This window comes from Oryx dammah, unplaced genomic scaffold, assembly GCF_014754425.2.
Source record: "Oryx dammah isolate SB20612 unplaced genomic scaffold, SCBI_Odam_1.1 HiC_scaffold_20, whole genome shotgun sequence".
Lineage (NCBI taxonomy): Eukaryota > Metazoa > Chordata > Mammalia > Artiodactyla > Bovidae > Oryx > Oryx dammah.
The window spans coordinates 48,119,860-48,408,217 of record NW_024070204.1 but is presented as its reverse complement, the minus strand read 5'-3'; the positions used below and the strand labels follow the sequence as shown (position 1 = coordinate 48,408,217).

Genomic DNA, 288,358 nt, shown 5'->3' with positions numbered 1-288,358 from the left:
TCTGAAATTAGAAATGCCTCCTCTCTCTCCAAAGAGAGTACTTTTTTAAATTATGACCAGATGATGACTTTTATTATAAAATACTGAGATGAATCCAAAGGGTCTCCCTTTCCTTTGAGTCCTATCTCATTGCAATGCTAAGCGATACCCAGCTAATAGCCATACCTATTCCTTCCTCTGCCCAAAGATGGGCCTATTCAACTGCCCCCCCCCACACACGTCTGTGGGTGACACATGGGTTGTCTTCTACCGGCAGCTGAGCAAAAATACTAGAAAGCAGTCATGCTCCGAGGCATGTGGGATCCTCTTGAACCAGGACTGGAACTGGTGTCTTCTGCATCGCTAGGTGGACTCTCCAGTACAGAGCCACCAGAGAAGGCCATGTAGTCTGTGCCTTTAACCATCACAGAAGACCCTATAGAGATGCTCACAGCATCATGGTGATACTGAAGCTGCAGAACAGTCTAGTGTTATAGACAAAAAGGAAGAGGTTCCAAATCAAAAACTGAGAATGACTTAGAAATTCAGGTTTTACTCAACTGTGAGATAAAAACCACACTTAGAAAAAATGAGCGAGATAATTACTTCAAGTCATGCTTAATTCCATTTTAAAATTAGTATCATCCATTGCAATGGCAAATTATAATATTATATAACACTTAGGCATATCTTTTTTCATGGTTTTTGATTGAAAAAGAATAAATCGATTAGAAAAGCATGCTGAGTTTGTCTTGGCTAATTCCCCAAGGGAAGGCCATAACCCAGGCCTCAGATCACAAACTACTAGAGTCAGGTAGTGGGAACACCATGGACTTGGGATTTGAAGTCCTGCTCCAACATTTGCTAGGTGAGTTATTTACTAGGTGAACCTTGTTCACCTTGAATTCTTTACATAGGGAAATGGAATAAAATCTCCTTTGCAGTGTTTTCCTGAGGATTAAAAAAGACGGTGTCAGTAAAGTGCCTGGCAACAGAAGTTGGTTAAGAATTGGTAATTCTTATCCTCTGTTCCTCTTCATAACAGTTCATTGAGTTTGAAACATAGTACCCGAAGGGGAGCATCCTCACACCTTCTAGCCGTGGCAGTGCAAACCCTGTCACGGTGGGTATGGTAAGAGGAGGATGACTGCAAAGGGTAGCGAGTAGTTCATCTCTCCCTCAGCACAATGGCCCTACCCACCCAGGCGGGGAGCAGCAGCTCGGCCAGCAGGCTGGGAGCTGGCTGGCCTTCTCAGGCCAGTTGGGATCAGATAAAAGCAGAGCAGAGAAGGGAAGAGAATGTCTCCCAAATACTATGCTAATCAGCTTCTTTTAAAATCTCTGAATCTTCCCAGGCTCACCCTGAGTCTCCAGTCTATACCCCAGTGTCCTGTGGGGATGCAGATGAAGATAGATAATTGGAAATATAATTCAGCTACGTTATAATATTACAGATTAGAGGTTTGATACAGAAAGGCTGCAGGGTGGTTGAGAATAAAATAATTACAGCCCCCCAGGATCCTGCCTCTGACATCTCCCCTTTGAAGAGCCCAAACAGCCTTGCCAATATTAATGGGCTGCTCATCCTTGATCCCAACATTGCTAAGAAATGGGAAAGGGACAAAAGGAACAGAGCGGCTCTTCCAGGGCCCTAGTTGGTGAACACCAGTTATTGGGCTCCGAGGAGCACTAACAGCCATGGGAGGGCTCACAAAGTCCATGCCTCCAAATTTCTTGTGGAGACAACATTCATCTAAGAGCTAAGTGGCAGACGCCAAGTTATCATGAAGGAGTTAGGCTTCTCCTGAGAGCTGAATTATGATTGTAGCAGAGTGAGTGAAGCTTGAATTTTTTTTTTTTTTTTAAGACTATTAAGAAGTGCTGCTTGAACTTTTCTGAGAGGCGAGGGTGCAAACTTGCCTGAGAAACCCAGGGACCTGTGAAGGAAGGCACTAAAGCTCCAATACCTCCTCTCTGAAATTCAGTTATTGAAATCTGAGGTGAACTAAGGGTCAGTGGGTGATCACAGCTGCGATCCGGGGACAAGGAAGCCTCTGAAACAGACCTAATACTTTGAGAGAAAAATGAGAAAGGAAGGAGAGCGGCCTGACCCCACCTCCACCCTCCCTTCCCCCCAACCTCCACCTTCCCTCCCCTCCCACTCCACCACACCTCCCTGTCTTGCTTCCTGAGCCAACTGGTTGAAGGAAGTAACAGAGAGTCTTGTCCTCTAGGGGGCAGTCTGGAGCCTTGGGATGTGGCTGCGAGGGCGTCTAAAATGGTGCCGCTGCGGATTAGCCCCAGGTCGGTGTGTTACCCTCCGGACTCAGAGTAGCACCAAAGGGTGAGAAGTGAATGATCGTCCTTTTTTCCTCCTGAAGAACTTCTGCAGCCTGACGGATCTTCACTGAATCTCGGTGGATAGGAAGCAGAGCCCAGCCATACCACCTTGCAGGACGTGGGGCTGACGGGTCTGCAGACCCTGTTGGCTAAAGCTGCGTTCAGTTTGCGTAGAAGCTTAACAGCTTGAGGGAGTGTTCGTCTCTGCCTGGATCTGCTAAGAAAGATTGGTTTTCCTGCAGATCTGAAGAGCAGTGGGCTTGAGAGTTGTATTTTCTAAGGCCAGCTGGGGAGTGGGCGTTTCTATCCCCAAACTACAAATAGTTTAAACGTTAAACATAATACACATTAAACCGCTTCAACAAAAGAGGAGACGATGAGCGTTCCTGTGGTTCAGAGCCCGGGCTCTGTGGTTAGACACACCTGATTTAGAATTCTGTTTCCATCACCGAGTAATAGCTCTGTGTCCTTGACCAAAGGCTTGGACTCGCTCAGCTCTGTTTCCCCATCTGTTATTACCCTCAAATGGGGACAATAATGATACCTATCTCCCATAGAGTTGTTATGAGAATTAAATACGGTAAGTCATGCCAGGTGTGTGGCACCTAGTAAGCCTCAGGAAGTGTTCGATTTTACAAACCCATCTAGGCACCAAGGTCATTCCATGGGAAGAAAACTGAATTTGAAAAGTCCCTCCAGTGGACCCAGCAATTTGTGTGTAACAGTAAGTATACTTCACCAACACTGAGAGAATCATGCTGAGAAATAATGAGCAGTTTGGTGAGAAAAAAGCAAGTAAGTTTGGGACAGGCCCAGAACATTCTGAAGGACTTGGATGGTGAGTGGATTTAAACAGAACTCAAGGCGTCTTGTTTCCAAAATGACTGTGCCATTTGGGGAATAATTTTTGACTCTCCCTAAAGATTTTCAGTTTTGTACGAGGACATTCCCTGTTTTAGTTTTTCCTCCATTTGTTTCTCCCTTCCCCCCAATCTCCCCAGTGGATTGCTTCTTCGCATCTTTCCATTTAAATTCTCATTTGAAAATAATAATGTGTGCAACTGTTCACTTGGTATTTTGGTCCAATATGCTCCACTTCAGACACGGGAATGCCTTCCTGTGAAACGTGTCACAGAAGGACAGGCAACGCCTCTCAGGACGGTGGTGGAAGAGATAAAACTTCATACATTAGGAATCTTCTTGACAGGCCTCACTAGGCCTGAGTCCAAGATGAAGCTGAGAAAAAATGAAAAGGGATTTGGCTGACAAAGCAGATGACAGGCAGGGAGAGCCAGTGAAAGGGAATTGGCCAATGGCAAAAGGGGAATTGGCAGGGCTTTGTGAACCCCTTGCTGAAAACCCATAAACCTCAGATTGTCCGTCTGGCGCATCGGTCCTCTGAGGCACATCGTTTTTGCCTGTGGAAGGTGCCTGCCAGGAAGCTGCACTTCAGGGGGCGCCTTTGGAAGAGTGGGTCGGGTCTGGATTGGTGCCCAACACCAAGTGGACGGGGATGAGAAGAAACCGCTTACAATGAGATCTCAGGGCCGGGAGATGGGGAGCCACTCCTGTGGCTGACACTTGTGAGTCAGAGTGATGGGAAAAGAAGTTGAGAAACAGAGGAAGAGGATGGGATGCTGGGGAGGGAGGAGGTGGGAAGTGGCGGTTTATTCAGTCAGAGACTGTCAGGGCCTGCCTTCTTCTGTGACGGGTCCCCCCCCTTGCAATTACTCATCCACTCTTTCGAAACTCAAGTCCACCTTCTTCCAGGTGAATAATCCACTCCTCTGGGTGTCCCGAATGAGCACTTACCCTCAGGAGTAAACTCTTTCCGGAGGAAAGTCTGTGTTTGCGTGCAGGACTGCCACGGGCTGAGCCGATGCCTGAGAGCAGGACTGATCCTCCTGTGGTGGGAGAGCAGGACCTTCTCTTAGAGCCCTCCAGGGCTTCCTGAGAGGCCTTTTCCTCTTGTCTTAGCGACGTACCTTTTGGTGCCAGGCATTCAGAACTCCACTTCCAGCCTTCTCTTGTGGGCCTCCCACTCAATTCTTTCCTTCCTGAGAGCTTCCTGGCTTATGACCCATATTTCCAGCTTCTCCCCTACCCAGATTTGCTTGACCGTGTTTCCTTTCCATGGAGAATTAGCAGGGAAAAGTGCGTGCTAAGGTGTTAATAAGCAGCAATAATTTGGTGTGATAAACTCAGAGCATAATGCCCTAACCGAGTGCTCCCTAACCTTTTCTCATGTCTGGCACACAACAGAAAATGATAATAACATTCTCATTGTTGCTGTTTAGTCCCTCCGTTGTGTCCAACTCTTTAGCCACCCCATGGACTATAGCCTGCCAGGCTCCTCTGTCTGTGGGATTTCCCAGGCAAGAATACTGGACTGGATTGCCATTTCCTTCTCCAGGGGGGCCTTCATGACCCAGGGACTGAACCCACGATTGGCAGGGGGTTTGTTTACCACTGGGCCGCCAGTGAAGCCCACCACTGAGGTAAATAAAAGTGAGAGACAACGGGTCACAGATGGCTTGGCCACAGTTCCACCCACACGTCCCCGTCAGCCCCACCTGTAAGGACTGAAGGACTTGGTATCTCCCTACTTGTGCAATCCTTTTGTGTACACCAGTTGGGAAGCTCTGTTTTAACCCAGTGGTTTTTCAGTGTCCTTCAATGAGCCTTAGCAGTTTGCAGATGGAGTAAGGAGTAAGGGGCTGACCAGATGGGTCATCTACTTCAGTTACAGCATCTCTGCTTTTTATCTGTTTTATTAGGCCTCTGAATAAAATTTGTTAATGGTTTCTTTCTTTTTTTTAAATTTTATTTATTTTTTGTATTTGGCTGCACTCAGTCTTCATGGCTGCGTGTGGGCTTTCTTATGCTGTGTGGGCTTCTCATTGCAGTGGCTTCTCTTGTTGAGAAGCACAGCCTCTAGGCACCCAGGTTTTGGTAGCTGCACTTCATGGGCTCTAGAGCACAGCCTCAACAGTTGTAGCACGTGGGCTTGGTTGCTCTGCAGCACGTGGGATCTTCCCGGACCAGGGATGGAAACTCTGCCCCCTGTATGGGCAGGCATACTCTTAACCACTAGACCACTAGGGAAGCCCCTACATTTTTATTAAATGGGAGAATGTTGGCAGCTTAAAGGAGTTAGGAAATCACAATCTTAAAACCAAAAAATAAAGTCTTTAACAGCTGAAGCTTGGGCAACCATGCCAGAGTAGTGAGGGACATAGTCTGAGGACAGAGAGGTTTTATGGAGCCCTTCGTCCACATCATTCAGGCAATATAGTTTATTCCATACTCACTTCCACACAAGCCTGCATATCTGTGCAGATCTTGCCCCTCTGGCTTTAGGGGGTTTGTCTCTTTCAAAAGCCTAATGCTTGGAAAAAAATCATCCTAACACCAGCTAGATGAATGCCAGAGATTGCCAATGTCTCAGCTTAGTGAAACCAAAAGCACAGTTACTGTTCTTGCCTTTGCTACCTTTTTTTTACTGCACCTTGATTTATTTCTGCCATTTTTTCAGAAGCCATGCAACATCTAGGAGATCAAAGCTGCTGAAAGAGAGCCTAGCAAAATGAAATGCATGTTGGTCAGCTGAGCTATTTCATAAGATTGAGGCATTGGTTCATTTACTATTTTATTGTATTATTTTGTTGTTATTACTTTACGTATTTCCACACCTGCCTCATTCCAAAAACGACTCAAAATGGGAAAGATTCTTTGAATCATGTTCTTCGGAAAGGATTTAATCTCAAAGTTTAGGTTACTTGGTGTTTGATGAATGACAGTTTCAAAACTACCAAGTTTTATGGTGAAATTATTTTAAGATTTCGTTTGCCTGATTTTAATTTCAAACCTTGTGTTAAAGTATCAATGAGAGTTACAGTTGTGTGTGTGTGTGCATGCATGTACCTGCGTGGTTTTTTTTTTTTTTTTTGTATTCCATATTGTTCTTGAAAGAGCTTGACATATCTTACAAAGAATTTGAGTCAACAAAAACAATAGTTTTATATTTGAGGGAGAATGTCTTTTAAAAACAATTAGACTTTTACCTTTCAGCCAGGATTCACCAGCAACATTTTTTCTGTTAATCAATGGAATTTTGATAACACACTTGAAATTTATGCTTCTTTACTGTTAGATGTTTCTCTACTAGAGTTTTTCAGCAACAGCAGAGGAAAGTGGAGGTGGAGAACTGAATCAAAGAACAGACTCATTTCTGTGACGCTTGACTCAAATTTTCTTTCTAAGGTTCTAAAATCTCTAAATACATGTGTACTATTTATTTTAGATACTTCTGGGTCAGTGGAATTCTAGTCCTCCAAATGAAAAGTTTTAGAAACAACCTAATCAAGATTTATTTCTTGTAAAACAAGTCATCTCCAGCAAAGAGAGCCTGTCCTTCCATGGGACTCAGCACCTACTGAAGTAAGATTCACAAAGCAAAAAGTCAGCTGGTCAAGACTTTTTTCTTGCTTCCAACTCTGTCTATACCTCAGTATAAGCGTTGTGATGTAGTTGTATACACAAGTTACTCTATCTTCTAAGAGCAGTTAGCTAGCATTTATTTATTTTATTTATTTATTTTAATTGGAGGCTAATTACTTTACAATATTGTAGTGGTTTTTGCCATATATTGACATGACTCAGCCATGGGTGTACATGTGTTCCCGATCCTGAACCCCGCTCCTGCCTCCTTCCCCATCCCATCCCTCAGGGTCATTCCGGTGCACCAGCCCTGAGCACCCTGTCTCATGCATTGAACCTGGACTGGTGATCTATTTCACATATAATAATGTACATGTCAATACCATGTTTTGGAGATCTACCCTCCAAAGGTGGTTAACCAATGGATGAAGAGCCCTCGCCAGAATCAACATCTTTAAGATGGTAACTTATTTATTTCATCAAAATATAATTAACTTACAATATTGTGTTGATTTCTGCTGTTCAGCAAAGTGATTCACTTATACATAAATACACATTCTCTTTTCATATTCTTTTCCATTATGGTTTACCACAGGATATATAATTCCCTGCACTATACCATAGGACCTGGATGTTTATGCATTCTATATATACTAGTTTGCATCTGCTAACCCCAAACTCCCAATCTATCCCTCCTTCATGTCACACCTCTTGGCAACCACAAGACTCTCTGTCTTTGAGTCTGTTTCTGCTTTGTAGATAAGTCATTTGTGTCATATTTTAGATTCCACGTATAAGTGATTTCATGTGGCATTTTTCTTCTCTTTCTGACTTACTTCAGTTAGTATGATAATCTCTGGGTCCATACATATTGCTGCAAATGGCATTATTACATTCCTTTTTATGGCTGAATAATATTCCATTGTGTGTGTGTGTATATCCTATCTTCTGTATCCATTCATCTGTCAATGAACATTTAGGTTGTTTCCATGCCTTGGCAATTGTGAATAGTGCTGCTGTGAACATAGGGGTGCAAATATCTTTCTGAATTAGAGTTTTGTCTAGATATATGCCCAGGATTGGGATTGCTGGATCATACAGCAATGTTATTTTTAGTTTTTGAGGAATTTCCACACTGTTTCCCACAGTGGCTGCACCAACTTACATTCCCACCAATGGTGTAGGAGGATTCCCTTTTCACCACACCCTCTATAACATTTGTTATTTGTAAACATTTCAGTGATGGCCATTCTGACTGGTGTGAGGTGGTATATCATTGAGTTTTGATTTGCATTTCTCTGATAATTGGAGATGTTGATCATCTTTCATATGCCTTTGGACATCTGTATGTCTTCTTTGGAGAAGCGTCTTTTTAGATTGTCTGCTTGTTTTTTGAATGGTTTGTTTGTTCTTTTGTTGTTGAGTTGTTTGTGGTATTTGTATGTTTTGAAAATTAATCCCTTGGTGGTCACATCATTTGCAAATATTTTCTTCCATTCCATAGGTTGTGTTTTATTTATAGTTTCCTTTGCTAGGTCACTTAGTATAATAAATAAAATTAACTATATGTACACCAGGAGGCCAATTGATTAGCATAGGAAATGTTTGAAATAGTTTTTAATTGGTGAGATGAATAGTATTCAAAAATGTGGCTGGTTAATAGTTTCATGCAAGAATGACTGCTATGTCCTGAATGAAGTATTAACACCTGGCAAGCTGACAAATGTCTGTATAGCCAAAGATATTATTTTTCCAGTAGTCATGTATGGATGTGAGAGTTGGACTAGAAAGAAAGCTGAGTGCTGAAGAATTGATGCTTTTGAACTGTGGTGTTGGAGAAGACTTTGAGAGTCCCTTGGATTGCAAGGAGATCCAACCAGTGCATCCTGAAGGAAATCAACCTTGAATATTCATTGGAAGGACTGAAACTGAAGCTGAAACCCCAATACTTTGGCCACCTGATGCAAAGACTGGATTCATTGGAAAAGACCCTGATGCTGGGAAAGATTGAGGGCAGGAGGAGAAGGGGATGATAGAGGATGAGATGGTTGGATGGCATCATCTGCTCAATGGATATGAATTTGAGCAAACTCAGGGAGATAGTGAAGGACAGGGAAGCCTGGCGTGCTGCAGTCCATGGGGTCACAAAGAGTCGGACATGACTAAGAGACTGAACAACAACAAATTGGCTTGGATGGATTCCCATTCCATGCAAATTTCAAATCCATGCTTCAAAGTCCAGAAAGGACTCACTTTCAAACACACAGAGTTTATTTATATAAAGATGGTAAACTTACGGTTATACTTTTCTTCCCTTAAAATTAAGGGTCTCTGGTTGCCTTACTTGTCCCTGAAGACCCTGCTACTGTGGTTTCTAGGATATTTTCTAAATCCTTATATATAAATTCTGGGACCCTGAGAGTTGACTGCTTGAGCACTAGCTGTGCTCCTTTTCTGTGCCATTTCCTTATAAAACATTGGGTTCTAAACAGGTTGCAGTAGAAATCTGGAGCCACTGAGGGAAGAGTGGAAACTGGGTAGAATGTTCCTCCACTGTGCGGGCTGTGATGGGAAGTTTTGAGGAGAGGTCCACTGCAGGATTTCTTTTGAGATGTTAGGCTTATCAAGTTTATTTTCAAAGAACACAATGCCATTCTGAGTTTTATTAGTATTTAAATAAGGGTTAACCACTGACTAATTGTGTCGGGGACAGGTCAAGCCAGAGCCTGCCTCGGGCAAGAGGTTGGAAAGATGACTAGAGCAATGAGGGGGAATTGAAAGGCCTGTAGAGAAGCATCAGCATAGAAGCATCAGCATTGAAGCATCAGCATTACTGGCAACAGTAATGGTTTTTGTTTTATTCTCCTCTCTGAACTAAGTGGAGCACTGAGGACCTTGAACAGGACCTTTGGCCTAGAGTGGATGAGCATCCTCCCCAGGGCTGCAGGGCACTGCATCAGAGAACCTCTACGGGGGCAGCACTCAGATTCAGATCTCAGTGAGACTCAGCTGCAGGGTTGTGCAGGCATCCAGGAACACCATCTCCTGCTTCTCACGTAAAGATTACTGCACATGCAAAGATAAGACCCCTTGGAAAAGACCCTGATGCTGAGAGGGATTAGGGGCAGGAGGAGAAGGGGACGACAGAGGATGAGATGGCTGGATGGCATCACCGACTCGATGGACATGAGTTTGGGTAGACACCGGGAGTTGGTGATGGACAGACAAGGAGGCCTGGCGTGCTGCAATTCATGGGGTCGCGAAGAGTCGGACACGACTGAGCGACTGAACTGAACTGAACTGAAAGATAAGGAACATTTCTCAAACAGTAATAAGGTCTTGAATACAAAAAAAGCAGCAAACCAGAACATTCCAACAAGAAAACAAGAACAGACTAGTGAGTCCAAAAGAATACAAGCCAAGTTTCACCAAGTTTTTATTGAGAACAAACTGGATGATTTTATGAGAATCCTAATGTATAATAATCATAATTGGATTATAATTATATTTAACATTTGGTCCTTGTTCCATATGTGATTCAGTCATTCTCTGTCATTTTGTCATTTTTATGAGATCTGGTCATGAAATTTCCATAAGCATCCTGGGTTTACTTATAGAGCATGACCTGGAATGGTTGTCTCCTCCCTGCTTATGGAAGTGAACATTCTGGGGACACTAGCTGAACAGACCTCAGGGCATTTATTTCTGGATCTTCATCATATCTCACATTCACCCATTTTAACTCTATTCAGAGAATTCCTCTCGTGGTCCTGACCAGTCTGAAAAGTAAATGACGAGTCACTTCAAATAGTGTGTGAATTTTATTAAAAGAGGAGATGAATCTTTAGATTGCCTTTGGGAAAGTTTCAAGCTGGGTGATTTCTGACCCAGATTGCTTCTCCTCCCTGAAACACCTGAAAGTATCCTATAGCTCAGCAATGTTTGGATCCTCACTTCAATTGCTTACGATTCAGTTGTACACTGGTGTGCCCAGTCTGAGACATCTGGGTGAATTCACACATCTGTGAAAACCCCAGGCCTTGCCTGATTTCTGCTGATTCTGAGTAACTGACACCCTCCTGGTCCTTCCTCCTGCCTCTGGCTTCCGGGTCCACGTGGGCTGTCTCTGCATCAGCCTCTCCCGACCCAGCAGTAATTCTCAGCCCTTTGCCATTTTATCCCCCAAACTCACTCTGTAAGCATTTCGTGAGTAATACATTGTACTGAAGGTTTGAGACTCACAGGTGAAGAGTGCATGGGTAGGTCATATTGCATCATTCAAGGTGTGACTAGGTCCCAGTAGTTCTCGTTCCTATTCCCTTTCCCGTCCTGTTGCCCCTGGAAGCTCCATGATCTGTTCCCTCCATTAGCCAAACTAACCCAGGTCCTCTTAGCTCCTAGCTCTACCCTACCACCAAGGATCCACAGAACAAAGTGTCATCTGTGTAAAAAGACCCGGGCTCCTTAGAAGATAGCTAGAAATATAATAACAGCAACAGCTCATTTGCATGTATTTACTAATGTATTGAGATCCAGTCTGAGTCTCTGCCTGCTTTGAAAGGCAGCACAATGTTTTAGGAAAGGAGCTGAATTTAGAGTCAGTTTCTTGGCGTTAGAGCCAGCAGCACCCCTCAGTAGCCATGTGGAAAAGTCCTGCCATCAGCTTTAATGTTCAGTTCAGTTCAGTTCAGTCACTTTCGTGTCCGACTCTTTTCGACCCCATGAATCGCAGCATGCCAGGCCTCCCTGTTTGAATGGGTGCAACCCATTTCAAACCTCAGTTCATCATCTGAAGAGTGAAGATGTTACGAATATTTTGAATTGTCATGCTGATTCAGATAGTTTTGAAATAGTTTTTGGAATAGTTTAAGCAGTGAACTCTGGAACACAAGAGCAGCAATGCCCGTGACATTCAGCTTTTCAAGACTGAGGAGGCTGCTGGCCTTTTGGGTGCGGTGTGTCCTGCATTGTGCAGAGATTCTAGGTAACACAGACTACTTCATTACATTCCAGATAACATGCCTGGCACAATGTGAGGATAAAGTATGTGGCCTCTGACCTTCCACCTTTCACACAAAATGGAGGTGGATTCATATATAGTGCAGATGATTCTTCAAAAAGAGTTTCCTCATTCTGTATTATTTTAGCCCTATCTTTGTTCGAAGGTGATAGTTTCTGTGGCATCCAATGGCGTCACCAAAATTTTAATTACAATCTTGAGCTTTCTTCTATAAGGAGTGCTTCCACTTAGGATATTTTTGTTTAATCTTTCAGTTGAAACTATATCATACCCCCCAGAAGACAAAAAGAAGGAGAAAAATTATGGAACAGAGGCCACAGGAATTTTCCACATGATGAAGATACAAGGAAGCAGATGATTCATGCATTGATCAGCTATTGATGTCAAGTATTAATAGTTGCCTTTTGTTTTAATCCATGTGAGTTATTTTCAGCTACTTCAGGATAGTCCATGATATTATACAAAAAGGAAGATGGTTTTTCCAGTAGTCATGTATGGGTGTGAGAGTTGGACTGTGAAGAAGGCTGAGCGCCAAAGAATTGATGCTTTTGAACTGTGGTGTTAGAGAAGACTTTTGAGAGTCCCTTGGACTGCAAGGAGATCCAACCAGTCCATGCTGAAGGAGATCAACCCTGGGATTTCTTTGGAAGGAATGATGCTAAAGCTGAAACTCCAGTACTTTGGCCACCTCATGTGAAGAGTTGACTCACTGGAAAAGACTCTGATGCTGGGAGGGATTGGGGGCGAGAGGAGAAGGGGACGACAGAGGATGAGATGGCTGGATGGCATCACCGACTCGATGGACATGAGTCTGAGTGAACTCCGGGAGTTGGTGATGAACAGGGAGGCCTGGCGTGCTGCGATTCATGGGGTCACAAAGAGTCGGACACGAAAGTGACTGAACTGAACTGAACTGAACATTAAAGCTGATGGTAGGATTGTATGCATGATGTCCACAAAACAAAAAGCAATTTAAGTCATCTATTCTCAAAGATTGCTAATCATACTACAGAGAAAATTACAATATTTAAAATATATCATTATCAATGAAATAATCTTCCTTAGATTATTACAGGTAAAATATAGAATTTTAAACTTTCATTTTAAAAACAAATTTTATTTTAAAATTTTAGAATTTTTTCAATGGAAATTATAAAGGTAAATGATAAAGAAAATTTTACATTCAGGTAATATGTCTTAAAACATTATGAAAAATAGTTTTTATTTTGAAAATGATGTCAGGAAAGAGTAGCTGAATTCCCCTAAAACTGTAAGTTCTAGTTATGCAATTATCATTTTGGTAGCATTAATAAGCAAACACATTTACAGTTTAACACTGCAGCTATCTGTCAAGTAATTAGGAAGAATAAATGTTTCATGTGCATTAGGTTGAACATTACTTACACATATTTTTAAATATGGAGTTCTTTCATTTAATTTTTTGATAATTTGGACTGCACACTTAAGTCGTATTGTAATACTTTAAAACCATTTAGAAACATTTTCCTTACCGTCTAGCCTTGTAAACCCATTCTAATGCCTTTACCGATAGTCACTGTAACCAAATGAAATCAGTATTTTTTGGCCTTAATGTGAAGTTTAAAACTTCATATATTCAAAGCTGTGATGAAGTGACTCCATGTTTCCATTTGTTTATATGGTCTGAAATCACAGTTCTGTACAGTGGTCATGTTTTTTCTCTCCACAAAATATATGCTGACAGATGAAAAGAACTGGCTTTTGAAATTCATCTTGACATATTGAACAAATATCATCTGCATCTGAACACTGTCTCTTGCTGGTAGCCACTCCATAACTTGGTCATGTAAAAAATATTGGCAAAACCTGTCTGAAAATTCTTAGATGTCAAAAAAAGTCCAAAAGGTTTAGTATGAGGTAGAACAAAACCAGCAATATTCCAAGAATCTATCTAATTATGTTACTAAACTCCGCATAGCTTATAAGGTAATGAAACCAAACTGGTATGGGAACAAAAGTTTGATAATACTGACACAATTCTTCTAAGAGCATATACCAGTAATTCTAGGATTTAAAAGCCATGATGAAAGAAGGCATTTTAAGTAAATAGGCATTTTAAGCCCATGAAGAGGAATGTCAGAATGAAGCCTGTAATTCCAACGAATCAAAGTACTTCCCAGAAACTCTAATGGACTATAGTAGGAGTTTTTAAAATTAAGCTGTAATGAAGTGACTGAGAATAAAATATGCAATATGAAAGAATGGAAAATCCTGCTAAGACTGTCAGTAATCAAACACACTAAATCTCTGAGCACCCTTCTCTTAGAAAAACCTGGTTTACAATGCTTTTATTTGCATATATGAAAGTTGTGAGCAGTCCAGTTCCAAGAGCAATTCTTGTTACATGCTGCATAACAAGTTTTACACCCAGAATCAAAATATATGGAAGCCTTTTTTGCAATCCCTCGAAGAGGTATTTGAATTCTGAGAAGGAGCTACAATGATCTCCATGTCCTGTGTTGGTTACATCAGGCTGCCTTGCTTCATTGTGGGAGTGACTCCATAACTGGCTGTGTACACATCCGTGGGAACAGCTATGGACTCCTGACCTTATAGTAATATCTCTGGAGCTTAGATTTTCAGCACACTCTTTAGGTATGGAGTTTATCTGAATATGAACATCTCCAGAATAAAAACAGGAAGCTTTTCCTGTCAATCTTGTTTGGACACATTGGGAGGCTCACATTGGGAGGCTGAGGCATCCTCACTGACTGCAGCTCCAGAAGGGCTGAGCAGTTGGCTAAAGTTGGTTTGCATGAGCCTTGAGATCCAGATTTCTTTACTTCTGGGTTCTGCCTCCTCTTGTGACATTGAGTGGACTGAGGCCCGGGCATTGACAGCAGGAACAGTGGGAGAGGCTGAACCCTGAGGCTGTCAGTCAGGACCATCACCATCAAACCCCACTACCAGCATCTCAGGCCTGCTTGGCAGCCCAAGTAGTTGTCTTTCCAATGCCAGTATTACCCAGTTTGGGCTTCCCAGGTGGCGCTAGTGCTAAAGAATCTGCCTGCCAACGCAGGAACTGTAAAAGATGCAGGTTCGATCCCTGGGTCAGGAAGATCCCCTGCAGGAGGGCATGGAAACCTACTCCAGTATTCTTGCCTGGAGAATCCCATGGAGAGAGCAGCCTGGCAGGCTACAGTCCATAGTGTCGCAAAGAGTCAGACACGGCCAACAGGACTTAGCACACAGATATACACGTTACCCAGTATAAATAACTATTGAGCTAAAGAAGTACAAATTTCACTACCTTTCCCATCCTTCTCCCTCAGTTCTTGATAAGCCACGTAGACATAAATAGGGCCCAGATCCCCAGCCCCCGGACCTCCAGGAGCAACACAGCTGTGATCCTCTAGCTCTCCATCTGCCCATCATGTTGTGGAGAGGCCTACCATCTGTAGACCCGACTCCTGGTTTACTCTCCGGTCCCCCACCTCCACTCTGCCTTTATTCTCAAGCATAGACTCGTGGCTACTCTTCCTACCATGGAGGGAGTCCAGGTGAGGTCGGGTAGGAGGATGAGTACGTATTGCCCTGGGCCAGAAGCTAGATGACAATGTGCATTCCTCCCACTGACTGCATTCCCAGGATTTAATGAGCTGTTTTGAAAGATGCTTGATGAAGTGATATTTTCTCACAGATATTTCATGATTTATGTAAGGAGAAAAAAAAGCTGGCCTCTGTGGGCTTCCAGAGGAACCTGCTTCAGATAAGGGTAGGGGGCCATGCTGACAGGAGGATACGAGATTTGTAAGCCAGTGCGATTCTGTTTCCAGTCAACAGGGCGAACCCTAAGTTTTGTTCTTAGATCACGTCTCTGATGACTTCGACAATGTCACTTCCCTCTCTGAAATCTTCAGTAACCCTGTGTGCTGATAGAAATATTCCGATTTCCTTTCACTTTAATCCATTTTTTCCATAATTTTGAGTCCAACCTGCTCCTTTGGTCTTCTCTCTTGTTTCTCACTTCATAAATCTTACACCTCAGGTCCCTTCAAAAACAAAAAATAAGCAAACAAAAGAACTTGTCCTTCCCTGAAAACAGGTTCTCCAACTAGTTCAGCTGCTAATTAATGAGCAATGGGACCCTGGTTAATCATTAACATCCTCAAGTCCCAGCAGCATAGCTTGTAAAACCCAAGGGCAAGGCTTGGGCTAGTGAATATGTCACATATTGCCCGGGTAGATCTAATACACATCAAAGTTTGTGAATCTCTGGACCAAAAGCCTCCTCCAACTCTGATTTTCCCACACCTTAGCCATGCACTGCAATTCTCTGCATCCATGTGTTTGTTTAATAAAGTACCTTCTCCTGGAATGTTTTGCTTTCCCTCTGATTAACCCCAGTGCGTCTGTGTGTACATGCGCATGCATGCATGTGCGCGTGCACACACACACACACACACACACACACAATCAGTGGCCCTTAAGATGAGCTTCAGTGCCACCTCCTCTAGAAAGTGTTGCCTGAAGGCTGAGCTTGCCTTCTTAAGCTCTTTGCTCAACACCTCAACCACAATCAGTCCTAGTTCTTAAGTGAGTTTTGTTTATGGTACTATTGGTAGATTGTAAACTTTCTGAGCATAAATGTCCCTTCCTGTTCATCCTTCATTTTCCACCTTATTCATGGGAGTAGCTCTTGAGAGTAAGTTGAATAGAGTTAAACTGTCCTTGAGAGAAGGTGACTTGTTGGAGGGCCTTGGGAAGATTGCTGATGAAGGTGAAGGTCATGTGTCTCTCTATCATATGACCTGACCAGTCACATTCTCTGCCTCTCTCGGCATGTGATGGTGGACTCAAGAGAATAAGAAAAGCTGCAGCTGTTTTTTGTCAAAATCAGATGATTTTATATCTGTAATCTTGCAACCAGAGCAGTTGAGCTGATATACTTAATGACTCACTGTATACAGACGAAAAGTTTGTTCTTGAGAAATGAGGAGGGGGAACCATTAATCTTTTATAAAATAAACAGAGTGGTAATTACACTTGAATCTGAAGAGTAGAGATCCTGAGCTGGAACGCAGCATATAGGGACCCGCCAAATTCCATGACCAGTGAGGAGCACCCGGATGGTAATTGATTGTGGGATCCTTTTCCCTGTGGTCTCTGAGGGACTGTCAGAGTATCACCAGTTTTGAGAGGGGCCTTATCTAAGGAGCTGCCTCAGCTTCGTGAGAAAGAAAAGCTTGTCATCATCTAAGGCCTTTGGGGAACTTGCTTTTCTAAGCTTGCTTTGAAGCTTTGGGGTGCCCACTGGGTCAGCATTTTGTTTTGGGTTACCTACCCCTGTGTCACATCCACGCCTTTCCCACCGACCAACCCCCATCCACGAGTTCCTGCTTCTCCCCAAGGCATGAGGGAGAGAGGTTCTGTCTTTAGCTTTCCCGGTACTCACTTATTCCCTAATCCCTGAAGATTGGCCAACATACCTCTCAAGGTCGTGAAACATCGGCTTTCTTTGCTGCCAGCCAGGCTCAGCAGTCTCTTTCTGACATCCTGCTTGACTTCTAAGGGCATGTCAGACGTTGGACTCCCTTTGTTGCCTTGACTTCCAACCCAATTCACTTCTGCTTCTCTCCTCTAAATTCCTCTGATGCCTCTTCCTTGCCTGTCACTTAAATACTAGCATCTCCACACTTCTTTCTTATGTGAGACTTTCTCCCACCACATTCTCTTTTTTAAAAAATTGAAGTATAGTTGATTTACAATATTGTGTAGTTTCTCATCTATAGCATAGTTATTCAATATTTTTGCAGATTATATTCCATTAATGTTATTACAAGATAGTGCATGCATGCTCAATCATGTCCAACTCTTTGTGACCCTTGAACTGTAGCCCACCAGGCTGCCCTGTCCATGGAATTTTATACTGGAGTGGATTGCCATTTCCTACTCCAGGGGACCTTCCCGACCCAGGAACTGAACCCAAGTCTCCTGCGTCTCCAGCACTGGCAGGCAGATTCTTGAACACAGGGCTAGAAGATAATGAGTATAATTCCCTGTGCTTATCTATTCCTTGTTGCTTATCTGTTTGATATACAGTAGTTTGTTTCTTTTAATCCCACACCCCTGATTTGTCCCTCCACACTCTCTCTTCCCTGTGGTAACCAGAAGTTTGTTTTCTCTGCGAGTCTGTTTCTGTTTTATATATACATTCATCTGTATTATTTTTTAGATTCCACATATAAGTGATAAATACAGTATTTCTATTCACATTGCTGCAAATGACAATATTTCATTCTCTTTTCAGTTCAGTTCAGTCTCTCAGTCATGTCTGACTCTTTGCGATCCCATGAATCGCAGCACGCCAGGCCTCCCTGTCCATCACCAACTCCAAGAGTTCACTCAAACTCATGTCCATTGAGTCAGTGATGCCATCCAGCCATCTCATCCTTTGTCATCCCCTTCTCCTGCCCCCAATCCCTCCCAGCATCAGGATCTCTTCCAAAGACTCAACTCTTCACATGAGGTGCCCAAAGTATTGGAGTTTCAGCTTTAGCACAGTCCTTCCAATGAACATCCAAGACAGAACTCCTTTAGAATGTACTGGTTGGATCTCCTTGCAGTCCAAGGGACTCTCAAGAGTCTTCTCTAACATCACAGTTCAAAAGCATCAATTCTTCAGCACTCAGCTTTCTTCACAGTGCAACTCTCACATCCATACATGACTACTGGGAAAACCATAGCCTTGACTAAATGGACCTTTGTTGGCAAAGTAATGTCTCTGCTTTTGAATATGCTGTCTAGTTGGTCATAACTTTGCTTCCAAGAAGTAAGTGTCTTTTAATTTCATGGCTGCAATCACCATCTGCAGTGATTCTGGAGCCAAAAAAAGTCTGACACCGTTTCCACTGTTTCCCCGTGAAGTGATGGGACCAGATGCCATGATCTTCGTTTTCTGAATGTTGAGCTTTAAGCCAACTTTTTCACTCTCCTCTTTCACTTTCATCAAGAGGCTTTTTAGCTCCTCTTCACTTTCTGCCATAAGGGTGGTGTCATCTGCGTATCTGAGGTTATTGATATTTCTCCTGGCAATCTTGATTCCAGCTTGTGTTTCTTCCAGTCCAATGTTTCTCATGATGTACTCTGCATAGAAGTTCAATAAGCAGGGTGACAATATACAGCCTTGACGTACTCCTTTTCCTATTTGGAACCAGTCTGTTGTTCCATGTCCAGTTCTAACTGTTGCTTCCTGTCCTGCATATAAGTTTCTCAAGAGGCAAGTTAGGTGGTCTGGTATTCCCATCTCTTTCAGAATTTTCCAGTTTATTGTGATCCACACAGTCAAAGGCTTTGGCATAGTCAATAAAGCAGAAGTAGATGTTTTTCTGGAACTCTTGCTTTTTCCATGATCCAGCAAATGCTGGCAATTTGATCTCTGGTTCCTCTGCCTTTTCTAAAACGAGCTTGAACATCAGGGAGTTCACAGTTCTCATATTGCTGAAGCCTGGCTTGGAGAATTTTGAGCATTACTTTACTAACATGTGAGATGAGTGCAATTGTGCGGTAGTTTGAGCATTCTTTGGCATTTCCTTTCTTTGGGATTGGAATGAAAACTGACCTTTTCCAGTCCTGTGGCCACTGCTGAGTTTTCCAAATTTGCTGGCATATTGAGTGCAGCACTTTCACAGCATCATCTTTCAGGATTTGAGATAGCTCAACTGGAATTCGATCACCTCCACTAGCTTTGTTCATAGTGACACTTTCTAAGGTCCACTTGACTTCACATTTCAGGATGTCTGGCTCTAGGTGAGTGATCACACCATCATGGTTCTCTGGGTCATGAAGATCTCTTTTGTACAGTTCTTCTGTGTATTCTTGCCACCTCTCCTTAATATCTTCTGCTTCTGTTAGGTCCATACCATTTCTGTCCTTTATCGAGCCCATCTTTGCATGAAATATTCCCTTGGTATCTCTAATTTTCTTGAAGAGATCTCTAGTCTTTCCCATTCTGTTGTTTTCCTCTATTTCTTTGCATTGATTGCTGAGGAAGCCTTTCTTATCTCTCCTTACTATTCTTTGGAACTCTGCATTCAGGTGCTTCTATCTTTCCTTGTCTCCTTTGCTTTCCGCTTCACTTCTTTTCAAAGCTATTTGTAAGGCCTCCTCAGATGGCCATTTTGCTTTTTTGCATTTCTTTTCCATGGAGATGGTCTTGATCCCTGTCTCCTGTACAATGTCACAAACCTCCATCCATAGTTCATCAGGCACTCTGTCTATCAGATCTAGTGCCTTAAATCTATTTCTCACTTCCACTGTATAATCATAAGGGATGTGATTTAGGTTATACCTGAATGGTCTAGTGGTTTTCCCTACTTTCTTCAATTGAATTTGACAATAAGGAGCTCATGATCTGAGCCACAGTCAGCTCCCAGTATTGTTTTTGCAGACTGTATAGAGCTTCTCCATCTTTGGCTGCAAAGAATATAATCAATCTGATTTCAGTATTGATCATCTGGTGATGTCCATGTGTAGAGTTTTCTCTTATGTTGTTGGAAGAGGGTGTTTGCTATGACCAGTGTGTTCTCTTGGCAAAACTCTATTAGCCTTTGCCCTGCTTCATTCCATGCTCAAAGACCAAATTTTCCTGTTACCCCAGGTGTTTCTTGACTTCCTACTTTTGCATTCCAGTCCCCTATAATGAAAAGGACATCTTTTTTGGATGTTAGTTCTAAAAGGTCTTGTAAGTCTTCATAGAACTGTTCAACTTTAGCTTCTTCAGCGTTACTGGTTGGGGCATAGACTTGGATTACTGTGATATTAAATGGCTTGCCTTAGAAACGAACAGAGATCATTCTGTCATTTTTGAGATTGCATCCAAGTACTGCATTTCAGACTCTTTTGTTGACCGTGATGGCTACTCCATTTCTTCTAAAGGATTCCTGCCCAGAGTAGTAGATATAATGATCATCTGAGTTAAATTCACACATTCCAGTCCATTTTAGTTCGCTGACTCTTAGAATGTCGATGTTCACTCTTGCCATCTCCTGTTTGACCACTTCCAATTTGCCTTGATTCATGGACCTGACATTCCAGGTTCCTATGCAATATTGCTCTTTATAGCATCGGACCTTGCTTCTATCACCAGTCACATCCACAACTGGGTATTGTTTTTGCTTTGGCTCCATCCCTTCATTCTTTCTAGAGTTATTTCTCCACTGATCTCCAGTAGCATATTGGGCACCTACCAACCTGGGGAGTTCCTCTTTCAGTATCCTATCATTTTGCCTTTTCATACTGTTCATGGGTTTCTCAAGGGAAGAATACTGAAGTGGTTTGCCATTCCCTTCTCCAGTGGACCACATTCTCTTTTATGGCTGAGTAACAGTCCATTGTGTGTGTGTGTGCATGTGTGTGGATCACATATTCTTTTTTTTTTCAAACTATACTTTTTTTTTAAATTGAAAGATAATTGCTTTACAGAATTTTGTTGTTTTCTGTCAAACCTCTATATGAATCGGCCATAGGTATACATATATCCCATTCCTTTTGAACCTCCCTCCCATCTTCCTCCCCATCCCACCCCTCTAGGTTGATACAGAGCCCCTTTTTTAGTTTCCTAAGACATATAGCAAATTCCCATTGGCTATCTATTTCACATGTGGTAATGCAAGTTTCCTCTTCACTTTCTGCCATAAGGGTGAAGTCATCTGCATATCTGAGGGTATTAATGTTTCTCCTGGCAATCTTGATTCCAGCCTGTGCTTCTTCCAGCCCCGCGTTTCTCATGATGTACTCTGCATATAAGTTAAATAAGCAGGGTGACAATATACAGCCTTGACATAGAGGAGAGTGAAAAAGTTGGCTTAAAGTTCAACAATCAGAAAACTAAGATCATGGCATCTGGTCCCATCACTTCATGGGAAATAGATGGGGAAACAGTGTCAGACTTTATTTTGGGGGGCTCCAAAATTACTGCAGATGGTAATTGCAGCCATGAAATTAAAAGATGCTTACTCCTTGGAAAGAAAGTTATGTCCAACCTAGATAGCATATTCAAAAGCAGAGACATTACTTTGCCAACAAAGGTCCATCTAGTCAAGGCTATGGTTTTTACAATGGTGATGTATGAATGTGAGAATTGGACTGTGAAGAAAGCTGAGTGCCAAAGAATTGCTGCTTTTGAATTGTGGTTTTGGGGAAGACTCTTGAGAATCCCTTGGACTGCAAGGAGATCCAATCAGTCCATTATAAAGGAAATCAGTCCTGGGTGTTCTTTGGAAGGACTGATGCTGAAGCTGAAACTCCAATACTTTGGCCACCTCATGAGAAGATTTGACTCATTGGAAAAGATTCTGATGCTGGGAGGGGTTGGGGGCAGGAGGAGAAAGGGACGACAGGGGATGAGATGGCTGGTTGGCATCACCGACTCAATGGACATGAGTTTGAATGAACTCCGGGAGTTGGTGATGGACAGGGAGGCGTGGCATGCTGCGATTCATGGGGTCGCAAAGAGTCAGACACGACTGAGCGACTGAACTGAACTGAACTGAATGTAAGTTTACATGTTACTCTTTCCATATATGTCACCCTCTCCTCCCTCTCCCCATGTCCATAAGTCTATTCTCTATGTCTGTTTCTCCATTGCTACCCTATACATAAATTGTTCAGTATCATTTTTTCAGATTCCATATATTTGCATTAGAATATGGTATTTATCTTTCTCTTTCTGACTTACTTCACTCTGTGTAATAAGTTCTAGGTTCATCCACCTCATTAGAACTGACTCAAAGTTGTTCCTTTTTATGGCTGAGTAATATTCAATTGTGTATATGTGCCACAAGTTCTTCATCCATTCATTCATCTGTCAATGGTCATCTAGGTTGCTTACACGTTCTAGCTACTGTAAATAGTGCTGCAATAAACAAGGAGATATATGTGTCTTTTTAAATTTTGGTTTCCTCAGGGTATATGCCTAGGAGTGGGATTGCTGGGTCATATGGTGGTTTTATCTTAGTTTTTTTAAGGAATCTCCATAGTAGCTGTATCAATTTACATTCCCAACAACAGTGCGAGAGCATTCCCTTTTATCTATACCCTCTCCAGAATTTATTGTTTGTAGACTTTTTGATGATGACCATTCTGACTGGTGTGAGGTGATATCTCATTGTAGTTTTGGTTTGCATTTCTCTAATAATGAGCGATGTTGAGCATCTTTTCATGTGTTTGTTAGCCATCTGTATGTCTTCTTTGGAGAAATGTCTGTTTAGGTCTTTTCCCGACTTTTTGATTGGGTTGTTCATTTTTCTGATATTAGGTTATATGAGCTGCTTGTATATTTTGGAAATTAATCCTTTCTCAGTTGTTTCATTTGCTATTATTTTCTCCCATTCTAAGGGTTGTCTTTTCACCTTGATTATAGTTTCCTTTGCTGTGCAAAAGCTTTTAAGTTTAATCAGGTCCCACTTGTTTACTTTTGTTCTTATTTCCATTACTCTAGGAGGTGGGACATTGTACAGGAGACAGGGATCAAGACCATCCCCAAGGAAAAGAAATGCAAAAAAGAAAAATGGCTGTCTGGGGAGGCCTTACAAATAGCTGTGAAAAGAAGAGAGGCGAAAAGCAAAGGAGAAAAGGAATGATATAAGCATCTGAATGCAGAGTTCCAAAGAATAGCAAGAAGAGATAAGAAAGCCTTCTTCACCGATCAATGCAAAGAAATAGAGGAAAACAACAGAATGGAAAAGACTAGAGATCTCTTCAAGAAAATTAGAGATATCAAGGGAACATTTCATGCAAAGATGGGCTTGATAAAGGACAGAAATGGTATGGACCTAACAGAAGCAAAAGATATTAAGAAGAGGTGGCAAGAATACACAGAAGAACTGTACAAAAAAGATCTTCATGACCCAGATAATCATGATGATGTAATCACTCATCTAGAGCCAGACATCTTGGAATGTGAAGTCAAGTGGACCTTAGAAAGCATCACTACGAACAAAGCTAGTGGAGGTGATGGAATTCCAGTTGAGCTGTTTCAAATCCTGAAAGATGATGCTGTGAAAGTGCTGCACTCAATATGCCAGCAAATTTGGAAAACTCAGCAGTGGCCACAGGACTGGAAAAGGTCAGTTTTCATTCCAATCCCAAAGAAAGGAAATGCCAAAGAATGCTCAAACTACTACACAATTGCACTCATCTCACATGTTAGTAAAGTAATGCTCAAAATTCTCCAAGCCAGGCTTCAGCAATATGTGAACTGTGAACTCCCTGATGTTCAAGCTCGTTTTAGAAAAGGCAGAGGAACAACAGATCAAATTGCCAACATCCGCTGGATCATCAAAAAAGCAAGAGAGTTCCAGAAAAACATCTATTTCTGCTTTATTGACTATGCCAAAGCCTTTGACTGTGTGGATCACAATAAACTGTGGAAAATTCTGAAAGGGATGGGAATACCAGACCACCTGACCTGCCTCTTGACAAATCTGTATGCAGGTCAGGAAGCAACAGTTAGAACTGGACATGGAACAACAGACTGGTTCCAAATAGGAAAAGGAGTACGTCAAGGCTGTATATTGTCACCCTGCTTATTGAACTTCTATGCAGAGTACATCATGAGAAACGCTGGACTGGAAGAAACACAAGCTGGAATCAAGATTGCCGGGAGAAATATCAATAACCTCAGATACGCAGATGACACCACCCTTATGGCAGAAAGTGAAGAGGAGCTAAAAAGCCTCTTGATGAAAGTGAAAGTGGAGAGTGAAAAAGTTGGCTTAAAGCTCAACATTCAGAAAACTAAGATCATAGCATCTGGTCCCATCACTTCATGGGAAATAGATGGGGAAACAGTGGAAACAGTGTCAGACTTTATTTTTTTGGGCTCCAAAATCACTGCAGATGGTGACTGCAGCCATGAAATTAAAAGACACTTACTCCTTGGAAGAAAAGTTATGACCAGCCTAGATAGTATATTCAAAAGCAGAGACATTACTCTCCCGACTAAGGTCCATCTAGTCAAGGCTATGGTTTTTCCTGTGGTCATGTATGGATGTGAGAGATGGACTGTGAAGAAGGCTGAGCACCGAAGAATTAATGCTTTTGAACTGTGGTGTTGGAGAAGACTCTTGAGAGTCCCTTGGACTGCCAGGAGATCCAACCAGTCCATGCTGAAGGAGATCAGCCCTGGGATTTCTTTGGAAGGAATGATGCTAAAGCTGAAATTCCAGTACTTTGGCCACCTCTTGCGAAGAGTTGACTCATTGGAAAAGACTCTGATGCTGGGAGGGATTGGGGGCAGGAGGAGAAGGGGACGACCCAGGATGAGATGGCTGGATGGCATCACGGACTCGATGGACGTGAGTCTGACTGAACTCCGGGAGATGGTGATAGACAGGGAGGCCTGGCGTGCTGCGATTCATGGGGTCACAAAGAGTTGGATACGACTGAGCGACTGAACTGAACTGAGGAGGTGGATCATAGAGGATCTTGCTTTGATTTATGTCGTGAGTGTTCTGCCTATGTTTTCTTTTAAAACTTTGATAGTTTCTGGTCTTACATTTAGGTCTTTAATCTATTTTGAGTTTTTCTTTGTTTATGGTGTTAGGAAGTGTTCAATTTCATTCTTTTACATGTAGCTGTCCAGTTTTCCCAAATGTCTTTGCCCCCATTGTATATTCTTGCCTCCTTTGTCAAAAATAAAGTACCCATAAGTTCATGGCTTTATTTTGGGCTTTCTATCTTGTTTCATTGGTCTTTATTTCTGTTTTTATGCCAGTACCATACTGTCTTGATGACTCTAGCTTGGTAGTATAATCTGAAGTCAGGAAGGTTGATTCCTCCAGCTCCATTCTTCTTTCTCAAGACTACTTTGGCTATTCACAGTCTTTTGTGTTTCTATACAAATTGTGAATTTTTTTGTTCTAGTTCTATGAAAAACGTCATTGGTAATTTGATAGGGATCACATTGAATCTGTAGCTTGCATTTGGTAGTATAGTCAATTTTCACAATATTGATTCTTCCTGCCCAGGAACAGGTAATATCTCTCCGTCTGTTTATGTCATCTTTGATTTCTTTAATTTACATCTTATAATTTTCTGTGTACAGTTCTTCTGACTCCTTAGGTAAGTTTATTCCTAGATATTTAATTCTTTTGTTGCAATGGTGAATGGGATTACTCCCTTAATTTCTCTTTCTGATTTTTCATTGTTAGTATATAGAAATGCAAGTGATTTCTGTGTATTGATTTTGTATCCTGCAACTTTGCTAAATTCACTGATTAGCTCTAGTAACTTTTTGATACTATTGGTAGGGTTTTCTATGTACAGTATCATGTCATCTGCAAACAGTGCGAGCTTTACTTCTTTTCCAGTCTGGACTCCTTTTATTTCTTTTTCTTCTCTGATTGCTTTAGCTAGGATTTCCAGAACTATTTTGAATAATAGTGGTGAAAGTGGACACCCTTGTCTTGTTCCTGATCTTAGGGGCAATGCTTTCAGTTTTTCACCATTGAGAATAATGTTTGCTATAGACTTATCATATATGCCCTTTACTATGTTGAGGTAGGTTCCTTCTATGCCCATTTTTTGAAGAGTTTTAATCACAAATGGGTGCTGAATTTTGTCAAAGGTTTTTTCTTCATCTATTGAGATTATCATATGATTTTTATTTTTCAATTTGTTAATATGGTATTATCACATTGATTGATTTGTGTAGACTGAAGAATTCTTGCATCCCTGGAATAAGCCCAACTTGATTATGGTGTATGATCTTTTTGATGTGTTGCTGAATTCTGTTTGCTAAAATTTTGTTGAGGATTTTTGCATCTATGTTCATCAGTGATATTGGCCTGTAGTTTTCTTTTTTTCTCTGTTGCCTTTGTCTGGTTTTGGTATCAGGGTGATGGTGGCCTTCTAGAATGAGTTTGGAAGTGTTCCTTCCTCTTCAATTTTTTGAAAGAGTTTTAGAAAGATAGACATTAGCTCTTCTCTAAATGTTTGATAGAATTCTTCTGTGAAGCCATCTGGCCCTGGGCTTTCATTTTTGGGGAGATTTTTGATCATAGCTTCAATTTCAGTGCTTGTAATTGGGTTGCTCATAATTTCTATTTCTTCCTGGTTCAGTCTTGGAAGATTGAACTTTTCTAAGAATCTGTACATTTCTTCAAGGTTACCCATTTTATTGCCATACAGTTGTTCATTATACTCTCTTAAATCCTTTGTATTTCTGCATTATCTGTTGTAACCTCTCCTGTTTCATTTCTAATTCTGTTGATTTGATTCTTCTGTCTTTTTTTTCTTGATGAATCTGGCTAAAGGTTTGTCAATTTTGTTTATCTTCTCAAAGAAGCAGCTTTTATTTTTATTAATCTTTACTATTGTTTCTTTCATTTCTTTTTCATTTATTTCTGCATGGATCTTTATGATTTCTTTCCTTCTACTAATTTTGGGGCTTTTTGTTCTTCTTTTTCCAGTTGTTTTAGGTGTAAAGTTAGGTTGTCTATTCAATGTTTTTCTTGTTTCTTGAGGTGAGATTGTATTGCTATAAACCTCCCTCTTAGAACTGCTTTTGCTGCATCCCATAGGTTTTGAGTTGTGTTTTCATTGTCATTTGTTTCTAGAAGTTTTTTGATTTCCTTTTGATTTCTTTAGTAACCTATTGGTTATTTAGACATGTATTGTTTAATCTCCATGTGTTTGTTTTTCTTACAGTTTTTTTTTTTCTTGTAATTGATATCTAGTCTCATAGCATTGTGGTCAGAGAAGATGCTTCATATGATTTCAATTTTCTTAAATATATGGAGGTTTGATTTGTGACCCAAGGTATGGTCTATCCTGGAGAATGTCCCATGTACACTTGAGAAGGTGTATTCTTCTGCATTTGGATAGAATGTCCCAAAGATATCAATGAGATCCATCTCATCTAATATATCATTTAAAACTTGTGTTCCCTTATTAATTTTCTGTTTGATGGTCTGTCCAATGGTGTGAGTGAGGTGTTAAAGTCTCCTACTATTATTGTGTTACTGTCTTTAAATTAAAGACTTTTTTTATGTCTTTAAAGTAAAGACAATTTCACTGTCATAAAAATTTCTGCTTTTTTGTCTGTTAGTGTTTGTCTTATGTATTGAGGTGCTCCGTAGGCTGCAATCCGTGGGGTCGCTGGGAGTTGGACACGACTGAGCGACTTCACTTTCACTTTTCACTCTCGTGCATTGGAGAAGGAGATGGCAACCCACTACAGTATTCTTGCCTGGAGAATCCCAGGGACGGGGGAGCCTGGCGGGCTGCCATTTATGGGGTCTTACAGAGTCGGACGTGACTGAAGTGACTTAACAGCGGCAGCAGCAGCATGTTCGGCGCATAGATATTTACAATTGTTATGTCTTCCTCTTGTATTGACCCCTTGATCATTATGTAGTGTCCTTCCTTATCTCTTATAATATTCCTTATTTTAAGGTCTATTTTGTCTGATATGAGGATTGCTACTCCAGCTTTATTTTGCTTACCATTTGCATGGAATATATTTTTCCATCCTCTTACAAGTCTATATGTATCTTTAGGTCTGAAGTGTGTTTCTTGTAGACAGCATATATATGGGTCTTGTTTTTGTATCCATTCATCCAGTCTGTGTCTTTTGGTTTGAGAATTTAATCCATTTACATTTAAAGTAATTATTGATATATATATTCCTAGTGCCATTTTCTTGATTGTTTGGAGTTGATTTTGTATATCTTTTTTCTTGTCTTGTATTTCTTGACTGTATAAGTCCCTTTAACATTTGTTGTAAAGCTGGTTTGGTGGTACTGAATTCTCTTATCTTTTGCTTCTGTGAAAAGCTTTTTATTTCTCCATCAATTTTGAATGAGATCCTTGCCAGCTACAGTAATCTTGGTGGTAGATTTTTCCATTTCAGTACTTTAAATATATCCTGCCATTCCCTTCTGGCCTGCAGAGTTTCTGCTGAAAGAGCAGCTGTTAAACATATGGGGTTTCCCTTGTATATTCCTTGTTGCTTCTGCCTTGCTGCTTTTAATATTCTTTCTTTGTGTTACGTCTGTGTTAGTTTGATTAGTAAGCGTCTTGGTGTGTTTCTCCTTGGGTTTATCATGTGTGGAACTCTTTGTACCTCTTGGACTTGATTGACTATTTCCTTTTCCATGTTGGGGAAATTTTCAACTATAATCTCTTCAAAAATGTTCTTATACCCTTTCTTTTTCTCTTCTTCTGCCGCTACTGCTGCTAAGTCGCTTTAGCCGTGTCTAACTCTGTGTGACCCCATAGACGGTAGCCCACCAGGCTCCCCATCCCTGGGATTCTCCAGGCAAGAACACTGGAGTGAGTTGCCATTCCCTTCTCCAATGCATGAAAGTGAAAAGTGAAAGTGAAGTCTCTCAGTCGTGCCCGACTCATAGCGACTCCATGGAGTGCAGCCTGCCAGGCTCCTCTGCCCATGGGATTTTCCAGGCAAGAGTACTGGAGTGGGGTGCCATTGCCTTCTCCTGGGACCCCTATAATTCAAATGTTGGTGCATTTGGTATTGTCCCAGAGGTATCTGAGACTGTCCTCAGTTCTTCTCATTCTTTTTACTTTATTCTGCTCTTCAGAAGTTGTTTCCACCATTTTATCTTCCAGCTCACTGATTCGTTCTTCTGCTTCAGATATTCTGCTATTGATTCCTTCCAGAATATTTTTAATTTCAGTAATCGTGTTGTTTGTTTCTATATGTTTATTCTTTAATTCTTCTAGATTCTTGCATTTTCTCCATTTTGTTTTCAAGGTTTTTGATCATCTTTACTATCATCATTCTGAATTCCTCTTCAGGTAGTTTGACTATTTCCTCTTCATTTATTTGGACTTCTATGTTTCTAATTTGTTCCTTCATTTGTGTAGTATTTCTTTGCCTTTTCATTATATTTTTTAGCTTATTTGGTTTGAGGTCTCCCTTTCCCTTTCAGTGTTGAATTCTTTCTTCCATTTGATTTCTGTTCTCCTAAGGTTGGTCAAGTGGTTTTTGTAAGCTTTGTACAGGGTGAGATTTGTGCTGAGTTTTTTGTTTGTTTGTTTGTTTGTTTGTTTTCCTCTGATGGGCAAGGCTGAGTAATCCTGTCTGCTGATGACTGGGTTTGTATTTTCGTTTTGTTTGTTGTTTAGATGAGGCATCCTGCACAGGGTGCTACTGATAGTTGGGTGATGCTGGGTCTTGTATTCAAGTTGTTTTCTTTGTGTGAGTTCTCACTATTTGATACTCCCTAGGGTTAGTTCTCTGGTAGTCTAGGGCCTTGGAGTCAGTGCTCCCATTTCAAAGGCTCAGGGCTTGATCTCTCCCTAGGATGCCCTCCAACACTGTGCTGATCTCTGGACCTGTTGTGGGGCAGCTCAGATTCGAATCTGGTCTTACTCCTGTGTGTTCTTGCCTCCAATGCCCACAGCTATCAGAACTAGTGCATTTTCTTTTGTGGGAGCTCTCAGTGTCATTTTATATCTTCCATAGACATATAGTCTGCCCAGTTGATTGTGTGGATTTAATTTGCTGCTTGTTCAGCTGATGGGAAGGTTTTGGGTCTTCTTCCTTAGCCACACTGCCCCTGGGTTTCAGTTGTGGGGGTCATCCATTGGGGTTTGCTCCTGAGGCTGCCCTGGAGGACTTGGGTTTGCCCCTGTGAGGGCCAGATGTGGAGGTTATGCAGCTCCTTGGGTTGCAAGGGTCCTGGCAGCACTAGGTACTCAGGGGAGTTGGCGGCTAGGGCAGCAGGAAATATAGTCCTCTAGAAGGGTATGGCAACCAGTATTGGCCAGTACACTCCAGTATTCTTGCCTGGAGAAACCCCCTGACACAGAAGCCTGGCAGACCACAGTCTACAGGGTTGCAAAGGGTTGGACATGACCGAAGTGACCCTGTGTGCATAGATGCAAGACTTTTTTTTGCCTGTGGCAGCTCTGCCCCAGTGAGAGTTGAGCGTGAATGAAGTGGCACAGCTGCTTGGCCTGCAGGGACCCTGGTGGCGCCAAGTGTGCAGGGACATGGACTGCCTCTGCCGTAGGAGTTATGGCCCTATCAGAGTCATTTTTCTGGCCTCTTGTAGCTGTCGATCAGAAGGCCTCTTTGGCCAGTCTTTCTTTGTAGCTCTGCCCATTCAGGCACTTAGAGGGATCCCTTGCCTGAGGTCCTTCTCTGTTGTTCCATGCATCAGGCACACAGAGGGGTCCCTCTGTAGATTGACGTGTCAGGCACTTAAAGGGGCACCCTGGGTGGGGTCCTACCCTGTAGTTCCAGGCGTCAGGCATTTGATGGGCCAGCCTCTCTATTGTTCATCTGCCAATGCTGGTGTGTGGGGTGAGAGAGGCTATAGAGATGGCTCCAGCCCCTACACATAACTCAGCAGTATCTCCTTGCTTCCATGATTGCCCAGCTTTCCTCCACAGGCATTTCCCACCACAATCTCCTCTCTCACATCCCCACGATCAGTCTCTCCACAGTCAACAGTCTCTTCACCCTGGGATTGCTCCACAATCCCTAAACTCCAGCTGCCAGCTGCTGTGCCTTCCAGAGGACCTGCATCCCTGTCTGGGGTATGTATGGCTGTGGCAAGGACTATCTGATTCTCGTTCCATTTAGGCTGCCACAGATCAGCTGTTTCACTCTCAGCCTTAAATGTTCCTCCTCTGACTAAGACAGTTGCCCCATTGTGGGGATTGGACCCCTGCTTCAGTTCCCCCACCTGCAGAGGGCAGGCCCAGCCTTACTAACACTCCTGTTTTTCCCCCTAGTTCCTTCATCCTACCAAGTTTTGCGTGGTTTGATATATTCTATTCTGCTGGTCAGTTACCTCTCTCTCAGCTGGTGTTCTGCATGCACTTCTGTGTCTGAAGGTGTATTCCTGATGTATCTGTGGAGAGAGATGTACTCCATCCACATCCACCTACTCCTCTGCCATCTTGCTCTCCCTAAACTTTTTATTTTGTATTGGGGTATAGGCGATTAACAATGTTGTGATAGCTCCAGGTGAACGGCAAAGGGACACAGCCATATACATATACATATATCCTTTCTCCCCCCAACCCCACCCACCCACTCCCAATCCAGCCTGGCACACAACGTTGAGCAGAGTTCCATATGCTACACAGTAGGTCCTTGTTGGTTATCCATTTTGAATATAGCAGTGTGTACATGTCCTTTCCAAACTCCCTAACTATCCCTTCCGCCAGCAACTATAAGTTTGTTTTCTAAGTCTGCAAATCTCTTTCTGTTTTATAAGTTCATTTGTATCATTTCTTTTTAGATTCCACATATACGGGATGTTATACAATATTTCTCCTTCTCTGACTTACTTCACTCACTATGACACTCTCTAAGTCCATCCATGTTGCTGCAAATGACATTTTTCATTATTTTTAATAGCTAACTAATATTCTATTGTATATATGTAGCATATCTTCTTTATCCATTCCTCTGTCAATGGACGTTTAGGTTGCCTCTGTGTCTTGCTATTGTAAACAGTGCTACTATGAAAATTTAGGTGCATGTATCTTTTTGAATTAGTGTTTTCATTTTTTCTAAATATCTACTCAGCAGAGGAATTGCTGGGTTATATGGTAGTTTTGTTTTTAGTTTTTTAAGGAGTCTGCTTACAAATTGGTGGCCGCACCAATTTGCATTCCCACCAGCAGTCTAGGAGGGTTCCTTTTTTTCCACATCTTCTCCAACATTTCTTCCCTAATGGCTCAGAGAGTAAAAAATCTGCCTGCAGTGCAGGAAACCCAGGTTCAATCCCTGGGTTGGGAAGATCCCCTGGAAAAGGAAATGGCTATCCACTACAGTATTCTTGTCTGGAGAATTCCATCGACAGATGAGCCTGGCGAACTACAGTCCATGGGGTCACTTAAGAGTCAGACATGACTGAGGGACTAACACTTTCTCCAACATTTATCTGTAAACTTTTTGATAATGGCCATTCTAACAGGTGTAAAATGATATCTTGTTGTGGGTTTGACTTGCATTTCTCTAATAATTAGCGATGTTGAGCACATTTTCATGTGCTTATTAGCTATTTGTAGGTCTTTGGATAAAATATCTATTCAAGATAATGTTATTTATTTCCACATGACCTTGATGCTAAGATTTTTCAGACCTCAACTCTCTCACAACTACAGGATCATTTTTTAAATGCCATGATGGACATCATTTGGACATTCTATTTCAGTCAGCATTTCCAAATCTAATGGATTATCGCTGACCCACCCCACCCACCCGTGCCTCTTCCCATTGTCTCCAGGGCCCATTTTCCATTTTCCCTGTTTCTTATAGTAACACACAGTCATCCCAGTCACCTTGTACTCTAAATTCTGAAACATGTGTGACTCTTGACTTCTTTTCCATTCCTTTCTCTGACATGTCACTATTTGCCAAATTCTCAAACTTTAATCCCATAGATTCTGTATCTGAATTGTCTCTAGTAAGACTCTTCTTTCCAAATCCACTACTATAATCCAGTCTCTCATTATTTTTGTCTCACAATAGCCCATGCCTGACAATCCTCCTTCAAATGCTGTTAAAACACCCTTGACACCAAGACTCAGGAGAACGTCCCTGTTTGGCAGCCCTTCACACGTGTTGTCACACACAATTGCTGGCAAGTAAAGTGTATCCCCCTGCAACTCCACTTGGAGGGGAGATCTGGCAGCTGGTACCTGGTTTCACCTGGATTTCTTTCCATGCACTTTTCTCTATGGATTTTAATATGGACCCTTTCCCCTTAGTAAACCGCAACTGTCAGCATCACAGTTTCTGAGTCTTGTGAGTGCCAGCAAATCATTGAACCCGAGGGTAGTCTTGAGGCTTTCCAAAGCATCACATCACGTGCAGACTTCAGAACTTTAACTTATAAATTGCTGGTGACTACTTCACAACTGGTTACAGCCCACCAGCAAATCCTAACATGTGGGTTGTACTTTGTGAGGGGAGGGACTATGCCTTTCTTTTTATTCCCTGACGGTTCCGTGCACACAAAGCATCCTTCTCATTTTGATTTTGTCTCCCAGGTAAGTCTGTCATTTAAAAAATGAACTGATTTTAGGAACTTTCAAGAAGCCTGGCCCCTTATTTATGGATGCTTCTGCTGCTGCTGCTAAGTCGCTTCAGTCGTGTCTGACTCTGTGCGACCCCATAGACGGCAGCACCAGGCTTCCCTGTCCCTAGGATTCTCCAGGCAAGAACACTGGAGTGGGTTGCCATTTCCTTCTCCAATGCATGAAAGTGAAAAGCGAAAGTGAAGTTGCTCAGTCATGTCCAACTCTAGCGACCCCATGGACTGCAGCCTATGAGAGTCCTCAATCCATGGGATTTTCCAGGCAAAAGTACTGGAGTGGGGTGCTATTGCCTTCTCCGTTATTTATGGATATCTCCTGATAAATCAGTAAGACGACTTCTGATTATGACTTGGGTTACCCTGAAGATTGCCACACGGAGAAAATTTCCTGAAACAGGCCCAAGAAAGCTTTTCTGCCAATGGGATGGTTGTATATTTTATTTAATTAATTTTGTTTACATCCTTGAGTCTCATGCAAACTAAGGTTTGTTTTTATTGATATGGATAATTCTTATCATGTGATCACCAGGCACTGCCAATAACGAGATTCTGAGCTTTTGAGGGAGGGGTGGATGCTCACATGAAGCTACCTAATTGAAGGCCTACGACTGAGCTGCTGAACTGAACTGAACTGAACTGAATGTGAAGGCATGTTGGGCCCCAGGGGTCCTTCCTTAGACCACAGCACCACTATTTCCATCTCTGTTATATCTCTCAATTTCTACATAATTCGTGTCTCTTTCAAAAAATAAGATGTAATCTTGAAACAAGTGAGTTTTGCTAGATAGTTCTTGTCTCCATGTTCAGATGACTCTGAGAGAATTGAACTTATTTATTCAACAAATGTGATTTATCCCAGATCCCTATAGCTGGACAAAAAGACAATATGAGAGTTTTGCCTTGTAACATTGTGCCTTGCCAACTATTCTTCTGGTACTAGAAAATTCATCTTTTTCTAACTCTAGCAATTCTGTCTTCTGGGGTACACTTCTCAAACTTTAATGTGCCTGTGAGTCACTTGGAGGTTTCTGTTAAAATTCAGGCTCCAATTCCACAGGTTTGCGCTGGAGCATGACATGTTGCATTTTTTAAAGCCCTCAAGTTATGCTAGTACTGCTGGTGGACCACACTTTGAATGCATGGGGTAGAGCAAGTCTCTGGGGAACAGATGTAGGTAGACCAGGTGGTCACTTATACCACTGGGATTGAAGGGACAGAAATTAAGACTTCGGTCCACTGCCAAGTATCCATCCCACAACCTGTCATTCTACCGTAATGGTTTTATGCCTTTGTCTGATGACATTTTCCCAGTCCCAGGAATCCTATGTTAAAATGTAAATACTCTGATAAAAACATACATTATGTCGAGCTATTATCTCAGCAGGGATCTCTTGAAGCCTGTTGAAAACAAAGATGGCAGTTGGGCTATGAGAGAGGGTGCTGACTTTTCAGCAGTTCAGAAAGAGATGCTGTTCAAAAGGAAGAAATATCAGATAGGAATGCTTTTAGTTGCACGTGACAGAAAACCCAATTAAAGGTGATTCAAGCAATACAGATATTTATTCATCTCAGCAAATAAGAAGTTCAGGAGTTAAGTGCTCAGTCATATCATCAAGAACTCAGGTTCTTTCTGTCTTCTAACAGCCAGTTTCTTTTTTAAAAATGTATTTATTTATTTTAATTGGAGGATAATTACTTTACCATATTGTGATGGTTTTGCCATACATTAATATGAATCGGCATAGGTATACATATGTCCTCCCATCTTGAACCCATCTCCCGCCTCCCTGCCCACCCCATCCCTCCAGGTTGTCCCAGAGTACCAGCTTTGGGTGCCCTGCTTCATGCATCAAACTCACACTGATTATCTATTTTATATTTCATTGCTATTTTCTCAAATCATCCCACCCTCTCCTTCTCCTACTGAGTCCTAAAGTCTGTTCTTTACATCTGTAACAACCGGTTTCTTCATCTTTGGTTATTCACTTTTTATCCTTGTGTTTATTGCATCATGACCCCAAGATGGCGGCTGCAGTTTCAGGCATCACTTGCACTTTGAAAATGGAAGGAAAGGAAAACAGCTTTGCAAGTGACGTCTGTGCCTTTTACTAGGAGAGCAAAATTCTTAGCAAAAGCTTCAAGCCTTCCTTTAAACTGGAAAGGGGAATGGGGTTACCCTGGGCTTAGAGTAACCATGACTCACTCTCCTGAGGTTAGGAGGGGGGCCTGCCCTTCCAGATAACTAAGCAAATCCACCTAATATATGATCGGGGAGTGGGGCAATGTGGGGCAAACAGCACTGAGCAGACTATGAGCAGGGCCTGCCCGGGGAAGAAACCAGTTCATACTTGTGAGGAAGGCAGCAGAACACCAATACTCAATTTCATCAGTGCCTCAATTCAAGCCAGGTCCAACCTTCCCACACTTATCCTATATCTCCCCATGACTTCTTCATTTTACAGATTAGCACTCAGAAACGAATCTTGCTCAAAGCCACATAGTTTGCAACTGGAGGATTTGGGGTTCAAGTGGGCTCTCTGATTCCAAAGCTCTGCACCCTCACACTAATTCTTCTACATTCAGGTAAGGGTCTTGCTCAGAGCAGTCACCTTGTGAGTTTTAAAAACTTCTTCAAGAGCTCTGCTTTGCTGAAAAAATCTCTACACCCCCTCCTTTGGAATTGCCTTTGAGCTCAGTTACTGGTCACATACACATGTACATGCGTGTGTGCACGTGCACGCACATACACGCACACACACACACACACACACACATTGAGAGAAAAGGCTGTATTACTTTAAGACAGTTACATCTCAGAACCACAAAGTTCCAGATCTGCATTATCAAACATACAGCTCTAACTTGGAACACATATGACTTTTCTCCTTTACCTCTGCCTCTGTTCCATTAGTCATTGTTATCATCTGTCTCTTTCAAAATTATTACAGGTTTATTGAGAAAACTTTAGAACAGAAACAAAAATTCACTCTAGGGCTACAGTCAAGTGTTCAGCTTGTATTTGCCTTCTTCAATTTTCTAGTAATTTTCCTGCACTAGATCTCTATTCACTCCAGATACAAAAAGCTTTCCACTATTTCACTGGGTATCTTGTCTGATGGGAATCCAACTCAGGCAATTATAGGATTCTAGTGGAAGGCACCTCATTTGGGCTAGCTTGCCAACTGATTTTTTTCTGCCTCCATTGATTAAATTTCTTTTGAGATGCCTCCAGCAATTAGGCACTCAGACCCTCGAGCAAGGTTCAGTGCTAGGATCCCCAACGGAAACAGATGTCTGGAAACATATCCCATTCTTTTAATTTCAGGCCCCTCAGTTCTGCCTGGTGGGGAAATTACTTGGCTTCTGTTAGTGTTGTTGGTCTTCCTTGGCCTGTGTACACCTGGGCCGGGCCGGCTGTCCCCTTTTCTGAGCTGCAGCCAAGTGTTTGGATAGAAGAGGATGTCCCATCCCCTGGTGCAGTTCTCATAAACACTCATCTCATACACATCATCCAGTCCACATGCTAGATTTGCTCAGCCTTTCAGGAGAAGTGAAAAATATGTATAATGCCTTTTCTAAAGTGCTGACTTAGGGTAAAAGGAGAAAGGGAAAGATGAGCGTTGGAGGTAGAGAGAGGAAGGAAACCAGTTCTCACTTTGTACTGGGAACAGGCCTAGCCATTTTGGCATACATTATATCTTTCCACCCTCATAAGCCATTATAAGGCATTATTCTTTATATTTTGCAGATGGGGATATTGAGGTTCAGAGAGGCTGAGAAAATTAGCAAGGTCACAAAGCTTATAAATGGTAAATCTGGGATTTGAACGGTCTCTCTGAGTCCAGAGCCTCTTTCCATAATGTCTTGATGTTTTGGATGCTTAGGACACTATTTTGGAAAAGGAATGGAAAATAAACTCCATCCTTTTCCTTCGCTTAGAGATTTCAAATTGTCTCAGTGTCTCCCGCAATAACATATAGATGATGATCAGTGGGGTAAAACCACTGCTCCAGCATGCTGTGGAAAACCAAGACATGAAATTTTTACTCCTTTAGCTGCAAAGATTGAAGCATGAGAATGTAGTTCATGAAGACACAGGCCTAAGATGGATGAAGATAGCCCTAGCTATTCCTTTCCAATATTTCCTTCCCTATGTCCTTCTAAACAAACTTCCCAGGCTCTAAACTCAAAGAATTCTATTCCCTTAGCAGTTCAGGGGTTCAGCCTCTGATCTGGCCAGACCTCTGGCCCAGCTTCAAGTTCCCTCCTCCCATACACAGGCAAAGAGCCAGAGCTCTGCTGGTCTGGGAGTCCCAAAGCCAGGCGCAGAGGCAGCCTGGGTTTTTGTGGCTTCCCCTCACACACTTAGGAGCATCCTTCTCTCCTCTACCCTTACCTCCCTTTCAATTACATTTTCTGACACTATAGCCTTCAAGTCAGCAGCAGCTACAGCTGTTCAGCAGATCTGGCTCTAGAAATGAGTTGTTTGGGAAAAGCACTGATGCTAAAAACAATTATTATTGTGTTTCACCTTTCTATACCTCCATCCTATCATCTAGACTCATTAGCACAAGATATGTACCTATACTATGCACACACACATACAAACACACATGCATAATTCAGTTTTATATGAATTAATTTTATGAATTGAGTTTTATATGAATCTTTTATATGAAGATACATAATTCTTTGTATTGATATCTATATCAACAATCCGAGGCCAAGCAAGTCTTCTGTCCTTTGAAGAAGCCCTTTGGGTATTAAGTCTAATTTGATATGATGAGATTGGAGGTTGTGGAGAGAACTTATAGAAAACTCCTTGTGACACTTATCAAAAAACTGGGTCAAGTCCTAGCCCTCCACTGATCATCTAAATGGCTGCAAATCTCACTGAGCTTTAGCATCTTCCCCTTTTCTGTGGAAACTGCAATCTCTCCTTAACACTGTGTGGGAGAATTATATAGAATAACTATTGTATGGGCTTCCCTAGTAGCTCAGCTGGTAAAGAATCCACCTGCAATGCAGGAGACCCTGGCTCCTTGTGCTGGGAAGATTCCCTGCAGAAGGGACAGGCTACCCACTCTAGTATTCTTGGGCTTCCCTGGTTGTTCAGATGATAAAGAATCTGGCTGCAATGTGGGAGACCTGGACTCAATTCCTGGGTCGGGACGATCCCCTGGAGAAGGGCATGGCAACCCACTATAGTATTCTTGCCTGGAGAATCCCCATGGACAGAAGAGCCTGGCGGGCTACAGTCCATGAGGTTGCAAAGAGTTGGACATGACTGAGTGACTAAGCATAGCACAGCACATTGTATGGCAACTATGATCATTATTATAATGATGAATATTTCATGCCTGGTCACTAGAGGTAGTAGGTCACTACTGTCCTTCACCCTTTTGTTCTTTTCCATTTCCCCTATAAAACTCTGAAAAGCATGAACAGTACAGATTTGCTCCTAGTTCCCATGGCAAGTACCCAATTTTCCTTTGGGGGCGCATAGTTGTCGGTCAGAATCTGGCACAGGAGGTAGAGTGGATGGGGAGATAGGATTTCCTAGGGATTCAAAATCATTCACTGTTTGTGCTACCAGAGAGCATTTTTCCTATCCCATCCTTCTTCTTCCCAGATCTTCCACTACATGGCCTGCTAGGTAAAGTACAGCTATATGGGCAAGAAACAAGCAGACTTGTAGCAATGACTAAACTTGAGGCACCATCTGCACACCCCCTGCCCAGCCCCAACAGTCTCCTTGGTGATGGGAGAGAGGGCCCCACAGAATACACATCCCTGGCAAAGGAAGGAAAGAAGCTGCTGGCATGGACACAAGGACCCTCATGGAGATGGCAGACCTTACCAGAGTGTGCCCTCTGGCCAACCTCCAACATTATTTTAGGGGATCCTAATTTGATAGCTGCTAAGTGGCCCCAGGACATCTGGCCAGAAAATAAACAATAAGCTATTCTGTGGTTCATCCACACCAGCCATACATAGCTACCAAGGACCAATGCAAGCCAGTCCTCTCGGCTACAGCAGGGTTTACACCAGGGACCAAACGACAAGAGGGGACAGAGACATCTCTGTTGACTGGAGATCACACAGGATCAATGTGCCTTCTGTTCTCACTGTGAGATATGGATTGGAAACTCCACACTTCTAGGTGGAAGAAGCTAGGCTGAGTTTCAAGGGGATATTGGAGTGGGATGCCATGTCCTACTCCTGAGGATCTTCCCAACCCAGGGATCAAACCCAGATCTCCTGCACTGCAGGCAGATGCTTTACCATCTGAGCAACTAGGGAGAGCATATGCAGCGTGCTTTGTTATAATTTAGCTCAAAGTTTCCACACATTGAGGCTGTCCCTTCCACACTGCTGTTCTTTGAATTGAAACAAGGAAGAATCTCAAGAGCAAGACCAAGAATAAGTGGTCCAGATGCATCCTTAAGACCCTGCAAAATCCCCTGAAAATAAACTTGAGTCTTATTCCACATTAGGACATAAAAAAATATAGGACATAAGTGCTGCTCTCAGGGCAAACATCCCTGAAGTCAGATAGGGAATGTACACCATTAAGAGAAGGAGCAAAACAGCCTCAACATGTGGAAACTTTGAGCTAAATTGTTTCATTAGTTCTCCTAAAAACTAAAAACAATCAGGCAAATCAAACTGAGGTTCCATTCTGCCCAATAATTGGCCAAGACACTTAAAATTTGCAACATGAAAGACAAAAACACCTGGGGAATGAATGTTCTAGATTGAACGAAATCTAAGAGACATGAAGACAAAATACCACATTTGATTTTATATTCACTCCTAGATTTTTTAAAAGAAAGCTACAAAGGGCATTATGAGAACAAGTGAGGAAATATGAAGACAGAATGAATAATAGATAATAGTATTGTATTGGTGTTAAATTTCCTAATGTGATATTTTAATGGGACTTTGCAGGAGAATGCCCTTGTTCTTAGTGGGAATAGATTGCAATATTTAAGGATCATTGTTGTTATTTAGTCAGTAAGTCATGTCTGACTCTGTGATCACATGGACTGTAGCCTGACAGGCTGCTCTATCCATGGAATTTTCCAGGAAAGAATACTGGAAGGGTAGCCACTTCCTTCTCCAGGGGATCTTCCCAACCCAGGGATCAAACTCGAGTCTCCTGCTTGGCAGGAGGATTCTTTACTACAGAGCCACCTGAGAAACCCATATTTAAGAGTAAAATGTCACTAACTTACAAATTGATCAGCAAAATACTACCAATGGTGATGATAATGTTAACTCCCACCCCAATCCCAACCCTGCCCAACACACATACACATACACACATGCTCTTGCACGTAATAGAGAGAGAGAGGAATTCAAGATTAAAAGATGCTCAAGAGACATAAACACAATACTTGGGCCATGCATGAATTCTAAATGCAACAAACTGACTACAAAAGGGTATTTTTGAGATTACCTGGGATTGAACATGAATTAAATACTAGAAAATATTAAGGAATTGTCAATTATTCTGAGTGTGAAAATACCATATTGTTGTTATGTAAAGAAAGCCTGTATCTATTAAAGAAAATAAAAAGCTATCATATTTTACAAGCAAAATGATATGATGTCTGGGATTTGCTCTAACATAGTGTAGAAAAGAAAACATAAAGATGAGTGAGATAAATAGAATATGAGATAATTAAGCTGGGAAATGGATACATGGAAGTTCTTTGCACTGTTTGCCTCTCAGCTTTATGTCCAAAAATCTTAATAATAAAAAGTTGTTTGAAAAATCAAAACGCATGCAGTGGGGTGTTAGAGAATATAATCATTCCTTTTAAAAGATAGGGATAAATCATTTACAAAGAGTGGTAAATTTATAAATTATGTTTAGGAATTTGAGGTTGGGTGTATATGGTGCACACACACTCACTTTTTAAAAAATGCCCCGAGACACTGTTATCCACATCCCAAGCCCAGAGGTGACATGTGATAATCAGTCCTTTCCCATTTGATAGTTGATTGAGTAGTAGATCAACAGCAGCCTTCCAAGTTCAATATTTTCTTAAATTTACTTTATGTTAGAATCGTTCTCCCTCGTTCCAAATCCGTCCATCTTACCCACTCCCTAAGACGAAGTATATGAATATTACTCTCCAAAGGGATCCAGCACAGATATTTTTCACTCCTGTTTGGTTAAGGCAGGATTGCATCAGTTGGATAAGTATGTCTCACAGTGAGTCTGTGGTTGGGCTAAGACTTGGACCTTGGACCCTAGACCTCTGCTCTACCCATGTCCTTTCTTGACCATTCATAATGAAGGCGGCACTAGTCTCTATAGTAACCAATCTGCCTAAAATAGGAATTGTGTGGGGAACAAAACATTTAAAGCCAATGGGATCCATTCATACCCAAACAATGTCCATTTAAGGGCTGTTACTCAAGTTGGCGTTTTGAATGGTCTCCCATCATGGGCTCAGGGAAAGGCACTGTGTGTGTAGGGGGGAGGTGCTGTATGGCCCACTCTATACAGGATCTAGCATGCTATTATCCCCTCCCCCATCCTTGAAACATTTCTTTATGTTCTAGAGTCATAAGCCATTAAAGCAAACTTCTGTCAATGCAGTTATATGGCTACAAGAGTGAGACAAAAGTGAAGTCTGAAAATCTCTTATTGGCAGAGGAATCTTCCCAAATGAGAAATGGGAGTGAATGCAAATCCTTCAGAGAAACCTGGCAACTTCATGCATTATGTTCCCTTTACAAGGTGGGGCTTTGAATAGTTCTCCTACCAAGTCAGCTTCCTTGGGTGGGGGTTGAGCAGCAGGTGGTCTTTGGGAAGGAAGTGGAGCCAGAACTGACATGTTACAAAAATGGGGGAGTAGATTCCAGCACTTTACAATGAGCACTTCTTCAGAGGGTTTGTGAGGATTCAACAGAGATGCCCTAAAACTGTATTGATGTGGATTCCACATAATTAACATTTTTTCACTGTCATTATTTTTATTGCTTCCATATGCTAGCCATAACTTTTGGCTTACACACTAGAAAATATCCATCCACTCTGCCCCCATTTTGCCATCCCTCATTCTGGAACAGTTTTTGATTCTAAAATACTGCATAGCATAGGAATAGTTCTCACCTATCCCTATAGAGAAACCCAGCATTTTTATTTTGAATCTTCCCAAATGGAAAAAGACAAGCAGTTACATTCATTTCTCTTTTGATCTTTTTTCTTTCTTCTATTCAAGAAACATGTACTGGTGCCAGGCCTGGAGTCTAGTTGCTCACTAGAATACAAGTGCCTCAAAGTGACAGACAAGTAAACAGTTGAACTACAGTGCAGCTAAGCTTACCAGACTCAGCAAGTAAAAATGGATGTTCAGTTAAGTTTTAAATTAAGGTGCATAACCAATAATGCTTAGTATAAATGTGTTCCCATTTTCTGTAGCGTAGTGGTTATCTCATTTGCCTAACGCTCAAAAGGTCCCTGGTTCGAAATCACGTGTGCAGTGTCTCCGTGGGCTTCCCCAGGGGCTCAATGGTAAAGAATCCGCCTACAATGCAGAAGACACAGGTTCAATCTGTGGATTGGGAAGATCTCCTGGAGAAGAAAATGGCAACTTGCTCCATTAGTCTTCCCTGGAAATTCCCATGGACAGACAACGCCAACTGTTCCCATTGGACAGTCCATGGGGTTGCAAAGTGTCAGACATGACTGAGTGACTAATATTATGTAGGACTGACAAATAACTCAAATTATTCATTATTTATATGAAGTTCAAAACTGACTGGGCATTCTGTATTATACACATCAGAATAGCTGCTACTGATGAATATAAACAGAAAGGACTGTGGGAGCACAAAGGCCTGAACAATTTCTGTGCCCTTCACAGAAGGGGCAACATAAATGAGGCCTTAACATAAGAAATGGTGTTTTCCAGGGAACAAGAGGAGGAAGGACCTGCACCTACCAGGGGCCTGAAGGATAAACCAGGTCGCAATGTTTGTGACAAGTGTAGGATAGCTAGAGCATAGATGTCCTTAGGGAGAAGTGGCTTTGAGGTCAGCTAAAGAGACTGGATATTACACAAAAGGCCATAGGGGTCCTCCAAAGATTTTATGCCTACAAGTGGCAGGGTCTGAATTTTTTTAGGATGAAAGAGAATGAACCATAGGAAGAGAGGGTTAAAAGGAGGAGTGAGCAGGCTGTAACAGTCTTTCAAGGAAATTTCCTGAGGACTGAAACTAGGTCAATAGCTCTGGAGATGCGAAGAGAAGGTAGAGTGGAGAGATGATTACTCAGACGTGTGAGAGTCTGTTGATGGATAAGGCAGTTGGCCATGATAAGTGTCCCTCTGCAGTGTGTAGCTTGGAAGTCTGGGAGAATAATGATGCTATATATAGCTCCCAATGGGATGATATATTGATACACATTGACTCCAGTCTAGCAATTTAACAGCAGTTGGTTAACATTAAAAATCTATCCTTCAAGGGTAGTTAATTAGCAATTGAGAATTCCAATCAAGAATCAGTACTTTTCAGAAGTGGTTACTTGGCACTTTGGTGTGTCTAAATCCACCCAAGTAGGTTTGTGACTTAGCATCAGGGATAGGTGATAAGTTAGGAGGAAGAATCTGGCTAGCTCAGCTTCAGCTTCCTGAATCTTCTCTGTCCTGCATCTTAAAAAAAAAAAATTATTTATTTGGCGGTGCCAGGTCTTAGTTGCGTTACATGGGATCTTCCGTCTTGGTTGTGGCATGTGGGATCTTTCAGTTTTGATGTACCAACTCTTGGTTGCAACTTGTAGGATCTAGTTCCCTGATCAGGGATCAAACGTCAGTCCCCTGTATTGGGAGCACTGAGTCTTAGTCACTGGACCACCAGGGAAGTCCCCTGCATCTATAACTTCATAAAGAACCTGACCTTCTAAGACTGGCCCATTCTGCCTTTTAAATATCTTTGCATTCGTTTCTCATGCTTATGAAAAAATATTAACATATCTGCCAAAACTTGATCCACGACTCACTTTTATATAATGTACTCCCACTTTACTATGCTATTCATTTTAACAATCTCACTGATAGTGAGGGTGTGAATCAGTGATTTTGCAGTGTTTCCATGTCTACCATCTAATGCCAAAAGAACATTAGATATTTGTTAGATGACCAAATTGGCTTAAAGTTATTCAAAATAGATGCTACTAGAAACTGACTCTGGGCAGAAGCGAAGAGTTTCCTTTAAAGATCATGGAACTCCACTTGTACCCCTCCCCTGCGGTCTGTAGACTCATTCAGAGAAGACCTCAGGCCACACCTCAACCCTCAGGAAGCCAGATTTAACCGATGAAGTTCAGCTATAGGAACATGATCACACGTGACCATTTTTCGCAAAAGACTTAAAAAATAAAATCTATCCAAGCATTCCATCACAAATGTGGGCTCCAAATAGAAGATTTTACTGTAAACCTTCCAGACGTTCAGACTCCACTGTTATTTTTGAAAAGGCATTCCAATAACAGATGCCCCTTCACTTGGGGCATGGTTTGATAGAAAGCAGCAGGCACCATTTAAAAGGAAAAAATAGCTCTCTTGAGGCACGTCAAAACAAATTAGCGGTGATGCCGAAATTATTTCCTGTTGGATTTAATAAAGTTAACAAGATAAGTAAATATGAAAAACAGTGGTAGGAAGCAGGGAATAATTTCCTCCCTAACACGGAGCTCTTTCAGACATTGATAACAATAGATCTGGATTTCCGTTTCTCTATTTTTATTTACCACAATACCCTTGTTCCATTTCTATTTTTCAAAATGTCCTTCAGGATTTTTTTTTGAGATGAAGTTATTTATGATATTATGACTGTTTTGAAACCTGTGATTCAAGCATTTTTGCTGCTTTTCATGTTCTATTTCCACATTAAATGCTATTGTTTAGTCGTTAAGTTATGTGGACTCTAGCCTGCCAGACTCCTCTGTCCATGGGATTTCCCAGGCAAGAATACTGGAGTGGGTAGTCATTTCCTTCTCAAGGGGATCTTCCTGACCCAGGGATCAAACCTGTGTCTCCTACATTGACAGGCAGATTCTTTACTTCTCTGCCACCTGGGAAGCCCTACATTAAATACAGAACGGTCAAATAAACTGTTCAAACAGTCATTGGGGAGAAGATTGATGGTATTATTTAAAGAGCATTTAGAGACTGTATCTTTCACTTAACTAAGTTTACTTGGTCCCAATTAGCATAAATAATCAAGACAGCAGAAAGTGAAAGAGATACAGTCCCTTCCCATAGTAAAATCCAATCTGAAAGCAAGCTTCCTCAAAGACAGTTTTATTATTGCTCACAGTCATTACTCCCTTAGCTTATGTACAAATGGCCTTAGAGACTTGGGAAGGCACAAGGTCTTGAGATCATCAGACTTGTTTCTAGTCCCAATTCTTTCACTATTATTTAATCACTTTATCTCTTTAGTCCTAGTCTTACCATCTGAAAAACCAAAAGGTGGAATCCTTGGGACTTCCCTGGTGGTCCAGTGGCTGGCTTTAAAATCCCACTGCAGGGGGCCTAGGTTCAATTCCTTGTCAGGAAACTAGATCCTACATGCAGCAACTAAGATGCGGTGCCCTTCTTTAGGACTCAGGGAAGGAAGTTCTTTTCAGTCCAGTCACTCAGTCGTGTCCGACTCTTTGAGACCCCATGGACCGCAGCACGCCAGGCCTCCCTGTCTATCACCAATGCCAGAGTCTACCCAAACTCATGTCCATCAAGTCGTGATGCCATCCAACCATCTCATCCTCTGTCAGCCCCTTCTCTTCCTGCCTTCAGTCTTTCCCAGCATCAGGGTCTTTTCCAATGAGTCAGCTCTTCACATCAGTTGGCCAAAGTATTGGTGTTTCAGCTTCAGCATCAGTCCTTCCAATGAATATTTAGGACTGATTCCTTTATGATGGAATGGTTGGATCTCCTTGCAATAAGGGGCTCTCAAGAGTCTTCTCCAACACCACAGATCAAAAACATCAATTCTTCAGCACTCAGCTTTCTTTATAGTCCAACTCTCACATCCATACGTGACTACTGGAAAAACCATAGCCTTGACTAGATGGACCTTTGTCAGCAATGTCTCTGCTTTTCAACTTGCTGTCTAGGTTGGTCATAATTTTTATTCCAAGAAACAAGTGTCTTTTAATTTCATAGTTGCAGTCACCATTTGCAGTAATTTTGGAGCTCAAAAAAATAAAGTCTGTCACTGTTTCCATTGTTTCCCCATCTATTTGCCATGAAGTGATGGGATGGATGCCATGATCTTAGTTTTCTGAGTGTTGAGTTTTAAGCCAACTTTTTCACTCTCCTCTTTCACTTTCATCAAGAGGCTCTTTAGTTCGTCTTTGCTTTCTGCCATAAGGGTGGTGTCATCTGCATATCTGAGGTTATTGATATTTCTCCTGGAAAACTTGATTCCAGCCTGTGCTTTATCCAGTCCAGCATTTCTCATGATGTACTCTGCATATAAGTTAAATAAGCAGGGTGACAATATACAGCCTTGACTTAACTCCTTTCCCAGTTTGGAACCAGTCTGTTGTTCCATGTCCAGTTCTAACTGTTGCTTCTTGACCTGCATACAGATTTCTCAGGAGGCAGGTCAGGTATTCTGGTATTCCTATCTCTTGAAGAATTTTCCACAGTGTTGTGATCCACACAGTCAAAGCTTTGGCATAATCAATAAAACAGAAGTAGATGTTTTTCTGGAACTCTCTTGCTTATTTGATAATCCAACAGATGTTGACAATTTGATCTCAGCTTTCTTTATAGTCCAACTCTCACATCCATACGTGACTACTGCCTTTTCTAAATCCAGCATGAACATCTGTAAGCTCTCAGTTCATGTACTGTTGGAACATGGCTTGGAGAATTTTGAGTATTACTTTGCTAGCGTGTGAGATGAGTGCAATTGTGCAGTAGTTTGAGCATTCTTTGGCATTGCCTTTCTTTGGGATTAGAATGAAAACTGACCTTTTCCAGTCCTGTAGCCACTGCTGAGTTTTCCAAATTTGCTGGCATACTGAGTGCGGCACTTTCACAGCATCATCTTTCAGGATTTGCAATAGCTCAACTGGAATTCCATCACTTCCACTAGCTTTGTTCGTAGTGATGCTTCCTAAGGCCCACTTGACTTTGCATTCTAGAATGTCTGGCTCTAGGTGAGTGATCACACCATCGTGGTTCTCTGGGTCATGAAGACCTCTTTTGTACAGTTCTTCTGTGTATTATTGCCACTTCTTCTTAATATCTTCTGCTTCTGTTAGATCCATACAATTTCTGTCCTTTATTGAGCCCATCTTTGCATGAAATGTTCCCTTGGTATCTCTGATTTTCTTGAAGAGATCTCTAGTCTTCCCCATTCTATTGTTTTCCTCTATTTCTTTGCATTGATCACTGAGGAAGGCTTTCTTATCTCTCCTTGCTATTCTTTGGAACTCTGCATTCAAATGGGTATATCTTTCCTTTTCTCCTTTGCCTTTTTCTCTTCTCTTCTTTTCTCAGCTATTTGTAAGGCCTCCCCAGACAACGATTTTGCCTTTTTGCATTTCTTTTTCTTGGGGATGGTCTTGATCACGCCTCCTGTACAATGTCACGAAACTCCGTCCATAACTATGGACTTAAGGGACTCTGCCTATCAGATCTAATCCCATGAATCTATTTGTTACTTCCACTGTATGATGGTAAGGGATTTGATTTAGGTCATACCTGAAGGATCTAGTTGTTTTCCCTACTTTCTTCAATTGAAGGCTGAATTTGGCAATAAGGAGTTCATGATCTGAGCCACAGTCAGATCCTGGTCTTTTTTTTTTTTTTTGCTGACTGTGTAGAGTTTCTCAACTTCTCCATCTCTGGCTGCAAAGAATATAATCAGTCTGATTTCGGTATTGACCATCTGGTAATGTGTATATAGAAAGTCTTCTCTTGTGTTGTTGAAAGAGGGTGTTTGCTATAACCAGTGCGTTTTCTTGGCAAAACTCTTTTAGCCCTTGACTTGCTTTGTTTTGTACTCCAAGGCCAAATGTGCCTGTTACTCTAGGGTATCTCTTGATTTCCTACTTTTACATTCCAGTTCCCTATGATGAAAAGGATATCTTTTTTGGTGTTAGTTCTAGAAGGTTTTGTAGGTCTTCATAGAACTGTTCAGCTTCTTCAGCATTATTGGTTGGGGCATAGGCTTGGATTACTGTGATACTGAATGATTTGCCTTGGAAACAAACAGAGAACTTTCTGTCATTTTTGAGATTGCATCCAAGTACTGCAATTCAGATTCTTTTGTTAACTATGGGGGCTATGCCATTTCTTCCAAGGGATTCTTGCCATAGTAGTAGGTATAATGGTCATCTGAGTTAAATTCACCCATTCCAGTCCATTTTAGTTCACTGATTCCTAAAATGTTGATGTTCACTCTTGTCATCTCCTGTTTGACCACTTCCAATTTGCCTTGATTCATGGACCTAACATTCCAGGCTTCTGTGCAGTATTTCTCTTTACAGCATTGTAGTTTACTTCCATCACCAGTCACATCCACAACTGGACTTTGTTTTTGCTTTGGCTCAGTCTCTTCATTCTTTCTGGAGTTATTTCTCCACTGATCCTCAGTAGAATATGGGGTACCTACTGACCTGGGGAGTTCACCTTTCAGTGTCCTAACTTTTTTCCTTTCATACTGTTCATGGGGTTCTCGAGGCAAGAATACTGAAGTGGTTTGCCATTCTCTTCTCCAGTGGGCCATGTTTTCTTAGAATCTCCACCATGACCCGTCTGTCTTGGGTGGCCCCACCTGGCATGGCTCATAGTTTCATTGAGTTAGACAAGGCTTCCCTCATAACTCAGTTGGTAAAACAAAAACAACAAAAAAGACTACTGCTACTTTTCAGAGGACTATAAAATGCTATGAATTTTAGAATGAGAAATAACTTTAGATATCAACAGCCACCCAAATTTATTAAGAGAACTAGGGCCCAGAGTGGTAAACCTGCCCAGCATCATAAGACTAGTTAGGGACAGAGTTAGAATAACACTTAGCTACATTTTCCTGAGTCTAGACTTTTTTCTTTCATACCTGAGTACTTCCAAGTATATACAACTTTATCTCAAGTTGCTTTCAAAAAATTAATCCATCATGCTTTGTGATATGTATGGAGGAAGGGATGGCTATCTTCTACTTGTCTGACTTGTGAGAGTAGTATTTCCGTTTTCCTCATAGACATGATGCTGAGCAAACCTCACTGTATTTTGCATCACTGTCATCTCCTCAAGGCCTTAAGCCACAGGTAAGAAGTTTATTCAAGAAATCACTAACTAAATTAATACAAGACTAGCTGGATCATTGGTTTTGCCACCCTGGATCTTCTTAAGGCCAGGAACTCAGTAACCTTCGACCACTCACCCACATGACAACACTCTGGGCTCAGTCACCACCCAGAGCTCCTCAGGAACTTGTGAATCTCCCTCATCACATCCTTGTCCTGCCCTCCCTGCTCTTCCAGCTCATGGGTGCCACAAGTCCCTCATTCTCTGTCTTTTCTCTGAACTTTTCTCATCTCTCATGGATGCCAGCCCCCTTGTGCTGCAGTTCTTCCACTGCGTTTGTCCCACAAAGCCCCAAAGCACATCAGCAGCACTGCATCCTGCCTGGGCTGCTTTTTGGACCCTGGCTGCTAAGACCACTGCGGCACCGTGGTCGTCAGTGTCCCTCTGCCCGTCAGTTCTTTGATTTATCCACTGTGAGCCCCATCACTGCCTCCAAGCCTGAGGCTCAGCCTTCAGGAGCCTTCCTTCTCCTTCTCTAACACTGCACCTGGTCCCCTACTCTACCAAAAAAAACCCGAGGCAGTCACGAAGATCCCTTGCTGCTTCCTGCCTCCTTCACCCTAAACGTGCTCACATCCACACCAATCCTTTTTCCCTTTTCCCTGGTTTGTACAACTGAGGTCTCCCTCCTTCTTGTTCAGAGCCCCGTCTCTCTCCTGAACCACATTCTGTTTTTCCACCTCTCCCTGTGACTCCCCCATCCTGTTCCTCTCTCAGGGCTACTTCCTTATTCTTACAGGAGAGTTTCTCCAGTCCTGAGAGACCCACCTCTCAGCCAGATGCTCCTCTAGCTTCTGTCGAATCTCTTTCCAACCCCCTTCTCACCGAAATGTCTCAAAAATGTGGCCTACATTTATTTTTCCTTCTTCCTCATTGCTTATTCCTCAGACCACAGCAATCTGCCTTCTGCCTCCTCGCTCAGCTGAAAGGAATCTCCCAAGGCCATGAATGACTTCCCGTCTGCCAACTGAATACTTGTCCCTCCTTACTCCAACAAACCCTCTGCTTGGGTTGCACTGATGATTGCTCACTTCTTCTCAAAGTTCCCTTGACTTCTGTGATTATACACTATCATGATTCTCTTCCTGACTTCCATTCATTTTCTCAGAAAAGGATTTATTTGATTCCTGTTATGTGCCAGGGTACTGCAGAGATCTAGAGGTTAGGAAAACAGACACAAGGTCTGTCCTCATGGAGTGTACTATCTTGTGGGAGAGACAATGTAAACAAGCAAACACACACACATATAGTCGATTCTCAGGATTGACAGTCATTATGTTCTATAAAGCCTCTGCAAAAACTGAATTAGCAACTGTTATTAATTATCATTCTTAGAGGAAATTCAGGGTCAGGTTCCTGCAAGCAAGCCTCTGATAACACTTTCACTAACTTATCAACACAGAGTCTTGGTCTATGTGTGTTTCTCCTTAAAAACCTTACTCAATATATATCTTACAAATAATAAACCATATGCAGTATTTCTTTAGAATAAAATACTAGCTGAGAGGAATTTAAGGTTTTCCTCTTCTTGGATCACATATACCTCCCGAGCCAGGGTTTCTGTTCATTAAAAGCACTTTCTGAGCTGCTGTCTCATTTTGCTCCAACATTCAGGACCAATGGCCCAACACTGATGCTTTTATTAATTTCCTAGATATGTTTTTTTCTTTCTTCCTCTTTACCTCTCCCTCTGACACACACACACACACACACACACTTAGCACCTTTCAACTCAGGTCAAATTATCAGAGCTTGTGTCTCATTATTATCCTATAAATCATCTTGACATATTTATTTCTGCTTCTCCAACTATAATTTCTAGGTACTCTAATTAAATTTGAAGCTGACATATCGGATTTTCCTGAGAGCCAAGATGAAATCGCATCAGCCAGAGGTAGCAATGAAGATTACTGTGGAGTCTATGAGAGGTTGAAGTGTAGAAACAAGGGAGAGCTCCAGACTCAAACAGACCTGGGATAAGTTTATTTTTTTGGCTGACCAGGGTTTGAACCTGGGCCCTGGTAGTGTGAACACAAAGTCCTGACCCACTCTACTGCCAGAGAATTCCCAGACCTGGGATAAATTATGACTGTCATTTGCTCACTGAGACCTCAGCTCTGGTACTCAACTTCTCTGAGCCTTAATTTGCTCCCCCATAAAAGTAAAAGTACCTCTGAAGGATGCTGTGAGGACTAAGTATATGTTCCATGTAAATTGCCTGACACATCATTAAGGCCCAACTGATGCCTTTCTCCCGCTTTAAACCTGTTCCGATTTCAACACCATCTTGGGGTCCACTGGACCTGTAGTGATGTTCTGGGCCCACTGGAGTACAAGCTGGTGTTAAAAGCATCTGACAGTGCTGCAGAGGAGGAATCTTCATGGCTTGAATACAGAGTCAAAGACTTAGAAGAGCAAGCAAGATCTTGGAAAAGCAAGAGATGGGGACAAGTGTGACAAGACCATTTTTAGCATCTTAGAAAGGGGAAGGGGGGTGATGATAAGACAGTGATGGAGAAAAAAAGGGCTGGGAGGAAAAAGAGGAGTAGGCCTAGTGAGGCCATCAACCAAAGTGGAGAAAGCAAATGGACTGTCACCACCCGAGCCATCATCCCTCTGCACCCAGGAGGAGCCAAGTGCCCCACCCCACCCCACCCCCAGATTCAGCTCATAAGGAGGTTAATACTACAGGGAAAGACCCAGACAGTCATGGGTCCCTGGGCCCCAAGTGGAGAGGAAAGCCTGCTAAGAGGTGTATAATCATGGCTGGACTGTTGAACCTGAGGGTGCAGAGAGAGATGGGGCAGAAGAGAGCATCTGGAGCAGTGGAGACTCCACCTATCAAGCCTGGCTGGACTGAAAGTCCAAATTCCAACTGATTTGAATGTAAGGACTCATATATAAGTCAGAATGATGTGCCTCCTCCACGGGAGCACTTGTACTTATCCTTGCATGGCATACAAATACTGCTTAGTGCACACGTAGACCCTGAGGGCCCCTTGCAGTGAGGTCTGCACCCTGCAGGGATCCCAGCCTAGGGATTTAGAAACCCTGGTTCAGCATAAGGTGCCACTCCAAGAGAGAGAAGGGCAACCCCACACACCTATCATAGCCCTCTCTTCTTCAGTTTTAGAAGAGGAAGAGTTGGGGTCAGCATGTAAACTTTTCTAAGGGAAAAACCATCACCTGTCTCTTCCTCTGTGTCCACAACGGCAGAACCTGACCCATATAATTACATTCTTGCCTCACTTGGTTTCATCTCATTCATCCCCCTCCCCATTTCCCCTGGTGCCAAATTCCTCTTCCTGATGAGTCAGGGATTAAAAATGCTTGGCATCCTTGCTGAGTAAATAGTATTTGCCCACAGTGATACTGGTCAGTGACAAACTGCCTTTGCTCTGTGATAAGGAAGTGTGAGCACGAACATTGACTGTTCAGGACCGACATGGCCAGGACAAGGAGCAGGGCTCTGGTCCTGAGTGGACACTGAACTCACGTCCTTGGCCTTGCTTATATTCTGCTCTGACTAGCTGGGCTGCTTGCACAAAAGGGAAGGTGAAAACAAAGAAGGCAGGGAGAGAGAGAGGTGGAGAAGGGAAGCGGACATGCTGATTTGGTGAATCTTCTACCACTTGATCACACCTGTGTTGTTGGGTGATAGCCCCATTAGGGCTTCCCAGGTGGTGGTGGCGCTAGTGGTAAAGAATCTGCCTGCCAATGCAGGAGACTGCCAATGCAAGAGATGTGGTTCAATCCCTGGGTCGGGAAGATCCCCTGGAGGAGGACATGGAACCCACTCCAGTATTCTTGCCTGGAGAATCCCATGGACAGAGGAGCCTGGCGGGCTACATACAGTCCATGGGGTCTCAAAGAGTCGGACACCAAGAAGTATATACACACACAGAGCAATCAAGTCACTTGCTAAGTTTGCAAGCAGTAGAAAAGCTAGAGTTTGAACTCTCATTTTCTTGGTGAGAGCCTATCATCACTGGGGCCTCTGGGAGACCTGCCCCAGATATAATGCAGTTGCAGTGGGCATCAGAGAGAATCGGCCTCTTCCGCCTCAACTTGGCATCAGGCTTCCTCGGAGATGGGGTCTGTGGTGTTTCAGGGGAATCACTGTGCCTTAGGCAGCAGGAGAAGAGGCGCTTCCCCTGGGGAAGTGGACACGACAGTCCCCCACTCCCCCTGGGGTGAGGGTAGGCGTGGGAGGGCAGATATGGCAGCTTCTGCCACCCCTGGTTCCTGTCTTAGCTCAGAAGACTGCAGGGTCCTCTCTGCCATGCAAGCTTTGTTCTCTCCTTTCCACAGCTTCAGAAATGTCTTTGAATATTTTCTGAGACTCAAAAACTCTCATGGGTCAGTCACTCCCAAAGATTCCATTCATGTTTGAGCCCAACATTTTGCACACAGGGTGACCAAGGTTCAGAGAAGTCAAAGGACTTCCTCAAGGTCACACAGCCCGTGAGTGACAGAAGCAGGGCCACAACCAAGGCGCCTGACTATCGTGTAGTCATCCAACAGATACTCCTTGAGTGCTGAGTATCCACTACGCAGCACTCCAGGCCCAGGTACTGGACATTGTATTAGAAACATACCATGCTGCTCTCGCTGCTGCTCCCTTGCTCCCCTCTTCTGGGTGTAATCTATTCCCAGCCCCAGCGTCTAACCCCACGACCACCAGGGCCACTCACCGTGGCATTCCTAGAGACTTAGCCACGGTGCCTTTGTGTGCTGCCTGGAATGCACGTTACGGGACTTGCTGATTTATAGCCTCGTTGCCTTTCAAAGAATTCCCTGGCCTGCGCTAAGTCAACAGATATGAGAAAAGGCTTGTTAAAATTCTGTCACGGGAGCCAGTTGTTCCTTGTGTTAGCAGGATGCTTTCTTTAACCCCGGCCCCTCGGGCCTGTAACAGCACACCCTGGTTTTACAATGAACTGCTCAGGATCCGCATGTCAACATGGAAACTCCCTGCAGTATAAATTTATTGGATGCCTACCCAGACTTGCCACTCGTTCCAACAGCCCTGTGTCTTTCTTCTCCCATTTGCTACTTTTTTTTTTCTTTTTACGATGCTGTACTGTCTGAAAGGTTTCCATGACTGTGGTGGCTTGTTTTCTATTTTTACACTCTAGTCATCCTGCTTGCCCACTGAGAATGGTGGCCACATCCTATCTGTGCATGTGAGCTTTCTGGAAAGGAACTCTTCATGCATTCATTCATTCATTCATCCACCCATCCAGTCAATAATTCTGACCCTGTTCTGGGAGCTAAGGATGCAGCCATAGACAAAGATCCTGTTTTTGTGGCTGTTGCCAAGATGCTCCACCCAGATCCCCCATCAGGAGCACACTGCCCATTCCCCAGCTGCCTGGAGTGCTGCAGGAAGGTGACCCACAGCTGAGGCCTCCTAGGACTTGCCCTCTGCCTAAGAGGGTTGTGTCACTCACCATCATGCCCATCCCTGGTGCAGCCTACATCCCATGACTGGTTGCTGTGTGGGTTCAAAGGCTCAGCCCCTTTTGTCTCTCTTTGGGACACCACAGCAGCACTGCCCTAGCTTCAGGGCTTCACCTCAGCCCCCAGCATTAGCTGAGACCTAAGTTACAAACGCAGCTCTACTCTCCTCCCAGTGCTGTGTCCTCAGTCCCCAGCGGTCCCTGTTCCTGAGAGCAATGGCCCTGCACACAATCTCATCTCAGAGCTTTTTCCCAGGAGATTCGTCCTACAACATCTGCCATTATGACGCTCATATGATGGAGGACAGCGATAGCAAATAAACACAATTAATAGTAACACACTATGTGAAAAGTGACATTGCTATGGGGCAAAAATGGAGTAGGGTCAGGGGATCAGAGATATGGAGTGGAGAGATCATTGATTTTCATTTTTGGTAGAGTGATCAGAGTAGCCTTTCTGAGAATGTGATGCTTGAACAAAGACTTAAAAGTAGCAAGCTACATGATCAAAAGCTTCTGAATCCAAAAGAACAATAGAACCAACAGAATATGTGTCTGTATACCTATACATATTGAGGTATGTACACACACACACACACACACAAAGAGATTTGTTTCAAAGACATGGCTCCCTTTGGATTTGTTTGCTGCTCACTCTTGATTAGATTCAGGTGTGATTATCCAGTTTTAGCAGGGTGACCACAGATGTGATGCTGGATCTTCGCATTGCATCCAATTATATGACACCTGCTGTTGGTCTGTTCTGTTACCAGTTGATGTCAACTTAGATCTCTTGAGTAGTATGGTATCTGCCAGGGCTCTCTACTCTAGAGTTACTCTTTTCCCCTATCCAGTTAATCAGTGTTTTGTGGAAAGTTATTTTGAGACCATGTAAATATGTCATTCTTCATTTGACTTTTACCCACTACTTTTAGTATCTATTCATACTTTTTGCCTAAAATAATTTCACTATCTGTCTCAAATTATGCTTTTCTAATTCCATTAATTCCTTCCACATTTGTTAGCTGGAAATATAGTATAGGGAGGAATATTCTCTCCCCATTGTGTTTTCACTTACTTATTTACATTAGGATAAATTAATGGATGTCTATGGTAGTCAGTGGGCTATAATTTGATATTATGATTTCTTTGACATTCAACTCATCCAGTCTGGACCAGATGCATCCCTTTGAGCTATCTTCTGTGTCCTTTGGGCATGTATCCATCACTCTTTGATTGCTTGCTTATCATCTAGAATAATGAGATATACTAAACTTGCCTTATATTTTTCCTATTTCATCCTTGGAATCAACCATTTCTCCAGAGAACCCTGTGTCCTTTTATTGGAGAATGGCGTCCAGAAATCAAGATCTGGGCTCTAGGCAGGCTCATCATTATTGGGATTTTAGTATTTCCAAGCTCAATCAGGGACAGAGCTAGGAACTATATGAGCTTCTCTGTGGCTCAGCTGGTAAAGAATTTGCCTGCAATGCAGGAAACTTGGGTTCAATTCCTGGGTTGGGAAGATCTCAACCCAGGGAAAGGCTGCCCACTCCAGTATTCTGGCCTGGAGAATTCCACGGACTGCATAGTCCATGGGTCGCAAAGAGTTGGACATGACTGAGTGACTTTCTCTAGGAAATATTTATATTTATGTATATGCATACTTGTTAAGATATGGATGTGCATACATACACAGAAGTGTACATCAGTATTTATTTTTGCATCTGACTCCCCATACTGAGAACTCTAAAGTGAAAGTGTTAGTCACTCAGTCATGTCCAACTCTTTTTGACCCCATGGACTGTAGCGCACCAGGATCCACTGTCCATGGAATTCTCCAGGCAGGAATACTGGAGTAGGTAGCCATTTCCTTCTCCAGGGGATTTTCCCAACCCAGGGATTGAACCCGGGTCTCCCGCATTGCAGGTGGGCTCTTTGAGTCACCAGGGAAACTTCCAGTCCTAATCCTACACCACATGGCTTTTTCCAGCTTTCTCTCTTTATTCATATTCCCTTCTGTTAGTGAGAAACCTGGCTACCTAGCTCTCATTACCTCATTACACTGACTTGTTTCCTCAGTCTTCCTTGTTCCCTGCTTTTTTTTCTTTATGGACATACAGTTGATTTAAAATGTTAGTTTCTGGTGTAAAGCAAAGTGATTCAGACATATATACATTGGGACATATATACATTGGGATCCTAGGTGGCACTAGTGGTAAAGAACTTGCCTGCAATGCAGGAGACACAGGTTAAATCCCTGGGTCAGGAAGAGCCCCTGGAGGAGGGCATGGCAACCCACTCCAGTATCCTTGCCTGGAGAATCCTGTGGACAGAAAACCTGGCAGGCTACAGCCTACAGGGTCACAAAGAGTCACACATGACTAAGCGACTTGGCGTGCAAGCACACACACATACACATGTATGTATGTACGTATGTATATATATATATGTACATGTATATACATATACATGCCCTGCTGCTAAGTCGCTTCAGTCGTGTCCGACTCTGTGTGACCCCATAGACGGCAGCCCACCAGGCTCCTCCGTCCCTGGGATTCTCCAGTCAAGAACACTGGAGTGGGTTATACATGCCCTACCCTGGTTCGAACGGTGAAGAATCCTCCTGCAATGTGGGAGACCTGGGTTCCATCCCTATGTTGGGAAGAGCCCCTGGAGAAGGGAATGGCTACCCACTCCAGTATTCTTGCCTGGAGAATTACATGGACAGAAGAGCCTGGTGGGCTATGGTCTATGGGATCACAAAGAGTCGGACATGACTGAGCAACTTTCACTTTCATATATATGTATATATGTACTATATGATATCTAAAAATATATATGTGGAATCTCAAAAATAATACAAATAAGCAGGAATAGACTCACAGACATAGAAAATAAACATGGTTACCAAAAGGGAGAGGGAGGAGCAAAAGGGACAAATTAGGAGACAAACTAGCCTAGAGTCCTTGCTTCAGAGTATTCATAGGCTTCACTTTGAAAGAGCTGACTGCCCTTTATCCCAAACCAGCAGAGAGGTTCTTGTTGGAAGCAAGTGGGATGGGAAGAGAGCAAATGCAAGAAGATATAAAATCAGCAAATTTCTTGACGTCAAAGCCAACCTTTATGGTAAAGCGCCTGAGATCAGCCGCCTCCTGCTTTCACGGTGCTGCTCTTCCTGGAGAGAAGTTTGAACTCCAGGGGAGTTTCAGCAGGATTTGTAGGTCTTGGGGTTAAAGGTGCCCAACCGTACACCCAGCCTGAGCTTTAAGACAGAGCACCTCTGCCTCCTGCTGGCTGCTAAGTGTGTTGCATCTCTGGGCTGGTCAAGGCCCGTTTAGAGCACTGCCCAGTTCCTGTCTTCAAAGGAGTTCCGATCTGCAAAGGATTCCTACTCGTGGGTGCCTTGCTAATTCTGTTTTTGTTTTATGGTTATCATTTCCTACCTGGTGCCATCTGTTTCTTAATGGCGTTCCTTACATTTTTAAACCTCTTCATCTCCTTCTACTCTGGCATGATAGGTATTTCTACTGACTTTATATTGTATATGGATTTCATTTCACTTGATCAGAAAATGAACCAAGAGAAGATTTGAGGTTACCTGAGTGGTTTGTTTTGATTTCTATCCTTCTGGTCCTTTGAATGACAGACACCAGGCCTTGCGCCTTTGTTTCTAAGAAGCCTTTCAGTGACCTATTCTGGGTATACACCTGAGCCCATGTTTTCTTGTGGTCCCTCTGACAGAGCAAAAGAACCAGCCACAGCCACAAAGCAGCAGAGGCCAAGCCCTAACTCTCTGTAAGAAAGTCAGGAAGTCAACAAAATCCCAGGACAGTGGGCCACAAAGCCCAGTCCATAGTCAGGATGTTCCACCTACTGAGCACGCTCAAGTGTCTGATCCCATCCCTTCACTTTGGTATTTCTATGGTACCTCTCACCCTGGTATCTTGGTAATCGGACTCATGGATTAGGCTAGACTGGGCAAGCTGGGGGAAGGGCAAAGTGCTTATAGGTGAAGAGCAGGCCTTCCAGTGGGTTTACCTGCACAGACTGAGCAATCCCCACTGATTTCTAACCTTGACATGCACTGAAAACAAACTACAGTTGTGCACCACAGGTATTCTCCAAAGGAGATATTTTTCAGTGCTCTGTAGTAAATTAATTTTTGTTTTTGGATTGAGACCTGAATCTAATCGTTAATCCTCTTTGTGGAGGGAAACTTGTCTTGCTATTGCTAGCTTAGTTTTCTCTCCCCATTTTATATCGTAACTCAAGGACTATTGCCCCCACCAAACAGGACCATTCTTGTCTATGTATTACATTCAAAAACAAAATCCAGGGTTTCTTAGTTCAAAGAACTGCTTTCTGCTCTTATTTCTCACAGCCAGCAGAGGGACCCCAGGGTAAGGCTCAGAGCCAGTGTGAGATCAGGCTACTTGGTTGTGGAGAAAGATTCCTAACTCTCTAGAGAAGTGACATTTCACCCTAGGGTTTCCCAGCACAGATACAACAGGCTTGAGAAATAGAGCTGAGTCTCCTGGGACCCAGGTACAATCATCTCTATTTGGGACTGAGAAGAGCTTTGCAACCACATCCACTCTGGGCAGGGAAAGAGAAAGCAGTTTAGTGTTGCTTTGGAGAATCATGAAAACTAGAGGAGAAAAGCAGTTGTATCCTGGACCTAGGCCATATCCATCACTCACGTCACAACACCCCAGAGCTGGTGTGGGTAAAGAAGACATTCAACTCAATCTCATGATGCTCTCTTGGTAAACTGTGCAAATATCCTATTCTTCATCAGTATCATTTTGTTGTGTACTTAGTCATGTCCAACTCTTTTCAACCCCATGGACTGTAGCCTGCCAGACTCTTCTGTCCATGGGGATTCTCCAAGCAAGAATACTGGAGTGGGTTGCCATGTCCTCCTCCAGGGGATCTTCCTGACCCAGGGATCGAACCGAGGTCTCCCGCATTGCAGGTGGATTCTTTACTGTCTGAGCCACCAGGGAAGCCCAAGACTACTGGAGTGTGTAGTCTATCCCTTTTCCAGGGGATCTTCCCTACCCAGGATTCAAACCGGGGTCTCCTGCATTGCAGGCAAATTCTTTACCAGCTAAACTACCAGGGAAACCCAGTACTGGAGTGGGTTGCCACACCTTCCTCCAGGGGATCCTCCCAACCCAGGGCTCAAACTCAGGTCTCCCGCATTGCAGACGGATTCTTTACCAGCTGAGCTTCCACTTGTCATATTTTTCTCCTTTTTTCGCTTCTTCCCTATCCTACAGATAGTGTGAAATTGTGTAGAAAGTAATCTTTTGACTCAAAATAAATATTTCAGTCATACAGACTACTCTGTGTGAATTTTGAACGGCCAGTGTCTAGTCAGAAATAATAATATAATTTATTGCATTATTATAATAAATGTATATTATAATTTATTATAATACTATTATAGTGTGAAAACTCTGTAGAGATTTTTGGCATGTAGCAACAGCATCTTCAACCAGTCTCTATGTGGCTTTGCTAAAAGTTAACTTGAGGATTACTTTTACTTCTTAATATGAAGTAAGACTGAGCGATAAAAGTTGTGGCACACTCTCTTGTTCAGAGAAAGCACAAGGCAATACCAGGGCCACAGAGAAACACAAAATATGGTCCCTAAATACAAGAAGCTGACTGTATTCCTAGGTGTAGGAGGAGACATAATCCAAAAAAAACAGTAAAGAAATATCAAGTAAACTAGTGATAATAATGACAATCATAATAACCACTGCATATGGAATGCATACTCTGTTGCAGGTATTGTGCTGAACACTTTATATACACTATCTCGTTAAATCTTCAAAACAGCTTTATGGACTATTACTATTCTCATCAGGATATGATTCCAGAATGAACACATCCGAAGACCATGTCTTTACATATTCGGTGATCTGTACTGCCTCATAAGAGCAGTGGGAGTTCTAAGCGGGGAGATCAATGTGGCCAGAGAATGCCTTCTTGGAAGAGAGATTCGTGGAGAGTGAGTGTGGTTGGAGGGGGTGGGGAGGGAAGAAGGAAAGAGGGTGACGTCACACACAGGCAGAGACGTGAATGGGCCCAAGGCACGCTGGGTTCCCGGAGTCAGCCTGCTGCAGATGCGGTGTGCACGGACATGAATGCATGGGACCTGGTGGTCACAGGAGACAGCAGACTGAAGCTAGGTTAGGGGAGGACCTCCTCGAATAACACCTTTAGAAACCGGGGTTGAAGAAGGTAGAGTTGGAGCCAGCACCGACAATAAGTAGATCACTTCAGTGAGTCTCCATGTTAGATGATGAACTTGAGCTGCAGGTGGGAAATGACAACCAGGGGTGAAATGTTCCCAGTGACATCTGCCTAAATTCCGGCTCCAAGCACTTTATGTTCTAATCCCTATGCGAAAGTATCAATCACTCATATATTTTGCAACTTTGGTCTGGTCACCTAAAAATAATAACTGTCTCTGACAGACACTTAAGAAGTCTTTTTCATATATTTTTTATTCTCACAACAAAACCTTAGGAATTATCTTCATCACCATCATCATTATCATCAGTGCGTTACCAAAGAGGAAACTGAAACTCAGAAAGCAAGGACTTACAAAGAGCCTCTGGAATAGGAAATGACCAAGTCAAAAGATCAAACCCAGATCATCTTCCTCCAAGCCATTCACTGATGTACTCTACAAACACCCAGCACTCTGCCTGATGTTGCGTTCCCAAGGATAAGTAACTCATGCCCTCTGCTTTAGGAAGTTCATGGCAATTAAGCAAATAAAACCATAGAATTGAGAACTGTAGCTGACAATTATCTATCCTAAGCATCTTAACATTTGTAATTGGGATGAATGTGTATAAAATACATGAGAGCACCTTTCAAAAGTAAAAAGGTTAATTCAAATGCAGTTTACGTCATCCCTCACTTCATGTATGAGAGCTGATGAAAAGTGTCGGCTGCTCTTTCTACAGACTGGGACTAAAAAATAATGAGTCTGATTTCTATAGGTTTCCAAGAAAATTTTTCTCACGACTTTAGTTGCTTCCTCACAAGTGAAGAAGGGAAGCACTGAATGATACCAACCTGCCACCTGCTGGCGCAGAGGAGAACTAACCCAGCGTTCCAGGGAAGGCTGGTGACCAGTGTGGACCAACTAACAGACTGTTCTCTCCTGCAGATCTTAGAGTTGAGTTGACACGCTGCGACAGCTCCAGCCGCTCCTCTTTTCAATAGATTAAACTTGGTGAAACAGAACACCAGGAAGCTTTCAGGAAAGGAAGTTATAAGGGATTTGTAAAGAGTGGAGTCAGACAGACCTAAGCACAAATCTAGTTTGGCTGCTTATTAATTGTGTCACTTTGAACATTATTCAGCCTCTCTAAACCTCATTTTCACTGTCTGTAAATGAGATTGTGTGTGTGTGTGTGTATGTGTTGTGTGCTCAGTCACGCCCAATTCTGCAACCCCATGGAATGTAGCCTTCCTGGCCCTCCTCTGTCCATGGGATTTCCAGACAAGAATACTGGAGTGGGCTGCCATTTCCTTCTCTAGGAGATCTTCCTGACCCAGGGATTGAAACTGTGTCTCCTGCATTAGCAGGTGGGTTCTTTACCACTGTGCTGCCTGGAAAGAAACTAAATGAGATTACTGGCAATCAAATACAAGTTGACCGTCTAGTCAAGGCTATGGTTTTTCCAGTAGTCATGTATGGATGTGAGAGTTGGACTGTGAAGAAGGCTGAGAGCTGAAGAATTGATGCTTTTGAACTGTGGTGTTGGAGAAGACTCTTGCGAGTCCCTTGGACTGCAAGGAGATCCAACCAGTCCATTCTGAAGGAGATTAGCCCTGGGATTTCTTTGGAAGGAATGATGCTAAAGCTGAAACTCCAGTACTTTGGCCACCTCATGCGAAGAGTTGACTCATTGGAAAAGACTCTGATGCTGGGAGGGATTGGGGGCAGGAGGAGAAGGGGACGACAGAGGATGAGGTGGCTGGATGGCATCACTGACTCGATGGACGTGAGTCTGAGTGAACTCCAGGAGTTGGTGATGGACAGGGAGGCCTGGCGTGCTGCGATTCATGGGGTTGCAAACAGTAGGACACGACTGAGCGACTGAACTGAACTGAACTGAACTGAGCAAATGAATCAAGAACATACATGACTATATTTTTGTTGGTAAGATTAGAAAAAAATATATGTACAGTATCTATTGTATATATAGGGCTTCCCTGGTGGCTCAGAGGTTAAAGCGTCTGACTCCAGTGCAGGAGACCTGGGTTTGATCCCTGGGTTGGGAAGATCCCCTGGAGAAGGAAATGGCAACCCACTCCAGTATTCTTGCCTGAAGAATCTCATGGACAGAGGAGCCTGGTAGGCTACAGTCCACGAGGTCGCAAAGAGTTGGACACCACTGAGCGACTTCACTTTCACTTTCACTTTCATCTATTGTATAATATGGCACCAAGTCAATAAAATGATAGCTGTGAGATATTATCAATACTGTAGAAATTACATCAAGGAAGAGAGAAACTGTTTTACCCAGTTGACTTTGTACACTTTTGATAGGACTTGCCATCCATTAGTGTGTGTCTGTGAGATACAGACTTTTAAAACAGGTTTTGGGGGAATTTTTGGAGAAATAATCCATGGATTATTGCATTTATTCCTTATAACAACTTATCACTGAGATACCATTATCCCCCCACGTTGCAGATAAAGAAAATGAGGTTCAGCAAAACTAAGTGTAGCAGACATCAGTGGTCATTTACCCAGTAACCTCCTTTCTTATTGGCAGCATTTAAATTTAGTTCAGTTGTATATCTCTTCCACAGTGTCTGTGGCTCGTACACAGATTTGGGAGGAAGCCCATTCTGTATACTGGGAACAGAAACAAGGGATCTAGTTATGTTCAATAATTCATGAGATAAGGTCTGCCAGGGGGGCTTTTGGGAAAAGATTACTAGCTAATAAAAAGAGATACATAAGAGGAAAGTTTTCTTTTTCTTCCATTGGATGTTGTGTCCAAATGTGACTCAGAGAACCAAGAAAAGTAGCTTAAGACAATACTGATATATGAAGAGAGCACAGTAGAAAGAAAGCATCTATCTGAGTTCTTCGTGATGTCAAGACATTGAATTAACCAACTCTGTGGCTTAGTGATAAAGAATATGCCTGCTAATAAAGGAGAAACAGGTTCAGTCCCTGGGTCAGAAAGATCCCCTGAAGAAGGGAATGACAACCCAGTCCAGTATTCTTGCCTGGAGAATTCCATGGACAGAAGAACCTTGTAGCCTGAAGTTCATGAGATCAAAAAGAATCAGACATGACTGAGTGACTTAGCATTCACTCTAACCTCAGATCTTGGATGAGTTTATGAAAAATGGATTTGAGGCAATTTTTGTTTAATTTTCTCACACACAAAAAAATCATTCTGTATTACCCAGCTATAGTGGAATAGCTGGCATCATACTAACCCTGACTTCAAGTTCAATTCAGTTCAGTCACTCAGTCGTGTCCGACTCTTTGCGACCCCATGAATCGCAGCACACCAGGCCTCCCTGTCCATCACCAACTCCCGGAGTTCACCCAAACTCATGTCCATTGAGTCGGTGATGCCATCCAGCCATCTCATCCTCTGTCGTCCCCTTCTCCTCCTGCCCCCAATCCCTCCCAGCATCAGAGTCTTTTCCAATGAGTCAACTCTTCGCATGAGGTGGCCAAAGTACTGGAGTTTCAGTTTTAGCATCATTCCTTCCAAAGAACACACAGGACTGATCTCCTTCAGAATGGACTGGTTGGATCTCCTGGCAGTCCGAGGGACTCTCAAGAGTCTTCTCCAACACCACAGTTCAAAAGCATCAATTCTTCAAAAGCAACTTTAAATGTGAGACAAAGAACATAAAGCAATTGCCTGAAGGCAGGAGACAACAAACAAACACGGACAAGACTTGAAGGAAAGCCCACGTTTCACATTTATCTGACCTATTTTCCTCATTTTATCTGAACTATTTTCCTAAAGACATTTACAAATTTAAAAATGGGGATCTAGAAAACAACAGACTGGGCTGAAAAGGCAGAAGTCAGAGTTTAGAGTAGTTTAGAGTAGTTTAGTTCACTACTAGAGAGTGAAGTCCTAGGGAAAACAAGAGAGGGAACCTAATATTCTGCATACACATTTCCCTAAAGTTATGGATTCCTAAGCTGAGCTTTCACAACCTGAGACCGAGAGAGAGAGAGAAGGAAGCACCTGAGTAGCTAAAGAGCTGATCAGAGATTTCTACCAGGGAGAAAAAGGTTGTAATTAAAGCCTTGCTAAAGGGGGAGTGTCTTGGTAAATATCCCAGGCTTTAAACTGAAACCTCAGAAGGGTCATTCCCTAAGAGTAAGAACCATCACTGGAGGGCCAGTGGTTAAGAATCTGTCTGCCAATGCAGGCAGACATGGGTTGGATCCCTGGTCTGGGAAGATTCCACATGTCGTGGGGCAACTAAAGCCCATGTGTCACAAGTACTGAGCCCTGTGCTCTACAACTACAGAAGCCGGCACGCCACAGAGCCCACGCTCTGTGACAAAGAGAGGCCACTGCAATGAGAAACCCGTGCTCTGCAACAAGAGTAGCCCCCATTGGCCACATCTAGAGATGGCCCGAGCACAGCAATGAGGACCCAGTGCAGCCAAACAAAAATAATTAAATAATTTTTTAAAAAAGAATAAAAACCAATCCATAAAAAACAAAGTAAAAAGTTAAAATAGATAAGCCCAAGAAGCATTCAGTTCAATTCAAAAAGCATAAAACTAAAATTTTACAAGACTTGACTATTTGCCTGCAAGACGAAAACAACCTCGGAAGAAAATATCATCCAAAGTCCCTGTAATTTTTCACTTGGGACACCTGGCATTTAACCAAAGACTACAATGCCTACAAAAATATAATAAAAAATTTAAAAGGTTGAATTACTGAAATCCAAATGAAAAATATATTTAATGGAAAAAGATTTATAGACAAGTTATATATTAACATTAACTGACAGGGGGTTTAAAATAACCATGATTAATATATTCAAGAAAATGTAGGAAATGGTAGTCAAAATAGAAGACAAGGTGAAGAATTTCAACAGAGAAATAACTCTCTTTTAAAAAGAAGCAAGCAACTAGATAGTAAAATTTTGAAAGCACCAAAAGCATCAATTATGTAGAATAAATCAAATGAAAAATGACCAGGAGCTCACACTGAAAACTACAGAAAGTTGCCGAGGAAAATAAAAGAAGACCTAAATAAATTAAAAATATATATCATGCACATGGAATTCAAAGACGTAAGATTGTTGTTATCAGCACTCTTCAAATTCATCTATAAATTCAAAGCACTCCTAATAAAAATCTCAGGAGCTTTTTTTTAATTGCTGGAAATCTGAAAGCTATTTGTAAAACTTATATGGAAATACAAAGGACTTATTGTAACTAAGGCAAACTTGAAGAGGAAAAACAAACCAAGCATCAAAGCTAGACTAATTTTAAAAGTGTGGTCTTGGTAAAGAATAAACAATAGACCATGGACTAGAACAGAGTTTCGAAAGAGGTCCACATATATATGACCATCGCTTGATTTATGACAAAGGCATTACAGAAATTCAGCGGAAGAAGGATGGTCTTTTGAATAAATGGTACTGGCTCATATGGATATTCATATGGCAAAAAGGAAACTTGACTCTTTCTCACACCATACATAAAAATTAACTCAAAATGGATCATATATGTAAAAGTCCCTGGTGGCTCAGCAGTAAAGAATCAGCCTGCTTTGCAGGTGCTCAGCCCTGTCTGACTCTTTGCAACCCCATGGACTGCAGCATGCCAGGCTTCCCTGTTGCTCACCATCTCCTGGAGTTTGCCCAAGTTCATGTCCATTGCATCGGTGATGCCATCCAACCATCTCATCCTCTGTCACCCTCTTCTCCTGCCTTCAGTCTTTCTCAGGATCAGGGTCTTTTCTAATGAGTCAGCTCTTCGCATCAGGTGGCCAAAGTATTGGCACTTCAGCATCAGCATCAGTCCTTCCAATGCATCACAGGACACACAGGTTCAATCCCTGGGTTGGGAAGGTTCCCTGGAGAAGGAAATGGCAACCCACTACAATTCTTGCCTGGAAAATCCCATGAAGAGAACCTTCAAGGGGTGGCATGGGGTGGCAAGAGTCGGACATAACTTAGGGACTAAACCACCACCACCATCACTTAGAAGTATAAGCTAAAACAATAAAGCTTCTAGAAGAAAATACAGGAAATACCTTCAAGACCTTGGGGGTAGGCCACAGTTTCTTACACAGGGCACAAGAAAATATTGATAAATTGGGTTTAATTAAATTAAGATATTCCATTCAATGGATGACACTATTAAGAGAATGAAAAAGAAAACTTGAGGCTGACACTTGTGCATACACACATGCACACATACACTCACACGCGTGCACACACACGCACGCACACGCACACACACAGACACCTGGCAAAGCATTTGTATCTAGAAAATACTCTTCTCCAAAAATTCTGTAAATGAATAAGGAAAAAACAGACAACACAATCTTTAAATTGGGCAAGAATCCTGAGCAGGTACTTCACAAAAGAGAACATCAAAATGGCCAACATACAACTGAGAAGATTTTCGGCATCATTACTCATGAGAGAAATGCAAATTAAACCACATCTTGATACCATATGTTGCTTGTAGTCCCAAAATATCAATGTTTCTCCTTGAAAAAGCAATTGCAAAACCACAGCTCTGAACACAGAAAGCGAATTAGAGTATGTGTCAGTAATTAGAAACAGCCTAGTTTAACTTGAAGAGTGAGGTTCCTGTTAAAAGTGCAGTGAAATGAATTTTAATTCCGCATGATAGTCATATCGGTTACCCTTGCCAGCCTAGTACAAATGTGAAAAGCTATAACAGAAACCTCACTCTTGTTTTTAAGCATTATTGTACACAGTTAATGAAATATGTTCAAATTCACTTTATGATATTCAACGTTGTTTTATCATTGCTTTCTCATGAAGGAACTTTAGAGAAACAAGGCTGCACAATCTTTCAAAATAACCTGTCCAAGATGTGGAAATTTAGTCCCATTAGATGTGACAACAGTTCGAGAATATGTTTATTTAGTGAGCAGTGAGAAAGTCTATTTATTGTAGAGCAGCAAGAAGAACTAGCATGTGAAAATACACAACGTTTACACTGTCTGGGACTGAGACATTGAATTGGGTAAGCGGTGGAAACGAGAAGCGGTTTGCACATATGTCCATTGTAACTCTGGCCCCTCAGTGCTCACTGCACTTCTCCATTGTCACTGGTTTTCAAAGTGGGGATCTTTATGATGTCTTATGTCCTATTTCAAAAAGAGACTTTTTCCATTACCCTACGGTTGGAGACTACTTTCAAGTTCTTTAGTATTGTGTAAGGGAACATGCGTGGAACGGAGAAACTAAAGAGCCAGTGGAAGCAAGGGTTAATTCATTGTGCATCACTTAGCAAACCAGTACTCACTGAAAACTGCAAAATGTCTCAACAGTATCTGCTCCACCCTGTCACGTGCCGCAACATGGTGAACTTTGAGGAACTTATACTAAATGAAATAAGGCAAATATTCAAGTATTAAAGCAGTTAAGTTCATAGAAAAAGAAAACAGAACGGTGGTTGCCAAGGACTGAAAGGCAGGGGAAGCGGAGATTAATGTTTAATGGATATAGAGGTTAAGTTCTGCAAGACGAAAAAGTCCTGGAAATTAGTTACATAGCAATGTGAGTACACTTAACACTACTAAACTCTACATGTAAAAATGGTTAAGATAGTACGCTTTATATGTTTGTGAAAGTGAAAGTGAAGTCGCTCAGTCGTGTCCGACTCTTTGCGACCCCCTGGACTGTAGCCTGCCAGGCTTCTCTGTCCATGGGATTCTCCAGGCAAGAATACTGGAGTGGGTTACCATTTCCTTCTCCAGGGGATCTTCCTGATCCGGGGATCGAACCCAGGTCTCCCACATTGTAGGCAGACGCTTTAACCTCTGAACCACCAAGGAAGCCTTTATATGTTTTTACTACAATTAAAAATAAAAGAAAAATGTTATAAAAATAGAATATCTGCTCCCTGAAGTCTCCAAACCACAAGTGATTGTTCTTTCCTTTAAACCCCTTGAGTTCTCAAGTTAGGGTTCAAGACTCCCTGAGGTGTTTACAGATAGAATTGAGGAGTTGCTTAAAACCTGAATAGAAAACTATTTTCACTAACCTCTATCTGAAGGCAGCATTTACTTGTCACAAATCACAATGGCAATAGATGCAATGTGACTGTCCCCAACAAAAATCACAAATATTTTCATATCATATATACCCTGTAGATATCTCATAATACTGTTTATGTTCAGTCCTACTTCAAAATTACTACAGTTATCAAAGCTACTACTAAGTCATGCTATGTAATGTGTTAAAGCAGATGCTTATATAAACATTAAAAAATTTTTTTCACTGTATTGCTATATAATTGGTTTCCTTTACAGTTCTATACTTGTTATCTTAATCATTTATCCTAATAGATTCTATAAATATAAATAAATTCTGTTAAAGTCCATAGTTGTCACAAATTGTCACAGAGGTCCCTGGCACCAAAAAGAAAGGATTAAGGCTCTCCCCTTCATCCATAACCAACTTACTGTTCCATCATGCTTATCATACAATGTGTTGCTAACATGTGTTATGTAAACGTGCAGACACTGTATCAGACTGGAAGCTCCATGCTTCGTCGAGTCTGGCTGAATGTCTTGCATATCGTCAATGCTCAAAGTATTTTTGTTGATTTTTTACTTGTAAGATTTGGTGCTTGGGCCTGGAGTTGGACTACATCTGTTTACACTCTAGGCCTTGAACCTTGGGCAAGTGACTTCACCCCCTCCAAACCTTAATATACCCATCTGAAGATGGAGCTCTTAGTACTACTTATCTCAGGGTGCTCTTGTGAGAATTCAAAGAAAAAAATACTCATAAAGAACCTAGCATAACATTTGCTCCATCATAAACTCTTAATACAAATTGTCTATTAATCATGAACATATTATTATTTATGGAAGTTGAGAGTGAAATCATGAGAGCAAGATAACAAGTGGACATAAGTGAGGTGAAAGGTGGGGGAGAGGCAAAGGTTGGGGTTGGCTCCTTCAGAGATTAGTCAGACAGAGTAGGGCAAGCAGAGGAATCAGGCTTATTAGGGCTGACTCACACCTGGTGGAAGACAGACTGTGTTCTAAAGTAATAAATGATTGCTCTCCCCTCATATTGCCCAGCTCTTAAAGCCACAGGTCCTTAGCTAAGGTACCATCTCCAGAAGGCACCTGTGATAATAAATTAATGTCGACTTTCACTCACAGGTCAGGAGGCCGCAGGGAGCAATGGAGAAAGCACTGGCCTGGGTCAGCTCACCTCTGTGGTCTTGATTTTCTCCTTCCTCAGGGTGTTGCAATGTTTGCCCTTTAAGTCCTCTCTACTCTAAACCTCTGTGATGCTCTGAAAGAAACTGTCCTTGTTTGAGAGGATGATTGTATCCACCAAGCTGGGTCTTGGAATAGCCAACCACTGCCACCTGATTCACAGGCTCTGGCCTTGAAGGGTAAGTGGACCTGACCAAGGGGCAGGAAGGCTTTGGAGCACCAAGGACTTGTTCTGAAAAGTGTTCTAGGGAGGTTAGAGTGTGAGGTCCATGAACCAGCAGAAGAGGTGAATAAAAATGAAAATAGGACATAGAAGATGAAAGATGAACAGGGACCACCAGAGACAAAATATAGGCTTAATTCATATCTATCCATGCATAGAAAACTGGACTTTTAAAAAGAGAATATATTTCTCATTTCTGATGACTGAGGGGGTTAGGGTGCAGTTGGTCATAGAATAGCAGCTAATTTACAGATCACACTGGGATAAAGAGTCAGCCCAAGCACTCAACTAGTGCCCCATACTCACTTATTGATTAGGATTCAATGAACGATCTTCACTAACTCAACTATTTGGTTTTTCACCAAATAAGAGAACTTAAGAATTCTGATTTGGGTCTCTGCTTGTCCATGGCAAGCATAGAATTTTATACACAAGAGTGTGTCTCATGCAAACAGAATTATGGAAACAGAACTTAAAGAGGCTGATTACCTCTTGTGGAGCCTACCCTTGCCAGAAGGGGATTCAGAGATGACCAAAAATCACCTCTTGCTTCCATCAAATATTTTTAGTAGGCTAATAATGAAAATCACATCTCTCATAGCTCAGTCTATCAAGCAAATAGCTAAAACCTCTCCCAGTGTGCTTTTTGTATCTTGAATTATAACAAAGTGAACACGACAATAAAATGATATTCCTAAACCCATAGAATTTTTGTTTGTTTATTTAACTGGGTAAAGGAAAGCTTTAGCTTGTCATCCAAAAAGTCAGAGATTTATTCAGATTCAGCCCTTGAAAATTACTGTTTTGTCTCCCTAAACCTAGCCCTGTCAAAAATTTCATTGTGCAAATTGAGTTCTCTTTTTTCTCCTCACTTCTCAGTTTGGATTTCAATAGAATTTCTTTCCCTGAGGGAAAGAGAGGGAAGTGTCAGAATATAAGCTCTGGAAGCTTAAATCCTAAAGATAGGTGAAATATTCCATCAAGCTAAACTTGCCTAAAGGCTGACCTGTTGCTGCATGTATAACTCCTTTAGCAAATCTTTCACAGACAAATAGGACAAATTAGGCCAAAGAAGGATTCAGGCATTATTTCACTCAGAACCATAGACGTTGGGTCTACTTGGTACCAAAAAGATGGTCATATTAGGGACCCAAAGTCTACCATCAAACTAGCTGTTTAACATAATGTAGACAAAATAAAATACACAATGACTGACTAAAAATTTAATTTTCTGCTCTGTAATCTTAATATAAATCTGTTCACCCTAATATCATTTTCAGGAGGAAGACAATATATTTTTTAAAAATTGTGTCCTAAAAATATTGTGAAACCAGAAAAGGGATTACTGATAACATGCAGCCTTTGAAAACTTATCTGGGACAACTTCATGTGAAAACATCCTTTTTGACAGGATGTAAAGGAAGCCCCCAAACCCTTGATGTCATCAGATTGTTGATGCTGTGTTCATGCACCACAGCGTTGCCTCAACCAGCCAGGCAGTAATCCAAACTTCCTTATTTTTCTTCCTATAAATAAAAGAAAAATGTTTTCTCTGATGATTATTGGTTTAGTTATCAGCTCTCTAGTTCTGTTTGTAAAAAGACTATAGTTAACATAGCTTTTTGTTCTAATCTGATTTACGCTTCATGACAGGAAGAATTCAAGGGTTAAAGTTCTCCTGAGAGGAAAAAGAGATTAGAGGCAGAGTTAGAGAGAGAGAAGATATATAGATCAGGCCTGAGAAATGCCAGACCGTCTTCAAGCAGCAGAGGATTCCATCTGAGCCCCATCTCTCTCAAGGGTTGGATCTTAGTCCTATGGCCAACTTTATCAACCCTTCATCCCCCTGCCTTAATCTCCTTCAGAGACAGTGTCCTTCCAAAGCCCTCGGGTATATTCATTCCAGCACGTAGAAGCCTGAGTTACAAGCCCAGACACCAACCTCAGTTCAGGCTCTGTCAGAGTCAGACCCAACTTGGACAGCTGGTGTATTAGCATAAAAATAAGAAAGCAAGAGTCCTGAGTACCTTGCTGGGCAAATAATTCATTTCAGTTAAATAAGTATTGATAGAGAATCTGCCACGTGTAGAGCAGGAGAACTTGAGCCCACATCCTGTGATCCCAAAGTTCGCCATTATTTCTTCTATACCACACAGCCGAGGCTAAACTGCTAAGGCCCCACCTCTACCCCAAAATAACGCTGGATGCTCAAGTGGTAATAGCCCTGAGTAATATTTGAGTAAAATATCATTTCAGCCTGTATGTTTTTCATTGCAAATGTTCCCAATCAACTCCCTCAGTCACTGGAAACCCGAATGTTGTCACTGGTGAAGTAGGTCCTAACAGGTCTATAAGAACAGGTGTTATCAGAGTGTCTGCACAGTAGTGCCTGTACTCAGCAGCTGTAGAGCTGAAATTGCAAAGGACCAAGGAGATCTTGGGTACTCAGGAAGGAAAGAGCAACTGTAGATTTTCTTCCACCAAAAAGAACATCAGGAAAGGAAGAACAGACATGTTTGAAGAAATGCCACAGTTGGGACTTCCCTGGTGGTCCAGTGGTTAAGAATCTGCCTGCCAATCCAGGGGACATGGGTTCAATCCCTGGCCTAGGAAGATTCCACATGCTACAGGGCAACTAAGCCTGAGTACCACAGCTACTGAGCCTGCACTGTAGAGCCCACGAGCCACAACTCCTGAAACCCACATGCCCTAGAGCCCGTGTTGTGCAACAAGAGAAGTCACTGCAATGAGAAACCCGCACACTGCAACTAGAGAGTAGCCCCTGCTTACTGTAACTAGAGAAAGCCCCCACACAGCAACAAAGAGCCAGCACAGCCAACAATAGATAAATAAATAAACAAAGTTAAAGTATATGTGTGTGTGTGTATGAAACATCATAGTTTTGCTTTCTATTGTGTTAGTTTGCTTTTAAGAATTGAAAGATGTAAGCATACATATAGGCTAAGAAAGAATTTTGAGGAGAGGAAAGGGTAAAGTTGCAAAAGAGTTGGAATGATTGATGGAAATAATAATAGTAAATGTACTGTAATATAATTACTATGAAAAGCATTGCTCTCAGAGCTTGACATATTTAAGTGAACTTAATTCATTCCAAAATTTTATGAGAAAATTGCTGGTATGATTTTGATTTCACAGATTAGAAAATAAGACCTAGTTTAAACAGTGTCAAGTTGTAAGACTTGGGTTTGAACCTAACCAATCAGGCTCCAGAGTCCACACTTTTAATGGTTGTGCAAATCCGTTTCTCTAGAGAAAGTTTTTACATAGGATGAGGTGAACTAATGATAGCCTAGCAGAAGTAAATAAGGAGAGGCTAGGGAAAGAGCTAGACATTTAGAGGCATAGGAGAGAAAAGTTGAGGACTTTAACATTGAATGGCTAGGCTGATTCTTACTGCTAAGTCTGCTAAGTCGCTTCAGTCGTGTCCGACTCTGTGCGACCCCGTAGACGGCAGCACACCAGGCTCCCCCATCTCTGGGATTCTCCAGGCAAGAACACTGGAGTGGGTTGCTATTTCCTTCTCCAATGCATGAAAGTGAAAAGTGAAAGTGAAGTCGCTCAGTTGTGTCAACCCTCAGCGACCCCATAGACTGCAGCCTTCCAGGCTCCTCTGTCCATGGGATTTTCCAGGCTGATTCTTAAGGTCCCTTTTATTCAAAATCATGCTGTCAGCACAAACACATCAAAGGAAATTACCCCCTCACTTACTATGACAGAGTAATTCGTTTTCCAATTCATCTAACAGCTACAATTATTTAAACAATTGTGTGAAAACCTGTGACGGGGCCACAAATCTATAGAACTTATATATATTCTGTTTCTACCTGTTCTGATTCACACATACCTATCATTGGACATCCTAGGGAGGGACATTCATGTCCTGGGATCTACCTTGAGATTGTTCAATTTGGATTCTGATGTTTCTTGTAGAGAGGATCAAAGCTGTTGGCGCAATGGACTCCAAAAATTCTGAAAGTATGCTCAATGTTTTCATTGGAGAGGTGAAATAGAAGGCATTGATTCATCATGGAATGTGGCAGAATATGGTCACAGCTTTGAGAGACTCTAAATCTTGAGAATGCAATTCCAGAATATTTTAAGAAGGAAGCTGGCGTGGAATACCCAGTGCTAAATGATGTGTTTCAAACAAGTGCTAGAGGAATTCAGAAAAGATAGCTAAGAAAGTAGTAATTAATATTTATTGAGCTCTTTTAGGTCCTTTAGGTATGATGGTAAATCAGTGCAAAAAAGAAAAAAAAAAAACCCCAACTTGTAGCATTTACCAGTTTCCTTGGTGTAAATACTCCCATCACAGCCAATTTCAAGCTACCAAACACCTCACAGAATTCCTGAACATCTTTCAGTCAGTTCTAGAGGGCCAGGAGAAACTGGCTCAAGCACAACCTGGTTTTGTTATCCCATCTCATCCTCACAACAAGCTGTTAAGGAGTATACCATTATTAGCTCCAGTGTACGTATTAGGAAAAATACTCAGAGGTTTAATAATTTGCACAGGTGCACAGAGCCTGAGCAAAGCAGAACTGAGGGAAGCTCAGACTGTATGGCTCTAACAACGTCTGGCCATAGGCCTACTCTTTCTTTACTGAAAAACAGCAACGGAGATTCAAGGTGTTAATGATTGCCAGTCGGTAACCAATTTCCACCTTGGTTCACTTCTATTACAGATAGATTTTCTGAGACCCCTTGGGGACTTACTTTAGATTTCTAGGTTGTTACTCTTCAGTAGAGAATCTCTGTGCAAAAGCCCATAAGCGTATATTTTACTTAGTATTTGAAAAGTATTCTAGCCCTATGCTACCAAAGGATGGCCCAACTACGAGCATCATCTGGGTACTTGCTAGAAATACAGAATTTCTGGCTCCTACCCAGATCTACTCAATTAGGATGTATAATCTTAGGACAACTCCTAAGTGATATGTGTGCCTGTTAAAATTCAAGAAGCTTTACCTACAGGATCATACCAGGGCTCTCATCTACCAAGAGGGTCTCACGTTGTATGATGTTCTTCTTGCAGTTGGCAGGGACTGGCACGGTTACAGCAATGCACTTGATCTTGTCCTGTCCCCTTTGTGGCTGCAGTCTACAGTCACAAAACGGAGAGACTCCACAGAGTGAGACTTTGGCCTCATTAGCAACATTTCTAAGCAAACAGCTACAGGTTTCTCTTCCATTAACCTGCTTAGTAACCTCAAATTTTGTTTTTCTAACTCTACAAGAAACTTTTGGAGAGCCAAGTTCAACTAGATGTCTCACAAGGATTTCCTCTCAGAAAAATTAATGCAAAGAAAAATATCTTCTAAACACTCCAGAGTCTGCCAGGAAGGGGAGGAGGAGAGCAGTTAAGATTGTTGAAGCCAGGCCGCCTATGACTTGCCAATTTAATTCAAACCACAAGGCTTCATTTGAACTTGGCCAATAATTCATGAGTTGAAAATAGAAAGAAAGAATATGTGGCCAAAGTTAAAACTTTTTAAAAATACTTTTGAGATGTTCAGCAAGTTCACATCCACAGATATTTAAAGGCAAAGTGAGTTGGGTTTGTATTAGATTTTATTTTCTGTATTTTCCCAAATCCATTGCATTACTGGGGGAATAGCCACAATCAACTGAATATAAATCCTCAATCTTTCCAGTTGAGATGGAATCTAAAATTGAAATAAATGCAATTCAGAGAAAGAAGCATTTCAAAAATATATATTCTAGATTTCAAAAGACCAAAATTATTCTAATGTGTGAACACCTATGGTAATAATAGCAATGGCTACCAGCCAGTACTAGCTTAAATACATCCAACTGGAATAACAAGGTGAGCAACTCCTTTACATTTTTCATCTGGGCAAGGAAAGCTAGCAAACCTGTCTCTTAAAGAGCAGAGGAGCAGTGTTAGTCAATAGGAAAGAGGGGTAAAAGGAAGAACATTCTTTCTGCCCATATCTCTGTCAATCATTCAGAGATACTTCCCCAGCCTTCTGGTGACCAAGAAAAGCACCCAAGCCCTCTGAAATGCCAGGAAGCCACAGAAGAGCCCTTCTAAATCATCCCTGAACTGAAAGTTTCTCATAAATGGGGATCTCATCTCTATTTTGGTCACCACTGTGTCCCCACACCAAGACCATTGTCTGCTACACAGTTCAGTTCAGTTCATTCACTCAGTCGTGTCCGACTCTTTGTGACCCCATGAATTGCATGCAGTACACAAGGCCTCCCTGTCCATCACCAACTCCCAGACTTCACCCAAACTCATGTGCATCGAGTCGGTGATGCCATCCAGACATCTCATCCTCTGTCATCCCCTTCTCCTCCTCTCCCCAATCCCTCCCAGCATCAGAGTCTTTTCCAATGAGTCAACTCTTCGCATGAGGTGGCCAAAGTATTGGAGTTTCACCCTCAGCATCAGTCCTTCCAACGAACACCCAGGACTGGTCTCCTTTAGGATGGACTGGTTGGATCTCCTTGCAGTCCAAGGGACTCTCAAGAGTCTTCTCCAACACCACAGTTCAAAAGCATCAATTCTTCGGCACTCAGCTTTCTTCACAGTCCAACTCTCACATCCATACATGACCACTGGAAAAATCATAGCCTTGACTAGATGGACCTTTGTTGGCAAAGTAATATATCTGCTTTTGAATAAGCTATCTAGGTTGGTCATAACTTTCTTTCCAAGCAGTAAGCATCTTTTAATTTCATGGATGCAATCACCATCTGCAGTGATTTTGAAGCCCAAAAAAATAAAGTCTGACACTGTTTCCACTGTTTCCCCATCTATTTCCCATGAAGTGATGGGACCAGATGCCATGATCTTCGTTTTCTGAATGTTGAGCTTTAAGCCAACTTTTTCACTCTCCTCTATCACTTTCATCAAGAAGCTTTTTAGTTCCTCTTCACTTTCTGCCATAAGAGTGGTGTCATCTGCATATCTGAGGTTATTGATAATTCTCCCGGCAGTCTTGATTCCAGCTTGTGCTTCTCCACAGTTAGTGTTCATTAAATATTTATCATATAATTGATGAATAAATAAAGTCATTGCTACAGATTAACTTGAGCCTGCTAGAAATGCCGAATACTCACCAAATTCCCATCATGATGTGCATGAGAAAGAAAAGATTTTAGTGGTTTGGAAACTAAAAAGGAAAACATAGGACAAATCCAGAGATGGGGTGTCTGCACTACCCAAGAATGGGACTATGCTGACTGGATAGGGGAGAGAGAGAGAAATACTGACTCTGCAGACAGAGGCTTCCATCATCTACTTCACCATTTTGCCAAAAGTTAGGTTTGTCCATTTGGGCACTTAACATTTAGTGTTTAGCAAATCAGTATCTGGTACTGGCTACTGACTGTGTCCGTAGCATTGTTTTGGTGCTGTGAGAGAAGACCTGTCTTTCAACTGCCTTCTGGGAATGTAGAACTTGGTTGAGAGTATAAAACTAATCTGATTATATCACAAACAAATATCAGTCAGAGAGGTGTCCATAGGTAATTTTTGACTGAGTGCTAAATAGGGTAAGGTTGAAATTTTCCAAGTCTTTTTCTCAGACAATTTCAACCTTACCCTATTTATAATTAGAGAATATTCTCTTTGTAATTAGAGAATATTTTGAGTTCTTGATATGATGAGTCCTTGACACATAGTAAGTGTTAAATGTTTGTTTGGAGTAGTAAGACCAAAGCCATATGAGAATTGTCCTAAGGATAACACACACTCATATTTTATATACAGTATATTTTACTGGGGGAGAGTTCATACTGTTGTTTCATTATACAAGAACTGGGTATAGTTGGAACTCTAAAGTAATAGGCATCCTCAGTTTTTAATAGCATTCTTCCAGGATTTTAGAAGAAATAGAGTTCAGAGTAAAACAGTGGAATTCTTAAGTAATATGGGCTTTCTTGTTGTTGTTTAGTCACTTAAGTTGTGTCTGACTCTTTTACAACCCTATGGGCTGTAGCCCACCAGGCTCCTTCTGTCTATGGGATTTCCCAGGCAAGAGTACTGGATTGGTTCTCCAGGAGATCTTCCTGAGCCAGGGGTCGAACCTGCATCTCCTGCATTGACAGGTGGGTTCTTTACCACTGCACCACCAGGGAACCCCATATGAACTTGCTTATTAGTAGAATAGGCCTTAATTAGCTTAGGAACAGTATCCACTGATTTTAACAGATTTTGAAGTGCTTTATGAAGTCTTCAACTCCAAGGACAGCATCAAGGACTCCTTTATCATGTGGTCCACTGTTCTTCTCCACAGTTGAGAATATTCTTGAGCAGCCACTGCTTCATCCCCAACTGTGCTGTCGTAGAAGCATTCAATCAAGGATCAGGTCAGGGAGCTTCATGGTGAGAAGGAGGTGAGGGGCTAGAAGTGCCAAGAAGAAATATACCAAGAAGAAACTCCAGTTCCACAGAGACCTAAGCTAAGGCAGCCTGTACGTACATGCGTGCATGCATGCGTGCTCAAGTCACTTTAGTCGTGTCAGACTCTTTACAACCCCATGGGCTGCAGCCCGCCAGGCTCCTCTGTCCATGGGATGGATTCTCCAGGCAAGAATACTTGAGTGGGTTGCTGTGCCCTCCTCCAGGGGGTCTTCCCAACCCAGGGATCTAACCCACGTTCTTCACCACTGAGCTACCAGGGAAGCCCAAGGCAGCCTGCAGATTGATAAAAAAGAAAGGTGATGCTTGAAAGGTGGGTGATTGACTCCTGGGTTACATAATAGCGATGGTAACAGTGAAAATGATGATACTGGCTTCTCTGGGCTCTTCAGTCTTCCACAATCTTCAGTATGGCCATGCTTCCTTTCCTCCTTCTCTACCCTCTTTCAAGTTGTGGCCCATCAGTCCAGCTGACAATAAGAAATATGGCTGAGCCAGTCAGCCAACCAGACTTTCCTAAAGATTCTTCCAAGATCCTGTAAAATAGCACAGGCCAATATAAATAAAGTATAGGCCATATGTGTAATATTAATTTTCCTAGTAAACATATTCATAAAGTAAAAAGAAGGTAAAATTAACTTTAGTGATTTATTGTATTTAACCCAATGTCTAAAATATTATTGTCATAGTATGTAATTAATCACCGATTCAATGGATATGAATTTGAGCAAGCTCTGGGAGATAGTGGAGGACAGAGAAGCCTGGGGTGCTGCAGTCCATGGGGTCATCCATACAACAACCCTATGAGATAAATATTTTTTATCCTCATTCATAACTGTGGTTAAGTAATTTGCTCAGTATCACAAAGCTAGAAATGTGCTGAGCTGGAACTTAAACTCAGGACTGTCTGATGCCCAGGCCTGTCACTGCCTGCATGCTGCCATTGTAGCTCCCACTTCCTTTATGTGAGCTCATCCTGGTAAAGGCTCTGGTTTCACCTGAATAAAATGTAGGAATACCTGAAACCTCTCTGGAAGTTCACCCTCAGTTTACAACACTATCAGAATATTATTGAAACATGGCAGCACATCTGAAATTCACAAATGGGGTTTTGTTTACACAGGAAAATGTCAAGGTTATCAGAAGAACTCACCAGAAAGTTCTTAGGAAGAAAGTACTCCAATATGCAATGGTTAATTGAGTTCTAATGCAACATTGTCAATGAACAACAAGTCATCGACTCTGGCAAGGGAAGTCCACCAATGAAGTCCTTCATTCACTAAATATTCATTAGTCTTCCCTTGTGCCTCACTCATCTGGACTGGGGTCACACAGTGGACAGAGTAGACAAGAGTCTTTATGAAGTTTATCCTCTCCTGGAGAAATGTCTTAATCTAAGTTTTCCCAGAAGAAGATCCTGAGACAATGATTCCAATGCAAGTGACTTATTGAGAAATACAAGAAATAGGAGAGAAGGAAAGGTGGATGGGTGGATGTCATACAGGAGGGGAATGGCAGCCCATAAAAAGAATGTTATTAAATCAGTTATTGCATGTGGCAGCAAGCTTAATCTGTAAAGAGAAATGTTGGGAAATGGTATGAAACAGTACATGTCAGAATCATTACATCTAAAAGCAAAGCAATTAGAGCTTATAGACCAGCTCCCAAGAGTCACTGGTTGAGGGCCTCTGTGGGCTGGAGGAGGGAATGAATAGTTCCCTGGCATTTCTGGCCTAACCCCCAGAGCTGGCAAAGTGGCCTTCAGCATTCTGGAAAAATGCCCTGAGGCCAGGATGTAGACTCAGGCATTTGAAAGTCCACTGAAGCACGCTGAGAAGTCTGGGGAAAGACAGCTCAGGGATACAGATAATGAAGACATAATGAAACGCACAGTAATTACAGATAGTGACAATCACAGAAGGGAAAATGAAGACATTTTATTAACTGCAATTGGAGCTGGGCAAGGAGTCAGCTTACACAGAATTAAGAGTTTGGGTAAGGCCTCTCTGAGCTGAGACCTGGATGGTAGGAAGAAACCATCATGTTAAGAGTCAAAGGAAGAGAAATTTAAACCAAACTTAAGCAAAGTGTGAGCCACCACTGGTGCGAGCTTGGCTTATCACCAGTTCAATACAAGATACGCTAAAAAATTGAGAGTCCTTATAAACATGACCATTTAGAAATAGCTGTAGCAATTAAACATTGCCACACCTCCAAGCCTGTGGTAAGGGGCTTGTCTCCATGATCATGGTGTAGACCATTTTGGGTGCTCTCACACTGGTATGGAAAGTCACACTCAGTAGGATAGTGGTAAATACATGATATTTTAAGGTTAGTTTGTTAACTACAATCTAAATGTGTATACAAATCTAAGAAAAATAAGCACTTATTTATTTTTCTTTCTTTCTTCTCTGGCAACCATCTGTTTGTTTTCTGTATCTATGAGTCTCTGTTTTATTATGTTTGTTCATTTGTTTTGTTTTTTAGATCCCACTTGTAAGTGAAATCAATACAGTATTTGTCTACCTCTGTATGACTTATTTAACTTAGCACAATACCCTCCCAGTCCATCATGCTCTCTCAAATGACAAGAGTTCATTTTCTATGGCTAAGTAATATTTCATTCTGCATCTGTATCTTCTTTACCCGCCCACCTATTGAGGGACACTTAGGAAGTTCTATACCTTGGCTATGCAGTGAACACAGGGGTGCATGTATCTTTTCAAATTAGTGAGGTTTTTTCCTTCAGATAAATAGTCAAGAGTGAAATGGCTAGACTATATGGCAGTCCATGGGGCTGCAAAGAGTCAGACACAACTGAGTGACTGAACTGAACTGAACTGATGGTAGCTCTATTTTTAATTTTCAAGGAATCTCCATACTGTTTTCCACAGTGGCTGTATCAATGAACCTTCCCACCAATAGTGCACAAGACTTTCCTTTCTTACACATACTCACCAACATTTGTTACTTACTGCCCTTTGGGTAATAGTCATTCTGACAGACATGAGGTGATATCTCATTGTGGTTTTCATTTGCATTTCTCTGATGATTAGTTATATTAAACACCTTCATGTGACAGTTGGCTATCTGTATGTCTTCTTTGGAAAAATGTCTGTTCAGATCCTCTGCCATTTTTAAGTCAAGTTATTTGATTTTTTTATGTTAAGTTATATGAGTTCTTTGAATATTTTGGAAATTAATCACTTAGATATATTTTTTGCAAGTATCTTCTCCCATACAGTGGGATAACCTTTTCCTTTTTTGATAGTTTCCTTCACTGTGCAAAAGATTTTTAGTTTGGATAGTCCCATTTGTTTGATTTTACTTTGGTTTCCTTTGCCTGAAGAGAGGGAGCTAAAAAAGTATTACTATGACCTTTATCAAAGAGAGTACTACCTATGTTTTCTTCACACTTATTTATTTTTAAAACTTGCTATTTTCATTCATTTGAATTTTTGCAAGTATGTTTTAAAACATTTTAGGATAACATTATTATCTAAATTACAGAAATGTATTTTATATTGCTTATTCTTTGAGGTTTGTTGAGATATGATTTAGCAATATTCACCCTATTGAAATGTTTATTTCTCTGAGTTTGTGAAGTGAATAGAGAGTATATAACCATCACCATAATTAAGATAGAGAGTATTTCTATCACTGCAAAAGTTCTTTCTGGTCCCTTTGTACTTTTTTCCCTCTCATATGGAAAACACTCCTCTGATTTCTATTTTCTCTGTATCTTTTACAAGGATTCCTTATAAGTGGAGATATGCAGAATGTAGTGGTTTGAATCAGGCTTCATTAACTCAGTCAAGTGCATTTAAGATTCCCTCATTCTTTGCATGTATAAGGACTTAATTCCTCTTCATTGCTGAGTAGTATTCCAGGATATAAGTGTACCACACTTGTTAATTCATTTACTGGTTGTTGAATGTTTGAGCTGTTTCCAGTTTGGGGTGAAAATAAAGTGCTATAAACATTCACATATAGGTATTTGTGAAAACATATGTTTTCATTTTTCTTAAGTAAATGCCAGGGACTTGAATTTCTGGGCCATATTTATCTTTACTTTTTAAGAAACAGTCAAACTGTTTTCTAAAATGGCTGGGTTATTTTGCATTCCCATCAGCAATGTGTCACAGTTCTAGCATCCTCACCAGCAAACAGTATGTTTTTAGCTTTTCAAAGACATTCCAGTAAGTAGTATTTCATTGTGATTTTGATTTAGCCTTTCCTAATGAGCAATAAGGCTGAGCATGTTTTCATATACTTACTTGTCATTTATATATTTTCTTTGGTGACATCTTTGTTCACATCTTTGTTCTTTTTAAAATTAGAGTTTTGTATTACTAAGTTTTGAGAATTCTTTGCGTATTCTGGATGAAGTGAAGTGAAGTGTTAGTCATTCAATCTTGTCTGACTCTTTGCAACCGCATGGACTGTAGCCCGCCAGGCTCCTCCGTCCATGAGATTCTCCAGGCAAGAATACTAGAGTGGGTTGCCATTCCATTCTCCAGGGAATCTTCCTGACCCAAGTATTGAACCCAAGTCCCCTGCATTGCAGGTGGATTCTTTACCCACTGAGCCACTATAGGGAAGCCCATATTCTGGACACAAATCCTTTATTAGATATGTTTTATAAATATTTTCTTCCTGTGTTTTGTCTTTTCATTTTCTCACCTGCATCTCTTAAAGAACAAAAGTTTTTAATTATGATGAAATTTAATCACAGTGGCTGCTGTGCTTGAAGAAATGACTTTTTTAAATTTCATTTAAATTTAATCAAACTTAAAAAGTCATATGCAGCTAGTGACTATCATATTGGATGGCACAGCATATTAATGACTAAATGTACTTTCAGTGAACAATGTGTACATTTTAAAAATTCTTTTATTATTCCTTGTTTGGATTATATTTATTAATATAACTTTATGCCTGTTGAATCTAATAATAAAGATTGAGGCTTGCCTTCTATAAATCATTTTTTCTTTTTAAACTATTTTTTATCATATTTTATTAATGCATCAGTTTCATGATGCTTTGAAAATTTAAAAACCTGGTTCTTTACCACACCCCTTAATAAGTCATAGCCTTATCGTGGTGAAGGGGCTTGAGTAACTCAGTGAAGCTATAAGCCATGCCATGCAGGACCACCCAAGACAGACGGGTCATAGTGAAGAGTTCTGACCAAAAAAAGTCCCTTGGACTGCAAGGAGATCAAACAGTCAGTCCTAAAGGAAATGAACCCTGAATATTCATTGGAAGGACTGATGCTCAAGCGGAAGCTCCTTTGGCCACCTAATGCGAAGAGCCAACTCATCTGAAAAGACCCTAATGCCAGAAAAGATTGAAGGCAAAAGGAGAAGGGGGCAACAGAGGATAAGATGGTTAGATAGCATCTCTGATTCACTGGGCATGTGTTTGGGCAAATTCTGGAAGACAGTGAAGGGAGACTGGCGTGCTGCTGTCCATGGGATAGCAAAGTTGGACAAGACTTAGCTACTGAACAACAGCAACCTTTACCATAGGCAGTCAGAGAAGCTCTGAACTAGAGAGATATTGTACATGGGCAAAGGCCTGTCTTCCTGGAGAGGATATTCCTCATTGTTAATCCACCAAGTGGCATGCTGAAGAAGGAAGTGACAAATGAGGTGAAGGAATGAAAGACTATTTTAGAAAATGTGGTCAGAGAAAGCCTTGATGTAACAGTGACATTTGAACTGGGGAGAAAGCATTCCAAGTGAAGGGAAAAAATAGCAAAGTTTTGAGAGTTTGGGAAAGGGCATGGCATGACCCAGGAATGGAAAGGAGACCAGTGTGGCCGGATGTGAGGACAGAGGGAGGGTGGTGAGAGATGATCTGGAGAGGGAGCGCAGAGCCAGATTTTGCACAGTCACACAGACCTCCTCTCTTCCCTCCTACGTTACAGATAAGGGTTAGTGAATCACAGGCACCCGATATCTGTGAAAAGTGTGTGAATATGTCTGAATAATGGCCTTATTCAAAACACACTTGACAAAAAACAACCAAATGTTATTTTACACTTGGCTCTGGTTCTACAGAAAAAAATTATCTCTATGTTTGCAGCCTGAGAAGTGGACTGAGCAATAAGAACTCTCACAGGAAGTTAGGGGGTGGGGTACCCACACCACAGATTAAGACAGGCTCAAAAAGTTATATAATTTGCCCAAATCACACGGCTAACGAAAAACAAACTCGTGTCCTTTCTACTCTGATACTTTTCTTCAAAATGAGCCCCAAACAGCCCTTTTACAAACATGGAATTGTCTGTATTTTCTTTTGGTTTTGGTAATGATATAAATGGGCACAGAAATATTACATTATAGAGACGTGCACCCATTTTGGGAAGCCCTCTTCTGTGTTAGTTTCCTGAAGCTGCTGTAACAAACTGGCACAAACTTGGTGGCTGAGAATATAGAAATTTATTTTCTCACAGGTCTAGAGATCAGAAGTTCAACATCAAGGTGTCAACAGCACCATACTATCTCTGAAGTCTCTAGGGGGCGATCTGTTCCTGCCTCTTTCAGCTTCTAGTGGCTTCAACGGTACCTTCTTGGCCTGTGGCTGCCTCATTGCAATTGCTGGTCACATGACTTCACTATGTTTGTCTCTTCTAGGGACAACCGTTGTTGAATTTAGGGCCCACTCAGATAATCTAGGAGTTCCCAGGTGGTGCTATTGGTAAAGAACCCACCTGCCAATGCAGGAGATGTAAGAGGCAAGGGTTCAATCCCAGGGTCGGGAAGATTCCCTGGAGGGAGGCTTGGCAACCCACTCCAGTATTCTTGCCTGAAAAATCTCATGGACAGAGGAGCCTGGCAGGCTACAATCCACAGGGTCACAAAGAGTTGGACACAACTGAAGTGACTTAGCACACACAGATAATCTAAGATGAGTTCGCCTTGAGCTCCTTAACTTGATTACATAGGCAAAGACCCCTTTTGCAAATAAGGTCACATTCATAAGTTCTGAAAATTAAGAAGCAAATGCATCTTTGTGGTGGGGGCACCGTTGAACCCACTGTACCCTCCCTGTGCCTCAGCCTGAAAATTCTCGCCAAGCAGCCAGCGAGACTCATCAGACTCAGTTCACTTCTCTTCTCCCAGGGATCTCTGGTCTACATTGCCTGTTGTCTGAAAAATATCATTTCAAATATTTAGCTTAGTTTTCTAATTCTTTGAACTGGAGAGTAAATCCAATCCCTATTCCTGCAGTGTAGCCAGAAGCAGAAGCTGCACCCAAAGTGAAGTTCATTGAGCCTGCAGAACTTTCCTATCTTGCTTACAGCTGCATCATCAGTGCCTGTCAAAATAACTGGAGCATAGTAATCTTTCCATAGCCATTGATGAGTTAATGAACAAATGAATTAAAAGGAAGTTAATCTAAGTCCTTAATCTTTCTAGTGTTTAGGACCAAGTAGCCACAACTCCTTTACCTCAGTCAGTTGGGTGAGTTTAGGCCATCTCTTCTTAGCAGAATATCCACTAGCTTAAGCCAAATTGTCTTCACCAATTCACTCTTCAGTCCCCAAAGTTTGACTTTCACATTTAATGAAAAAAAAAAAAAGATACACAGCACTGGGAAATTTAAGAAATGCATCTATGGAGCACATTTTGGGTAATGATTTATAAGAAGTAGGTTTTGCCTGCATTTTAAGTAAAATGAACACAGGGCATTTGTTGGGGGAAGGCTGATATGAGGAAGGTGAGTTAGTCATAGTATTGTCACAGGGAACTGAGGCCAGACACTGTGTTGATGGGGAAAATGTGAGAGGCAAGAGATAAGAAAGAAGTTTGTGTATTGAAGAAACCTGTTGGTTTCTGCTTTTATTTTTATAGTCACACACTAATTAAAATTTTAAATTACTATCATAATCAACAGCATTTACAAGAGCATCTTCTCTGTGACTGTTGGACTTCTCCAAATATCTGATTGTCTTGAATGTAGAGCTTTGTTTGTTTTTAATTTATTATATCAGATTTTTAATAACAAATATAAAATAATAGGCTTATTATGATAAGCCTAAAAATACAGAGGTAGAAAGAGAACAAGTTAGAAATCTCCTACTGCAATTGCAATCCCCTGAAAGTGAAATTCACTCAGTCGTGTCTGACTCTTTGTGACACTATAGACTATATAGTCCATGGAATTCTCCAGGCCAGAATACTGGAGTGAATAGCCATTGCCTTCTCCAGGAGATCTTCCCAACCCAGGGATTGAACCCAGGTCTCCCACATTGCAGGCAGATTCTTTACCAGCTGAGCCACCAGGGAAGCCCAAGAATACTGCAGTGGGTAGTCTATCCCTTCTCCAGCAGATCTTCCTAACCCAGGAATTGAACCAGGGTCTCCTACATTGCAGGTGGATTCTTTACCAGCTGAGCTACCAGGGAAGCCCCTGAGGGAACCAATATTAATGGTATATCTTCATACACCTTCCTCTGTTACTATGAACATACATAAACATATTTATATATACAGTAGGTGGTTGCTGGTTTAATAAAAATGTAAACAAATGAAGTATATAACTTTTTCCATTTGTTAATAGAATCATCCTACCAAATAAATTCATATAGATTTACTTCAGAGTTTTAAATCTAGAGTATGAATTTGCTACCATTTATTCAAGCTGCTCCTCAACTGATACACATTCAGGTGATTTTGAGGCTTTTTTCCCCACCACATATAATACTGCTCTAAACACCCTTGCGATTGCACACTGTTTTAATTTTATCGTTATGGATATCTGAGCCCTGAAATGCAACCTTTCAAATGCCACTTCCTTCCCCCATCCTCCCTGTCATTCGGAGAACAGAGTTGAAGGGAGACTAGAGATGAGTGGGGAAAGCCTGTAACGACTCCAAACAGCACATGGGCAGCAGCAGCCTCCTGCTACAATATTTACGTGCTATTCCATTGAGATGGCATGCTGCTCACATGACCCAAATGCAGTTCTCACTCCCCCAAGAATACAGCCGAATCCAGACTGCATTGGCAGCTCTGCACATGCTCTGTTTGGCCCTGTGAATCCTCACTCACCCATTGAGATTTCTTTTGGTTTAAAGCAACACACCAGCTGCTGAATCTCCGTGACCTCCAGTATTTTCCTGGCCCAGATCCAAGGCAGGTGGCCCTCCATGAACACCATTTTTCAGGGTTTGAGCTTTTTTTCTCTCTCTCTTTGTTGGGGGCTAGAGAGTGTATAATAACTTACACAGGGGATAGCTGATGAGTGAGACCATAAGAAGTCAGTCTTTTTCCTGTCAGGTATTAGAGGAATAACATTTACCTATTTTCATTATTTGCCTTGACAACGACCTGCAGCTCTAATGCACACTGAATTCTCAAACAGAGGGCTTGGCAGGGGCTGCTGTATCTGACTGTTGTGTTGACTGTAACGTGTGAGATGGTGTTTTCTCCTCTCTAGAGACCTGGATTCTTTTTGCCATTCTGATGGTAGATGATGAGACAGGCAACCATGGATTTCAGTACTCCATCTGTGTTTGATCAACAAAAAGGTAAAAACGCTGCTTTAACTTATCCTTTGGTTCTATGCATCTTTAGTTCAACGTAGAGATTTGCGGTTTACAGGGAGAGAGAGAGAGAGAGAGTGTGTGTGTGTGTGTGTGTGTGTGTGTGATGTGGAAAGAGGATTTCACATAGGAAACAAACCTGTTCTAAATGTTCACTTCTCATTTGATAAGCATTTGCAAGGGAAAAACAAGCTTATGTTCTGTTAGTCTTGCTTGTTAAAGTGCTCCAACCTACAAATTTTTAAAATTGGGTTTCAAGCACACCAGTTATTTCAGATAGTACCATCTTTATTCTTATTAGCTTTTTGTTCAGATCTTTAAAAATACATACATTATAATAAGTAACATAAAAAGAAAAAATCATATATATATTTCAGTCTACTAACCCAATATTGCATTGCTATAGTTTTGTAAATATCTCTTGATTCCCTCCAGAAATAGATGTTGCCCAAATTTATCTTGCTGCTGATGCATTATCTCCTCTGAGGTTGTGTAATGAGTTATCACTATGTTATTATTTGCAGTGAAAGGATATACCTTTCTGATTCCCAATTTTCCAATGTGGAGGTAATTTTCCACATGAAAAAAATTACTGTGAAATTCACCTATTCTTATTAAAAAACATATATTCAGCCATACAGTTTATGCATGTACATTCTGCATATGAAGTTTGTGTGTGTGTGTGTATATATATATATGTATACCTATGTGTAATCATGCACCTTCTCTTTGTAAATACAGGAAATTTCCATTCTTTAAGTGTAATAAATATTTTTAGAAGATTTTTAAAAAATATCTGATACCTAAACCACTTTCAATAACATCTGAGCATTCCTCAGAATGCTAAGATCCTTTGATTATTTAATTGTTTTGGCTATACCATGAAAATGGTGGTCCATGAAAGACTCATTAAGAAAATTCCTTTTTCCCCCCTTTTCCTGCTCTAGGCCATAGTGTGTTTACTACCTATTCTTCAAGCTACATCTGGTTTCATGGGTGAATTATTTTAGTTCAGTGCTTTGTCAAGTTACAGATTTACATTTAGATTTCTGAGTAATTGCCTTATGCATATGTTTGTGTGTCTCTTCAGAATGTGCCGATTCACACAGTATTTGGATATGAACACTGTAGACAGAGTGATTGTCACAGCTGTGCCCACTTCAGCCTTTCCCTTTGTTTGTACTACTGATGGCAATCAGCAAGAGTGAAAATATGCTGAAATCCAAAGACCTCAAACTGGCTAAAAAATGACATTATTGAATTATGTAATCCAAACAGGAACAAAATAGGTTTATTTATTAAGACTAATTTGAGGGAGCTAGAACTGAGTATGAAGAACTAATCCTTCATAATGAATTCATCTATTCCAGTATTGTGGTTCCTAACAAGACTGAGGCCAGAACACAGTTAAAATGTTAATTTATAATATTTATTTTCTTATAGCACCTTTCACGTGAGCAACTCATGACTATTTCTCCACTGTAGGCCTGATTCTCCCCCTTGTAAGCTAACTCTTTCCCTGTGACTTCCATCTTTATTTCTCAATCATTTCTCTCCAGAGGTGTTGTGGTATGGTGGAAATAGCACGGGCAGAATAGGTTGGAATTGTAGAACAACTACGTCTTACTGTGTGACCTTAGCAAGTTACCTGACCTCTCTGGGCCTTAATGGCTTCAGCAGTAACTTAGAAGAAATGATGCTTACCTAGCAAGGTTGTTGTGAGAATCTAAAATAATGTATGAAAAGCATCTGTCACTTTGCCTGATGTACATTAGGAAAAAATTGAAGTTGCTCATTCATGTCTGACTCTTTGTAACCCCATGGACTGTAGCCCACCAGGTTCCTCTGTCCATGGGATTTTCCAGGCAACAGTACTGGAGTGGGGTGCCATTTCCTTCTCCAGGTGATATGCATTAAGTACTTTCAAACTGTGGCTGTTTTTGTTATTATTATTAATATTATAATTAATATTTATAATTATTAAACCTTGAACTCACCTCTCTATCTCTGGCTCAAATTTAGCAGTCTTCAGGACAAATGAGGATTTAGTTAAGACCAGTTGACTAGATTACATTAATTTTTTTTTTTTTTTTAGAACTCCAGGGTACCATTTAGAGCAGCCCGCAGAATTACAGTTAACTGAATGATAGCTGAGTAGTTCTGTTATCATGTTAATCCTGTTATCATGTTAAAAATATATATCCTGTTATAAAAATATATATCCTGTTATCATATAATTCTGTTATCATGTTAAAAACATGAAAGGTCATGACAGATTTAGGCAATTGCATAGATTCTAAATATTATATTGTTGGGTAAAACCATGGTGAGATGACTTTCTCTTGAAAAGTTGAGTGTGGTTGGTGCTTTAGTAGAGGATTTTCCTGGAATTCCTGATATCTGGGGAATCAAAACCCTAGTGGCCCCTGGCTTTACATGCAGATGTGGACAAAAGACATTACATCTGGAAAGATCTTAGAATTCGTATAAGACTGCTGCAATGACAGTGCCTTTATGGAAGTGGCATCTATGTATAACTTTGTGTCCTGTTTTATTTTACCTTCAAAAGAAAAACATATCAAAAACCAAGGAAATCCATGGTGTTCTCCACAAGTGGTTGACATTTGACTGCTTGTTTGAATTACATATGGAAACTCATTGACAGTGTGGGTTGTTCCTGGGGTTGGCTTGCTTTGTTATTTTGTTTTTATTTTTGATTTTGAGTCATTGCATCTTCTTTCAGCTGTTAACCATTAATGGGGCAAGGAGCTGGGGAGGAAATATTGCATTACTGTTTGTAAGCTTTTTTATTATTTTTTATTGTGATTATTAAAGACCTGACTTTCTTTTCTCATCACTATGAGATTACAGATCTATCTAGATGAAATGTAACATTGAAAAAAAAAAAAAACTTGGTCACATATAAAAATCACCTATCCAGTTTTTGAAGATGTTTATGCCCGGATCCCATCACTGGATATTCTAGTTTAACTGGTGAGGGACATGGCCTGACAAAGCCCCCAGGAAGTTCTAATGTACAACAAATATGGAGAAGCACTCATTCCATCTATCCTCCTAACTTCTCAGATGGGAAAAGTGAAGCACAGAGAGGTTAAAATGTGGGCCCGCTTTTGAGAATGGCTCACAGCTAAGTGGTAATAGGGGGCTTCCCCGGTGGCTCAGTGGTAAAGATTCCACCCGCAGTGTTGGAGACGCAGGAGACACGAGTTCAATCCCTGGGTCAGGAAGATCCCTGAAGGAGAAAATGGCAACCCACTCCAGTATTCTTGCCTGGAGAGTCCCATGGACAGAGGAGCCTGGCAGGTGACAGTCTATAGGGGTGCAAAGAGTTGGACACAAGAGTGAGTGATAGTCACTCAGCCATGACCCGTGGACTGTTGCCCTCCAGGCTCCTCTGTCCATGGAATTCTCCAGGCAAGAATACTGGAGTGGGCTTCCATTTGCTTCTCCAGGACACGACTGAACACCTGAACTATAAGTGACAGAGGGGACTGAGACCCAGGTGTCCACTAGCCAGACAACAGGCTACGAGGTTTCTTTTCCTGGGCAATCTCTGGTCTTAATAGCTACTTTGAGGTGGGGGTTGGGCTCAGGTAGCTTTGGCCTATGGTTGCCCAGAGAATGGTCAGCAATGAGCACTTGGAAAATACTAATGCATAATGACCTTTGGGTTTTCCAGTTGGCTCTCATGGTAAAGAAACCCGACCTCCAATGCAGGAGATGTAAGAGACCTGGTTTGATCCCTCACTGGGGAAGATCCCCTGGAGAAGGAAATGGCAACCTTCTTCAGTATTCCTGCCTGGAGAATCCCATGGACAAAGGAGCCAGGCAGGTTACCGTCCATAGGGTCACGAAGAGTTGGACATGATTGGAGTGACTTAGCACGCACACATGCACAATGACCTTCAGAGCACAAATTAAAATCAGGTAGATTTGGAGTCCTTCCAACTGCATTTTTCTATTTTTCTTATTGGTAGAGGTATTGCCAGGGTCTTGGGAACAGATGGACATTTGCTCTAGTCCAGTCTCAGTCCTCATCCCAGTTGTGTGAACCTGGACACACTGATGATCTTCTGGTCTGTAAAATGTGGGTAGTGTTCTACATTCACAAGGGGACTGGGAGGCTCAAAGACTGTGTTATCTGTCTGACCAAGGGGGTTAGGCCACATCGCTGGCTTTCTCTGTGAGGAGGAAGCCTGGGTCTTCACAGCTCTCCACTCTGGCTTTGTGCTTCTTACTCTCACCATGGCAACATCTCTCTGGTCCCACGTGCTCCCGGCTGTCTTCCCTCTCAGAGCCCACACGCAGGGAAGGACCTGTAGTAAAATCATTTACTACAGAACACAGAGACTCCTACTGAAGCTGAGACTTCAGTTATGTAACTGAAGACGTTTGCATGAGGGCTCCGAGAGAAAATCAGACTGAGAAAGGTGCTCCCAAGGGCCTCGCCCAGCCCAGCCCAGCCCTTCCTGGCTCTATGAGAAATGTTTGAGCACGGTGTTCACAGGGGCCTGTAGGGGCAGTGGCCCACCCTCTACCAGGTTTCTCTCTGGTACGGTTGCCGAGAGAATGTGAGGAGGAGCTCAGCCCTCCAGCCCAGATTAGTGCAGAGCGTCCATGTTCTAGGGTTGCTGTAACGAATTACCACAAACTGGGAGGCTCCCAACAACTGACATGTAATCTCTCCCAGTCCTGGAGGCCAGAAGTATGAAATCAAGATGTCAGCAGGCAGTGTACTCCTTCTGGAGGCTCTAGGAAAGAATCCTTCCCTGTCCCTTCCAGCTTCTAACCTTTTGTGGCTTCATCACTGCCTCTGGTCTTCACGTGGCCTTTTCCTCTGTGTGTGCTTCTCAGAGCTCTCTCTGCCTAGCTCTTATAACAACACATGTGATGGCATTAGGGCCCACCCAGATATGCCAGGATAAATATCTACTCTCAAGATCCTGAACTCAGGCTTTCAACATATGAGACCATATCCTCTCTTTTGCCTTCTAAGGTAATATTCACAGGTCCCAGGGACTGAGACATGGAGATACCTTTAGGACCACCGATCAGCCTGCTTTATGGCATGAAAAGAGGTTAGATTTCAAGTTCCTTCTCAGATGTATGCAACCTCCTCACTGGGGTTTTGGTAAAATCCATTCCTATTTAAGCTAGAAGGAAGTTTGGCATTTGAGAGATGGGGTGGAAAGAGTATGAGATAAAATGGCAAAACTGAAATCCAAACCTAAACCTGCATGACTTCAAAACCCATCTTCTTTCTACTGCAGTACTCTTCCTTGATCAACCGTATATTTTAATGAAGAAGTAAGATATTAACAAAAATTAAAATTCATGAAGCCTATGTTTTTACAATCAAGCTATTATCCCATTGTATTGTGGAATTTAATGCTCCCATGTACAGATGTCTGGTTTTAATTTCCAACTTTTCATCCAAAATGGGAACTCTAAACAAAATGAACTTAAAGTGCCTCGATAATGCGCTTTGCTGGAAAAGCAAAAGTTAAAATTCTGCTCTGACAATCAGAGGCCTCCAAAGGAAGAATAGGCAAATTTTCCCAGGGACTTGGGGAGGGAGTAGAGAAAAGGCAGTCAGAGGAGACTGGAGAGAGCGGGGACAGTTTAGGCTCAGCACAGACCTTGAACGAGATGAAACCGGGAACACTGAGCTGGATTTTGTGATAGATTTTCAGATTGATGGTCCAGACAAAGGAAGATTTGATGGCAAATGACCATTCCACAGTTTTAAAAGGAGATTATCTGTCATCTTTGGGAAAATACTCAACCTTCTCCCTCTCTTGGTCAAAAAGATGAGCCTAGGGAAGAAGAGATGGAAGAAGAATCCTTCTTCCAATCTTCTTGCCCATTCAAGACCTAACCCAGGCAAACATATTAACAGGAGGCCTGCCCCCTCCGTCCTCTGCCTCCTTTGTGCAGTCTCTCTGCAGTACACAGGAACCTCTTTCCCACCCACCAACTCCTGGGAAATGATGGGACGCATCAGTCCACTCCTGGCTCCTCTGCTGGACCTAGGGAAAGTGAAAGTGGCTCAGCTGTGTCCAACTCTTAGAGACGCCACGGACTATAGAGTCCATGGAATTCTCCAGGCCAGAATCCTAGACCGGGTAGACATTCCCATTCCCTTCTCCAGAGGATCTTCCCAACCCAGGGATAAAACCCAGGTCTCCCACACTGCAGGCAGATTTTTTACCAGCTGAGCCACCAAGGAATCCCAGCTGGAGGGAAGCCCCTGACTGATCTTATCCAAACAATTACTATTCATAGCCTTAGAGAGCCAGGAAACCGAAAGTGATTCAGTGGGTGAGGGGAGTGGTGTCATTTTCAGCATTCTCTAGCACAGGACAGCTGCAATGTCCTCCAGAATAGGGCCTCTGGCCTGAGTATGCATCGCAAGAAGGAGAATCTGGGACTGGTATGCAGAGGGAATGAAGGCCCACCTGGTGAGCCAGATCTCCTGAATCAACCCTGATACTGTGTTCCACAGCTTGGCTGGATCAGCTTCAGAAGGCAAACCCTCAACTTAGCCCCTTGTCTGGAAGTCAGCTGGGTCACCACACTGAGCTTTTCCTACTGTTCATTAACATTCATTATATTATTCATAATCTTCATCATCTCTGTTCATTAACTTCACATTTCATTAGTTACAGCTGTGTTGAGCAACTGATATCTGTGGATTTTCCTGTTGAGGTAACCATTTGGATACAAGGAGACTGAAGGAAAAACCAGCAAAGTTGTAACTAGTTTTATTACAAAACTAGTTTTATTACAAAACTAGTAGAATAATGAACATTTCACTCATCCCCAAATATGGAATAAGGTGAGAAGGTAAGGGTCTAGATACACTGAGACCCAAGATTGGTGTAAAAAAGGGTGTGGGCTCGATACTGTCTTGCACAAAGACCACATCCAACCATACTCATTAGCCTACTGTATCCCTGAAAGAGGGCATGGCAACCCACTCCAGTATTCTTGTCTGGAGAATCTCCATGGACAGAGGAACCTGGCGGGCTACAGTCCTTGGGGTCGCAGAGAGTCAGGCATGACTGAACAACTAAGCACACACAAGCCTAATGCATAGGTTAGTGTGCTTAGCAAGGGCCCTCAAGTTTGTTTTCTCTATGTAAAAACTTTAAATATCAGTTGCTTGTTGATGAAGCTGTTCTTATTTTATTGGGTTCATTGGGGGAGAAAATGAAGAGACAATGTTCCAGTCTAAATGGGAAATAGTTCCATTTCTAAAAGTAGCCTCAGGATCTAAAAATATACACATGTAATATTTAATAACATTCTGATGCTTTTCTAACCTTCTGTTTGAAAACAATTTTAAACTTAAACATTGTAAGAATGGTATAAAGAAAACTGTATATCTTTTAACCAGATTCACCTAATATTAACATTTTACCCCATTTACTTTATTGTTAGCTCTTTCTCTGTCTCTACATCTCTGTCTTTGTGTGGTTCTCTCTGTATCTGACTCTCTCTCTCTGCCTCTTTCTCTATATGTATGTATACGAGAATTTGTGTATATACATGAGTGTATGCTCTTTTGTCTCATCTGCCTGCATTCCAGTTTTGTCTATTGATCCAATAATGTCTTTTACAGCACGCCCCCCCTCCCAGCCCCAACCCAGTGCCAGATCCAGTCTAGAATATTGCTATAGACTTTATCTTTTGACATTGACATTTTTGACTTACAGTCTCTCTCTCTTTTTTAATACCAAGTTCCTTCTTGTGGGTTTGTCAACACTTCCTCACAACTAGATTAGATTATGCATTTGCAGACAGAACACCACGTGGATGATGTAGTCATCTCAAGTTATCACAGTATTATTTAAATTCTTTTAGAAGGTAATTTGAGGTTACCGGTATTGCACTATTAGATATCAACTGGTTCTTATGGAGTTCTTTAAATACTCAGGTTTCTTTCTATATGTAAAACTAGTGTCACCTTCTTCAAAATATTCCAGCAATACAAAAAAGAATTCAGGATACAAAGTGCTGTATTCTCTTAACTAGCACAGGGCTCTGTTCTTCAGAGGTTCTCTTGGCCCCAGCCGGTTCCCAGCTTCTCAGCTGCCAGTATGGACCCTAGCAATTCATCTTCCATGTGAGTACGGAGAATAGCTTCTATAGGGAAACAGAGATCAGGACAAGAATATTAACCAGTAGTGATAATTAGAAGAAGAAGAATAACTCTGGCTTATTAAGCAGCTCCTATTTATTCATCCAGACACTGTGTGAAACTTTTATGCCTATCATCTTACTTGATCCTCAACACAGCCCTTGAAAGAGATTCAATTTCTAGTCCATCTGAGGTTACATGACTTATCCAAGGCCACACACAACAAAATCACAGCTGCAATTTTAACTCTAGTTTCTGACCCTCAAGCCCTCTTCACACTCTTATTCGCCATGAAGTTATACTCTCTGCATTCTTATAACACACTCCATCAACCCCTTCGTGACTCTTAGTACAAAGGAAAATAAAGATGATGGTGGCTAAATCTGCTCAAGTTTCCCCAGGGCTGGGCTTTCATTTGAAATGAGCTCTGCATAGTGGGTTCAGCTTAGTGACAGGTTGACCTCCTCCATGGTAAGAATGGATCCATGGCAATCTGCCCTTAGAACAAAGAAAGACACCAGCCTCCTAGGAGGAGGAGGAGGCTAAAAGGGGAGGCTTACCCTGGAATATGAGCTGTGGAACTGATGTGATAAGAATTGGGAATTTGCAAGGTCAGGGTTTAGCTTGCACCACAGAAACTTTGAAATCAGGTTCGTTATCATTTTCCTACTCAACACGTTTGTTCTGTGCAAAAACAGGTTAACATTTCTCCAAGACATAGTTCAGTAAACCCTGATTCTATAATCAAGGTCACAGACAACAGTTGATAAAGAGGAAAAATAATTATTTTAACCTTGACATCTTAAGCTTTGATCTTGGGTGACCCTGAGATCATTTCTCTGTTTTCTAATTCACAACAGCAAATCAGAACATAATCTGGTGTTTGTTTTTAAAAAACAACTCCCCAGACAACTTTGGGGAACAAAGAGCCTTATTTTTTAAGAACCATGAGATGTATATCTGAAATTCATCTGAATTGATATTTTGTTCCTTCTTACTTAGTGCTATTCAAAAATGATGTCCTAGAGTTTTGGCAGCAAGTCGGCTGACTCAGCATGACCACTATCAGGAGGCCTAGAGGTGTCTACTTTCAGTTTAAGAATGGAACCTGGAAGTGCTTTGTCTTAGAATAGTAGTCAGTGGTAGGACTGAAAGAAACTCAACGAATGTATAATTCTATGTGAAAAAAGAAACAGAAGGGTTAGCTATGGTGCAGTATAGTGAACTGTAATGGCTACTGGGGTCAAACCAAACAGTTCAAATCCTGCCACTCTTGTTACCAACCCTTTCCTGCCAGGCTCCAGCAAGGGTCCTTCTGACTAATGCCATTGGAGCCAACAGAATGAGACTAACTTTAGTTCAGAAGTAAAGGAGAATTTTATTCTTTGATCAAAGAATGGAGAGGTGCAAGCTCAGGCTCTAGAGCAACAGTCCCAACATTTTTGGCACCAGGGACCAATGTCACAGAAGACAGTTTTTCCACCCACAGGAGACAGGGGACAGTTTGGGGATGATCCAAGTGCATTACATTTATTGTGCACTTTATTTCTATCGTCATTAATCACCTCCACCTCGGATCATCAGGCGTCAGACTCCAGAGGTTGGGGACCCCTGCTCTGGAGGACATGTTCTCCCCGCAGGCCACAGGCAGGGCTGCTTTATAGGGATCTCAGCAGCGGGGAGCAGGCGGAGCTCTCACAGGGGAGCCAGACAGCTGCGTGGCTCAGGTTCCAGATCACAGTGCCGGGAGCAGTGTCTCCGCCCAGGGCCCACTGCTGCCATCTTGAAATGAGATGTTGTGCTCGGGGCGGGAGGAGGAACGCTGGTCTGAAGTGCCAAGTACCAGTATGAGGCCTCTGTGCAAGGCCCACTGTGATCAAGTGAAAACAGACTAAGCACAGAGGAAAAATAAAAACAGTTGGACTTTATTACCCAAATGCTATTTTTCTGTAAATTGGTAATGGGCACGGCTGCTGCTGCTGCTGCTTACTGCATGACCTAGTGGCTTAACATCTCTATACCTCACTTTCCTACTTGTAGATTAAGATAGTGCTACCACAAAGGACTGTTTATAGAGACTGGATTAATGAGTGCATGCCATGCTCCTGCAACCACTGCTGGCCCAGAGTAAGCACTCAGCAACAGCTAGAAGTGGTTATAGGCTTGTTATAAAGATGGTTATAACAATTTTCAGAGCATGGTTATAAAGATTTAATGGCATAGTATATACAAAGCACTTGGAACCATGCCTGGTCCAGAGTAATCATTTAGCAAATGCTAGTGATTCTCACAAATGATCTCCCTAAGGTCACATGGACAACTGGTCTTCCCTGGTCAAGAGACCATCCATTGGTCAAGTTATCTTCCCCTCTACAATGAATTCATAGCATAGTACTCCTTTTTTAAAATTATTTTTTAAGTTTTATACAATTTTAAAGGTTAATTTCCATGGTGGCTCAGACACTAAAGAATCTGCCTGCAATGCAGGAGACCTGTGTTCAAACCCTGAGTCAAGAAGATCTGCTGGAGAAGGGAATGGCTACCTGTTCCAATATTCTTCTTGCCTGGAAAATTCCATGAACAGAGGCGGCTGATGGGCTACAGTTCATGGAGTCACAAAGTCGGACGTGACTGAGCAACTAACACACAATTATTACAAAATATTGGCAATATTCCCCATGTTGTATAATACATCCTTGAGCCTATCATATATGTAATAGTTTGTACCTCCGACTCCCCTTTCTGTCCTCCCTCACACTTGTAACCACTAGTTTGCTCTCTGTATCTATGAGTCTGCTTCTTTTTCATTATATTCACTACTTTGTTGTGTCTTTTAGATTCCACATATAAATGATATCATACGCTTATTTGTCTTTCTCTGTCTGATTTATTTCATTTAGCCTAATGCCCTCCAAGTCCATCCATGTTGCTACAAATGGCAAAATTTCATTCCTTCTTGTGGCTGAGTGGTGTTCCATTGGATATTTAGACCACATTTTTTTATCCATTCATTTCTTGATGGACACTTAGGTTGCTTTCAAGTCTTCGAAATTGTAAATAATGCTGCTATGACTATTTCAGTACATGTATCTTTCTGAATTAGTGTCTTTGTTATATTTGAATATAAACTCAGGAGTGGGATTCCTGGATCATATGGCTCTGTTTTTAGTTTTTTGAGAAACTTTCATATTGTTTTCCACAGTGGCTGCACCAATTTACATTCCCACCAACAGTGTAGGAGGGTTCCCTTTTCTCTAAATCCTTGACAACATTTGTTACTTGTGTGCTTTTTGATGATGGCCATTGTAATGGGTGTGAAGTGATACCTCATTGTGGTTCTAGTTTGGATTTCTCTGATGATTAATGATACTGAATATCTTTTCTTTTGTGTGTGTATGTGTGCAATTGCTTTTATAAACAAATTTTAGGCTGGAATAAGTAGCTCCTAGTTCATCATGTTGGAGATCGTCCTCACTGCGATAGGCTGTTGAGTGTGCCTCCCTTAACATCTGGTTGATGTGGGAGTAATGGTCGTGGCATAGTGCATACATCTCATATAAGGACTGAGGGGTACTCATGCTGGGCTCAACAATGATCTGGTTTAAGCTGCTTACTGGACTAATTATTCTGTCTGGGAAATTAACACTGCTGCTCCTGTTATTGTCACTGCTTGAAGATGCACACATTTTGGTTCCTCTTAGTTGGCCTTCCTTTTGTTTTTCATTGCATCCTGAGACTCCTGGAAGATAGTTTCTCTTACTCCTTTTGGACTGGAGAGATGGTGATTATCTTCTTTATTATCATTCCTTCTTCTTATCTGCTTATTGTGCAATGACTATGTTCCTAATTCCAATAGCATGTTGGTAATTGGGCCCTACATTCATATTTAGGATAAAAGAATGCATTAATACTAACTGAAGTGGCCCTGGCAACATTGGTTGAAGAAACAAAGTGAGATGATGGTGAGGACCAGAGATGGGCCAGTACAGGCCAAAGTGGCTCTGAAAAACCATCCTGGCATGGCAGACTTCCTTTAATCCTGGCCCAGAATTATAGAAACCTTGATGTACCTTCACACATCTTTTCATGTACTTGTTGGCCATCTGCATTTCTTCTTTGGAAAAATATCTATTCAGTTCTTCAGCCCATTTTTTAACCAGTTTTCTTTTTTTAATGTTGAATTGTATGAACTGTTGTATATGTTTATATATGTTGGATACAAATCCCTCATAAGTCATGCCATTTTCAAATATTTTCTCCCATTAAGTAGGTTGTCTTCACTTTGTTGATGGTTTCCTTTGCTGTGCAAAAGCTTTTCAGTTTAATTAGGTGCCATTTGTTTAATTTTTGCCCTTATTCCCTTTACTTTAGAAGACAGATCCAAAAAATTATTGCTGCAATTTATGCAAAGAGTTTTCTGCCTATATTTTCTGCTAGAAATTTTATAGTATCCAGTCTTACATTCAGATCTTTAATTCATTTTGAAGGTTTTTTTGTTTATTCATTTATTTTTTGTATATGGTGTTAGAGAAAGTTCCAATTACACTATTTTACAAATGATTACAAATGAAAGTTAATATCATTTTTTTGCACCTGCACCCCCACAAAGAACTGTTGGAACTTTTATTGAAATGACATTAAACTTAAAAATGAATCTGTGTAAAAATTAAAATTGGTTATGCTATTTAGATCACCTGTCTGGAAACATGGCATGTATCTTCATGAATCCAACTCTTTTCTTAGTTCTGTAGTTTTCCTTATTTAGATTCTGAATATTTATTAATGGCCATTTTATATTTTTCATTTTAATGAGTTATTTTCAATGAAAGGAGTTAGTTTCCTCATATTTAATACAGAAGAACTATTTAGTTTCATGTTTATTTTTAAATCTGGCTAACATTAATTCTAAACATGATGAAACCAGATTGACTCATTTCAAATCCTGCTCTGACATTTAATAGCGGTACAATTTTGGGGAAATTATTAAATTTCTCTCTGCTTCAGTTCCCTCATCTGTTAACAGGGGTAAAGATACTACTTACATCATAAAATTGTTGAAACAAATAATAACTTAATTCAAAGGAAGCTGTTAGGACAGTGCACAGAACATGAGTCATCTTTAAAAGTTAGCCTTGATTAAATTCTGATAATTTTGTTCTTTCCTTATGACTGTCATCTCATTTCTTTTTATTTCATATATTACTGAGTTTTCCAGGTGGCTCAGTGGTAAAGAATCCACCTGCCAATGTAGGAGAGGTGATCCTGGAGAAGGCAATAGCAACCCACTCCGATATTTTTGCCTGAGAAGTCTCATGGACAGAGCTTGGCAACCTATTGTTCATGGGGTCACAAAAGAATCAGACACAACTGAGAAACTAAACAACAACCTTACTGCATTAGATAAAGCTTGTCTTCTTCCTTTCTCTATTGTTTCACTATTAGGTGTGATGTTTGTAATTGGTTAGAAATAGATGTAGTTAATCATATTGAGAATGAAATCTTTTATTCCTAGTTGTTAAGCAGTTTTAAAGAAGATATCAAATTTTATTAAATGCCTTTCTATTTTTTATTTATGTAATCCTATATTTCCCCTTTGTTCTACTGATGTGATATATCTTATTAATGCTGCTGCTGCTGCTGCTAAGTCGTTTCAGTCGTGTCCAACTCTGTGCGACCCCATAGACGGCGCCCACCAGGCTCCCCCGTCCCTGGGATTCTCCAGGCAAGAATACTGGAGTGGGTTGCCATTTCCCTTCTCCAATTAATAGGCACTGGAAAACTTAAAACATCTATATTCTAGAATAAACTCTATCCAGTCATGGTGTATTATTTTTTCAACATCCAACTGAATCTAATCTGACAGAATTTAATTTAAATCCTAGAATTCAGAAATCACAAATTGGGTCCACATAGTGCCTGTATGCATGTGTCTTGAGCAGTGTGTGCTAGCCTTAGAAAATAAATTAGAAAAATTTCACTCTCTTTTTGAGTTTCAGTATGAGTTATTTGTTCCTTGGTCATATGACATTTATCTTAATGTTTTAAAAGAATTCACTGATCCTCATTTTACAATCTTTATGCTATTATCACTGATGTTAATTCTCTCTCTCTCAGGTGTAGAAGCAGCTCTTTGTAGATGCATTACAGATGTTCAGTTAATGTGTAGATTTTATTTTTTGCTATAAATAAGTATAAACTCCAGCACAATAATGCCTGTCAAGGAGATTGCTGAGCTTGTGAACAGTTTGGTGAACTTGTAAACAGCTTGTGAACAGTTTGGTATAGGCTGCCGTGAGTAAGAGAGAATGACATGTGGAATATTGTCCAGCACCAGGAAAGATCATGAGTTCACTGAAACACATGAAGGCTTTGCCTCCTGAGTCAACAGGCAGCGACAGACAAGAGTGCACATTGGTCAGAGGATCCAATCTAAGGCCTGACAGCCTGCAGGCTTATCTGAGCTTCACTGCTCACTACTACCTGTGTGACTTGGGGGAAGTTACTTTTCTGCTCGATGCTTCAGTTTCCTCATCCATAAAATGGGAATCATTCTCATAAGTGAAAGTGAAAATCTCTCAGTTGTGCCTGACTCTTTGCTACCCCATGCACTATACAGTCCACGGAATTCTCTAGGCCAGAATATTGGAGTGGGTAGCCTTTCCCTTCTCCAGGGGATCTTCCCAACCCAGGGATCAAACCCAGGTCTCTCGCATTGCAGGTGACCCATGCAGCTGGGCCACAAAGCATTAAATGGGTCGATTTCTACAAAAGGCTTAGCACAGTGCCTGGTAATAATAAGCATGGTATAATCCTTGACCATCATTATGATCGCTATTCACACAGTGACAGAGACCCCTTGGGGAAAGGCAAATAATTGGATGCTTTCATAGTTGCTGGGGGACGTTGTTGTGCCATGGAAGTGATTGTATCAATGTTTTTGCTAACTTTAAGATTGTTCTGAGTTTAATTCCTTCAAACAGGCTAGCAAAAGTTCTAGAACTCAAAACCGTACAGGAAACACAAAACAAGCTAAGAACCTTGACTATAGGCAGACGACAAGACTCTATAGAATGGGAGTGAGGTGCACTTTGGCCACTTTTCCACATTCACGCGTGTACCACTGCAGAGAAATGGTTCTTGGATTCCTGCGTTCCAGGCTCCAGTTCCAATGAGTGGGCTGTAGGAGGCGCCTCCTCCAAGGTGTCAACTATGTGTTAACTATATGTAAGTTTGCCCTTACAAACAAGTGAGGAAAAGGAGAATTATCTGATATTGGGGGAAAAGGGTAATTATGGCACACAAAAATAAAGTTTAAAAGTTCCATATGTAAAAATAAATAATTTTTTTAAAACTTAAAAAAAATAAAACACTTGAGGATTAAAAAAAAGTTTCATATGAATTATACTTAACTGTTAACAGAGGGTTTCCCTGATAGCTCAGTTGGTATAGAATCTGCCTGCAATGCAGGAAAGCCCAGTTTGATTCCTGGGTCGGGAAGATCTGCTGGAGAAGGGATATGTTACCCACTCCACTTTTCTGGGGCTTCCCTAGTAGCTCAGCTGATAAAGAATCTGCCTGCAATGTGCGATACCTGGGCTTGATTCCTGGGTTGGGGAGATCCCCTGGAGAAGGGAAAGGCTACCTACTCCAATATTCTGGCCTAGAAAATTCGCAGAGTTGGACACGACTGAATGTTAACACTTAAGTATAAGGTTCTGTGGGCTATGACCTTTCTAATCATAAAAACAATGAATCATCAATGCAATATCCATAGGTTTTTTTTCAAAACCCAACAAAACAAACAGGACTTAAGTGGCAAACAGGGAAAAGTAACTGCAGCCTAGATAACAGATGAAGAGCTAATATCCTTACTGAAAACAGAGCACTTTCATATCAATCAGATAAAGACAAATGCCTTGAAATAATATATAAAGGACACCTATGAGTAATTCATGCAATGGCCATAATATATGAAAAACTTCTTTCTCAGGAACAATAAAAAGAAATGACCTTTGGGAATTATGTACTCATTTCCGTCTTTCAGACCAGCATTGAAAAAAAAAACCCAAAAAACAGTAATGCAGTGTCATTAAGAATGAGGCGAGAGCTTCCCTGGTGGTCCAGAGATTAAGAATCTTGCAACGCAGAGGACGCTGTTTCAATCCCTGGTCCAGGAAGATCCCACATATTGCCAGGCCACTAAGCTCAAGTGCTGAAACTACTGAACCCACTTGCAGCAACCATTGAAGCCCACGCCCTAGAGCCTGTGCTCTGCAAGAGAGAAGCCACAGTAAGGAAGAGCCCGCACAGCGCAACTAGAGAGTAGCCTGTATTCTCCACAACTAGATAAAGAACACATACAGAAATGGAGACCCGGTGCAGTTAAAAAAATAAATAGTAAAGAAAGAATGAAGTGAAATGTTTGCTGTTGGGTCCTGCTTGGGGAGGGTGAGTTGGGTCAACCTTTCAGGAGGGCAATTTGACAAAGAGTCAAAAATTCATTGCTTCATAAGTTCACTTCTAGGAATGTGTCCAAAGCAAATAATCAAAGATTCACAGAAAGACATATGTGCAAGAATGTTATAATATTATTTGGAATAGCCACAGAATTAATAATTCCCTCCAAAAGTGAAAGAATTTAAATGTTCAGTATTGACAGAATGATTAAATCAATAGTGTTAAGTCCAATCAATGGAATTTTATGCCACATTTTACAGATAACATTTTCAAATCTTATGGCATGGGAAAATATTTATGATCCAATAATTAAATGTTTGGGCTTCCTAGGTAGCACTAGTGGTAAAAAAAAAAAAAAAAAAATCTGCCAGCCAACACAGTTAACACAAGAGACACAGGTTCAATCCCTAAGTCAGGACAATCCCCTAAAATGGGAAATGGCACCCCACTCCAGCATTCTTGCCTGGAAAATTCCAATGGGCAGAGAAGTCTGGTGGGCTACAGTCCATGGAGCTGCAAACACTCAGACACGTCTGAGCAAGCAACTGAGCACACATTAAATGTTTAAAAAAGAGAAAACATCAAATGAAAAATCAGCATGCTCTCTCTCTCTCTCTCTTTTTTTTTTTTTTTGTAAAATGTAACTCTGGCATATGCTAAGGACTATTAGTCACTGGGTGTTTCAATCTTAATATATCTCTATATCCTCAGATCAATAGAGACTATATTAACCATTCCCCAGAAATACACACACGCCACCATACAGCAGCTTAAAAAGTTATCAATCCTTCTTCAGCTGTTAGGCCTGCCTCTAGTCTGATATGGGACCTGACAAGCCAGTCATTACATCCTTTTAATGTTACTCTTAATCTGGTCCCTTTTTGATTGTTTTGTGTTGTTGAGTTGTGTGAACTGTTTGTATATTTTGGAAATTAAACCCTTGCCAGTTTCATCATTTGCAAATATTTTCTCCCTTTCCATAGGTTGTGTTTTTGTTTTGTTTATGGTTTCCTTTGCTGTGTTGTCACTTTTGTTAGACTTCACAATGTTACATACTCACAGCTAGATGATACAGTTTGAATCAGCCTTCAGTTCAGTCAGTTCAGTTGCTCATTCGTGTCAGACTCTTTGCGACCCCATGAATCACAGCACCCCAAGCCTCCCTGTCCAACACCATCTCCCAGAGTTCACTCAGACTGACGTCCATAGAGTCAGTGATGCCATCCAGCCATCTCATCCTCTGTCATCCCCTTCTCCTCCTGCTCCTAATCCCTCCCAGCATCAGAGTCTTTTCCAATGAGTCAACTCTTCGCATGAGGTGGCCAAAGTACTGGAGTTTCAGCTTTAGCATCATTCCTTCCAAAGAAATCCCAGGGCTGATCTCCTTCAGAATGGACTGGTTGGATCTCCTTGCAGTCCAAGGGACTCTCAAGAGTCTTCCCCAACACCACAGTTCAAAAGCATCAATTCTTTGGCGCTCAGCCTTCTTCACAGTCCAACTCTCACATCCATACATGACCACAGGAAAAACCATAGCCTTGACTAGACGGACCTTAGTCGGCAAAGTAATGTCTCTGCTTTTGAATATGCTATCTAGGTTGGTCATAACTTTTCTTCCAAGGAGTAAGCCTCTTTTAATTTCATGGCTGAAGTCACCATCTGCAGTAATTTTGGAGCCCCAAGAAATAAAGTCTGACTCTGTTTCCACTGTTTCCCCATCTATCTCACATGAAGTGATGGGACCGGGTGTCATGATCTTCGTTTTCTGAATGTTGAGTTTTAAGCCAACTTTTTCACTCTCCACTTTCAGTTTTCTTTAGGTAACCATATACCCATAATATATGAGAGCTGAAGAAAGCTACTTATTTACTTCATCTCTACCTGAAATGTTAGTGATATGCTTTATACAATTGTTTAAAGGAGAAGACTCCTTCTTTTCCTAATTCTATTTCCAAGGATTCGAAAGGATGAGACTTCATTTCCTATATCTACTTCTCTTCAATTTGTCAATTGGAAAAGAATATGCTAATTAAATCAATTTATCAATATATACAATATTGGAGAAGGGCATGGCAACTCACTCCAGTATTCTTGCCTGGAGAATTCCATGGACAGAGGAGACTGGCAGGCTAGAGTTCATGGAGTCACAAAGCGTCGGGTACAAATGAGCGACTAACCCACAAACACAGACTCAATATATCCAACACTCTCTATCTACTTCTCCTATCTAACATTCAAGATATTTTTTTCTGCAATAAGAGGAAAGCCATACTGACAATATTCTGGTGAGATCACACAAAGGGTGATTATTCACCAGTTTGGGTTTTATTCTGTGCCTTTTATAAAGCAACAAGGCCAATATAGTGAGTGATTCCTGATTCCATTTCAACTACATTAAGGAATCCATGAGATTATCGTGAAGAGGGAGAAAGCAGAGTCCAGACAATGAAGACAGCCACAGAAGGCCAGATGACAGAAGGGAGTTGTACTGGGGCTTCAGGAGCCATGGAATCTCCAGGACTGCAGAGGGAGAGATTGATTCAATCTCTAACACTTGGACCAACCACCCAAACTGCATTTGTTTTCTTAAAATATTTTCAGGCTACCAAGGTTGTTGGGGCAGTGTTACAAGTGACCACAGTGGAGGACCACTAGGAGGATGCCTTTTAAAGACCTAAGGAAGACCCACTTCTCCAAATCCTTTCCAGCCCAATTGTCATTGCCATCAAGAGTAAGTGACTCATTATTTGGTTCAACACAGATGTGAGAAAGACACATAGAATCTCAATCACAGAGGGAAACTTGGAGGTCAACCTTCCAGTCAGTACAGACATCTCCTCAAGAGCATCCCAAAATATGCTTGATAAGAACCTCCTTAGACATGGGTAGTGAGAAGGAACGCACAGAGCACAAGATAATCCTTTCCAATGATGAATAGCTCTAGTCATTAAAAGTCTTGATTTTGCCAATTTCTATCCACCATAACTAGCTCTGCCCTCTGGGCATCCATGGTGGCTCAGTTGTTAAAGAAGCCAGAGACCCAGGTTCAATCCCTGGGTCAAGAAGAGCCCTTGGTGAAGGGAATGGCTATCCACCAGTATTCTTGCCTGGAGAAGTTCATGGACAGAGGAACCTGGCAGGCTACAGTCCATGGGGTCACAAAGAGTCAGACGCAACCCAGTGACTGGGTCAACTTTCACTGGATCTGCAGAAAACAAATCTAAACTCTCCTCTAGCTTTTCCAATGTTTGAAAACAGCTATCTTGTCCAATTGAGACTTCTCTTCCCCAAACTGAACAAACTCTGCTTCTTCACCTATTCCTCACCTTTCAAAGTCCCAGGTTAAAACGGCAAATTCCTGACATGAACATCTCCCATTTCTTGAAAGTAAGAGAGGTGAGTGGTGTCATATGTTTGATCCAGATGAAAGTGAGGAAGACTGAAGGAACAGTGGTCAAAGTAACATGTGGATTACTTTTTAGTTTCCAAAAACCAGCCAGCCTAACACAATCCTTCATAAAAGTCATTTAAGATTTATACTTGCCTACTTACAAAGAACTTCTTGACACAACATTGCTGACATCAGTGAGATTTACACAAGGCTCTAATGGGTGAGAAAGCCCATTGGACATGAAAACTATACCAATCAATCAATTCATTCATTGTACGTATACTAAGGGGCCTATGTATTAAAAATTGAGATCTTATTAAGAACTAGTATTATTAAAATGGGGTCTTCCCAAGTGGTGCTAGTGGTAAAGATCTCGCCTGCCAGTGCAAGAGACATAAGAGACCCAGGTTCAATCGTTGGGTTGGGAAGACTCCCCTGGAGAAGGAAATGGCAACCCACTCCATATTTTTGCCTGGAGAACCCCATGGGCAGAGTGGCTTGGTAGGCTCCATGAGGTTGCAAAGAGTTGGACACGATTGGAGCAATTGAGCACATTATTAAAATGAAAGTTCCCTTTATGAAAATGCTTTCTAGATATTCATCATTACTGAAGTTCAACACAGACATGCTTCTTAGAACAGCAAATTCCATTTCCCAGCACTACCCCAACCCCATGTCCAGTAGAGATGCTAACTGTGGAATGGAATTCACAGGTCAGAGGAATCACCCAGAGAAACACAGTGATTTTGAGATTCACAACATGTGTTGCATCACAAGTTTGGTTATGAAGAAAGGTCTGATTGTGGCCAGATATTTACCCTTGAGATAATATTGTTGCAAGACTTCCTTCCCACAGAATGAAATCCCTTCTTTTCCACTCCCACGGCAAGAAGGTTGCTTTGAATATCTTTTCTCAGCTGGTACATGCAGAAAGCTTGGAGCTATTTTTCTCTTTAAAATGTTAGAAAGAAACTCTCTTTTTGTACTTCCATATGACTGGCACTTTATAAAACACTCTTAAAACCTCAGCCAATACACCCTGAGGGACTAAGGGAGAAAACAGGCAAAATAGCAAAATGTTTCAGCTGACAAAATCTCTACAGTCTGCTGAGCAAGACTCATTATGGGGAAAGAAGACAGAGGTTCCTATCCCTATCAAAGTAGCAATAGCGAGGGCTTCCTTGGTGGCTCAGTGATTAAGAATTCGCCTGCTAGTGCAGGAGACATGAGTTTGATCCCTGGTCTGGGAAGATCCCACGTGCTGTAGGGCAACTAAGCTTATGCACCACAACTACTGAGCCCACACACCGAGAGCCTGTGCTCTGCAACGAGAGAAGCCACCGCAATGGGAAACACGCGCACCACAACTAGAGAAAGCCCCTGCTCCCTGCTGCCAGGGAAAGCCTGCACAGCAACAAAGACCCACCACAGTCAAATGAGTAAATCCATTCTTTTTAAAGTAGTAATAGTGATAGCATATGATTATTGTCATAATTTGAATACTTTGTGCCAGGCATTGTTCTTTATGTAGATGAACCCATTTAGCTCTCCAAAACAACGCTGTGAAGTAAATACTGTTCTTACCCATTTGACAAGTGAAGAGTGGGAATAAAGAAGTTAAGTAACTCCCCCAAGAGCATACAGCTAGCAGGCAATGGCAGTGCTAGGACTCAAAGTCTGGAGACTGGGTTCTTACTATTTTTCTATATCACTTCCATATCTGTATGCTGTGCATCACATGATGTATAAGATAAGTCACATGAAACTCATTTGAGTTCAATGCCAGCAACTGTATCAGTGACTTTAAACTTGTTCCTACATGGCCAGAGTATTCCCAGCTGGCTTTTAATTCTATCCAGCAAAACTGGCACCATCCTGGCTCAGAGCCCAGGTCGAGGCCCAGAGAGACTCTTATCACCAGTGGGTGGCAATATTGTTACATGGAGCCGCTGGGGTGCAGTGAAGGCCTGACATCTTCCCTAAAAGTGGAAAGGCCTCATGACTTTATGGACAGATCATTCCAGGTAGTTCCACAAAGACAATGTCTCAACTGTCCCCAAAGCACCTAGGATAATCCTCCAGGAGGATAGACCAGTCTGGATTTATGAGAAGGCCCAGGAAACTATTCATTCAAATCATTTTTCCTCGGCCCTGCCATAATATCCCTGGTGTATCTCAATCATAAACAACTCACTCCTTTTCACATTACAGCAGCAAGTCTTCCTCCTACCTCCTTAGGAGCAGTGATTCTACAACCTGTGTACCTGCAATTTCACTAACCTAGGGTAGATGTTAAGTAAATGGATGAATGAGTAACTCTCAGTTCTTCAGATGCAATCAATTCCACTCTAAAAAAAAAACAATCTAAGAAATAACTGCAGAAGCCTCTATAGTTGCCTAAAATGAAGCCTGACTTCACTGGTGACTCTAGGCTAGGTTTAGCCATCCAAGGATCCTCAGAATAGAATGAACCCAAGAAATCCTCCCAACGCCCTCTGCTCTGGACACTTAAAACCGCAGTACTTGATCTGTCTTTACATTGACCTTGTTGTTCCACAGAACAGTCTCAATTTAAGCAGAGCAAATGCCAACCTGACCTCGGGGTAATTCCAATAAAGTAGGTTCAGTAACTGATGCCATCAAGGACTTTTCCAAGGAAGTCCACAAGAATCCAGGGACAGAGCCTTTATGTGAAAGAACCCACATTTGCGTAAAATCTGAGAAGCTTTGATTTTTTTGTTTTTTCCCCCTAATCCAAAACATTTCTAGCAGACTGTCATATGTCTACAATCCTACTATTAAAAAGCTGGGCCCTTGAAATTAGGTAGATAATTTATGACACATACAAAAAACTGTTACAAGGTTTTTAACCATGAAAAATGAGGGAAATAGGTGATTTTAAAAAAAATACCCTTTTAATTTTTAAGTAAAAATTAATAAAATTTAAAATATGTTCCTGTTTTTTTTTAAAAATTTACTAGGGTATTTATAAAGGTTGGAATTTTTAAAATACATGTATGTCTTTCCTTTCTCAGCACTTTATCAAATATCAAGGACTTATTTTCTCACTCAGGCAGTCACTCAGGCTGTGTCTACCCTTCTAGTAGTAACACATTAATGTAAACCTAGTAAGACTCTCTCATCATTAAAATTTGGTTTATGTTGATGATTATTAAAAATATCTAAGGGCTTCCCAGGTGGCTTAGGTGTAAAGAATCAACCCGCCAATGCCTGCAAATTCAAGAGATGTGGGTTCAATCCCCAGCTCAGGAAGATCCACTGGAGAAGGAAATGTCAACCCAATACAGTATTCTTGCCTGAAAAATCCCACAGACAGAGGAGACTGGAGGGCTACAGTCCATGGGATCTCAAAAGAATCAGACATGACTTAGCAACTAAACAACAACAACAATATATATAAATTTATTGTGGAGAATTGGTAAAATATAGAAAGTACTGAATAATATGTAAGAAATTATCTCTATTGATGTTTTGATGCATATTCTTCTTGTCTTATATTTTTCATTTATATACATATATACAGATAATTTTTTATAAAAATATAATCTACATCTGTTCATGGTAGCTCAGTTGATAAAGAATCTGCCTGTGGTGCAGGAGACCCGGGTTCAATCCCTGGGTCAGGAAGACCCCCTGGAGAAGGAAATGGCAGCTACTCCAGTATTCCTGCCTGGAAAATCCTATGGACAAGAGGAACTTGGTGGGCTGCAGTCCATGGGGTCACAAGAGTCAGATACAACTTAGCGACTAAACCACATCTGTTCACATACTTCATTCTTTCTATTCTTTAATGTCTATTTTCCATTTTCTCTATTTCAGTCTCTTTCCCTCTGTGAATTATAGAATTTTCTTTATGCATCCATATATAAATCTATCTATTTAACTCTCACACAGCTAGAGAGACAAAAGCCATTCAAACCATGCTCCTCCTCTAAAATTAAATGGAAAGAAAGATAAACAGATGATAAATAGCTGATTGATAGATAAACAGACAAAAAAATAGATAGTAGATAACAAGAGGATAAAGAAAGAAGGAAGGAGATAAGGAAGAATATATGTATTGTTTGTTAATGTAGATCTTCTGCGTATCTTAAATGGCTTGTGACTTTTGATAGAAAACAATTTTTCTTGCCTCTATTTTAGATTCCATCAAGACCATCAGTTGTTCTTCTCATACTTGTTATTTCTAAATCACCCTTCCTCAGATCTACAGAAATTCTTTGTACTATCTCAGGTTGAGGCATAATTATTTGCATTGACTGCAATTTAAATTGATTGTTTCTACACAATTTCCTTGGAAGTTTGTTCCTTTCCTATTTCCTAATCATTTTGTAATTTAGTATATTATCTTATGACCCAGTGGTAAAGAATCCACCTGCCAAGCAGGAGATTCAGGAGGCATAGTTTCAATCCCTGGGTCAGGAATATCCCTTGGAAGAGGAAATGGCAACCCACTCCAGTATTCTTGCTTAAAATATCCCATGGACAGAGGAGCCTGGTGGGCTATAGTATGTGAGGTCATAAGAGTTGGACATGACTGAGCAAATAAACATAGTATCTCAGGTCTAGAAGAAATTCTGAAATACATTCTGTTTTGCCTAACACATCTTCCCTTCCCCAGACCTTGTGCTTCTCTCTGTGTCTGAATTCCTTCTGAAACACACCCCCTTGGTGACCACCTAGCCAAGATAGACATCTTTAACAACAGAAGTTCACTACTACCTTTTGAGGTGACCCAGGACATTTTTACAGTGCTCTGACAATTAAAATACCCTTCTGTCATTCTCACCATTGCTATTTCTAACTGCTGGAATTTCACAGAAAAGTTTAACCATAAACTTTTCTGCCTAAAAGCTCTTTGAAAAATAATTCTGTTTATAGTAGCATCAAGAAGAATAAAACACTTAGGAAAAAAATCAAGAAGGCAAAAGACTTACATATTGAAAACTATAAAACACTGTTGAAAGAAATTAGACACCAATAAACAGAAACATGTCTTGTGTTTCATGGATTAAAAGACAATGTTGTTAAGATGTCAATACTACCCAGAGATTTACAGATTTGATGCAGTCCCTAGCCAAATCCTGGTGATATTTTTGTAGAAATATAAAAATCCATCCTAAAATTCATGTGGAATTTCAAAGGACCCCAAACGACCAAAAGGAAAAAAAAAAGAAAATTTACAAAAGAAGAGCAAAGTTGCAGATCTCACACCACCTGATTTCAAACCATACTGTAAAGCTGCAGCAATCAAAACAGTACAGTACTGGCATGGAGACAGACATACGGATCCATGGAATAGAACTGAGTCTAGAAATAATCTCATACATCTGTGACCAACTTAGGAGTCAACTGAGGGGTCAACAAGGGTGCCGAGACCATTCAATGGAGGGAAGAATTGTCTTTTCAACAAATAATTCAGAAACAACTGCACAGATAAGTGCAAAATGATGAAGTCAGACCCTTACCTTAACACCATCTACAGCCAATACCTTAAAATGGATCAAAGACCTAAACATGAGACCTAAACCTATAAAACTCTTAGAAGAAAATGTAGAGGGAAAATGATATTGAATTTGGCAATAATTTCTCAGATGTAAGGACAAAAGCGCAGACAATGAAAGACAGACAATTTGAACTACATTAAAGTTAAATGCTTTTGTATATCAAGACACTATCAACAGTGGTAAAGCAACACACACAATAGGAGAAAATGTATACAAATTATATATTTGATAAGGAGTTAATATCAAGAACATAAAAAAGAATTTCTACAACTGAACAGAAAAAAAAAACAATTAAAAATGGACAAAGGACTTAGATATTACTCCAGAGAAGATATACAAACACCAAAAAAACATGAAAAAAAAAAAAAAGAAAAAGATGCTCAGCATCACTAATCATAGGGAAATGCAAATCAAAACCACAAAACATTACTTCACACCCATCAGGCTAGCTATTATTAAAACAAACCAACACAAGAACCAAAAAACAGGAAATAACAAGTGTTGGTAAAGACAAGGGAAATTGGAACCTTTGAGCACTATTGGTAAGAATATGAACTGTAGGAGCCACATTGGAAAACAATACAGTGTTTCCTTAAAAAAATTAAAAAGAAAATTATCATGTAACCCTGCAATTTCACTTCTAAGTATATACTTGAAAGAATTGAAAGCAGAATTTGAAAAAATTATTTGTATACCAATGTTTGCAGCAGCATTACTCACAATAGCCAAAAGGTGGAAACAACCCAAGTGCCCACCAATAGATGAATGAATAAACAAAGTGTGTTACATACACACAACAGATTATTCCGCCTTTAAAAAGAAGGAAATTCTGAGACATGCTACAATGTGAGTGAATCTCCAGGACATTCTGTTAGTGAAATAAGCCAGTAACAAAAGGACAGATAATGTTGATTCCACTTAAATGAGATATCTAGAGTGATCAAATTCATAGAGACAGAAAATGGAATGGTTTCCAGGAGACGGAGAGGAAGGAGTGGGGAGTTTTTGTCTAATGGATACAGAATTTGAGTTTTGGAGGATGAAAAGAATTGTGGAGTTGGTTAGTGGTGATATACATCATGCTGCTGAACTCTGCACTTAAAAATGGTTAAAATGCAAACTTCATGTTATAAATATTTACCACAATTTTTTTACTTGAAAAAAATCTTCAAATAAATGAAGGCAACCACCATGGCCTCACAGAGGAATCTCACAGCCATCTCCTTCTGCTGTTCATCCTATTACATAAAGTCCAGTCATCCTCAGGTCACGCTCTGAATATCCTTCAGCTACCTGCCTATAACCCATTTAGTCCATGGGCCGTAGACCTCCGCATGACAATGACCAGTTAGTTAAGAAGAAAAAAGCCAAGACTTCCCTGGTGGTCCAGTGGTTAAGACTCTGTGCTCTCAATGCAGAGGACCCGGGTTTGACCCCTCGTCCAGGAACTAGGACCCACATACCACAGAAAAGATCCTGCATGCAGCAACGAAGATTCTGGGTGCTACAAGTAAGACTCAGCACAATGAAAAAAAGGAAAAAGCCTATTATCTCCTATGCTTCTGTTACTAGACTATTATCACTACAGCCAGAGTCCTACTAGTTGATTGTCACGTTGTTAATTCCTATAGCATTAACTGCCCAACTACTAAAGTCTATGTACTTTTCTAATATGCCACCACTAAAAACCTTTTGTCAGTTAAAGCTCTTTCAGTGATTAAAAAGAAAAACAAATACATGAAATCTGTGCAAAAAACTTAAGCAAAAACAAGAAATGTATTGGTTCATGTAAATGTTCCCAAAATGGTGCTGGCTTAAGGTATGGCTTGATTCAGGGATTTAAACAATGTCACCAGGTCTCAATTATTTTATTCTCTTAGCCCAGCTCTGCTCTTCTTCTCTTGTCTTCATCCTTAGGCCCTCCACCCATGAGATGTCCCCCATAACTCCTGGCTTCAGGGGTGGTAGAACAAAACTTGCTCCCAGCAATCCCAAAACATCCAAACTGTCATGGGCTGTCGTGGGCACATCCCTGAAGCAATCTCTGTGGCCAGGATAGTGCTGGTGTGGACTGGCTTAGTTCTAGTCCCATGTGCCAGCCCTGAGCAGGAACTAGTCAACTCCATGGGCTGAAAGAGGAGAGGAGATAGTCCATAGAGGATAATAAGGTTAAGGTCACCAGCAGGGTAAGGGGATGTTGAGGAACAAAAACTACAAGTTCAGGCTTCCTTTGCAGTCCGCTGGTTAAGAATCCCCCTTGGAATACAGGGAAGACAGATTTGTTCCCTTGTCTGGGAAGATACCACATGCTTTGGGACAACTGGGCCCATGTGCCACAATTACCGAACCTGCACTCTAGAACCCACAAGCTGCAAATGCTGAGCCCCCACGCAGCAACTAAGTGAAACCTGCATGGCTAGAGCCCGTGCTCTACAAGAGAATCCATTGCAATGAGAAGCCCGTGCACTACAACTAGAGAGTAGCCCCTGCTCCCTGCAACTAGAGAAAGCCCTCACACAGCAGTGATGACCCAGAGCAGCCAAAAATAAACAAACAAACAAAAAACTACAGGCTCAAAGTGAAACTGTTAGTCACTCAGTCGTGTCAGACTCTGCAACCCCATGGACTGCAGCCCACCAGGCTCCTCCTTCCTTGGGATTCTTCAGGCAAGAACACTGAAGCGGGTTGCCATTTCCTTCTCCAGCGGATCTTCCCGACCCAGAGATCGAACCTGGGTCTCTCAAATTGCAGGCAGATTCCTTACCATCTGAGCCACCAGACAGGTTCAACCACCATTCAGTTAGCCACCGAAAATTTTATGGACTAAAAGATATTACCTTTAGTTTATCACTATTAAATACAATGTTGTTAGAATCCTCCTGGTAACTCATTCGGAATTCTGTTCTATCAGGCAGTGCATTCCTTGTTTCTCTCAGCTGTGTGTACGTAACAGTGTGATGAATGTGCCTTACAGATCTTATTGCACTCAGTGATGAGTACACATTTATGTATCACATTTATACATGCGATATAAACAGATTATAAACACCATGCACTTCAGCCCACCACCATGACCTTCCTTTTGAAGTGACATCTCCAGCATCTTCGGTATCAAGTCATACAACCTGACACCAGGCCCATCTTTATGCTTAAGTCTTGGCGCTGTTCCTTGTGTCCAGAGATATTATGAACAATCTTCACACAATGTCTGTGCTCCTGGGAGGGCTTCTAGTAGAGAGTGAATGTTCTATGCCATCTATGCAGCCTTCATCGAGCCGTCATCAGAAAGACCTTTTTCTTTACATCCCCCAGATTCCAAATGTTCTTGAAACACGCACACTCTCAAGAAAAAGCGGTAACAGTAGTAGTAGCCGAGTATATACAGCATTTACAACACACTATGCCCTGTTCTAAAAGCATATAGGGCTAAATATTAACTCATTTATTCCTCACAGAAACTTTATGAAGTACATGGTTATTATCATCACCATCTCCATCTTGAAGACAAGGAAACTAAGACCCAGAGAGTGTAACTGGCCCAAATTTACACAGCTGGTTAGTACAAACCAGGAATTGAACCCCACTGTTGCAGCTCCAGAGTCTTACACTTACAGAGAAGAGGCACTTGCCTTTCACCTCCATTACCACTCACTCCCAGACTTCAGTCAAATGTACATGTGGGTTGGCTTTGAAAGAAGCTCCTATAGTAACAAATCTACCATGGTTAAATTAGGGAGCAGCTACTCACTTCACAAGGCAGTTTGTTGTCGCAAGTGAATCATTTTCAGTGACAAGCTTCTCCTGGAACACGTCAGCTGGTTAAAAAGTCATTAGTGACTTCCCAGAAGTACTGGGAAAAGGAAACCAAGCCAAGGGGTTAGGACCACTGCCAACTAAAGATCCATTAGAACTATAAAGTGTCTCTAGTATAACGTCCATATTAGTAGAAAAACACAATTCTAAGAACTTTTCTTATACACGTATGTTTTCCCTGAACCACGGCCACGTGTGGGAGATATTAAGTAGAGGGCCTCGGCACAGCACTTCACAAGAGGTGTCCTCATGAACAAAACTTCTCTCCCAGACCTTTCATTGCTCCCCTGGGGTCACCTAACCCACAGTTCTTTTGTCACTTTTGGCAACACTATTAGTTGGTTCAAACATGCAAAAAGGTATAATCCAAGTGGCTAAGAAGAGGAGGAGAAAGAGATAGGGCATTTCCTCTTGCCTTCCCCTAGTACAGAGTCTAGCGGCAGCTGCTTCTCTTTCAGCAGGAGGGTCCTTTCCCCAGAACCAGACTTCACTGGGTTCACATGTAAAGAACCTGCCTGCTAGCTCAGGGGATGCAAGAGATGAGGTTCAATCCCTGAATCAGGTAGATCCTTTGGAGGAGAAAGTGACAACCTACTCCAGTATTCTTGCCTGGACAATTCCCTGGAGAGAGGAGCCTGGCAGGCTACAGTCCATGGGACCACAAAGAACTGGACACAACTGGGAAACTGAGAATGCATCAAACTCAAAGGAGCTGCATATAGCTCTGTTTCTGTTAATTAAAAAATCTTTATTGGAATACAGTTGCTTTACAATGTTGTGTAAGTTTCTTCTATACAGCAAAGTGAATCAGCTATATGTATACATATATCCCCTCTTTTGTGGATTCCCTCCCCATTTAGGTCACCACAGAGCACTGAGCACAGTTCCTTGTGCTCTACAGTAGGTTCTCATCTCATTAGTTATCCATTTTATACATAGCATCAGTAGTGTATACATGGGAATCTCAGTCTCCCCATTCATCCTCCACCCCCTCTCCCCGTTGGTGTCTGTACATTTGTTCCCTATGTTCGTGTGATACAGCTCTGTTTCTTTTGGATTCTCCATGTCCTGAAACCCCAGATGGTTCAAATGAAGGGCTTTTGTGAAGGGACTGCATGCAGAGATGAGGCAGGATGGAAAGGACAATGTTTGTTACCACAGGGAGCCCAGTTAGGTCTGGTTCTGGGGGAAAGACCCTCCTGCTGAAAGAGAAGCAGCTGCTGCCAGACTCTGTACTAGGGGAAGGCAAGAGGAAATGCCCCACCTCTTTCTCCTCCTCTCCTCCTCACCAGTCTCCTACCATTGCCTCCCATGGACACTGAGGGCCAGGAGGCCTGGGTGATGTGCTCAGTAACATTAGCCCACAGGATTCAGAGCAAGAGGAAAGGGTAGAGAGCCCATCTAGAGGGCAGAGAATAAGCAGCACATTATCTCCTTCAAAGGTGGGTAAACTGAGTCACTGAAAGGGAAAGTTACATATTTCAGATCAAAAAGGGAAACCCAGAACCAAGATAAAGGCACCACTTTCCAATCTGTTCTCACTGGTTTCAAGTAGTCTGAACGCTTGGAGAGAATCATTAAATCTCAGAGGACATCTTCTCCCTCAAGCTCCTTCCCAATATATGATGATGTTACAAGGCAGCCCACCGGGGCCCACCTTTCTTCAGAAGTAGTGAAGTTGTGTGTGATCAGTATGACTCAGCCTTCTGCTTAGATTCGCCAGAGATTTTCATGAATCACTTGTGTGGGTGACCCTCTGGGTATTGTTACTCTTTCAGTGAATTCTCTCCACATACCAAGTTTATCTCTGTTTGATTCATGAAGGTGATTCATCTGAAGAAGTTGACCTGGCCATGGTTTATCAGGCAGCATCTAACGGAGATGTCAGTGCTCTGACTGCTGTGATTCGGGAAGACCCTTCCATCCTAGAATGCTGTGACAGTGAAGGTGAGCTATTTATTCATTTTGGATCCTACAGAATGTCCTGATCTGTCCTTTCAGAAATGGCCTCCAGAGGTGAGCAATGTTAATAAAATGCTATTTGAAAGACTACTTTGATACTGAAGGGTCAAGGAATATCCTGCCTGTAACCATGTACAGTTCCCTCAGTATTTCATTTAATGAGAATCATGAACACAAATCTTCAAACTCTTTCATATCACCTCTTCTCATAAAGCTGTTCAGTCTGAGTTTGTTTTCAACTTCTTTGTATGAGTGACAAAAGTAGATAGGCGAAGTAGACGATATTAGAAGAAGTATATGAAAAGAAGAGGCTATTTTTGGTAGCAGTGGATGTTAGGGAAAGTGTGATGATTAAAGCCAGAGAGCTAGGACTTCTGCTTCTGGGAAGACAGGGCAGAAGTAGGACTTTTTTTTTATATTCCTTCTGCTAAATGCAACTAAAATTCCTGAATATTGTATATAACATAAACATAAGAACACTCTGGAAGGTAGAGAGAAAATGACAGACTAGCTAGGACCTTGGGACCCAAGGAATGACATAGTGGTGAATTTCCTGGGCTTCCTTTTTGCCCCAAATCTCCAAGACTTAGAAGTGAAGAAGTTGACAATGTAAAAATGTCAATGGACAGAGAGCAAAAAAGCCCCCAACAAAAGCCTGCTCTCTAGTCAAAGAACCAAGAAAGGGATCACAGAGCAAGACAAAAAACTTTTAGACAATAATGAGTCTACTCCACCAAACACTCCCACCAAAACAACAACAACAAACTACAACCTCAGCCCCATTCGTTCTAGCAGAGACCAAGCTGGGAGCCTGCACCTCCACCTTCACCTGGTAATGAAGTACCCACGTCGCCACCTCTGAGGCAGTGTCAGGGGATTCCTTCTTCAGAATTAGGATTCTCACCACCACCCAGTAATGAAAGGTCTTCTCCCTTAGATGTCAGTGAAAGCTAAGTAAGGGACTTAGACTTCTAATCTTACCTGGCAGTACTGAGGTGGTGTCCCCCCTTCGTTTCCCCTTTGGAGCAGTATCAGGAAAAAACAGCTAAAATAGAGGATTTAAGCAAGACTTAGGCAACTTATAATGTAATACTCCAAATGTCCAAGTTTCAAAGAGAATCACTTGACGTACCAAGTATCAATAAGACCTCAAGCGGAATGGAAAAAACAATCAATAGATGCCAACACTGAGATGACAGATGTTAGAATTATCCGGCAAAGATTTTCAAGTAACCATGGAAAAATGCTTCAGTAAGCAATTACAAGTATGCTTGAAACAAACAAACAAACAAAAAATAGAAAGGCTCAGCCAAGAAATAACAGATATAAAGAAGAATCAAGTGGAAATTTTTAAAACTGAAAAATACAATAATTACAATTAAAAACTCAATGGCTAAGCTCAGCAGCAGAATGAGGAAGCAGAGGAAAGGATCAATGAAATTGAAAATAGAAGAAATGGCAATGAAGCAATCTGAACAACTGAAGGAAAAAAGGGTTAAAAAATGAAGAGGAAGACTAAGAAGAAGAAAGAGGAAGAGAAGATAAACAAAAAGGAGGAGGAGAGGAAGAGGTAGCAGCCTCAAGGACCTATGGAACTATAACAAAGAATTTATCATTGGTTTCTCTATCTTAGTATTTCTGGGAAGTAATTAATCATTTTTAACCAGTTGACTTATCCTAAGAGGAGATTGGAATTCCCTTCTCATGACAATAAAATGTGTTGTAAAGTGTGTGGTTGCTCCCTAATTTATCCATGGTAGTTTCTTCATTCATTTGTTTTTTAAAGAAGAATTATTTATACATCTGCTTTGGGGTGAGAAGTTGGAAATGAGAGAAAATAGAGAAAGTCAATGAACCAAGAGTCAATAAAGCTTATAAACCTCTACCAATAAGGACAAAAAGGAAAATAAAAGAGATCCAAGTTATCACTATCAGGAATAACCCTGCAGACATTTAAAGGATAATAAGAAAATATAGCAAACAGCTTTACACACATAATTTGACCATTTAGATGAAATGGAGCAATTCCTCAAAAAAGATAAATAACCACAGTTCACCCAATAGGACATTATTTGAATAGTTCTATAACTATGAAGGAACTTAAATTCATAATTTTAAAATTCCCAGAAAAAGACATCATCAGGCCTAGATGATTTCACTAGGGACTTTGAGAAAAAATTAATACCAACTCTACATAATCTCTTCCAGAAGAGAAAGAAACTTTTCTGAGTTACGATTATGAAACTAATATTCAGTTCAGTTCAGTCACTCAGTCGTGTCCGACTCTTTGCCACCCCATGAATCGCAGCACACCAGGCCTCCCTGTCCATCACCAACTCCCGGAGTTCACTCAGACTCACGTCCAACGAGTCAGTGATGCCATCCAGCCATCTCATCCTCTGTCGTCCCCTTCTCCTCCTCTCCCCAATCCCTCCCAGCATCAGAGTCTTTTCCAATGAGTCAACTCTTCACATGAGGTGGCCAAAGTACTGGAGTTTCAGCTTTAGCATCATTCCTTCCAAAGACATCCCAGGGCTGATCTCTTTCAGGATGGACTGGTTGGATCTCCTTGCAGTCCAAGGGACTCTCAAGAGTCTTCTCCAACACCACAGTTCAAAAGCATCAATTCTTCGGCATTCAGCCTTCTTCACAGTCCAACTCTCACATCCATACATGACCACAGGAAAAAACCATAGTCTTGACTAGACGGACCTTAGTCGGCAAAGTAATGTCTCTGCTTTTGAATATGCTATCTACGTTGGTCATAATTTTCTTCCAAGGAGTAAGTGTCTTTTAATTTCATGGCTGCAGTCACCATCTGCAGTGATTTTGGAGCCCCCCAAAATAAAGTCTGACAGTTTCCACTATTACTCTGATATCAACATATGACAAAGATGATATAAAAAATAAACCTATAGACCAATACTCCACATGAATACAGATATAGACAGACATCCTTAGCAAAATATCAGCAAATAGGGACTTCTCTGATGGTCCAGGAGTTAAGACTCTGCCCTTCCAATGCAGGGGGCACAAGTTCAATCCCTGATTGGGGAACTAAGATTCTACATGCCGTGAGGTACAGCCAAAAAATAGAAAGTAAATAAAAAATTTTAAAAACCAGCAAACAGAATTCAGTAATATATAAAAAAGAATTATATACCATGACCAGATGTGGCTTGTTCTAGGAATGTAAGTCCATTTCAACACTTGAAAACTGAGGCTTCCCTGGTGGCTCAGTAATAAAGAATCTGCCTGCCAGTGCAGGAGACATGGGTTCGAACCCTGGTCCAAGAAGATCCCCCATGCTATGGAACAACTAAGCCAGTGCACCAGAGCTATTGAGCCTGTGCTTTAGAGCAGCAACAAGAGAAGCCAGCACACTCCACCCAGAGAAGATCCCCCTCTTACCACAACTGGAGAAAAGCCCGTGCAGCAGTGAAGACCCAGCATAGTCAAAAACAAATAAACCTTAAAAAAAGAAACTTGAACATTTAAGCAATGTGTCATTTTAACCAGCTAAGAAGAAAACCCACATGATCATATCAGTTGATGCAGAAAAAGCATTTGACAAAATTCAGCACACATTCATTATTAAAAACTCTCAGAAAGATAGGTGTGGAGGGAATCTTCTTCAATTTGATAGATAGTATCTACAAAAAACCCTAGAGCTAACATTTTACTTACTGGTGAAAGACTGAATGCTTTACCCCTGAGATGGGCAACAAAGCAAAAAAGTTTATTCTTTCTCATATTCAGCATAGCCCTGGGAGTTCTAGCCAGCGCAAAAAAAGCAAGAAAAGAAAAAAAAAAAAAAAAAACAAGCATACATATTGCAAAAGAAAACTGTTCCTTTTTTTGCACAACTTGGTTGTCTACATAGAAAATACTAAAAAACCTATCAAAAACTCAAACTAATGAGTTGAGCAAGGTTCCAGGATACAAAATCAATATACAAAACCAAATTTATTTCTATTAATATATACTAGAAATGAACACATGGACATCAACATTAAAACCACAATACCAAGTAAAATCACTCAATAAAAAATATTTAGGTGTGAATAAAACAAAATACATTCAAGACTTACATACTCTAAACTATAAAATGCTGATGAAAGAAATCAAAGATCTAACGTAAATGGAGAGATCATGTTCATGGATTAGAAGATTCAATATAGGAAACATGAAATGCTCCCCAAATTCATATACAAGTTTAATGCAATTTCTATCAAACTCGAGTAAGATACCTTTTGTGGATATAGACAAAATTATCTAAAATTTATATAGAAAGGAAATAAACTAGGAGAGTTAAAACAATTTTGAAAAAGAAGAATGAAGTAGGGGAGAATTCAGTTCAGTCGCTCAGTTGTGTCTGACTCTTTGCGACCCCATGGACTGCAGCACGGCAGGCTTCCCTGTCCATCACCAACTCCTGGAGCTTACTCAGACTCATGTCCATTGAGTCGGTGATGCCATCCAACCATCTCATCTTCTGTCATCCCCTTCGCTTCCTGCCCTCAATCTTTCCCAGCATCAGAGTATTTTCAAATAAGTCAGTTCTTTGCATCAGGTGGCTAAAGTATTGGAGTTTCAGCTTCAACATCAGTCTTTCCAATGAACACCCAGGACTGATCTCCTTTAGGATGGACTGGTTGGATCTCCTTTCAGTCCAAGGGATGCTCAAGAGTCTTCTCCAACACCACAGTTCAAAGGCATCAATTCTTCGGTGCTCAGCTTTCTTTATAGTTCAACTCTCACATCCATACACGACCATTGGAAAAACTGTGTCTTTGACTAGACGGACCTTTGTTGGAGAAGTAATGTCTCTGCTTTTTAATATGCTGTCTGGGTTGATCATAACTTTTCTTCCAAGGAGCAAGCATCTTTTAATTTCATGACTACAGTCACCATCTGCAGTGATTTTGTATTACTAATCACCTCCAATAAGTGTGTGCTGTACCTGTCTGCCTAGTCGGCATTGCTTTCTAAAGATACTTTCAGATTCTGCATTGTTCAAACCAACTCAGGCTTAACCCTGCCTGTTATGTCCCAAATTATGCTGATTCCCTAGGTAGTAATAAATAAACTTTGTCATCTGCACAAAATGTTTTAATCAAGCAATTACAGCAAGATTACAAAAGATTTAACAGGGTCTAAAAATACATAATTTATATTGGGCTGGCTGAAAAGTTCCTTCAGTGTTTAAGTAAAAACTCTCATGTATTTTCTGCTGATTAATTCTAGACACTTTTCATCTAGTGCTGTTTTCAGTCAGTCTATTTGACAGCAATAGAAAGTGAAAGTCAAGTCACTCAGTGGTGTCTGACTCTTTGCAGCCCCATGGACTGTAGCCTACCAGGCTCCTCAGTCCATGGAATTTTCCAGACAAGAGTGCTGGAGTGGGCTGCCATTTCCTTCTCCAGGAGATCTTGCCGACCCAGGGATCAAACCCAGATCTCCCGCATTGCAGCCAGACGCTTTACCATCTGAACCACCAGGGAAGCCCTGGGAGCAATAGTTGGAATTAATTGTTTGGTTTTTCCAGGAGCTCATAATAGAGGACGTCCTTCCTATCCCACCATATACATGTCACCTTCTTTGGATTGAAGACCGGCCTGTGGTGTGGTTGGTGGTGGTTCATTTTACTTGTCCCACAGTCTTTTATGTTCCCACATTATTGTACAGAATCCACTTGTCATTACCCATCACAATTTGTTTCAAAAACAAAATGTTTTTGTTACGTTTAAGTAGAGAATCACATGCAGAAATATGGTCAAAAGTGTTTTTTGCTTAACTTATATGGAATCCAAATATCAAAGTGATTAGCATAACCAAGCAGGTGCAAATGACTTTCCATACTTGATTTGGAAATTTTGATATATCAGCTACCTTCTGTGTGGTATAACGTTGATCGTTCTCAGTTAATGTCTTGATTTGATTGTTATCAGCTTCAGTTGGTCTACCCAACTGTGGAACATCGTCCAGCAAGAAATCTCCAGCATGAAACTTCACAAATACTTTGACATGTTTGATCAGTCACAGCACCTTTCCCATACACTGCACGAATCTTTTTTTGAGTTTCCATTGTGCTTTTATCTTTGTTGAAATAATAAAGCATAATATGGGGAAAATGTTGCTTTTTTCTTCCATCTTCAATATTAAAATAGCTACAAAAATTCACCAATTTTGATAATTTTTTTAAATGCATGCTGATGTGACAGCTATCACAGTACAACCAAACAAAATTGTTTAGAATAAAGTTAGAGACAAGTAAGCACTACTAGAGATAGCTTATAGAAAAAAAAAAAACTTTGGCCAACCCAATATAAATGCAGCAACAATCATCATCTCTCTTCAGCTCAACAGCTGAATTTGTGTTGAGGGTAGTTCATCTGCAAAGAGCATAATAAATGAACAGGCAAATAAAGTCGACTCATAAATTTCACAGGTCAAACATTTTTAAAAGCTGTTGAAATGTCTCATTCCAGGATGTACACCCTTAATGCATGCAGTTTCTGGACGTCAAGTGGACACAGTGAAGCTGCTGTTGAAGATGGGAGCCAGTATTAACACGCAGGATGCTTATGGCCGCACGAGTCTCTGCCTGGCCACCTATCTGGTACCAACTGTATCTGTGGCGGGTGTGAAGGAGTGGGGTGGACTAAATGTGTTGTTATGGGGCCCCTACTTGCAGAAGAGTGATCTTCGATTTGTGCAGCTGGTCAATAGAAATAGAAGTGAAGAAATTTTGCCTTAATCATCTCCAACATTTATATAATCACTTAGAATTGGTAGCATGGATTGAAGTCATTTTGGATCTTCCTGATAAGCCTCTAGGAGCTTCCCTGGTGGCTCAGTGGTAAAAAAATTCGCCTGCCGATGCAGGAGATACAGGATCAATCCATGGGTACGGAAAATCCCCTGGAGAAGCAAATGGCAACCCACTCCAGTATTCTTGCCTAGAGAATCCCATAGACAGAGGAGCCTGACGGGTGATGGGCTATAGTCCATGGGGTTGCAAAAGAGTGAGACATGACTAAGCAACTAAACAACAACAAACAACAAGCAACAGAATACCCTGGAATCAAGGTACACTTCTAAAATTCAAAATTTCACATTTCTTGGGCTAGATAGCCACATCAGAGACAGGGAGAAGTTCTCTAGATCACGGTGAGCAGTGAGCTTAGCGAGTTGCCACCGTTGCATACATCTCTTTCTGGGAACGCATTCTAAGGGCTTGCATAGGAAAGTATGCCTGCATGGCAGCATGGCATTACCCTCTACTGTTGACACCACCTCTGTTTGGAAGCCCAAGGCAGGGCCCCTCACTGGCTCTTCTGAGTTTCCCTGGAGGTGAGAATACATAGCATCTTAGTGATTACACTGTGAAGCCCACCACTCTCTCTGGCAATGTTTGAATTAAAGTATTAAAGAGAAACTTGACAAAGGGAACATTCAGAAATTGTCTCAGTCACAGATTCAAACTCAATATACAAATAAACTTAGCATAGAGGTGTAGTCCTAGGCAAATTTCTTCACCTCTTTACGCCTCTTTCCTCATTTGTAAAATGTAACAAAAATAATACCCTAAGTTGGTCACAATTGAAGGAGAACCACATGCAGTCACCCAGCACATAGTACTACAAAACATAGTTTTTTGGTTCTAAATAATGACCATAAGATTCAGAGGTAGTCAATAGTTTTCTGATTTCTTTTCTGAGGAAGAAAAAAAGAAAACAGCATACATAGTTCCATGAAATGGTGCAAATGATAAAAATGTTTAAAACCCTCCTCCATCAGAAGATTTGTTTTTCAAAAGCTATAAAACTTTGGCAACTCTGAAATTTGTCCAGTATGCTTTCCTTTTGGTCTCCTGCTCATATTTTTCCTTTTAATCAGAGAATTTGATGACTTAGGCATTAGGAATTAAAACCAGATTTAATATCTTAGTAAACTATGACTCAAGACTAAAAACTATTTGCCTCTACTTAACACTCAGATATTATTGGTCAGCTCTACAAAGCCATATTCAATTTTAGAACCTATGAATTTTACTGTGCTTTTGTTGAAAGTTTTTTTTCTAGACTTTTCAGAACTGAAAGGTCTTATCATTATCTTTCTCTTCCATGCATTTAGTAACATTTTTATTACTACCAGTATTGCAAGGGAAAATATTCAGTAATCTTTCTCATTACTGGGTAATCTTGAGGCTTAACTATACAAGAATGGAATAAAGCAGGGAAAGAAATAGAGTTTTATTATATTATTATTCATAATCATAACTGAATTTACTTATAAGTTTATTTATAATTAGGTGGGAAACTCAAGTGATTCTGGATGAATGTTGGAGGTATTCTCCTTGACATGTGAGCCAAGCTCAGTTATCAGCAGGGTTGGGTCAGTTACTTAAAGTATTAACGAACAGAAAGGAAGGACTAGCCTGCAGTTATAGTTTCCCTTTGAAATCAGAGGGCCAGTGGAGAAATGACCCAATTTTAAGTGCTAACCAAGGAGGAGTCAAGTATCAGACGTGGCAATATCAGGTCTCAATCTGGTGAATTTGTAGGCAACAGAGTTCACAGGAGGGGTCTTGGGGAATTCAGAGGTGGATAAAACAACAATTGGGAGCACATAAGAGGGTGCTGGTAATAGATCCATATTCGAGAGCAGAAAGGGCAGTGAGTGGCTGGCAGGGTCCCAGCCATTGGAGTAGAGCTCAGTTTAGAATTCTAGGGATCAGAAAAGAGACTGACTAGAGTAACAAAGATATTATCTTTGGGATTGCTAGAAAGAGAACTTGATGAAGGGCCATACTTCAGATATAGGTGAACTGAGGCATAGAGTGGAGTTTGGGACATAAAGACTTAGGGACTTCTGTGGTGGTCCAGTGGTTAAGAATCCTCCTGCCAAATCAGGGGACACAGACTCAATCTGTGGTGTGGGAAGATTCCACTTGCTGATGGGCAACTAAGCCCACGCGCCACAGCTGCTGAGTCCAAGCTCCACAACTACTGAAGCCCTCCCACTCTGGACCCTACGCTGCACAACAAGAGAATCCACCTCAGTGAGGAGCTTGCACACTGCAAGCAGAGAGGAGCCCCCACTGGCTGCAACGAGAGAAGCCCTTGTGCAGCGACAGAGACCCAGTGAAGCCAAAAATAAATAAATTAAATTAAATAATGACATGGGAGCCCAGTTTTAAAAGCAGACCATGGTATCCAGTTTTGAAATTAGCACGATTTGGAGTTAAGCCCAGAAGGGTCTAGAGTTGACTAATCATCCTCATCACTTGCCACCTTTGGCTCTAGAAACTGAGTATAAAAGGGGAATGAATCTCAGTGAGTGGCCCTAGAATTGGGGAGACAGAGGCAGAAGACTCTAGGATCCGTCTGCCCCTGACAGGAAAATGTCCTCCGGAAAACTCAAGAATCCACACCTCAAGATCTTCCATCCTCTGCTGTCTGAATGGGAGGTATGAGCCTTAACCAACCACTTCAGGTCAAATAGAATATGTTTTTAGCCAAACCAAAAGAAGAGAGGGAAAGAAAACTGGAGACAGTTTGTTGGACTCTGTTACTATGTTGTGCAGGATTGTGTTGTATAACATTGCTTTTGCTCTTCCAGGGATGGCTGGAAGGCTGTGTGAGTCTACTCAGAAATGGTGCCAAGCACAATATCCCAGATAAAAATGGCCGTCTGCCACTGCACGCTGCCACCGCTGAGCCTGATGTGAGGTACGTCTGTAGCCAGGTTCACACAACATTCAAATCGGGATGCATCCAAGTTGGGTTAGAAGCTCACCTAATCCAACCCTTGTAGCAAATAAAAACAAAATCTATCCATTTCTTTGGTATTTTCAGCACACAGGGCCACATCTCAATGAATCAAAATGCCCTGGAATAATCTCAACTCTAATATCACTCTCAATTTGACTTCGATAAAACCCTTTTCTCCTAGTCTCTGATTTACTAAGAAATGCTATGTGTCACCATCTGAATGTGTATATTCATTCACTCAGTCAGTCAATGATTAATTCAATAACTATTTATTGCATGCTTAGAGTGCTTATTATGGACCAAGCATTGCTCTAGGCCCTAGATTTCCACATGAGCAAGAGAGTGGCTCTGACTTCACAGATCTTACTTTTGGGTGAAGGAGTTAAGTGACACACTAGCAAACAAATAAATAGTATAATTTCAAGTAGTGATGAGGGCTATGACAGAAATCAAACAAGGTAAGAGAACGTTACTGTCTGAACTCAGAGTCATGCCAACATTTAAGGATGGTGTCAGCTACAAACTGGCGCTTGTCACTGGCACTTGCCATCTATCTCTGGGTATTTCCCAGCTGGCACTAGTGATAAAGAATCCACTAGCCAATGTAGGAGACGCAAAAGATGAGGGTTTTATCCCTGGGTCAGGAGATCCCCTGGAGTAGGAAATGGCAACTCACTTCAGTATTCTTGCCTAGAAAATTCCATGGACAGAGGAGCCTGGTGGACTATACCGTCCATGGGGTCACAAAGAGTTGGACATGACTGAGCAACTGAGCACACATCTACCTCTATAAAGACTAAATCACGTGCTGCTATAGCTGCTGATTTTCAAACCCCTCCCCCACCCCTCTCCCACCCACCCCTCACCTCCCCACAACCAGGAAAGGAGTTCAGGAGTTCAGAGCAGAAATGAGACATGCTGTGCTCAGGGGAAAACTGGAGAACAGGTCTTCAGCTGGTTAGATATTTTCAGGAGCCAATGTTATGAGCCCAGTTCTTGTATCTCCTCATATCTAGAAAAGCACTAAAATCCTCCATGGTGATGACTGCTCCTTGTGACTAGCAAAAGCTTCATGAGACTGGAAGAAACCTGGAAAAATGAGCACTTACTTGACTGCATATATTCCCCCCTCCCCAAAATCTCGTATATACGTTGACCTTCCCCGCTTCTTTTCTGGAGTAGTTTCTCAGAGCTCCTTGAGTTCTCCCCAGCTGCAGTCCTCATTTTGCCCCCAAATAAAACTTAATTCACAAGTCTCATGTTGTGCATTTTTTTAAGTCAACAGCTGGAAGAAGGCAAAGACCCAGCAAAGGAGACTGAGAGGGCAAGGGGTAACCAGTGGGTTAGCAGGAAAACCAGGAATGTGTGATCCTGGAGGCTATGCAAAGGAAAGTCCTCAAATAATTACTTTCTTGTAAGATGATTGTGCAACAAAGGAAAAAGCTTTGCCCAGATAGTCCTCTGTACTGACTAGCCTGGATCCCCAGTCTTTCAAAAGCCCCTCCTCACAGCTTGATAACAAAGTTTCCCAGTATGGAATCAGCAACACTCCAGGCACTTCCTGAACCTTTGCTGACAGAGCAGACCTCTGACAGGAATTTCACATCCCAGAGCTAGGCAGTAGGCCAGCATCTCAGGGGCTGCCTTCTGCTGCCTCCTCCTCCAAACCCTGTGTCCAGAAGTAAAGTCAAGCCTGTGGGGGTTGAGGAGACCAAGGCCCCTTCCAGGTTGAGAGGTGATAGGGTTTCTTCATTTCAGTCTGGTTTACACTAAAGTAAGAGGACTTGGGAAATTCCAGGACTATTCCCAACCAAGTCTTGCCTTTTATTATCATTGGATCATATCCAGCAATAATAGAAAACTAAGATTTACTCAAAGCCCAACAAAACAAGGAAGTTTAGAGAAGAAACAGGAAGCCCAGAGCTAACAATCTGTGGACATCATAAAAAGATGACTACCTTTTGATGAAAAAAGAATGACTTTTCTAGACAACCCACAAAAATATTTAGTCACAGAATCATACTGTTTTCCCAAGAGGGTGTGTGTTAATCGCGTCTGACTCTTTGCGACCCCATGGACTGTAGCCCACCAGGCTCCGCTGTCCATGGAATTCTCCAGGCAAGCATACTGGAGTGGGTCACCACTTCCTACTCCAGGGGATCTTCCTGACCCAGGGATTGAGCCTGGGTCTCCTGCATTATAGGCAGATTCTTTACCATCTGAGCCACCGTGGAAGCCTTGCTGCTGCTACTGCTAAGTCGCTTCAGTCGTGTCTGACTCTGTGCGACCCCACAGACCGCAGCCCACCAGGCAAGAACACTGGAGTGGGTTGCCATTTCCTTCTCTAATGCATGAAAGTAAAGTGAAAGCATTTTACCATAATATAAGTTTATTCCAATGTAGGTTTCCGGGACTGGGAGCAGGGGAGGTGTCTTCCCTCTACAGATGATTAGAGATGCCAGCTTGTGGCTTCATTATTTCCTAGGATCACAGAATCCTTTTTGTTCAGCCTGAAGATAGGGTAAGAGGAGAGTAGACAAGCCTCACTTATTTCTTTAAAAACTCAGCCTGTAAATGACACAGTTCACTTCTGCTCACATTCCATTAATAAGGATGAGTCATTCAGCCATAAGGCACGCTAGGGAACATAGTCCCTGACCAAGAAAGAATCCACATCCTGGCAATGACTCCAGTCCAAGAAAGGGGGACAAGAATTTTGATGAGAAGCTGGCTCTGCCATTAAACTATTGCACCTGATGTGTGAACTAAGCCTTTGCATCAAAATCCTCAATTTGGTCAATAGAGTAAGCTTGTCATCTGAAATCACTGCAATAATATATTCAAAAACAATCTCAGCATACTTCCTCTTTTGAGGATTTGTTAGACTCATTCTTATTATGCCTCTAGACTCTCTAGGACTTACATTACATCACTGTAACTGAGAGAACACAGAGCTGCGGTTTCCCCTTCTCATGAAACTGTCCCAAATGACCCAGTCACCACCTTTGGAAGAGCTGAAGCCAGAAAAATAAAATTCTCTTTGTACTAATGATATAGTTTTATTGTCCTAGATGGACAGTTTGCTGATTTTGGAAGATAAAATCTCCTTTAAATATGGTAATGCTAGCTGCTGTAACTAGTAAAACCCAAAGGGTAAGATTAAATGTTCCAAAACCAAAATTAGCATTTCTGATAAATGTTATCCAAAAATGAATTGGGTTAAACCTTAACAACTGTTGAGAGAAGAAAATTATACAATGTAAGAGTTGTGAATTAAGTTTTATTTGGGGCAAAACGAGGACTATAGCCCAGGAGATAGCATTTCAGATAGCTCTGAGAAACTACTGCAAAGAGGTAGGGGAAATATCAGTGTCTATGTGATTTTGGTGAAGGGGGGAGTACATACATTAACCACGTATTTTTGTAGAAGGTTACTGCATGTCACGAGAAGCAGTCATCACCATGAAAGATTTTAGTGCTTTTCTAGATATGAAGACATGTAAGAATTGGGCTCATAAAGCCTTCTTCTGAAAATATCTAACTCCTATTCTGAAGTTAAGGCCTATTCTGCCAGTTGTTTTTCCCAGAGCATGGGGTGTCTCATTCCTGATCTCCACCCTGAGCTCCTTTCAGGGGGTTAAGTCAGCAATCTCAGCAGTTTGGACTGAATCTTTGTAGAGGTAGATGGCGAGGGTCAGCCTTTAGTTTTGTACAACCAATATAACTAATCAGCTGACTTTGTTACCTAGAGAACATTTCAAAGCTTGATTGAAAGGATTTCTTACGGAATTACATTGCTTAAAACTAGATACTTTATCATTGTTTTATTGAGAAATCTTATGGCTGTGGCAGAGCTTGATAACATCTGCATTAAATGTTTCAAGGCAAAACTAACCAAGCCAAAGAACTTGGGCTTGAACATAGCCCAGGAACATAGCCCATTTATCTGTCTACTTGAAATCAGAATCACTTTCTAAGAAAAAATCTTAGTCTGCCTTACAGGCATCTTCTAATCCTAAAATCATAATGCCAAAAGGAGTGACCTTCCATTAAGTCATATAAATCTGTTCAACTATTTAATTTTCCTAAATGGACACAACTTTAGGCCAGCTTGTCTGACCATTGAAGCATAGAGGTCTATAGTTATAACAAGCATGATGATGACAAGCAGCATTGATTATTTATCATGTTCTGAGCAAAATTCTGAGCACTTTCTATGTGCTATCTCACCTAACCTTTACCACACCTCTGTGTGATAGGTAATATTTCTATCCCCATTTTACAGAGAAAACTAAGGCATCAAGAAGACAACTAATTGCCTAGTGCATGTGTGAAGATAAGTAACCTGCCCAGTGGGTCTGCCGTGCTCCTGGAGTCCACTGCTGTGGATCCTGTTCAATTCATTTTAATGGCCACACTTTGTCATTAAGCCCTCAGTCTACCCCAAGAGGCCTTATGCAAAATAGTCTTATGGGACTTCCCAGTAAATGAGACTCTGCTCTTGCAGTGCAGGAGACACAGGTTCAATCCTCAGTCCAAGAAGTTTTGCATACCATGTAGTCAAAACAAAAAAAGAAACAGCCTTACAGAACTCCTTATTGTCTGATTGTCAGGAAATATTTTGTTCATTACAGTGTCCAAAAACAATCTTTTCTGAAAAACCACACAAGAAAAATTTCTACTAAAGGAGGAATTCCTGTGCTGCTTCTGATGAATTATTTTTACTATGTGGACACTGTGACTTATGATCGTGTTTCTCTCTTTGTATATTTAGAAAACTCAAAACCCAATTCGTGTCTCACCTCTGGTATGCACATAGGACCATAATTATGTGTTCTTTATCCTGCCCTCATTTTCTCTCTGCCTACTTTCTTCTTGTGATCTTGTCTTACTATATGTATCTGAAAACCACCTAAAATCCTTTTTTTGGATGGAGGTAAAGGGTGGGCAGGAGTTCCAGCCCGGGCGTCAGACTGGCTGAGGATGAATCTGGCTCCATCTCATAGACACTATTATCTTGGGCAAGTTAACATATGAAGGTCCAGCTTTCTGTTTTAGAAAGTAGGAGTAATACGGTACTTACCTCCTAGGTAAGGAGGCAGAAGTAAACGAGGAAATATGTGAGAAAGCACTGAGCAGAATCAATCGTCAGTGTCACTGTGAGTGACGATGATGAGGGTGAGGATGTTCATGATGATGAGGAAGACAGAAATAAAAAGGTGCAACTGATCAGCACTAAAGAATGAAACCCCGAATACCACCACCCTGGCCTTTTCCACCTTAGCACACACAGGTCCACAAAAAATACAGCCATACAGGTACATGTACACACAGTCCTGTACTCACTGACATGAGCACACATTTCCCGTGAAGTTCATCAGGGTATGAACAGCACTCCCGTTTGTTTTAACCTTGGGACGTAGAGCACTGCAAGATTTTAGAACCCAGTGAACATCAAACTCAACCTTTAGCTCCTCTGAAACCCCTTCTCTGCCTTTATCAGTGCACATGCATGTATATTTTTCCTCTAATCATAAGCACATGTGCTGGCCACATTGTGGACTTGTACTCAGGTACTCAGACTCCTTTTAAAATCTACTCATCCCTAGATTTCCAAACAGCACACACTCCTTCCCCTCGGTGCTTGCTGGAGACTATTTAGAGTGAAGTCTCAAACTGAAGCAGCTTGTAAACTAGCCAAGAGGACACTTCAATTAGCCCTTTGCCTCCAGAGAGATTTTGGTTCTCTGATGGAAACAACTCACTAGCAAACCAGCCAGTCAATGTGCAGCCTTAGCTAAGCGATAGCTCAGTGGGGAATCTAAGCTCCTGCAGGGAGGAAGGACCTATAATTAAGAACACAAGGGCAAGCTGGATGGACAAAAGCAAAGGAGCACAAGTTTCATCTCATGAGTCCTCTTGCTTTGAATACTCCACTTCTCAGCAGGTCTGAATTTTCTGCCTTTCAGCTCCCCATAGCTATTCTTGCCTCCTTGGCTAGGGCATTCAGAGGGCGCTGATGTGAAAGAAGGGGCATGATCATTAACAAAGCTGCAAAGAGCATGCCGTTGTGTGTGTACAACGTTGTGCATGCTAGAGTTGGAAGGCAAGCAGCGATTTCCTCTGAAAGCAGTCACAGGGCTCTCTCTGAAAGTCATTTTCATTGTCTCCACGGTTACCAGCAGATTTTTTTTTTTACTTGCCAAAGTGCCGGCACCTCTGCCTCTTTTTATTCTCTTGATTGCAGCTAGAGGGAGGAAGGAAATCATTTCTTTGAGATCCCACTCTCTAGTTTCGAGATGACGCATCCTAATCTGCAGTGGATATTTCATGGCAGCTTACTCCCACCACTGGGCAGATTCTGGGACAGGAGAGCAGACAGCAGTCTTAGGGACCCTTTTCCTCAGTCATCCCCGGGCCGAGCCGGCTTCAGGACTGTGAGCCCAAGGGGCCAGCAAAACAGAGAAGCTCCAGAAGTCAAGCCTCCCTTCTTTCCAGGATACTTCTAACTGAGCTCTCCCTGGCCAACCAATCACCTCATGGCAATCAGGAGACCCCAAGATATAAGGAGTAGGACCTTTTTGTAATAAGAAATCAATCATTATATAGAATTTATTATAGTATATAAAGTCCATTCTAAGAGCCTTATGGGCATTGACTCATTTACAGTTACAACAGATCTTTAGAGAAGAGGTGTTATGTTTATTTTACAGGTAGGAAAATGTACTCACTGAGAGTTTCCTAATGAATCCAAGGTCTGGCTGATTGGTGAGGGAGCAGGGGATCTCACAGAGGCAGTCTGGCTCCAGCCTCTGTGCTCTCATCACCCCCACTCTGCCTGTCTGCTGGGACCTGGGTCTGCTGTCCTGACAGCTGGGAGGAGGTGGGCCTGATGCTGTGGCTGGAGATCTGAGAGATGGACAGAGTTTTAGCTAGTGGTAATAGATGGACTTGGGGGTTATATGATAAATACTCCTGGGTAAGCTTAGCACATAACAGGAGCACTAAGAAAAAACTAAGAGGTCTGCAAGTCCACTGGACATTAAGACAGATGTGGGACAAGTTTCTTGCAGACTGCCTCTGAACCACGGAACAATATAGAAGCACAAGGCTGAAACCAGACACCTGGGTTCTGTCCAAGCTGGATAACCAAGGCAATGTGTGCTGGCCTTGGCAAGCAATGTAGTGCATTGGGTCATTTGTTCTCATAAAATGGGAGAGAGAGAGAGAATACTCATCTGTAAATTTGTACCAACTTTAAGATTGATGGCTTAGTGGCTTAAGGAATCAAATGGAGGCAAGCAGAATAGTTTTGCATATATCACTCAGAGTCATGACAGGGAAAACATGAAATAGGGATGACTAAGAAAGTTTAATGAAAGGCTATTTGAAATAAGGGCTTCTCTAGTGACTCAGATGATAAAGAATCTGCCTGCCATGCAGGAAACCCGGGTTCAATCCTTGGGTTGGGAAGATCCCTTGGAGAAGCGAATGGCTACCCACTCCAGTATTCTTGCCTGGAGAATTCCATGAACAGAGGAGCCTGGCAGGCTACAGTCCATGGGGTCACAAAGAGTTGGACACAACTGAGCAAGTAACACATTTGAAATCAACTAACAAGAGATGGTGACAATCTCCACCCCCACTCTCTTCCTAACACAGGAAAATGTTTCACCCGGACCTCACAAGAGGTGAGGAAGGAAGCTCTTATTGGAAACTGTGTTGTAGTTGTAATTGGAATGCAGGAGAGGGGCCACCTGGCAGGAGCCCAGGCCTTTTGTAGAGGAAAAAAGTCATTGTCAGAAAGGGAAGTGGCTCCTCTCCTTCCTCTTGCAGCTTCTCCCACTGACCAAACCCAATGGAAGTCAGAGGGCAGGGGACCTGGATGATGACATTGTTGGAGGTCAGCCTTCAAAGCAGGAATCTGCAGGGCAGAGGCTGGATCTGAGAGGCAAAAAGAAATATCCAGCATAAGGCTCACCCCGTGATCTTCGGAGGCTCACCCAGGATGTGAGAAGAGGTCTTGATCTCCCCACTTCGATTCCCATCTGGGTAGAGTTCGCTTCCTGCCGTGTGATCACACTGCTCTGGAGCAGCCCCAGAACAGCCTGACTACAGATGATCTCAGACTGCTCAGGGTCAGCCAAGGATAACCAGACTGGACACAACTGACCCCCTGCTCCCTCTCATTCTCCTTCACTCAGCGCTTACACCAGATGTACCCTAGACATCAGACCATGGCCATCAATAAGAGAGAGAGAGAGAGACAGAGGAAGGACAGAGAAGAGAGAGCAGGGGAGAGGAAGAGAGAGAAAGAGAAAAAGAAAGAGAGAAAGAAAGTCACCAGTTACCCTCCCCTCATAAAGAAGCTGTAAAGGAAAACATAAAAAACAACGTTAACCATAATGCAATTATTTTTGTAGCATCTTCCCACCTGATGGAAGAATTCTAGAATTCAGAAAGGATAAAGTAAATGTGCCATTTTCAGTCATAGCCACTGTTCCTTTAAAATCTGTATACTAGGAGCTTTATACCTGTCACATTATTTAACTCTCACCACCACTGTCACTGTTATTATCCTTTTTACAGCAGTGAGGACCAGAAGCTCAGAAAGGTCATGCAGTGGTGAAACCAGATTTAAATCATAGCATTGTCCTGGCCCCCCCAAATCAGTGATAAGACTAGATTTAACACAAGAAGCCCAGTCCATTGCTCTGTGATGACCTAGAGAGGTGGGGTGGAGGGAGGGAAGGAGACTCAAAAGGGAGGGAATATATGTATGATTATGGCTGATTTACATTGTTTTAGAGCAGAAACCAACACAACATTGTAAAAATTAAAAAAAAAAAGCCAACCACCACTTAGGCTTCCTTCCTGTTTATATCACTCTCACTGAAGTCTATCCCCATTTAAGTACTCTTTGAAATGCAGCATGATCAATCCCTCTGACCAGTATTAAGCAATTTAATACTTAGGACTTTAGGTGTAACCTAAGCTGAGCAACAGTGAAAATCTGATTCAGCAGAAAGACAACCCATTTTGTTTTTCAAAGAATTCTTCCAAAATACTTTCTGAATTTTTTAATTGTTTCCACATAGACAACTGTTTATTGTCTTGGTGAGTTTAGTTTGCTGTTGGGATGACCACAACAAAGTACCACAGGCTGTGTGGCTTAAACAACAGAAATTTATTTTTTCACAGCTCTGAAGACTGGTAGTCCAAATCAAAGTGCCAATAGGCTTGCTTTCCTCTGAGACTCTCTCCTTGGCTTTCAGTTACCATCCTCTTGCTGTCTCTCCAAATGGTCACTCCACTGCAAAAGTGAAATGAAAGTGTTAGTCACTCAGTCATGTCTAATTCTTTGGGACCCTATGGACTGTAGCCTGCCAGGCTGCTCTGTCCATAGGATTCTCCAGGCAAAAACACTGGAGTGAGTGGCCATTCCCTTCTCCAGGGGATCCTCCCAACCCAGTGATCAAACCTGGGTCTCTTGCATTGCAGGCAGATTCTTTACCATCTACGCCACCAGGGAAGGCCACCATGAGCATGTCTCTGTGTCACTCTGTGTGTCCTAATCTCTTTTACTAGAACACTAATCAAATGGGATTAGGGCCCACTGTAATCATCATTCATTTTAACTTGTGTGTGTGTGTGTGTGTGTGTGTGTGTTAGTTGCTCAGCTGTGTCTGACTCTTTTGAACCAGTGGACCATATATGGAATTCACCAGGCAAGAATACTGGAGTAGGTTCCCATTTTTTCCTGCAGAGGATCTTCCTGAACCAAGGATTGAACCCAGGTCTCTTGCATTGCAGGTGGATTCTTTACCATCTGAGCCACCAGGGAAACCCCCATTTTAGCTACCGCTTTAAAGGCTCTATCTCCAAATACAGTCACATTTTAGGGAATTATGGAATGAGATTCGTGACATTGTACAGGAGACAGGGATCAAGACCATCCCCATGGAAAAGAAATGCAAAAAAGAAAAATGGCTGTCTGGGGAGGCCTTACAAATAGCTGTGAAAAGAAGAGAGGCGAAAAGCAAAGGAGAAAAGGAAAGATATAAGCATCTGAATGCAGAGTTCCAGAGAATAGCAAGAAGAGATAAGAAAGCCTTCTTCAGCGATCAATGCAAAGAAATAGAGGAAAACAACAGAATGGGAAAGACTAGAGATCTCTTCAAGAAAATTAGAGATACCAAGGGAACATTTCATGCAAAGATGGGCTTGATAAAGGACAGAAATGGTATGGGCCTAACAGAAACAGAAGATATTAAGAAGAGGTGGCAAGAATACACAGAAGAACTGTCCAAAAAAGATCTTCACGACCCAGATAATCACGATGGTGTGATCACTCACCTAGAGCCAGACATCCTGGAATGTGAAGTCAAGTGGGCCTTAGAAAGCATCACTATTAACAAAGCTAATGGAGGTGATGGAATTCCAGTTGAGCTATTTCAAATCCTGAAAGATGATGCTGTGAAAGTGCTGCACTCAATATGCCAGCAAATTTGGAAAACTCAGCAGTGGCCACAGGACTGGAAAAGGTCAGTTTTCATTCCAATCCCAAAGAAAGGCAATTCCAAAGAATGCTCAGACTACCGCACAATTGCACTCATTTCACATGCTAGTAAAGTAATGCTCAAAATTCTTCAAGCCAGGCTTCAGCTATACGTGAACCGTGAACTTCCAGATGTTCAAGCTGGTTTTAGAAAAGGCAGAAGAACCAGAGATCAAATTGCCAACATCCGCTGGATCATGGAAAAAGCAAGAGAGTTCCAGAAAAACATCTATTTCTGCTTTATTGACTATGCCAAAGCCTTTGACTGTGTGGATCACAATAAACTGTGGAAAATTCTGAAAGAGATGGGAATACCAGACCACCTGACCTGCCTCTTGAGAAATCTGTATACAGGTCAGGAAGCAACAGTTAGAACTGGACATGGAACAAAAGACTGGTTTCAAATAGGAAAAGGAGTATGTCAAGGCTGTATATTGTCACCCTGCTTATTTAACTTCTATGCAGAATACATCATGAAAACGCTGGACTGGAAGAAACACAAGCTGGAATCAAGATTGCCGGGAGAAATATCAATCACTTCAGATATGCAGATGACACCACCCTTATGGCAGAAAGTGAAGAGGAACTGAAGAGCCTCTTGATGAAAGTGAAAGTGGAGAGTGAAAAAGTTGGCTTAAAGCTCAACATTCAGAAAACGAAGATCATGGCATCTGGTACCATCACTTCATTGAAATAGATGGGGAAACAGTGGAAACAGTGTCAGACTTTATTTTTTTTGGCTCCAAAATCACTGCAGATGGTGATTGCAGCCATGAAATTAAAAGATGCTTACTCCTTGGAAGAAAAGTTATGACCAACCTAGATAGCATATTCAAAAGCAGAGACATTACTTTGCCAACTAAGGTCCATGTAGTCAAGGCTATGGTTTTACCAGTGGTCATGTATGGATGTGAGAGTTGGACTATGAAGAAGGCTGAGCACCGAAGAATTGATGCTTTTGAACTGTGGTGTTGGAGAAGACTCTTGAGGGTCCCTTGGACTGCAAGGAGATCCAACCAGTCCATTCTGAAGGAGATCAGCCCTGGGTGTTCATTGGAAGGAATGATGCTAAAGCTGAAAGTCCAGTACCTTGGCCACCTCATGCAAAGAGTTGACTCATTGGAAAAGACTCTGATGCTGGGAGGGATTGGGGGCAGGAGGAGAAGGGGATGACAGAGGATGAGATGGCTGGATGGCATCACTGACTCGATGGACATGAGTCTGAGTGAACTCCGGGAGTTGGTGATGGACAGGGAGGCCTGGCGTGTTGCGATTCATGGGGTCGCAAAGAATTGGACACGACTGAGCGACTGAACTGAACTGAACTGAACTGAAAATGTGCAAGAGACACTAGAGACTCAGGTTCCATCCCTGGGTCAGGAAGATCCCCTGGAGGAGGGCATGGCAACCCACTCCAGAATTCTTGCCTGGAGAATTCCATGGACTGGGAGCCTGGTGGGCTACAGTCCATAGGGTCGCAAAGAATCAGACACAACTAAGGCAGCTGAGCACGCACACACAATAGGTTAGAGCTTTAACATATAAATTGGGGGGCAGGGGACTCAATTCTATGACAATGAATATTCATTGATTAATTCATTCAGCATCTTCCTCAGTAGTTTCCAAATTTGATTGTTTACAAGAATTTCCTGAACAGTTTATTTAAACAGTAGAAGCTGGGCTTCACTCCAGACCTACTGAGTCAGAAACCTTGAATATACAACCCAGGTATTTGTGGTTTTACAAAATCTCCTCAGGGAATTCTGAGATGGAGCCTGAGTTAAAACTTCCAGGGTTAAGTATTCTAGAAATAACACTGTGCTCCAGGCATGCCTAAAATGCTGTCTGCATATTAACTCATTTAATCCTCACCTTGAGCTACATGGTAGGCACTTTCATTCCCCCATTTTACAGATGAGGATGCATAAGTACAGAGAAGTTAGGTTACTTGCCTGTGGTCACAGAGTTGGTCAGTATCAGAACTGGAATGTGAACCCAGGCAGTCTGGCTCCAGAGTCTGGGCTCCTAAGTACTAAACTCAATTGCTTCTGTCCCGTAGATGGAATGTTGACCTCAGTCAACCATGTATGTGTCCCAAGTGGGCTAAGAACTTGAACTTGAGAATCATCAGCAGTTGTTTCACACAGATAACTGTGACTGCAGGCTTAGATATTTTGTGTTTTAGAAAGAATAAGCAAAATTGTAAATGCTGACTGCCTCCAGGTATAACCTATACATTTAGAAGGTATGGCACATGTTCCAAGTGGTGAAGCAATTTGAAAGCACTCGAAGTTTATGCAAAATGAGTAAAGAATAAGGACTAGAGAACTTTGCTTCTTAGAGTGAACACAAAGGGATACTGGTCTAGTGAATAAGATAAGCCTGAGGATTTGCTTTCTGCATTCCCTTTCACTCTCCAGAAGCACTAAGATTGGAAGGAAGGGAGACAAGAGACAGAGGTCTTCCTCCTACCTGCCTTCCTGGGCCTTCTTACCTATCACCCTGGCTTCTTTCCCATAGATCTCTCCCCTAGTAAATGCAAAGGGCATCTGGTCATTTGGAGGCCTTCAGCAGACTGTATTTCTAATGTCGTGTTCTCATACAGGTTCTGTTCTTTAAAGCCACTTCTCCTGTTTTTCTTCACAGGCTCCTAAGAGTCCTGGTGCAACAGTCAAACCTCAGTGAGATTAATCACCAGGACAATGAGGTGAGCCTGCCCTCGCAAGGAATGGTTGGACATTGTGCAGGTTAGAGTAGGAAGAAGGGTTTTCTGAACCACAGAGCTTCCTCTCTTAAAGGTGCAAGGAGGGGATGGAGCAGTTTTGTGTTTATACCCTGAGAGGGAAGGCTGTGTCTCTATTATTAATTCTCAGGCAGAAATTTATCCTACTGCGGATAGCTTTTAATCGGGTAGGATTTATTGCATTAAGTATTTAAGCATTTATCTACCACTGAGATTTTGTAATTTCCCTTTGGACATTGAGAAATAAATATTGCTCTTTCCTGTCTTCTCGAGAACCAAAAATTTCTATGGCTGCTGATGCTCTCTCTTTGAGTGGAAAACAACAGATAGATAATAATTCTAGGCTCCCTGCTCCAGAAGCCACACTATTAATGCCAATGACCACAACTGCTGTTTCCTTTACGTTGCAAGGCAAGCCTGTGCCAGGTGTCCAAGAAGACAGAGCAACACTCTCAAAGCTCCTGAGGGAGGGTGGATCAGACCAGGCAGAGCTGCCCCAGAGACACTGAGGGGCTTGTATCTATTTAACTCTTTAAAAAAATATATATATATATCTGGTTTTTATTAGCCAGGTTAATTTCTTTAACCAGCTTCTTAAAACAGATTTAAATATCTGATTTTTAATGGAATTTTTTAAATGTAAACTTAATTTGACTCCACTAAGAATGTCTGATAACTTTAAGAAAGCCTGATAGTATTGAAAATGTATATGCCCCAAGATGTGAAATAACTTTGTTTTCAAGGAGACTGGCCATAGACAGAGTGGGAGGGAGCCCCCTGAAAGGGACTGGGCCCCTACTTCGTATTTCTCCTGGGCTGCACCTCTTGTCTTCCTTGAGCCTTTGAATCAAAGGCCTCCTTCCAACTGGCTTGGCATTAATGACCACATCAAAAAGTCCCTACTTCACAGTCTGGGTCTGAGGATGGACACTTCTCTGACTCGGTGGTCACATGCTGTTTCACCTACCCCTCGTCTTCCGTAGTTTAAAGCAAAACCCCACATGAGAGAACAGTGCACTGTTTTAAACTTCTGCTTTAGAAATGAGAACCAGAGATGAGAAAGTGCCCTTCGTGTGAAAGCAGGGAGCCTGGGGGCTTGCAGTCTGTGTCAGCTGATTAAGAACTTCTAGGCTTTGGGTAACTTGCCAACCACTTCTTACACCTTCAGCTTCTTCCCTCACCCCCACCCCACCCTGGGACTTATTAAATGAAAGGGGGCAAATTCAGTCATTTACACCCTAAAGTTAAATTTCTCTTACAGACATCCAACTCTGTCCCCAACTCAGTGGAGCTGAACATCCCTTAGCAAAGTGACAGTTCCCTATTTTTCCCCACCCTGGGAGGCCCCTGATTGGTTGGTGAGAATGAAAGTAGACAGAGATCTTTCTAACAGTGGTAGTTGTAACGCTTTTCAGACAATATGTGGTTAATATTGGAAAAGTCTGTAGTTCTCTTTTGCGCAAAGCAACCTCTCAGAGAAGATTCTTCTTGGTCTTACACCAGCATTGGACCTATTGGCTTTTTTGAGCAGATGCCTCAACAAGGACACTTGCCTTCAGTGTCATAGCTTCCTCTTCATACCATATCACAGCATGTCTGAAACCCATCTGAATCCAATTACTAATGCTTGCCTGTGTTTTTCTTTAGTATATATGTTGCTGTGTGTGCATGTTGCTCAGTCATGTCTGACTGCTTATGACCCCATGGACTGTAGCCCTCCAGGCTCCTCTGTCTATGGAATATTCCAGGCAAGAATACTGGAGTGGGTTGCCACTCCCTTCTCCAGGGGATCTTCCCCACCCAGGGATCAAATGTGGGTCTCCTGCATTGAAGGCAGATTCTTTATTATCTGAGCCACCAGGGAAGCCCATATATATTGCTGGTATGAGCCAATCCATATAAATTTGCAAGGGCTAATTTGCTCTTTGCCATTGGGAAATAAGGATAGTTCTGAAATGGAAAGAACACAGCACAGGCTTTCCTTTCCATTTATTACCTTGGTAGAGTTCCTGCATTTGGCTTCTCAGTGTTCTGAATAAGCAGTCACCTTCGGCCCCACCCCCACCCCACTTTTCCAAATGAGTTCCAAGTACAGTCTCCATTATATATGAAGGAGTAACAGTTAAAACACACATACCCTACATCTGTTAAATAGCAGGAAGCAAAACAGCAAAGGCAAAGAAATCAGGGAAAAGGTAAGCTAGTGCTGGCGAAGCATTGTGGCTTCCTGACGACAAGAGGAAAGAGCAAGACACATCCCCTATGGAGTTTGAATAAAATTATTTTCCAAGAATAACTAAAGGACTCCCAAGCTTGTCACAATAATGCTTAAAGATTAAATGATCAATTAACAGAAATCTAACTTAATTGAGACAGACTGTTAACTGAAACTAAGAATGGAGAGAGGGAGAGAAGGAAAAAGAAATGTTTTCTGCAGCCATCCTCTAATTGTTCATGTAAAACAAAACATAATATGTACCACTTTATATCAGAGATGACTATTACTCTAGAGGCTATTCTGTTCTGAGCTCAGTGACTTGAAATATTTTTTGTACTATTAGTTTTTACTTGAATAAATAATACATGAACACATTTGCTTCTTAAAAAGTTAAATATTACAAGTAATACTAGAAGTCCTTGATTACTTCCACCCTACCACCTTAGCCCCCAGGTAATTGTTCTTTTGTGTATATATATAGTATGTATATACATACTTTCTCAATCTTTTGTATTTATTACATCTTCTTAATCCAGTCATCTATTGATGGGAACTCAGTTGCTTCCATGTCTTGGCTATTGTAAAAAAATGCTGCTATGAACATTGGGGTGCATGTGTCATTTCAAATCAGTGTTTTCATTTTTTCTGTATATATATACCCAAGAATGGAACTACTAGATCATATGGTAGTTCTATTATTAGTTTTTTAAGGACCCTCTATACTGTTTTCCCTGGTGGCTCAGAGGTTAAAGCATCTGCCCACAATGCGGGACACCTGGGTTCGATCCCTAGGTTGGGAAGATCCCCTGGAGAAGGAAATATCAACACACTCCAGTATTCTTGCCTGGAGAATCCCATGGATGGAGGAGCTTGGTGGGCTACAGTCCACGGGGTTTCAAAGAATCGGACACGACTAAGCGACTATCTCAATCTCATACTGTTTTCTGTAGTAGCTGCCCCAATTTACATTCCCAACTGTGTGCAAGTGTTCCCTATTTTAATTTTTAGTATGCATGCATGGTTGTTCTTCAAAACAACTGCATCAATTTATAACTCCACTCATAGTGTAAAACATGCTTATCACTGTTTTCCTGTTGTTGGATTTTCTTATTATTGTTTTAATTTGCATTTCCCTAATAGCCAATGAAAATGAGCATAATTTCATAGGTATAGTGGGCATTTTTAGATCTTCTGTGAATTGCCTATTTATTTAGACCCTTTGTCCATTCACCTTTTCTTACATATTCATAGGAGTATTTTTTTTTTTTAATCGCACCGCATGGTTTTCAGGATCTTAGTTTCCTGACCAGGGATCAAACCTGTACTCTCTGCAATGGAAGTACAGAGTCTTAACCTTTGGGCTGCCAAGAAGTTCCCACAGGAGTTTATTTTATATTCTAAGCAATCCTTTATCTGTTATTGAATTGCAAATGTTTTTTCATAGTTTATTCTTTATTTTAGAACTGTTTGTGATGTCTTTTCCTCTACAGAAATTTTAAAATATGATATAATCAAGATGATCATTCTTGTCCATTATTGTTTTTGTTTTCGGTATCCTTTTTAAAGGCCTTTCCTACCCCTAGGGACATAACTACATCATGCTAAATTTTCTTTTAGTTTGTTACAAGATTTTTTTTTTTTTTTAAATATGTGGTTTCATTTCTGAACTCTGTTCTCATTCCAATGATCTATTTGTTTTTCTTGTTTCATTAACCACACTGCTTAATTATAAAGTGACTTGTTTGGAAGCTATCCACACTGCAGGATTTAACACTGTGGGAAAGGCACCATGGGTCAGATGGTCAGATTGTTCTGTGTCTTTGTTCTTTGGGACCTCAGGGGAATCTCTTACAAAGAGAGGGGCTTGTCTATTGCAGTCACAGAGAATTAAGTTGTTAATTCCTGGAATCTAACCTCTCCTGCTTTCATTTTAGCTCTGACAGGAAAAGCACCCCACAAAGAGGGACTATAAAATATTGGCATCTGCATTAGAATTTTGAATGCATTTATCCAGAAAAGCACTGTTATGCATGGTATTTAAAATAGATAGTTGATCCCATATTAATGCACATTCTGATATAAGTAGATTTTTGTGAGTGGCCTGACAATCCAAACTTACATTACAATAGTACTCGCAGAAAATAAATCCAAGTTGCAAAAACAGATGTGAATCTTTGGATATAATTCTTAGCAGTAAAATCTACTTACAACATTCCCAGGATTCAAGCACAAGCAGGGACTGTTCATTAAAAAAGGCAAAATCAATAGAAACAGTCCCTGATTTTAGAAATCTTTTTGCTCTACAGCTGGCAGAAGGTAAAATAATAAAGTCAAAAATTTTTAATGCACCAGAATTTTTATTCTAAAAATGAACACCTTAACAGATAGAGTCCAGTGCTACTTAGGAGCTCTCACTTCTCTCCTCAGACCTTCCTTTCCCCATAAGGTCCTAGAGGCAGATCATGTATTTTTTTATATCTATATCCCTAGAATCTAGTTCAGTAACTTGCACATAGTAGAGTGTCCCTAAAATATATATTTGGAAAAAGAATTAAATTATTAAATTCAAGAAAAAGGCATATGATTTTATTTTATTGTCCTTTCCCTCTTTGTTGTGTTGACCTAACTCAATGAATGACTCATTTTATTTACCAGATTTGACTCCCTGTGACTTTTAATTATTTCCAAATCTACTCTCAAACAAAAAAAGATTTTATATCATTTGAGAGCTTCAGAAATGTATTGTAGATTTTAGGGCAGGAGTCCTTGTCCATTTTCACAACATGGACATATCTGGCATACTGGAGAAGGCTGTGGATCCCTTCTCAGAAAAATGTTTGAAGTTACATAATATAAAATACATAGCATTACAAAAATTATATTGAAAAACAGATACCAAAATATTTTAAAGAAGAAATTTGTAATATTTACATGCAAGCATTTTTTGCTAATGCCTTACTGATCTTTGTGATCTATAATTGTAAGTTTTTACCCACATAAATTTGAAGAAAATGGCTTTCATTACTGCATTTCTTATCTTGTTTTAGAAATTCTTTTTAGACTCTTTTAAATTATATCCTTTATTCCAGTTTTTTGTACACAGAAGACCCTCTGTAACTTTTGTGAGGGGTAGTCACAAAATTAATAGTATGTGAATATAAAAATGTCAGACAGAGCCAAACTGGACTTCTGTGAACTTCTAGATCCTTCAAATGACCTAGAATTGTTTTGCTGATCTCGCAAACACCTGCTAGAATTCTATCGCCCAGCGCACCAAGATGTGGGATGAACCAAAGCAGCCAGCCACATCACACGTTTCTCTCTCTGTGCCTTTTAGCATCTGCAAGAGCTGGTCTAAAAGTGCAGTTCTGAAACAGAAAACTACTAAACACTGAATCAGATTTCTGCTTCATAAAGCACAAAAGTTACAGTGGTTTTGGAAAAAAAGAAAAAAGTTCTGAGAAGACGATAGGACTTGAAAGCCCTTTACTGAAATGTTGGTGGCACAGGCTCAAGGCACAGAATTACTCATGTGCACCAGAGTGTGTTCCAAAGCCAGCCTACCATGCATACAACAGCTATCACACACAGCTGTTTCTATCAACAATCTCGAAATGGCTCCTAAGTCAACCAAAACTTAACATCTCCCTCCAAAACTTTCTAGAAAGCTATGTTCTTAAATGAACATAAGTTACTCTTCACTCAGAGCCAACATACCTTCTTTTTCAAAGAAGTAGAATTCTACTGTCACCAGGGCCATCTAGGTGTGTGTTGCAACATATCTTCCAGAGACTCCTAGACTTTCAGCTCTCAGATTCTTTGAAGGCCCAGTTGGGTCCTCAGTGAGGGGCATCACAGTTTAGACACAGGTGGCTGGCTTGCATTCAACAGACTCTGGTGTTTTATACTCCTTGTGAATCCAAGGGAACCTGGATAACCTGTGATTCACTGGTAACTCTTCCTGTGAACATTTCTCAAATACATTCCGTGTGCTTGGGCATATCATAGTGAGTAAGCCACAGCCTCTGCCATTAAAGTGCATCACAGCTAAATCTTAATTCTTGTCACAGCTCAGGGCAGACGCAAATTGCCAAGCTGGAAGTCTGCCCCTTAAATGGCCACCAGTCTTAACACAACTACAATGTGCTAGCAGTGTTAAAGAAGCTGAAAGAAGGAGGACACAGTTGTAGGAAACAGTTCCTGAACAAAGTGTGTTGGGCAATGCAAAGAGTGGCATTTGAGCTGATTTTGAAAGTTTTGGTTTTCATATTACTAACTCTAAGCGGGTGTATTTTTATTTCTCATTAGCCCAACTGAAAAAAATAGCAACAGGAAATTTCTCTTGACTTGAATGAATGTTTGAAGCCTGTTTGTATTATAATATAAATATACAACATATTTATATTATATATTATAATGTATTATTATTTAGAGACTAATTGAGTAATTCAAGTCTTGACTTGGGGCCACTGAGAGGATCAACAGTGATTTATAACACTGATCCCAAATTCCAAGGTAGAGGATGGGTGGGAGGGATTATATTCATATATATATTTTTCAATAGCTTACTGAACTAAATTCTTGCCAGCTGCACTTTCAGAAGAAAACTAGAAGTGATGCCAAATGAAATAAATAATAATACAGGGTGGCAACCCTTATGCTTGAGAATCACCCTTCTAGAAAGTGAGAAGACCCCAAATCCAGCTAAAATCACAAAGAAAAAAATTGTCCAGTATCTGAGCTCATTTCGAAAATGAAAGCTACTAGCTTGATGTGTGGAACAAGCAATTTCCTCCAGAGTGGGAGGGACCCCAATTTGAATCCGAACTTGTCTTATACCCAGTCAGTCAGTGACCTTAGGGAAATCATTTAACCTGTGTTTCAGTTTCCTCACCTGTAAAATGAGTCTAAAAATACCTATCTCTCAGGATTGTTGTAAAGATTCAATGAAGTGAATGAAGTTCTTGGCACCAAGTAGGTATATGAAAAATAGTAGTGGCCTTTTGCACTGTTTTTCAAAATATGCAGGAGCTGAGGTTTTTTTGTTTTCATTTTTGTTGTTGTTGTTGTTTGGTTTTTCAACAGGGAGTTAAGGAGGGGTGGTGGTTGCTTTAAGAGAAAAACTCTTAAAGCCTAGAAACTCTTTAGGAGACAAGGCTTAACAGTGTCCTAACAAGGATTAAATTAATTCACAATTTCATGCTGAATTCTCACCTGGCTAAATCAATCTCTCTGCATATAGTGATTGCCATCTACCTCATTTGGAGGACTCATCAAGAATTCTAACAGGTTTCAACAGGTTTCAACTGAACAGTTGATAACAGTGATCATAGCAGACAAGTTCATTTTCTATAAAGAAGTCATGTTCTGTCTTTCTTGTGTGAATGATTTTAGAAAGCAAAGCCAAATTTTACAAAAGCAAAAAAATCCATCAAGAAGAATAAGAAGTCACTCATTCATTTAATAAGCTTTTGCTGAGCGTTTACAATGTGCCTGGTACTGTTCTAGGTTCCAGGGACTCGGGCAGAAAAGGGCCCTGCCTTCATGAGGTTATACTCCAGTAACTCAGAATTGTCTCCGATGTCTGTAGTCCTGGAGCTGGTGGCACGTCATAATGAAGCCAATGATTCTAAAGCAAACGGTACTCAACTCTGGGAAAGGGGTAATCACTGCACAATAAAAAGAATCTGATTCCCTGGAGTCCAGATTTCTAATTCCAGAGGGCCAAGTTAAAAATAAAGAGGACCCACTGAAATGCTTTGAGCTATTCTGAACCTCAAGTAAATATTCAGCCGCAGGAATAAGAACAAGAAGTTCCACTGTTGTTAGACGGTCATTATTTTCCATATGGAACCAATTTCTTGAAATATCTTTAAGAGTATCTGGAGGCTCAGTGTTATATGACACTTGAAACTTGAAAGCAGGCCATAATGTAATGATTTAGAATGTGGAACTGGTCAAGGGGACTTACATTCTAATCTCACTGCCCCACAAACCTCAAACCCGAGATTCAGTGTTGTGCTCAGTCACAGGCTTGAGAACTTCCCTAGAACTCAACTTCCTCTTGCATAAAATGGGAAGGACAGAGACCCCTTTCAGTGCTGACCAACTGCTATAGCAAAAACTCAAAACCTCAGTGCCCGATGTAATAAAAGCTTTTTCCTGCTAGCTTCATTGTTCAGTGCTGGCTGATGAGGTGACCCTGTCCTGTCTCATCAACCAGGTTCCTGGACTTTTTAATCATACGTTTCCAGCACCTTCTTGAGACTTAGCCTCCCCTCTATTCAGTTGCCAGGTGAGGAAAGAAAATATATAAAAGACTGCACAGTTTTTATTTTCTAAGCAGGCCTTGGAGGAGTGGGGTTTCCATTCTTCCATCCTTTCTACTCACACGGCAGTGGTCAGGACCCAGTCTTGGGGCCACACCTATCTGCCGGGAAACTGGGGAATGTAGGCTGAGTATGTGCCCTGGAGAAAGAGGAAATCCAATTTGGTGAGCACCACAGACTTCACCACAATATTTAATCCAAAATGTTATTTGGAGGATTGAGATAATATACAGAAGAACTCATAAAGCTCTCTAGAGCAATACATATTCATGTATTATCTGTGTGTGTGTCAGTCATTCAGTCGTGTCCGACTCTTTGTGATCCCATGGACTATAGCCTGCCAGGCTCCTCTGTCCATGGGATTCTCCAGGCAAGAATACTGGGGTGGGTTTCCATTCAGTTCTCCAGGAAATTTATTATCTGGAACATTATTAATGTATTATCTGGAATAATAATAGCTCTACCCTTCTAGCCAGGCTGCAGCCCGTCTCCTCCACTCAGCTCATCTTGGATGGACAGAGAAGGCCGAGGTGGTAACACTGTGTTACATGCAGAGACAACTGCAAAAAGAGAAAGCTGTCCACTTCCTTTGCTTCCTTTACCAGGCATCTTAATCTAGAATCATTTTAGATATATTTCATGTAATTGTGAGCTATACGCAAGAAGAAGAGGCCATCTTTTCATAGTCCACTCTCAAATACTACTGGTTCTTTTTGGCAAATGTTTCCCAGGAGAAGTTCATTTTATTACAAAACCAGACCTAACGTGTGACCTTAAGCTAGGAAAGAAGGTGGAATTCACCAGATTGGCTCTTCCGGATCTGATTTCCAGGCTGCCACCAAGTGATCTCTTCTAAACAGTGTAAATCAGGTCACGTCAACGCCTGCTTAAAATCCTTCACTGTCTTTCTATTGACTTCAGAATAAAATCCAAATGCCTTATATAGGTTATTCCCCATCCCACGCTCCAAGGATCAGCCCTGCCTCTTTCTCCAACTGCACCTCGCATGGCTCTCCTCCTCTCCCTATTCATTCATTCATTCATTCAACTGCTTTTCATCTAGCCTGGGTCAGTCTCTGGGGATACTTTAGTAAACAGACAGTGTTCTGGTCTGGTGGTGGGAGATGGCATCCCAGTGTACTCTGATCACAAGTGTCTGCCTCTGTGACTTGTTGCTCGCTGGTCTCTACCTTCAGTTTACCTCGATTCCTAGAGGCCCATGTAGAACAGTCCCTACCTCCGGGGTGGTTACTTGGTCATGGCACACCAGGTGCATTCTTTATAGCATTCAACAATCCTGAAAATCCTTTGGCTTGTTTGTATTATTATTATTTGTATTTGTGTTATTATTTGCATTTATTATCTATCTTCCTCTACCACAACGGAGTTCCCACGAGGACATGGATCTCATTGATCTTATTCCCTATAGTATGCTTGACACCTGTTTGCCTGACATCAAGTAGGAACCCAAGGAGTATCAGTTGAATGAATGATTCAAGGAACAAGCGAACTGACAGACAGCAACCAACACATCTGGTGATGCCTTCAGGCCTGGGGAGAATGTGTGTACTCCACTTTCCTTCCTAATAGCCTGTGCTCATCTCAGCCCCTCTGACTGTGGTTTTGCAGGGGATGACAGCACTCCACTGGGCAGCTTTCCACAACCGGCCTCAACACACCCAAATGCTACTGAAGAAGGGGGCAGACCCTACCCTTGTGGATAAAGACTTTAAAACAGCTCTCCACTGGGCAGTCCAGGTGAGAAATTAGCCAGTGGGCTTGTCTCAAGTGTAAATGGTGTAAAGCAACGTTAACAGTTCTGAGTAGGTCAGACCTGTAAGGCACAGTCCCAGCATTGATGTGGGCTTTATATGTATGATGGACTTCCCTTGTGGCTCAGCTGGTAAGGAATCTTCCTGCAATGAGGGAGACCTGGGTTTGATCCCTGGGTTGGGAAGATCCCCTGGAGAAAGGAAAGGCTACCCACTCCCCCACTCCGGTATTCTGGCCTGGAGAATTCCATGGACTCTATAGTCCATGGGGTTGCAATGAGTTGGACACGACTGAGTGACTTTCACTTCACTTCACTTATATGTATGACAGAGCAAGCAAGATATATGCACGCTGCCCTCCTCCCTCCATCCATACCCAGAAGGGCAACAGCAGACCGGTCACTTTGGAGCATTTGGGTACATCAGTTGCTGAGAAGAAATCCTGGCAAGGTAAAGAGGGGGAGGAGTTACAGAATATCAGGCAGAGCCCACCTTGGCTGTTACACACACACACACATACACATATATCCATACCTCACTCTCTCCAGCAGTGCTTGCTGAGGGCTCACAGTGTTCCACGACAATTCTTCGAAGAATTGCTAGGAAGTCCCTTCAGAGTCTTTGGACCATGAGTCTCTTCTTCCTTCCAAATCCTCTGAAGCAGAATAATTCCAGGAGACCCTGAGTTCTACTCTGAACCCTGAAAATAGTGACTCATGACACCCTACCTCGCTATCCCAAAAGGGAGTCTGTATCAGTACATGTAACTGAAGAAATCAGAAATCTACAGCTCAAAGAGAGGAAAACTGAGACTGAGGTGAAAGAATGACCACTGGTAACATTTATTGAGGTGTTGTCTCGGGAAATCATTCAAAGGGATTGATTAAGAGTTATCTGTTCTGTCCTTGAGAGCAGTACTATGCATCCTTTGAACAAAACTGCCAGCCCGTTCTGTCTTTTGATGCCTGATGTAGACATCCCCACTGTTTATTTCCATCAGCCCTATAAAGGGACCCTTGCTGAACTGTGGTCAGCATCCCCCTGATTCTATGTACCCCGACAGTGGTTTCACTTAGGTGTTTTCACGTGCCACACATGGCGGAGAAGGGCACCTGGCACTTTCAGGGTTGACATGTGCACCTGAGATCAAGGGGAAATAGAAGTGATTTGGAAACTACTCTGTTTTTGTTCTTGCAAGCTTGGCTTCAGTTGCTCTGTAGCAGGGCCAGCCCTGACAAAACTCTGAAATGAACAAAGCTTGTTTTTGTCATCCCCACCTGCCCTGAGCACCCTCCTACATACTTTCAGTATTTAATCAGCTGCCTTGCCACCCCGCCATGCCAGTCCCTGCCCAGCACCCAGTCCTCTGGCCAGAGGTCACCATTGCAGCAGGGGCCCCAGGGCAATATGGCTGGACAACTAAGAAACATCCCACATGTATCGGTTCTCAGCTGGGGTGACAGTGGTATCAGAATCAAGCATTTTCTGTATCTTCACTCTCATCACCTCTGTTCTCTGATTCCATTGATCTAGGATGGGGCTCCTGTATGTGAATTTGACAGAACCTCCCCAAGGAATTCTTACCTGTATGCCTCCTCTGCTCCACCTTCGTCCACTGCACCCACAGTTTAGAGCTACTGCTTCGGACACAGGCTTGCAGTTGAATCAGCAGTGCCTGTAAAATGACAAATTCCCAGACTCCACTCCAGATTTAACGAGTTGGGCTCTTTGTGGGTGGGAACCCCTGTTTTTATCCTCCAAGAGGCAATTTTGCAAAATCAAAAGAAAAATGTGCTCAGCTCAGAGGATCTGAGTTTGCATTAACAGAACCAGATTTGTTCTGAGAAAAGTCCCTGATGTCTGCTTGGCTTAACTATTGGTGTATCTTTGGGGTATGAATGAGACTGTGTATATGACAGTGATATGTAATATTCTATGTAATTGGAAGAGATTATAGTTTTTATTATGGTTCCCAATTTCCTCTATGAAAGCTTAGTTAATATACTATCTACATAATCTTTCTCTCTACTAAATGATATGGCTTTTACCTGCTACATTGATTTTAATCCTGCCTGCACATTAGAATCAAATGAAGAGCTTTTAAGCAATACTAATACTCAAGCCCCACACCTATTTTCAGTCAATTATTCTGGGGTGCAACCCAGCTGTTAGTATTTTTGCAACGTTTTCCCTTCCTCTAGAAGCTTGTAATGCCCAGCTAGGGTTGAAAACCACTATGATAAATGAATTCATATGAATAGGTGCTAAAACCTTAGCTACTCCTACCTAAGATATTTGCATTCTGACTCATGATTTTGTAAACTAAGTATAATGCCTCACACATTTATATACTTAATAACTTAGTAAATGCTTAGTAAGCACCTACTTTGTATGTGGCATGGGAAGGGGGAGAGATTAACACTACAGATCTCTTCTAGGACCCCTATAATCACATGTGATATTGCATGGGTGGGTCTGTGAGGATGTTAGCATACGTTTTTCTGAGGAAGGTGTCCACTATTTCTTCAACTCTTCAATGAGGATCTGTAACCAGACTCCAGAATGTTAAGAATCTTACTCTGGAGGAACCGTGCACCCTCTCACTCCCTGTGGTTAGCACTAAAATTCAGAAGTGATGTGCTTTGACCTTTACTCTTCAGAGAAGACCAAGGGTAATTCCAAATGTCAGGCAAAACCAGGATTACACTTGCCTCCTTTAGCCATCTTCTTCATTTATAACAGGGGGACAGCACTCTGCTCCTCTTGAAGTTTTTCCATATGAATAGGTCTATTTCCTGTTGTCATTTATTCCTTTCACTGAATTTAGGGCTTTTCCCTGGGACTATAAGAGACCATACTTAAAGTGACAGGACTTTGAGTTAATAAAGCCTCTGTATTTGACCCAGGTAATCAAAGCAGTAAAGATTTGAAACACTGGGCCCAGAAAGTAAGGCCTTCCCAGGTGGCGCTAGTGGTAAAGAACCCACCTGCCAGTGCAGGAAACATAAGAGACGTGGGTTCGATCCCTGGCTCTGGAAGATCCCCTGGAGAATGAAATAGCAACCCACTCCAGTATTCTTGCCTGGAGAATCCCCATGGACAGAGGAGACTGGTGGGCTACAGTCCATGGGATTGCAAAGAGTCAGACACAACAGAACGACTAACACTGTCTTGCAAGCATGCCCTCCCAGAAAGTAAACTACGTTTGACTTCTGCCCCCATTTCTCAGGTCCCTTGGTTGCTGGTGGGGCCCTCCTGTGGGCCCATTGCCCTCATTCACCTTCCCCATCTGCCCAGGAGACTCCTCTGCTTGGCTCTCTCTGGGCTAACACTGAGCAGAACCCTGTCCCTGTCTGCATCCAGTCTCCTCTGATGAAATCTCAGTCGCTTCGGGGCATGTTCTCACCTATTTGTGATGGTATTCACTTATCAGGAGTCTACACAGGTCTCTCTCAGCTTCATCTCCCTCTCACTCCTCAACACTGCAGAAATCATAAATCTTTTTTTCATTCTCTTTTCCTCAGAAAGCCCATCGGTTCCAACGACTTTAGCTACCAATTTACTCAGAATTTTCTCAGGTCAAAATCCAGCACTGACCTCTCTGTTGATACTAGGCTCACATTTCCAGCTCTACCAGGCATCTTCCCATCATTTCCCATGGATGTATCAAAGTCAACTCGTTCAAACTGAATCCACAGTCTCTCCTTCCCATCACATTTCCATCCTCCCAGTAGTCCAAGACAAAGGCCTCCAGGTGGCCCATGAACACTCCTTCCTTATCATCATTCACATCAGTTGGTTGTCAAGACCTCTTCCTTCCACCTCCTCAGGTCTCACAGTTGCCTCTTTTCTATCCCCACTGTATAGATCAGGGTCCTAGCACGAAGCAGCCCACTCAGATGGGATTAATTGAGCATAGATTCATAAAAAGGCTATTTACACACAACCACAGGTTGCCATTAGGGAATCTAAAACAGCCTAAAAGAGCCTGAGAGGGAAAGGTTACTAAGACACAGCAAAAGTTGTAGCTGTAGGAGAGGGCGCAGGACAGAAACTGTAGCCCTGGATGGAATACTCAACCTGTGATCTAGCAGGGAGAGAACTGAACGATAAATGCCCCAGTCACTATTTCCTCCTATGTCCATCTCCTGTCAGTGCCACTCACTGGTCAATCCCAACTGGAAGCCAAAGGGCCGAGGAGCCCATTTAATGCAACTCATACATGCTGAGAGCAGGTTGAAAAAAGGGAGTTGACCAGGAAGAACAAATGGCGATGAGGAAGTACACCCACCATCACTGCCTTAGGTCAAGCTTCCCCTCTCTCTCACGGGAACAGTTTCAGTATCTGTATTTCTACTTCAGCCCTTTCTTTCTCTACTCTATTCTCACATTGCCGCCAGGTGCTCTTTCTACAAATCACAAAGGAATGTACTCACGTAACCGTTACTGCACCAAAAACAATTATGGTCACCCTCGGTTCTTGGCTCAAAAGGCTTCAGCAAGTGCTGTTTTTTGGTAAAGAGCAAACTCTTTGATTTGCACTGACTGCTGTGAACAACCACTTGCCACCCCACCCTACTCCCTGCTTCTCCTTTTCAATCTGTATAGACATTAATCCAATCATACTAGAATATTGATAATCCCCTTAATATATGAGAAAGATTCATCCAATCTTCCCCTTGGTCATCCTCTTCCCCTTTGGTGAAACATTTTTTACTACTTGTTTTTCTTTAAATGGTATATACTTAACAGTAATCTTATTGATTTATTTGGCTGCATCAGGTCCTAGTTGTGGTATGCAGAATCTTTCCTTATGGTGCTCTGGCTCAGCAGTTGAGGCTCAAAGGTTAATTTGCCCCGCCACATGTGGGATCTTAGTTCCTCCGTCAGGGATTAAACCCGAATCCCCTGCATTAGAAGGCGGATTCTTAACCACTGGAACATCAAGGAAGTCCCAATACTTTTTTCTTCTTGCCTTCCCTGCCTCATCCCTTCTAACTGCAGAATTTATACTTGTTCCTCCTTATTTCTCAAGGCTCAACTAAGTTTACCCTCTTTGCTGGACTCCCTTTTAGAATTTTCCCCTCTGTCTAGCGTGTCCTTCCTTCTATTGCTGGTGTTACTATCAGCGGAGTACCTACATCTCCTCTTCTAGACCACATGCTTAAGTGTAACATACCTTACTCATCCAGCTGTCTCTCAAGACCCAAAACAGACCTTTGTGAATCTTTATGAACACCAAAAAAGTTTTCACTGAATTCAGTTCGATAAGCATATCCATTGCAAGCCACTGGAATTGGAATTAGTGTTTTACTGGGTTCTTTCTGTGACAGACCATTTTCAGCTTAACCGAGACCTCCAGGAATGCATTGCCTTAGTATCAAGGAGTTTTTCCTAATGAAATGTAATCTAGGATAGCTATGATGACAGGTCAGTGAGAGGGCCAAGTATCTACCGCCCCTCAAATCTCACCTCTAGCTCCTTCCTCCTGCTGCTGCTGCTGCTAAGTCGCTTCAGTCATGTCCGACTCTGTGCGACCCCATAGACGGTAGCCCACCAGGCTCCCCCGTCCCTGGGATTCTCCAGGCAAGAACACTGGAGTGGGTTGCCATTTCCTTCTCCAATGCATGAAAGTGAAAAGTGAAAGTGAAGTCGCTCTGTCGTGTCCGACTCTCAGGGACCCCACGGGCTGCAGCCCACCAGGCTCCTCCATCCATGGGACTTTCCAGGCAAGAGCCCTTCTTCCTAACCCTAGCTAATGTGTTTATTTAGAAGCTTCCTCAGTAGTACTCTTTTTGCAGGGCATTTTTCAAGGGTGAGTAGAAAAAAAAGAACTGCCCTAATATAAAGCAACTATTTCATGTTTTCTCATTCGGTATGTGATTAAGGAAATTATACACACACCCTTGGAGCTCTTGAATGTAACCATGAAGCCACTAGTGTCTGAGACTGATTTGGTCCAGCATGAAATTCTCCTCCTTCCTGTGGTGGCCAAGATATGTGATCAACTGTTTGAACTGTGTCAGAATTCTATAAATATACTTTAAATATATTCAGAATGCCAAAGGATAATTATAAATGTCATAGGCCAGTGGATCCAGACCATAGATGAAAGAACCTTAGAGCTGGGAGGGACCACACAAAGTCATTTAATGCAACCCCTCTGTTCACAGGTGGAAAACTAGTGCACAGGCAGGTTACCATTGTCCAGGGTCACCCTACACCCACCGGTGCCCGGACCACACAACTCCCAGTGCTTGATTAAAAGAAAACTAGAAAACCACATAAGCCCAAAGTAATCAAAGAGAAAGTCAAATTTACTAAATCAACTCCCATTACCCTGGAAGCAAAGATGGAGTTATCTTAAAAGACAGCCTAAATTAAAGTGGTCTGCATGTGTGAGCTCCCCAGGGCTTGGCTGAAGAGAGGGAAGGAGATGGGTAGACGGCCAAAAAATAGGAACTCACCTAGGAGTAAACACAAGTAAAGAAAGAAGTGAAAAGATAGTGAAAGGCGGGAGATAGTGAGAAAAAGAGAAGAAAGCTAAGAACAGAACGGGTCTAATTCTAGTTTGGCTTTGCCCATAGTTTGTAAGGCTTGTTTTATTTATTTATTTATGCTCTGTTCAACCAATATTTGTTACAAGTTACTCTTTATTAGGCTCCATTTCAGCAGAAAGACAGTGTTTCTACACATGACCACCGGCAAGGAAGGAGGTTTCGTGGGGGCGTTTTCCATATTAATCATTAGAACACCTGTGAAACGATGTAGTTCAGCAGCTGAGGGTCACAGTGCCTCACTGCCCCTCCCCAACCATTTCTATCTTAGAGTAGCCCTCCAGGGGGGTCAGCCCCAAGTTTTGGGATACAGCAGACTCTGGTATCAGGCCAAGCAGAAAGCCTGGGTCCAAACAGGCTAACTATGAAAAGGGTCCTGACTCCAAGCTATGATATTGGGCCCCTTTCTCTTCTAGTCAGGCTTCCCTGATAGCTCAGTTGATAAAGAATCCACCTGCAACACAGGAGACCCCGGTTCGATTCCTGGGTTGGGAAGATCTGCTGGAGAAGGGATAGGCTACCCACTCCAGTATTCTTGGGATTCTCTTGTGGCTCAGCTGGTAAAGAATCTGCCTGCAATGTGGTAGACCTGGGTTTGAACCCTCTATTGGGAAGATCCCCTGAAGAAGGGAAAGTCTACCCACTTCAGTATTCTGACCTAGAGAATTCCATGGACTGTATAGTCCATGGGGGTTGCAAAGAGCTGGACACGACTAAGCGACTTTCACTTCACTTCACTTCTCTTCTAGTCAGCCACAAACCCTCAACTCTCGTGTGTTCACAATCTACTAGTTCACAAGCTAGTAGGTCTTGCCCTCCAACTCCATTCCAGTCTAACACATTTGGCTCCAGATGAACTTAAGGGCCAGTGTTCTTCCCACAGCACAAATCCACCTAGCCCTTTAAAAGGGCCACGTGACCTGAAACCCTTTCATCTCCTTTGTGCAGTCATCGTCATGTGACAGACAGACCCCTACTTCCAAGAGAAGGACAGAGATTGGAGTTCCCTTCCTGAAGAACCCACCATAGAACTAATTTCTCCAACACGTTAACAAATAAACAACTAATCCTAAATCTTGCACTAAGATTTCTTGGGAAGTCACCTAGAATAAAAAGGGTCTACAATAAGGATATTGAAATCTTGTTTTTTTATCAGTCTCTGATAACACAATTACTGTAGCTTAATCTAACTTTCTTCTTGGCAAGGCTTCTTATGAATTCTTCTCCTTCATGAGGTGTAAAGAGAAAATGACCAGGACTCAGTGGTTCCCAGCAGTCTTTAGGTTACATGAAGGCAATTTCATGGATTACCCACAGATAAAACAACACAATAAAAGAAAAATAAATAAACCCACAATCTCATTTGGCCACCCAATGCAGAATTCTAGAGCTCCATAATAAGATCTATACAATATTCTTTCCCTGTTGAACAATATTCCCACCAAATGGAAACTCACTCTCCAATTTTCCTAGGGGCGCTTGTGGGCAACACCCATTTCTTCTCTCCTGGTGCTTCCTGGTGTCTGTGACCAAGGCTTCCCAGGCCTAGAGACTCCATCTGATGGATGTTCAGCTGAGTTTGCCAAGAAGACCACTGAGCCAGGGCCTCTATTCACAAACTAGGGACCTCTCTTTATTGTGTTTAGTCATTTAGTCGTGTCCAACTCTTTCGAAACCCCATGGACTATAACCTGCCAGGCTCCTCTGTTCATGAGATTTCCCAGGCAAGAATACTGGGGTGGGTTGCCATGCCCTTCTCCAGGGGATCTTCTCCACCCAAGGATCAAACCCACGTCTCCCGCATCTCCTGTTTTGCAGGCAGATTCTTTCCCCCTGAGCCGCCAGGGAAGCCCTCGGGACCCCTCTAGGGCTCTCTCCAGTTCTTGTGAGGGTGCACCATGGCAACCGTCGTAGGAGAGGCTTTTAAGGCACCAAATGTGGAAAGAAGGTCTCAGTTGGTAAGACACACTTTACTGCTACTGAAGTTGCTGATACCAACGGCCGTTTTCACTTTAACTCCTCCCGTGTGAACATGCAGGATCAAATAAATAAACCATCCCTTTAACTGAAGACACAATAGTGTAACAGTGAAGTGCCAGGGCTCTGCAGTCAGGCCCAGCCTTGCCACCTCATGGCTGTGACATTGGACAATGAATCTGCCTGTGATGCGGAAGACCTGGGTTCAATCCCTGGGTTGGGAAGATGCCCTGGAGAAAGAAACAGTGACCTATTCCAGTATTCTAGCCTGGGAAATCCCATGGGCAGAGGAGCCTGGCAGGCTACAGTCCATGGGGTCGCAAAGAGTCAGACACAACCGAGTGACTCACTGACAGACAGAATCCCTCTGTGCCTCCAATTTCTCCTCTACATGAGGATGATAAGAGTGCCTACCTCATGGTACTCACTTGTTTAGTCCTGACACCCACGGAGTTGTTGTCAGGATTAAACAAGTGAGAACAGGCCGGGCTGGGCACAGAACATTCACTTGGTAAACATCACTATCACCATTACTCTTGGGAGGATATTATTATAAAAACAATAGGGATGTAAATGAGGGTTGGATCTCAAGACAAAGGAATTGTCTGAAAGATTCAGGACAAAGGCATTTTGGAGAAAAGGGGTAAGCGGGTGAAATTTCTCTTATCCAGAAAAGCCATGTAAGAGTCCAGCTCTCAAGGGAAATGCTGAGTGGGACTGTCTGCTCCGGAAGTCAGAAGGGGCCCACTCAGACGTGCCGGACTGCAGCCCACCCCCACCCCGCATCTAAGCTGGCTGCTTCCAAAATGGCTCCTGCATGGGTCAGGCAAGGAGGGAGGAAGACAGTGTGTAAGATGTGGGTTCTGTTTTTCCCATCTGTGCTTGACGCTCCATCCCACACAGAAGGAGAACCCGTGACAGGCTGTTTTGCTGTTTAAAACACTTTGGCAAGCCGAATTCCTTTGCTCTTCCAGGAAACTGTAAACAAAATCAATGCATTGAGTGGACACTCTTTTTTGCTTCTATTTTACTTCTCTAGTGGCTAGCGCTTCTTAAAAGGGGAAAATGGCTTCTTGATTGTCTTAAATATACATATGTCAGACCCCTCAAAATATGTTTAAGTAACATTAGGTGAAAGAATTTTAGAAAAGCTGATAAAGCAGGCGTGAAAGCTTAGATGTGTTCACTGTAGCAACTTTTTGATGACAAGCATGCCATGGTACTGAACTCATTGATCCAAATTATTTAAAAGTCATTGTGAGAAGAAGGATGGAGGGAGATGAGGATGTAAGGGGGAAGGTGAGACGGAGGGAAGGCTAAAGGTGGCCGGCAGGGACTACGTTATGGATCTGTCCCCTGGCAGGGCTCTGGGGATAGACTCAGGAAGGATCCGGATGGCGAACCAGAGCCCTAACCACCTGGAGGGCTTGCACTCACAGTGAGAATGCCCAGCCCAAGGGAGTGTGATGTGCGAGCCTGCTTAGTCACTTCAATCCTAAGGACTGTAGCCCACCAGGCTCTTGTGTCCATGGGATTCTCCAGGCAACCCAGGAGTGAGCTGCCATGCCCTCCTCCAGGGACCGAGTGTGACACTAAATAGCAAATAAACATCTCCATGACAGGTCAAAAGAGATACCACAGAAGAAAGGAACACATCATTCCTCTGGCATGTGAGCAGAGGGCTCCACATTTTTCCTGGGCCCCACAGATTATGTAGCTGGCCATGGTATAGCATTTTAAACCCACTCAGCACTCTTCCTGGGGCTCAAAGTTGAGAGTTTTGCTGCCCTCAGCCTTTGGTCCTGCAAGAGCTGTCAGAACTGGTGTCAGCCACTGTCCCCAGTACAGGGGGCAAACCCTCCAGCGTTCACCGTGTAGTGGTTCTGAGAAGCCATGCTGAGTCATAGGATATCCGGAGAGTTCTTGGTGCAAACAGGGAGAGGGGAGGGAAAGGAACAGGAAAAGCCAAAATGAATGGGTTCTGTTCCACAGAATTGTGCAAACTGACTCAGAGGTTCTAAAACACAACCCTGGGGTCAAATAATCAAGTGGGAAGAATGCCAAAAGAAATATTACATACTTGGAAAATTTATTATGAGATGGCTGTTGAACAGCATTTGGAGTGTATTAGAATTGCAGCTTTTAAAAGGTTCAGTACCCCCTTTCAGCCCAGGGACCCTGAGTCTGGCATGTAACCTAGCTCCTGGCCCCCAGAACTACAGCCTATCTCTCCCATTTCTTTAAACTGCTCCTCATGCCTCCTAGGGACCTCCATTCTACCCATAAGACCTGCCGCCTAGAAATTCAGGGTCTCTGTGGATTCATTGAGAAAATGCAGATGAGTTATTTGGACTGTTTTATAATCTTTACCCAGATACCAGTAGAAAACTGAAAGATAAGACTTTCCACAGTGTGAGACAGAATGACTTTATTTTATTGGCCTTTGAGGATTTATTGTTATCTTAAATTGCAAATGCTTATGTAGTGCAGGCATGCTAAGCTGCTTCAGTCATGTCCAACTCTTTGCAATCCCATGGACTATGTGGCCTGCCAGGCTCCTTTGTCCGTAAGATTCTCCAGGCAAGAATATTGGAGTAGGTGGCTGTGCCCAGGATTTTCCTGACCCGGGGATTGAATCCTAGTCTCCTGCATCTCCTGAACTGGCAAGCAGTTTCTTTACCACTAGAACCACCTGGGAAGCGCTTACATAGTGCTTTTTTGTATTTTTCAGTCCAGTGAAAAATAACATGCACAATATTTACTTACTCACTTATTCAAGCTAGAGATATAGGACACTCTCAAGGAAGAGCTGTTGACTTTTAAGGCTGGGACAGGTTGCTAAAAAGAATGTAGAGCAATCTCATTCCAAAGATAAGATTAAAAACTTATTGATCTACACAGAAAGAGGGATCCGATTTAAATGGTTTCCTGAAGCTCTTTCCTTTTCATACTTGTTTTACTTCTTTATTGATTAGCTACTAAATTATGACCCAGTTCAGTTCAGTTCAGTCGCTCAGTCGTGTCCGACTCTTTGCGACCCCATGAATCGCAGCACGCCAGGCCTCCCTGTCCATCACCAGCTCCCGGAATTCACTCAGATTCACATCCATTGAGTCAGTGATGCCATCCAGCCATCTCATCCTCTGTCGTCCCCTTCTCCTCCTGCCCCCAATCCCTCCAGCATCAGAGTCTTTTCCAATGAGTCAACTCTTCGCATGAGGTGGCCAAAGTACTGGAGTTTCAGCTTTAGCATCATTCCTTCCAGAGAAATCCCAGGACTGATCTCCTTCAGAATGGACTGGTTGGATCTCCTTGCAGTCCAAGGGACTCTCAAGAGTCTTCTCCAACATCACAGTTCAAAAGCATCAATTCTTCGGTGCTCAGCCTTCTTCACAGTCCAACTCTCACATCCATACATGACCACTGGTAAAACCATAGCCTTGACTAGATGGACCTTAGTTGGCAAAGTAATGTCTCTGCTTTTCAATATGCTATCTAGGTTGATCATAACTTTTCTTCCAAGGAGTAAGCATCTTTTAATTTCATGGCTGCAGTCACCATCTGCAGTGATTTTGGAGCCCCCCCAAAAAAGTCTGACACTGTTTCCACTGTTTCCCCATCTATTTCCCATGAAGTGATGGACCATGATGCCATGATCTTCGTTTTCTGAATGTTGAGCTTTAAGCCAACTTTTTCACTCTCCTCTTTCACTTTCATCAAGAGGCTTTTTAGTTCCTCTTCACTTTCTGCCATAAGGGTGGTATCATTTGTATATCTGAGGTTATTGATATTTCTCCCGGCAATCTTGATTCCAGCTTGTGTTTCTTCCAGCCCAGTGTTTCTCATGATGCACTCTGCATATAAGTTAAATAAGCAGGGTGACAATATACAGCCTTGATGTACTGCTTTTCCTATTTGGAACCAGTCTGTTGTTCCATATCCCAGTTCTAACTGTTACTTCCTGACCTGCATATAGGTTTCTCAAGAGGCAGGTCAGGTGGTCTGGTATTCCCATCTCTTTCAGAATTTTCCACAGTTTATTGTGATCCACACAGTCAAAGGCTTTGGCATAGTCATTAAAGCAGAAATAGATGTTTTTCTGGAACTCTCTTGCTTTTTCCATGATCCAGCAGATATTGGCAATTTGATCTCTGGTTCCTCTGCCTTTTCTGAAACCAGCTTGAACATCAGAAAGTTCATGGTTCACGTATTGCTGAAGCCTGTCTTGGAGAATTTTGAGCATTACTTTACTAGCATGTGAGATGAGTACAATGGTGTGGTAGTTTGAGCATTCTTTGACATTGCCTTTCTTTGGGATTGGAATGAAAACTGACCTTTTCCAGTCCTGTGGCCACTGCTGAGTTTTCCAAATTTGCTGGCATATTGAGTGCAGCACTTTCACAGCATCATCTTTCAGAATTTGAAATAGCTCAACTGGAATTCCATCACTTCCACTAGCTTTGTTCGTAGTGATGCTTTCTAAGGTCCACTTGACTTCACATTCCAGGATGTTATGACCCACTTCTGTTCAAAAAGGATTTTTGACAACTAAATTACATGCGACTTCTAGCAATTTGAATATTACCAGATCATTTTGGTCATCATTATGCCACTAGTCAGTATTCATCACTGTCATTTTGTTAATATTAAAATTAACTGCCAGCTTCTCAGGGGTCAACCTCTACAGCGAGCAGGAAACAAGATGCATATATTTAATGAGGAAGCTATCTAGGTGGCCCACCCATCATGCTAGCTCTGATGTCAGTCAATTACACACATATTTATTTAATTTTAATATAAATTTATTTAATTTAATTGGAGGTTAATTACTTTATAATATTGTATTGGTTTTGCCATACATCAACATGTATCCACCATGTGTACACATGTTCCCCATCCTGAACCCCCTCCCTCCTCCCTCCCCATCCTGTCCCTCTGGGTCATCCCAGTGTACCAGCCCCGAGCATCCTGTATCATGCATCGAACCTGGACTGGCGATTCATTTCACATATGATAATATACATGTTTCAATGCCATTCTCCCAAATCATCCCACCCTCGCCCTTTCCCACAGAGTCCAAAAGACTGTTCTATACATCTGTGTCTCTTTTGCTGTCTTGCATACAGGGTTAACGTTACCATCTTTCTAAGTTCCATATATATGTGTTAGTATACTGTATTGGTGTTTTTCTTTCTGGCTTACTTCACTCTGCATAATAGGCTCCAGTTTTATCCACCTCATTAGAACTGATTCAAATGTATTCTTTTTAATGGCTGAGTAATACTCCATTGTGTATATGTACCACAGCTTTCTTATCCATTCATCTGCTGATGAGCATCTAGGTTGCTTCCGTGTCCTGGCTATTATAAACAGTGCTGTGATGAACACTGGGGTACATGTGTCTCTTTCAATTCTGGTTTCCTTGGTGTGTATGCCCAGTAGTGGGATTGCTGGGTCGTATGGCAGTTCTATTTCCAATTTTTTAAGGAATCTCCACACTGTTCTCCATAGTGGCTGTACTAGTTTGCATTCCCACCAACAGTGTAAGAGGGTTCCCTTTTCTCCACACCCTCTCCAGCATTTATTGCTTGTAGACTTTCCTCCCTGGACTTCCCAGGTGATCAACGGTAAAGAATCTGCCTGCCAGTGCAGGAGACTCAGGAGACACTGGTTTGATCCCTGAGTGGGGAAGACCCCTGGAGGAGGAAATGGCAACCTACTTGAGTATTCTTGCCTGGAGAATCCCATGGATAGAGAAGCCTGGTGGGCTACAGTCCATAGGATCCAAAGAGTCAGACCCGACTAAGCACTCACATGCCTTAAGTCCTCCTTAGTTCACTAATTATGGAAGACAATTTAGCTCTTATGGGAGACAAAAATCCCTACTGGGACTTGAGACAAGTGGAAATTTGTTGGTGGATTTGATAAAATGCATTTTATTTTTTTGTGTGTTAATTTTATTTATTTTTTTTTTTTTGCTTTGAATTTTTATCTTAATTTGCATAGACAGGGAAGGGCACTGGATTATACATAATGAGCTTCTTTTGACTCTGTTTTTCCAGAGTGGAAATAGAATGCTGTGTTCCATCATTTTGAGCCATCACCAGGGTCCGTCCATAATCAACTACGACGATGAGAGTGGCAAGACATGCGTGCACATCGCCGCAGCAGCGGGTTTCTGCGACATCATCAATGAGCTGGCAAGAGTCCCTGAGTGCAACCTGCAGGCTCTGGATGTGGACGACAGGTATCTGTGGCCACTCTGTCACCTTTTCCAAATTTTAATCTCAAAACAAAGATGTTTAAGGAGTTATCTTATATGACTATATCCTTACTACCAGTCATATTAATATTTATACCTGGGATTGTGACAATAAAAACTGCCCTATATTAGTCAGGACAGGAAAAACCATTGTTATGAAGAGAAACGCTGTGACTGTATTGTCAAACTTTCCACTTTTTGTGAACCGTTCTCAGAAGGCTTTCTGTATATCCGCTTCCTGCTATATGCACTTTTTGTTCTTAACAGTAAGTCTTATTTTTTTCCTTCATTCCTGGATTATGTCATAAAATCAACAAGCTCTTGTTATCCAGAGAAGAGCACAATAGAGGCTTTGTGTTCAGAACTAGACGTGACCTTATCAGGGTTCTGTTTTGGTTTTCTTTAGTCACTAAAGATGTATTTACATAGAAAAGGAAGCTGAGTCGAGAAAGGTGAAGAGACTTGCCTAAGAGGTAATTAGCAACTAAGTGAAAACTTGTTCAATCTGAGTACAGCTGTTAAAGGTGAAGAGACTTGCCTAAGAGGTAATTAGCAACTAAGTGAAAACTTGTTCAATCTGAGTACAGCTGTTTGCGACCCCATGGACTTCAGCATGCCAGGCTTCTCTGTCCTTCACTATTTCCCACAGTTTTCTCAAATTCATATCCATTGTGTTGGTGATGCCATTCAGCCATCTCATCCTCTGTTGTCCCCTTCTCTTCCTGCCCTCAATTTTTCCCAGCATCATGGTCTTTTCCACTGAGTCGGCTCTTCTCATCTGGTGGCCAGTGTTAGAGCTTCAGCCTCAGCATCAGTCCTTCCACTGAGTATTCAGGGTTAATTTCCTTTAGGATTATCTGGTTTGATCTCCTTTCTGTCCAAAGGACTCTCAAGAGTCTTTTCCAGCACCACAGTTGGAAAGCATCAATTCTTTGGCGCTCAGACTTCTTGATGGTCCAACTCTCACATCCATACATGACTACGGGAAAAACCACAGCTTTGACTAGACAGAACTTTGTTGGCAAAATGATGTCTTTGCTTTTTAATATGCTGACAGAAGAAGTGAGAACTACAATCCCATGGCCTCCAAAATGAAAACCCAATTACAGAAAAGTAACCAAAATGATCACATGGATCACAGCCTTGTGTAACTCAAAGAAAACTTGTACCCTTGTCTTTTAAATGTAGAGCTTTTCACCTACTGGCCCTTCATCAGTAATCAACTATTAGAAATTTTCAATTACAATCCTTATCTAACCTCTGTTTCAGTTAGGCATAGACTCAGTGAAAATATAAGAATAATATAAAAACAAATAAGATTGTTGAAAACAAGTATAAGGCTTGTACATTATATATAGTTTTTTTTTAACCTTTTTCTATTGAAGTGCAAATTTAGCCACCTACTTCCATGATTTTAGATTCTCCAAGAAGCACTTCCTACTACTTCCTGATACCTGAAACCCTTATAACACAAGGGAAAGAAATCTTGGGTTCCATGTAAGTCTCAGAAGCTGTAGACAGTTAACAGGATGACTTTAATTAAATTAATATATAAATCATTGAAAGTAGACCTTTTCTGAAGAGTAGATATTGAACTTGAGGAGGTGCAAAAGTAGAAGGATTTTGTTACAGGAAGAGAAAACGTGAATGATCCAAAAGGAGAAGAAAAGAACTCATGTAGGGGGACTTCCCTGGTGGTCCAGTGGTTCAGTTCAGTTCAGCTCAGTTCAGTCGCTCAGTCGTGTCCGACTCTTTGCGACCCCATGAATCGCAGCACGCCAGGTCTCCCTGTCCATCACCATCTCCCGGAGTTCACTCAGATTCACGTCCATCGAGTCGGTGATGCCATCCAGCCATCTCATCCTCTGTCGTCCCCTTCTCCTCCTGACCCCAATCCCTCCCAGCATCAGAGTCTTTTCCAATGACTCAACTCTTCGCATGAGGTGGCCAAAGGACTGGAGTTTCAGCTTTAGCATCATTCCTTCCAAAGAACACCCAAGGGTGGATCTCCTTCAGAATGGACTGGTTGGATCTCCTTGCAGTCCAAGGGACCCTCAAGAGTCTTCTCCAACACCACAGTTCAAAAGCATCAATTCTTCGGCGCTCAGCTTTCTTCACAGTCCAACTCTCACATCCATACATGACCACAGGAAAAACCATAGCCTTGACTAGATGGACCTTTGTTGGCAAAGTAATGTCTCTGCTTTTGAATATACTATCTAGGTTGATCATAACTTTTCTTCCAAGGAGTAAGCATCTTTTAATTTCATGGCTGCAGTCACCATCTGCAGTGATTTTGGAGCCCCCCAAAATAAAGTCTGACACTGTTTCCACTGTTTTCCCTATTTCCCATGAAGTGATGGGACCAGATGCCATGATCTTCGTTTTCTGAATGTTGAGCTTTAAGCCAACTTTTTCACTCTCCTCTTTCACTTTCATCAAGAGGCTTTTTAGTTCCTCTTCACTTTCTGCCATAAGGGTGGTGTCATCTGCATATCTGAGGTTATGCTATTTCTCCCGGCAATCTTGATTCCAGCTTGTGCTTCTTCCAGCCTGGTGTTTCTCATGATGTACTCTGCATATAAGTTAAATAAGCAGGGTGATAATATACATCCTTGACGTACTCCTTTTCCTCTCTGAAACCAGTCTTTTGTTCCATGTCCAGTTCTAACTGTTACTTCCTGACCTGCATATAGGTTTCTCAAGAGGCAGGTCAGGTGGTCTGGTATTCCCATCTCTTTCAGAATTTTCCACAGTTTATTGTGATCCACACAGTCAAAGGCTTTGGCACAGTCAATAAAGCAGAAATAGGTGTTTTCCTGGAACTCTCTTGCTTTTTTGATGATCCAGCAGATGTTGTCAATTTGATTTCTGGTTCCTCTGCCTTTTCTAAAACCAGCTTGAACATCAGAAAGTTCACGGTTCACGTATTGCTGAAGCCTGGCTTGGAGAATTTTGAGCATTATTTTGCTAGTATGTGAGATGAATCCAACTGTGTGGTAGTTTGAGCATTCTTTGGAATTGCCTTTCTTTGGGATTGGAATGAAAACTGACCTTTTCCAGTCCTGTGGCCACTGCTGAGTTTTCCAAATTTGCTGGCATATTGAGTGCAGCACTTTCACAGCATCATCTTTTAGGATTTGAAATAGCTCAACTGGAATTCCATCACCTCCACTAACTTTGTTTGTAGTAATGCTTCCTAGGCCCACTTGACTTCACATTCCAGGATGTCTGGCTCTAGGTGAGTGATCACACCATCATGATTATCTTGGTCGTGAAGATCTTTTTTGTGCAGTTCTTCTGTGTATTCTTGCCACCTCTTCTTAATATCTTCTGCTTCTGTTAGGTCCATACCATTTCTGTCCTTTATCGAGCCCATCTTTGCATGAAATGTTCCCTTGGTATCTCTAATTTTCTTGAAGAGATCTCTAGTCTTTCCCATTCTGTTCTTTTCCTCTATTTCTTGCATTGATCCCTGAAGAAGGCTTTCTTATCTCTTCTTGCTATTCTTTAGAACACTGCATTCAGATGCTTATATCTTTCCTTTTCTCCTTTGTTTTTCCTTTCTCTTCTTTTCACAGCTATTTGTAAGGCCTCCCCAGACAGCCATTTTTCTTTTTTGCATTTCTTTTCCATGGAGTGGTCTTGATCCCTGTCTCCTGTACAGACTTAAAATATGCTCTTTAGGTTGGTCATAACTTTCCTTCCAAGGAGTAAGCATCTTTTAATTTCATGGCTGCAGTCACCATTTGCAGTCATTTTGGAGCCCCCCAAAAATAAAGTCAGCCATTGTTTCCACTGTTTCCCTATCAATTTGCCCTGAAATGGTGGGACCAGATGCCATGATCTTAGTTTTCTGAATGTTGAGTTTTAAGCCAACTTTTTCACTCTCCTCTTTCACTTTCATCAAGAGGCTCAAAAGTTCTTCTTCACTTTCTGCCATAAGGGTTGTGTCATCTGCATATCTGTGGTTATTGATATTTCTCCCATGCTTAGGAGAGAAAATTTAGTTCCCCCAGTCTCAGGGAAGAAAGTATATCCAAAAGGAGTAAGAAAGTGCAAAAGATTGGGCCCTACAAGGGTTCAAAGTGAAGTAAAATCTCAAGAAGGATCTAGTTTCTGCTCCAGAGCTCAGCTCATCCTGCTCTTCATTTTGTTTCAATTTCTGCATCCTGCATTGTATAGCTCTACCTTCACAGTGACACATAAGCTTGTGTTAGTATTTTAGTTAAGCTTATGTTTAGTATTTGTGTTAGTAGAGAATTTTTCAAATTTTTCATAGGTTTAATTATTGAAGCATTTGCAACAATTGTGGCTTCACTTCCCTTCTTTTTTATCCAGATAGAAAGTTTTTGAGAAAAGGGAAGAAAAATAAGGCAATGATTTTTAAAAATAAAAAAAGAGGATGAGGGAAAATATGAGGGAACTTGTCCTCCTAGATTATTAAAACACATCATAAATCTATGACATTTTAAAACATTTTGGTGCTAGCCTAAGATTGATGATACAGAACACATAACTCATAAATAGCTTGTATAGCTTAAAGGGCCCAAATTTCATCAGTCTATGAAGTCATGCTTTCCTTTAGCACCCAAGTCATTTATCTTCAGGAAGGAGAGTCTTTAATCAAACTCTCCTCCCTACATACTTCTGGGAATTATCTAGGGAATGTTTGCATGTGCAATAAGTGGTTCCTTGGCTTCTGACACCTTACCAACACTGCATTCTTATACCTACCATCTCCTGTCATTCAGAGGCTGCCTCATCAGCCCACTGCTTGTCTCTGATGAATTTCTTCTGAATCATGGGCCCTGGTTCTCCAGCTCCTCACTGTGATAACTGAGTCCAATCTGCTACGTTTGAAGACTCTCCTGAAGCTTAGAGATAAGAAAGGGACTACAGCTTACATAACTTGAAACTGGATACTACATATTGCCCACAAATGCTCTATGTGTATTAGTTAGAAGTTATCTATGCTTCTCTTGTTTCTGCAAAATAATTTTTTCTCTGTGTCCTTCTGAACCTCTTCTTCCATGCTGATGTTCAGAATGATCTCGGGTTGCCTCAGCCTGCCTCACTTGAAGCAGGGCTTCAGTTCCTGGCTAGAGATTGAGGTCAGGTTGCAGCAGTGAGAAAGCTGAACCCTAGCCACTAGACCAAAGATCAGGAACAAGGCTCTGGCCCTTCAACATGCAGAAAAATAATTCCCACAAAGATAGAAAGTAGTGAAATAGGTAAAGTATTTATTAGGAGGAAAAAGAGTACAGTATATGTGGGTAGACACACAGGCAGACTCAGGAAGAATTGCACCCTCATGACAGTTTAAGTTACTTATATGGGGCATTTCCTCCAGGTTTCCTTGGCCAATCATTTTAATGTGCCTGGTTCAGAGTTCATATCTGTTATATCTCAGGATCCTCCCATGTGCACACACACATCTCTTAGCCAAGATGAAAGAGGTCTATGGGTGGGTGGCATCAGCATCACTCCTGTTTTGACCTCCAAGAAGCCTTTCTTTGTATGCGCAGTTGGGAGGTCTCCTGACTTCAAAAAAGGAGAAATATGTGGGCTCTTATCTTCTGTGTGGGCAGGGCCCAGCCTCCTCTCTCAGTTGTCCTGCTATTGATAGTTTGTAGTTTCTGTCCACAGGGAATGAATCTCTAAACTTTACCTTGGGGACCATCTACTTCCTGCCTCAAGAGAAATTAATATAATCACTCTTCAGTTCAGTTCAGTCACTCAGTCGTGTCTGTTTGCAACCCCATGGACTGCAGCAGGCCAGCCTTCCCTATCCATCACCAACTCCCAGAGCTTGCTCAAACTCATGTCCATAGACTCAATGATATCATCCAACCATCTCATCCTCTATCATCCCCTTCTTCTTCTGCCTTCAATCTTACCCAGCAACAGGGTCTTTTCCGATGAATCAGTTCTTCTCATCAGGTAGCCAAAGTATTGGAGTTTCAGCTTCAGCATTAGTCCTTCCAATGAATATTCAGGACTGATTTCCTTTAAGATGGACTGGTTGGATTTCCTTGCAGTCCAAGAGACTCTCAAGAGTTCTGCAACACCGCAGTTCAAAAGCACCACTTCTTTGGTGCTCAGCTTTCTTCATAGTCCAGCTCTCTCATCCATACATGACTACCGGAAAAACCATAACTTTGACTAGATGGACCTTTGTTGGCAAAGTAATGTCTCTGCTTTTTAATATGCTGTCTAGGTTGGTCATAGCTTTTCTTCCAAGGAGAAAGCATCTTTTAATTTCATGACTGTAGTCACCATCCGCAGTGATTTTGTAGCCCCCAAAAATAAAGTCTTTCACTGTTTATATTGTTTCCCCATCTATTTGCCATGAAGTTATGGGACCATTAGTACAGTCACTCAGCAATTGTCATAAAGAAGTATTTCACAATGTGCCAAAGAGAATTGTCATGTGTTGATAAACCTGACTGCATTGATGTTCAACCCTCCATCTACTGAATTTATTGGCAATATATTCTCTAATCAGGAGGGTATAATATGGCTGGTACCTTGTCTTGTTTCATAATAAATATTGTCTGGAGACCTCTCAAATAGAATGGAATGAATCATATCTTGTACAAGCTCAAATAGGCAGTGCAATTGATGACTATGTTGAAAAAATATATGGTCCTATATTAAGTGTCCTCAAATTGCTGTCCATATCATAACATGAGGAGGATGCTTGATTGACACAGGACACAGTCTACCCATGGGGACTCTGGTCATACTGTGGACATGGCTACTCTCCCCATACTAAGTCCTAAGCCCCTTCACAGATAGACCCAACTGAGTCCTTCTCTGTCTGGTCCCTAGACTGCCTCTATGTCTGAGAAACCTCTTGGCTCTCCAGGGGTGGTCATCTGCCAGGGGTCAAGCCCCAGAATGAAACCAAGGAGAGGCCTCCCATGCCTTCTTTTCCTGCCCCAGGATTGATCCTCTCCCAGACTGACTGACAGGAAGAATAGCCCTTCTCTTCATGGGAAACCCCATTCACAGGAATGTATCTGTCACCATTCCCTTCTTCAGCCCCCCAGAGTCCCACTGTCCAGACACACCACACAGACATCCCCAACCACCTACTTCCCAGCATCTCTGCCAAAGAAGCAAGGTTCACGTTTGTTCTTGAGTCCAGTGGTCCTTTTTGCTCTTATCACCTTCTTGTCCCATTTGCCTTGATAGTTCTTTCCACAGCTGGGGAACTGTTATGCTCCGCATCTGCTCTCAGTTCTGGGCTTGGCTTTTGGAAACAGAAAGACACTGACTATTTCTCTTATCTACCCTGCTATATCCCTCCCTTAAAGTTGAGCATAAAGTCAACCATATCTTTGTATGGAGGAAAGGGGATGGGTAGAAAAGTATGTATACAGTTCAGGATCTTAAAATTTGATCACACTGCGTTAATAAATGGTATTGAGAAAAGCTGGCTATGTAACTGGAAAAATGATCAGATTGGTTGCACATCTCACCATACATATCAGAATACACATTCAGATACACATGCAGTTTTGTTTAAATACAAATAAATCTAGAATAAAATATTGGTTTCCCATTTATTTACATTAGTAAACTTTACTTTTTTGGGATGTATAGTTCTATGCATTTTAACACATTCATGCAATCACCACAAGGCAGATCCAAAACAATGCCATCAATCCCAACACCAACTCAGGTTGTCCTTTTATAGTCAAGGCTTCCCCCATCTCCAAGCTCTGGCAGCCATGGATTAGTTCTCTCTCTTGGGTTTTGCATTTTCCAGAATGTCATGCAAATGGAAATATACGATATGTAATCTTTTGAGGTTGCTTTATTTCACCTGGTAGAAGGCACTTGAGATTCATCTTTGTTCCATATACCAGTAGGCTATTCTTTTTACTGCTGAGTAGTATTCCATTTTGTGGAGAAATTATAGTTTGTCCATCCACCCATTGAAGAACATTGGGTTGTTTATACTTTTGGATGATTACAGACAGTACAGCTATAAACATTTGTGTATAAGTTTTTGTGTAAACATAAGTTTTCATTTCTCTAGTTATAGATATAGACATGAGATTGCTTGGCAATATGGTAAGTATGCTTAACTTTAGAAGGAACTGACAAACTATTTTCTGGTGTGGTTGCTTCTAAAAAATGTATAAAAGTTCAAGTTGCCCTGAATCTTCATCCATACATGTATTGCCAGGTTGTTTGTTTTTTTTAACTTTTTTTTTTTCATTGAAGTATAGTTGATTTACAATGTTGTGTCCATCTCTGCTATACAGCAAAATGACTCAGTTATACACATATATAAATCCTTTTTTAAAAAAATTTAGCCATTTAAATCAGTATGTAGTGATATCCCATGTAGTTTTAATTTGCATTTCTCTGAATGAAAAATGTTACTGAGCATCTTTTCGTGTGCTTGTTTACCAGTTTATACACTTTCTTTGATAAAGTGTTCAATCTTTTGCTAGTTTTTAAAATCGATTTGTATGTATATTTTTTATTGTTCTGTTTTTAAATACTTTACATACTGTCTTTGTTGGATGTGTAATTTGCAAATATTTTCTCCCAGTCTCTGGCTTTTTTTTTTAAGAAAATGATGGTTTTGCCACTTATCAAAGGTTTAAACACTGGTATGTATCTACCTTCTGGCTAATGAAGAACTTTCTAAAACGTAAAATCATAAAACAAAAAATGAAGAGGTAAATAAATGTGGTAATTTCTTAAAATTTTTATGGAAAACCACTAAAAAAAATTAAAAAGTAACAAATTAGAGGAAATGTTTTCATAAACCTAACTAGAAAAAACCCAATACCTTAAATATTTTAAAAGCTTATATGAGTTAGTAAGAAAAGCTAACAACCTCGTAGAAAAATGGACATAAGGCATTAAGGGTCATTTCAATGAAGAAATTAAATGTCAAATAAACATGTATTTCAAAAGTTCTTCCTCATGTTATTTAAAGAAATGCAGATTCAACAACACTGAAGTAAGTACTAATTTTGCCTACCGAGTTGGCAAAGATCTTTAAAGATGTTGATAACACTTCATATTAGGAAGGAATAGGGACACAGCTGGTAGGAGGAAAAAATTGAGTCAGTTTTCTTGGAAGGCAATCCTGGCACTATGTATAAAGAGCCTTCAAATTGTTCATACCCTTTGACCCACTACTTCCTTTTTGAGGAAATTCTCAGAAAGACCAAAGAAGGGGAAAGGCCACAGAGTATCAGAATTAGAGGAGAGGCCTCTACACACATACGCCATCACCCTGAAACCCCATTTAGTGCAACCATTTCCACGCTGTAAGTAGCAACAAGTCTGTCCTGCCAGGACCCACCTTTGAGCAGGAGCTGTTGTCAGCTAGGTAACCTGTATCATTCATGTACTCAGACACTTGTGCTGTCCCCCGCGGCCCCTCAGGACGCCTCTGCACTGGGCTGCAGCTGCAGGGAAAGCAGACTGTGTGCAGTCACTGCTGGAGCTGGGAATGGACAGCAACCTGCGAGACATCAATGAGAGCACGCCCCTGGCCTATGCCCTGTACTGCGGCCACACCGACTGTGTCAAGCTCCTCTCCCAAGAGAGCAGGTGAGTGTACCAGGAGGCACTCATCTTTTTCTTCGTCTCAAAGATTTATAAAATCGGATGCAATTGTCTAAACTGCCAAAACCAGCGCAAAATGATCTATAACTTAATAGTTGTGTTTGCCATTGCCAACTACGAATTGGTACTTGCCATCTACCTCTACAAGGATTAAACCATGTGCTGCTGCCGCTGCTGACTTTCAACAACCCCACCACTGAAAGGAGCTCAAGGTGGAGAGCAGAAATGAAGCTCTCTGTGCTCTGGAATAACTTGACAGAACAGGTCTCTCTAGATAGTTAGATGTTTTCAGGAACCAATTTTATGAGCTCAATTCTTGCATCTCCTCATATCTAGAAAAGCACAAAAATCTTTCATGGTGACAGCTGTTCCTCATGACTAGCAGCAAGCTCCCGCAAAAACTATGTGCTTGATTGCATGTACTTCCCCTTCACCAAAACCTTCCCAGCCACCTCTGCTCACCACTCTGAGCAGTTTCTCAAAGTGAACAGAAATGCTGTTTCTTGGGCTATAGTCCTCATTTCCCCCCCAAATAAATAGTGACTCACAACTCTCATGATGTGCTTTTTTTTTTTTTTCAATTGACACCGTTATCTAACAATGATATGTCCTTGAATCTGTGGAGCAAAATGGTAGTAGTAAGCCTGAATGTATCAGCCTAACATTTACTGAACTCTAATCTCTTCTTTCTGTTTTCTCTCTTTCCACATCCATTTGGGCAATATACTAATTGCTCTTTTGCCTAAATCAGCATTTCTCCAAATCTTTGTTCTCAGCACCCGTTTATACTCAAAAAATATGGAGGACCCAAAAGAGCTTTTGTTTATGTGAGTTACACCTATCAATATTTATGTCATGAAACTAAAACTGAGACACTTTTGATAAAATATTTACTTAGTAACTTAAAGTGATAATAACCCATTACACGTTAAGATTAATACCATATTTTTAGTTAAAAATAAACTATTCTTCAAAACCAACCAGAAAAAGTGTAATGAAAAGAGCAGCTTTATTCTTCTTTACTCTTCAAGTCTCCTTGATAGCTTTATAGAAGCTTAATAGAATACAGCGGGATTCCCACATCTGCTCTGCATTCAATCCATTGCAACATGACTGTTTTGACTGAAGTGTATGAAAATAATCTGGCCTCACATAGACACATAGGTAAAAAAAGGGAGGTGTATTTTAATAGACTTTTCAGATAACTATGGATACTTTTCCTTCAATGCTACACCAAAACTTGACAAGTAGTATTAGGTTGGTACAAAAGTAATTGCAGTTTTATACTGTTGAACTTTGCCATTTGATATTGGGATACATTCTTAAATAAATGTGGTTATGTTATACAACATTTTAATGTGCATTTCTCACTTTATGTCTTTTTTCTAATGACTTTTTATTTGCTGTTTCTTTTATATCGATTTTGACTATAGAAATGTAGTTAGGCAAAAAGCAAATTCGAATGACTTTTTTATTTGAGTTAAAAATGGGTTGCAAAGAAGCAGAAACAACTTGCAACATCAACAACACATTTGGGCTAGGAACAGCTAATGAATGTATAGTGCAGTGGTGGTTCAAGAAGTTTTGCAAAGGAGATGAGAGCCTTGAAGACAAGGAACACAGTGGTCGACCATCAGAAGTTGACCATGAGAAACTGAGAGCCATCATCAAAGCTGATCCTCTTACAACTACATGAGAAGTTTCCAAAGACTTCAGTATTGACCATTCTACGGCTATTTGGCATTTGAAGCAAATTGGAAAGGTGAGAAAGCTCGACAAGTGGATGCCTCATGAGCTGACCAGAAATTAAAAAAAAAAAAAAATTGTCATCTTGAAGTGTCATCTTCTCTTATTCTATGCAACAACAAGAAAACATTTCTTGATCAGATTATGACATGCAAAAAAAGTGAATTTCAGACGACAACCAGTGATGACCAGCTCAGTGGTCGGACCAACAAGAAGCCCCAAAGCCAAAGGTGCACTAAAAAAAGGTCATGGTCACTGTTTGGTGGTCTGCTGCTCGAGTGATCCGCGACAGCTTTCTGAATCCCAACAAAATCATTATATCTGAGACGTACACTCAGGAAATCAATGAGATTCACTGAAAACTGCAATGCCTGCAGCCAACACTGATCAATGGAAAGAGCCTTGTTTTTCTCTATGACAATGCCCGACCACATGTCACACAACCACTGCTTCAAAAGTTGAATGAATTGGGCTACAAAGTTTAGCCTCATCTGCAGTATTCACCCGACCTCTTGCCATCTGACTATGACTTCAAGCATCTCAACAACTTTTTTTTTTTAAATTTTGCTTAACAATACTGTATTGGTTTTGCCATACATTGACATGAATCAGCCACGGGTGTACATGAGTTCCCAATCCTGAACCCCCCCTCCTACCTCCCACCCCATATCATCTCTCTGGATCATCCTCGTGCACCAGCCCCAAGCATCCTGTATCCTGCATCGAACATAGACTGGCGATTCGTTTCTTACATGATAGTATACATGTTTCAATGCCATTCTCCCAAATCATCCCACCCTCGCCCTCTCCCACAGAGTCCAAAAGTCCGTTCTAAACATCTGTGTCTCTTTTGCTGTCTCACATACAGGGTTATCATTACCATCTTTCTAAATTCCATATATATGTGTTAGTATACTGTATTGGTGTTTTTCTTTCTGGCTTACTTCACTCTGTATAAAAGGCTCCAGTCTCATCCACCTCATTAGAACTGATTCAAATGTATTCTTTATAATGGCTGAGTAATACTCCATTGTGTATATGTACCACAGCTTTCTTATCCATTCATCTGCTGATGGGCATCTAGGTTGCTTCCATGTCCTGGCTATTATAAACAGTGCTGCGATGAACATTGGGGTACACGTGTCTCTTTCAATTCTGGTTTCCTCGGTGTGTATGCCCAGCAGTGGGATTGCTGGGTCATAAGGCAGTTCTATTTCCAGTTTTTTAAGGAATCTCCACACTGTTCTCCATAGTGGCTGTACTAGTTTGCATTCCCACCAACAGTGTAAGAGGGTTCCCTTTTTATAGGGAAAATGCTTCCACAGCCAGCAGGAGGCAGAAGATGCTTTCCAACAGTTCATCGAATCCCAAAGCATGGATTTTTTCGCTACAGGGAATAAACAAACTTATATCTCATTGGCAAAAATGTGTTGATTGTAATGGTTCTTATTTTGATTAATAAAGATGGGTTTGAGCCTAGTTATAATCACTTAAAATTTATGGTCCGAAACCACAATTATTTTTGTACCAATCTAATAGTTTCCCAAAGATCGGTTGCAGTGTGGACTTTGTCACCTTATCAGTGAATTTTTTGAATTCTGTTACATTAAAATCCATTCATCTCTCTAGCACCTTAAATGTGTCTTATACCTATGCATGATTTTATATCTTACATTGGTCATTTGAAAAACATTGGTGTGCTTAATTATGAAGATCTTCCATTAAATAATACATTTCATTTTACAATATTAGAAAAAAAATCACATTTATTAATGTCACCACTGATCTCATCAGAAAAGGTTTTATGTATCAGGAAGCTATCAAGCTCAAAGTATGCATACAAATTTTCCAAAACTTCTAATTTTTGCATGAAAGCTAGATTTTTGTCATTGGCAACAATACTGTCAATTGTTTACCTTAAAATGACAGACTCACTCTGTTCATTTTTGAAAAATCAAATGCCCAACTCCAAATAACCATAGCTTGCCTAGAACCCATTGAAATGATGTTTCATGGGGGAAAAAATATCTAGTTCAGCTCAAACAATCCCACAAATGTTTTACCTCAAAACACCCATCATATATTAGTACCGAGTCATTGTTTAGTCGCTCAGTCATGTCCAACTCTTTGTGAACCCATGCACTACAGCCCTCCAGGCTCCCCTAAAGTTCTCCCAGAGTTTGCTCAGACTCATGTCCATTGAGTCTGTGATGCCGCTATACAGCAGAATTGCTTATGAGTACTTTCTATTTTGTCCAAAAAAAAAAAAAGCATCTCAAAAATCAATATTATTAAATTAAATGGCAGTTCTGTTTTAATGAAAGTCTATTGTTACTACTACCTTGATTTGTGCCAAGGAGCCCATTGTTTTGCCCGTTTGCTCTCTTGCATGCTTAGTGTAAAAAGCAGTCCAGTGAAAAAGACAACATCTTGATATTATTATGAATATAGTTTTAACCTCATGAGGCCTGTCGGAGACCTCACCTCCAGGGTTCAATGGGCCACACTTTGAGACCTACTGGCCAAAATCACAACCTTAATAGGAAGAGGAAATTGATTATAGAAGATGCTGAAGTAGCATTGCTGCTGCTGCTAAGTCACTTCAGTCGTGTCCGACTCTGTGCGACCCCATAGTCGGCAGCTCACCAGGCTCCCCCGTCCCTGGGATTCTCCAGGCAAGAACACTGGAGTGGGTTGCCATTTCCTTCTCCAATGCATGAAAGTGAAAAGTGAAAGTGAAGTCGCTCAGTCGTGTCCAACTCTTAGCGACCCCATGGACTGCAGCCTACCAGGCTCCTCCGCCCATGGGATTTTCCAGGCAAGAGTACTAGCATTTAGTTAATTTAGTTAGCACAGGGGCATATTCTATATGGGAAAACTTGCAGGAATGCTAGAGATCTCCTGGGGTTCTCTCTCTGCTAATGTCAGGAGTGCAGAATCTGTGTTTCATATTTCACAAAGCCTTTTGGAAGGTGAAAGGAGGAAGATAAAAATTCATCACAGGAATAAAGATTCAATTATACACTGTGTGACCTACCGGAAAAAAAAAAAAATTTCATTATATGTGGCCAAAATGAGGAGTGATACTTTTCAAACCACAGGTTACAATATCTCACTGCAAAGAGAAATGTTGCAATATTGCTTTTAGGGCATGCACACAGGTCCGGTTTCATCATTAACTCATACCGCAGAAAGCACTAATCAATTGTGGCCTCAAAAGAGAATAGTATAGAACTTTCCAAGCAACAAAAACAGCACAGTGCCTCAGGGAAACTCCACACAAGAAGAGCCAGGCGGACAACTGCAGATCTTTTTCCCCTGCAGAATTTGCCTGCCCATTGGACATTGCTCACTTTTCTTCTGCGGCCACGCCCAAATTCTGGCATACACACTTCCTGTTCTGCAGCCCAAGCCCAGACAAAAGCTTCTCTCCTTGGCTTCTTTTAGTATGTTTTATTTTAAGTGTTTTTCAATAGGAAATTTAGTAAAAACTCAACAGGAAACAAATAACACACAAACAGTATAAAATGGGCAGGCTTCCTGAGGTGGATAATGTCAGAGCTCTGCCCTTATCTCTGGGGAGCCTTTAATAGAGAACACCTGAAAAAAATCAGACTCCCCTCCCCCAGCTCTGCAGCCTCCACCCAGCTGCTAGCTAAAGCTTGAACACAACATGTGGCCTTTATTTCTTTGACTTAAAGCTGGCACTCCTACTGACTGGCCTTAAGAAGTGAGAACAATAACCCCTGAAGGTATTTGGTATTTTCAACTTACTTGATCCCCTGGCAAAAACAAATTTTGAAAGGATAGTTCCCAAAGAAACAAGCAAAATCTAACTAAGAAATATTCTAATTATGGACAGCAAACTGACCATGCCAAGGAAGGGGGTAGCAAAGGGTGTTGTGAGTAGCTTTTGCACATCACCTTTAACTTGAGAGGGCGCTGAATGACTTTGAATGATCTCCTTCCTGGAGATGGAATAGAGGGAGGTATTTTGTTTGATGACTGCTGTTGCGCCACTTCCTATTCTCACAGAGCATCCTTGTTTTATATTCCTATAGAACAGAGGAGCCTCCTAGACCCCTTCCTGCCCAGAACAGTAGACCCCAGAAGAAGGAGGGACGATTCGGCATGCTCAATCAAATCTTCTGCAAGAACAGAAAGGAAGAGCAGAGGGCCTATCAGAAGGACCCCAGCAGGGACTGGCACAGGGGGGAGCACACCTCGGAAGTCGATGACATCATCACCACCTTTGACAGCAACGTGGATACCAACTGCCAAGAGCAGCCTGGTGAGCAGGTGGCTATGGTTGAGTTTAAGAAGAGGACCTCAGAAAACTCAAAATATCACTTGTCAGAAAAGAAGCCTCTGGCCCGTAAAGGGCTTCCACCAATCAGAACACAGAGCCTCCCACCCATCACCCTGGGCCATAACTTCCTGACAGCCTCCCAGGGGGCCACTTCCCATGCTGGCCTGAGCTCTGGTACTCATCATGCGGCTCAGAGATCTCAGAAAAGCCGAAGTGAGCAAGATTTGTTGAATAACAGAACTGGCTGCCAGGCATTGCTAGATAACTCTTGGAAAGGTGATTCTCACCCGGTGTTCTATAAAGCCTGGACTATGTCTTCATCTGACAAGCTGCTAGACAGGTTGCTTACCAGCAGATCTGGCCACCAGGAAGTATCAGGGCCCCCACATCTTCCTCATCTACCTAATCCTTCATCAGGTAATGTCCTTCCTCATTCCTGACAGATTCTGTACAAGATACATGTCATACCATCCTGAGTGAGGAGGGAGAGTAGGTAGCTTGGAGGACTTCCCTTTAGTCCACTGGATTCAGGATGTCTAGGCTATGCAAACAGTCTGCTTTTCCAACCTGAGGGCAATCATCAGGTAGAAAAATGTGCCTTCTCATCTTATCCCATCCCACCAAATATGTGTGGTGACTGGCAGATTGGCGCAGGAATATTATTATTTCCACCAGCAAGGATTCTTAAGCAGGTATCCTCGGCAATATCACCTACAAGGGGTTGATTTGTTTGTGTTACTGTTTGCTTTTAAATCAGGTGTTCAGTGCCCACTGTGGGCCCACTGAACCAAAATTTTGGTGAGGCAGAAGGGAAAAGAGTAATGCCTTCCACATGTATGTGTAGAAAAGGAACACATCACACACTTATGGTTCAAGACTCCAAACACGTCAAAGGATTACCTGGCAGATTACCTGTGTCTGCCTGCAGCTATGTAGCCCCTCATCTGAAGCAAACTATGTTCTTAATTTTTTGCTTGTCCTTCCAGAAGTATTTTATACATATTTTAAGTATTTGTGTATATATATATATACATATATATATATATATACATTTTAAATAAATAAGCACATCACACTAAAGAATCTATATTTTTGTACACATACAAGCAATATATATGTGTCTACTTTTCACCCATTTCTAAACAAACATATCACACTAAAACTTTTATTTATGTTTTTTTAAATCACCCACAGGTGATTCTGAGGTACAGTAGAGACTAAGATCTATTGTTCTAAAGCACAGGCTTCAGAACAGCTACCAAAATCAGGTCATTACTATAATAGCTTATTTTGTCGTCAAGTGAATTAATCACTAACATTTAAAAATCATGAAGTTTTTACATAAAAATTTATATTTCTAGCTTCTCTTGAGAAATTGAAAAATCCAGCAACACTAAACACAAATTCCGTTTGGCAATAATTGGCTAGATCTGAGTAACCAGTACCCCTATGGACACCACTTGGACATGACTGTTCCCAGTTTAGCCCAGTCCACACTACCCTCTAGTCTCTTTCCATGGAGTGTCTATTGTTTTTTATCAATATGTTTCTGTTGCTTTTCTTATAGTGGGGTTAAGAGGGAAAATGATATGTTTCTTGAATCCATACTTCTTTCAAAAGTAGCAAAGTGAAAGACCAAGAGGGTTTATGTATATTTTAAGAAGTAGAGGAGATCAATATATCTTTGGAGGTAAGAACTATTCCTTCCCATTTAATATGCAGCATGAGCCTGGGCTCTCCTCACTCATTTACACGTGCCTGGTGTCTGAAACCTGTGAGGCAGCATAACACTTCTCTCATACATATTTATTTGTATTGAAACGTATTTATTTGAATAAATACGTGACAGCTATTTCCTGAGAAGAACTTCCCTCAAGGTCTTACTTCCTTCTCAGAGCACTGCAGTGTGGGTAGTTTTCCTTGTGTTCTGTGGAGCGGTAAAGAATCAAAGATATTAGTTTGCTGTCTTTTATCACTTTGATGGCCTCCAGGGCCTTGACTCAGCCTGCTTTCTGGAGTTAGTCCTGTCCTGGCTAATATCTTCTTTTTAGAAAAAAGAAAATTTTTTTAAAAAAATTTTTTGAAAGTCTTGTTCTTTTTCTGTTCCCAGGACATTCTGGGGCTATTTTTTCTTTATCAGTTAGAATTGGTTCATATGTTGTAACAGAAACCCAAAGTAACAGTGGTTTAAGCAACATAGAAGTTTATTCCTCTCATATGAAAGAAGTTGAATGTTATGGTTCCCAGTGCTTGGTGAACCATGATCACTAGAGACCCAGGCTCCTTCCATCTGTATTCTCTACAACTTAACCTATGGCTTTCATCCTTTGGAGAAAGAGCAGGAGACAGGAGAGAGGCAGGGAGAAAGGAAGAGAGGGAGGAGGAAAATGGATGTCCCCAAACGGAATTATCTACCATTAATAAGTTATCTCCCATCGCTGGAGAAGGCAATGGCACCCCACTCCAGTACTCTTGCCTGGAAAATCCCATGGACAGAGGAGCCTGGTAGGCCGCAGTCCATGGGGTCACTAAGAGTCAGACACGATTGAGCGACTTCACTTTCACTTTTCACTTTCATGCATTGGAGAAGGAAATGGCAACCCACTCCAGTGTTCTTGCCTGGAGAATCCCAGGGACGGGGGAGCCTGGTGAGCTGCCGTCTATGGGGTCGCACAGAGTTGGACGCGACTGAAGCAACTTAGCAGCAGCAACAGCTCCCATGTCTTCTTGGCCTTTTGGCTAAGATAAGTGTAATAAGTTATTGCCCATAAGTCCTAGAGTCTGCTTCCATCTCATTGGCCAAAGCTTTAGTCACATGACTGCCTATCTGCAAGGGAGACTGGGAATTGTTGTCTTTTAGTTGATCACATCACTGTACCTCCAAAACTGGATTTTCATTTCTAAGAGAAAGAAGGAAGTAGATATTGAATAGAGAATTCATAGATTCTGTCACACGTCCCATCTAAAACTTTCCATATTACTTAAAATAAAAGAAAATTCAATAAAGTTGGCTTGAGGATTGATTTCACTTTTCCAGTGAAGTACCTTGAAAAGTCCCTAGGGGCAGGAAAGCAGAAAAGAACTAGCAGAATTCTCCAAGGGAATTTTAAATGATTAGCTGTGCCTGGATCAAAGCTTTTATTTTTTTTCAACCAATGGTTTTGAGTGCTGATAATAACTAGGAGCCGCTCTAGGTAACATGACAAGATAAATATCCCAAGAATCTGCAGTCTATAAATGAACTTTCAGAAACATGGATTTTCTAAGTTGATTATACAACTCACTTTAAATTTATTTTCTTCTCATGTTTACATATGAAAATCATGAGGGTTTTAAATGAAAAGGACCCTAGTCTTCACTCATTCTTTAAATGATTATTGAGTGTCTATTATAATTTATCAAGAGACAGCATATCCAGTGGTTAAGAGAAATTTTCTTTCTTTCTTTCTTTTTTTCTGTTTTTGGCTACCACATGGCTTATAGAATCTTAGTTCCCCAGAGAAGAACTGAACCTGGGTCCACAGCAATCAAAGACCTGAGTCCTAACCACTGGACCACCAGGGAATTCCCCACGGGAGGTCTTTTAAAGTCACATTTTTGTTGTTGTTTTGTCAATAAGTCCTGGCTCTCTTTTATTTGCTGTTAATGAATCTCTCTAAACCTTTGTTTCCTTGTGTCAAAAATGGAAAGAAATACCCAACTTTTAGGGTTGTGAATTGATAGTAAGGTTAAATAAATTGATACATTTATAATACTTTAAATAGTGACTTTAACATAGTACTATACAAATACACACAAATTTGTGGGGGTTTTTAAAAACTATGTGCCAGGCCCTACACTAAGCCCAGTGCCTTAGACACAAGCTATAGATGATGACATTTAAGCAAATATACTATTCAACTGCCTTTTTGCTCTCAGACCTAATCTCTTACTTCCAACTCTATTCTGTATCTCAGGAAACTATGCCTCCCAGGCTTCCTGGAAGCTGCCTCCAGGTATTTTTGGTGAAGTGCCAGGAGGCATTGGCAAGAGTAAGAGCAGGAGAAAGAGGAAAACCAGTGTAGTTCGCCTCAGTGTCCCTCTGCTTCCTATGGAATCTCCAGTAAGGGTTCCACTCCTCCTACTTCCTCCACACAGCCCCTCACTTGTGGTTCTGGCTCCCACTAGCTTTTGGGCCTTGGTAATACCAGCTCTTTCTCTTATACTCCAGGCTAGAAGTGGTTCCATCCTCCTTCTGTGGTTAATTTCTGGATGTCCTTTAACCTTGTCATCTGACTTCTCAGCTTTTCCACCACCAGTATAACAAAATTTCTATATGAAATTGCCTCTCTTTCAGAGGCCTAAAGCGGTCTCCATTTTCCTGAATGAGCCCTGATTGATAAGGCAAGACATGTCATATCTCTCAGTTATAATTTTCCTACTCTCTGGATATACAGTCTGGGGCTGTTTTGTTTCATGAAGGCCTTTCCAGTTATAATGTACATAGCCTAGAAAAGTTAAAACAATTTGTTCAGTCTTAACAACTAATTAGTGACATATTCAGAACTTTCACCCAGATCTCCTAAGAAGTTACCACACAGCCCCTTGGCGGCTCAGAGGTAAACAGTCCACCTGCAATGCTGGTAGATGTGGGTTCAGTCCCTGGGTTGGGAAGATCCCCTGGAGGAGGAAATGGCCACCCACTTCAGTATCCTTGCCAGGGACAATACCATGGACAGGGGAGCCTGGTGGGTTACAGTCCATTGGGTCACGAAGAGTCAGGCTGAGCACATATACAGTAGTGGTAGAAGTAGATCAGTCGCTAAGTCCTGTCTGACTCTGCAACCCCATGGACTGTAGCCCACCAGGCTCCGCTGTCCCTGGGGTTTTCCAAGCAAGAATACTGGAGTGGGTTGCTATTTCCTCCTCCGGGTGATCTTCCCGACCCAGGGATCGAACCCACAAAATAAGGGCTTCCCTTATTTCTGTCTTTAAATCTCAAAGTCCAGTTGATAGCATGCTTACCAAATTATTTACAATGTGATTTTCTTAGAAACTACACCATCTTCCCTCAAAGAGAAATATTTCTGCCTTATGGATTTTATTTTTGCAAATATTTTTAACCCAATTTGAGATTTTTTTTTTTATGACTACTGAAACTTCCAGACTACAGTTGGGAGAGTTCACTTAAGTGGTTTAAATTGTTAGTTTAGGCGGGTTGAAACTCAGCAGATTTCTGCACTGAGCTCCCATACTTGATGTGAAAACCTAATGTGGTAAAGCAATTGGGTACTATAACTCATACCACTGTACCACTGGCTTGAACTTGGATCGTCTCTCTCCCCTGGATTTTTTCTTTTCCTGCCCTGGGTTTAGTAGAAATAATATGGGCTAGCAGTGAATTCCTGGAAGCTAATATCCTGTGCTGACTTCAGCAACCCTGAACATTTAGCTGTAATGATTATTGCTTAACATTTATTGAGACCTGTCAGTGGGCTAGATGGAGAGGAAGGGGGATAAGGCACTTAACCTAAATGAGGGAATTTGGAGCACATCAGTTTAATTCATTGCAAGCAGCTTTCAGAGAAAATGGAACAGAGAGTTCTGTGGTATTTGCTACCAGCCTGGTTATTTACAAGTCATCACAAGGAACCTAAGAAAGTGCTTGCTTCCTTTCTGCCTTAAGAGAGAACTTTCTTCTCCAGAACTTTCTAGACTATCCCAGCAACATCTCCCTCTCCTCCCTGCATAGGTCTGATGTCATGACCACCGCTGTTTAAACCCATCAGCAGCTTTGCATCTTTCTAGGACAAAGGCCAGATTTTTTAGCTGGCAAAGTTCTCCCATCATAGCCTGGCCTCACTTACCTTTCTCAACTTCTGCACCTCCCATTTCAATCCTTCCCCCTGCCCCCATCCCCTTGAACAGTTCCTTGAATATCTCTAAGCTCTTGAGGACCCCATACCTTTTACTCTATGACGTCTTTGCCCATGTTTTGTTTTGTTTTTTTCTTTTAACCTTCCATCCACTGAGTGCTTGATAGAGTCCTACAATCTTTTAAGAACCAGCCCAAACTTGCCTCCTTTGTAGAAGGCTCCTGACTACTGTAGGAGGTGTGGCCCGTTTTTACTATCCATCATGAAAGAATCCCTCCTCCGCCTTGTTAAGCCTCCTCAGGGGCAGTAAACCACAGACTTCCCCTTCAACAGCACTGCAGGAGAGGAATTTTTAATCCCCATTTTAGAGATGAAGAAATTGGAGGATTGGAGTGGTTACCCCACCTGCCTAAGGTCACAAGGTAGCTAGAAAGTGGAAGAGCAGATGTTTAAGCAAGGTCTATGGGATTCAAAATTCTCCAAGACAGGCTTCAGCAATACGTGAACAGTGAACTCACAGATGTTCAAGATGGTTTTAGAAAAGGCAGAGGAACCAGAGATCAAATTGCCAATATCTGCTGGATCATCGAAAAAGCAAGAGAGTTCCAGAAAAACATCTATTTCTGCTTTATTGACTATGCCAAAGACTTTGACTGTGTGGATCACAATAAACTGTGGAAAATTCTGAAAGAGATGGGAATACCAGACCACCTAACCTGCCTCTTGACAAATCTGTATGCAGGTCAGGAAGCAACAGTTAGAACTGGACATGGAACAACAGACTGGTTCCAAATAGGAAAAGGAGTACGTCAAGGCTGTATATTTGTCACCCTGCTTATTTAACTTCTATGCAGAGTACATCATGAGAAACGTTGGACTGGAAGAAACACAAGCTGGAATCAAGATTGCCGGAAGAAATATCAATAACTTCAGATATGCAGATGACACCACCCTTATGGCAGAAAGTGAAGAGGAACTAAAAAGCCTCTTGATGAAAGTGAAAGAGGAGAGTGAAAAAGTTGGCTTAAAGCTCAACATTCAGAAAACGAAGATCATGGCATCTGGTCCCATCACTTCATGGGAAATAGATGGGGAAACAGTGGAAACAGTGTCAGACTTTATTTTGGGGGGCTCCAAAATCACTGCAGATGGTGATTGCAGCCATGAAATTGAAAGACACTTACTCCTTGGAAGAAAAGTTATGACCAGCCTAGATAATATATTCAAAAGCAGAGATATTACTTTGCCGACTAAGGTCCGTCTAGTCAAGGCTATGGTTTTTCCTGTGGTCGTGTATGGATGTGAGAGTTGGACTGTGAATGAAGGCTGAGCGCCAAAGAATTGATGCTTTTGAACTGTGGTGTTGGAGAAGACTCTTGAGAGTCCCTTGGACTGCAAGGAGATCCAACCAGTCCATTCTGAAGGAGATCAGCCCTGGGATTTCTTTGGAAGGAATGATGCTAAAGCTGAAACTCCAGTACTTTGGCCACCTCATGCAAAGAGTTGACTCATTGGAAAAGACTCTGATGCTGGGAGGGATTGGGGGCAGGAGGAGAGGGGGAAGACAGAGGATGAGATGGCTGGATGGCATCACTGACTTGATGGACGTGAGTCTGAGTGAATTCCAGGTGTTGGTGATGGACAGGGAGGCCTGGCGTGCTGCAATTCATGGGGTCGCAAAGAGTCAGACACGACTGAGTGACTGAACTGAACGAACTGATGGGATTCAAGACACATTGATCTGTCTGAACCCTTCTTTCCTCTGTGATATCTTCACAGCACTACTCATGGCCTTCAAAAGTACTTTATCTGTTTCCATTCCCATCAGCCACTTTGACCACCTTGCCTTCTCTTTGTACTCTAGTCTCTGGAATACAAAGAGTTTGCAATAGATGAGTGCTGAATGTATTTGTTATTATTATTAATCTTCATTCTCTTCTATTTCCTCATTTAACTGTGAAAAAATTTCTGCCTTTTTATTCTAAGACAGTGGTCATCCTCCACAGGCTGGACACTCCCTGAAAGCTCCCGCAGCACAGATAAGAGATCTTTGAACTATGCACATTCTACCTTGTTCTTCAAAACTGAGCAAAATGTCAGGGTGGCAAAAAGTAACTCTCCTCCCACCTCGTCCCAAATCACTGCTGAAGTCCCTCTCTGCCATTTCTCCCAGCCTATCTATACCATTTTGGCCCCTAAGGAGGCAGCATGGTGTGGATTTTAGGTCCAGACAGACCTGGGTTGGGTCCAGATTCTGTCACCTCCTGTCATATGACCTTGAGCTCCATTCAGAACTCCTCCAAATCACAGTGTCCTCATTTGGAAATTGGGGATGATAGTGCCTCTCTCACAAGGGAAAGTGACTGTTAGGATTAAATGAGATTACATATATAGCAATTAGTCCAGTGCTTGACCATAGTAAGTGCTCAATAGTGTTACCTGTAATTATCATCTCATTTTTGGTTTTACAAATTTCTGCTCCACTGTTCACGGATTAATAATCAAATATGAGTTGATACAGGTTTTACTGTAATTCTACTCAGGAATTTTTTTTTTAAACAGTGGCTTATGAGCTTCCCTCATGGCTCAGATGGTAAAAATATCTGCTTGCAATGCAGGAGACCCAGGTTCGATCCCTGGGTAGGGAAGATCCTCTGGAGAAGGAAATGTCAACCCACTCTAGTACTCTTGCCTGGAAAATTCCATGGATGGAGGAGCCTCGTAGGCTACAGTTCATGGGGCTGGACAGGACTGAGCGATTTCACTTACGCTTTCACTTATGAGATTATTTAACCTTCAAAGTTCAAAGGAATAAAAATGTAAAGGCAAAATGTACACCCAGGAGACTGGAAATTTTGCTTAATATTCATCAAATGACACTGCTCAGATGACCACCCCTAAAAATCTACCACTGGACTCACCGAAGCAGATAAGGGGTGGATCTTTTCTCCCTGTTCTAAGGATTACTTTACCCAAACAGAAGACTTAAACCCCATGGGCCTCACTATAGTGACTCTGGTTCCTAGACTGCTAAGTAAAAGATCAAATGAATACATGCCCCACTCTCTAGGAGATTATATTAAACAAGGCCACAGAGTTACACTGTAATAATTGCTAATGTCTATTGTTTACTTTATAAGCTAAATGCTTTACCTTTGTTCTCCTAGTTAATCTTTATAACAACTGGAAAAGACAGAGAAAGCTGTTATCCACTTTTTGCATATGAGGAAGTTGAGATTTAGAGAGAGAACATCACTTGCTCAAGTTGGGAATTAAGCCTAAGGATCCTGTCTGATCCTGTTGTTCTTGTTGTTCATTCACTCAGTTGTGTCCAACTCTTTGAGACTCCATGGACTGCAGCATGCCAGGCTTCCCTGTCCTTCACCATCCCTCAGACCTTGCTCAAACTCATGTCTATTGAGTCAGTGATGCTATCCAACCATCTTGTCTGTCATCCCCTTCTCCTGCCTTCAACCTTACCCAGCATCAGGGTCTTTTCCAATGAGTAGGCTCTTTGCATCAGGTGGTCAAAGTATTGGAGCTTCAGCTTCAGCCTCAGTCCTTTCAAAGAATATTTAGGACTGATTTCCTTTAGGATTGACTGGTTTGATATCCTTGTAGTCCAAGGGGCTCTCAAGAGTTTTTTCCAGCACCACAGTTCGAAAGCATCAATTCTTTGGTGCTCAGCCTGCTTTATGATCCAACTCTCATATCCACACATGTCTACTGGAAAAACCATAGCTTTGACTAGACAGACCTTTGTTGGCAAAGTAATCTCTCTGCTTTTTAATATGCTGTCTAGATTGGTCATAGCTTTTCTTCCAAGGAGCAAGTGTCTTTTAATTTCATGGCTGCAGTCACCATCTGCAGTGATTTTGGAGCCTAGAAAAATAAAATCGGTCACTGTTTCCATTGTTTCCCCATCTATTTGCATGGAGTGATAGGACCAGATGCAATGATCTTAGTTTCATGAATGTTGAGTTTTAAGCCATGTTTTTCATTCTCCTCTTTCACTTTCATCAAGAGGCTCTTTAGTTTTTCTTTGCTTTCTGCCATAAGAGTGGTGTCATCTGCAAATCTGAGGTTATTGATATTTCTCCCGGGAATCTCGATTCCAGCTTGTGCTTCATCCAGCCCGGCATTTCTCATGATGTACTCTGCATACAAGTTAAATAAGCAGGGTGACAGGATACAGCCTTGACTTACTCCTTTCCCAATTTGGAAAGTCTGTTCTTCCATGTCCAGTTCTAACTGTTGCTTCCTGACCTGCATACAGATTTCTCAAGAGGCAGCTCAGGTGGTCTGGTATTCCCATCTCTTGAAGAATTCTCCAGTTTATTGTGATCCACAGAGTCAAAGGCTTTGGCACAGTCAATGAAGCAGAAGTAGATGTTTTTCTGGAACTCTTTTGCTTTTTCTATAATCCAACAGATGTTGGCAATTGGATCTCTGGTTCCTCTGTCTTTTCTAAATCCAGCATGAACATCTGGAAGTTCATGGTTCACGTACTACTGAAGCCTGGCTTGGAGAATTTTGAGCATTATTTTGCTAGCGTGTGAGATGAGTGCAATTGTGCGGTAGTTTGAGCATTCTTTGGCATTGCCTTTCTTTGGGATTGGCATGAAAACTGACCTTTTCCAGTCCTGTGGCCACTGCTGAGTTTTCCAAATTTGCTGGCATATTGAGTGCAGCACTTTCACAGCATCATCTTTTAGGATTTGAAATAGCTCAACTGGAATTCCATCACCTCCACTAACTTTGTTTGTAGTAATGCTTCCTAGGCCCACTTGACTTCACATTCCAGGATGTCTGGCTCTAAGTGAGTGATCACAGTATCATGGTTATCTGGGTCATGAAGATCTTTTTTGTATAGTTCTTCTGTGTATTCTTGCCACCTCTTCTTAATTTCTTCTGCTTCTGTTAGGTCCATACCATTTCTGTCCTTTATTGAGCCCATCTTTGCATGAAAATTCCCTTGGTATCTCTAATTTTCTTGAAGAGATCTCTAGTTTTTCCCATTCTGTTGTTTTCCTCTATTTCTTTGCATTGATCACTGAGGAAGGCTTCCTTCTCTCTCCTGGCTATTCTTTGGAACTCTGCATTCAAATGGGTATATCTTTCCTTTTCTCCTTTGCCTTTTGCATCTTTTCTTTTCTTAGCCGTTTGTGAGGCCGCCTTAGGCAACCATCTTGCCTTTTTGCATTTCTTTTTCTTGGGGATGGTCTTGATCACTGGCTTCTGTACAATGTCATGAACCTCTGTCCATAGTTCTTCAGGCACTCTAGATCTAATCCGTTGAATCTATTTGTCACTTCCACTGTATAATTGTAAGGGATTTGATTTAGGTCATACCTAAATGGTCTAGTGGTTTTTCCCTACTTTCTTCAATTTAAGTCTGAATTTGGCTATAAGGAGTTCATGGTCCGAGCCACAGTTAGCTCCTGGTCTTGTTTTTGCTGACCGTATAGAGCGTCTCCATCTTTGGCTGCAAAGAATATAATCAATCTGATTTGGATATTGGCCATCTGGTGATCTCCATGTGTAGTATCTTCTCTTCTGTTGTTGGAAGAGGGTGTTTGCTATGACCAGTGTGTTCTCTTAGCAAATCTGTTAGCCTTTGCTGTGCTTCATTTTGTACTTCAAGGCCAAATTTGCCTGTTACTCCAGTTATCTCTTGACTTCCTACTTTTGCATCCCAGTCCCCTAACTTTTGCATTCCAGTCCCCATGTGCTAACAAATGTTTAATAGGTGGCTGTTCAGAGAAAAATCAGTGCTTGTTGATTTCTCTGAGGTAAGTACTCCCACCATAGCTGATGTCAAGCCACTAAGTGTGATGTCAGCCATCTCACAAAATTCCTGAAAATTGGTATGCACAGCTCCAGTACAGCACTACCGGTCATTTAAATGATATATTCCAGGTCTCCAAAATGCTTTCATTCACCTCTCGTCTTCCATCTCATCATTCTCAATCCTGGATTCATATTAGAATCACCTGGGAGCTGAAACAAATCTAGCATTCTATCCAGCCCCTGAGATACTCATTTAATTGGTGTGGTTGGTGTTTAGTCAGAGTAGCATCTTTTTTTTTTTTTTAATTCCTTAGATAATTTCTCAGTGCAGCCAGGATTGAGAAACACTGATCTTGAAGAATATGTCCTACTCATCCCCCACCCTTCAACACAGATTCACAAATACATGATACATTAATACCCTATTTTATTTTTCAAACTTTTATGTTTTGTGCGGTATATGACCAACAATGCTTGGTTTTTGGTTTTTTTAATTTTTATTTATTTTGGCTTCACTGGGTCTTTGTGCTTTGTTTGAGTTTTCTCCAGTTGCCACAAGCAGAGTCTCGTCTTCATTGCAGTGCATGTGCGTCTCTTTGCAGTCGCTTGTGTTGTTGCAGAGCACAGGCTGTGAGTGTGTGGGTTTCAGTAGCTGCAGCACACAGGCTCAGTAATTGTGACTCCCAGGCCATAGGATGTGTGGGCCTCAGTTTGCTCAAGAACTCAGGCTCAGTGGTTGTGGCGCCCAGCCTTGATCGCTGCAGAACATGTGGAATCTTCCCAAACCAGGATTCAAACCCATGTCCCCTGCATTAGCAGGTGGATTCTTATCCACTAGGCCCCTGGGGAAGTCCCTAATTGTGCTTGTTTATTTTTTTTTAAGCTAGTTTACTCAAGAAATTATTTTGGATACATTTTTCCTTTCACTTAAATGGTGACTGGCATGTGCTAGAAACTGAATATTGTGTAGTTATTTTGTTGTTAACATCATAAATTTCATGATCTATAACAACTTGAATGATTCTCTAATCCACTGGATTTTATAATTTGCACTTGGTTGAGTCTCAAATGACTGACGCAAATTATGTTTGTCCCCAGGACAAAATTTTCAGCATCTCTCCCCAAACAGACCCAAAATCAGGGATCTTCCTTTTACTCGGAACAACCTAGCTCCCCTACCAGACCAAAAATGTAAGTATTTTCAATCTTCCTCAGCTTCCTTTGCAAATAGTAGTGCTGTTATTAGGACTAAATGTTATTTCGGTTTACTTTCATTTTTCCAAAAGAACATCAAGTACCAAAACTTGAAAATTATAGGAAAATAGACTAGAGACAGTCTTTAAAGCTCCATCCAAAATGGTAATGCTTGTTTAAAAGAAACACTCGCTTCCTTGAGGAATTTTTATGTTTGGACTATAAAAACAATAACAGAAGTTTACTTTGCTATGTACTATTTAATGTCTTTAATGCTTTAAAAATTATTCTAAGACTGGCTTCCTGACATTGTTTTCCTTACTACGTTGGACAGATAGAATATGTGTTACCTCTGTACTCACAGGCCTGCAGTCCTTAGCAGAAAGGAATAATCAAGTATGATGTTCATCAGGTTTACCTTTGGCATTATTTTATACAAAACTTCTCACAATATAAACTGTTAATATATTCTATTCACCAAGTGATCAAGTTTGCCTGTGTCTAAGTATTATCTGGGGTGCTTATTATCAAATGGATTCCAGGGCCCCACACTCAGAAATTCTGAGTTTGTATATGCTTATATCTGTACTCTGAGACAGCGTAGATTAGAAAACTGATTCAGAGAGGTCACATGACTCACCCATTATTATTTAGGCAGTAAGTTGCAGAGCTACAGGATACTGAGTCAGCTGCTTCAAGAAACAAATAGTACTCACTGGATTCTAATTTCCTTTCTTCCTGTTCTTCCTATCCCAACGCACTGGTTTATAACATGTGTGCAAGCACTCGCATGCACACGTACACATACACTCTCTACATCATCTTAATTGCAGAGATTAGATGATTTAGAAGCTGCTCTATTTAAGACAAGTCCCTTACCCTTTCTTTACTTCAGGTAGCCTGTAAGAGTATTGCAACCTGAAAAGATTGTTGAGAGGATTAAATGAGATGACATATGCAAAATCCTTGGCAACCATTTGTACAGAGTAAATATACAACATATCTTTTCTGCCCCAGATGGCAGTTCGAATGGGACAAGTCAAGAGTTCTAGAACCCTTTAGTTAAAAACCATGGGGTCTTAGGACAACTCTGTCTTTTTTTTCAGATAAGGAAAGGGAGAAGTGGAGATTTGTCCAAAGTCATACACAGACTTAGTAGCAGAAACCAAGACCTCTTCCTTGACAGATTATTTTCCTTGCCCTTACTAATTTGTCTAAAGAGAGAATTTTGGATGGTGTGAATTCAATCACTGAATGAAATTCAAGTCTGACCTTGTGTTTAAGCAGAAATGTAGTCACAAAGACATCTAAAGAAAGAGTCACTTAGCCTTAAATCCAGTATGGCCTAGACAAGCCAAAGAGAGAGGATTTTCTTTGGCAGAGCCCAGCAGCTTTGCTTTTCATGATTAAATTTAAGGAGACAGGGAAAGATAAAGATCTTTGATCAACTATAGCTCTATGAAAAAGAAATGGAAAGGTACAGCGCCTGTCCTGAAAGAAAACTGAGAACCTTTTGAGGTTTGCATAAAAGCACAGTACAAACATCTTGGGGCTTATTTAGGGCCTTGTGCTGACTTGGCTTTCAAGGGCTGCTCCACCCAAGGAAAAGAACTTTGCCAGGCACGCACAGCCTGATCATGTTTTCACCAAACTCAGCCCCACCTCATATTGCGCATATTTGATTTCCCTGACTGGAGCTTCCTAGGTTGCACCAGTGGTAAAAAAAAAAAAAAAAAAAACCTGTCTGCCGATACAGGAGACATAAGAGATGCGGATTCAATCCCTGGGTCAGGAAGGTCCCCTGGAGATGGGCATGGCAACCCACTCCAGTATTCTTGCCTGGAGAATCCCATGGACAGAGGAGGCTGACAAAGAGTCAGACACGACTGAAGCAACTTAGTACGCACACACAACATCCCTGACTTGTAAGCTTGATAGGTAGATACACAGGACTATCTCCTGAAGTTTAGCTCTCTGCAAAAAAAAACTTCTTAGAAGTGCCTCTATTCCTTCAGATATAACGCAGTTCTTCTACCACCATTCCATTCCTAAGAGAAGAAAACCCTGAAAGTCTCTTCTTCTATTCGTTCCTCCCAGTTCTGTCTGGAGAACCTCTACGGACCAACCGAGTGCTTCCTGCTATTCCAAGCCAGCGGGGACACAGTCCACCAGCTGAAGAGAGGGAAAACTCTGCCAGTTCCACCAATGAGGCAAACTAGCTGTGGGTCACTGATTGTGAAAATATAGACAAGATCTATTTTCAACTGTCAAAGAACAAGATTACTCTAGTTCGTAAGAACAAAGACTGATCTAGTAAATTGCATTCTATAAGCCATTCATGGTTTTATAACTCAAAGTTCTTTGTTCCACATAAGCACTTAGAATCTTTGTGTATATATTGTAAGTCTGTGAGTTTCTGTGACCTCTACAAGCCAAAATAAAAAGTCACAGTATGTTATCAGCAGGGAACCTTAGTTATGTTTGGTTCGTTTTGTGGCATGTTTGCTGATTTTTTTTAAATGATTTTCTGTTTTTTAAAAATATATGCTTTGCTGAATAAAAAAGAAAGCACATTCCATATGTGTTATTTACATTGACTGCAATTCCACTTTGGGTTAACAAAACTTAATTAAAATTAAAACAGTAAATTTCTTTCATCAGTCAGTGTTTATGGCTTTTAAGTGTACAATCATCTACAAAATATTTTCCAACACTGTCAGTTCCTGGCTAGAGATCAAATCATTCAACAATGTTTATATATCTTCTTTGTTATAAGATTATTTCCACCTATTGTCATTTTCAGATATGATTGTTTGTTCTAATAGAGAAGATCATGTGAGTTAGAAAGGTCTACATCTTGACCTAATGGAATGAAATAGACATTTCTCATGCATTCCTCAAACACTCTACATATTTAATCATTTTTTTTTCTGTTTCAAAATGATGGTCTCTGTCTACTCAAGATATTCCCTCTTATGACATAACAAATTTCAAAAAGACTATTACTAACTACAGATCTCCTTACTAAATGGTTTGTGTATTATTTGGATTAATTGAAACTTCAAGATTTAGCCATATAAGATCATACTCGCTCCATGTTATTACCAAACTTGGTAGTAGTACATTTACTATTCTATGTTAGTATTATTAATATTTATTTCGGGAGGTCAGACTGTGCCATTAGCTAGGTAGAAGCTCCTTTGAGGCCAAATCATAGTAACTTGGCTTTACACATCTAGAAATGTGTACAGTACTTGGAACATACTTAGGTGCTCAATCATCTATTCTTTTTTTCTTTAGGAAAGAAGGAAAGGAAGAAAATAGGGAGATAGAGAAGTAGTTGGCAAGGTAGAGAGATGTAAGAAGTGATAATGAAAGAAGTTACTAGTCCACAGTCTCATTTTGCTATTGATAGTTATCTGTATCAGGGATTATAAAAGAATAAACCTATCAACCTCCCAAGCTAGACAGTAGCTAGAGGGAGAGCAGTTTCTGGTGCAAATGGAAGAGCTCCCAGGACATAGATTCTGAAGGGCTTTCTTTGTGTCTGTGTGGGGGGCGGGGGGCAGCTATTTTTGTCTTTGAATAATCATTCTTTGCAAATATCAGGCTATTCAGTTGTATCACTTAGCTACTTGGGAATCCATGAGTAGATACCTGCCCTACACTACCTCAACTAGCCAGGATAGTCTAGCCTCTGCTTCAGTAATAAGCAACTCCAAAATCTCATTGGGTAACACAATATTTTTCTTTTTCTTATTCACAATACATGTCTCATTTCTAGACGGCAGAGTTGGCTGATGTAGATTCCCCTTCAACTTGCACTTCCTTAGTCACCAAAATGGAGAAAATCAGAGGTGAGTCTCAGCACTTCCTGCCACATTTTATTTGCTAAATTAAGTCATATGGACATGCCAAACTTCAAAGCAGATACAGAAATGCAATCTTTCTGTTTGCGTCAGGAAGGGAGAAATTCAACTCTTTATGAATTATCCAAAAGATTACCACACTAACCAAAACTCAGGCCCTAAGAGATCACCAAGTGGAGAGTTAAGAGATCAAAACAATAAAAGAAAACAAAACACCCTTTATAAAACCCAACATCCCCCAACACTTGCACTTATATATATGCACATGGAATCTTCTAATGTTGGGCCTTTCCATCCAAGTTAATTTAAGAATCTTTGCTTAGCCAAAAAGAAATAACATGCTGCCTATTACCACCTCTTTAAATAGAGCAACCCTTTTGCCCCTAGATAAATTTGCTTGCTTGGTGTAGAATATTCCTCAGCCAATATTTTACTGACCATATCAGATAATTCACCAATTTGTGCCGAATTTTTTTTCAAGAAAGTTTTTCTTCTAAAATTATTTTTTGTTCTTCTACCACTTATATTCCCCTTTATTGCAAAGCACATAAAAATAGTAACTTTGCATAAATTATTTCATTTGGATCCATACAAGAACCTGTATTTCTCAAGTACCGACAAGGTACCAACACAGAGAAGTTAAATAATTTACTCAAAGTCACAGAGCTAATACAAGCGTATCTTGGCAACAATGCAGATCCAGCTCCACAGTAAAGTAAATACTGCTCTCATTTTTCCTAGTCTGTGGACCACCAGCAATTGCAAGATGATTTACCATTCACCAGAGATTTAATAATTAACAAGCTATTTCCTGTTTTTTACATATTAATGTTAGAGCTACCTTTGTTCTTCTAGTGACAGCTATGCCAGAATAACATGGCTGACAGGAAACTCTTCAGCTTTTCATACAATTTATTCACTGACCTCCTAGATTTGACCTCTGGAAATATCCTGGAACTCATTCAGCTGCCCAAAAGACCAAGGTTGGACTAAACTGGAGGTCAGAATGGGAATGTGTTTGCACTGAAGAACAAGTTTGGATAGAGACCTACAGTTTGTTGACAGTATTCATCTACCAGTATTAATATTTTTATCTCAAAGTCTAGGGAATATGTGACTCTGATAGAATTGTCTGATTCTAAAATAAAATTTTCCCTGAAAGCAATAAGTCTAGCTACTGCATGTGAGAGCTGCTATCATGTTCCTTTAATTTAGTGTTTGGCTTGAGTGTTATATTTCATGCTGAGGGGCTTCCCAGTTGGCTCAGCGGTGAAGAGTCTGCCTGCCAAATCATCAGCCAAAAGAGACAAAGGTTTGATCCCTGCCTGGTCCAGCAAGATCCCCTGGAGGAAGAAATGGCAACCCACTCCAGTATTCTTGCTTGGGAAATCCCATGGACACAGAAGCCTGGCAGGTTATGGTCCATGAGGTCACAAAGAGTTGGACACAACTAAACAACTGAACACACACACACACACACACACACACACACACACGGTCAAATATGTTCCTTCTTAATTAGCTCATTTAAGCCTATGGTGGATTCCAAAGGGTTATTTTCAAAAGACCATCTTTAAGACACAAGGATACACTTGCTTGAAGACACGCATCAGTACAGTTTGAAGAATACAGTACAGTTTAAAGAGGGACAAAAATCAAAATCAATGATTATGTTTGTTTTGAGGGGAAATGCTATATTTCTAATCAGTCATTTAGTGAGATTTTCTAAAATTGTATTATGTGTCAAGCTGTGACCTAATAGATTTGGAAGGGATAATAAGCTGAAGTAACAGAAATCTATTTATATTGGTTTAATTCTAGGGAGATGAGAGCCTTGGAATTAAGTGTTTATTGGAAAAAATTACATCTGTGTTAAACCAGGTAATTATTGAAGGAAACTAAGGAAAATGAGGGGGTCGGGGGTGTGGACTATAACTTCCAAAAACTAATTTAGCGAAAATTACTGGGTTGGTGGGCTTTTTGTACAAGCGTTAACTGTAGCTCCACTTTGCTTGGATGACAGTTAGGCTGAATAAATAAATTCAGAAAGGAGGCTATGCCAAATGTATGCCACACTTATGAAGTTTCTGAAACAGGAATACACTTGTTGGGGAATTATGTATGTGGACTATGGGACTAGAGACACTACACTGCTAAGCCCTGCTCTGCCATTTGCATTGTATTGAGCCAAACATCAATTGCAACTGAAAGTATAATTTAAACTGCTGAGCTAGATGACAACAGCAGGGTTTCTGACAGTATGTAAGAGAACAAAAAACAGAAGGTGAAGCTAATCAGCGTTATAGTTTGTAGCTAGAAGGAGCCCCTTAGAGGAGTTTTGTCAGATCTATACGAAAAAGCGAAGCAAACCTTTGAATTCAAGAAAAGCTGAAAACCAAGGCACTGTTCTCATGTGTCTAAATAGTTCACTCAACGAAATCAATCCCAGTGTTCTCTGAACAAGTGACTTGGGGCAAGGGGGGAGGGGGGAGGGGTGTAATACAAAGGAAAAATGAATTGAAGAGATTTAAGAGATCTTCCCTCAAACTCTGAGAGCTAGACCATTACATCTCCATCTTAGGGAGCTTAGCAAGCACCACCTTCCCTTTGCCATATCCTGTCTTCATCTACAGATAAAGATCAAGCTTCCATAAAGCCCTTTGTATGATTCTAATAAAGGCTTACAAAGTGAGTAAGATTTGCTTCAATGAATGTGCTAGAGTTCGCTCTTACCAGCTTGCAAGATTTGATTGCTGAATCTAACGTTCAGGAATTTGGCGAACTGGTTTTTCAACCGTTGGTGGCTTGAAATTGGCCATGGTGGGAACATTTACACCATGAAAATTGACAAACACTATAAATCAGGGCACGCCTTTTTTTTTTTTTTTTTTTGAAATCTTGTTTACCAGTACACCACTGGTATAACATCTGGGGGAGGGGGGAAATCTTTCAGAATTAAAAACATGTAAGAAAATTTTTCTTCTGCAAAGTGCTTAATTGTTTCTATTTGGTCCACAACTGGGAGAGAACTTCAGGTGGTTTCAAAGGTGCCTCCTGACTGATGTGCATCTGTGCTCAGTGTGTACATGTATGCTCAGTTGCTTAACCATGTCTGACTCTTTGCAACCCCATGGACTGTAGTCTGCCAGGCTCTATGCACATGTGTGTGCAGTGTGCACGTGTGCCCAGGATGTGAATGTGTTCTCAGTCACTCAACTGTGTCTGACTCTTTGTGACCCCATGAATTGTAGCCCACCAGGTTCCTCTGTCCATGGAATTTCCCAAGCAAGAATATTGGAGTGGGTTGCCATTTCCTACTCCAGAGTATCTTCCACCCAGGAGTCCAACCCAAGTCTCTTATGTCTACTCCATTGGCATGAGGATTCTTTAACACTGTGCCACCTGGGAAGATCCTGGACATGCAGATCCAAAAGGGCCTGGTTTGGCTTCTTCTCCAGGATTATGGCAGCTTCCACAGCATTCAGGGTTTTACCTACTCATCTTGGGACCTCCTGGAAGAGGGCACAACTATGGCATTGGTTTTGCACCTGTAAGAGACTTGTGGAGCCCTCAGCATCTCCTAACCCAACTTATGGAAGAAGTGATTCTAGAGCCATGTCATCAAGGTCAAAATAGATGCCTAGAGAGAGGTAAATGTAGGAGACTTGCAGATGCAGGTTGACCAGGCCATTGGTGTGGCCTCCACCTTGGGGGAATAATTCTGACACAGCTAGTAGCTCATCTAGTTGATCTGCAATAAGGAACTAAGCTCAAAACCAGTGTTAGTCGATTATGGAGGCAGACAATGGACGAGAAGATGGTTCCAAAATGTTGTGCCTAGAAAAGAGGTTGGAGGATGGTCAGAGACTAGGAGAAGACACATCCCCTGGTCTGTTCTGTCCAAACATTGTTGAAGAAAGAGGCTACATGCTGAACTGCAGGGATACCTCTTTGCTAACACTGATTTTACCTGTTGTTGTTTAGTCACTGAGTTGCATTTGACTCTTTGTAACCCCATGGACTGCAGCATGCCAGGCCTCCCTGTTCCTCATCATTTCCCGGAGTTTGCCCAAGTGCATGTCCATTTAATTGGTGATTTTGCCTAGGTTTCACTATATTAAATTATTTCCAAGTGTTAATGAAACCCAGGTCATATGTGCATGCATGAATGATTCAACACAGCAGAATGGGATTCCCCTCAGAATTCATCCTGAATGAGTATTTTCCAATGAATGGTGTCTCTCCCTGATGCCTTGTGAGCCTAATTAACAGTTCACAGCCGAATTTAGTCAGTTTTTCTGTTCAGTTTCAATTCAGTTCGGTTGCTCAGTCATGTCTGACTCTTTGCAACCCCATGGACTACAGCACGCCAGGTTTCCCTGTCCATCACCAACTCCCAGAGCCTATTCAAACTCATGTCCATCACATTGGTGATGCCATCCAACCATCTCATCCTCTGTCGTCTCCTTCTCCTCCCACCTTTGATCTTTCCCAGCATCAGGGTCTTTTCCAATGAGTTGGTTCTTCTCATCAGGTGGCCAAAGTATTGGCATTTCAGCTTCAACTTCAGTCCTTCTTTCAGGACTGGTTTCCTTTAGGATTGACTGGTTGAATCTCCTTGCAGTCCAAGAGACTCTCAAGAGTCCTCTCCAACACCTCAGTTCAAAAGCATCAATTCTTTGGTGCTCAGCTTTCTTTAAAGTCCAACTCTCACGTCCATACATGACTACTGGAAAAACCTTAGCTTTGACTAGACAGACCTTTGTCGGCAAAGGAATGTCTCTGCTTTTTAATAGGCTGTCTAGGTTGGTCATAGCTTTTCTTCGAAGGAGCAAGCATCTTTTAATTTCATGGCTGCAGACACCATCTGCAGTGATTTTGGAGCCCAAGAAAATAAAGTCTGTCACTGTTTCCATTGTTTCCCCATCTTTGCCGTAGCTTGCTGTGAATCAGTAGCCATTCATTCTTTCTAAAAACATTCACTGATGCTTGCATTGGGATAGATGCTGCAGGAAAAAAAAAAAAAAAACAACATATAAAGTATAAAAGATATAACAAGTTCATATGAGGTTAAATGATAAAGATTTTCCTATATTTCTTAGAGAAAACATGGTTGTTATTTGAGCTATATACTCTCTATTTTGATTCTTTATCTTTTTGTGATTTGAAGCCAGTAAATTATCTTCTAATAAAACCAAGTCTTGTCTCAACATTATTTCACTATTTTTATTTCTCCCAGAGTCACACTCTCTGAGCCTAAAACTAAATAAATAAAAAGACTCTAGACATGAGTAAATAAATTTGAAGGAAAACTGAAATGATAACTCATAGTATCAACATTGTACCTCTTTAAGATCCTGACACTAAAAACCAGAATCTTTTTTTTTTTTTTTTGAGTAAAAACTAGAGTCTTTTTGTAGGTGGTACAAGTGGTCAGAGTATGAAGAAATCTGGACTGGTTCTTATAAAGTGGTAACCTTACTGGTTAGGCAGAAAAGAAAACATATTTGACAAAACAGCACTGATATCAAAAGTGTTGGCATTGCTGACTTTTTCTTCCTCAAACTGATACTTCATGCTAATTTAACCTCATTTCTTCATCAGTAGACCTATTCAGGAAAAGAGAGTCAACTTTGGAAACTCTGTGGGAAGTGAAGAATAAGATTGGGGTAGGAGGTGATGAAGCTGATCCTTTTGCCAGCCAGTCCTGAACCCAGTCAGGAGTGGCAATTAGAGTTTCTCAGGGTGGAGGGGCAGGAAGAACATGATCCAACAATTTTCCTTTACAAGAATTACACTAGTAGAAAGTGAGAGGTGTTGATGGTACTCCATCAACAGGCAGTGTTTTAATGAGTTATCCATTACTTTCTCTCTCTTCTCTCAAACCTTTTAACAACCACAGCTCACAAGAAGCAAAACAAACTGATTTCTGTGTTCTCATTTCTCTTAACCATTTACCCATCCTATGTCTGGGCTCTTGGACTCTGGAAGGGGGAGAAGGAAAGAAAGAGGTGAGGCCTAGACTCATCAACTTTCAGCTTCTGATGATGGAGAACTGGCTGTGTGTAGCTCAGACCAATGTATGTGCACATAGAGACATGAAGCATTGGGTAAAAACAATCCACCTCTTGACAGGTTCTCAGTTAAATGCTGGTCCTTACAAGAAATGAAACTTAAAACATAAAGAAGCTTCTCTTGTGTTTTATCTTCAACATTTGGAAGTTAATTTTACAAATCATAATAATATAATAGAATGTAATGCTTTGCTCTGATTTTAGTCACTTTATTCACCAACATGAACATAAAGCTCCAATACTTTGACCAACTGATGCAAAGAGCCGACTCATTGGGAAAGACCCTGGTGTTGGGAAAGATTGAGGGTAAAAGGAGAAAAGGGTAGCAGAGGATGAGATGATTAGATAACATTACTGACTCAGTGGACATGAATTTGAGCAAACTCCAGGAGATTGTGAAGGACAAGGGAGCCTGGTGTGCTGCAGTCCATGAGATATCAAAGAATCGGACATGACTTAGCAGCTGAACAGCAAACAACAGTGTGAACATATGAATAATTGCCTTTTTTCAATTAAACTGTATCTGAAGACTATGTCTTCCTGACAATTTTTAAAAGAAAATGAATAATATGATGAAGAAGAATGGCCATTTAGACCCAAAACACATGCTTTTATAGAATATGCTAGTCCTTCCAACTTTGCTAATGTCTTTGATACAAAGAAAAAAAAAACTTGTTAAAATAACTTTACTCTTTTAATTAAAAATTCATAAAAAGTGGTGGTAGAGAATAATCTTTAATAAATGCTCTCTTGTTCTCATTTACCATTTACCAATTCCCTTCTGCTGCTAACAGTTAAGCAAAAAAAAAGTTGTGAACACCCATTAGGTGCACTGTTCCAGTAAGGGAACTACAGCTATGAAAAAAACAAAATGCCTACTCTCATTGTCTGTGAAGATGCCAACCCAAATTCTCCAGATTGCATTTATATAGGTAAAGAAATTATGAAAACTGTTAATTATCTTAGGTTCTGTTTTCTGACTTTATCCCTTCAATATCCCAGAAACTCCATAAAATCTGATTCCCAATTACTGGCATTGCTGCTGCTAATAGCCCAGATTCTGCTAGTTTCATTTCCTCTGAGAATTGATACAATAATAAAAGGAGGGGGAAATAGAAAAGCAGAGGGCACCACTCCACTTAATTTAGAGTGATTCTTTAAGTGGGCAATAAAGACAAGGTTTCATTAGAAGGAACTTTTCAGGAGGTATTTGATGGCGGGCAGGGGACTGGAGGCCAGAGTCAGACATAAATAAAGGAGACTTTTAAAGCTGGAGGGTACATGATGGAGGAGAAAGGAATAAAAATCAGGGACAGAAATAGCCATCCAAAATTTCAGCAAAGAAGAGAACAAGAAAGAAAAGGAGAAGCAGATGGAGGTCAGTGGAGGACACTGAACATGTTAGAAAATTCCATCTGGGGACTTCCTTGGTGGTCCAGAAGGCTTCCCTGGTGGTTCAGAGGTTAAAGTATCTGCCTGGAACACGGGAGACCCTGGCTCGATCCCTGGGTCGGGAAGATCCCCTGGAGAAGGAAATGGCAACCCACTCCAGTACTCTTGCCAGGAGAATCCCATGGAGGGAGGAGCCTGGTAGACCATAGTCCAGGGGGTCTCAAAGAGTCAGACACGACTGAGCGACTTCACTTTCACTTTCACTTTTTCTTTGGTGGTCCAGGGGTTAAGACTCTGTGCTTCCACTGTAAGGGGCATGCGTTCCAGCCCTGATTGGGGAACTAAGATCCCGCATGCTGCATGGAGCAGCCAAAAAAAAAAAAAAGACATTTGTAGTTGAAGTCACAATAAAAGAAAGGAGAAATGATACAGCTACTGCTCTCTGGCATCCTCTTATCAGATCTGGTCTAAGTGTTCCCATTCATGATCAGCACTGAATATTCCTCAGGCATTTACCAAGTACCGCCATTGTTCTGAGTTTAGTACATACTTACAGGAGTCATCTTGTTTAACCCTCACAACAGCCTGAAAAGGTAAGCACCATTATTATGGCTGTTTTAGAAAGAAAGTGACACAGCTGCAAGTGGCAGGGCTGGGATTCCCGTGCAGACAGCCTGGATCTAGAACTGTGGTCACTGTATTTGGATTCAGATCACATCCAGCAAGTGGCTCCAAGAGAGAATAAACTGATGGGTAGTCATTCAATTAATTCAGTCATTTTATTGTATTGTGTTCCAAGGGCAGGAAGGTTTTTGTTGTTAAGATCTCTTTTTTTCTGGAAAAGTTCCTTGTCATCTATAACTATAAAGGAAAATATCAGTGAAACAACAGAGTGGTTATTGGCTTTGCTTTAGAACTAATGTTTCTTCAGAATTCTTAGTAACCAGCAACCCAGGCAATGTGAAACCTGAATGTTCTTACAGGCCAGGAAGGCTTATTAGCCCAGAGCTGGTACAATCTGAGTCTCCTAGTACAGTCAACCTGAAACTGTGCTGGGGAATCCCTAAGGCTGAAACAGAGCTCTTTTGCTCAAACCTTCTTCTCCTTCAATCCGCAGGCCATTGAGATGCTGGACTCCTGGGTTCTATCAATTCATATCGCCCAAGGGATTTCTCCAGGGAAGTTCCACACACACTTGTTACCACTGCTCTCAGTGTTTGTCTGAATATGCAAGACCCTGACACACAACCCACCTCCAGACAATGGCCTCTCTGCTCTGAGACTAACCACTCAGTCACTGCTGCTACTTCAAAACCACTGAGGGCCTATGAAGAGAAAGGGAGTACTATTAGCATCGTTAGGGCTCTATCAACCATGGAATGCTCACCAAACTGCAATAGAAGATGCCTCCTCTTCCCACCTTCTTCCAGTCGTATTCTACACATGATAAGTGATTCCTGAGTAGTAAGGGAGAGGCAATTTGGTGAGGTTAAATGGAGAACTCAGAAGGAAATGCGACTAATGGGGTGTGGCCATAGCCTACTCCTCTCTTTTCCTGCCTAAAAGTCCTCGAAAGATCCCCCCTGGATTGGCTGCTAGAGTGGAGAGAAAAACCCGAGGATGCAGAACCAACACTCTATGGAAAGGCTGACGTCTTGGAAGCCTAAATCTCTGGACCAAACATTCTCTGAAGGTAAACAGAAATGATCTTGTCTAAACCAAGGGCAATCTTTGGACTCTGTCTTTGGCCTCCCAGGCTGGGCTCTTGGTCAAGCACTGCAGTTATTTAAGCTGGAAGATCCCCAGTCAACATTAAAAAAAAAAAAAGCAATCAGCCTTATGTTCTTTTCAGAAACAGTGAACCAACTGGTATCCCGAGTGCCTCCCCAACACCAGAGGCTACTTCATTCTGCTTTACAACAGTCTAATGCATGTCCTTAAGAGAGCGGTGTTGTTTCGACATCTTCTATGAGTGATTATCAATACCAAGACACCTTAGAGAACTTTGGAACTGAAAGAGATCCTAATGAAACAATTTTCCTATGTATAGAGTGCTTTGGACTAGAACATCTCTAAATATTCTTTCAACCATACAAGTCTATGGTTATGTATCTGTGATAAGTCCATACACAAGAAAAGAGGCCATAAAGTATTGAGCTGAGTTTTTTTTTTTAGCAAACATTCTAAATGTGTATGTAACCCATTTTTCTAATGAGTCATCATAACAGAATCTGAACACGAAAGCACTTTTCATCTTGTCCACCACTCCATAGTAAACATGGACCATTATTTGAGGCCCTAGATAAAAACTCAAGCAGGTCCCATAGGCCCAGGTTCCAGGCCCGAGAACAGCCTGTCATTTTAAAAGTTCAGAACAGTTTAACATCGAAACTCCAGCCCAATTCTTATCTAAATTTCTAGCTCAAGTTGTCTTCAAGTTTGAGAGCCTGCAACCGAAAATTAGGTGTTATTGGCTTCTTCTCTCCTCCTTGATCCACCTTTTCTCCAACTCCCTAGCAAAGTTTTAGACCCCTCGGGGTCAGATTCAGGGAGAGAGAGTGGAGGCAGGAACAAAGAAACAGTCTACCAAGACCTCTGCCCTCTGGGTGCTGGCTGTGATGCAGCTGCCTCTTTCCCCAGTGGGACTTCTTAAAGCTTATCTCACTCTGTCTCCATTGCTGGATCTCCCTACCTACCCCAAGATTCTGATCACCTGCCTTTCTCTTCGGGTCCTTTCTCTACCCTAGGAAGCTCTCTTGGACAGGATCCATTTACCTTGTTCCATTCAGGCTGCTATAGCAAAATATCACAGACTAGGTGGCTTATAAACAACAGAAATATATTTCTCACAATTCTGGGGGCTCAAAATCTGAGATCAGGGTGCCAGCATGGTTGGGTGAGGGCCCTCTTCTGGGTTGCAGACTAGTGACTTCCCACTGGTCCTCACATGGTGGAAGGGGCCAGGGAGCTCTGTGGGGTTTCTTTTACAAAAGCACTAATTCCAGGCATGAGGGCTTCAGTCTCCTAACCTAATCACTAATTACCTCCAAAAGTCCCCACTTACTAATACCATCACCCCTGACTAGGTCATGGGAGTAGAGCCCTCATGAATGGGATTAGTGCCCTTATAAAAGGACCCCAGAGAGCTCCTTTGCACCATTCACTATGTGAGAACATAGGGAGAAGACAGCCATCTCTGATCCAGGAAGCCGGCACTCACCAGACACCAAAACTGCGGGCACCTTGATCTTGAACTTCCCAGCCTCAGACCTGTGAGAAATTTCTATTGTTATAAGCCACCCTGCCTCTGGTACTTTTTTACAGCAGCCCAAATGAACTAAGATACCTTTTCTCCCTGGCCTGAATGGTGGTTTAAGGAAGCATTAAATAATGCAATTTTTTCTCTATGAAGAAGAAATGGAATAACTTAATCCAGGAATGCCTGGCTCTTCCTATGAGGTCTTTGCAAAATGTTCTATGACAAATGTGGGTAAAGACTCGAGGTCTTTGCAAAATGTTCTATGACAAATGTGGGTAAAGACTCGTGGAATGGCAACTACAAGTTCAGAAATGCAAGATACATTGTTTTCTTTCAGCCTCTGCCAGACATGCTCAAAAGCTCAGACATGTACATATCTGTTTGCTCTAGTAAACCAACAAAAATTCCACTCACTCATAAGTAATGACATCATCGGTCCCCACAAATGACCTCCTTTTCCCCAGTACATATTAGCAATTGCATGCCTACAAACAAACCAAAAGGTAGATTATTAGCTCACTATTCATTTAATTATTAGAGGTGGGAAACACGTGGTCCAACTCAACAAGTTAAAAGACAGTCTCTAAAGAAGCACATTTTTAAGCAGTGATGATCTGGCATTAACATTCCCAGGCATCTAATGAATGGCTACATGCATGTGGCCAAAATATATCCTGGATAATCCATCACCCTGAGGTCAGTGTTGCTTCAAGCCAATGATTAGTCCTTGGGGGTTTTATATACCAATCTCTACAAGAATGATCTCAGCTTTAATCACCACTGGAATAAAAGAAAAGAAAAATGAAAGTGAGTTTATTTAAATGTCATTTCAATGGAAGAATAAGGAAGTGGTTTGGCTTCTTTCCTTAGCCCTGGAAAATTGCATGACACACAATAAGTGCTCAACAAATGGAAGCATGAGGACAATCATCTTAGTGTTCTCAGGACAGACAGCGTCACTGAAGCACTCTTGTCCACAAGCACTGGTTGGAATCACAGTCATTTATTTAGCAACTATTTGTGCCCACACTGGGCAAGGTGTTGGAAATGCTCCAGTTAGGGAGACATGGGGCTGCCCTCAAGGTGCTTGGAACAATTAGGGAAACAAGCCAGGAGACAGGCACTGACAATAGAGGGCGGTGAGATTTTTGGTGGAGGGATTCTTAGCCCCCGGGAGCACCTGAAAATCAGAAAAGGCTTTAATTAGGGACTTACATCTCTAACCTGGGATCTAAGAAATAAGCTTGAGTTAGCCAGGAAGAGGAGAAGGATAGGGAGTCCCAGGAACTGCACAAAGGCTAGGAGTTGAGAAAGGGCATCCAGGATACTGGAAACAGTTCAGTATGATGGGGTGGGGGGTAGGGATGATGAGGCAAGAGACCAGGGAGGCTCACAAAGAGCACAAGGTGAAGGGCATGCAGGGAAATCTGGACTTTGTCCTAACATCGGCAGGATAATGAGGCATCACCAAAATGGTGTAAAGTAGGGAGAGCAGGTTGCATATGCCCTGATGCGAATGCACAGAAAGAGCTCCAGCTGCAACATGAAGAACGGAAGGAAGAGGACAAAAATGGAATCAGGGAGACTAGTTAGGAGTTTGCCGCATTAACCAGGTGAGAAATATAGTAACTCAAATGAACACAGAGGTATTGGGGATAGAGAGAAATAAATGGATTTTAAATATTCAAGACGTAAAATGAATGGGTCTTGGTGATTGACTGGATGTGGGGTACGTGGAGGGAGGAGCTGAGCGTGACATCAGGATTCTGACTAGGACAACTCAAAGATGATGTAGCTATTTACTAAGAAAGGGAGTACAGGGCAGGGTAGGGAGGGGTGGGGCACTGGGGACAGGCTCAAGGGTGGAGATGATGAACTCAGTTTAGGAAGTTCCCAATCTAAAATGCCAGTAGGACATCCATGTGGAGATGACAGCACATTACTGAATTTTCTGTGGCTTCTATGATGAACAGATAAACACAAATAAAACCCACAAAGGATTTTAAGAAATTATAATGGAAAAGATGAATATCACTAAACCAAGGGAAGACAGCTTCAAGGAGATAGTGGTCACTAGTACTGGATGATCCTTAAAGCTCAAATCAGATAATGTCAGGGAAAAAAACCTTAAAATTTAGCAACAGTGTTATTAGTGATCTTGGTAGGAGAAGCAGCAAAGGAATGTTGGAACAGAGGCTAGATTTCAAGAATTTCAGAGTGGAGGATAAGGAAGTGGTGATGGTGAGTACAGACACGTGTTTCAATACACTTGACTGAAGCCAGAGAGAACCAGATAAGGAAGTAAACTTCCCAAGTGGTAAAGAACCCGCCTGCCAATGTAGGAGATACAGGTTTGATCCCTGGGTCAGGAAGATCCCCTGAAGAAGGAATGTCAACCCACTCCAATATCCTTGCCTGGGAAACCCCATGGACAAAGGAGCCTGGCAGGCTCTAGTCCAGGGTGTCTCAAAAGAGTCGGACACAACTTAGCGACTAAACGACAAGGAAGTAGGTGAATGTTTTAAAATATAGGTTTCATTATTATTCTAGTAATGTGAGACCAACAGATCAGGAGGGGTGCCAGGCCTCACAGGGTCTTACAGGGAAGCCTCAGGAGGAAGAAAAAGAGGGAAAACATAGACAGGAGATTTGATTATGGTTTTTACAGGAAGAAAAGCAACACAGGGTAAGAAGGTTTAGGATTGTTTAGTTGAAAAAATTTTAGTAGGCTCTCATAGAGGCTGTTTTCAGCCCTCTGGTATCTGGTCCTGGGGTGATTAGGGCAGGAGGATAATGGGCCAAGCATAAGGACCCTGTGAAAACCAATAAAGGAGGTGGTTGGGGTATGGGCTCTGGAACTGGTTACTCTGCATAGAAAAAGTACACTCTCAGGTGAGTAGTGTTATATCTCTAGGAACTAGTTATCCCTGGGGGGTGGGGGTGGGGTGGGGCAAGAAAACCCTTCCCTGGTCAGCAAGGCTTCAAATGCCAGAGTATCAAAAATATAGAAGTATCTGGTATGATGTAACATACCACTGAATGACCTCTCTGCTAACACTCTTTATGTTTCAATAAATTTTGTCTAGCTCTCAAAAAAAAGAATATAGAATTATGAAAATATCATTAATACATTGGAAAGGAATGTAGAAGCTGTGGAAGATATTATTTTTAGCCTAGGAGAAATAACGTTAAACAACTTAGGCTTGTTTAAATACCGATGAAAGGAATCGGTAGCAAGTGAGGCAGCAGGACAGAGGAGGGATCTGCGGTGGAACAAAGTCTATCAGACTTGCAAGAGAAATATAGAATCTTACAATGACCTTGGCAATGAGCAATCACTTCAGCTATGATGAAAAGGAGAAAGATAAATATCCTTGCAGATGTGTGGCAAGATTTTGAGGGAGTTACTTTCTAGTGGCTTTTATTTTCTCTTACAAAGTAGAAGATTCCCCAATAGATTATACATAGGGCTTCCCTGGTATCTCAGTGGTTAAGAATCTGTCTGCCAATGCAGGAAAGCTGGATTCAATTCCTGGGTCCAGAAGATCCCCTGGAAAATGAAACGCAACCCACTCCAGCATTCTTGCCTGGGAAATCACATGGACAGAGGAGCCTGGCTATAGTCTGTAGCCCACCAGGCTCCTCTGTCCATAGGACTGAAGAAGAGTTGGATGTGACTTAGCGATTTAGGGCTTCCCTTGTGGCTCAGCTGGTAAAGAGTCTGCCTACACTGCGGGAGACCTGGGTTCAATCCCGGGTTGGGAAGATCCCTGGAGAAGGGAAAGGCTACCCACTCCAGTATTCTGGTGTGGATAATTCCATGGACCTATGCAGTCCATGGGGGTCACATACTGAGCAACTTTCACTTAGTGACTAAACAACAATTTTGTGTGTGTATGTGTGTGTGTGTATTGGGAGAGAGAAAGATGCCAACTTTACAGTCAAAATTTTTCTCTGATAGTGATTTCACTTATAACTAGAAAATAAGACAAAACAAAACTTGTCATTAAGTGTTCTCTTTCCTTCCTTTAACAGGTAGGTCTTATGTCCTAGCCACAGCTGTAGGCCCAGGAGATGCCTTCCAAGCTCCTGGGAGCAGCGTGGGGACCAGCACAGCTATTGCTGACTCCTGGGCACCAGCTCAGATCATAGGAATGATTGCTGTGTGCCCAGTGAGACTTCAGTCACTGGAACACTGGAGAAGGACAGAGAAGGGAGGCTTTTCTAAAGCCCAAGAAGCTCTGGTGGCCCGGGAAAGAATTACTGGAGAAGTGGGGGCTGACCTCAGAGAAGCAGAGGCTAAAGAGCAGGAAGAAAGAACCTAAAGATAGAAGTCCAGAAAGGGCAAGTGCAATTCACACAGACAACCAAGTCAACTTCCTGAAATTCACACTGCAGATTATTCAGAACTTGAAGACACTAACTCCAGCCACTCTCTCCCTCCCTCTCCCACCAACACCCTTTTTGGTTTTGTTCGTTATACAAAATCTTTAGACTATTTTCTGTATTCATTGCCTTCAAATAAAGTATTAATCTGCTTTAAAGCTCAAGTGATGATTTCCAGTTACTTAGTCAGCTTCCTAATGTACTTCCAGAAAGCCGAAGCTGTTTGAAACTCTTGAGGCCCCACTTCCCACCGTGGCTTCACACAGGAAAGGGAATTTCCACCCCACATGGCTGACACCAGAAGGTGGTAGGGCCCTCTGCATGCTCAGGTGATCCAGATCCACCCCTGATTGTGCGTTAGGAAGGCCCTGACATAAAAGCGATTTTCAAGGTTCCAGCTTTCCTTGCTGTTCTCAGCAATCTGCTTTCCAAATCAACCATGTAGCAAAGTGGAGGCCAAGTGACCTGCCAAAAAGCCCAGGCCTCCCACTGGATCTTGAGGAGGGAACACAGAAGTTTCTACCGCTCCTGCCCTCTCCCTACTCTGGGGATCAAGTTGCTATTGTACCACAAAGAGGGGAGTTCTTGAGGGGTCACCTGATCTCTCACCAGCACCCTCCCCCCACTCTCCCTAAGCTGTTGCAAAAGAGACAGGCTCAGATCCGCCTTAATGAAACCTCTAGAGAAAAAGATTTCATAAACTTCCGCAGTGACTATTTCAAAACCAAATAATGTTCTGATTTTGCCAGAGAGTGGAATGTGACTGGGTGTAGGGGGGCAGGGAAGAGAGCACCACAGCAAAAGGGAAAACAGGAAACAGAGTTAGGAAAAGGAAAAGCCAGGAAATTAAAAGTTTTAACTATAATCTCCCAGTTGAGAATTCTGTGTAAAAGTATAGCTCTTTGCAACCCCATGGCCTGTAGCCCACCAGGCTCCTCTGTCAATGGAATTTTCCAGGCAAGAATACTGGAGTGGGTTGCTATTTCCCTCTCCAGGGGAATCTTCCTGACCCAGGAGTCGAACTCAGATCTCTTGCATCTCCAGCATTGGCAGGTGGGTTCTTTACCAGCTGAGCCCCCAGGGAAGCCTGTGAAATTATAAAGTTCTCTTGTTTCTCCTCTTCGGTATCAGGCATTTTACCACGTTCAGGAAGAATAAAACAGGACCTACTCCACCACTAGACATGAGTTGTTGGAGAGTTTTTTCTTTGTTAAAAAAATAAATAAACAACTAGAAATTCCACGGAGCCAAAGTAAACAGATATTCATATCAGGCTGGCTGGAACTGTCCCTCCAGGGGTTCCAGCCCATACCCTCTGCTGCCATGACTGTCCTCCTCCACTTCTCTCTTCCCTAAAGAGGGATCAACACTTTCAGGAATCCTCTGTATGCCTGAATTTTCACGTTCTCTGACTGCCCGTGGCCTAGGACTTCCAATGTAAACTCACAGCTATTCCCAGCCCGCCCGCCCCCCACCCCCACCCCCACCAACTTCATTCTTTCTCCCCACTCCAAGCTGCCCACCACCTCCCACCTCCACCCATCCCTCTGAAATGGAAAGTCGATCCTACTCTTCCCGGGTGATTTGCTGGAGCATCTCAGCCAAGACAATTGTCCATTGACTTTACAGCAGAGGCTAAATCCCGTCATGTTTCTCCATCAAATCAGTGGAAACCTCTTTGTTGCCAGCAGGAGTCAGTGGGAATGATTTTCTGCCTGGAGACAGACTATTTGAGGGCAAGAGAGCGGTGGTGGGACTACTGGACCCGACATCACTTAGAAAATAGGCTCTTTTCCTGGGATCAATTTAAGAGGTGTAATGACTTCGTGGAAAGGGAAATGGCAACCCATTCCAGTTTTTTCGCCTGGGAAACCCCATGGATAGAGGAGCCTAGAGGGCTACAGTTCATGGGGTCTTAAGAGTTGGACATGACTTAGTGACTAAACAGCATTGACTTCATGGAAGTTGAAGGAGAGCTTATTGTTGTTCAGTCGCTCAGTTGTGTCTGACCCTTTGGACCCCATGAACTGCAGGACACCAGGCCTCCCTGTCCTTCACTGTATCCTGGAGTTTGCTCAAATTCATGTCTCGTTAGCATGAGACAGTCATGCTATCTAACCATCTCATCCTCTGCTGCCCTCTTCTCCTTTTGCCTTAAATCCTTCCCAGCATCAAGGTTTTTTCCAATAATTTGGCTCTTTCCATTAGATGGCCAAAGTATTGGAGCTTCAGCATCAGTCCTTCCAATGAATATTCAGGGTTGATTTCCTATAGGATTGACTGGTTTGATCTCCTTGCAGTCCAAGGGACTCTCAAGAGTTTTCTCCAGTACCACAATTTGAAAGTATCAGTTCTTCAATGTTCAGCTTTCTTTATAATCCAACTCTCACATCTGTACATGACTACTGGAAAAATCATAGCTTTGACTGTATGGATCTTTGTCGGCAATGTCATCTCTCTGCTTTTTAATATGCTGTCTAGGTTTGTCATAATTTTTCTTCCAATGAGCAAGTGTCTTTTAATTTCATGGCTGCAGTCACCATCCACAGTGATTTTGGAGCCAAAGAAAATAATATCTGTCACTCCTTCCACTATTTCCCCTTCTATTTGCCATAAAGTGATGGGATCAGATGCCATGATCTTAGTTTTTGACTGTTGAGTTTTAAGCCAGGTTTTTCACTCTCCTCTTTCACCCTCATCAAGAGACTCTTTAGTTCCTCTGCACTTTCTGCCATTAGAGTATCATCTGCATATCTTAGGTTGTTGATATTTCTCCTGGCAATCTTGACTCCAGCTTGTGATTCATTCAGCCTGGCATTTTGCATGATCTATATAAAATTTAAATAAATAGGATGACAATATACAGCCTTGTCATACTCCCTTCCCAATTTTGAACCAGTCAGTGGAAGCCCCTTCAAGGCTCATAGCCTTGTCATGGTGAAGGAGCTTGAGTAACTCAATAAAGCTATGAGCCATGCCACTCAGGGCAATCCAAGATGGATGGGTCATAGCGGAGAGTTCTGACAGAATGTGGTCCACTGGAGGACAGAATGGCAAACCACTCCAGTATTCTTGTCTGAAGAACCCCATGAATGGCATAAAAAGGAAGGAGTTTAACTTCATTCAAAATGGTGGCTCCTGGTTGCTGCCACTGACAATGAAAAGATTCATTCATGGCGACTCAAGAGTCCTAAGTTCAAAGACTTTCTCCCCAGCATTTTTTATGGGTGCCAGGGTCTCGTGTGGTTGTTGCTGGCAGTGATGGGAGAGCTGTGCAGGCCCCTGCTTGGTTGGAAGGCTCACACTAGCTGACAGCAAGGACAGGAAAGGGGCATCCAAGCATAAGGTGCGAGAGCACAGGGTAAGTCTCCAGTCTTGATGCCTCAAGGATTTGTGCTGAGGTGATGAGAACAAAGAACAGGATAGAGTGGGAGGTCCTTGACATGGAGGAGACTCCTGCAGCGGTGCCTGTGGGTCTTCCTTAGGTCAGCTCACCTCGGAAGTCTGGCAAAGTTAAACACCACCAAGAAAGTGGGACTTTTGATAGAAGTGGCTAGATTTCTTCAACAAGTCAATAAACATGGGAAAGAGGGGAAGGGACTGTTGACAGTTAAAAGAGATTTAGGAACGTAATAGCTGCATGTCTCCAAATGGTTGGTCAAGGACCTACCAAGGTGTACCCAAAGTGGATTCTAGTTTCAATAAACCATTCATAAGAAATCTTCTGGGGACAATAGTGACATTTGGGAACTATTTATTAGGTGTGATAATATGAATATGTGTGAAAATGGTATTATGGTTCTGTCAGAAAATGTCATTATTTTCAGAGATGTATTTAGGGGTAAAATGTTATTAAATCTGAAATTCACTTTGAAATAGTTGAGCAAAAAAAAGAGCAGGTGAAGTAAATATGGCAAGATGTAAGCAATCAGTAAAATGGTAAATCTAGATAAATGAGTATTCACTGTGTGCTGTTCTATTTTTCTGTTTACATGAAAATGTATGAAAGTGTAAAAATGTGAGAGCTGAGGAAAATAAGAAGAGAAAAACTCCCCAGGCAGGTCAATTATCCCTCAAAACACTCCTTGCAGGAACTGTGGGGAAGGATGAATAAAACCCAGTTGTTGAGGTAACAGCTTAGGGTGAAAGGCAGTCAAGTAGACAGACCAGGTCCCACACAGATCAATATATCAGGCAGCTGCCCTGTGAGCGAGAGGAGTAGGTCTCAGGTGGGTGGGAATTGGGAATTGGCACTTGAGGGAGTGGCGGTCTCCTAAAGGAAAATACGCTGGGGCTGAGGCTTGATAAATGGAAGGCTTACTGGGCAGTCCTATAACTGGCCCACCTCATTATCAAGAAAGCACACTCAGATTTGGGGGACAAGAGTTGTGAGACTGGGTGGAAAGCGAAATTGGAAGGAAATTGTCAGAGGATATGGCTTTTTAAGCCCATTCATGGCAATGTGCCCCTGAGAAGGGGAATGAAAGTTTAACTGAGGGTCTCTGGATAGTGCATCAAGAAAAGCATTTTTCAACATAGGCAGAAATGGGTCACAACAAGGCAAGACAGCTTTAAGGAGACACGGAGACTATTAGGCAGCCCCAAACATCAAGGCAAGGGCTGGTAGCCTTCCCCTGCAAGTTTTCCTCAACCGTGCTGGTGTCCTGCTTTTCTGACTAGAGGCCCTGTGCTCAAGGTCTAGAAGTCTGTTCTGCTTTCAGAGGGCTCCGGAGTAGACCTCTACCCCTGCCTGGGCTTCCAGGATACAAATATTCACAAATAACACTTAATCTTCCTTAAATTTAACTATCCACTTGTGGTTACACTGATCTAACAAAAGGCAGACAAGAGCAGTAAGTAACTGGAGCCACCCCAAAATCAGCAGGTTAAATATGTCCCTGCTGTCTGAGCAGTAGTCCCCACAGCCCTGCAAAGTGGCCCAAAGTACAGCTGATGATCCAGCTACCAAAGGAACTGAAGGGTCTGAAGAGCAGCTAATGTGCTTGGTTAAAGGAAAGAGACCATCAATTATTCAGAAAACTTGGTTCTAGTAAATTTAGGGCTGCTGGAATATCATTACAGAGTGAGAGGTTTGGGAGGAAATTTGGAGAACTTCTAACCCAATATTCCACCCGGCAGGGGTTCCTTTTACTTGGAAGTTTATGCTAAGTTGACTTATCAGAGTGTGTTGTTAGTTTCTTAAGCAAAGGCCTCACCCATGATGAGGGTTAATTTGCAAGTTGAGACAATGTCACTGGAAAGAGAAAAGGCAAACTAATACAAAACAAAAACAACCTCATTTCACACAGAGATCTTTTTTCACTGTGGAAAGTAGTTTTCAAATTTATTTGCCCAATATTTGAGCAAGTAAACTAAAAGGATCTAAAGTTTTCCTGGCCAGGGACCATCTTTGTCCTTAGATACAAAGTACAGTGTTGTAGCATCTTTAACTGCAGTTGGGTTCCAAAAGTAGAAACTCTTTAGTTTTCCTAAAAGAAGGATATATAGTTGGATTATTGTCTAGCGTTTGAACTCAGTTCAGTGTCCTCAGTTAAACACCAGATAAACTAGTCAACTTGTATTTAAAGGCTGTGTTGTATAAATATTTAAAAACACAGAAAAAATAAACAAAACCCAGCACAGCACAGTAGAAGCAATAGAACCACATTCAGAGGGAAAGTACCATGCAAGACACTCTGAGGAGCCCATGTCATGGAGACCCATCCAGCATCCAGCGGAGGGAGGCTACAGGGTCCTGGTGCTCACCCACAGGTAGAATCACTGCACTCTCTAAACTGACTTTTTTCATCTCACTTTCTCTGGTGCTCACTGATTTGATTTTTCAAAAGTTAAATATGCTGATGACACAATGCCAGACAGAAGTTTAAAGAGCTCATTTTCATTAGTCCATTGTCTCTTTTGTAAGATCTCATTAAGATTTCTACGACTACTCACATGGAGCTAAGATATTTTTTAATAATAAAACACCAATTGTGTATTGTGCGCTTACCGTTCACCAGGCACTTGCTAAGCATAATTGACTGAGCATTAAAAATAGAGTCTTTGCTCTCCAGGGGTAGACAGCAAAGTTGAAAGAGAAGACTCTAGAATGCTAAGTTACAGGATGATTTGCTAGCTGATACCATGTTGGTTTGTGAGGAGAAGTGTTGAGGTTTTCTGAGAGGAGTGAAACACAGCAGGTCAGGGAGAGCTTTGTGAGGGTGGGTGGGTCTGAGCTGGGAGGCAAGGGCCTCAACCATACCATCCGGGCTGACTCTGGCCTCTGCCGCTTCTGAGCTGTGTGACTTTCTAAGCCTCAGTTTCACTTCTGTTAAATGAGGATAATAATAACACATGCCTCCTAGGGCTCAGTAAGGATTAAATAAGATTGTGTGTGTTTGTGTAAGGGCCTGGTATACAGAAAAAAAAAAAAAAATGAAGTCACTCAGTCGTATCCAACTCTTTGCGACCCCGTGGACGGTAGCTCACCAGGTTCCTCCTTCCATGGGATTCTCCAGGCAAGAATACTGGAGTGGGTTGCCGTTTCCTTCTCCAGGGGATCTTCCCGACCCAGAGATTGAACCCAGGTCTCCCACATTGCAGGCAGACACTTTAACCTCTGAGCCACCAGGGAAGCCCGAAAGCACTCAGTAAATGCCAGTAGTAATAGTAGTATGACCAGGGTCCTGAAGGATCAGTAGGATTTAGACAAGAGGGTAGAGGAGAGACAGTAGAGTCCAGGCTTGGAGGCCATCGGGAGTGAAGATAGCAGGGAGGAAGTACTGTAATGATGAAACTGCTGTGAATTCTGACCCTGGTTCTCCTACTTTTCTTGTCATGTGGGGCCAGTTCGCACTGTGCTTTAGTTTCCTCATCTATTAATAAAAATGATAATAATAGTTACTACATAGGGTTGTGGTGAGGATAAAATGAAATAATATATCTTAAATGCTCAGCACAATAACTTGGAAGGAAAACAGAAGAGACTGGTGAGCCTGCTGGATTCTGGGGGAAAGATTAGGGAACAAGAAAGCAGAATTACTTTTGATACTTCTCACTCTATGTTCTTCAATTTCTTGTATATTTTTTAGTGGGTGGAGATGACCAATTTAAAAAAACAATGTAATCTCGAAAAGCATATATAGAGATTTCCCTGGCAGTCCAGTGGTTAAGATTCTATGCTTCTGTTGTAGGGGGTACAGATTCAATTCCTGGTCAGGGAAGTAAGATCCCACATGATGTGATAAAAACAAAAAAAACTGATTTAAAAAAAAAAAAGCATATGCAAAAATAAATCAGTACAGAGGCTGGTACATAGTAAATACAAAAAAAGGGAATCAGTGATATTATTGCTATAATAATTGTTATTATTGCTATATGTATTCCACGTGGAATAAGACCATGTTCTTGCTCATCCTGCTAAAAAGAAAGAGTGCAGAATAATTTCAAGATATATTCTAAATCTACAATATTTTGAAAACTAAGATTTACAAAACAAATGCCAAAATCACGTTTAGACTTCTGAAGGTAACCAACTGTTTTCAAGTACTTAAAGTATTTTGGCTTACATTTAGATAAGAACAATTAATTGCGCCGATCACAACTTTGTGATTGCCAGGAGAAATATCAATAACCTCAGATATGCAGATGACACCACCCTTATGGCAGAAAGCAAAGAACTAAAGAGTTTCTTGATGAAAGTGAAAGAGGAGAATGAAAAAGTTTGGCTTAAAACTCAACATTCAGAAAACTAAGATTATGGCATCTGGTTCCATCACTTCATGGCAAATAGATGAGGAAACAATGGAAACAGTGAGAGACTTTATTTTGGGGGGCTCCAAAATCACTGAAGATGGTGACTGTAGCCATGAAATTAAAAGATGCTTGCTCCTTGGAAGAAAAGCTATGACCAACCTAGACAGCCTATTAAAAAGCAGAGACATTACTTTACCAACAAAGGTCTGCCTAATCAAACCTATCATTTTTTCAGTAGTCATGTATGGATGTGAGAGATGGAGTATAAAGAAAGCTGAGTGCAGAAGAATTGATGCTTTTGAACTGTGGTGTTGGAGAAGACTCTTGAGAGTCCCTTGGACTGCAAGGAGATCGAACCAGTCAATCCTAAAGGAACTCAGTCCTGAATATTCATTGGAAGGACTGATGCTGAAGCTGAAACTCCAATACTTTGGCCACCTGATGCGAAGAACCAAATCATTGGAAAAGACCCTGATTCTGGGAAGGATTGAAGGTGGGAGGAGAAGGGGACAACAGAGGATGAGATGGTTGGATGGCATCACCGACACAATGGACATGAGTTTGTGTGGGCTCTGGGAGTTGGTGATGGACAGGGAGGCCAGGCGTGCTGCAGTCCATGGGGTCACAAAGAGTCGGACATGACTGAGTGACTAAACTGAACTGATTTCTTTTTTTCCCTTTAGGCATTTAAGCCATCCCAAGAGGATTTCTAGCTGTTTTCTTGGTTATTTAATGGTTAAAGAATAGGTCTTAAAATGGTAAATTTATTTTAACTCTAAAAATGAATGTATTCTTTACATTTTTATCCAGATCAGACCTCTTCAAAACTAGTCTGTGGATATTGAGAGTTCATGTGGTTGTATACTTCAGAACAGTCTGTGTCTCTTCTCCAGACTTTGAGCTTGAATTTCCTTCTGCTTTCTTTCTTTCTTTTTTTTTTCTTCATGTACATTGTTTCCCATTTCATTCCTTTTCAGAGTCCCCTATAAAACTCATTGGTCAATCAGTTTGACACGTTCCAGTTAGCAGCCCTGTGGCTGCCTAATCAAAGATGTCAGTGTTAAAAGGGTTCCCCAATTTGTGCAGAGACCTATGGACCAGAAAATTAACTCTCAGCCCTGAGAACCTCAGGCTTTGCTTTCCAGCCCCAGCTCAGAGCCCTGCCTCCCCTGAGTACTCACACTCACCAAGGAGTTGCTCATCCCACACCACCTCCCAGGGACCTGAACTAGATCACTTCCATGAAGGAGCTGCCAGGGGCTCAGTTACCACAAGGATCCACAGCCATATAGGAGGGATCTTCCTGTGCTTGACTGCTGACTCTATTCGACCCCGTAGATGGCAGCCCACCAGGCTCCGCCATCTCTGGGATTCTCCAGGCACTGCTGACTTCTAAAAAAAATCCGACCACATTTCATTTTTGTGTTAATCATCAGAGGGCCTTGCTTTCCTTCAGATAAACTCAACCTATGACTTTTTCCTCTTACTACAGGAAATCTATTGTGTGGCAAATATGCTAACACTGCTTAAATCCCAGAGTAAAATTACAAGAAGTGAGAGGAAAGTCAGCAAAACTGGCATCATTTTAAAAATAATCCTAGTTTTTCTCCAAGTCATGGGCAATAGTTTTCTAGAAGTAGATTTTACTTTTCACTTTTCAGATTGGAGACTGTTTTTCCATCTGGTTTTCCACATTCAAATTCATTTGTTACAAAACTGAAGTCAACATTCTCACAGCTAGTCAGTGGCAACTTACAGCTTTTCATCCAAGAAACAAAAGTAAAATTGATTCAAAGAGAGGACACGATGTACACAAAACACATTCAGAGATATCAGACTTTCCCAGCTTCCTGCTGTTTGCCTCACAGAGCAGAGCCAATCTCACATTCCTCCTCTTTGGCCCCAAAAACTTCTCTGGAAATTCTCTCACATGACAGCCTAAGAACCATATTTAGAGCTATGAGTGAAGGCAAAGGATCACTTTAAAAAGAATGAGTCTGGGAGCTATTATTTTGTCCAGATGGATATGAAGTCATTTTCAAAAAAATAAAGACATTGATTTCTTTGGGGTCTTGTCAATAACAGTTCAAAGTTTGCATTATCAGAGGAAGGAAGAAGCTTCATCTTCTAAGAAAAGATGATGGACTTAGTGATAGGAACCAAAAACAGGATTTTCTCTCAAGCCATAAATTAATGTCAGTTAAGCTGCAGAGGTCTCTGCGAGTGCTGGGGGTTACTTGATGGTGGAAAAGGGAGGAAACATTTCTACGTAAGCATTTCTGGTAAACTGCCGAATTTCAGAAAGAACGCACTGAAATCTCCACAGATCTAGTCATTTGTTGTGATTTATTTTCTCTTTCTCTTTATTTATTTTCATGCCCATTTTTTCATAATTTTATGTTCTTTACCTTAACAAGAGTGCCCAAAGTTGTATAAACTTCAGTATCCACAGAATCTGACTCCACTGTTGCAAAAGAATAGATAATATTTAATTATAATTTATTGCCTAGTGTCAGTTTGCAGTAATTTTAATTACTGGCTCCTTTTTAATTTTAAAAACAATTATAGTATACCCTTTCCCTCATTCAGCCAAGGCATGGAATGTGAATTTGAGAAGTGTGTGTGTGTGTGTGTGTGTGTGTATAAGTGTGTGTGTGTGTGTGTGTGTGTGTGCACACGTTGCATACCATCGATTGGAGAAAGAACAATTATATTAGGGCTCTGAAGGCAGGACTTTCTCCTTCTTCTAGAAAAATGGACTATTAATGTTTTTTCCTCATGGAGACATTGAAATTTCCTATACTGGCAATATTTGGTGGCTTTTCACAGTTGTGAACATGTACTGATATTTCAGAGAGCTCACCACTACTACCACCCACCTTTCCCCTGAGTACAACTTGTTGGCCTAAAAGATTCTATCATTGTATCTCCTAAAAAATATGAGCTTCCCAAGTGGCACTGGTGGTAAAGAACCCACCTGCCCATGCAGGAGATATAAGAGACGTGAGTTTGATCCTGGGTCCAGAAGACTCCCCTGAAGTAGGAAATGGCAACCCAGTCCAGTATTTTTCCCTGGAGAATCCATGTCAGCGTTTCACACTGTCCTATCCAGGAGACTCTCCAAAGAATTTGTCTGGTTTCTTTGGAGGGAATGATGCTGGAGCTGAAACTCTAGTACTTTAGACACCTCATGCGAACAGTTGACTCATTGGAAAAGACTCTGATGCTGGGAGGGATTGGGGGCAGGAGGAGAAGGGGACGACCGAGGATGAGATGGCTGGATGGCATCACCGACTCGATGGACATGAGTCTGAGTGAACTCCGGGAGTTGGTGATGGACAGGGAGGCCTGGCGTGCCGCGATTCATGGGGTCGCAAAGAGTCGGACACGACTGAGCGACTGAACTGAACTGAGTACCAAGAATGATTTACTTATCAACTATGTAAACTGTATAACCAGTCACATCTCCCACTTTGAGTTGGTTGCTGGTCAGCCTGGAGTTAAATCTGCACCCAGGTCATGACTAATAATTATGGTGAGCATTTTTAGTCACATTCCTGGCTCTGTTTTGTGTTGTCCTTCTTCTTTTATTTCTAATTATTATTCATGCTGTACTGTTCAGTTTATATATCCTTTCTCAAAAGAGTATGAATTAATAAAACATTATTTCCAAAATATTCTGTTAATAGTTTTATCATAGCCATAAGGATTTGTAGCGAAAGTTCTCTACTTACCACATCAAAAACTAAAAGGATTTTGAAGGAGGAATATGCAGCTGTGAAGCAGCCTCCTTGACGCTTCCCACTTACTCTCCACACTCACACTTCTGCTTGCTCACCAAGAGTGCCAAGTGTGCCTCTCCCACTATCCCAGCAGTCTGTCACTTAATCTCAGGGAACACTAACGGTGACACCTGTCTCTATGCCATCTATGCCTCTTAGAATTTATCCCACCCTCGATCCCTCCCCACTCCGATTCCTGATACAGAATGCTCTGAGAATGCTTACCAAGATTCAGATTGTGCTCAGGGTATCAATAAAATGCACTCAGGGCAGATGGATACAAATGAAATTTTAGGGAAGACTCTTAAGAGTCTGAAAAAGAGTGTGAAAGGCGCTCTGACCCTAGGGATGGCGTTACATATAATTCAAACAGGAAAGAGATCTGATTGGCGGAGGAGCAGGCCCAACCTCACTGGACCCGCCTCAAGACTTCAGTTATCTCTGTGGAGACACTAGACCTGCTGGAAGCAGCAGGCAAGGATGGATGCACGGAGAGGCCTGAAGGTGAGGAAAGCTGCCGATTAGCAGAGACAGGGCTTTAACTCTTGTCAGGATAGTCTTCCTCTGGACTAATCTGAATTTAATAGCCCCCATTCAAACTTCTAATCACTCAAAATTTCAGATTCAGGTCAGAGTGAGAACAGAGCCTAACAGGAAGGCACTCACCGTTACTGCAAAAGTTTAGTTCTCATGTCCTTTTGCCCCCATGCTGTTGCTGCTGCTGTCACTTCAGTCGTGTCTGACTCTGTGCAGCCCCACGGACAGCAGCCCACCAGGCTCCCCTGTCCACAGGAGTCTCCAGGCAAGAACACTGGAGTGGGTTGCCATTGCCTTCTCCTTTTTGCCCCATATGCCCCTCTTGTGTAAGTATTCAGTCCCAAGAGTATCTGCTGTAGCATCATCCACCTGTCTGAATTCACTCTCCTAGAAGCTCTCTCACTGATATCATTGCTCTCTTTTCTCTATTTCAGTCAGAGGTACATTCCTCAGACTTTTTCTCCTGTTCCTAAAAAGAGGGGGTAGGTTAGCTCTGGGTAAATTTGAGATTCTGCATGAATATTTTATTTCTACCCACAAATGGAGAGATGACTACTACTGAGTTATGTCACCTAGGAAAGGAAAGTCAACATTCAAAAATACTTCAAGACCAGGTGGAAGTAGGCACTGGATGGTGTGTGGGCTGCTATAGCAAAGTATCAGAAACTGGGTGGCTTATAAACAATATAACTTTGTTTCTCACAGTTCTTGAGGCTGGGAAGTCCAAGATCAAGGTACCCGCAGATTTGGTGTCTGCTGAAAGCCCACATCCTGGCTCACAGACTCCACAACTGAGGTTGCAGACATCCAAACTGAGGATGGCAGACACTCTTTGTTGCTTCCCAACATTCATTCTCCCACAATTTTCTTTGCTAACAAAATTCTAGTTTTGTTCAAGTACTAGGTGACCATGTGTCTCAAACACAGGATTCTTCCCCCTTCCAGGGGTGAATCCTGATTCATCTAGGCTGGTTATGGTATTCTGTTTAGGATTATAAAGCAATTGATTATTGATATTGAGCATATTTTCAAGTGCTTATTGGTCATTTTTTATCTTCTCTGGAGAACAGTCTAAGTCTTTTCCTCATTTTTTGATAGGTTGTTTGGTTTTTTGTTTTCACTTTCTAAGAATTCTTTATATTTCCTGCATATTAATCACTTATCAGACATGTGATTTGCAATTATTTTCATCAGTTCTGTGGGTTGCCTTTTCACTGACACACACAAGTTTTAATTTTGATGACTCCAGTATATCAAATTTTTTCTGTGTAATTCCCTGGTGGTGCAGAGGTTAAAGCATCTGCCTGCAATGTGGGAGACCTGGGTTCGATCCCTGGGTCGGGAAGATCCCCTGGAGAAGGAAATGGCAACCTATTCCAGTATTCTTGCCTGGAGAATCCCATGAACAGAGGAGCCTGGTGGTCTATAGTCCATGGGGTCGCAAAGGGTCGGACACAACTGAGCAACTTCACTTCACATACAATAACTGCATGTAAATCTGCAATTATCTTAAATTTAAAAGTTCAATCAATCAGATAAAATGTAAAAACCCTTCCTAGCTTGTGAGCCATACAAAAACAAATATCATTTGGCCGCAAAGCCATGATCTGCCACCTCCTGCTACAGATAGAAAATAGAGCTGCAACTCTTTCCCTGTATTCAAAAACTCTGTCCTGTCCCTCATCTTGCTCCTAACCCACTGTTTCTGGGCTCAAGAACCTAAAATATTACAGCCACATATATTTCTATGTATAGGACTATGTGTATAAAATCAAAGGACATCAAAAAATAGCTACAATTCCACATTTAACTTTAAGAAGCCAATACTTCAGGGTTTTAAACGCCCCTGTAAAGCTCTACTCTTCCTGTTTATTTCTTCTCTTTGTGGCATCATGGCAGAGGATTTTAGGACGAGCACGTTTGCATCGATCCACCCGACCTCCCTCCGCTCCTGGGAACCCTTCCTCTGCATTCTCACACAGACTGCTCTTGACCTCCCACGGGCTCCTGAAGCAGCTTCTTCTATTGCCTAAAAGCTCTAATTGTTAGAAAGTCCTGGTATCACCACATTCCAAGGAGAGTTTTCAATCCCTCTTTAAAATTAAGCAGAGTCTGGTTTAAAGAAGATTTTCATAACAATAATGTTCTGATTCTGAAACAGGGAGATGGCTTTGCACAGTTTTCATTATGTTCTCAATGTTTACCTTAATGTTTTACATAAATTCTCTTTTACATGTTGAATATTTTATAATAAACACATTTTTAAAGCAAGCAATTCATCATCCTTCTTTCTATTAGAAGTATTGCTATTTCTAAACAGAAATATTTCTATTGTTATAGAAAAGACATCAGTGCAAACTATCATCTCAGGCATTTGGAGGGTTAAAGAGAAGATCCCCAAGGCCACAGCCCAATCCACTGTGAACTATCCCAGACAAGGCAACTGCCTCCCCACAGTTCTCCGCAGCTCCCTCCAGCCTGTTCTCTGCACTGCAGCTGGACTGATCTTTTCAAAAGGCATGTCTGGTTATCTCATCCTCTTGCTTCACACATGTTAATAGTCTCTGAACGATCTCAGGATAAAGACCAAAGACCTACCAAGCTCAACACTGGCTGTCTCCAGCCTCATCTTCTCTCCTCTCCCACCCTCCATATCCTCCGTTCCTACACCTTGTCACGCTCTTGGAGAAGCTGTTTGTTCAGCCTGAATAGTCTGTTCCTCCCACATGTACCACTACCTGCCAGGGACATAGGTTTTCATTTCTCTTCAGTAAATACCTAGGAGTTTGAGACCGTTGTATGGGCTAAGTGTGTGTTTCACTTTATGAGAAACTGCCAAATTGTTTTCCAAAGTGGCTGCACCATTTGCATTTCCATCAGCAATGTATGAAATTTCCAGTTGCTTTCATCTTTGCTAGCACTTGGCTTTGGTAGTCTTTGGTATAGGCTGTATTTTTAACAAAGTGTAGAATAATATCTGATTATGAGATTTTGCCAAAATGCATAGAAGATGAGTAACTTCTTTGAACTCATTTCAGTGACAGTGCTCTGGTCTAAGCTATCTCCCACTCATCCTCCAGTGTTCATCGTAATAACCTTTAGCCAAGCTGCTATGAAAACACAGGGGGATTTAACATGCTTAACCACAGAGGTTGTTTTTCAGACTGAATTGATAAATGCACTGCAGCTTCAAAGTCTTACCTTAACATCTCAAGAAAGCTTAGAGTTACCCTCGACCACGACTTCTCTGCTGGAGTCAAAGTGATGAGTGCGAAGGTCACGTGTGTGGAAATGTCACAAAGGGCCTAGTCACAGAGGGTGCAAAGACTTCCGGGAACGGAAATACTTTTGAAGGTTGGTTAACATATTTTCCAGATCAACTGCTGGTTAAACTCTTTAGAAAACTACCCGTGAATTTTTTTTTTTTTTTGCTTAACACAAAATCTACCTATTGGTAAGCACCAGGAGATGCAGGTACTTTTGACAAATATAGTTTGCAATACAAATATAAGTGTGGCTAATATTACACCAATTAAAAGGCTGATGTGAAAATTGCTAGGAGTATTTTACAGATAATTTGCTTTTTATTTCATCAGAATATTCCAGTGAGAATGTTTGTGACTGAAAGGTAATAGGCGGCTAGCTCTGGAACTAGCTTTTGCTAAGGTAACATATTAATGAGTCATCAGAGGCTATAAATAGAACCCAGCGTGAACTTCTGTCCACAATTACACCACTATTCCCACAAAGGGAGCTGTTACTAATGACAGAACAGGGCCTGCTAGCCACTATTATACCCAAGGAGGGGTGCAGACCAGGCAACCACAGCCCTCTGGGAAATGTGCCTTGAGGTACATTTTGCCAAGATGTCATTATGTGCTTTTTTGGTCTCCCTTACAGCCTGTGAAGCAGCTGTACTGTTTTCCTTAGGGATCATCATTGTGTGTACCAGCCAAGATTTTCCAATTCTCTCTCAGATGATGAATCCCCAACAGTCACTGCCTTAAGGTATCTATTTATCTTATCTTTGTCTCTTCCCTATTCCTTCCCAACATATACTATAATGTATCATATAGCACAGTAGCATGTACATAGGAGGGGTCCATAATTGTTTATTAGATGGATGGATGGATGGATAGATGAAGGGATGGGTGGATAAGCAAGTTAACTATGCTTCCACAGAATATTCTGGAATTTTGACCTTTTATATAAACAGAGGAATACATTCAAGTCAACTTCCTATGTAACATGCGGGTAAATGTTTCCTTGACCGAAAAAAAATTTCTTTACCAACAGTCCTACTGTGTGTTCTCACTCCTGCCTTGCTTATTTCTTCAGGTGATAATGAGGAAAGAATAAAATATCAATCACCTAGAAGCAGAGAGAGAGCAAATATGTTCAGATACTACCACTCTCCACACCTTAATTCCGACTTCACAGTAGCCTTGAAGGGAGGATAGAATACAGGAAAAACAAGGGTGAGGAGATAGAAGTAGTCAGAAAATGGTCTAGTACATAAAGACCACTGGGTTAGATAGCCACAGAGCTCTCCACCCTGGGAGTCTGTCTGTAAAGGCACCAAGTTGTAGGGAAGAAGTCCAGAAAAGGGAGATAAAGAAACAGCCAATCCAAACAAATTATCTTTACTGCTGGTTTTTTGGCTGATTATTCCTCACCTCCATGACCAAGTCTGCAGTGAAAGCTTCCAGCCCCGAGTCAGGCTGAGGAAGCAGGGGAAGGCAGGAAAGGCAAGGTATATGTGGTAGCACAGCAATTTCCTGTTTTTGCTCATGGTCAGATATAATCTGAACACTGGGGAGTTCAATCACTGAATCTTCTTCGCTGGTTCAAGTCCAAACTGTAACATCCTTGTGATCTAACCCCTTGGTAAGTCTCTGGTGAGAAGGATCTCAGCTACACTGCTCCACTTCAGTACAGGCGAGACCCAGTCAGTTTAGTCCAACTCTTTTCCACCCCATGGACTGCAGCATGCCAGGCTTCCCTGTCTATCACCAACTCCCAGAGCTTGCTCAAACTCATGTCCATTGAGGCAGTGATGCCATCCAACCATCTCATCCTCTGTCGTCCCCTTCTCCTCCTGCCTTCAATCTTTCCCAGCATCAGGGTCTTTTCCAATGAATCAGTTCTTCACATCAGGTGGCTTAAGTATTGAAGTTTCAGCTTTAGCATCAGTCCTTCCAATGAACACCCAGGACTGATCTCTCCTTTAGAATGGACTGGTTGGATCTCCTTGCAGTCCAAGGGACTCTCAAGAGTCTTCTCCAACACCACAGTTCAGAAGCATCAATTCTTCAGCGCTCAGCTTTCTTTTTGGTCCAACTCTCACATCCATTGGAGAAGGCAATGGCACCCCACTCCAGTACTCTTGCCTGGAAAATCCCATGGATAGAGGAGCCTGGTGGGCTGCAGTCCATGGGATCGCGAAGAGTCAGACACGACTGAGCGACTTCACTTTCACTTTTCACTTTTCACTTTCATGCATTGGAGAAGGAAATGGCAACCCACTCCAGTGTTCTTGCCTGGAGAATCCCAGGGACGGGGGAGCCTGGTGAGTCTATGGGGTCGCACAGAGACAGACACGACTGAAGCGACTTAGCAGCAGCAGCAGCAGCAGCAGGTTGGTCATAGCTTTTTTTTTTTTTTTAACACTTAAAATTTTTTATTTTACTGAAGTATAGTTGATTTACAATAGCAAAATGACTTAGTTATATGTATATACAAATGCTTTTTCAGATTCTTTTCCATTATGGTTTATCACAGAATATTAAAGAGCTGCTCCCTTTGCTATACGATGGGACTCTGTCGTTTATTATTTATAACACTTTTATCAGCCACTAAGTACTTCTTCAGAAGTTGCCTCTTTCATCATAACAACCGAAGAACAGATGATATGATTAGTAACCTGTGGAATTCAGTGCCGCTGCTGCTGCTAAGTCGCTTCAGTCGTGTCCGACTCTGTGCGACCCCATAGACGGCAGCCCACCAGGCTCCCCCATCCCTGGGATTCTCCAGGCAAGAACACTGGAGTGGGTTGCCATTTCCTTCTCTAATGCAAGAAAGTGAAAAGTGAAAGTGAAGTCGCTCAGTGTGTCTGACTCTTCTCGACCCCATGGACTGCAGCCTACCAGGCTCCTCCGTCCATGGGATTTTCCAGGCAAGAGTACTGGAGCGGGGTGCCACTGCCTTCTCCTGGTCATAGCTTTTCTTCCAAGGAGCAAGCATCTTTTAATCTCATGGCTGCAGTAACCATCTGCAGTGATTTTGGAGCCCAAGAAAGTAAAATCTGCCACTGTTTCCACTGTTTCCCCATCTATTTGCCATGAAGTGATGGGACTGGATGCCATGATCTAGCTTTTTTTAATGTTGAGGCCATACTAATTCCTTGCAACTATGATTAGACGGGAGCAGAAATCTGATGATCTCAGAATTCTGTGTCCAACCAAACTTGGTGCAAACTCCAAGAGTGTACATAAGCTACAGTCCACCTTCTAACCACCAGAAGTTGTTAAGACTCCTTGAACTTTCTCAAGAAGATTCAGTTTGTTACAGATTCACACGATGAAGCCTAGACCCAAGATCCAGTTTCATTCTCCTGAGACCAGCCTTTAACAAATACAAACATCTTAAAAATGAAAGCTATCTACATACAGCCTCCCAAGATCAGAACGTTCAAAAACTAGAATCACTTACGGACCATTTTTTTAGTTTCTTTTAAATTAAAGCAAAAGTCATATAATGTAAAATTAACAATTTTAAGTATACAATTCAATGGCATTTAGTACATTCACTATGTACAAAAAACATCTATATTTCTTGACATTTCCTCACCCTAAATGAACATTCCATACCCATTAAGAAGTCACCCCTGCTGAGCATTTTAAAAGTACATATTCCATGGCCCCAAACCCAAGGGATTGAAATTCAGCAGACATAGGAATATTTTTCAGAACTTTCCAGGTGTCTCACTACTAGATATTTACCCAAGAGAAATAAAAATGTATGTCCACACAAAGAGCTACATATGAATGGTTATAGCAGCTTTCGTAATTATCCAAATTTGGGAATAACCTGAATGTCTCTGAGCTGAGGGTATATAAACAAACTGTGGTATATCTGTATAATAGAATAGTACTCAGCAATTAAGAGGAACAAAGTTCTGATAAAAGCAACAACGAGGATGAATCTCCAGTATATTGTACAAAGTAAAGGAATTCCCTTTCTATACTATAATTCCATTTATATGACTTTCTGGAAAATGTGAAACTGTAGTGATAGAGAATAGATGAGTGTTTTCCAGAGTTTAAGGGTGGGGATGGGTTTTGAGTACAAAAAGATAACACAAGGGAATTTTGGGAGGGGTGGTGAAATGGTTTTACTTCTTCATTGTGATGGTGGTAAAAAGCATTTGTCAAAACCCATAGAACTTAACACAAAAAAGAGAATTTTACTCTTTAAATTTTAAAATAAATTGGAAAACATTTTAAAGTTTTCTGGATGTGTATGGGGTGCAGCCTGTTTGGGGAACAGTGCCTAATACTGGACAACCTGGTTATTCTATAACCCAGTCAAGTTATACTTTGGACACCTGAGGCCTGCCAACTTTACTATCTCTCTGTTTGTCATCATGGCCTCTGGGTATTTTCCACAGACAAGTATAAAAGTAAGCTGTCAGGTGAAGCAGATCACAGACGTCGGCTACGCAGCTGTTCTGTTCGAGTGTTTGTCAAACTGAAATCATCATACCAAATGCAGTGACTTTAGAACCTTTCTTAAAAATATGAGTTAGTTTGAGATGGGCATGTACACACTGCTGTATTTAAAATGGATAATCTGCTCAATGTTATGTGTCAGCCTGGATGGGAGGGGAGTTTGGGGGAGAATGGATACAAGTATGTGTATGGCTGAATCCCTCCCTATTCACCCGAAACTATCACAACATTGTCAATCAGCTGTACACTAACACGAAATAGAAAGTTCAAAAAAAGAAAAAAGCCATATCCTGCTGTAGTTAATCATCTACTTAAAATGGATAAGATTCAAGTAGAAGCTCTCAGATAAGAGAAGAGAAATGAGAAGTAGTCAATGCTTACATTGGAAGATAACGCTCATTTCAAAGGAAAGAAAATAATGCCAAACCCCTCCTTGTGTAATTAGATAGATTTATCTAATGTTTCCATCCCACTAGAGTACGTTTCCAAATCTACAATTCTTTTTTGCTTGCGCTAGCCTCAAACCTTTTCTGTTACCACTATTGCTCTGCTTCCTCATCACTTTGCAAACGAAGCATTCTGTTCGCCTAGCTTCTTTTTTTAGACCTGCTTGTGCCTGGGAGGAAATGGAACTACAAGTGTTTCCTTTCCATTCAAAACTGGAACTTTTTTGTACTAGGGGAGGAAGCTGAGGACTTAACAACTTACTCCCAGCAGTTTGAGACAGTACTGTTGTTTATTGTTTAGTTGCTAAAGTCACGTCCAGTTCTTTGCAACCTTATGGACTGCAGCATGCCAGCCTCCTCTGTCATTCACTGTCTCCCTGGGTTTGCTCAAACTCGTCCATTAGTTTGGATGGTTGGATGGTTCAAACTCATGCCATCCAACCATCTCATCCTCTGTCGTCCTCTTCTCTTCCAGCCTTCAATCTTTCTCAGCATCAGGGTCTTTTCTAACAAACAAGCTCTTCACATAAAGTGGCCAAAGTATTGGAGCTTCAGCTTTAGCATCAGTCCTTCCAATGAATATTCAGGGTTGATTTCCTTTAGAGTTGACAAGTTAGAACTTCTTGCAATCCAAGGGACTCTCACGAGTCTTTTCCAGCACCACAAGGTGAAGACATCAATTCTTTGGCACTCAGCCTTCTTTATGGTCCAACTCTCATATCCATACATGACTGCTAGAAAAACTATAGCTTTAACTATTTAGACCTTTGTTGGGAAAGTGATATCTCTGCTTTTTAATACTCTGTCTAGATTTGTCACAGCTTTCCTTCTAAGTAGCATGCATTTTTAATTTCATGTTTGCAGTCATTATCCACAGTGATTTTGGAGCCCAAGAAAATAAAATCTGTCACTGTTTCCACCTTTTCCCTTTTTATTTATCATGAAATGATGGAACTGGATGCCATGATCTTGGTGTTTTTTGTTTTGTTTTGTTTTTTTTAATGTTGTTTTAAGCCAGCTTTTTCACTTTTCTCTTTCACCCTCCTCAGGAGTCTCTTTAGTTTCTTTTCACTTTCTGCCATGAGAGTGAGATCATCTGCATATCTGAGGTTGTTGATATTTCTCCTGACAATCTTGATTCCAGCTTGTGATTCATCCAGCCTGGCATTTCACATGATGTAGTCTGCATAGAAAGTCAAATTATCAGGTTGACAATATACAATCTTGTTGTACTCCTTTCCCAATTTGGAACTAGTCCATTGTTCCATGTCCAGTTCTAACTGTTGCTTCTTGACCTGCAAACAGGTTTCTCAGGAGACATAAGGTTGTCCGCTATTGCCATCGTTTTAAGAATTTTCCAGTTTGTTGTGATCCACACAGTCAAAGGCTTTAGCATAGTCAATGAAGCAGAAATAGATGTTTTTTTGGAATTCCCTTACTTTCTCTATGATCCAACGGATGTTGGCGATTTGATCTCTGGTTCCTCTGCCTTTTGAGACAGCCCTGAGTTTTCCCATAAGCCTCTCTAGAAGCCCTTGTGTTATAAATTATATATAAATTTTATCACATCCTCCAGAAAGCAAGTTGGGCAAATTCTCCTGATGCCAGATGGCTCGGCAGACTTTTCTGATGTTACTACTCTGTTGCACATCTTTCCCTCTATTACCCACGCCCCAAGTACATCCAACTAGAAAGTGCATAAAAAGCTCATTATTTCACAGGTCCTCAGGCAAAAGTTCCTTCTCTTTGAAGGAGTCATTTGATCCCTCCCCAAACTGTGAGTAGTGAGTCTTCCTCCACAGTTCCAACCTGACCACCTAAGTGGGGAGGAGTGCATGCACTCCTGGGAACCTAGAGTATAGCCAGGCATTCTATTCAATAATATGGTTATTATTGAATGATTTGATTTAAAATAAAAATAGTATTGAGGACTTGCACAAATTTGATAGCAAAAACGACTTTTTAGGAAAATTGCCACGCTTATTATATAAATCAGAATTGTTTAGTTGTAAGTGGCAGACCATATTTGAACTAGCTTAGAGAGGGAAGGTGATCTAGTGCTCATATAATCAGAAAAGATTAGGACTTCCCTATAGCTCAGATGATAAAGAATCTGCCTGCAATGCAGGAGACCCAGGTTCGATCCCTGGGTCAGAAAAATACCCTGAAGGAGGGAATGGCAACCCACTCCAGTATTCTTGCCTGGGAAATCCCATGGACAGAGGAGACTGGTGGGCTATATAGTCCATGGGTTTGCAAAGAGTCAGACACCACTGAGCGACTAACACTTTCACTTTCAGAGGGAGAAGGTCATCTAGTATTCATATAATCAGAAAAGATAAGGGAAAGCATAATCCAAGGGCTGGAGACCACTAATACAGTTTTCCTTTCTGCCTCTTGCTTCTGCTTTTCTCTGCAAGAGAAAAAGAGAGGGAACAAAGGGTGCAAACCACATTTGTGTACGTTAAGATGGACACGCACACTCACCAGTCACATTTAAAAGATTCAGTCTATATATTAGAGCAATAAGATGCAAGGGAACAATGTCCAAAAGGAAGAGGACAGCACAAACATGGCCCCTGGGAGAACTGTTCTGAGCCAAGAAGAGATTATTTTTATCTTAAGGCATCATATATTTCCAGGCACAAAGCCTCAGATTCCCAAGAATACATTGGCGTCATTATGAGAAGCACAGACATGTCATACAGTACTTTAGAAGGCCTCAAATCCATGTCCTATGAAGAATTCTCTAATGAAGCATTGTCTGTTCTTTGAAAAGACATTTAGATGGACACTGAGAGCCTCAGGAACTTTAGGAGATAAGACAATGAGAGAGAGTTAAAAATCCTTTTCAGAAAAAAAAAAAAAAAGAGCAGGAATGTTGGGTTATTAAAAGAAAGAAATGGATGAAAGGAATCAAGTGAGAGAACAAGTCAGCATGAGCCTGAGCACTGCATTAAAAGTCCCTTGTAGTTAGAAGGCCGGGGAATCTCTAAAAATTAGGAGCTGTAACATTAAATGTGAAAAAATTTGCATCTCTGTGGTGTAAATCCTCTCACCAAGACAGATTTGGTGTTGTACAAAGCCGTTTTCTTTTCTTCCTTGGTTCAAAACTAGACTATATTTCCCAGCCATCCTGGCAGTTAGGCTGTGCCACAGAACTAGTTCCAGTCAATGGAATGTGGGCAGGAGGGATGTGAGCCACCTCCAGGCCTGGCTACTATAACTCCCACCTTATCCTCCACACCTTTCCCTGGGCTGCCCAGGATCAGGTGGAGGAAACGAGTGCCCCAGAAGATGCTGGAGCCACCAGATGAAGAACTGGGTAGATCAGGCCCCTTCCCATAACCACTGGACTATGACTTGGGTAAGGGATCATCCTTTTCCTCTTTTGCTCTTGTTGTTAACTTCTTGCAACTGGGACTGGTTTGCTATAGTGGTTAATCAGACTCATCCTGACTAAAACTTCTTCATCTCATTCCCTTTCAAAACCTTTTAAAAAGTCTACTATATATACAAATATGGTGGCTCTGTGGTGATCATAAAGGAGGCTGGCTGAGTTTCACATCTGAGTTAACATGGCATGGAACAGAAATTGCATTTATAAGAAAGCAATATGTTCCATGATCTAAACCCATCTACAAAAGCAGGGGTGATACAGGATGAGATAGTTGGACAGCATCACCAACTCAGTGGACATGAGTTTGAACAAACTCCAGGAGATAGTGAAGGACAAGGAAGCCTGGTGTGCTGCCATCCATAGGGTTGCAAAGAGTCAGACATGACTTAGCAATTGAACAACAACAAAAGCCGGAGTTCAGACCAAGCCATGACCATGTGATCATAGACTCTTTCAATACTTTACAGAAGTATTGAAATGGACGTTGACTTCTACAAAGCATGGAATGAGGGAGGTTTTATGAAACTTTATCTAAATCTGAAGGGAATGACATGGATTATGTTGCTATTTTTATTGTGGGTCAACATGCAATGAGTGAAAACAGTTTTTGACTAACGTGTCAAGGGTGGAGATTTTAAAACTCTTAGAACCACAACTTCCAGATGTTCAAGCTGGTTTTAGAAAAGGCAGAGGAACCAGAGATCAAATTGCCAACATCCTCTGGATCATCGAAAAAGCAAGAGAGTTCCAGAAAAACATCTATTTCTGCTTTATTGACGATTCTGAAAGAGATGGGAATACCAGACCACCTGACCTGCCTCTTGACAAATCTGTATGCAGGTCAGGAAGCAATAGTTAGAACTGGACATAGAACAACAGACTGGTTGCAAATAGGAAAAGGAGTACATCAAGGCTGTATATTGTCACCCCGCTTATTTAACTTTGTGCAGAGTACATCATGAGAAATGCTGGGCTGGAAGAAGCACAAGCTGGAATCAAGATTGCTGGGAGAAATATCAATCACCTCAGATATGCAGATGACACCACCCTTATGGCAGAAAGTGAAGAGGAACTAAAAAGCCTCTTGATGAAAGTGAAAGAGGAGAGTGAAAAAGTTGGCTTAAATCTCAACACTCAGAAAACGAAGATCATGGCATCTGGTCCCATCACTTCATGGGAAATAGATAGGGAAACAGTGGAAACAGTGTCAGACTTTATTTTGGGGGGCTCCAAAATCACTACAGATGGTGACTGCAGCCATGAAATTAAAAGACTCCTTGGAAGAAAAATTATGACCAACCTAGATAGCATATTCAAAAACAGAGACATTACTTTGCCAACAAAGGTCCATCTAGTCAAGGCTATGGTTTTTCCTGTGGTCATGTATGGATGTGAGAGTTGGACTGTGAAGAAAGCTGAGCACCGAAGAACTGATGCTTTTGAACTGTGGTGTTGGAGAAGACTCTTGAGGGTCCCTTGGACTGCAAGGAGATCCAACCAGTCCATCCTAAAGGAGACCAGTCCTGGGTGTTCATTGTAAGGACTGATGCTAAAGCTGAAACTCCAGTCCTTTGGCCACTTCATGCGAAGAGTTGACTCATTGGAAAAGACTCTGATGCTGGGAGGGATTGGGGGCAGGAGGAGAAGGGGATGACAGAGGATGAGATGACTGGATGGCATCACCAACTCGATGCACATGGGTTTGAGTGAACTCCGGGAGATGGTGATGGACAGGGAGGCCTGGCATGCTGCGATTCATGGGGTTGCAAAGAGTCTGACACGACTGAGTGACTGGACTGAACTGAACTGATAACCACAAAATCCTGAAATAATAATACTTAAATCACTTGGATGCTTACAGAAGTATTTTGGTCTGAAAAATCCCTGATAGCTGAATGGAGTCTGTTTTACAAGCAAGGAAAAGAGCAGCCAGCATCTACTTCCCTGGCTCCTCAACATAAATTACATTCTCCTCATTTTTGTCTCTCATAACACGCTGTTGTTTTCCTTTCGGCATTAATGAGATATTTATTATTGCATTTGTTTTTATTGTATTTCCTCCATTAGACTCTAAGCTCTAGGAGGACCAGTCTGTGTCCGTTTTATCACTCAGTGTATACATACTGTCTAGCACAGCACCTGGCACACACATCATGAATATTTGTTGGGATGAAATGAAATCTGTAGGTGTGGGAACTTCAGATAGTCCCCAGTTGTTTTTAGAGAATTCACCTCCTAATAGAGGTTTAACAAATCATATATATTTTTAAACTATCTGGTCATTTGCAAATGCATTACTACCTTTATTTAAAGAACAAATGACATCTCTCACACATGAATATGATATGGGTATGGGTTCTCATACATGAATCTTACAACAGCACAGCTATATAGAGTCATTATTATTTTTACTATTATTATTGATATCATCTGCTTCTTCCTAGAAAACACATGAATCCTTTTTCCATGTGTTATAGCCTAGGCTGAGTTTGAAGCTAATGTCTCTTTCTCTTCAATCCAGGCAGCAACAATATTAAGTAAATAGCCTTCCTGGCTGAACCTCAGCTGACCTGACTACTGGAACCTTTCTTATCAGAGTTCCAGGAATAATCACTTTTGTTTTTTAAGAACGAGATATTGATAGAACATAGCAGCATCCTTTTTTTCTGATTGCTTTGCACAAGTCTGGCAAATCTTCCTCAAACAAGACAGCTTAGACTCACAATTATGTTCTTTCTCACTATATTTTACCCCTCCCAGCCATTGGCATCCAGGAGTCCAAACTTCCACCTTAACACTGTCTTCGCAGATTTTAATCATTTTGTGCAAATTTACACTGAAGACATACTTATCTTCTTTGCTTTGTTTGCTTATAAGATTATGGAGACAGATTGAATAAATACTTATTGATATTCTTTTTTCCTTCATTCTGAGAATGAGTCCTTGGGATAATTATTGTTTCTTAGAATAGTAGAAAAACAATGAAGTCTAAATTCTATATCCACCTCTCCATTTGACAGATGAAGCAACTAAAACCTAGAGTAACCAAGCTGACTTGCTTGACATCAGATAGCTAATTAGCAGCATGTCATTTTCCCTCTGACTTTACTGCAATATTATAATACACTGATATTTCACATGACAACATCTTCACAAACACAACAGCCTCACTTACATACCAAATGATTACTTTGAGTTCATCATGAAATTGCAAAGTAATTTACAACACACCATTGTAAGTGATTACACATCACCTCCAGAGCAGAACTTTTAGTAATGGTAAATTGCTCACAGTTTCTCAAATATGTCACATGATCTTGTTAAACCTCCATGCTATTATGAATGATTTTATCCCAGTCTAGATTCTCTAGCTTCCCTGGTGGCTCAGATGGTAAAGAATCTGCCTGCAATGCAGGAGGCTTGAGTCTGACCCCTGGGTTGGGACGATCTCCTGGAGGTGAGCATGGCAACTCACTCCAGTATTCTTGCCTAAAGAATCCCCAAGGGCTAAGGAGCCTGGAGGGCTACAGTCCATGGGGTCACAAAGAATCAGACATGACTGAGTAACTGAGCACACAGACTCTCCTTTGCTGCCTGATGAATCATTTTCATCCATCAACACCCAGTAAAAGGGTCACCTTCTCTTTGCAAGCCTTTCTTGCCTCCTCAAACACACTCTCCTCTGTATTCCCTTGGCTCTTCATTCTTAGTTTGTACTCCAAGAACCTGAGCACTTCGAAGCCAGGACCTTGTCTGTATGCTGCACCCAAGCACTGGCTTTTACACTTAATAGATACTTAAATAATATCATTGAAGGAATAAATGAATGAATTAATAAGTAAATTGAATTAAATATTCTCTGCCAAAAATCATTCACTTCTTGGGAGGTACAGCAGAAAAGGAAAATTAAAGATGCTTCTTATACTCTGTCAGTGTGGTTCTTCTAGCTGCTAGATTACCTCAAATATCTGTAGCAACTTGCAATGTGCTGACACAGACACTTAGGAAATGTTCTTTTGTTTTTCTTCTCCTATGTCCAGCCTCCATTATGTATATGTTATTAACAAAGTGAAATGAAAATCAGAAGATCAATATTTACAATTTTGTCAAGTATTGTGAGGGACTTCCCTGATGACTCAGTGGTAAAGAATCTGCCTGCCAGTGCAAGAGACACAGGAGACACAGGTTCAATCCCTGAGTTAGGAAGATCCCCTGAAGGAGGAAATGGCAACCCACTTCTGTATTCTTGCCTGGAGAATACCATGGACAGAGGAGCCTGGTGGGCTACAGTCCACGAGGTCACAAAAGGACCAGACACAATGAGGAACGGAGCACCCATGCGTGCAAATCCTGTGAGGAGGGACAGGAGTGCCTTTGTCCTTTAAAGACTGGACTGTCTCAGAGTAGGCTGATGTCCAATCACATTTGAAATAATATCTTGGTTTCTAACACAAAGAAGAAGATGCAGATCTATGTGGCTGAAATGACTAGGATTTAATTCTGAGGTGATGCTTTATAAAATGCTCAACACATTGTTAGCCCTTCCTCTCAATGAGCAGTGGCTTTACAAAGCCTAACTGTAGGGAAAGATTATAAAACTTTTCTGCTCAGAAGGGGAAAAAAAATGCCATGATCAATTAGTTGTGTCACCTTGGGTGCAAGATGGGGAAATGGAACTTCTTTTCCTGGATCTAGAATCTATTGCCTTAAGCGTAAGCAAGATTCGATTAACTTTCTGAATTCATGAGGCTCACAGAGAGACAAAACAGAAGTGAACTTTTGATGTACTGTGTTAATGTTGGTGGAGTGACCAAATATCATTGACTGTAGATAGCTGCATGGCACAATACAGGAGCCACTAGCCACATGTGGCAATTTAAATGTAGATGTCAATTAATTAAAATGAAAAGAAATTTAAAGTACAGTTCCTCGCTTTTCCAGCACTCAATAGCCACATGTGCCTATTGGCTACCATACGGGACAGCATAGACCTAAAATAGTCTCATCATCTCAGAAAGTTCTACTGGACAGAGCTGGCCTCTAGGACACCTTAGAAAACTGTGTTAATGCTTAAAGCACATTTTAAGAGCTTCGGAGCCTGGACCTTGTACTATTGCTGCATATTGTCTTTCCTTTACTTTAGACAATTTGCAGAACCTAGGTCTAAGAACAGTTAGGCCTCTAGCTAATTTTTACCTTATCATAAAAGTAAACCAGCTTTTCCTCCCATGTGGTTTGCTCCTTGGGCCTTGCTGTATGTTACAGATCCACTCTTTGATTTTCAGCTCATCTCCCTTGGCTATTCTGAGGGCACACTGGCATATCTACTGTATACTTTAGTACATATGCTGTTTGTGCACGCGTGCTAAGTTGCTTCACTTGTGTTCGACTCTTTGCAGCGCCATGGACTGTACTCTGCCATGCTCCTCTGTCCATGGGATTCTCTAGACAAGAATACTGGAATGGGTTGCCATGCCCTTATCCAGGGGATCTTCCTGACTCAGGGATCAAACCCATGTCTCTTGTGTCTCCTGCATTGGCAGGCAGGTTCTTTACACTGGCACAACTTGGGAAGCCCCTCATATGCAGTTTACTTAGAAGTAATGAGGATACACTTGGCAGATTTAGGAGGAAAAAAGGATCCCTAGATAAACAACAAATAAATTTTAGTATAAATATGTCTCATGCAATATTTGTGTTTTATCTGGCAACCTTAATTGAAGATACTACTGGTTCCATACCAAAGGGATCAGTTGTCCTACCATGTGATGTATAGGAAAGTTTAACAGGAACGTGGTAAATTAAAGATGGTCACAAATTTTTTGCCACTTCTCCGGTTGAGATCAGTTTATTCCCTTCCTTTTGAATCCAGGCTAGCCTTAGAGATGTTCTTAACAAATATTAATATAATGTGGCAAAAGTGACATTCCATGATTTCTTCAGCTAAAGCACAAAAAGCCTTGCAGCTGTTACCTCGGTTATTCGAACCCTCAAGAAGCACTGAGAAGGCTAGCAAGAAATTCGAGCATCCTGAGATCACCATGCTGGAGAGGACACATGGAGGTGCCCTGGTTGACCAGCCCTGCTGAGCCCAGACTTCTAGTCAACCCTGCTGAGATATCAGACATGTAAGCAAAGCCATCCTGGGCCCTCCAGGCCAGCTTACCCCACAGTTGAATACCAAGTGACTAAGTTAACATCTCACCCTGCCCAAATTTCTGACACACAATCATAAACTATTTTTAAAAAAAAAGTTGTTTTCAGGGACTAAATTTTGGGGTTCTTTGTGACACAGTAGTAAATAATCAGAACAGAAGAAAACAAAACTATTTTATTACTTAATATTTTAATAATCAGTGTACAGAATACCAGGAATAGGGTGTTTGCTCACATAATAATCTCATTTAAATTAATACCAAGATCATACATAAGGGTGAAGCAAAAGCAATGTATTCATTAACATCAAAAATATAAGAATGATTACTCTCAAAATTATCATTTAGGTTTTCTGGAATTTTAGGTGCATTTCAATGAGCAATAGTAACACAAAAACTCATTTATTCTTTTTGGTATCTGATACCTCTAGTGGCCAGGCCTGACGTCTTCTCAGCCCACACTTTCCTCAAGTCACTGCTGGGAAATCTGCTTTTTGCAGGTGTAACCTGGAAGCACCCTCCTTCAGCTTCCCCTCATTTCTTTAACTCTTCTGCCCCCGGGGCTTCTCTGACATCCAGGAAGATGCCTGCCAGAACCTGCTTAGCACCCAGGTAGACAGACACCTAGGGCCTGAGAGCTTGGTCATGAGGCTCATGCAGTGTCCCAGGCTCTGTGCTCAGAAGGGCCCCAGGCTTGATTAAAGACTCTTCTATCATTCATTGTCTTGAATTTCTTACTACTTTTTGAACAAGGATCTATAAATTCATTTTGCACTAGACCTCATGAATTTTATACCTGGTCCCACATGCACCCATTGAAATGACAGCCCTTGACCTGAGCTGCAACAGAATCTAGTAGGTAAATACCCACTTCCTCTGTCTCTTGAATGGACATTTCTGAGACACATTCTACGTGGCTGCACAGCAAAAGCCTGTCTCCAGGATCCCCTGTCTGAGTAGCCACTTGAGGACAAACATTTGTATTGGCTCTCCTGCTTCACTGTTTTTCTTCCCCAACCCCCAGTCTTACATGAAATCACTTCCTCCAAATGCACGCAAGCCCTGGTAGCAGACATCATTTTCTAGGAATAATACAGGCTAAAGTAGTGTTTTTCATGTGCTTCTTATGCCATGGTTCTGGATACCAGGGATTCAGACGTAATCTGATGTAATCAGAACAAACCAAATCAGGTGACAAACACATGGTTAATTAGTGAACAAATAAACAAGATCATTACAGATTGTGATAAGTGCCTTGACGAACACAAACAAGGTGCTCTGAGAGCAGGAAGTGCAGGGACATTGGTATTGGATATGACCCCTGAGGGGCTTCCTTGGTGGTTCAGATGGTAAATAATCTGCCTGCAATGAAGGAAACCTGGGTTAGATCCCTGGTTGGGAAGATCCTCTGGAGAAGGGAATGGCAACCTACTCCAGTATTCTTGCCTGGAGAATTTCATGGACGGAGGAGCCTGGCGGGCTACAGTCCATGGGGTCACAAATAGTTGGACACGACTGGGTGACTAACAAACACACATGAGGCCTGAATCATAAGAAGGTGAATATATGCCAAGGGTTAGAGTGAAAAACACGTTCCAGGCAGAAGGAGTAGCAAGTCCAAAGGAACTGAGGTGGAAATGCCCTTTGTGTGTTCTAGAGAAAGAGAGAAAGCAGAGTGGCAGGAGCCTAGAGAAGAGGAAAAGAGAGTATTAGATGCTATTAGAGATAGAAAGGAGAGGGCAATGGCACCCCACTCCAGTACTCTTGCCTGGAAAATCCCATGGACGGAGGAGCCTGGTAGGCTGCAGTCCATGGGGTCGCTAAGAGTTGGACACGACTGAGTGACTTCATTTTCACGCATTGGAGAAGGAAATGGCAACCCACTCCAGTGTTCTTGCCTGGAGAATCCCAAGGACAGGGGAGCCTGGTGGGCTGCCATCTATGGCGTCGCATAGAGTTGGACACGACTGAAGTGACTTAGCAGCAGCAGCAGCAGCAGAGATAGAAAGGGCTTCCCTTGTAGACCTGGTTTGGGATCCTTGGGTTGGGAAGATCTCCTGGAGAAGAAAAGACTACCCACTCCAGTATTCTGGCCTAGAGAATTCCATGGACTGTATAGTCCAAATCACATGGCACCATGTTAAGGAGTTTGCATTTCATTCTAAGCCCTATTGTTAGCGAAAGAGTATGTGCATGGAATCTAGCTGCTCACTGCTCAAAAGCCAATTAACAGGCCAGATTGGTGGAAAAGAAAGTTTGCTTTATTTCAGTTGCTGGCAACTATGGGGTGGAAGGGTGGCAGACATCTGTCCAAAGACATCTGTCCAACTCCCTCAACTGACAAGCAGGGTGTGAGGTCTTTTATAGACAAATTGGGGGGTGGGGGGCGCTACATATAGAAACAGCACAGTCATCTCTAAGTCGTCTTCAAATTGGTCATTAGTGGTCTGACCAGCATTATCTTGATTGTTTTAGGTACAGTTAATCTTCAGTCCTAGGGTCCATTCATTCCCATTTCTTTGCTGTCGATTGTCAGAACTGTGGCAGCTCACATCCTAGGAATAGTCTGGTCATCATGTAGTTAACTTCTCCACCTGGGGTTTTGGTATCTACAAGACAGCTCACAGGAATATCATCTGTAACCCTTGAGAGAGAACTAAATGTCCTTGACTATGCTTAATGACATTATTATTATTATTATTTCATCTTCTTTGACTGCTTTCCTTTGTTTCAGCATTTCTCACTTCTCTGATTCAACTTATGCTTTGATTAAAATTTTCCGCAGACAAAAAGCAGGCAGAGTACATGGGGACATGATGGGGGGTTGGAGGTGGCAAAGACCGTAGTGTCCTCCTCCAGTTCACAATGGGGACTGAAAAGTTTTTAACAAGGGAGTGCATTTCTGGTTTTGGTTTTTAAAATATGTTCCTGAGAGGAGAACGGATTGGAGAGGAACCATTTAGAAAACTAATGCAAGTGTCAAAGTGGCTCATAAGAAGCTGGGAGCAGGGAAGATGGGGAGAAGGGAGGAATTGCATCAGGACAGGAGCTTCCCAGGTGGTGAGGTGGCTAAGAATCTGCCTGCCAGTGCAGGAGATACAAGAGACACAGGCTTGATCCATGTGTCAGGAAGGTCCCCTGGAGGATGGAATGGCTACCCACTCCAGTATTCTTGCCTGGAGAATTCCATAGACAGAGGAGCCTGGTGGGCTACAATCCATGGGGTCACAATGAGTCGGAAATGACTGAATGACTAACACTTTCACTTTTAGGAGCATAATTGCACTCATCTTACACTACTAAAGTAATGCTCAAAATTCTCCAAGCCAGGCTTCAGCAATATGTGAACCGTGAACTTCCAGATGTTCAAGCTGGTTTTAGAAAAGGCAGAGGAACCAGAGATCAAATTGCCAACATCCGCTGGATCATGGAAAAAGCAAGAGAGTTCCAGAAAAACATCTATTTCTGCTTTAATGACTATGCCAAAGCCTTTGACTGTGTGGATCACAATAAACTGTGGAAAATTCCTCAAGAGATGGGAATACCAGACCACCTGACCTGCCTCTTGAGAAACCTATATGCAGTTTAGGAAGAAACAGTTAGAACTGGAGATGGAACAACAGACTGGTTTCAAATAGGAAAAGGAGTATGTCAAGGCTGTATATTGTCACCCTGCTTATTTAACTTATATGCAGAGTACATCATGAGAAACGTTGGGCTAGAGGAAGCACAAGCTGTAATCAAGATTGCCGGGAGAAATATCAATAACCTCAGATATGCCGATGACACCACTCTTATGGCAGAAAGTGAAGAGGAACTAAAAAGCCTCTTGATGAAAGTGAAAGAGGAGAGTGAAAAAGTTGGCTTAAAGCTCAACACTCAGAAAACGAAGATCATGGCATCCGGCCCCATTACTTCATGGGAAATAGATGGGGAAACAGTGGAAACAGTGTCAGACTTTATTTTTTTGGGCTCCAAAATCACTGCAGATGGTGACTGCAGCCATGAAAGTAAAAGACTCCTTGGAAGAAAACTTATGACCAACCTAGATAGCATATTCAAAAGCAGAGATATTACTTTGCCAACAAATGTCCGTCTAGTCAAGGCTATGGTTTTTCCAGTGGTCATGCATGGATGTGAGAGTTGGACTGTGAAGAAAGCTGAGCGCTGAAGAATTGATGCTCTTGAACTGTGGTGTTGGAGAAGACTCTTGAGAGTCCCTTGGACTGCAAGGAGATCCAACCAGTCCATCCTAAAGGAGACCAGTCCTGGGTGTACATTGGAAGGACTGATGCTGAAGCTGAAACTCCAGTCCTTTGGCCACCTCATGTGAAGAGATGACTCATTGGAAAAGACTCTGATGCTGGGAGGGATTGGGGGCAGGAGGAAAAGGGGACGACAGAGGATGAGATGGCTGGATGGCATCACCAACTTGATGCACATGAGTTTGGGTGAACTCTGTGAGTGGGTGATGGACAAGGAGGCCTGGCGTGCTGCAATTCATGGGATCGAAAAGAGTTGGACACAAATGAGTGACTGAACTGAACTGAACTGAAGGACTCTTAGAGCTGATCCAAGGTCCTATCCCTGGCCAAAGATGAACTGGCTCCTAGTAGAACTAGAAGCATGTCAGCAACTTCTTTCCTGGATTCAGAGGCTACAACCCCTGCCATATCCTCCCTTCAAGGAAGGAGGAGAGGGAAAAGCAAGACTCCAGGCAGAGAAATGGGAAACAAAGGAGCGCTGACGAGAATAGGCCAAGAGCCAGCCCTCAGGTTACAGCAGTTGTGCTATGCAGGCTTCTCTGTCTCTTCCCAGATAAGCAGATAAGCATGACCCTTGCTCCTCTCCCCACCCTCAACTCATCCTCTGCAATTTTGTCATACAAGTGGAGGGCACAGGGAAGAAAAGATTGCTTTAGACATAGCATTTTCCACACATTTCCAACAATTAACAATATCCATGAAACAAAAAAGATACAATTATTTGAAAAACATAAATGTTATGCCAGATGGTCTGATTATGAACTAAGAAAATCTGACTAACTCAACCATTGTAGTTCAGTCACTATGTCATGTCTGACTTTTTCCAACCCCATGGACTGCAGCCTGCCAGGCTTCCTGTCCTCCACTATCTTCCAGAGTTTGGTCACATCATGTCCATTGAATCAATGGTGCTATCTAACCATCTCATCCTCTGCCACCCATTCTCCTTTTGCCTTCAACCATAAGTCTTTGAAATTCCTAAGAAAGTTCCTCAGAGTGGTCAAATGCAAAACAGGCAGAAATCTGTAGATGTCTCCTATGTCCTCAATAAGTTAGGTAATATAGTCGGAGAAACAATCCAATTTATAATGCAAAAATATTTTTTAAACTGTAGATATAATCCTAGTAAGAAACGTATACAACCACAAAAACAGTAAACCTGTGTAACTTTAAAACTAAAATTGTAATAAATGAAGAAACAGTTCATGTTCCTAAAGCAGATTTAATTTATGAGTTAAATCTTGGTCTAATTAAAAATATTTTCCATGTATGGGAACTTTACAACATGATATGAAAATAACTGAGAAACGAATATTTCCTGCCAAATCAGTAAATGAGGATTTCACAATCCTCAGTAATTGCAGCCCTCCACTGTGAGCGGGTCAACCCTAAAGGAACCCAGGAAGGAGAAGGATACCTGCTATCTAGCAGCCATCAGGCTACAGCCACTCCCTAAGGTGAGCCCTGAGGAACTCAGGATGTGAAAACAGGATACTAGCCCCAGATAGCTGAGTGAGTGAAAAGTGAAGTCACTCAGTCGTGTCCCACTCTTTGCGACCCCATGGACTGTAGCCTACCAAGTTCCTCTGTCCATGGGATTTTCCAGGCAAGAATACTGGAGTGGGTTGCCATTTCCTTCTCCAGGTGACCTTCCCAACCCAGGGATTGAACCCAGTCTCCCGCATTGTAGGCAGACACTTTATCATCTGAGCCACCAGGGAAGTGGTTCATGTCAAAGGAATGATTTCACTGAGCCCAGACTCTTGCATCTTCCCCTATGTAGAAAAGTTCCTAAATTCTTTAACTTGGGATATCTGGTTTTCTTCAATTTATGGAATCTTTTGACATTCAAGCCATCTGCCCTTCGCTGCAAAATTTCTATATAAACTAGATTCACCTCTCACCTCCTCAGAGCAGTACTCACAGGCCACTTGAAATGCTATCTCTCAGTCTTGGAGTCCTAAAAATTTCCACCAAATAAAACATAACTCTCCACTTTTAGGTTGCATGTATTTTTTCAGTCGACATAATTATAAACTGAAAGAAAAAGAATTAAAGAATATCTAATAAATTTTTGAAAGAAAAAAGCTATCAGGTATTAAAACATAAAGCTAGAATAATTAAAACATGGTATTACTGATGCAAAAATGGAATCTTTTAGTGAATCTCGAGACTTTGGAATATAAAAAATCCAATTTATGAATGAATGATAAAGAATGCATTATAAACTAATGTGGGCAAAGGGCTGGATTTCTAAGTATAAAAGCAATAGAAAAATATGTCAAAGATGACATTATATTTGACCACATAGAAATTTAAGCTTTTATATAACAAAAAATTTATAAAGATTAAAAGCAAATCACAAACTGGAAAAAAATATTTGGAGTATAAGTGACATGCATGAAGTAAATCTCCTTACTATGGAAAAGTCCCAAAAAATTTTGTAACAAGAAAACTGCAACCCCAGTTGAGAGTAGTCAATGGACAGGAATAGTAATTCACAGACATACACATTGGCCAAGAAGCAAGAAAAATATTTATCATCACTAGTAATCAAAGAATGCAATTTAATGTAACAATGAGATAGTTTTCATATATCAGATTAAAAGGGAATTTTACTGATGATCATAGACCAGCATTTATTGGTTATTTTCTATGTACTAGGTACTTTTCTGAGTGTTTATGTATAATATGTCATTTAAATGTCATAACAACTCTGCAAAGTAAGCAATATTGCTAAGCCCACTTAATAGAAGAGAAATTAAGACACAGAATAGCTAAGCAACTCCTCCTAGCCAAGAACTCTTCCTAGTCCACACAGCTAGGATGTGGTCAAGATTCAGTTTTAGACAGTTTGATTCAGGAGCCTGATCCCAGTGCTAACCTATGAGGCAAGAGTTAGTGTTGGGAGGAAATTGTGAAACAAACACTCTTCTGTACTACTGGTGGTGGAATAAGTTGGTAATGCCTCTTTGAAAAGCAGTTTGACTCTAAGTATCAAGGATCTCAAAAGGATTTGTGGTTCTTGATTCCAATAATTTCATTTCCAAGATTCAAATTCTAAAGATGTTAGAAATAGAGAATTACATGAAGAATATTTACTATAGAATTATGTATAAGACTGAAAATTTTAGATACAAGCCAAAGTGCTCAACAATAGGAAAGCATCTACTAAAGTAAATATGGATTTAAAAATACATTTAATGATATGAGGAAAAGCAAAAATATAAAATACTAAATTTTAAAAAGCAAGATATAATATGTATATAGTATGGTCTAGGTATTTTAATACGGAACAGAAAGACTTGAACAAACACATCAAGGTGTTCACAGTGTTTATTTATCTCGAAGAGGTAGAATTACAGGTGAACTTGATTTCCTCTTAATACTCTTCTGTGCCTTGCAAACTTTCTACAAAGAAATCTGAGATTTTTTTCTCTGTAATCAGTAAAAAGCCAATGAGCATTAGATTATGCTTTAACCGAATTATTTGGAACATTATGAATGACTTTTACTCCTTTCAGGATATAAACCGCATACCAGTTAGAAGTATCTCCCAATCTTATCCAAAACTAAAAACAGCAGCAGAGTGATTATTTCTGTCAAAAGCAGAGCTGCAGAGAAGGCCATAACTCTTTCCTCCTGGAGTCAGAAGAGGAACCACCTGAACTGCCCAAGATGTGAGCAAAGGATGCTCACAAACTCAGAGCCTCAGTTTTTGTTGGCGTGCTTGTGCTCAGTCATGTCTGTCTCTTTGTGACCCCATGGACTGTAGCCTGCCAGGCTCCTCTGTCCATGAGATGTTCCCAGCAAGAATACTGGAGCAAGTTGCCATTTCCTTCTCTAGGGGATCTTCCCAAACCAGGGATTGAACCTGCATCTCTTGCATCTCCTGTATCTTTTGCATTGGCAGGTGGATTCTTTACCACTGTGCCACCTGGAAAGCCCTATAGCCTTCATGGGAAGAAACAAAATACATCAGCATACCTTCTTAAAACAATTTCCTTTGATAAGCACAGCTAAGGTCTGAATAAGAAATGTCCATACTCTCTGGCTGTTGAATTTTTATAGCACCCTACAGAAGAGTTGATGCTAGAAGACATGAACTCAGCTCTAAATTTCTCAGCTGCATGACTATGGGCCAATCATTTTATTAGTCTCTCTGAATCTTAATAAGGTCATTTCCCAACTAGGAATACTAAAAGTGCAAGGCCAATCAGCTTAAATGCCTTCAAATGTGTAGGAGTCATTTGGATATAAAAAATTCCCTAGGTAAATGAAAATTATTATTATAATTATACCTTTCTCCATACCCAAAAAGACTGTCATTATCATCAATGGAACAGGTTACCTGTCATCAAAAAAAGGACAGAAGCTGCATAGAACTCCAGATGTGCTGGACCATATTTCTCTAAACCTTGATTTTCTGAGGTCCTACCTGCTCCCCTCTCAGTGCCCCCAGGCCCTCAGGAATGAGAGAGAACATGAGTTCCTTTACTGAACTACATCTTGGCCTCCTCTACCCAGCTTCAAAAGTGCTTCCTTCATATGACCTCAATAGACTTTTAATGTAAACAAACATTTCCTTTGAATCACAAAGGGCCATATTTGCTATAGTCATGTGTTTGTCTTAATGGGGGTGAATAACAGTCTGTAAATATTCAAAGTCTTGCCCTAAAAACTAAGTTAATAAGTATAAAGAAAAACGCAAATAATTACATAGCAGCTATGTATGTTTTTTAACCAAACGCTTTTGTCTCATCAACCCTGAGTCAAGCAGACATGAGTAGCTCTGGCGCACAATGAAGCAAGGATTCTTTTTTTAAAAAATAATTTTATTTATTTATTTTTGGCTGTCCTGAGTCTTTGTTGCTGTAAGGGCTCTTCTCTAGCTGCAGCGAGCCATGGCTACTCTCTAGTTGTAGTGTACTCTTTGCGGTAGCTTCTTTTGCTGCACAACAGAAGCTCTAGGGCGAGCAAGCTTTGGTAGTTGTGATACATGAGCTCGGTAGTTGTGATACATGGGCTCAGTAGTTGTGGCTCCCAGGCTCTAGCAGGCAGGCTCAATAGTTGTGGTATATGGGCTTAGTTGCTCTGCGGCATGTGGGATCCTCCCGGATCAGGGATTGAACCTGTGTCTCCTACACTGGCAAGCAGATTCTTTACCACTGAGCCACCAGGGAAGCCCAAGAACTCTTAAAGCATTCTCCAAAGTTCTTCTCCTAGCAAACTTAGTAGGCCTCTGGAAGTTAATCCAAAAATTAGGAAACTTGAGCTAATAATTAAAAAGAGTGTCTGCCCAAGATTTTAGAAAGCCAAAGTCTCAGCAAGGTTCTCTGCAAACTCTGAAAAGTCTGTAGACCTCAGTTTCTCCAATTGTAAAACCAAGGCCAAATGACCCCTAAGGTAATTTCTAGCTGAAAAGGCCATGACCATAATTGCCAAGGTCCATTTAGTTCTTGGGTTTCCCCAGTGATTCCAGCAGTAAAGAATCTGAATGCAATGCAGAAGATACGAGTTCGATCCCTGAGTCAGGAAGATCCCCTGGAGGAGGAAATGGCAACTCATTCCAGTGTTCTTGCCTGAAAAGTCCCCTGGACAGAGGAGCCTCTGGGCTACAGTATAAAGGATCGAAAAGAGTTGGATCTTGGCCTAAACTCCCAGGCTCAGTCTCTCTCCCTAGACTAAGTACAAATGAAATTCATAGATTCTCCACTTCTTCCTGAGAAGGACCATGCTTAGGGCTCAAAAGGCTTCCTGCCCTGAGGCCCTCTCTTTAGAGGAACTCTTTTGGGGAGCTCTCCTCTAGTCGCTTTTCCTCCACACAGATCAAAGACCCTGCAGAGCTAAACGATGTGCCCAACAAGAGCCTGCCCCACACTCCCGGTATTAGTCAACTCCAGCTGTCATAATAAAATACTACAGACTGGGGGCTTAAATAATAGAAATGTATTTTCTCACAGTATAGGGAGGGGTTACAGGTTTCCCAGGTGGCTCAGTGGTAAAGAGTCTGCCTCCCAATTCAAGAGACACGGGAAACGTGTTTGATCCCTGGATTGGGAAGATCCCCTGGAGGAGGAAATGGCAACCCACTCTGTATTCTTGCCAGGAAAGTCCCATAAACAGAGGAGTCTGAGAGGCTACAGTCCATGGGGTCACAAAGAATCAGATATGACTGGGCGACCGAGCACTCACACACACTTCCTTAGAGGCCCTGTCTCCAAATATAGCCATACCGGAAGTCAGGACTTCAAAATATAAAGTCGGGGGTTGGGGGGACACAACATTTAGTGTATAACATTCCCCTTAGAAGGAGTTCCTAGTAGCCAGGACTCCACCTGGGACTTCCCTCAAGACTGCTAGGTAGCACACTTTCAACTCTGAGCTGTGTGTGGTAGTGGGGATGAGACGGGTACACCTTCAACACTGAGGCGGGGCTCAGGAAGAAGCGGGGCGATGAAAGAGGCTCGGGGCCAGGGGCTAGACTCTGCCTCCATTTCTACCTCCAAGTTCTGACACGGAACTCTGAGGAGTGGTTGTAAGGAAATATTTCTCAAGATAGGAGAATTTTGTTAATGTCTTACTTAAAAGCTTTCTAGCTTGATCTAGAATACTTTTCCATTTTTACTGAGATGTAATTGACACAACACTGCATAAGTTTAAGGTCTACAACTTAATGATTTGACGTATGTATATACTGTGAAATGATTAATGCAATAAGCTTAGTTAACATCCATCACCTCCTATACGTACAGCTTTTTTTCTTGTGATAAGAACCTTACTATTGACTCTCTTAACTTCCAAATATGTAATACAGCATCATTAACAATAGTCACCATGCTATACCTTACATCCCCAGATCTAATTTGTTTATTTATGAGGTATGGTTTACTTGATCTCTAACATTTAAGCAGTTAAAATATGGCAGACCGGGCTGATTAATAATCTGTCTGGTGCCCTACAGATGAGAGGGGCAAACCTGATGGCATTGCTGTCCAGGTTCCCTCTGGACTCCCTTCTCACTTCTGTCTCTGATGAATTAGCCACCATCATCAGGTAAGGAAGTTAAGGAGAAAAATACTAGTCTGATTCTACCTGATAGCAGGTTCTTGATTCATCCCTACTATATCCTGAGAAAAATTCTATGTCATGATTCCTATATCACAGGACTAATACTTAATTCTAAATTTATGCCAATATTTAATTCAGCTATATGCCAATTGATGTTATAAGCGCTTTACATGCAGTGATTCATTTGATCCTCCAGCAACCTGTGAAATAACATTATTACTATTCCTATTTTATAAATAAGGAAATAGAAACACAGAGAAGTTAGGAAACATATCCAAGATCACCCAGCTAGTAAGTGGCAAAGCTCAGATTTGAACTAAACAGTTTGACCTCAAGATCCTGTTCTTAACCACTTTGCTGTACGACTCAAATAAGAGGTAATATATATTGAGCACTTCCTGTGTAACAGACCCTGTGCTATTGCTAATACTATGAGGTTGGTACTATTATTTCCTCATTTTATAGGTGGGGAAACTGTACTTTAAAAAGACTAAGAAACCACCCAAAGGTACACCGCTTTCAAGCCATGCTGGTAGATTCGAACATGGGTAATCTGATTCCAAGCACATGCCCTTAACTAGACCATTTGTTTGTTCAGTGTCCTTTCTTGAAGGAGAAGACACAAGTGGCCAGGGGAGCCTGATATATCATTGGGTCAGATTGTAACAGTTACCACAGAGGAAATTCATCTATGCTCAATGAAGAAATAGGCTGTTTTGAGTAATATGGCAATTTGAGGAAGTTAAATGGATTAAGATTACAGGTTGTGTTTCGCATTAGGAAATATAGTTGCATTTTTAGTTCCTGTGGCTTGATATGAAATCTCAGAGTGAATCATTAGATTCTGACTTTAAACATGTCTTCAGTCCCCGTAAGAGTGAAGCTCATTCTATTCCTCGAGAATTTATGAGCTATATGAAGCAGATGTGATCTAAAGCAGCCTATCCCTTAGACCTGTTTCAGTCTATAATAAATTCCTCCACAACAAATAAATCTGAAAGTTTGTCAGTGGGGAGGCTTTTCCAGTGATATCACAGTTTTCCTGCTCCATTGCTGAAGTCCTCACTGATGAGATCAAAAGCTGGAAACATAATATGAAGCATGTGTGAAAACACACAACTTCCCACCTCCAACGTTTCATATCTAAAGGTTCCCTCAGAGCCAACAGGATCACTAAGGGACAAAATGGATCAGAAAATATCATTCTTCAGCTCCAACTGGGATGACACAGCTCTCTGGCATGACCGAATCATGTTATGGCTGTGGTCAAGGACCCAGTGGATTCCCAGGGACACGTCTTGGCTCAGGGTGACTTTGAGTGTTTTCGGTCCTTTTGTCTAGTGCAGGGTTTTGTTTGCTGATCTTCATTGTCTTTGAAATATTGTTTCATTATAGGGAAGGGCCTACGTTGAGTAGGTTAAAATATAAGCTCATAGTCAATACAAAAAGAGCTTAGCTCAGGGGAGAAGATATCAGTCTATGCAGTGTAATTTCTTGGGGAAAGAACCTATACCTCAAAGCAGAGTCCTCTTCAGTTAGTGTCTTAGATTTCTGTACATGCACTTTATTTAGCCAAGCAAAGCCTTATCTATATTCACATTTATAACTAAAATGTTCTATCACAAAAAAATAGGTATCTAACCTAATTATGGGCTTCCCCCAGTGGCTCAGCAGTAAAGACTACCTGCAGCGCAGGAGCTGCAGGAGACAGGGGTTCAATCCCCTGGTCGGGAAGATTCCCTGGAGGAGGGCATGGCAACCCACTCCAGTATTCTTACCTGGAGAATCCCATAGGCAGAGGAGCCTGGAGGGCTACAGTTCATGTGGTGCAAAAAGTCTGACAAGACTGAAGCAACTTAGAACGCATGCAGGCAACCCAATTATATTCAGATTACACGTTCAGAATACTATAGGTTAAGTTAGGACAGTGGATCTCAAATTTTACTATACATCACAATCATCTGCAGGGTTTTTTAAAACATAGATTTCTGGACCTCACCCTGAGAGTCTCTAATTTAGTAAGTCTGGAGTTAAGCCTGAGAACATGCATTTTCAAAAAGTTCCCAGGTGATCCTGATGCTGCTGGTGTGTGACTATAGTTTAAGAGTCACTGGGCTGATGGTCCCCAAGTTTTTTTTCTCCACACTCACACTCCTGGGCTTAGGACTTGGAGGATGGGTTGCTCTCCTGTCAGCAACAGGGGATCACCAGGGCGGTGATCCTGGCTGTGCATTAAAAGCACTTTGGAGCTTTCAAAAAAAGTCATTCAGGATTGTACCTTAGACCAAAGAACTCAGAACACCTGGAGGTGGGCCTCAGGCCTGGGAATTTTGTTTTTAATTCCCTAGGTAATTATAAAGTGCAACCAGGGTTGAGAATCTTCACTAGCATGAGATCCTCTTGGGAGCGTCTGAGGCAGAGATTCCCAGTTTAACACCACTCCATCAAGTATTTTTGGACTTCACTGGTGGCTCAGATGGTAAAGAATCTGCTTGCAATGTAGGAAACCCAGGTTGGATCCCTGGGTCCAGAATATCCCCTGGAGAAGGAAATGGCAACCCACTCCAGTATTCTTGCCTGGAGAATCCCATGGACGGAGGAGCCTGGTAGGCTGCAGTCCATGAGGTCGCTATGAGTTGGACACGACTTCACTTTCACTTTCATGCATTGGAGAAGGAAATGGCAACCCACTCCAGTATTCCTGCCTGGAGAATCCCAGGGATGGGGGAGCCTGGTGGGCTACCGTCTATGGGGTCGCACAGAGTTGGACATGACTGGAGCAACAGCAGCAGCAGCGGCGGCAGCAGCCAGTGTTTTTGCCTGGACAGAGGAGCCTGAATGGTTACAGTCCATGGAGTCTCGAAGAGTCAGACATGATTGAGCAACTAACACTTTCACTTTATTTTCTTTCTCAGGTATTTTTAATACATCTTCATGGGGTAATATGCCTTCTGTCCATTTTATAAGCAGATTGAAAATCACCAGATAACAATGTTCAAAAGTTAAGGTGTGAACACATGCAGGGTCAGGCCACTCCAGAAGTTCTCTTGCTCTTTGTCCATCCCCTGCTCAGCCAGCCCTGCCTTACCGACACCCTACTCATGTGAACATGCTTGCCCCCTGCCTCAGGGTGACTGTTCTAACCCTTAGGCCAGAATGACTCCACCTGCTAATTTATTAAAGGAAAACATCTGCCCTCGTGATGGTCATTAACCTGAGGGGCTGGAAAGGATGTCATTCAGCTGCTTGTTTCCCGGGTAGCTGATGAGTCCATCTGAGGTCAGTTTCTCCTAGAAACGGTAGCCTCCTCCCTGCCGCCCCTTCTCCCCCCACCTCGCCACCACACCAAGAGTGAAGATTGCTGCCACATTCTGCCTACTGTCCGTCGTACAGTGGCATGTTGCTCCAGCACCTTTTGCTGCAGACATGTAAGATCCCCTCCTCAATAAATCATTGCGGTCTCTGTCACTGTCTACACATTCTATTTGGCCTCCAGGCTGGGCAACGACAAGGCTTGTAGGTCTGTGGGTGCAGCCTAACAACATGACATTCCCCAAAGCTAAATGGTCCGTGGCACTTGTCTAGATTCTTTCATGATTGCCATTTTCCTTTTTTGTTGTTGTTGTTCCTATAATTGATTAGGAGAAGGATAAATGACAAGCTGGGAGTAGCAGTAAGATAAAGGAACTGGAATAAACATGACTGCTTCCTTCTTCTGGCCTTTTCTCCTGCCCCACTTTCACCCCTACACCCTCCTTCTGTATCTGCTGATATCTGGACTAGAGGGAAGGCTGGGCTGCATTGGCTAAGACAGATGACCTAGAGCATCCTGAGAACTGCTGCTACCTGAGGCCTTTTGACACTGAGAATGTGGACCCCAGAAACAGGGGAGGTCAGAATGAGTGTTACAGTGAAAGGCCCCTGGCTCCCAGAGACACTTGGAGCCAAAGCTACGTGATCTCCTACACTAACTGACTCAAAATCAGATGTTGCTAGACAGTGACCCTGAAATCTACAGTTTCCCATTGCCATACTAACACTGCCTGAGTGACTAAGTGCAAGATACCTATCTTCATGGTGTTTCAAGTTTCCCCACAAATACAATGAGGAAAGCATGCTAATCTATCTACCAGAGGAGATATTTTAAGACCAACCAACATGTTCTTGCTGCTGCTGCTAAGTCGCTTCAGTCATGTCCGACTCTGTGTGACCCCATAGACAGCCTCCCACCAGGCTCCTCTGTCCCTGGGATTCTCCAGGCAAGAACACTGGACTTACACAATGGTAAAAACAAAAAAATGAAAAACACTCATCAGTTCAGTTCAGTCGCTCAGTCGTGTCCAACTCTGCGACCCCAAGAATTGCAGCACGCCAGGCCTCTCTGTCCATCACCAACACCTGGAGTTCACTCAAACTCTTGTCCATAGAGTCGGTGATGCCATCCAGCCATCTCATCCTCTGTCGTTCCCTTCTCCTCCTGCCCCCAATCCCTCCCAGCACCAGAGTCTTTTCCAATGAGTCAACTCTTCACATGAGGTGGCCAAAGTAGTGGAGTTTCAGCTTTAGCATCAGTCCTTCCAATGAACACCCAGGACTGGTCTCCTTTAGGATGGATTGGTTGGACCTCCTTGCAGTCCAAGGGACTCTCAAGAGTCTTCTCCAACACCACAGTTCAAAACCATCAGTTCTTCGGTGCTCAGCTTTCTTCACAGTCCAACTTTCACATCCCTCAACTATATTTTTGCATTAGAACATACTGCCATTTTTTAACTTCACAATTTTTCTAGACACCTAATTCTACCTTTATAAATATCCAGGAATTCTAGAGTTTGTAATTTTTTAATTATAACTTTAATACATGTCCATATAATTCAACCTTCTGCATAACAAGCAGTCCATAAATATTTGTTGACTAAATGATGGATGATGGGTCAATTGACTAAATGAAGGCATTTCAAAATCAGATATATCACTAATAAATAAAATCACAAGTTGTTACTCTAAGTGAATAACTCAGTGACTATTTCCTAAGCTGAATTAATTACCAGAGTCTACAACAACTCTGCATTAGAGATATTAAATATGTGAAATACATAATAAATTTCCAAAGTGATCAATTTATTCATGGCTGAGTTTGAGGCAACAGAAACAGAAAAAGTTAACAACCATGTTAATGAACAAGTGCTTCTTGCTGTGCTCTGACCAGAAGAATGTAATCCCCAGAACTCCTACTCTGCTTTCCTTTCTCTTGTTTTCCATAGAATTTAGCCCTTTCCAACATACTATATAACTGACTTACAAGTTATGTAAACCAATTGGCTCTTGGAATTCACAGCTATATGGTGAAATCCCATTGACCATTGAAAAATGAGGAGGTTAGGGACACACATGCACTGAGATATCTGAGTTTAACTTTCTAGTCAGCCTTCCACATCCAAATTTCCACATTCAGGGATTCAATCAACTGAAGATCATGTAGTGCTATTTATTGTGGGTGGGGTAGAAATGTTTAAGTTTAAACCTGTGTTGTTCAAGGGTCATCTGTGTCAGTTTTCTTAAAACTTCTATATTTTTCTTCAAATGACCTCATACTTGGTATGAGCCTATTGGATTACAGGACCCAGAAAGAAGCTCACTTTTAAAAATATGCAGATTTTAGGTGGCCACAAATTTAAGGTGTAAATAATGTGTTCCTGAAAACCCAAAACCTATGTTTGTATGGCCCACAGTAATACATGCAATCTAGTGTAAAGAAAATAATGTTTTAATGTATACTTCACTGGTCAGAATGAATTTAGAATATTCTATGTTCATTTTTAGACAACTTTATTTTGATGAGACAGACCCAAGCTGCACAGCACTTAGGTCAAATAGAACTCACAGTGATCTTCATCTTAAAGACTGTGTTAGGATGGGCATGATAGCTGAGACCTCTGGTATTGAAAAGGCAGTCTGTACAGCATATCTTCATCAGCTCAGGTCACTATAACAAAATACTGTAGTGTGTGTGTGCTAAGCTGCTTCAGTTGTGTTTGACTCTTTGTGATCCTATGGACTGTAGCCCAACAGGCGTCTCTGTCATCAGATTTTCCAAGCAAGAATACTGGAGTGAGTTGCCATTTCCTCCTCCAGGGGTGTCTTCCCGACCTAGGGATTGAACCCGTGTCTCTTATGTCTCTTTCATTGGTTCTTTACCACTAGCGCTACCTGGGAAGCCCCCAAATACTGTAGACAGAGTGACTTTAAATGCAGAAATTTATTTCTTACAGTTCTGGAGGCTGGAAGTTCAAGATCAAAGTACCAGTCCATTCAGTTTCTGTTGAGAGCTCTCCTTGTGGCTTGCAGATGGCTGTCTTCTCACTGAGTCCCCACATGGCCTTTTCTCACTCAGTGCATGCAATGGAGAGAAGGAGCTCTTTCTTCCTCTCTCCTTATAAGACCACTAGTCCTATTAGATTAGGGTGCCACCCTTATCACCCCATTTGGAGCTTCCCTGGTAACTCAGCTGGTAAAGAATATACCTGCAATTCAGGAGACCATGGTTCAATTCCTGAGTTGGGAAGATCCCCTGGAGAAAGGGATAAGATACCCACTCCAGTATTCTTGGACTTCCCTGGTGGCTCAGGTAGTAAAGAATCCGCCTGTTATGCAGGAGACCTGGGTTGGGAAGATCCCTTGGAGGAGGGCATGGCAACCCACTCTAGTATTCTTGCCTGGAGAATCCCCATGTACAGAGGAGCCTGGCGGGCTGCAGTCCACGGGGTCGCAAAGAGTCGGATATGACTGAGCGACTAACCACAGCACAGCACAGTTGTAAGTCACTATAAGAAAACCTTCTAACAAAACTTTTCAACAATGAAACCAATCCCCCACCCTTTGAGACTGTGGCCTTCCTATCACTAGAAGCAGTAACTCAGTTTAAAGAACCATTTTCCCAGTGATGTTAGAGAGGGGATTCCCAAACGATCAGTTTAGAGAAGAAGACTGCTAGGCTCTCTCCAACTCAAAACTTCTACCTTGTTTAAACTTTTATAATATTGCTGTTTTACTAGTTTCACCCCAAGTTGTCTTCCTCTCAAAAGATTGAAACCATAAGTGGCTACATTGGCATAAGAGGAAAAGTCTAGTAGAAGGCTTGGAACAACACAATTCAAACAATTTTGAATTAAGTAAAATTTCACAATTCTTGGTTTTGCAAAGAGCAATGAGATGTCTATGAGTCTCATCTAGATTTTGCTTGAATTTATGATTTTGTGTGGGGTTGGGAGGAAGTGGTTTAAGTAAACTTTTAAGCTGCACCCCAAACACTGCTTGCTATCAGTTTCTTAAGAAACTCAAAAGGTTAAATCTGATTTTATGAATAAGGTGGGAGCTATCTGATATGTAAGATCATTCCAAACCTAGTCTTGGTAAACTTTAGGTAGAAAAAACTAAGAAAAGTATACTAGATTAGAAAGAAAAACAGGAATATTTTTTCACTGCTTTTCTTCCAGAAATTACATGGCCTTCTACTATGACTGCCAGATGTAATAAATCTTCAACAAAAATTTTTAGTTCTGGATGAATCAGAAGTACTTGGCAACTAACACTGTTTATTAATTCTGAACTCTGTTTTACTGTGAACTGCACTATGGTCAAAGTTTTAAAAATAGAATATTTTAGATTAATATACATGTTTCATACTTTCATAAAAATTATGTCAATAAACATGAGACATTAAATGAGTTATTTGCAATTGATGCCTTACAGCTTAGTAAAGTGGTAAAGAACCCACCTGCCAATGCAGCAGACATAAAGAGACTCAGGTTTGATCCTTGGGTTGGGAAGATCCCCTAGAGGAGGGCATGGCAACCCACTTCAGTATTCTTGCCTGGAGAATCCCCATAGACAGAGGAGAATCCCCATAGACATAGGAGCCTGGTGGGCCTCAGTCCATAGGGCCGCAAAGAGTCAGATACAACTGAAGCATGTAGCTTAATAAAATGAGTTATACTGTTAAGAACATTAAGCAAAAAGGGTATCAAAAGCTATATTTATTTTATGAATAGAGGATAGTTTCCTAATAAATTAAGAGCAATGCTCCTACCACACATCAGTCAGGACCCAACAGTATAAAATATGATTGATACTTTTGGGTTTTCCCCCTCTTTTACATCCTTGGACACAGGACAAAGAAGAGATTTCCCAGTTGGAATACATACTTTACTGATAGATCCTAGCCTGGGCTCACTTGTAGGGAAAGGTCTCCATCTTCAAATAATGGCTTCATCCAGCAACTAAACAGTGCCAGTCAGATATATCTGACTATAACTTATAGTCAGATAATCATGTAATTTATATGTGAAAGTGACCAGGGAACTTTTAAGAGTAAAGGAGACATAATCACACTGGCTTAACAGACATAAACAGGAACTGGATGCCAAATAAATGAGTACAGTTAGTGGCCATATCCATAGGAGACATTGTGATCGAGGCCCCAACCTCTGCTTCACCCCCATATGAATAATCATTCTAAGATAGGGCTTCCCAAAGTGTGGTTCCAGACCAAGTAGTACTAATCATACAGCAACTTGTTAGAAATGTAAATTCCAACCCAAGACCTACTGAGCCAGAAACTCTGAGGGAGGACAAGGTGGCAATATGTGTTTGTATGAGCCCTCCAGGTGAGTCCAGTGCAGACTGAGGTTTGAGATCCACTGATACAATTTCCTTCGATGATGGGTTTAGGAACAGGCAGGCCTAAGGCCAGTTTGAGCCAATGAAATACATAGACAGGTTAGTTTGAGATTTTTGGTAAAGATAAATCAATCATTCTTTTGTTGGATATGAACAAGGGAATATATTGCCTGACTGTTAAATGTGACACTGGGAACTGCAGAGCAAAGACATGAAAATCTGGCACTGTTTAGTTGCTGGATGAAGCCATCCAGAAGCCCCTCCAACTTCTGGACTGTATTAAAGAATTAATGTGTGGAAGCCATTTCTGGCCCAATGAGCAGAAAGCATCCTTACACACTAGTGCTCATTCCCACTTTTCTTGAACCTACCTTGGCACTAAACCTTCTCCCACAATGCCATCCTTTCTCACCTTTCTCCCTTCAATCCTGACCCATTTTCACATAGTCAAATTCCATTCCTCTTTCAAAGTCCAATTCACTCCCTCCTTCATAGAGTTCGTCCTGACTTCCCCACCCCAAATGGTCTCCTCTTCTTTAGAATTCACTTACGTTCTGAGCCACTGATTTGTTTTCATCATATGCTATCTTCTATCACTTTCTTTTAAGTTTAAGTGCCTGTAAGTCCCTGGCACCTGGCTTTGTGTGTGGCATTCCAGCCATGCTCAGGAAATATTTCCTACAGATGGTGATTCCATTGGTCCACGGAGGTAAGAGTTGGTGTGCCACCAGTTGCTGTCACAGCTGTTGTTGTTAGCAACTGTTCCCCATCTCCAGGTCACAGACATCCCTTGGTTTATGACCACCTCATTGAACCCTGCCTTGCGACTTCCCTAGTGGTCCAATGGTTGGGAATCCACCATCCAATGCAGGGGTCATGGGTTCTATCCCTGGTCAGGGAACCAAGACCCCACATGCCATAACTAAGCCCACAAGCCACAACTAGAGAGACCTGCACACTGCAGCTATTCAGCCCTGGCACTCTAGAGCCCATGCTCCACACCAAGAGAAGCCCGTGTGCACCACAAGACCCAGCACAGCCAAAAAAAAGAAAAACCCTGACTTAATTACAATGCTAATCCTGTGGTGGCCTAAAACTAGGGTTAGACAACTTTATGATGCCTATTAGCCAGAAACTCCAGTAGGAAAAAGACACAGCAGGTAACCAGATAAATGCTTGGTCACCCTTCCAGGACAGGACTTCACTGCACTGATGCAGCTCTACATGGTGAGTAGGAAATGGAGTTTCTAGATCATCATTAGCACCCAACCCCCTTCTCTGCATTTGCTTTCTTCAGAATCTGGATCCCACCAGTGGGGTTTTGTTTGGTGGCAGGAAGCTAAGGTTGTGAGAAGGTAGAGATTACTCGGGCTTCTAAGGAGACAGTACATCTCAGTGTTTGAGGATGTGGGTTTTAGAGTCAGACTACCTGGATTAGACTCTCAGTGAAGACTGCTGTCTACTTATAATCTTGGGCAAGTCACTGGACTGCTCTGACTCTCAGTTTCCTCATCTATAAAATGGGATAATACTCATACCTATCTCATGTTCTGACATGCAAAATAAATAAGATCATGAATGTAAAATCATTGGCATCATGCCTGACACATAGTAGATAGCAGTTATAGTTAGGAACCCAACTTCTCTGTGGCTCAGTGCTGGCTTCCCTGCTCTTTGTGGTTGTGGGATGTGAAGGGTCTAGTACTTCCCTTTTCACAGACAAGGCAGTGAGTGAACAGTGCAGAGAGGAAGTAGAGTCTCACACGCAGTAGAGAGAACAGGCTTGGCCCTGGCTTTCTGCCTGCCTGGCAGCTGTGGTTTAACATCTGAATGTAAACACTACCAATGTCCTCCTTAGCACCACACTTCCACCGCCTCCCCACCTCCCCACCCACTACCCTCTCACAGAAGCCATGCACAAAGCAAGGAAGTTCTGTGGTTGCTACTAACTCCCTACATTTCCTTAGCTCTTTGTGGTCTGTGTCTCATTTGGCCCTCACACTATCCCTGTGCAGTACCCAGGCGCGGCCTTTGTTAGTCCCATGTTACCCATTAGGAAAGTGAAATTCAGAGAGATTATGTGAATTTCTCTTCCAAAAGCTGAACAGTCAGGAAGTTACAGAGCCAGGACTCAGAGATGCTCTGACCGTTGGTCATTTGCCCACCCGCTTCATGGCCCACATGCCTGTCATATGGAATGAGGTTTTCCAAAGGAAAGCATAATGTGTATGTTCTACATGTAAGATAATTGAAGTCAAATTGTGGAATAGTAAAAGCTTTCTCACCTTCCTCTCCAGGATCTTTTGCTCAGTACTCAAGTATGTGTGCTGTTGCCAGGAAACACAGGGGCCAGGTCTGTTCTTCAGTTAGTTATCCAAAAAGTGTCTAATGTTGTGTTTTAGGGCTTCCCTTGTGGCTCAGTTGGTAAAGAATCCACCTGCAATGTGAGAGACCTGGGTTCGAACCCTGGGTTGGGAAGATCCCCTGGAGAAGGGAACGGCTAGCCACTCCAGTATTCTGGCTTGGAGAATTCCACAGACTGTACAGTCTGTGTTGTGTTTTAACCCTAAGCTGTAATTAAATCCTATTTAAGTTGAGTGCCCAAATCTCTACTTCTTGTGTTTATTCAAACCAAAGTTTCCATGTGACTCGGTATAATGATTCTTTTCCTTCCCTTCAAGTTCCAGGCAGGAACGTGAAGTGTTTGGAAAGATTTGGAGAGTTGGGGTCACCGTAGTGTGAATTCACTGTAACGAGGAACATTCCAAGCACTTATTTGAAGTAGAGAATTTTAACAATGTGAATTGTGTTAAGCAAGAAACTCCGCTTTAGGACAACTAATTTTGGGGGCAGAAGTTTTGTTTTTAAATTAGCTAGGAACTAAAGATATGGCCATCAATGAGACAATCAGTCTTTGTCCCTGAGTTGTCCATACTAACTAAGAGGTAGAAAGAACATAGGTTTCATTGCCTTACCGACCTGGCTTAGAATCCTGGGTCTGACATTTACCAGATCTGTTACCTTGAATAAGCTCCCTAATCTCTCTGAGCTTTGATTTCAGTAAAGTGGGAAACTAGTACCAACTTTCCAGATTGGTGGAAAGATAAAGTTACCTTAAGTAGAATACCTGTCACATAATACATGGTTAACTCATAATGGTGGGCATAATTTCTTATCCTAAACAATTAAAAGGATTATACTATGGCAGTGTTTCCTAAACAATATCCTTAAGATGATACAATGTATGATATCAGAACAATCTATCTCTGACCTCTATCAAGCTCAGCCAGTTACTCAAAACCCTCAAATATTTATAGACAAAAGACTCTGTATCTCCATGTAATGGGATCACTTGAGGGTTTAACATCAGACCCAGGCTGCTCTGTGTCATTGGGTCCTGTATCTTACCTACCTGGGACAATGGAAAGAGCCTAGGACCGTGGGTTATCAGCCCAATTCTGCCATTTACGATTTATTTGAACCACGGTCTAACTAGAAGCAGAGCAGGTCCCAATTTTCTCATCTGTAAAATAAGGTTGGATGTACAATCAAATTTCTGGAATATTTACCAATTCTTAAAAGTTAATGATCCTGGAATTTGAAAGAATCCTGCCTTGATTACTTTGCAAATGGGTGGCAAAAACTAGAAACATCAAAAAACACTACCACATCATTACCAAGGGCACCAAGTAAACAAATTGCAGTGTGTGTATTATGTGTCTGTCTGTGTGTCTATGTATAAAATCAGGATAGATATTTGTTTGTTTTTGTAAAATGGGAGACTAGTACCAACATTTATGTTTTTGTTGTTATTTTGTGACCCTAAGCCACAGATCTCTACCAAGCTATCACAGTTCACTAGTTAATATGCAAGTGTTTGAATGGTTAAACTTAATAATAATTTTAATGACAATAATAACATACCTTAACATTTATATTTTTCCACATAAATCAGCTTTACATATACTATCTGATTTAGATTTCATAATAACTTGTATTTTTATAATTTTTTGAATATGGTTGATCTACAATGTGTTAGTTTCAGGTATGCAGCAAAGCAAATTATATATCTCTCTCTATATATAATATGGTGAAAAAAGTGAAAATGTTAGTTGCTCAATCACGTCCAACTCTTTGTGACCCCATAGACTGTAGCCTACCAGGCTCCTCTGTCCATGGAATTCTCCAGGCAAGAATAGTGGAGCCATGCCCTACTCCAGGGGCTCTCCCCAACCTAGGGATTGAACCCATGTCTCCCACATTGCAGGCAATTCTTTACTGTCTGAGCCACAAGGGAAGCCCCATATATATGCAAACTCATTCTTCTTCAGATTCTTTTTTCATATAAGTTATCAGAAAATACTGAGTAGTTCCCTGTGCTGTGTAGTAGGTTCTTACTAGTTATCTACTTTACATATAGTAGTGTGTATGTTAATCCCAATCTCCTAAATTATCATTTCTCCCAAAGTTTCCCTTTTGGTAACCATAAATTTGATTTGGAGATCTCCAAGTCAGTTTCTGGCTTGTAAATAAGTTCATCTGTATCATTTTTCATTTGATTTCACATCTGAAAGTGAAAGTGAAAGTTGCTCAGTTGTGTCCAACTGTGTGCGACCCCATGGACTATACAGTCCGTGGAATTCTCCAGGCCAAAATACTAGAGTGGGTAGCCATTCTCTTCTCCAGGGGATCTTCCCAACCCAGGGATCGAACCCAGGTCTCCCACATTGCAGGCGGATTCTTTACCAGCTGAGCCACCAGGCAAGCCCAAGAATACTGGAGTGAGTAGCCTATCCCTTCTGCAGCAGATCTTTCTGACCCAGGAATCAAACCAGGGTCTCCTTCATTGCAGGCAGATTCTTTACCAGCTGAGCTACCAGGGAAGCCCAGACTTCACACATAAGTGATATCATATGATATTTGTCTTCCTCTGTCTGACATAGTTCACTTAGTATGATATTCTCTAAACCCATCCATGGTGCTCCAAATGGCATTATTTCATTCTTTATTATGGCTGAGTAAAATTCCATTGTACATATGTACCACATCTTCTCAATTCATTCCTCAATTGATGGACATTAAGGTTGCTTCCATGTCTGGGCTATTGTAAAGAGTGTTGCAATGAATGTTGCACATATCTTTTTGAATTATGGTTTTCTCCAGATATATGCCCAAGAGTGTGATTGTTGGATCACATGGTATTTCTGTTTATAGTTTTTTAAGGAACCTCCATACTGTTCTCTATATGGCCATAATAACTTATGGAAAGAGATTATATTCCCATTTTACAGATGAGGAAATGGAGGTTCAGATGAGACCTTCCTAAAATTAGTGACCTGCCTAAAGTTACTAGATCTGAGAAGTGGTAGAGCTGTTTGGTCTTCTGTCACTTTTCAGACCCATAATATAAACACCAAATCATTACTAATTGCCCCTCATGTGAAAGGCGAGTGTCTACCTCTATTCACCTAACTGGTTGCTTCCATCCAGGCCCAGCAGAACAGAAATCAGAGCCAATAGCTGCCCACTGCTTGGCCAGTGCCTTGCACCATCACGCATAATGTGATCACTATGAACTTCGCTTAGAGACTAACACACAAAGCATCAAGTCATCTGAGAGCACAAAACACTGATTAATAGTTCTCCATATTTGTATAGTTCCCACTCTTCTAGAATGTTAGCTTTACAAATACTATCATATAACCAACCCCCACCCGACCCCTGCCAAGGCAATGTTAATGATGTGACCTATTTCCTTATGTGTGAAAGGTCCAAGTAGAATATTGGAACTTGTTACTTGCCTCAAAGAAGAAAATATTTTGTTTGGCACGTATTGACTGTTAATCCACAAGTTCAACCTGCCTATTCTACTTAGGAAAAGCACAAATGAGTATGGACCCACAAATTCAGGGTCTAAAATATTCTGTCCAAATCCAAGAGAAATTGGCCCTCTTGCAAGTGAAAATCCAACCAAAGCGAAAAACACCTCGCACAGAGGCAATACTGTATGTCTTCAGAGACTGATGCCAGGGCCATGCTGGGGGTTTTCAGAGTCATGCAGTGGGAGCTCCTTCCACCCATAACTTGCCATAATCCTAATTAATTTATCCACACTGTTTGGTCTTTTTACTCAAGCTATAGAGTTTCTCAGGTCATGAAGGAGTATATGTTGGTGTCTGCAGTTTTTTCCGTGGGGGATAATGGTGACAAAGCAAAAGAGGCTGAATACTGCTGGGAAGTTAGAACCTACATTCTCCTCATCCTCTCCCCTCACAAACCAGACCCCAAAAGCCAGGCAAAGAGGTACCTGAAGCTTGGCTATAGGAGAGGCAAGAGTAGTGGGGAGCAAAAGAAGACATACAGATGGTAGTAGTCACGTGAAAAGATACGTGACCTCGCTAATTATTAGAGAAATACTAATAAAAACTGCATTGAGGTACCACCTCAAAGCAGTCAGAATGGCCATCATTAAAAAGTCTACAAATGCAAATACTGGAGAGGGTGTGGAGAAAAGGAAACCGTCTTACCCTGTAGGAAGGAATGTAAATTGGTGCGGACACTATGGAAAACAGTACGGAGTTGCCTCAGAACACTAAAAATAGAATTACCGTGTGATCCAATAATCCCACTCTTGGGTATATACACAGGCAAAACTATAATTCAAAAAAAGACATGCATCCTAGTGTATTCATAGCAGCACTATTCACAATAGCCAACAGAAACAACCTAAATGTCCATTGACAGATGAGTGGATAAAGAAGATGGGGTACATATATACAATGGAATACTACTCAGTCATAAAAAAGAAAAACAATGCCATTTGCAACAACATGGATGCAACTAGAGATTAACGTACTAAATGAAGTAAGTCAGAAAGAGAAAGACAAATACCATATGATATCACTCATATGTAAATCCAAAACATGGCGCAGATGAACCTATCTATGAAAGAGAAATAGGCTCACAGACATAGAGCCAACTTGTGGTTGCCAAGGCAGGGGAGAGGCAGAGAGATGAACTGGGAATTGGAGTTAATAAATGCAAACTATTACATTTAGAATGTATATCAAGGTCCTACTACCACAGGGAACCATATCCAACGTCCTGGGATAAATTATAATTGAAAAGAATAGTTAAAAATATCTCTGTGTGTATAAAACTGAGTCACTTTTCTAAATAACAGAGATTGGAACGACATTGTAAATCAACTGTACTTCAGTTAAAAAAAAAAAGAGTAGTGGGGAGCAGCCAGGCAGCTGCCTCTTTCCAAGACCACACCCAGGCTAATTTGAAATTACTATACCTTCCAGATGGGCTTCCCAACTGGCACTAGTGATAAAAAAAAATCCACCTGCAAATGCAGGAGATGCAGATTTGAATTCAATCCCTGGGTCAGGAAGATTCCCTGGAGGAGGGCATGGCAACCCACTCCAGTTTTCTTATCTGGAGAATCCCATGGACAGAGGAGCCTGGTGGACTACAGTCCACGAAGTCACAAAGAGCTGGACATGACCAGCTACATACGTATACCCTCCAGCTATGTCTATTGTTAGTATCTATATCAGAGGGATTTATTTGAAGATCTCTTAGAGCTAATAAACACATGATGAGTGTAGTCAGTAGAATGAGTTTCTAACAATATGGGAAATTGCTTGGGCTATAATGGTAGGATGAAGAAACAAAAAGTATATGGAAGTAAAAAATATTCTTAGAAAATATGAATAATTCTCAGCCGTAGGAGCATGGGTATCACTGGTAATTGCCATTTCCTGCCCAGCATATATTCTCCCTCCATGAAATAAGCCCCTGTATTTGCTTTGGGGAACCATCCTCTCATTCTTAGACAGGTTTCTTGTGTGAACTGCATAAGTGGAACCCAGCGAACTGAAGCTAATCAGTTTAGCTCATTCTCTTGCTCATGGTTTATGTGTGGACGTGCAACCTAATTAGAGCCAATGAGACATGAGGAGATGTTTGCCAGAGCTTTGGGGAAAGGCAAGCCTTCTCTCTTCTCCCATTAAAATGGTGTAGTAATGTTAACTTTCAAACTTTTGCAGGTATTTTGTCACCATAAGATGAAAATATGTAATGTCTCAGGTGACCACTTCATAGAGCCCAAGGCTCTATCTATACCATGGAAGCAGAGTAGAGAGATAAGAGAGAAGACGCATCCGTGGTGCCAACATTTGAGCCATTGGATCAAAGCTTTCCTGGAGCCTCTGGACTTCTCTCAGAAGTAGTACTGGGTTATTCTGTTATTTACAGCATAAGGAGCCCTGGCTGATCTAGACATTGATGCTGACTACACATTTTAAATTATAAAAATAACTTTATAGACTATAATTTATAAATAGCTGTTTCCAGAGTGTTCAAGAGCACAGTCTCAGGATTCAAGTCCCAGATTCTCCATTTAGCAGCAGTGAGATCTTGGGAAAATTGCTTCACCACTGAGACTCAGTCTTTTTCTTTTTTTAATATTTATTTAATGGCTGCCCTAGGTCTTAGTTGTAACATGCAAGCTCTTAGCTGTGGGATTTGGGATCTAGTTCCCTGGCCAGGGATGGAACCCTGGCCCCCTGCACTGGGAGCACGGAGTCTTAGCCACCAGACCACCAGGGAAGTCCCTCAGTTTTCCCATTTCTAAAACAGAGATAGTAACTATACCAATTTCATAGAATTGTCATGAGAATTGAGAATTAAGATATAAAGCACTTAGGAAAATGTCTAGCGCATAGTAAGCACTAAATGTTTGTTATTATCACTTTGATTTTCACACATAGTAAACCTTACTCATAGAAATTAGTGCCATGACATCCCTGAATGAGACGGAACAACATGACAGAACTCTGTGGCTAGAAAAGACTTTTCTCCAAAGCCTCTCTCAATACAATTTGATAAGCTCAAAATGGTCTTCCCTGGAGGCTCAGTGGTAAATAGCTGCCTGCAACGCAGGAGACACGGGTTCCATCCCTGGGTCAGGAAGATCCTTTGAAGGAGGAAATGGCAAGCCACTCCAGTATTCTTGCCTAGAGAATCCCTTGGACAGAGGAGCCTGGGGGGCTACAGCCCGCGGGGTCACAAACAGTCGGACGTGACTGAAGCGACAGCATGCACAGCAGCTCAAAATAATGAAAAGCATTAGAAAGCATTTATGAGACCTGTAGTGAGGTGACATTGCGGCATCATGAAATAATAGACTTCCAGCAAAACAGACTTAAGTTTCAGTCTCCACAGACAAATTTCTGTGTGTCCACGGCCAGTTGTTTGAACTCTCAGGGCTTTTGCTTTCTGATATATAAAATGGGAATGACAACAGTTTCCATATTGGTTTATTGCAAAGATTAATTGGGACATAAAGTACCTAATATGGTGAGTTCCTGTCACATAGCCATGCTCAAGAAAATGGTCACTGTTATGATTACCCTTGTTAGTCAGGCACTGAAAATTTGTCTCTGATCAGTTAGAGAATGCAGCATAATGTATTTCTACCTAGAAAAAAATTATCTTAAAAAAAAAATCAAAATCACAGTCTAAATGGTTTAGAATAGCTTTCTGCTTTTGAAGTTGGATTATTTAGTTCATCTGTACAGCCCATGAGGTCGAAAAAGAGTCAGACACAACTTAGTGACCAAACAAAAACACAACAAGCTAGTCATTAGAGAGATTTAAAGATATTCCCTGGTGGCTCAGAGGTGAAGAATCTGCCTGCAATGCAAGAGATGCAGGTTCGATCTCGGAATCAGGAAGATCCCCTGGAAGAGGAAATGGCAATCCATTCCGGTATTCTTGCCTGGAAAATACCAATCCATGGGGTTGCAAAAGAGTCAGACATGACTGGAAGACTAAATAACAAGCAACAACATCTTTCTTATCACCTCCTACCAGGTAAACACTGCAGAGCTATTGCTCATTCTTTCATTTCTTGTTCTGCCTTCACATACACAGCAAAAGACAGGATATGGAAAAACATTTGTGATTATGATGTTAAGAGGTAAGAGAGTATAAGAGAAAGGAAAGCATGAAGAAAGCCAAAGGGGGAGAGATGTGTGACAGGGATCCTGTCTCCCACAGCTGCACAACGCACTACTGGGTGAGCCACAAAAGAAGTTTGGTGCCAGGCAGCTTTTTCAGTTTCCCCCTTTATTTACCACAATAGAGAGTGTGGCCTACCTTGAATGTCACTGGGAAATTTTCTACATGACCTCTGAGGCTCAGTCCCAAGTCAATCAACCTCTGGGAAAATATCCCATTCTAAGCTCTGGCCTAGGTGGTAGTGTTGTTTAGTTGCTAAGTCGTATCCAACTCTTTTGCAACTCCATGGACTGTGGACTCCCTGGACTATAGTGAGTTGCCGTTTCCTTCTCCAGGGGATCTTCCCAACTCAGGGATCAAACCCATGTCTCCCGCACTGATAGGCAGGTTCTTTATCACTGAGCCACCAGGGAAGCCCCTGGCGCAGGTACTTGAAAGCAAGTTTTCATCTAGTTGATCTTTCCTCTCTTCTACCCACACAGCAGATATCGGACTAAAGAAGTAGACACTCTTCATTCCAGTGTGAATCCAGTATGACTTTATTCAGGTCAACACCTATGACTGTGTTGGCCAATGTGAGAAGAGGAAGCCTAGATTTGGAAGAGCTAAAAGCTTTATTCTGGTATGTTAAAATATTTTAGTATTCATTCCAAATTATGCTTTTTCTCTCTGCACTCCCCTTTTACTAAATTTTCCCCATTGCTTTAGAAAAACTAGTTCATCATTAGCAGAGAATCAAGTTGTCAGACTCTTAACGTCCAAGTTCAGAAGATTTGACCCAGGTATAAGACAGAAGGACTTGGGAAAAGTGTGTGCTGATCAGTTTTAACTGCCCCTCTACTAACATCAAGCTCCCATCCATCCCCATCTGCGGACTAGATAAAGACTGTGCGAGTTGAGGATCACAGAAGTGGATAAATGAGGGTAAGCAAGAGAATTCAAGGTACTGAAGGTGTAAGAAAGTGTCCTTCACTATGCCCCTTACCTTGAGGTTGGCTCCAAGGTGGGAAAAGATGATGAAGGCTCATGATGCTGTCAGGAATCTATTACTGTATGAAATCCTGGGAGGCAAGAGCCTAGCAGATGCTTCTTAGTGTACAAGGTTGTGACAGTGGTGAGTTAAAGATGACCACACAGTGTGCCGCAGGTAGGGAGAGCCTGAGACAGCCCTTCTAAATCTCTAGCAGCCCCAGAGAAGCAGAGGCAAAGAGTTAAATGCCCCTCTGCCCCCCAAAAGGGCACAGAATTTAGTTGACAAAAGGCCCAAGAGGCTATGTAATTGAGACAATGAGTCGTGAAAGTGGAAAGTGGCATGGAGTGTACATCAAGAGTCCGGTTGGGCCAAAGACATCTCCATAGGTGGCTAATGTGGGGGTGATGACACCTAAGCACAGGGCTATTGCTTATCTCAACAGATGCCAGGGCATGTCAAGACTGAGGACAGAAGCCCTCTCCTGCTGACGCAAAGTCAGCTTATTCTGGAAAAAAAAAGGAGGAGATAGTGGATAATGCCTAGAATTGTTTGCATTTTTTTTCTGTGAGTTTCTCAGGGCCTAGAGCTGGGAGAAGTCAGAAAAGATTTCTGGAAGGAGGATATAACTCCCAAGATATTGAAGGAAACTGATCAAGTTAGATAAAGAGAATGAGAGAGGCAGGGATAGGCCAAGGGAGCAGCATAAGCTATCTTTGCTTGGCATGGAAGCAGGAAGTTGTATGCTGGAGGCTGGCCTGGGCACCATTAGCAAACTGGTAATGTGATGGCTAGGAGTTATATTAGAGATAAGGCTAGAGAAGTGAGTAGAGGTCAGGTGAAGGGGGACTTTTATGACTTACAAAAGGGGCTAAGGTAATAGGAAGGCATTGACAGACCCTCAAGGAGTGAGATAGTCAGATTTTCAGCATTTGTGCATTTGGATGTGAAGGTTTCATTCTGGACATTTACTGCTTCCTAACAAAACTTCAGTTCTGTTCAGTCGTTCAGTCGTGTCTGACTCTTTGCGACCCCATGAATCGCAGCACGCCAGGCCTCCCTGTCCATCACCAACTTCTGGAGCCTACTCAGACTCACGTCCATCGAGTCAGTGATGCTATCCAGCCATCTCATCCTCTGTTGTCCCCTTCTCCTCCTGCCCCCAATCCCTCCCAGCATCAGAGTCTTTTCCAATGACTCAACTCTTCACATGAGGTGGCCAAAGTACTGGAATTTCAGCTTTAGCATCATTCCTTCCAAAGAAATCCCAGGGCTGATCTCCTTCAGAATGGATTGGTTGGATCTCCTTGCAGTCCAAGGGACTCTCAAGAGTCTTCTCCAACATCACAGTTCAAAAGCATCAATTCCTCGATGCTCAGCTTTCTTTATAGTCCAACTCTGACACCTATACATGACTACTGGAAAAACCATAGCCTTGACTAGATGGACCTTAGTTGGCAAAGTAATGTCTCTGCTTTTGAATATGCTATCTAGGTTGGTCATAACTTTTCTTCCAAAGAGTAAGCATCTTTTTATTTCATGGCTGCAGTCACCATCTGCAGTGATTTTGGAGCCCCCCAAAATAAAGTCTGACACTGTTTCCACTGTTTCCCCATCTATTTCCCATGAAGCGATAGGACCATATGCCATGATCTTCGTTTTCTGAATGTTGAGCTTTAAGCCAACTTTTTCACTCTCCTCTTTCACTTTCATCAAGAGGCTTTTTAGTTCCTCTTCACTTTCTGCCATAAGGGTGGTGTCATCTGCATATCTGAGGTGATTGATATTTCTCCTGGCAATCTTGATTCCAGCTTGTGCTTCTTCCAGCCCAGCGTTTCTCATGATGTACTCTGCATAGAAGTTAAATAAGCAGGGTGACAATATACAGCCTTGACGTACTCCTTTTCCTATTGAAACCAGTCTGTTGTTCCATGTCCAGTTCTAACTGTTGCTTCCTGACCTGCATATATGTTTCTCAAGAGGCAGGTCAGGTGGTCTGGTATTCCCATCTCTTTCAGAATTTTCTGTAGTTTATTGTGATCCACACAGTCAAAGGCTTTGGCATAGTCAATAAAGCAGAAATAGATGTTTTTCTGGAACTCTCTTGCTTTTTCCATGATCCAGCGCATGCTGGCCATTTGATCTCTGGTTCCTCTGCCTTTTCTAAAACCAGCTTGAACATCTGGAAGTTCACAGTTCACGTATTGCTGAATCCTGGCTTAGAGAATTTTGAACATTACTAGCATGAGAGATGAGTGCAATTGTGTGGTAGTTTGAGCATTCTTTGGCATTGCCTTTCTTTGGGATTGGAATGAAAACTGACCTTTTCCAGTCCTGTGGCCACTGCTGACTTTTCCAAATTTGCTGGCAATTGAATGCAGCACTTTCACAGCATCATCTTTCAGGATTTGAAATAGCTCAATTGGAATTCCATCACCTCCACTAGCTTTGTTCATAGTGATGCTTTCTAAGGCCCCCTTGACTTCACATTCCAGGATGTCTGGCTCTAGGTGAGTGATCACACCATCGTGATTATCTGGATCGTGAAGCTCTTTTTTGTACAGTTCTTCTGTGTATTCTTGCCACCTCTTCTTAATATCTTCTGCTTCTGTTAGGTCCATACCATTTCTGTCCTTTATCGAGCCCATCTTTGCATGAAATGATCCCTTGGTATCTCTAATTTTCTTGAAGAGATCTCTAGTCAAACTTCTAACAAAGCTTAGTGACTGAAAATAACAAACACTTTACTATGTCTCACAATTTCATGGGTGAGAAATTTGAGCAAGACTCAGTAAGGCAGATTTTCTGCTATGTGGCCCTGATTGGCATCACAGTAACATTTGCCTGGCAGCTAATACAGTTTGAAGGTTCTAAGGTGGCTTTATTCACATGCCTCTTGCCAGGACATGTGCCTGGTGCCTGGTCCCTCTCCATGTCACCTCAATCCTCTCCATATGGTCTAACAAGGCAAGGGGACTTATAATGATAGCTTAGGATTTCCAGAAACCAAAGTGAAAGCTCCTCTAAAAGGCTAGCCCACCCCAACTGGCATACCATCACTTTCTCTGCACTCTATTGAATAATCAGTGCAGTACTCAAGCCTATGTAAGTGAGAGAGAAGGAGAATAGACCTCATCTTTCACAAACGAGTGTTAAAAAATTTGTGGCCATCTTTAACCCACCACAGTCTGAAGATGTGAGATCGGAGGTAGAGAAGAGTACAGAGTTTCTATAATTCCCAGTTCCTGAAGTATTTGTGCATGGAATATTCCTTGAATGGGCTTCCCTGGTAGCTTAGTCATAAAGAATCCGCCTGCAACGCAGGAGCCACAGGAGACACGGGTTCAGTCCCTGGGTCGGGAAGATCCCCTGGAGGAGGGCATGGCAACCCACTCCAGTATTCTTGCCTAGAGAATTCCATGGACAGAGGAGCCTGATAGGCTACAGTCCATGGATTCAGGTTGCAAAGAGTCAGACAAGACGGAAGCAACTTGACATGCACGTGTTCCCAGAATGCTCTTATATAGAAAGCTCTCTTACTTTATTATAATTGATGATTTATTTACTCCCTCTTTCTCTCATTAAATTTTGAGGGAAGAAAAATATGTACCTTGTTTAGATCCAAATCTAAGTGTCTGATACAGTTGATACTCAATAAACATTTATGGAAAAAATAAACTGAATAAATTGAAATGGTGAGATCCCCTTAATTTCTGGGTCTTTAGGACACCAGAGCAGCCTCCTGTTTGATATAATTTCCTTCACCAGACACAGATCTTCTAATTGACTTAAGAACTGCTTGAATTGAATGTATAAAAATAACACTCACTATGAACATTTACATGAAGAACTTTCAGCTTTTGCTGGCTGTATTAGTCTTCTAATGTGGATAACACCAGCCTCTAATGGAGGCAAGGCTCTTGTCAGAGGCTCTGGAGGAAAAGAAGGGCGGGAGAGTGGGCTCCTTCACATTTACCTGGGAGTCTCCACATACCTTCTCTAGGAACCTCGGGGGTACTTGGCACTTAACAGCTCCTCCCTCAAACCTTCAGGCCCCAAGTTGCCCACAGCTGATGCAGCGCTGATTTCAGGATACCAGCAGCATCCTTGGAGCATTGCATCCTGATTGCAGGATACCAACCTGAGGACCTCCAAGTAGCTGAGTGATACTGGGTATCACGGCCACCAGGGCAGGTCCCAGGGGCCCAGATTGGTAGGTTGCATTGCCCATAGCCAAAGTGTCATCACGCCACACAGCAGGGTCCTTGTCTCCAAGCCCCAGCAGCAGAAGGTGGAGCCGTCCTTCCTGGCTCAGCAGGGCCCCGCACAGGGACATACTATGTTGGGGCAAGTGTCCCAGGAGCCTATAAATACAGGCCCGCTCAGAATTCTACTAAAAACTTAGTACCTTCAAACAACACACATTTATCTCACAGTTTCTATGGGTCAGGATTCCAAGCACAGCTTGACTGGATTCTCTCCCTTGGGTCTCTAAAGGCGGTGATCAAGTTGTTGGCTGGGGATGCTGTCTCATTTGGGGTTTGACTGGGGCAGGATCTGCTTTTGTTGGCAGAACTCAGTTCCTTGAGGTTGTAAGACTGAAGGCTTCAGTTTTGTACTAGCATTTGGCCAGAAGCCATCCTCCGTTCCTTGACACATGGATCTCTCTCTGTGGTAGCTTGTTCATCAAAGCTGGCAAGGGAGAAATAAAGAGTCTCTTCACAAGATGAGCACTATAATCTCATGTAATACAGAGGCCATGACGTGGAAATTTGATTTTTCAAAGCCACAATGAAGAGACTAGTAAGACGGCACTAAAATCTATGCAACATAGTCACACATATCCCTTTACACTCCTGGGAAGACAATCACACCAAAAGCACTGGGAAGCAGTTCACCCTACGAGTCTGCTTACCATGCTTCTTATAGCAACATTATGATTCTCATAAAATTAAATATGAGGTAGATTAGCTTTCTGTCCAGTAATTGGACTCTGAAACAGATTTCCATTTGTTATTTGTCGATCATGGAAAATGATCAACCCCTAAAATTCTAAAGAAAAATCAGGAGTTTTCAGAACATTCCAGTTATCTCATAAAGTAGTGTTATTTAATTTTTGCCATTTCATCAGGCACTGCCATCTTCCTTTGAGGAGACAGACATGCATTTGCCTAAGCCACCATTGAATGCAATTAGTATTACATCTTTATCCAAATCCTAACCAAGGGGCTGGGAATTCTTACCCATACAAGCCCACAAAGCACATATTTTTATATGTTGGTACTTTCATGTTGGTACTTTCTCACCTATCTGGTTTTAGTATAAGTACCAGACTTGGAGCTAAAGAATGTATTTTGTAACTGAGGAGGATTCCTTCAGACAAGGGCCAACATAGGAGAGCCCTTTCTTCTGTAGGAGTTGTCAGAGTAAGCAAAAAGAAAATCTGCTCCAACTCCTCAGGATGGTGTTCTGAAAGCAATCTGGGCCATCCCAAAGCTATGGTCCCAATGCCTGACTTCTTTATCCTATATGTGTGTCTAGGAACAGCATGAACCTAACTGCTACTCATTCCTGCATTAGCCTTTCCTTCTCTGGAGCCAAGCTCCCCGTGAAAAGGTAATACATTATTAACCAGCGCAGGCCATTTGACAGAGTTTCCCAGAAGCCCAGAGTTACAAGAAGGTAGACTCCGTCTGCTTCAATTTTGTTGTTTGACCTTCAACAGTTCAGTTCAGTTCAGTCACTCAGTCGTGTCCGACTCTTTGCGACCCCATGAATCGCAGCACACCAGGCCTCCCTGTCCATCACCAACTCCCGGAGTTCACTCAGACTCACATCCATTGAGTCAGTGATGCCATCCAGCCATCTCATCCTCTGTTGACCCCTTCTCCTCCTGCCCCCAATCCCTCCCAGCATCAGAGTCTTTTCCAATGACTCAACTCTTCGCATGAGGTGGCCAAATACTGGAGTTTCAGCTTTAGCATCATTCCTTCCAAAGAAATCCCAGGGCTGATCTCCTTCAGAATGGACTGGTTGGATCTCCTTGCAGTCCAAGGGACTCTCAAGAGTCTTCTCTAACACCACAGTTCAAAAGCATCAGTTCTTCGGCACTCAGCCTTCTTCACAGTCCAACTCTCACATCCATACATGACCATTGGAGAAACCATAGCCTTGACTAGACAGACCTCAGTCGGCAAAGTAATGTCTCTGCTTTTGAATATGCTATCTAGGTTGGTCATAACTTTTCTTCCAAGGAGTAAGCGTCTTTTAATTTCATGGCTGCAATCACCATCTGCAGTGATCTTGGAGCCCCCCAAAATAAAGTCTGACACTGCTTCCACTGTTTCCCCATCTATTTCCCATGAAGTGATGGGACCAGATGCTATTATTTTCGTTTTCTGAATGTTGAGCTTTAAGCCAACTTTTTCACTCTCTACTTTTACTTTCATCAAGAGGCTTTTTAGTTCCTCTGCACTTGCTGCCATAAGACCTTCGACAGAGTAGTACTTATTTCATTTCAAACTCTCTTGCTTTACTATAGTTATTCATTAAAATGAAATCAAATAAGAAATAACATTAAGACATTTCTGCTAACATCTCAATTTTAAAATGACAGTCATAAAACTCTGGTATTACAGGTCTGAATATGGTCAGAAATAGTATGAGTGGCCTTCTAGTAACTAGAAGGGAGGAGGAGGGGTTTTTTGAGGTTCTGGTCATGTTCTGGTTCTTGATGTAGATGGAAGTTATATGGCTGTATTCAGTTTGTGAACATTTTTCAAACTGTGCCCTTATAGTATGCTCATTTTTCTGAATATATATTATGCTTAAGTAGTATTTTAAGTGTTTAAGTGATTTTGAGTTGATCTTTGTGTATGGTGTGAGGATGTGTTCTAACTTCATTGATTTACATGTAACTGTTCAACTTTACTGTCTGAGCCTCTACAGAAGCCTGGACTTTCCCAGCACCACTTACTGAGAGACAGTCTCATCTTCATTGTATTAATATATTCTGGCCTCCTTTGCCAAAGATTAATTGACTGTAGGTGTGTGGGTTTATTTCTGGGCTCTCTATTCTGTTCCAGTGATCCATTTGTCTGTTTTTATGCCAATACCATGCTGTTTTCATTACAGTAACTTTGTATTCAGTAGCATTTTTGAAATGGAGAAGTAATGTTGCTAAGTTTTGTTGCCATAAAATGAATTTTTCCTGTTTTCTAGCTTAGAAATTTACCTACTACTTAAGTTCGTATTTCATTATAAACTTCTTTTATTAAGAGGATTACAATGTGCCTTAAATAGCTTCATTTTGAAACATATATTGAATTAATTACATTTAATTCTTTTCAGTGAATTAGATGCTATTAGGTTCCAAAGATATTAACACATACAGCAATACTGTCTCCAGTTCTTTAGCTGATGTTTAATTTTTTTAATTTTCCAAGGTATTTCATGCTAATAATGAAAAATATAAAACTACGAACAAAGCTAGTGGAGGTGATGGAATTCCAATTGAGCTATTTCAAATCCTGGAAGATGATGCTGTGAAAGTGCTGCACTCAATATGCCAGCAAATTTGGAAAACTTAGCAGTGGCCACAGGACTGGGAAAGTCAGTTTTCATTCCAATCCCAAAGAAAGGCAATGCCAAAGAATGCTCAAACTACCACACAATTGCACTCATCTCACATGCTAGTAAAGTAATGCTCAAAATTCTCCAAGCCAGGATTCAGCAATACGTGAACTGTGAACTTCCAGATGTTCAAGCTGGTTTTAGAAAAGGCAGAGGAACCAGAGATCAAATGGCCAGCATCCACTGGATCATCGAAAAAGCAAGAGAGTTCCAGAAAAAACATCTATTTCTGCTTTATTGACTACGCCAAAGCCTTTGACTGTGTAGATCACAATAAACTGGAAAATTCTGAAAGAGATGGGAATACCAGACCACCTGACCTGCCTCTTGAGAAACCCGTATGGAGGTCAGGAAGCAACAGTTAGAACTGGACATGGAACAACAGACTGGTTTCAAATAGGAAAAGGAGTACGTCAAGGATGTATATTGTCACCCTGCTTATTTAACTTCTATGCAGAATACCTCATGAGAAACACTGGGCTGGAAGAAGCACAAGCTGGAATCAAGATTGCCGGGAGAAATATCAATCACCTCAGATATGCAGATGACACCACCCTTATGGCAGAAAGTGAAGAGGAACTAAAAAGCCTCTTGATGAAAGTGAAAGAGGAGAGTGAAAAAGTTGGCTTAAAGCTCAACATTCAGAAAACGAAGATCATGGCATCTGGTCCCATCACTTCATGGGAAATAGATGGGGAAACAGTGGAAACAGTGTCAGACTTTATTTTTTTTGGCTCCAAGATCACTGCAGATGGTGATTGCAGCCATGAAATTAAAAGATGCTTACTCCTTGGAAGGAAAGTATGACCAACCTAGATAGCATATTGAAAAGTAGAGACATTACTTGGCCAACAAAGGTCCGTCTAGTCAAGGCTATGGTTTTTCCAGTGGTCATGTATGGACATGAGAGTTGGACTATGAAGAAAGCTGAGCACTGAAGAATTGATGCTTTCTCCAACTGTGGTGTTGGAGAAGACTCTTGAGACTGCAAAGAGGTCCAACCAGTCCATCCTAAAGGAGATCAGTCCTGGGTGTTCACTGGAAGCACTGATGCTGAAGCTCCAATACTCCGACCACCTCATGCAAAGAGTTGACTCACTGGAAAAGACCCTGCTGCTGGGAGGGATTGAGGGCAGGAGGAGAAGGGGTCAACAGAGGATGAGATGGCTGGATGGCATCACTGACTCGATGGACATGAGTTTGAGTAGTCTCCAGGAGTTGGTGATGAACAGGGAGGCCTGGCATGCTGCGATTCATGGGGTTGCAAAGAGTCGGACACAACTGAGCAGCTGAACTGAACTGAGGGGACTGAACCTGGTAAAAGCAGGACCAAAAACTTAGAAGGAGGGAAACTTTTAAAAGAATAAGATTGTTCTTCTTGGGCATTCGGAAGAGAGGAAAAAGATACTCAAAAATGATGGCCCTGGTTTTTCCAGGGAATAATGAAACAAGTCTCTGCAATAGTGTTGGGATAGAGCTGCCAGTTCAGGGAACTAGGATATAACCCTGAAAAGGTGCCATGGCTGAAGGTCAAGGGAATTAAAGATACTAGTGAGTTCAGTTCAGTTCAGTTTAGTTCAGTTGCTCAGTCGTGTCCCAGTCTTTGTGACCCCCATGAATCGCAGCACGCCAGGCCTCCCTGTCCATCACCATCTCCCGGAGTTCACTCAGACTCACGTCCATCGAGTCAGTGATGCCATCCAGCCATCTCATCCTCTGTTGACCCCTTCTCCTCCTGCCCCCAATCCCTCCCAGCATCAGAGTCTTTTCCAATGAGTCAACTCTTCTCATGAGGTGGCCAAAGTACCGGAGTTTCAGTTTTAGCATCATTCCTTCCAAAGAAATCCCAGGGCTGATCTCCTTCAGAATGGACTGGTTGGATCTCCTTGCAGTCCAAGGGACTCTCAAGAGTCTTCTCCAACACCACAGTTCAAAAGCATCAGTTCTTCAGCACTCAGCCTTCTTCACAGTCCAACTCTCACATCCATACATGACCACTAGAAAAACCATAGCCTTGACTAGACGGACCTCAGTCGGCAAAGTAATGTCTCTGCTTTTGAATATACTATCTAGGTTGGTCATAACTTTTCTTCCAAGGAGTAAGCGTCTTTTAATTTCATGGCTGCAATCACCATCTGCAGTGATCTTGGAGCCAAAAAAAAAATAAAGTCTGACACTGTTTCCACTGTTTCCCCTTCTATTTCCCATGAGGTGATAGGACCATATGCCATGATCTTCGTTTTCTGAATGTTGAACTTTAAGCCAACTTTTTCACTCTCCTCTTTCACTTTCATCAGGAGGCTCTTTAGTCCTTCACTTTCTGCCATAAGGGTGGTGTCATCTGCATATCTGAGGTGATTGATATTTCTCCCGGCAGTCTTGATTCTAGCTTGTGTTTCCTCCAGCCCAGCGTTTCTCATGATGTACTCTGCATAGAAGTTAAATAAGCAGAGTGACAATATACAGCCTTGACGTAGTCCTTTTCCTATTTGGAATCAGTCTGTTGTTCCATGTCCAGTTCTAACTATTGCTTCCTGACCTGCATACAGATTTGTCAAGAGGCAGGTCAGGTGGTCTGGTATTCCCATCTCTTTCAGAATTTTCCACAGTTTATTGTGATCCACACAGTCAAAGGCTTTGGCATAGTCAATGAAGCAGAAATAGATGTTTTTCTGGAACTCTCTTGCTTTTTTGATGATCCAGCGGATGTTGGCAATTTGATCTCTGGTTCCTCTGCCTTTTGTAAAACCAGCTTAAACATCAGGGAGTTCACGGTTCACGTATTGCTGAAGCCTGGCTTGGAGTGCTACTAAAATGGTTGATAAAAGGGTTCTCAGAGTTTAGGAAGATAAGAGAAGGTGGGAAGTAACTGATAAACCATGAGAAAAAAGATTGGAGGTCACACTAAGGACAAATGACAGACTCAAGAAGCAGAAGGTGGGTGGCTGTGGGTAGAGAGGGAAACTCACAATCCAAAATTTTGCAGGTAGTATACTTTCATCTGATGACTATCCTCAGGGTGTGGCTACACGTGTGGGTTCCTGATATAGAGTGAAGTTGAAGATGACTGAAAAAAAAAAAGATGAGAAATTGTGAGGTCAGGGTGCTAATGAGTCATTATCGTGGATGCTGAAATCATTGGGTTGATGAAGGACTTGGGGATAGTTCAAGGCTGACACAGAGTTTCAGAAACACAGTTGGGCACAGGCAGGGAAGTGGATGGCCAACCTGGGCAGGGCCAGATTTATGCAAAGAGCAAGGCAGGCAGTTGGTTTTTGAAATTTATCACCTTTGTTTGTTCTGTAGCATTATCCCTTACTTTTGTTCATTTACTCTCAAGTAGCCTCCAAGTTCTCATGTTGTCCTCTCACTGTACAGGTTCCACCTCTGCTTCTGATATATCTAAAATCCTGAATAAGTTTCAAAGCACAAATGGAAAATTCTCAATTGTTATGTCACTTTTTCCCACATTTCTTTGCATTTTACAGGGTATTCTAATGACAAATCCTTATCCTGAAAGTGGCTGTTTCAGGACCAGTACCTTACAGAAGTTTTGCAAAGTCATGTAACTCCAGCCCAGGGGAGATGAGCT

The 288,358-nt window shown here is 41.7% G+C and overlaps 1 protein-coding gene, 1 long non-coding RNA gene and 1 pseudogene across 3 annotated transcripts; 1 reads left to right on the top strand and 2 right to left on the bottom strand.

Moving 5' to 3' along the window:
• Positions 1-13,331: 13,331 nt before the first annotated feature.
• On the bottom strand, positions 13,332-14,667 carry LOC120879394 (annotated as a pseudogene).
• Positions 14,668-88,808: 74,141 nt separating this feature from the next.
• Positions 88,809-199,809, top strand: ANKRD55 (ankyrin repeat domain 55). Of its 2 annotated transcripts, none has more exons than XM_040262550.1 (12): positions 88,809-89,042; positions 89,223-89,313; positions 120,506-120,628; positions 127,135-127,265; positions 130,271-130,380; positions 143,627-143,687; positions 153,900-154,028; positions 168,639-168,823; positions 178,259-178,426; positions 184,249-184,478; positions 197,240-197,332; positions 199,433-199,809. In XM_040262550.1, exons 2-12 carry the CDS (start codon positions 89,256-89,258, stop codon positions 199,552-199,554), a joined length of 1,410 nt encoding a protein of 469 aa, XP_040118484.1. In that variant the 5' UTR covers positions 88,809-89,042; positions 89,223-89,255; the 3' UTR covers positions 199,555-199,809. The 2 variants fall into 2 exon arrangements, with proteins under 2 accessions (XP_040118484.1, XP_040118483.1); XM_040262549.1 differs by having other exon boundaries at positions 184,249-184,913.
• Positions 139,591-150,107, bottom strand: LOC120879528. Its single transcript, XR_005724809.1, has 2 exons — positions 149,659-150,107; positions 139,591-139,735 (listed from the first exon to the last, which is right to left on the bottom strand). It is a non-coding gene; the product is annotated as an uncharacterized LOC120879528 (long non-coding RNA).
• Positions 199,810-288,358: the final 88,549 nt, after the last annotated feature.

Coding starts and splice junctions, on each gene's coding strand:
- ANKRD55 (XM_040262549.1), top strand. CDS start 89,256: ATGATGAGACAGGCAACCATGGATTTCAGTACTCCATCTGTGTTTGAT. Junction 120,629..127,134: donor AGAATGCTGTGACAGTGAAG/GTGAGCTATTTA, acceptor GTCTCATTCCAG/GATGTACACCCTTAATGCAT. Junction 143,688..153,899: donor TTAATCACCAGGACAATGAG/GTGAGCCTGCCC, acceptor GTGGTTTTGCAG/GGGATGACAGCACTCCACTG.